Below are 286,323 nucleotides of genomic sequence, written 5' to 3'. Positions count from 1 at the left end.
TCCCCCTAGTCCCTCCTCCCTACCTTTTATCTTAGCCTGCTTGGCTCTCTCTCTCTTATTCCTGATGAAGGGCTTATGCTCGAAACGTCGAATTCTCTATTCCTGAGATGCTGCCTGGCCTGCTGTGCTTTGACCAGCAACACATTTGCACCTGTGTGAACAGGAAAGCAACTGTGTAATTCCCTCACCAATCCAATGAAGAAATCATTGATCAGCATAGCCGAATCTGAATAGTGAATTAAATGTTTGGATTTTGTAAACTGCAGGTGTTATTCTTGTGTTAAACATTCCTGTCCTCAGAAATTTACCCACAAATGTTCAGTGGATTCTAGATTGTTTACATCCAGATTGTTTCTTAAATTCTGCACTGTGTTATTCTTAACAGGCTCCGGGTGGGTGGTACTATCCAACAGTCCGAGAACTGTGCAACAGACCTCACAACTTTCATTTACCTGATGACTTCGTTATTTTGGCAACTTCAGAAATGTGCAAATTATGAATACCTGGTATCAAAGAAAAAGAATACCTGCTCATAACGCTTAACAAAGTTAAGATGGCAGCTCTTTTGATCACAAACAAGAAAAGAAAATTTGGGACCAAATATCAGGAATCCTAAGACTTTTCTTTTGCTGACAGAAGCACAATAAGTGAAGAAAACCATTGACCAATGGTGAATTTGTGAAAGCCTAGTTGGGAGTATTTACTTCTGTTAACAATCATATAGTCATGTAGATATATACAGCACAGAAACAGCCCCTTCAGTCCAACTTGTGCATAACAACCAGATATCCTAATAATCTAGTCCCATTTGTCAGCATTTGGACCCTATCACTCGAATTCCTATTCATACCCTCATCCTTTTAAATGTTGTAATTGTGGGCCAAAACGTGTGGCGCTGGAAAAGCACAGCAAGTTAGGCAGCATCCGAGGAGCAGGAGAGTCAACATTTCGGGCATAAGCCTTTCATCAGGAATCACATTGAGCTGCTCTGCTTTTCCAGCACCACACTTTTCGACCGCGATCTCCAGCATCTGCAGACCTCACTTTCTCCCAATGTTGTAATTCTACCATCCTCCACCACTTCCTCTGGCAGCTAATTCCATAAACGCACCACCCTCTGTGTGAAAATGTTGCCCCTTAGTTCCCTTTTAAATCTTTCCCCTGTTACTTTAATCCAAGCCCTACAGTTTTGGACTCCCAATCCCTGAGGAAATGACCTTATCTATTTACCCTATCCATGCCCCTCATAGTTTTATAATCCCTCTATAAGGTCACTCCTCAGCCTCTGATACTCCAGGGACAATAGTCCCAGTCTATCCAGCCTTTCCCTTACCTCAAACCATGGTAACATTCTTGTAAATCTTTTCTGAACCCTTTCAAGTTTCACAACATTCTCCCTCTAGGAGGAAGACCAGAATTGCATACAATATTCCAATAGCAGTCTAACCGATGTCCTGGACAGCTGCAAAACGACCTCTCAACTCTTATTTCAATGCACTGACCAATAAAGGCAGGCACAGCAAATGCCTTCTTGACTATTCTATCTACCTGTGACTATCCTATCTACCTTCAAGGAAGTATGAACCCGCACTCCAAAGTCTCTTTGTTCAGCAACACTCCCAGGACCACAGCATTAAGTGTCCAAGTCCTGCCCTGGTTTGCCTTTCCAAAATGCAGCACCTCACATTTAGCTAAATTAAACTTCATCTGCCACTCCTCAGCCCATTGGCTTAACTGAACATCAAGGTCCTGTTGTACTTGAAGATAATCTTCTTCATTGTCCACCACACCTCCAAAATATGATGTCTTCTGCAAACGTACTAACCATACCTCCTGTGTTCATATTCAAATCACATATTAATGACGGAAAGCGGAGGATACAGCACTGATCCTTGTGGCACACTGCTGGTCACAGGCCTCCAGTCTGAAAAAGCAACCCTCCACCATCTAATTAGAAAGTCAAAGAAAATCAGTTAGTCACTTCAGACTATTCATAATAGTCATAGAGATGTACAGCACAGAAATAGACCTTTTGGTTCACTCGTCCATGCTGCCCGGGTATCCTAACCTGTAAAGGTGGATAAATCCCCAGGACATGATCAGGTGTACCCTAGAACTCTGTGAGAAGCTAAAGAAGTGATTGCTGGGCCTCTTGATGAGATATTTGTATCATTGATAGTCACAGGTGAGGGGCTGGAAGACTGGAGGTTGGCGAATGTGGTACCACTGTTTGAGAAGGGTGGTAAGGACAAGCCAGGGAACTATAGACCAGTGAGCCTGACATTGGTGGTAGGCAAGTTGTTGGAGGGAATCCTGAGGGACAGAATATACCTGTATTTGGAAAAGCAAGGACTGATTAGGGATAGTCAACATGGCTTTGTGCGTGGGAAGTCATGTCTCACAAACTTGATTAAGTTTTTTGAAGAAGTAACAAAGAGGATTGATGAGGGCAGAGCGGTGATCTATATGGACTTCAGTAAGGCGTTCAACAAGGTTCTCCATGGGAGATTGTTTCGCAAGGTTAGATCTCACGGAATACAGGGAGAACTAGCCATTTAGATATAGAACTGGCTAAAAGGTAGATGACAGAGGGTGGTGATGGAGGGTTGTTGTTCAGACTGGAGGCCTGTGACCAGCGAAGTGCCACAAGCATCAGTGCTGGGTCCTCTACTTTTTGTCATTTACATAATTGGAGTTGTGTATAGACCTCTTGACAGTGGTCAGGACTGGGGATGCAACATGTACCGGGAAATAGAGAAGGCATGCCAGAAAGGCAAGGTCACGGTGATCATGGGAGACTTCAATATGCAGGTGGGCAGGGTAAATAATGTTTCCAGTGGATCCAAAGAAAGGGAATTCATGGAATGCTTACAGGATGGCTTTTTGGAATAACTTGTCATGGAGCCCACAAGGGAGCAGGCTATTCTGAACCTAGTGCTTTGCAATGAACCAGACCTTATAAAAGATCTTAAAGTAAGGGAACCCTTAGGAAGCAGCGATCATAATATGGTAGAGTTCAGTCTGCAGTTTGAAAGAGAGAAGGCAAAATCGGATGTAATGGTGTTACTGTTAAATAAAGGTAATTATGAGGGCATGAGAGAGGAACTGACAAAAATAGACTGGAAGCAGAGCCTAGCGGGGAAGACAGGAGGGCAAAAATGGCAGGAGTTTGTGGGTGCAATTGAGGACACTGTACAGAGGTTCATCCCCAAGAAAAGAAAGATTATCTGGGGAGGGATTAGACAGCCATGGCTGACAAAGGAAGTCAGGAAATGTATTAAAGAAAAAGAGAGATCCTATAAAGTGGCCAAGAGCAGTGGGAAATCAGAAGATTGGGAAGGCTACAAAAATAAACAGAGGATAACAAAGAGAGTAATAAGAAAGGAGAGGATCAAATATGAAGGTAGGCTAGCCAGTAATATTAGAAATGATAGTAAAAGTTTCTTTCAATACATAAGAAACAAATGACAGGCAAAAGTAAACATTGGGCCACTTCAAACTGATGCTGGAAGCCTAGTGATGGGAGATAAGGAAATAGCAGGCGAACTTAACAAGTACTTTGCATCAGTTTTCACAGTGGAAGACATGAGTAATATCCAACAATTAAAGGGAGTCAGGGGGCTGAGTTGAGTATGGTTGCCAATACAAAAGAGATAGTGCTAGAAAAGCTAAAAGGTCTTAAAATTGATAAATCTCCTGGCCCCGATGGGATACGTCCTAGAGTTCTGAGAGAGGTGGCTGAGGAAATAGCGGAGGCATTGGTTGAGATCTTTCAAGAATCACTGGAGTCAGAAACAGTCCCAGATGATTGGAAGGTCGCTGTTGTAACCCCCTTGTTCAAGAAAGGATCAAGACAAAAGATGGAAAATTATCGGCCACTTAGCCTAACCTCGGTTGTCGGTAAAATTCTAGAATCCATCATTAAGGATGAGGTTTCTAAATTCTTGGAAGAGCAGAGTCTGATTAGAACAAGTCAACACGGATTTAGTAAGGGGAGGTCATGCCTGACAAACCTGTTGGAATTCTTTGAAGAGGTGACAAGTAGGTTAGACCAGGGAAACCCAGTGGATGTGGTCTATCTAGACTTCCAAAAGGCCTTTGACAAGGTGCCACATGGGAGACTGCTGAGCAAGGTGAGGGCCCATGGTGTTCGAGGTGAGCTCCTGGGATGGATTGAGGATTGGCTGTCTGACAGAAGGCAGAGAGTTGGGATAAAAGGTTCTTTTTCGGAATGGCAGCCGGTGACAAGCGGTGTCCCGCAGGGTTCAGAGTGGTCCAGGAAATGGCTGATGGAATTCAATGTGAGCAAATGCGAGGTCTTGCACTTTGGCAAAAAAAAATGCATAGACTACTTTCTAAACGGTGAGAAAATTCGTAAAGCCAAAGTACAAAGGGATCTGGGAGTGCTAGTCGAGGATTCTCTAAAGGTAAACATGCAGGTTGAGTCCGTGATTAAGAAAACAAATGTGATGTTGTCACTTATCTCAAGAGGGTTGGAATATAAAAGCACCGTTGTGCTACTGAGACTTTATAAAGCTCTGGTTAGGCCCCATTTGGAGTACTGTGTCCAGTTTTGGTCATCACACCTCAGGAAGGACATACTGGCACTGGAACGTGTCCAGCGGAGATTCACACGGATGATCCCTGGAATGGTTGGTCTAACATATGAGGAATGGCTGAGGATCGTGGGATTGTATTCATTGGAGTTTAGAAGATTAAGGGGAGACTTAATAGAAACTTACAAGATAATACATGGCTTGGAAAGGGTGGATGCTAGGAAATGTTTTCTATTAGGCAAGGAGACTAGGACCCATGGACACAGCCTTAAAATTAGAGGGGGTCAATTCAGAACAGAAATGCGGAGACATTTCTTCAGCCAGAGAGTGGTGGGCCTGTGGAATTCATTGCCGCAGAGTGCAGTGGAGGCCGGGACGCTAAATGTCTTCAAGGCAGAGATTGATAAATTTTTGATGTCACAAGGAATTAAGGCCTACGGGGAGAATACGGGTAAGTGGAGTTGAAATGCCCATCAGCCATGATTGAATGGCGGAGTGGCCTCGGTGAGCTGAATGGCCTTACTTCCACTCCTATGTCTTATGGTCTTATAAATGATTTGGATGTGAGCATAAGAGGTACAGTTAGTAAGTTTGCAGACGACACCAAAATTGGAGGTGTAGTGGACAGCAAAGAGGGTTATCTCAGATTACAACAGGATCTTGAGCAGATGGGCCAATGGGCTGAGAAGTGGCAGGCGGAGTTTAATTCAGATAAATGAGAGGTGCTGCATTTTGGGAAAGCAAATCTTAGCAGACTTATACATTTAATGGTAACGTCCCAGGGAGTGTTGCTGAACAAAGAGACCTTGGAGTGCAAGTTCATCGCTCATTAAAAGTGGAATCGCAGGTAGATAGGATAGTGAAGAAGGCGTTTGGTATGCTTTCCTTTATTGGTCAGAGTATTGAGTACAGGAGTTGGGAGGTCATGTTGCAGCTGTACAGGACATTGGTTAGGCCACTGTTGGAATATTGCATGTAATTCTGGTCTCCTTCCTATCGGAAAAATGTTGTGAAACTTGAAAGGGTTCAGAAAAGATTTACAAGGATGTTGCCAGGGTTGGAGGATTTGAGCTATATGGAGAGACTGAACAGGCTGGGGCTGTTTTCTCTGGAGCGTCGGAGGCTGAGGGGTGACCTTATAGAGGTTTACAAAATTTTGTGGGTCATGGATAGGGTAAATAGACAAAGTCTTTTCCCTGGGGTCTGGGAGTCCAGAACGAGAAGGCATAGGTTTAGGGTGAGGGGGGAAAGATATAAAAGAGACCTACAGGACAAACCTTTCACACAGAGGGTGGTACGTGTATGGAATGAGCTGCAAGAGGAAGTGGTGGAGACTGGTACAAATTCAACATTTAAGAGGCATTTGGATGAGTATATGAATAGGAAGGGTTTGGAGGGAAATCGGCCGGGTGCTGGCAGGTGGGACTAAATTGGGTTGGGATATCTGGTCGGCATGGATGGGTTGGACCGAAGGATCTGTTCCCATGCTGTACATCTCTATTACTCTATGACTCTATTACCAATATTCCTCAGTAGTCTGTATTCCGGTAGCAAAAGGAGAAAACATTGGTGATACTCAGCAGCTCTGTCAATGTATGGGGAGAAGTGAATGTTTAGCCCATAGTCCTCTAATCCTTTCCTATTCATTCAATAGCCTGCAGTTAGTTATGTATTGTCCTCCTCGTTTTTCTCGTGTATACTCCTACTGCCCTGAATGTAGGTTTGCTTGTGGAGCTGGAAGGCTCATTTCCAGACATTTCATCACCCTGCTAGGCAACATCTTCAGAGGTAAAAACGGCGAATTTCCTGTTCCTTGAATGCTGCCTAACATCTTCAGAGGGCCTTCCAGGCTGAAGATATTACCTAGTAGGGTGACAAACGTCTGGAAATTAACCTTCCAGCTCAGCGAGCCAACCTACATCCAGAACCTCAACATGAGCTACAAATCATCTCAAATCTCGCTAACTCCTACTGCCTTTATATTCCTCTCGGGATTCATTGAAACCCAGCTATCTGTACCTGCCATATCCCTCCTTCATTTGTTTGAGCAGAGCCTCAATTTATGTAGTCATGCAGAAACATACTGTCTCTGGATTCTTGTCTCATTTTTGCAGGCCTATGGTGGCAATGAAAATGAAGTCAGAGAAACAATCAGTATCAGTAAAAAGATAGTGTTGGAAAAGCTAATGGGATGGAAGTGGGTACTGCAGATGCTGGAAATTAGAGTTAAGGCCTCTTCACTGGGGAGACCGGATGCCTTCTCGCAGAGCACTTCAGAGAGCATCTCCGGGACACCCGCACCAAACAACCCCACCGCTCCATGCCGAACATTTCAACTCCCCCTCCCACTCTGCCGAGGACATGCAAGTCCTGGGCATCTTCCATGGCCACTCGCTCACCACCCAATGTCTGGAGGAAAAATGCCTCATCTTCCACCTCAGGACTCCAAAACCCCATGGCATCAATGTGGACTTCACCAGTTTCCTCATTTCTCCTCACCCCAATTCCAACCTTCCAATTCAGCACCGTCCTCATGACCTGGCCCGCCTGTCAGTCTTCATTCCCACCTATCTGCTCCATCCTCCTCTCCAAACTATCACCTTTACCCCCACCTCCGTCCACCTATTGCACTCTCAGCTACCTACTCCCCAGTCCCACCCTCCTCCCATTTATCTGTCAACTCCCGAGGCTTCCAGTCTCATTCCTGATGAAGGGCTTTTGCCTGAAACATTGATTTTCCATCTCCTCGGTTGCTGCCTGACATGCTGTGCTTTTCCTGCACCACTCTAATTTTGACTGGGAAAGCTAACAGCCTAAAGGTATATGGGTCTCTTGGCCCTGATGGAATGCATCCCAGGGATCTAAAAGAGATGGTGGAGAGGAAATAGCAAATGCACTTGTGATAATTCATTAAAATTTGCTGGACTCTGGGACAATTCCGACAGATTGGAAAGCTGCAAATGTGATGCCACTATTGAAAAAAAAGCACTTTTTAGCTTAACTTCTGTAGTGGGGAAAATGCTTGCTTCTCTCAAGGAAGAAATAGTGAGATATCTGGGTAGAAATTTTTCCATCAAGCAGACACAGCATGGATTCATGAAAGGCAAGTCATGTTTAACTAATTTACTGGAATTATTTGAGAACATTATGAGCGCATTGAACAAGGGGGAATGGTGGCTGAGGTGTATCTGGATTTCCAGACAGCATTTGAAAAGTTGCTATGCAAAAGGCTGCTGTATAAGATAAAGATGCACAGTGTTAGGATAATGTATTAGCATGGATAGAGGATTGGTTAACTAACAAAGAGTAAAGAGTGGGGATAAATAGGTGTTTGGATTAGTGTTGGGACTACAATTGTTTGCAATTTACATAGATGATTTGAAGTTGGGGACTAAGTATAGTGTGTCAGAGTTCGTAGATGGCACTGACATGATTGGTAGAACAATGTGTGCAGAGGCCACTAAATCTGCAGAGGGATACAGATAGGTTAAATGGGTGAGCAAATGTCTGGCAGATGGAGTACAGTGTTGGTAAACGTGAGGTCATCCATTTTGGTAGAAAAAACAGCAAACTGGACTATTGTTTAAATGGTTAAAAGTTGTAGCACGCTGCTGTGCAGAGACAGGTGGATGTCCTTGTACATGAATCACAGGAAGTTGATTTGCAGGGGCAGCAGGTAATGAAGGCAGTGAAGGGAATTTTGTCCTTCATTGCTAGAGAAATGGAGTTTAAAAGCAGGGATATTATGCTGCAGCTGTATAGGGTGCTGGTGAGGCTACACCTGGAGTACTTTGTACAGTTTTGGTCTCCTTACCTCAAGGATGTACTAGCACTGGAGGGGATGCAGAGGAGGTTCACCAGTTTGAGTCTGTGGTTGAGAGTGTTGGCTTATCAGAAGAGATTGAGTGGATTGGGACTATCCTCGTTGCAATTTGGAAGAATGAGAGATTGCATAGCAAAATATAAAATTATGAAGGGAGTAGATAAGATACAAACAGGGAGGTTATTTCCACTGACTGGTGAACTAGACAGCATAACCTCAAAGTAAGGTGGAGCAGATTTAGAACTGAGTTAAGGAGGAACTTCTTCAGCTAAAGGAATCCCTGCTGAGTGAAGCAGTTGAGGCTGCCATCTTGAACGATTCGAAGGCAAAGGTAGATTTGTGAACAGTAAAGGATTAAGGGTTATGGTGAGCAGTCAGGAAAATGAATTGACTGGCAGAGCAGGCCAGATGGCTCTGTTTTGCTGGATAGTTAATCCAGAGACTCAGATAATGTTCTGTGGGTCTGGGTTTGAATCCCACCACGGCAGATGGTGGAATTTGAATTCATTAAATATCTGGAATTCAGAACCTGCTGATGACCATGAATCAATTGTTTGGGATTGGAAAAACTCATCTGGCCCACTAATGTCCTTTAGGGATTGAATCTGCCATCCTTACCTACATGTGATTCCAATCCCATAGCAATGTGGTTGACTCTTTACTGCTCTTTGGGTAATTAGGGATGGGCAATAAATACTGGCCTAGTCAGCGACACCCTCATCTTACAATACAAAGGCCAGCTTTCAATTCCAAATTTTTATTGAATTCAAATTTTACCAACTGCCCTGGTTGTATTCAGACTCAGGAACCTTGAACATTAATTAGCCTGGAGTTCTGGATTGTTTGTCCAGTGACATTGACTAAGCCACAACCTCTCCTAATGTAAAACAAAGAATGCAGATGTTGGAAATCTGAAACAAACAAAAACAGAAATTGTGAAAGAAACTCAGCAGATCTGGCAACATTTGTGGAGAGAAAACAGAGCTAATATTTTGAGTCCAGTGACCAAGTCAATGTTCAGAGTCAAAATAGGTCAGAAGATTTACTGGACTCACAGGATTGAAGAATTATCCCAGCAAAACAAGACATTAAAAGAATTACACTTTAGACCCTTGTATAAAAAGCAAAATAAAGATTGTAGCACACACATAACATTAAGGTAGAAGTTGAAATATGAACAAAACTTCAAAATATAATGCATATTTTTATTTAGAAATGTTATTGTAAAGTATTGCAGAAATTTTAAATGTTTTTTTCTGAGGGAATGAACACTACACTTATAACATTAGTTTTTTCAGGACCACACAAGTTTTCAGCAGTAAATCTGACTTTATTCTCAGTTAAAAACTGTTACACCTCATTCAACAAGGCTTAATGGATTTTCTTTTTTTTTAAAAAAACAGGAATAGTGAATCAATTCTTGAAGTTGACATCAGTTCACTTTATCTTACTTCCTTCTGTGAAGATTGCTACAGACAACCCTGTGAATCAGTAGGGTATAACTGACAGCAATTTCAAGATTTTTATATCTAACTATGCATGTGAAGACACCAACATAAGTTGCACAACGTGTGTTTGTTTTACATAAATAACTACAAGTACAATGCTATACTGTTTTACTGTCACTACAACTGCATATTTCTAGGCAATGTGAAATCATACAGATTAAGCAAAATTAAAAGAAAGAAAGTTTGGAATATGAGAACGAGGAAAAAGACAAAGGGAAAATCTATTGTTTCAAAATTTTCTAAAAATAATTTGAATCATTGGCAAAAAGCAATTTATTGCTGGATCCATTCATTCATCTCATTTGTCAAATAGGTGAGGTGACAATGTGGATGCTAAAAGGAATTTTCCTCTTGGGAAAGACTAGAATTAGGTGACAATGTTTAAAAGTATAGTTTGTCCCATTTAATGCAGGGATAAGGAGAAATCTTGTCTCTCAGATGGTCTCTAACCAAGGAAGCAGCATTATTGAATATTTTAAGGCAAAGGGAGATAGGTTCTTGACTGACAAAGGAGTCAACAGTATTGGGTGTAGTTTGTCACATTAGTGTTAATGAGCCTGGCAACAACAACCTTTACATTGTTGTTAAGCAACAGATAGTTTTATAAGTAAATGAAGAGAGTAATATATATAATATATATGACTGATATGAAATGGAAATATAGATCAAGATCATTAATAAATTATCTGATTGGAACTTGCCCAGCATTTGCTGTTAGAATGATTTTTGCAATTTGCTTCTTTAATGCATGTTTCAGAACAATTTATAAGACACTGATCAAAGTATCTTGAGTAAATCACAAATAGTTGCTTGGTGGGTTGACAGCTAACAGGATGAGGGTTACTTTGTGGACAGATAATGAGCAGAAGACATTGAACATATGCAGAAACAGGTCAAACTGAATCTATGCACACATAACCTGGAACAGAGGACCAGCTCATTCTGGCTAAATTCGGGTTGTGGACAGTTGTGTTGATCCCAAGGATCTTGTTAACCTGAGGCTGGAAACACTGTGCCAATAGGAAAGCAACATCATTGTAAATGTAGTAGGCATGTCTGACAGAACGATATAAGAACTGGATGTGCAAGCAAATAATGGCTCCAGTTAGAAGAGAGAATAGCCAGGGCAGCTACCAGTTGCAGTTACAGAATAGGATGGGTCAACAACCCAGATTTTGGATTAGTGGTGCTGGAAGAGCGCAGCAGGTCAGGCAGCATCCGAGGAGCAGCAAAACCGACGTTTTGGGCAAAAGTCCTTCATCAGGAATAAAGGCAGTGAGCCTGAAGGGTGGAGAGATAAGCTAGAGGAGGGTGGGGGTGGGGAGAAAGTAGCATGGAGTACAATAGGTGAGTGGGGGAGGAGATGAAGATGATAGATCAGGGAGGAGGGTGGAGTGGATAGGTGGAAAAGAAGATAGGCAGGTAGGACAAGTCATGGGGACAGTGCTGAGCTGGAAGTTTGGAACTAGGGTGAGGTGGGGGAATGGGAAATGAGGAAACTGTTGAAGTCCACATTGATGCCCTGAGGTTGAAGTGTTCCGAGGCGGAAGATGAGGCATTCTTCCTCCAGGCATCTGGTGGTGAGGGAGCGACGGTGAAGGAGGCCCAGGACCTCCATGTTCTCGGCAGAGTGGGAGGGGGAGCATCTGACAAGCAGAAAAATCGATGTTTCGGGCAAAAGCCCTTCATCAGGAATAGAGGCCTCCATGCCTGATTATGGGCTTTTGCCTGAAACGTTGATTTTCCTGCTCCTTGGATGCTGCCAGGCCTACTGTGCTTTTCCAGCACCACTCTGATCTAAACTGGTGAAGTGTTGTAGGATCCGGCTCTTTGTCGATACCAGTGCTGGATTTGAATTTACAGGCACAGGTTGGTATCAGCCACAGCAGGGTGTCGTCTAAAGCCCTGCACAATATTCTAATTTGATTTCTGAACCTTGTTTTGCTAAGACTATCCTCACAGCAGACAAATGCTCCACCAGTGATTCCGGGAAAGAAGCAGCGTTGGCTGACAGTGGGCTACAGGGCAACTTTACGTGCACGGTTTGAGATCCTGCACTGGGTTGGGTCATGCGGAAAGTCCATACGGCGCATATGCATAAAGCAGTCGCAGCATTGAAATGGGAATCGGAGGGGAAATCGAATCGCCAACTTTCTGTCTCCCTACTATTTCCCACCTTCAACTCTGTGCATTCTTGCCACCCAATGCCCCAATCTCTTACCTCCTGCCCCTGTCCAAGCACAACTGCTTCCTTCCTCAAGACCCTGTAAATGGGGAAGCACGTATTCAAAGGGATTAGAGTAATGTGCCTGGCATCAGCAAACATAGCCCAACACAAACGGAATCTGCCGGAAAAGCAGTGACAACCAAAATGCCTAAGTGAAATCAATGAATTTTTATTGACTCTACCTTTCATCTGCATCTTACTTGGTCAAGTTCACATCTGACATTCTGTAAAGTTGTATTTCTTTTTGCTGACTTGGGGTCTGTGTTTGCTTTGAGAGTTGGTGGGGGGAAGGGGTTGGCGGTAGAAGCTGGAATACATGTGTACAGTTTTAATCTTTTTTTAACCTGATTAGGGTTTCATCAGTAAAACAAACTTTTTCTTTAATTTAAGAAATCTGTCTGGTGAATTTTTTTCTTCAGATCTGTACACAGTCAAGTAAAGTGGGAGAGTGGGCTTGAGAAACTTATCAGAGCTAAAAATATGTTGCTGGAAAAGCGCAGCAGATCAGGCAGCATCCAAAGAGCAGGAGAGTCAACGTTTTGGACATGAGCCCTTCTTCAGGAATGAGGACCACTTTCCTCATTCCTGAAGAAGGGCTCATGCCCGAAACGTCGATTCTCCTGCTCTTTGGATGCTGCCTGATCTGCTGCGCTTTTCCAGCAACACATTTTCAGCTCTGATCTCTAGCATCTGCAGTCCTCACTTTTTCCTTGAGAAACTTATCAGCCATGAATGAATGGTGATGCAGACTCAAAAAGACTGAATGGTCTAATTTCTGTTCCTATGTCTTATGATCTTATGGTCTTACACATTGAATTGGTAGTATATGCCTTTTAATTCAAAAACCTCTGTTTTAACCAACCGTAGAGTGGGAAAGAAAGGAATCAATTCATTTCTCCGTATCTGGTCATGACAGCATGATGCGTACAAAATTCACAAAACAATATTTTTCATTCAGAGTTTCAGAGTGTATTGAAATTCTATGAGATGATCCAACATTAGTTTGTAACTATATATAGATGCTTGTTGATCAAATGCATGACAGAATGTTGCATGTTCAAGTCCTAATCCAGAGACAAACCCATAATCGAAACTGAATTTCTGAACACTAATGCTACACTATTGGTCATGCTGTCTTTATGCCAAGATGTTAAAACAATCTATTTTCACAACATTAAAAATCACACAACATCAGGTTATAGTCCAACCGGTTTAATTGGAAGCACTAGCTTGAGAGCGCTGCTCCTTCATCAGTTGGTTGTGGAGTACACAATTGTAAGGCACAGAATTTATAGCAAATGTTTACAGTGTGATGTAACTGAAATTTTACATTGAAAAATACCTTGTTTGTTTGTTAAGTCTCTCATCTATTAGAATAACCATGTTAGTTTCACTTCTTTCATATGTAAATCACAAAACTCTTTTAAAAAGTTACATTCTCAGGTAGAGCAGCTAGAGGGGAGGATTTAAACTAGTAAGGTGGGGTGGGGCAGGGCAGGTAGATAGTGAGGAAAGATTTCAATCTGAGACTGGTACAGTTGAGAACAGAAGCCATCAAACAGTCAGGGCAGGCAGAACAAAGCAGAGAACAAGGTAGGACTGATAAATTAAACTGCATTTATTTCAATGCAAGGGGCCTAACAGGGAAGACAGATGAACTCAGGGCATGGTTAGGAACATTTAATGTTACAGGAAGGATAGAAAGGGAGGCAAGAGAGGAGGTGATTGGCGTTTTTGATGAGGGATAGCAATTACAGCTGTACTGTGGGAGGATATTCCTGGAAATACTTGCAGGGAAGTATTTGGGTGAAACTGAGAAATAAGAAAGAGATGATCACCTTATTGGAATTGCATTTCAGACCCCATAATAGTCAGAGGTAAATTGAGAAACAAATTTGTAAGGAGATCTCAGTTACTTGTAAGAATATTAGGGTGGTTATGGTAGGGGATTTTAACTTTCCTAACTTAGACAGGGAATGCCATAGTGTTAAGGGTTTAGATGGAGAGGAATTTGTTAAGTGCATACAAAAAAATTTTCTGATTCAGTATATGGATGTACCTACTACAGAAAGTGCAAAACTTGACCTACTCTTGGGAAATAAGGCGGGACAGGTGACTTAGGTGTCGTTGGGGAGCACTTTGGGGCCAGCGACCATAATTCTATTCATTTTAAATAGTGATGGAGGATCCAAGATGGCGGCGACTCAGCAAGTCTGAGTTTACAGAGCTCTTCCCAAAACCTGGGTAAAGTGAGTTACTCACCCCCACCACACTTACCAAACCACCCAAAAAAGTTTTCTAACCTTAATTAGCTGCTTACTATTATATTTAAGCAGTTTAATATTAAGTGGATAATGAGTAAACTAAAGGGATCCCGCAGCTCTCAGAAAACAAAGACCCCTCCCCCACCCTCCTCTCCTCCTCCGGCTGCAGCTGATGTAAAAACAGGCCTTGAAGAGATGATTGCCAGGCTGGAAACGACACTCGTCAATTTCATCGCAGAATCCAGACAGAGATGGAATGCATTCGAAGAAAAGCTACAAAAGCACAGCCAGGCTATTGAGGAGCTGCAGGGCCGAGTGGAGGGGGCGGAGCTAAAGGCCACGACCTCCGAGGCTGCAGCACAAACAGCTGCAGAACAGGTGCGAGCTCTGGAGCAGAGAGTCAGGGCCTTTGAAATCTACATGGATGACCTGGATAATAGAAATCGGAGAAAGAATATCCGTCTTCTGGGCCTCCCTGAACAAGAAGAGAAAGGACAGTTAGTAGTATTTCTGGAGTGATGGCTGCCCCAGCTTTTAAACCTGGGGGCTGAAACTGACCGGGTAAGGGTGGAGTGGGCCTACCGGGTCGCAGTATGCGGATCTGGCCCAAACCAGCGCCCACGCCCGGTCCTGTTCCGGCTGCAGAGTTATAGGGAGAGGCAGATACTCCTGGATGCCTCCAGAAATCTTGGAAAGGATCCTAAAGCCATGATCCATGAAGGATCCAAGATTATGTTATTTCAGGACTTCTCCCCGGCTTTGGCACGAAGGAGGAAGGCGTTTGATGAGGTGAAGAAATGTCTAAGGAACTTAAATATTCAATACACCTTACGCTACCCAGCGACGTTATGCTTTAACCACGAAGGATCCGAGTATAATTTTAGATCACCAGAAGAGGCTAAGGAACTTTTAGACTCGTTTAAATAAATCGTAAGAGACAATTTATGTTGGCTTGCCTCTTCCACACTCCGTGGGGAGAAATGGATACTTTACTCTACTTTACTTTTGCTTCTGGGAGCAGGGTTGTCTTCCCTTGCTATTTTATGTTGTTATACTTAACTGTAATTTGTTGGAGTTGTAATTTTATAGTTATGTGTGTTTGTACGTGGCATTGATGCTATCAGATATACTCAGGTATGGGTGGGGAGGGGTGGGGGTGGGGCGCTCACTGTTAACTCTAGCTCGGTATTATATCTAAATCCTATTAAGGTGCGCCCGGGTCAAGGGTGGGACACTGTTTGGGAGAGGATATGGTGGACCTTTAGAAAGGAAGTAAGGCCCCCTGAGAACAAGGGGGAGGATCTCCATTCAAACATGTTTTTTTTTGTTCTTATTGTTTGGAAATAGTTTCCTTTTTATTATACTGTTATGAGTGTATTAGAGAACATTTTCTCTTGTTTGAAGGATGTAAGTGACTCAACTATACACTCTGGATAATTGTGGATTAGATTAGTAGTTAACTGAGTTTCATTGTTTTTCTTTCTTCTTTAGTATCATTCCTTTGAATTTTGATGATTATATATTTAAGATCTATTTTTATATTAATGTTTGTGCTTGAAAGTTCTGTTTATTTTTGTAAATCTGTCAAAATATTAAATTTCTAATAAAAATATCTTTTAAAAAAAAATAGTGATGGAAAAGATTAGACCAGATCTAAAAGTTGAAGTTCTAAATTGGAGAAAGGTCAATTTTGACGGTATTAGGCAAGACCTTTCAAAAGCTGATGTTCGCAGGTAAAGGGACAGCTGGAAAATGGGAAGCCTTCAGAAATGAGATAACAAGAGTCCAGAGAAGGTATATTCCTGTGAGGGTGAAAGGAAAGGCTGGTAGGTATAGGGAATGCTGGATGACTAAAGAAATTGAGGGTTTGGTTTAGAAAAAGAAGGAAGCATATGTCAGGTATAGACAAGATAGATCGAGTGAATCCTTAGAAGAGTATAAAGACAGTAGGAGTATACTTAAGAGGGAAATCAGGAGGGCAAAAAGGGGACATGAGACATCTTTGGCAAATACGAGTTAAGGAGAATCCAAAGGATTTTTACAAATACATTAGGACAAAATGGTAACTAGGGAGAGAATAGGGCTTCTCAAAGATCAGCAAGACGACCCTTGTGCAGAGCCGCAGAAAATGGAGGAGGTACTAAACAAGTATTTTGCGTCAGTATTTACTGTGGAAAAGGACATGGAAGAAGTGGAATTAGGGAAATAGATGGTGACATCTTGAAAAATGTCCATACTATAGAGGAGGAAGTGCTGGATATCTTGAAACGCATAAAAGTGGATAAATCCCCAGGACCTGATCAGGTGTACCCCAGAACTCTGTGGGAAACTAGGGAAGTGATTGCCGGACCTCTTACTGAGATATTTATATCATCAGTACTCACAGGTGAGGTGCTGAAATACTGGCTAACGTGGTGCCACTGTTTAAGAAAGGTAATAAGGACAAGCCAGGGAACTATAGACCAGTGAGCCTGATGTCGGTGGTGGGCAAGTTGTTGGAGGGAATCCTGAGGGACAGGATGTACCTGTATTTGGAAAGACAAGGACTGATTAGGGATAGTCAACATGGCTTTGTGGTTGGGAAATCATGTCACACAAACTTGGTTGAGTTTTTTGTAGAAGTAGCAAAGAGGATTGATGAGGGTAGAGTGGTAGATGTGATCTATATGGACTTCAGTAAGGCATTCGACAAGGTTCCCCATGGAAGACTGATTAGCAAGGTAAGATCTTACAGAATACAGAAAGAACTAGCCATTTGGATACAGAACTCTCTCAGAGGTAGAAGACAGAGGGTGGTGGTGGAGGGTTGTTTTTCAGACGGGAGGCCTGTGACCAGTGAAGTGTCACAAGGATCAGTGCTGGGATCACTGCTTTTTGTCATTTATATAAATGATTTGGAAGTGAGCATAAGAGGTATAGTTCGTAAGTTTGCAGATAACACCAAAATTGGAGGTGTAGTGAAGAGCAAAATAGGTTACCTCAGATTACAACAGATCTTGATCAGTTGAGCCAATGGGCTGAGAAGTGACAGATGGAGTTAAATTTAGATAAATGCGAGGTGCTGCATCTTGGGAAAGCAAATCTTATACACATACTGGTATTACTGAACAAGGAAACCTTGGAGTGCAGGTTCATAGTTCCTTGAAAGTGGAGTCGCAGGTAGATAGGATAGTGAAGAAGGCGTTTGGTATGCTTTCCTTTATCAGTCAGAGTATTGAGTACAGGAGTTGAGAGGTCATGTGTGGCTGTACAGGACATTAGTTCATCCGCTGTTGGAATATTGTCTCCTTCCTATCGGAAAGGTTTTGTGAAACTTGAAAGTGTTCAGAAAAGATTTACAAGGATGTTGCCAGGGTTGGAGGATTTGAGCTATAGGTTGAGGCTGAATAGGCTGGGGCTGTTTTCCCTGGAGCATTGGAGGCTGAGGGGTGACCTTATAAAGATTTATAAAATCATGAGGGGCGTGGATAGGATGAATAGACAAAGTCTTTCCTTGGGATGGGGGAGTCCAGAATTAAAGGGCATAGGTTTAGGGTGAGAGGGGAAAGATATAAAAGATACCAAAGGGGCAACTTTTTCACGCAGAGGATAGTACGTGTATGGAATGAGCTGCCAGAGGAAGTGGTGGAGGCTCATCCAATTGCAGCATTTAAAAGGCATTTGGATGGGTATATGAATAGGAAGGGTTTGGAGGGAGTTGGGCCGGGTGCTGACAGGTGGGACTAGATTGGGTTGGGATATCTGGTCGGCATGGATGGGTTGGATCGAAAGGTCTGTTTCTGTGTTGTGCATCTCTATGACTCTATGACCCAGGTTCGATTCCTGCCTTGGATGATTATCTGGGTGGAGTTCACACGTTCTCTGTGTGGGTTTCCTCCCACAATCCAAAGATGTACAGGCCATATGAATTGGCCATGCTAAATTCCCCATAGTGTTAGGTTCATTAGTTAGGGATAAATATGGAGTAGGGGAATGGGTCTGGGTGGGTCACTCTTCGGTGTTTACCATGGCAAATCGACCCAGCCTGTACATCCCTAGACACTATAAGGTGTTTTGGCATGACCAATCCACTAAAAACATAATTAATCTGTCCAGTGTGTTATAAGATCTTGAAGTAATATTCCAGAATGAAATCCCAATTACCATAGAACACAGACAGTAACTTAGCATTAAATGTCCAGACCTTTCTTTAAAACAAATCATTCCTTTAGAAAAGATTAAGATCCAATAAATGCAAAAATATTGATATGGATGCACTACACATTTTAATACCATTTAACGTAATTGGTTTTATTCTATAATGCATACGTCCCAATTTAGCATTAATGTAATGGCAAATTCAGCCACAGAGTCACAGAAATGTACAGCATGGAAACAGACCCTTCGGTCCAACCTGTCCATGCTGACCAGGTATCCCAAGCTAATCTAGTCCTACTTGCCAGCACTTGGCCCATATCCCTCCAAACCCTTTCTATTCATATACTCATCCAGATGCCTTTTAAATGTTGCAATTGTACCAGCTTCTAACACTTCCTCTGGCAGTACATTCCACACACGTACCACCCTCTGCCCCTCAAGTCTCTTTTATATCTTTCCCCTCTCACCCTAAACCTATCCCCTCTAGTTTTGGACTCCACCCCAGGGAAAATACCTTGTCTATCCCCCTCATGGTTTTATAAACCTCTATAAGGTCACCCTCAGTCTCCATCTCTCCAGGGAAAACAGCCCCAGCCTATTCAACCTTTCCAGAAAGTTCAAATCCTCCAATCTGAGCAACATCTTTATAAATCTTTTCTGAACCCTTTCAAGTTACACAATATCCTTTCTATAGGAAGGAGATCGGAACTGCACACAATATTCCAAAAGTGGCCTAAATGATGTCCTGTGCAGCCGCAACAGGACCTCCCAGCTCCTGTACTCAATACTCTGACCAATAAGGAGAGCATACCTTCACTATCCTGTCTACCTGTGACTCTACTTTCAAGGAGCTATGAAACTGCACTGCAAGGTCTCTTTGTTCAGCAACACTCCATAGGAACTTACCATTAAGTGTATAAGTCCTGCTAAGATTTGCTTTCACAAAATGCAGCACCTCACATTTATCTAAATTAAACTCCTCAGCCCATTGGCCCATCTGGTCAACATCCCATTGTAACCTGAGGTAACCTTCTTCATCTGCAAACTTACTAACCATACTTCTTATACTCACAGCCAAATCATTTATATAAATGACAATGGTTAAGTCTTGGAATTCCTTGCCACAGAAAGCAGAAGGTGTTAACACCTTCAACATATTGTCTAGCTATCACCATTGTTAACAGCTAACCCGAGAATACAACTTTAAAAAAAGGTTTTGTGATTTACACATGAAAGAAGTGAAACTATCACTGTATTCTAACAGATGAAAGGCTTAACAGACAAGCAATTTTTCAATGTATAATTTCAGTTACATCACACTGCAAATTTTTGCTATAAATTCTGTGTTAGGATTGAGCCCTCCATTATCACCTGATGAAGGAGCGTCGCTCCAAAAGCTAGTGTGCTTCCAATTAAACCTGTTGGACTATAACCTGGTGTGTGATTTTTAACTATGTTAAATTACATTAGCATTGCTGAAAAAGTTCATTTGTATTAAGCTTATCAAGATAATTTTCAAATACCGCTATAAAGCATAAACTTTTAAAATATATTATACTGCAAGAAACTGCTGTTTGGCTAGTATGTGAACTACAAGTCATAAAGAAATTACACAAGTAAAAAGATCGGAGGCTGAGGGATGACCTGGTAGAAGTATATAAAATTATAAGGGGAAAGTGACGTCTGCAGATGCTGGAGATCAGAGCTGAAAATGTGTTGCTGGAAAAGCGCAGCAGGTCAGGCAGCATCCAAGGAACAGGAGATTCTTCAGGATTCCTGAAGAAGGGCTTATGCCTGAAACGTCGAATCTCCTGTTCCTTGGATGCTGCCTGACCTGCTGCGCTTTTCCAGCAACACTTTCAGCTATAAAATTATAAGGCATACAAAGGGTGGATAGTCTTTTTCACAGGGTGAAAATGTCAAATACTAGGGGGCATAGGTTTAAGGTGATGGGGGGAACCTTAATGGAGATGTGCAAGGCAGTTTTTTTTAAAAAACAGGTGGCTGACTCATGCTGGCAGAAGAAGTTTTACTCCTCTCTCTACAAGAATCTCAGGGAGACCCTCTCCCACTGACTCCATGCTACTTTCTCCCCAACCCCACCCTCCTCTAGCTTATCTCTCCACGCGTCAGGCTCTCTGGCTTTTGCCCGAAATGTCGATTTCGCTGCTTCTCGGATGCTGCCTGAACTGCTGTGCTCTTCCAGCACCACTAATCCAAAATCTGGTTTCCAGCATCTGCAGTCATTGTTTTTACCTACATGCTGGCAGAGGAGGTTGTTGAAGCAGACATAATAGCAATGCTTAAGAGGCAGGGAAATGGAATCTCCAATGGTCACACTAAATTCCCGAAGCTTGGATTACATTTGCTTAAAATCAATAAGGGTGTGGTTGGTGTTTAAATATAATAAAGTCTTGCTATCTTTGACGTTCACAAAGTCATTAATCCACATAAATATTCTATCCACTACATCGATATAGAATTATGTTTTATCTGCACTTGATAACCAGCTAGTTCTGTACATTTAAATAAATCCAAAATACCACAAATGCTTGAAATCTGATCTAGAAACAGCCAATGCTGGAGAAACAAAAACAGAAATTGCTGGAAATGCTCAGCAGCTCTGGCAGAATCTTTGAAGAGAAATCAGTTAACAGGCCGGGTCTGATGATCTTTCCTGAGAACTGATGGTAGCTAGGTAAATGTCAGTTTTTTATGTAGAAGATATGGTCGGGGAGGAGGTAAAGAGTAAGCGAGAGAGAAGAACAGTTAGAAAGACAAAGGAGTGGATCATGATCTGGATAGGAGTGTGATTAGCTGGTAATAGAGACTGTTAGTGGCTAACAATCAGTTGTATGTAATAGCAGGGGAAACAAGCAGGAGGCTGGAAGCACACAGCCAGCCAGGCAGCATCAGGAAGTGGAGAAGTCAACATTTCGGATATAATTCTTCTTCAAGACTGGGGGCGGATGTCAGAGGAGCTGCAGATAAAGGGGATGGGGGACAGAGTGATAGGTTAACACAGGTAGAGGATCTAGCCTGTTTGGTTGATGAGAGGAATGAATCCAATTAGTGGCTAGAGGAAGGGTTGATGAGAGGGATGGAAGGAAGGGGAGGAGTTGGAAGGGAGTTGGCTGATGGGCATGGAGGTTATTTGAAATTGGAGTACTCAATGTTGAGTCCTCTGGGCTGTAGGCTGCCCACGTGGAAAATGAGGTGTTGTTCCTCCAATTTGCAGTTTGATTCATTGTGGCAATGGAGGAAGCCAAGAATGGTCATATCGGAAAGGGAGTGAAAAGGGGACTTAAAATGGGTGTGACTGGGAGGTCAGGTCAGCCCCTGTGGGCCCAGCTGAGAGGCTCAGCGAAACATTCCCTTAGTTTACTTTTGGTCTTCCTGAAGCACATCGGAAGCACCAGTTACAGAAAAGTAGGTTGGTTGGAACCTCTGTCTCACCTGGAAGGACTGTTTGTGGCCTTGGATGGAGGTAAGGGGAGTGATGTGCCAGCAGGTTTTGCATCTTTTCTGGTTGCAGGGAAGAAACCTGGGGGTTCGGGGGGGCTGGTGGGGAGAATGGCACGAACCAAGGATTGGTGGAGAGAACAGTCTTCAGGAACGCTATGTGGTAACAAGACCTGATATGGGGGGGGGAGGAGGTGTGTGTGTGTGTGTGTGTGTGAGCTAGGACACAGGAGAGTTCAAGCCCGAAAGATATTAAACTTGATATTGAATCCAGAGAAGGAGGTGTTGTTCTTCCAGCTTATGGTGAGCTTTGCTTGAGTAATGCAGCAAGCCTGAGGCAGAGATGTTGGCAGGGAACAGAGTAGTGTGTTAAAGTGACAGGCAAATGGAAGCTCGGGGTAATTTTTGCGAGTTGTACATAAGTGTTCTGTGAAGTAATTACTCACTCTATGCTTCATTTCCCCAATGTAGAGGAAACCACATTGCGGCCAGCAAATGCAGTAGACTAGATTGTGTGAAGTGCAGGTAAAGTGCTGCATCTCCTGGAAAGTATGTTTGGGCTCTTGGATACTGAGGAAGGAGGAGGTAAATGGCAGGTATTACAAATTTGGCAATTGCAGGGGAAGGTGCCTTGGCAGTGTGGGGGTTTGTTTAGACGGAAGGAAAAGTGGACCAGCATGTCCTAGAGGGAATGGTCCCTGAGGAAGGAGGACAAGGGAGGGGAGGCCAACATGTATCTAGTGGAATAATCTCGCTGGAGGTGGCAGAAATGGTGGCTAATGATCTTCTGGATGTGGATGCTGGTGGGACAGTAGGTAAGGACAAAGGGGACCCTATCGTTATTCAGGATGTGTAGGTTATATGCATTAGTCAGGGGAAATGTAGAGTAATTGGGTAGGTGAACGGGTCTGGGTGGGATACTCTTTGGAGGGTCGGAGTGGACCTGTTGGGCCAAATGACCTGTTTCCACACTGTATGGATTCTAAATCTAAATTCTAAAATTTAAACCTTCAGTTTTTCACTGTATACTGAGGTCACTGTCTTTGGCCCTCATTATATACAGTGTCCCCCAGCCATCAATTCCATTTCCTGAGTTGGCCACTGGCTGATACTGAAGCAGGGTGCTATGAAACTTGACCCTCTGTAAGTTTTCAGACAAGATATATTTTCCAACAGCAATCTCTTTAATATCAGCCTTGCCTATGCCCATTTGCTAGTGCAGTCATGTTCATTTATATTTCCAAATTACGTTTGGAATATCCTAAATATGCCCAATCTGTTGTCTATTAATCACAACCCTGTCATCTTGATCCTTTCAAATATATGATGAGAACCAATAAAAAATGATGTTAATATTTGGAGCTTGAAAACCACAAAGGTTTGCGTATGGAATTCTTTTTATCTTCAAACTTTCCTGCACACCTGATCCATCTATCCCACAAAGATGCTAACAGACCACATATTCTGAAGAAGGGTCAGTGGATCGAAACATCAACTCTGCTTTCTCTCCTCTTATAATGCCAGACCTGCTGGGTTTCTACAGAAATTTCTGTGTTTGTTTCACACATAAACCAATTTGTGTTGCCAAATATTTGAATGGATGTTTCTGAACTAGGTTACAGCTGTGCCATATTCCACAGTGGACAAACAGAAGGCTGGAAGAACACAACAAGCCAGGCAGCATCAAGAGTTGGAGACGTCAATGTTTCAGCTATACAGGATGTTGCCAGGTTTGGAGGATTTGAGCTATAGGGAGAGGCTAAACAGGCTGTGGCTGTTTTCCCTGGAACGTCGGAGGCTGAGGGGTAACCTTATAGAGGTTTACAAAATTATGAAGGGCATAGATAAGATAATAGACAAAGTCTTTTCCCTGGGGTTGGAGAGTCCAGAACTAGAGGGCATAGGTTAGGGTGAGAGGGGAAAGATATAAAAGAGACCTAAGGGGCAACCTTTTCACACAGTGGGTGGTACGTGTATGGAATGAGCTGCCAGAGGAAGTGGTGGAGGCTGGTACAATTGCAACATTTAAGAGGCATTTGGATGGGTATATGATTAGGAAGGGTTTGGAGGGAAATCGGCCGGATGCTGGCAGGTGGGACTAGATTAGGTTGGGATATCTGGTCAGCATGGACGGGTTGGACTGAAGGGTCTGTTCCCATGCTGTACATCTCTATTACTCTATGACTCTATTACCAATATTCCTCAGTAGTCTGTATTCCGGTAGCAAAAGGAGAAAACATTGGTGATACTCAGCAGCTCTGCCAATGTGTGGGGAGAAGTGAATGTTTCAGGTGTACAAAGTTAAAAATCACACAAACCAGGTGATAGTCCAATTGGTTTATTTGGAAGCACTAGCTTTTGAAGCGCTGCTTCTTTATCAGATGGATGTAAAACAGAACCGTCAGTCACCAACATTTACAGCAGAAGATTACAGTGATGCAATAACAAATTGAACAAACCTGGATTGTTAAGTCTTTCATATTTCAAAGTGGATTTGCTGCTTTTTGATCTTTAATATGTAAATCCCAGAATTTCTTTTAAGTCACATTCTCAAGATAATTTAAGGTTTTATAACAAAAGGTGACATCTCAGCTCAGACAATGCCTGAAAGGTGTGAGTCAGACCAATCTTGAATCAGACTGGTTCTATTTCCAAAGTGGAATTAACAAATATATGGATTCACTGCTTGCATTGACTGCTTGTAGGTTTAGCATTTTTTGAGCAAATACAAATTCACCCCATAAATGTATATGTGTGTACACCTGCGGGAGAGAGAGAGAGAGAGTCAGAGTGAGTGCATGAGTTTGTGAGTGCACGTGAGAGTGGATGTGGTTGCATGTGTGCCAGCTTGGTAAAGTGTGTGTGTGAGTGTGATGGGGCATAAGCCTGTGTGAGGGTGTGTGCATGGGTGTGAGTGTGGGAGATGTATGTGTGTGTGTATGAGAGAGGTCTGCATGAGTGTGATTATGGAAGCATGTGTGTGTGAGAGAGGGCATACTGCAGTGGGGTCATCTATAGTGTGACATGAACCCAAGGTCCTGGTTGAAGCCATCCTCCTGGGTACTGAACTTGGCTATCAGCCTCTGCCCAATGACTTTGCATTGTTGCCTGTCCCAAAATCCACCTTGGAGGATGGTCACCCGAAGGTCTGAGGTCGACAGTACCTGACCGCTGAAGTGCTCCCCGACTGGGAAAGAACACGTTGCCGACAATTACTAGGCAGTCAGAGACAGTCAGCCTCAGACCTTCGGGTGACCATCTGCCAAGGCGGACTTTGGGACAGACAACAAACAAAGTGGCCGAGCAGAGGCTGCTAGCCAAGTTCGGCACCTATGGGGATGGACTCAACTGGGACCTTGTGTTCATGTCACACTACAGGTGACCCCAACGCACTACACACTCTCTAACACACACACTCATGCAGACCCACTCTCAAACACAAGCTCTGTCACACGCACACACATACACCTTCCACACTCACACCCATGCACAGGTTTATGCCCCATCACACAAAGCATTTACCAAGTTTGCACAAACACAACCGCACCCTCTCTCATGTGCACTCACACTGACACTCACACTCATGCACACACTTACTATGTGTCTCTCTTCTGCATGCGCATACATCTGTATGATAATGGGATGAATTTGTATTTGCACAATTGTATTAGCAGATACATCCTATTTTGCTCAAAAATGCAATACCTGTAAGCAGTCAATGCAGGCTGTGAATCCTACAATATTTGTAAATTCCACTTTGGAAATAGAACCAGTCTGACTCCTGATGAAGGGCTTCTGCCCAAAACATTGATTCTCTTGTGCCTTGGATGCTGCCTGACCTGCTGTGCTTTTCCAGCACCACACCTTTGACCCTAGATTGGTCTGACTCAAACCTTCAAGGCATTGTCTGAGCTGAGATGTCACTTTTTGTTATGAACCTTAAATTATCTTGAGAATGTGACTTAAAAGAAGTTCTGGGATTTACATATTAAAGATCCAAAAGCAGCAAATCCACTTTGAAATATGAAAGACTTAACAATCTAGGTTTGTTCAATTTATCATTGTATAATTGTAATCTTCTGCTGTAAATTTTGGTGACTGACGGTTCTGGTTCACATCCACCTGATGAAGAAGCAGCGCTTCGAAAGAAGTGCTTCCAAACAAACCTGTTGGACTATAACCTGGTGTTGTATCATTATTAACTTTGTCCAATCCAGTCCAACACCGGCTCCTCCAAATCATGGTTTCAGGTGTAATTCGTCCAACAACAACAGTCCTCTCCGCAGATGTTACCGTCTGCTTGATGTGTTAACTTCTGCTTGAGTTTTAGATTTTCTGAACTGTGTGTAATGCAGTAGAGTTAAGGGGAGTTTGGCTCCCCCTATTGTTCCTTCCAGAATCACCCTTCCTCCGAAGTGAAGGCGCGCCACGTTTAGCAAACAAGACCACTTTTTCTAGTCAGGAGGTGAAAAACTTAGCAAATTAACTTCTCCCAGTTCTTCCATCAGATCGAACAGTAATCGGTTCTACAATCAAACTCTTTGCCTGTTGGGGAAAAAGAAGTATAAACTGGAGTAAAATACAGACTTTCAGTCCGAAAGCATACAGCAATCTTTGTTTTAAACAACTGGAAAGGCATGTTTGGGTCGCCCGCATTCTGCGCAACTGCATGAGATCAGGAGAACTTGCATGGTGTGGTAACACGTTGAAATGATAGGAAGTGAAGATTGGTGGTAAGGCATTCGGCTTCTGTACTGGGTGAAAGAAACTGAAATATTTTATGTACAGTACTAACTGCCTTTCAGATCGGGGTCTTGCAGTCATTTCAAGGAATTCTTCGGTGGGTAAGCAGCTGTTGGCATGAAGATCGAGTTTGCCCCTATAAATATCCCTCTGAGGAGAAGGATGCAGACGTTTGCTGTTCTCAAGTGGATCTTCACATTTTTGTTCTTAGGTATTTTTTCTTTCTCTTTTTGCAGTAATTTTGATTGCGGAAAAATGACTTTTTTTTATTTAATGGGAGTGATGAGTTGACAAGTGCCGGTTCCAAACACTTGCCCTAACACTAGACACACACAAGTTTGACATGCAGTTGGCTAATTTCTGCACAGGAAAATCGAACAAATGTGACTGAAATGGACACTGCTATTTTAATGCACATCCCTCCACTGTCCCCAAATCCATTCCACGTTCCCAAAACGCTGATGCTGATTTTAAAACTTCAAACACTTTCATGAAGAAAATTGAATCGTCTCAAGTTTACAATTGTTAAATCGATTTCTGGGAGTGCCTCAACAAGGTTGTTGCTATAAAGTGTATTTGCACTTTAAATGATCGGAGGGTGTCAGATAACTTTCTGGAAATGATCCTTGTTTTAACCACAGCAGCAACTTGTTTTTGTTGATGCTTTTAATGTAGAATTAGCTTTTGCAATATCACCCAGCACGGACACAGCTAGGCATGTTGGGTGGTCAGCAGTTTAACGGATATAGGAAGCAAGAGGAAGAGTAGCTTTATGGAGTGCATAAGCTTGAATAGGGCGTAAGGGCGTCAAGGAGAGAGGTTAGAGAAAGCCATGTGTTGTTCAGTGGCAGAGCAGGAAGGAATATTGATGAAATAAAGGTTGCTGGACAGTGGGAAGGTAGACGACACAAAAGGTTGCTCACAATTTTAATAAAAAAACCCCTCAGCGCCTGGAAATCATTATTTAATTTGATTTGTTTTATTACTGTCACGTGTACCGAGGTACAGTGAAAAGTGCCTTTACAAGTAGATCGTATTTATACAAGTGCATCAGGATCATAGAACAAAGTGCAAGATACAGTGTTTCAGTCGCCTGGAAGATGCAGAGAGAGAGAGAGACCAACATTAACAATAAAGAAGACAGTAATGACTGCAGATACTGGTAATCAGAGTCAACAGATGTGAGGCTGGCAAAGCATAGCAAGTCAGACAGTATTAGAGGAGCAGGAAAGTCAAAGTTTGGGGCAGAACCTTCGTCAGGACTGGGGAGGGGAGTCCAGAAGTAAATGGAGGGTGTGGGGTTGGAGGGAAGGGTAGGTGGGATGGTGATAGGTGGATGCAGGTAGGGGGTTATTGTGATTGGTCAGCGGAAAGGTGAAGTATATACGTGAGGAGGAAGATGGACAAGTAAGTACAGGATCAGGGATGCGAGGGGAATGGATAAGGATTGGGGAGGAGGTATTTCGAAGCTGGTGAAGTCAATATTGAAGCCATTGGGCTGTTGGCTCCTCAGGCAAAATATCAGGTGTTGTTCCACCAATTTCCTTTTAGCATCACTCTGATAGTGGAGGAAGCCAAGAATGGACATGTCACCATGGGAATCAAAGGGGAAATTAAAATGGATGGCAGCTGGAAGGACGGGTTGGTTGATGCATGCAGAGCGCAGATGCCCCGTCAACCGGTCCCCGAGTCTGCGTTTGGTCTCCCTGATACAGAGGAGACTACATCAGGAGCAACGGATACAATAGATCAGGTTGGGTGAAGTGCAGGTGAATCTCTGTCAAATCTGAAAGGATTGTTTGGGGCCTTGGAGAGAGGGGAAGTGTGGGGGCAGGTGTTACACCTCTTGTGGTTGCAGGGAAAGGTACCGGGTGTGGTGGAGAAGTTGGTGGAGAGTGTAGAATTGATGAGGGAGTCTGGAATGGCGCCTGTAAAAGTGAATGGGGGTGGGGAAGGAAATATATTTTTGGTGGTGGGGTCTGATTGTAGCAGGCAGAAATCCACAGTAAAGAACTTCATTCAAAAGTCTGATATCAGCAGGGAAGAAGCCTCTTGAATTTGTTTGTATGCGTACAAACTTTTATATCTTCTGCTGACAGAAGAGAGTATAACTGGTCTGTGAAGGGTCTTTGAAAATGTTGTCTGCTTTCCAGAGACAGCGGGAAGTATAGATGAAGCCAGTGCTTGGGAAGCTGGTTCATGTGATGGACGAGACTGTGTTCACAACTCTCTGTAGTTGGGGCCTAAGCAATAATTTATATTGGTTTTGAGCATTACTGTCTTTGCTTTGTTAACCTCTATATAAACTGAGGATTTCATTTTGAAAACATTAGTCAATTTGTCAGCCAATTCTAAAACAAATTGTAACTAGACCATAATCATTTACTCTTTTCAAACATTTCATTAATTAGTAAATAATATCTTTATTCTCATGTCCATAATACATTACCTTGTAGCTTTCCATATTAAAATCTTAACTGAGGGCAACCTGCCCTTTAAAGAAAATAACTTCCATGTACATTGAGTCCTTCACGTCTTCAGGAAATATATATCTATGTATGAAATAATCCAAACAGAAAAACATTGCAGTAAAAGTTGGAGATCTTAGATGAGTAGAGAAAGTAAAATTAGATGGAAATATGTCACGTTAGGAGCTAATAATACAAAACTACGCCAAGCTGAAAATACATAGAGGAAGCAAAAAAAAAAAGATTAAGAAGAATAAATAGAGACTGACACATAATATAAAGATATAATAAAAGGTAAGAGATAAATATTAGTTATTCAATGTTTTTGAAACCATAGGTTCACCCAATCAATCACTGCTGAAACCATTGCAGTTCTCAAAATGTACAAATGGTCTTGATTGGGTAAAAAGGATACAATATCAAAATTTGAAGACAGCCGAAATAAAGAGCAGGCTTACTGCGAGGAATGCTGCATGCGACTTCAGGATAATTACATTGGCTCTTGCTCATCTTATTCCTACTTAGAAAATTTCCTGTGAAAACTAATCATTTACTACTGCTGGGTTTGCTTCAACCTTCACAATACATTTCTGTTTCTCAACTCAAACTCTCCTCATCATATACTTTTTGCTATGTTTTATTTATGTTTACTATTTTTCTATGCCATGTGTCAACTTTAGTTCGGTTGGCAAGATGGCTAACCTTTTCAACTTCTCACCTTGCCTGAGGTACGGCAACCCTGAGATCAAACCATTGTCTTTCTCCAGTATGAGAGCAGCTCTGTGGTCTGGGGACTCCACCTCTTACCTAGGCACTATACCAGACTGTTCCTAGAGAAAGAGTAGGAGATCAGTAGAACTCACATTGAAAGTTTACATTTTATTTCAAACTTAAATAAAGCTACATTGGAATTTGCACAGTAATGATTTTAGGCCTAATGTGGTTTGTGATACAAAGAGCACTCTGCATTAGAATTATCTAATAGTAGACTTGGACCTCTTACACTTTACAAGAAAAAATGTCAAGTGTTATAGTGGTGTCCTGGTCAATATTTGTCCATCAATAAATATCATTAAATAAAGGTAATCTGAATATTGGGTTATAACTTTGCTGTTCTTGAACTCTTATTGCACAGAAATTAATACCCTTGTTCCCTACATTACAGTAATGGTTATATTTCAAAACTTTAGAACAACCCCCATCCATGAAAGGCACTATGCACGTGTGGGTTTGTGTTTTTTATGATAGTATTCAAAAACCGTGATGTGCATTTTAGTACTCTGACCGTCAAATAAAAATGATCAATTATCATTTTCACTGAAGATTAACATGTCATATGTATCTCATATTGTGGTTGTAGCAAATGTGAATTAATTATACATTGGTTACAACTTCCTGCCTTCACAGGTCAAATCTGCCTGTTGCTCTTTGGGATGCTCATCTTTGCTGGTCACTGGTATGTTGTTGCATTTTACTGTGTTTGGTTGTATCTTGACTGGGAGACACCAAATCAGGGTGGAAGAAGGTCAGAGTGGGTCAGAAACTGGACTATCTGGAATTACTTCCGGGACTACTTTCCTATTCATGTAAGTTGGTGTTCAATATCATATCTTGAAGAGAACCATATTTACTGTACTTAACTAGAGGCCCATTATTGTCTGGTAACAGGTTTTTAAGAAAAAAAAATTGTTTTCAATATGAGCTAGAATTCTTTAAATTTAATAATGTTAAATAAGATAATTAGCCACTTTCCACAAAAGGCGAAAGACAGCTCTCTCTATTTGAGAGGGCAATTGATTACATACAGCTTGAGGGGTACCACTCCATAAGCAAGAAGCCAAGCCTCCACAGACTAGCACATGCTGTTGGGCATGCTGCATTAAATTCTAGATAACTGACTCCCAAAAGATATAATTTTCAACAGCACAGCACCACCTCAGCACTGCATGACTATCAGCTTTGAATTTGTGGTCAAGCCCTGGAATGAGACTTGAATACTGTGCTTCAGGCATATGTACTACCCATTGAATCATTACTGAGGGATTCATTCAATTTATTCATCCTGATGAAGAGCCTATGCTCAAAACATCGACTCTCCTGCTCCTCAGATGCTGCCTGACCGGCTGTGTGTTTCCAGCACCACATTCTTCGACACTGATCTCCAGCATCTGCAGTCCTCACTTTCTCCTAGAGAAGTGGAAAGTCTGATTGAATGTGAATGACATGCCAATTGTTTCATTCTCACATATGGACATCATGGAACTGAATTTTTAAAAAAATGAAGGGAATGGAGACATTTGCAGGAGTGATCTACAGGCATCTGAACAATATTTTGGACTTTAGGAAATAAGATACGGTATAGTGAGGGGAAATGACCCTGTTCTCTGCAGTGAGCTGTGTAAGTCCAGATGCCGTGTTATCTGTCTGGTGCCAGAGTTCAACAAATCAGCTTTGGGCTGGAGAAGAGCTTGCAGTGGGATGGGGGAAAATCCAGTGGTCATGATCCACATCACATCTGTACCAATGAAATAAGTAGAAGTAGGAAAGAGGTTCTGCTGAGTATGAGAAATCAGGTGCAAAAATGAAAAGCAAAACCTCAAAGGTAATAATCTCTTAATTACTACCTCAACCGCATGCAAATTGCAGTAAGGATGATTAAGATTAGAGAAGTGAATCATGATTCAGACCAGTATGGGAGAAGTGAGTTCTGGTTTGTGGGGCACTGGCACACAAAGTGAAATCTCGAGATATTTTCAAATCAGTATATGTTATATAGTTCTGGACCAGGCCGAACTTGAAACTTGGACTCCTGACTCCAGACATGAAACATACTGCATTGGATGTTCTCATGAACACATGACTAGAGAAGTAGGGGCTTTAACTAGGACTAATGTTCAGTCTTACAGATGACATGCATTACATGATAATCTATAAATTCATCAGCATATTTTAAGAATGTAATGTACACCTTTCTTTTGTAAAGTCACAAAACTTGAAAGTGAATGATTCAGATCCCTCCTTTTAGTAAAAAGTGAGGTCTGCAGATGCTGGAGATCAGAGCTGAAAATGTGTTGCTGGTTAAAACGCAGCAGGTCAGGCAGCATCCAAGGAACAGGAAATTCGACGTTTCGGGCTAAAGCCCTTCATCAGGAATGAGGAAAGTATGTCCAGCAGGCTAAGATAAAAGTTAGGGAGGAGGGACTTGGGGGAGGGGCGATGGAGATGTGATAGGTGGAAGAAGGTCAAGGTGAGGGTATCACCCTCACCTTGACCTCCTTCCACCCAGATCCCTCCTTTTGCCAAGTTTCAGCCAAACTGTGGCAGTATTTACAATAAAGGCTGATTATTGTCAGTTCAGTTGTTTTTTTCAAGTAGTGTTGATTTCTTTTGCTCTCACAGATCCCTGCTAAGTAAATTCCGTTTCGACATCAAGGTCCCAATTGGTTCACTAAAGTCCTTTATGTAAACAAACCTGCTGCTTTATAGTCGTGTAATGATTCCAGTCCCATAAAATTAACTGTAATCTGAAGTGCCTGAAATGGTAAGTATTTATTGGGGATTGTTGTAACATGCATGTCTATCCAGTCATGCCCACATCCAAAGAATATATTTTTAAAAACTTAAATGTATGATTCTATGAGTCATCTTGGAGTCAGTACTGAATGTTGGCTGAAAATCATGCCCTGACTGTCTTCAAACAGCACAATTATGCTACTGAAAAGTTGAGTTATAATTGTGAAGCTTAGGCATTCCCAAGGACAATAAAATCAGATCAAAAAGAGAAGAAATATTTATTTTTATCACTTTTTATAACAATTTTAAAAATCACACAACACCAGGTTATAGTCCAATACATTTAATTGGAAGCACTAGCTTTCAGAGCACTGCTCCTTCATCAGGTGATTGTGGAGTTCACAATTGTAAGACACAGAATTTACAGCAAATGTTTACAGTGTGATGTAACTGAAATTATACTTTGAAAAATATCTTGATTGTTTGTTAAGTCTCTCATCTGTTAGAATGAGCATGATAGTTTCACTTCTTCCATATGTAAATCACAAAACTCTTTAAAAGTTACATTCGCAGGTTAACTGTAACAATTGATGTCAGGCCAGGTAAGATGTTGAAGGTGTTAGCCCCCAGTGTTCTGTTATCTGTGCCATAATGTTTCGACTGATTCTAATCTAAAAAATGAGTTAACAAGTTCTTACACAGATTCATGCAGTTTTTGAGTAAAGTACAAAGTAATCTGCAAGTACAAATTCACCCCATAAACATATATGTGTATGTCTGGGGTGGGGGCTAGTGAGCATCTGAGAGAGAGAGAGAGAGAGAGAGAGAGAGAAAGAGAGTGTATATGTGTGTCTGTGAGTGTAAAGGGGTCGAAGTCTGTGAGAGGGGGCACGTGTGAGTGTGTGTGTGTCGGGGTGGGGGGGGTTGTGAGAGAGTGTATATTCTGGATTAGTGGTGCTGGAAGAGCACAGCAGTTCAGGCAGCATCCAAGGAACAGCGAAATCGACGTTTCGGGCAAAAGCCCTTCATCAGGATTAAAGGCAGAGAGCCTGAAGTGTGGAGAGATAAGCTAGAGGAAGGTGGGGGTGAGGAGAAAGTAGCATAGAGTAAATGACCTGGGAGTTGCAGTGGAAGAGGGACTCCCTGAGATTCTTGTAGAGAGAGGAGGAAAACTTCTTCAAGGCAGGCATCCTTGCAAGAGGATTCGCAGTAGGATTAAAATCAACGAGGTAACGTTGTGTGTGTGTTGTGTGTGTCAGTGTAAAGGGGTCTAAGACTGTGAGAAGGTGCATGTGTGAGTTTGTGTGTGCCTGCAGGAGTGTGTGAATGTCTGTGTGCATGTCTGTGTACAGATTGTGTGTGTGTGTGTGTGTGTATGTCTGGGGCGGGGATTGTGAGTGTCTGTGAGAGAGAGTGTGTGTGTAAGTGTAAAGGAGTCTAAGTCTGTGAGAGGGTGCATGTGTGAGTTTGGGAATGTGTATGTCTGGAGGAGTGTGTGTGCGTGTCTGTGTGTATAGTGCAATGGTGGTCACCTGTAGTGTTACATGAACTCAAGGTCCCGGTTGAGGCCCTCTCTATGGGCCTCTACTTGGCCACTTTTTGCTGCTGCCTGTTCCGAAGTACGCCTTGGAGGATGGTCACCTGAAAGTCTGAGGTCGAATATCCTGGACTAATCAGTAGTTGCAAGGAAAACGTCACTGCTTTCCCACATTATCAATGCTTTTTTTCTGCCTGCACAGAAACAGCAAATTAATGCCAATCTGTGATCATTTGTATTTAGCTAGCCAGTGCTTCAGGCTGGATTTGAACCAAAGCCCCTGTGATGAAAAATTAATAACTTGCTTGTGCACCATCACTTTAGCATGTTTTGTTTCCGAGTTTTTTGATCTTTACAATATTACTGTTTTCAAGTTTGACTTTTTTTTCAAAATAAGTGTAGTCCTTTTAGGAAATTGTACTGAAATCTTGAACAAATTTATTTTCTTCATCATTATTTGTCTTTTTTTTAATTGTTCTGAAACATTTACCTATATCTTTGTTTAAGTATTGTTATTTATGGTTGACATAGATGATTGATTCAGATTTATTTCTAATATAAGCTTGTGAAAACAACGGATCTGGATCCACAATACAACTATCTGTTTGGATATCATCCTCACGGGGTGCTAGTAGCTGGAGCCTTTGGAAACTTTTGCAGTGAAGCTACAGGATTTCAGAAGTTGTTTCCAGGTTTGACCTCATATCTGTGCATACTGCCAGTCTGGTTCAAGCTTCCATTTTACAGGGATTACATCATGTGTGCAGGTAATGCTTTATACGATTTGTTTCATTCACAAAGTTTCAGTTTCATTCCAACCCTAAATTCTTTCATGAGTTCAAAGTGCTACTTTAGATTGTAAATCTCATTTTATGCTTTTGTATTCCACAAAAAGTATGTCGAGAGTCATACAGCACGGAAACCCTTCGGTCCAACACATCCATGCCAACCAAATTTCCCAAATTAAACTGGTCTCACTTGCATGCATTTGGCCCATATGCTCTAAACATTTCCTATTCATGTACCAATCAAAATGTTCTGCCTACATTTACCACTTCCTCTGGCAATTCATTCCACATATAAAGCACCCTCTGTATGAAAATGTTACTCCTCAGGTTCCTTTTAAATCTTTTTCCTGTCACCTTAAAAATGTGGCCCTTGGTTTTGAACTCCCCCTCCTTGGGAGAAGACCTTTGCTATTCACCTTAACAATGGCCCCCAAGATTTTATAAACCTCTGTAAGGTAATCTACATTCCAGTGGAAAAAAGTCCCTGTATATCTGACCCCTCCATTTAACTCAAATCCTCCAGTTCCGCCAACATCCTCGTACATCTTTTCTGCATCCTTCCTATAGTAGGAACTCCCCAATGTCTTGTACAAAGCCTTGACATGATGTCCCAACTCCTATACTCGGTAGTCTGAGCAATGAAAGCAGCTGTGCTAAATGCCTTCTTAACCACCCTTTCCATCTGTAATGCAACTTTCAAAGAACTATGTACTTGAACCCCTAGGTCTGTCTGTTTGACAAAACTACTCAAGGCCCTACCATTATCTGTATAAGTCCTGCCCTTGTTCGTTTTACCAAAATGCAAAACCTCCCATTTATCCAAATTAAACTCCATTTGCCACTCCTCAGTCCATTGTCCTAAATGATCAAGGTACCTTTATAATCTTAGATAACCTTCTTCGCTGTTGTCTATGTGACCGATTGCTGTCATTGCACACTCAGTAACCAAGCCTCTGAAATTTTCATTCAAATCATTTGAATAAATGACAAACAGCAGTGGACTCAGCACTGATCCCTGTGAAACACCGCTGGTCACATCCCTCCAGTCCAGATAACAACCCGCTATCACCACTCTCGGTCTCCTACATCAAGCCAATTTTGTATCCAATTGACAAGATCTCCCTAAACCTGATGGGATCTAACTTTACTAATCAGTCTAACATACAGAATCTTGTCAAAGGCTTTATTAAAGACCATATAGACAATGTTTACCATTCTGCCCTCACAATCCTTTCACTAATGTCCTCAAAAAACTTTTATTTCCTGATTTAATAAAGTGGCAATTTGAAGTGACCTGAATTTAAAAATCAAACACAGAAATTGAAATTTGAAAATTGCAATTGCTCAGGTGTATTTTAATTAAAAAATTAGCAAAATTTCATCATCGTTGAATCCCCTCAGTGTGGAAGCAAGCCAATTGGCCCTCAAATCGACTCCAACCCTCCAAAGAGCAAAGCACCCAGATCCAACACCCTACCCTATCCCTGTCACCCTGTATTTCCCGTAGCCAATTCACCTAACCTGCACATCCCTGGACACTATGAACAATTTAGCACAGCCAGTCCACCTAACCATTTGGAACAAGTTAGATGATGTAAGCTAAGTGGTGAAATTTACAGGGGTAATTTTAATCCCACAGGATCAGGCAGGTGAGTGAAGGTAGTGTAAAAATTCCAAAAATGGGAAACTTGACTCTAATGAGCTTCCATAGCAACCACTTCCAGTTTTTTGAAGTTGAGTGACTCACTGACTGTCCATACAGTCATAGAGATGTGCAGCATGGAAACAGACCCTTTGATCCAACTCGTCCATGCTGACCAGATATCCTAACCTAATGTAGTCCCATTTGCCAGCGTGTGGCCCATATCCCTCTAAACCTTTCTTATTCATACACCAATCCAGATGCCTTTTAAATGTTGTAATTGTAACAGCCTCCACCACTTCCTCTGGCAGCTCATTGCATAGACTTATAATTTACAATTGAATTGAGTGTCAAATATTTGCTGTACCATACAATTAATGCCTGTAGGTCTCATCTCCTGCAACTCAGGAAACCTTGCTGTTGAAGGGAAGTGAATGTTTAAATGTGATGAGTTTTAATGACTGCTCCTTCTAAAATAAATACAAATTACTGCAGAAGTCACCTGGTATTATGGCACAACAAGTACATCTCTTCAAACATCCTCTTTCCATTTAAAAAAAAATCAGAAAAAAACTTGTACACACTATCATTTACAGTTACGTTACCCAGTATACACAAGCAACATCTGAAACTGTAATTCTGAAACAAAATTGTTCCTTGATTCTAGTCTATCCCACTTTTACTAATATATGCACATGCATTGCATATATAAATTTAAATTATGTAGGCCTTCTAATGATATGTGTGTGCATTGTTGTTTGCTGTTCACCTGGTATTTGGCTGTTCTTAGGGTTGTTGTTCTGTCGTTGGGGTGTGCTGTTCTCACGGAAAATGCTGTTGGCTTGACATCTGCTGTTGCTGATCATTGCTGTTGTTGGAGAATGAGGGATCTCTAGGATTAATATCTGTTCTGAACTCCGTGCAGTTGTTGACATTAGATCTTCCCCATATGTTTTCTGTAGTGAAGGAGCAGCTTCACTGGTTGTGTGTTATATGTCTGCAGTAACAATGTAGCTGGTCACTTTAGTTACCACGTAAGAACGAGGTGGCAGCTGCTCTACACAGGTTTCAAGTTGCCACATTGAGTTGAAAGCATTGAACATTTACACCCTGACAATGCTCAACTTTGGCAATAGTTTGGCAATTTAATCAAAGTGAAATTTAGCTTAATGATCCCGTTGGCAATTTTAATTGCCTACTCAACCTTTCCCATTGACAGGAATAATGTTAAGGTAGTGCATAGTGCTGAATTTCTCAATGACTTGAAGTCCTCACCTGTGAATTGAAGGCTACTGTCACTCATCATGATGTCTGGACTGACATAACCAAAAAGTGTGCTTTCAGGTATTCTGTAATCTCACTGGTAATCATTATGTTGAATGATCTAATCCCCACTAGTCAGAATATAGTTGATAGTGACAAGATGATACGTTTCTGTAAGAGTAAAAATGACTACTCCAAGTTTCATCCCTGACCTGTTTGGAATGTCATACATCAAGAGGGGCATTTTAGCTTACTTAGCTTGGAATAAGTTCCAAACATTGCTCAAGCTGATCTAATTGCTCATGTCTGGCCAGTCGAGCACTAACATTGTCTTCCTCAACCTCAACTCAATTCCTTGATAGCTTGCATGGATATGCTTCAGCTTCTCTTCTCTCATGTTCTGAGAGTTAACGATTCCATTTCCTTTGCACAGGATGTCATCTTGGGCTAACATTTCACTGCTGCATGCGGTTTACTCTTCCATGGAAATAGTGTGACCTTGATGGTTTCAGGTCATCCTTTCATTACTCCTTCCTGTAGTATCTTCTCATATAGCTTGATTGATTTAGGCTAGATTCTGCTAGACTGATGACTTCTAGAGAATGTTAGAACTCTTGCTTCTCTTTGAATCTGGAAAAAATTCACAATCCATTTTAGCTACCTAGCCTTCTTCATAGGGAATGCCATACTTGGGCGGCACGGTGGCACAGTGGTTAGCACTGCTGCCTCACAGCGCCAGAGACCCCGGTTCAATTCCCGACTGTGTGGAGTTTGCACGTTCTCCCCGTGTCTGCGTGGGTTTCCTCCGGGTGCTCCGGTTTCCTCCCACAGTCCAAAGATGTGCGGGTCAGGTGAATTGGCCATGCTAAATTGCCTGTAGTGTTAGGTAAGGGGTAATGTAGGGGTATGGGTGGGTTTCGCTTCGGCGGGTTGGTGTGGACTTGTTGGGCCGAAGGGCCTGTTTCCACACTGTAAGTCTAATCTTGACAGCGTGTTGGCAATGTGCATCTGTTTCCCTTGCTTATATTGTCACATCTGGTTGAAATCTTTGCAAATGAAGTGGCATTCTCATAGATGTTTGAAGCAGACTAAAGTGGGTGAGGAAGATGTTTTGTGCTTGTGGTTAGATACTACTGTCACTTTGTTTCTCACAAACTGGTAACCGATCAACACTTTTACAAGTATAAACAATAATCAGGCACTCTTAACTGTGTGTAGCATCATTCATTTTGCATTAATGGCTTGGATGTAAATGCAAATGATTGCCCTTGCTGTGTAAGGTTTGTTCTAGTTCCTGCTTTTCTCACAAGTACTGCAAGTCAGTGATCATCTGGGAATGGAAGCTATCATAGATGATCTCTTGGTCTATGAATGTAAAGATATGATGGAAGATGACATCACAGACTATGATCTCAATTTGATATTGTTCGAACATCATCTCTGACGTTTTCATCAACAGCTCTAGTGTTGGTTCTAGTGAAAATTGCTTTTGTTCTATTCCCCAGTAAGACTGTATATCAATGGCAGTGAGCTTGAATAGATCTTTACATTCTGTTGATAAATTTACATGAACTTTGCTGAATAGTTTACACATCCAACAAAGGGTATGTATACATTGATTGCTATCTCTCTGCTATAACTATCACGTTGTCAGGACCTAATGTCTATGCATACTTACATATTTGATTGAGGCATTTTCAATTGTGTCTTAGTTTTTGTTCGTCAGCTGTTGGTTCATCTAGTGAGCCCTCTCTGGCAGTCATACAAATTGAGATCATAGTCTGTGATGTCTTCTTCCATCATATCTTTACATTCATAGACTAAGAGATCATCCATGATAGCTTCCATTCCTAGATGACCACTAACTACCTTTTGCTGTACAGAAAGGTGCATCAGACATCCACCAATCATCTTTCTAGGCTTGCTTAGTTTCATTGCAGTTAAACACTGCAAACAAAACGATTCCTCCTCTTATAGTTAGAGCACTGCATTCCCGGTCCTTATCATGCTTACTTTTCATTTTTGCGGTGTTCCTTGACTATATTTACCTCCTATACTCTGACTTTGCTCTTTCTGCTAGGTGTTCCACAGTTATTTATTAGTAGACACTTCAACCTGTGGTTGTAAGGCCTTCAGAGATTCTTTAGCCTGGCTTTTCTGCTATTCACGTTGGATCCATAATGCAATACAACTTGTAGTGCTCTTTTCCCAACACTGATAACAGAGTTGATACTCTTGTTTGTTCAGGGTTGTTATTCAAATCTGTAGCCAAGTCATAGTTTTGCCAATGAGATGGGTAGAAATTCTAATTACCTACCTTAACACCTTTCATTTTTGAAGAACTGAGAATAGAATATTCACAGCTATCCTGACCAAACTGGAATTCATTGTTACAGTCTGCTGTTCTAGTATTCTTGCAGGTTCATACAGAAGCTGGATGTTTTGCAGTTCTGAAATCCACATAATTTCGCTGTTTAATGTAACGTGATTTCATAGCTGCTCATTCCATGAAGTGAAATTGAGTTACAGCAAAGATTACATGATTATGGCAAGCCGCAATATACAAATTACAAATATGCTTCTCCAAATAGTGAGAAAAGCTGGATTCAACAGAAGTATCTCCTTCTTGCCCCCCAAGATAAAGTTGTTTCCCATGTAATCAAGACCATCTCTTCCAATGATATATCCATGGCCCTTCACAATCTCTGATGACCTCCATGATCTGTCCGCAGCTTTTTACACCCTTTCAGCTATTAATCAAACAAGCAGAGGGTTGATCCAAATCTTCTGTGGTCTCAAACTGCATTTTGACTTTGTAATTAGCCTGTCCAGCATCCAGGCAGCCTTTCAATATAGTTGGCTGCCAACTGGGAAATGGAGCTTGAAAATCTAAATCAAGTTTTGCTATCAAATTCAGGAGGTTATCTGTGTGTTTCAATCACTATGTCTGTCTCACATCCCTGACTCCCACCTCTCCCCCCCCCCCCCCCCCCCCCCCCCCCAAAACCTGTCACCAATGCCCAGTTCCAATAATGTCAGTTATGAAAAGTGTGGGAAATTGTGCATTGAAGTTGCAGTGATTGATATTTTTGAAGTTTCTGCTAAAATTTATTTGCATAATGACATGTGAAATGTTCTACAAGCCAGCAGCATATACCAATGAAATAATGTTTTCTCTTTCCATTAAATTACATTCCTTGTTTTATTGATGAGAGTTTGTTAATAGAATTTGTCACCACAAATATGCATTTTTAATGAAGATACACAAACCATCATCAGCAAGTAAGCAGATTTAAAATCAGTGAAAATAATTTAACAAAAGTGACTTATAGTATTAGTTTTACTGTTTTGCACTAACTACTTTAAATATCAATATTCCACCAATCAATAGGATTATGGCTGATTCAACTCATCATAATCATTTTCCTGCCTTTTTTCCCATAACCCTTGATTCTCCAACTGATCAAGAGTCTATCTATCTCAGCCTTAAGAGTCTTCTAGTTCTGAAAAAGAATCACATTGGACTTGAAATATTATCTCTGATGCTCCACAGATGTCCTGTCAGATTTGCTAAGCTTCCTTTCATTTTAGCATCCACAGTATCTTACATTTAAATATTTTTTGATATGGGTACATGTTTCAAATATGCCTACTCGTGCTATTGCCCAAATGCCTATTGGTGCAATATGAAACCCCTCCCCCTCAAACCAGTACAAGAGGGAATGGCCAGTTTTGTAATCGGGCCTGATACAATCAAATTAAATCTTGAATCAGCATAGAAGATGACAGGAAACAGGAACTTATGCAAGTAAAACCAAAATATTGCAGATGCTCAAATCTAGAATAAACATGATAAATGCTGAAGAAACACATCCGATTTAGCAGCTTCAGTAGAGAGAAAAATACAGTTAATGCTTCAAGTCCAATGAGTGTTACAAAGAAGAGTCTTTGGAATCAAAATGTTAGTTCTGTTTCTCTCTCCATAGATGCTGCCAGATGAGTCTCTCTGGAACTTGCCATTTTTATTTTTGAATGAGTACATAATGATTTTTGTCATAGTACTTCTGTGTTTTAAATTCCTCATCCTTTGCATTCATTTGGTCACTTCCTCTAAAACTGCACTAGAATCTAGATGCAAAACTAATGGAACAAGCAGAAACTATTCTGAAACATTTTATGTCCCCAGTAAATCATGCATATATCATTTATTGTAGATCTGATGTTTTGGCATCTTTCTAGAGTACAATGGAGACATTTATTTTATTCATCCTCTATAAACTGTAAGCCTTTATTTCTATCTTGTTGTAGGTCTTGTCTCATGTGTGAAGAGCAGTGTTTCTCACGTTCTGAGTAGGGAGGGAGGCGGGAATGTGGCTGTCATTGTGATAGGCGGTGCTGAGGAATCTCTGGCTGCCAGACCTGGAGCACTAACTTTGAAAACCCTTAACAGGAAAGGTTTTATTAAACTGGCCATAAAACACGGGTATGTAAATGTTTAACATTGGAAATATTGTCCTTTTGAAAATGTTAAGCTTCTGATGCATGTATTGTCAAAAATAAACTGTTAATGATGTCAATTTCTGGTCCAGCTCCTCCAAAAATGTGGAATCTTGATAAAATATGATCTCAAGGAACCTCCCTTTCCTTGCATACATGGTAATATTTCATTTGTGTGCCTAGAAATATGGTGGGAAAGGTGTGAGGGGCCAATCACAGCCACATGGGGCATCTGGTTTGCATCTAAAGCTGGTATACACATAATTTCTAGCAGGCACTGGTGTTTAGAATCCAGGATTGCTGATTTTGTTAGAACATACAAAATAGCAATGGGAGTAGGCCATATGGGCACTTGCATCTGTCATCTTTTTATGTAAGGTCATGGTTCAGCTTTTATATTAACTCAACATTGCCACCCATTTCCCTAGCTCTCCTTAATGACCAAAGATTATCCATCCCATCTTCAAAATAGTTTATGCCATACTTAAAAAGAGCTACAATTTATTTTCTTAAATAGACTCTGTTCTCCAAAAGAATGAGATAAAATAGAGACAATTATGAGCTTCTTAATCATAAAAGTACTAATTTGATGTTTTGCTACGGGTAGAATGAAAAAGATGAATTCAAGATTAATTTAGTCATTAAAGAACATGTCCAATTGTTATGGGGAATAATAGAGTTCAGTTCCTCAACTTTACTTTGTGCATTTTGTATTATACTAAACTTCAAAGAATGAAGCCTGAATTTGTTGCAAATGAATTAATTCACATCTCTTTTCAGAGCACATCTGGTTCCAGTCTTTTCCTTTGGGGAAAATGAACTCTTTAATCAAGTAAACAATCCAAAAGGATCACTTCTTCGGAGAATGCAGGAAATATTAAGGAAGATTGCAGGATTTACGCTGCCATTGTTCCATGCCAGGGGAGTCTTCCAGTACACCTTTGGTCTGTTACCATATAGGAAGCCTATTTACACCATAGGTAAGGAAAATCAGAAAATATTATCTACTCAAGTTATCTAAGTCTTTTTAATGCACAGGCAGGGTGTATGATAAACCAGTGATTACACACATTGTTTTGAATGTCTGGAGAGATTGTGATGGTCTTCTAAACAATGTTTGGTCTTTTTTGTGCTAAGGAAGTACTTGATGAGATTGCTTCTGCAGCATTTAGTCAGTCACATCACTGCTAACAATAAAACTCATTTTGTTTTGATAAGAAGTTATTGACCAGAAATGTTAACTCTATTTCTCTGCACAGATACTGGCTGACCTGCTGAGTATTTCCCACATTTTAAAAAATTGCAGCTATGCGAAATAAAACAATGTTATTCTTGGAATGTGGAAGTCATTTATCAGACATAGTATAAGGAATCAGATGGTGTTACTCATCGCAAAATTCTCTGCCTGTGATCTGCTGTTATTGTACAGTATTTATATGGCCAATCCAGTTCAGTAACTGATCACTGGTAAATCCCAGGATATTGGGAAATTCAGTGATGGCAATGCCATTGAATGTCAAGGGAAATAGTTGGATTCACTCTTGTTGGAGATGGTCACCGTTTAAAGCTTATGTAATGAGAACCTTACTTGTCACTTATCAGCCCCCCCAAGCTTGGATGTCATACGGATCTTGCTGCATTTTGAACTCAGACCATTTTATTAGGCAAAAGTGAAGTCTGCAGATACTGGAGAATAGAATTGAGAGTGGGGTGCTGGAAAAGCACGGCAGGTCAGGCTGCATCCAAGGGGCAGGAGAATTGACATTTCAGACAAAAGCCCTTAATCAGGAATGAGGCTGTGAGCTGAGGGGGTGGAGAGATAAATGGGATGGGGGGTGGTGGGGCCGAAGGGAAGGTAGCTGAGAGTGCGATAATGGGTAATGGTGATAGGTCAGAGAGGAGGGTGGACCAGATAAGTGGGAAGGAAGTTTGACAGGTCAGACAGGTCATGAGGGCAATGCTGAGTTAGAAGATCTGAACTGGGATAAGGGAAATGAGGAAACTGGTGAAATCCACATTGATGCAGTGGGGTTGAAGGGTCCTGAGGCAGAAGATGAGGTGTTCTTCTTCCAGGCGTTGGGTGGTTAGGGAGTGACAATGGAGACGGCCCAGGACCTGCATGTCCACGGCGGAAGGGCTACGAGGAGAACGCTGGTAAGTGCAGTTGAAATGCCCATCAGCCATGATTGAATGGCGGAATGGACTCGATTGGCCGAATGGCCTTACTTCCACTCCTATGTCTTATGGTCTTATTATGGTCTTATGGAATGGGAGGGGGAGTTGAACTGTTCAGCCACAGGGCAGTGGGGTTGGTACAGGTCTCCTGAAGGTGTTCTCTGAAATGGTCTGTGAGTCGGCATCCTGTCTCCAGGAGATCACATTGGGAGAAACAAATACAGTAAATGACATATGGAAATGCAGGTAAAACCATCCTCCTCTCACATCTACCTATTGCACTCTCAGCTACCTTCCCTCCAGCCCCACTCCCCTCCCATTTATCTCTCCACCCCCATGGCTCACGGCCTCATTCCTGATGAAGGGCTTTTGCCCGAAACGTCGATTCTCATGCTCCTTGGATGCTGCCTGACCTGCAGTGCTTTTCCAGCACCACAAACTCCACATTATTATCTGAAGAGTTAGAAATGGTGCTAAACATTGTGCAAAAAGTAGCAAGAATCCCCACTTGTGACCTTATAATGAAGGGAAAAGTCATTGATAAGATTGCTGGGGCCTCAAGACACTACACTGAAGAACACCTGCAGAGATGTTTGACCTGTAACAACCACAAACATCTTCCTTTGTACTAAGTAGGGCTGCAACAAGCAGAGCTTTTCCCCCATTCCTAGTCAGTTCAATTTTTCTAGGTCTCCTTGATGACATACTTGGTCATGCATTGCCTTGACATTGAGGGCAGTCACTCTCATTTGAGTTGTACTATTTTGTCCTGATTTGGACCAAGGCTGCAAAGAGGTTAGGAACTGAATGGCCTGATGGAACCCAACCAGACCAATGAGCAGGTTATTGTTGACTAATTGCCACTTGATAACACTGACGATGATGGCACTTTTGGGGAGGCAATGGCCTAGTGGTCCTATCATTGGACTACTAATCCTGAGACCCCCATAATGTGCTGGGGACATAGGGTTGAATTCCATGGCAGATGGGGAATTTGAATGCAATTCAAAAACTGGAATTAAGCTGGGAATTTCAGGAGAAGATCAAGATGAATCATCAACTCATCACCTTTGGCTGAAGGTTATTAATATTTCAGCCTTCGGTACAATTACAATGTTTAAAGACATTTGGATAGATACATGAATAGGAAAGGTTTGGAAGGATATAGGTCAGGAGCAGGCAGGTGGGACTAGTTTATCAGCATGGACTGGTTGGACCAAAGGGTCTGTTTCCATGCTATATGACTTTATGACCCTAAGACTGTTGAGGCTGGGGATAATAGGTAGGGTGGGGGTAATGATGGGCCATGAGGTTACAGGTTGTGGTTGAATACATTTCTGTTGCTGCTAATGACCCACAGTGCCTCATGGATGCCATCTTGAGTTGCTAAGTCTATTCAAAGCCTATTCATTCAGCACAGTTGTAGTGTCATACAATACCATGAAGGATATCCTTAATGTGAAGATAGGAATTTGTCTCCACAATCTTTACTCTTTCCAACTGTCATGACCAGGTGCAATTGGTGAGGGTGAGGTCAAGTGCACCGATTTCTCTTGTTGGCTCCCTCAGCAATTTCTGCAGGCCCAGACTATTAGCTTTTGCTTTTAGTCTTCAAGTTTTAAATGCTACTACTAAAGCACTTTTGATATCCAATGTACATTTTGTTCCCTTTCCACCCTCACTGAGTTCTCCAATTTGTGTTCAACATAAAGGAAAACTGATTCATCAATGTAGAGGGAAATATTTTCTGTGTAAACATGTGTGAGTTCATCTCATACTCAGAGATAATGATTGGCAGTGCTCTTGACTATGTCTTTGATATAGAATGAAATGCTTTGCAGGGGTCTAATGTGGCTTTGAGTATTTGAATGGCAACAATAGCTAGGATTCACTCCATTCATTGGTTTACTTGACCCAAAATTTGCAATGTTACCTAACAGCAATTTTGAGAATTTCCATAATTTGTTGGATGAATGGAATCATAATATCAAGCCTTGTGCAAACAACAATTGGTAGTCAGACTCCCACTATGTTTTGTGAAATGCTGTTTAATCTTTCGAGACCAGAGGCAGCATTTGATACTTTATAAAGCTCATTTGTCGTGGTAGTAAAATATTATTAGAGGTTTTTTATTAAATAAAGTATATTTTATTTTTCCTATTTGTGCTTCATGCAATGCAATTTGTTTTGCTTTTCTTTCTGTAACTGCTTTTTACCTAGCTCACTCTATTTACTACTCTAACATCTATCTTAACTTCTGTATCCTTAATACTTATTGGTTAAGGAGATGGATTGCTTGTCTCCTTGTCTGCCAATGTCTCAAATCTGTGTCGAACTTGCAGTGTTATTAACAGTTCGCTTGTCCAGTAATTTGAAGGACAAAATATTTTTGAAGCGAAGTTTGAAGGAAAAGAAATGTAACTAACTGAATATGTGACATGATGTGCTGTGCAACCTGGAAAATCTAGGCCATTCTCATGCATAAGAATAATTAATCTTTATTTTCTGCTCCGAACTTGCTTATTAATTTTGTTTCCCTATTCTTGCAGTGGCCTTCTTAGAGCACACATGTATTGAGAAAAATTTCTTCACTGTCCTATATATTTGGAATTATATTTAGTACTGTTAACTGGCGTAAATGGAGAGCTAAGGTTAGGTGAATAGAAAATAGCAGTCGGTCATTTAGTGCTTAACTTTGAGAGTGCTCCAACTGTTGTGGGCTAGGTTCTGTTTCCTGAGATAAGCAGCTATGTCCCTCTCTTTTTCTTTAACTTTACAGCTCTTACAGAAGTCAGTGTCACAGGACACATGTCGAATGGCCTTACCTGCAATCCTGAAACCAATCAATGAATGACTCATGGAAAAGAAACTAAGCATTTTTAAAAACTTCCACTTTTGTGCAGCTAGAAACAGGATTAGTGCTTTCACTAAATAGCTCTCTAACATTTATTAGGTCCCTCTTGACTATACCACCCTTAACCACTGCCTCCAAATGTTGAGTCTACTTCATGTGTAAGACAACAAATTTCCAGCCTGCTCATGTGATGTGCTACCTTCAGCCACCACTTTGTACACACAGCTAACCAACCACATGCAAATGAAAACCAGGCGATAAAATGGCAATATGTTTCACCAATTGCATCTGTTTCTGTGCCTTTATTAATGATTCACCGACTCATCCCGTCCAGACCATCTATAACTTTCTTTACGCTGCTGTAGCGAACAGGGGAAAAGTGGACCTGACTTCTAGATTGATCACTATAAAATCAAAGCAAGTACATTAAAAAACTTCAATACTACACCTGCAAAATAATAATAATAAATCAGCTCCAAACTCATATGAAAGCTTATATCATTGGCCTAGATCTTAGTTTGCAGATAGCTGGAGACCAGACGTAATGAAAAAGATCTGTATCAATATTCCTCTGAAATGCTGTCACTCTGCACTAATTGCCTAGGTGGTTTAAACTTCCAATGGCAGTTATCAAATGACTGGAACTCTGAGAATGTCCCCCTCTGTAAGTTAATGTTACAGTCTTCAGAAAGATCCAATTTACTTACCTTAATAGTTAGCCAGGAAATGTTAAACTATTAAAATCTGCTCTAACTACTGGCTAATATAAAACTGACCCTTCAATCACTCACACCGACAACCTCCCTGCTGCTCGTCACTCAACCTTCCCTTCCAATTCCCAGCCCTTGGCTAACCCCAAGCCTCTGTGGACCCAACCTGACTTTCTCCATCCTCCCATATCTACAGACCCAAATGCACTGCATTCTGGAGTTGTCCCGAGACTTGTTCTCCTTGCCTCAATCCACTAATATTTCTCCAATCTGATTTACTAGATTTCAACCAATCTACACACTTGCCCATACAAGACATTATGATTGGAAATAAGCAATCGTATAAGATTAAGGCCATTGCCTGACTTATCCTGTTTATCCTACACTACTAGCATTCAGCTGAATTAAAGGTACAATGCACTGACTGAGGCCTTCGGCATGAGATATTGAGCCCAGGAATGCAGAAAGGTGGCACAGGGTGAAAAGTAAGCACAAGAGCTGCAATCCTATAGTGTCGAAGACTGGAGCGATGCAGTCTAATAATGACTTTTCCTGGAAGATTTGGGCCATTTGTTTCATAACAATTGAATAGGTTTCAAATTATAAATTTAAAAATCCCCTTAATATTATACTAATTCTACCATATTCCCAGTAAACTTTCTGAAAGTTGCAGAAAAATGAAAGAATATGGAAAGTGCAAGAAATGGGTTGTAAATTCATGAGTAACACTTTGCTGTGTTTGTTTTACAGTAGGAAAACCAATAATTGTACAGCAAAACCACACACCGTCAACTGATGAGATTGAAGCACTACACAAAAAGTATACCGATGCATTAAATAAATTATTTGAAGAACACAAAGTTCAGTATGGAATTCCAGAAAAAGATCATCTCCTTTTCACTTGACTTTTAGCTTTGAACATCTGAATTCATACAAAGGAGATAGTCATACTATAGGCTATAATTTTAACTTTGGAAGATACATATTTAACAAGAGATGAATATTCAATAATGATTTGATTTCTGGACTCTTATAATCACACTTGGAAAGTTGATCTGTGACATTTGAAATGTTCAACTTCAGTGATAAACACTTTTGCAGAAGCAGTCGTGTAATGTGTGGCTCAAGAGAACAGCTAATGTACTGCACATGGCAATTAAATGATCTGTCTATTTAGAAGTTCAATCCAATTGAATTTGGCATGTGCTAAGTGAGCCTAGTATTTTCAACAAACTGTCAGCTGATTTTGGGATTTCAAAAGTTGTACCAGAAAGCCTTATACATTGGAATTATTTTAAGATCAAATTGCCCCAAGATATTAACTATAAATCATGGAGAAGGACTTAGCATTGCCAAAGTATCTCTTCAAACTTGTCTAAGGTACCAGCAGTAAAAAAGCATCAAAATATTGACAACATAGCTGTAACCACTATAAAATGTTTTGCCAATTGTGAAAACAAAATATCTAAATGTTTATCATGGAATCTTATAATACAACTGCAAAAGAACCTCAATAAAAGAACATTAGTGTATATTGTTTGTTTCTCACTGTAATCTTTTAAATCTGAAAATTACAATCCAAAGATCTGGCTTATATTTTTAAATGTATCATAGTCCTATGAATGAATGGAGTTTGTGTTTTTTTAAAGAAAATTAAGTATTTTTTTAAAAAAAAGGTGGGGGAGAGAGAATGAGAGCACAAACATAAATAATTAGTAACTGATGAATGAGTTAACAATACATACGTTTTTAAAATCACAGGTTTTGTTTGTGTTTCTCTTAATTTTAAGAATCATTAACTATTCTAAGGACCCAATCTGGTTGGTTCCTGTAACCAAACAAAACTGGACTCTACCTCACTTGATAGGAGTTTGTTTTTTCATCAAATAAACCAAACAGATTTAAATTTTTCTATTGAAAATAGTTTTTTGGTACCACAGAATATACTTTCTTTCTCTATCAAAGTAGTTTGTCGAGATCAAGTAATTTCACTAATAAATATAATTACAAAAGTCTTTGGAATTTATACATACACCTGTAGATTACTTGTTTATTATCTTAGCTCTTTCATGTATAATTTTGTCTTGGAAAATCTTGTTATTGTGAGGCAAATTTAGTTAAAATGGATTGCGAAATGTTAGACACCTGTTTAAAATAAAGTATGTGTCCATTCAACATGGTTTAAAGGAAAGTTATTGGTTAGACTTCTTTTTACATTCTCACCTTGCTAAAAAAAAGCATCCACATTCACACCCAATGTTGCATCTTCAAGGGTACTGCCAGCACAATAAGCTATTTTGTTGTCAAGTAAATGGAACTACAAAAAGTGCCAAAGGTCTACAAGCTAAATATAAGATGTGCTCAAAATTAATAAATTTTAGGATACACTTGTGCTTCAGCAGCATTTAATGCATTCGTGTTTATCTCAGTCAACTGCTTACATTGGACAAATAGCATTATTTGGCAATGCATAAACCTAAATTTTTAAACTGGTGTTTCATAAAAAGTACTATAAAAATGCAAGTCATTCATTGCACTCTGCGATGTTGGAATATGCAATATAATTGAAATTTGTCTATCATAGTCTTAGACAAAAGACTTTATGTCTGAATACATATACCATTCAAAACAAAGTAAATAATTGTGTACATCATCAGTATTTAAAGCATCCTTGTTTATCCCAGTCAACTGCGTACATTGCCAAATAGTGCTATTTGTCCAATGCATAGACCAATTTTAAAAAGCATAATAAAAAATGCAAGTTGTTCATTACTGTTTGTGACATTGGAATATGCAATATGTTGAAATTTGTCTATCATAGTTTTAGATTTAAAAAGTCAAAAAGATTCAATGTCTGAATGCATATACCATTCAAAACAAAGTAATTGATAGCTAATTATTTAAATTTGCACTATGTTGTAATAGCCACATGAATGAGTTCACAAAGTTAGAAATCACACAACACCAGGTTAGAGTCCAACAGGTTTATTTGGAAGCACTAGGTTTCATAGCGCTGCTCCTTCAACAGGTGACAATCATCTGATGAAGGAGCAGCGCTCCAAAAGCTAGTGCTTCCAAATAAACCTGTTGGACTATAACCTGGTGTTGTGCAATTTCTAACTTTGTACACCCCAGTGCAACAATGGCGTCTCCAAATCATGAATGGGTTCTGCATGTTGTTGGGTATTTACCAAACTAGATACAGGCAGAGAGTCAGATTCTGAATTAAATATGATACTGGTGCTACATGACTTAGACCAGGAGATCTGTTTAGGTTAAGATGGGGAATAGTAAAAGTAAGAAATCACTAGTGGGAGTGATAAATAAACCCCAAACAGGAACCAAGATATAAGAAATGTACAAGGAGAAATATTGGATGCTTGTGCTAAAGGGACTGCAATACTTTTAAAAGATTTCAGTCTACATAGAAACTGGAAAAATCAGATTTGCTAATATTAGCCTCACCCAAGAGTTCTTTCAAAATAATTCATTAGAGGAGCATGTTTGAAAACCAACAAAAGAGCGGCTTTTACAAGGTTTTGTATTGTGTAATATGACAGAATTATTGAATGATTTCTGAGTAATGGGACCTCTAAGAAACAGTGGTCAAAATATGATTTCAATTTATGCCTAGTTTGAAACTGAGAAGAGTGGTTCTAAGTCTAGTACTTAAACTTAAAAAAGAGGAACTGTGTGAACATGGAAGTGCCAAATGAACTGAACTGTGACATTAGGCTAGGAGTTAGGTGCATAGAGAAGCAGCGGCTGACATTAAAAGAGATATTGCAGAATAACTCAGGAAAAGTACATTGTTACAAAAAAGAAAAATTCCACGGAGAGGACCCACCATTTGCATTTGGGGAGGCAATGACCTACTGATACTGTCTGGACTGTTAATCCAGAAACTTGGGTAATTTCTGGGGACCTAGGTTTGAATCCCATCATGGCAAATGGTGGAATTTGAATTCAGTGATAATCTGGAATTAAGAGTCTGATGATGACTATCTGTTGCCGATAGCTGGAAAACCCATCTGATTCACTAACGCTCTTTAGGGAAGGAAACAGCCATCCTTACCTGGTCTGGCCTACATATGACTTCAGACCCATAGCAAGTCCTGGACAACTAGGGATCAGCAATAAATTAGCAATGGACACTGTCATCCCATGAATGAATTAAAAAAAAGGAAAATATCAAACTAAAGGAAAAGGTATTTAATTGTGTTAAAGTGAGCGGTAGGCCAGATAACTGGTTAGAATACAAAGGATGTCAGAGAATGACAAAGCATTAGAGAAAGCTAGCTAGAACTGTAAAACAGAATACAAGATATTCTTTAGGTACCTGAAACATAAATGAGTAAGTAAATTGAGTGTTCATCCTCTACAAGTTAAAAATGGGGAATTAGTAGTAGATATGAACAAAATGATGCATGTAGTTAATATTTTTCTAATGTCTTCACTATAAAAGACACGAAAAAAACCCAGTGATGTGTGTAAATCAGGAGGTTTAAGGAAGAAAGGATCTTGGTGAAAGCATAATATCTAGATAAAACTATAATGAGTTTCAATAGCTTGTTTATAAAAATGACTTCAACATCGTCTTTCACAATCCCAGGTTTAAAGTAGTCATGATTTGGAGATGCCGATGCTGGACTGGGGTGTACAAAGTTAAAAATCACACAACACCAGGTTATAGTCCAACAGGTTTAATTGGAAGCACACTAGCTTTCGGAGTGTCGCTCCTTCATCAGGTGATTTGGAGTGACGCTCCGAAAGCTAGTGTGCTTCCAATTAAACCTGTTGGACTATAACCTGGTGTTGTGAGATTTTTAGGTTTAAAGTAGTGTCTTTTCCCATTTTTAAGTCCACAGTTCAAAAATATGGAAGTGATCATTACAGGAAAGAAAGCAAATTGAGTATGATTTTTATATCATACTCTTGACTCACCTCCAGGGCAGGTGGAACTTGAACCCACACCCTCTAACCGAGTGGTAGGAACACTTCTATGTGCCACGTCCCCCTTCCAAACTGAACGTAGTGTTCTACATCTGATCTCTTCAAAGCCCTATATGTTTTTGCCAAGAATCCCTTATGTTTAACTTCACTCTAATTCCAATAAGGATTAACGTATTTGCCTTCCTCATTGCTTAGTGTACCTACATGTTAATTTTAATGATTCACATAGGTAGAAAACAAAGGGTGGTGGTGGAGTGTAGCTTTTCACACTGGAGGCCTGTGACTAGTGGTGTGCCACAAAGATCCGTGCTGGGTCCACTGCTTTTCGGTTTTATATGAATTATTTGGATGTTAACATAGGAGGTATGGTTAGAAAGTTTGTAGATGACACTAAAATTGAAGGTGTAGTGGACAGTGAAGAAGGTTACCTCAGAGTACAATGGGATCTTTCTTAGATGGGCAGTGGCAGATGGAGTTTAATTTGGTTAAATGTGATAAGCTGCATTTTGGAAAAGCAAATCAGGGCAGGACTTATACACTTAATGCTCAGCTCGTGGGGAGTGTTACTGAACAAAGAGACCTTGGATTGCAGGTTCATAGTTCCTTGAAAGTGGAGTCGCAGGCAGGTAGGATATTGAAGGCGGCGTTTGGTTTGCTTGTCTTCGTTGGTCAGTGCATTGAGTATAGGGGTTGGGAGGTCATGTTACGCCTGTACAGGACATTGGTTCACCCACTTTTGGAGTATTGCATGCAATTCTGATATCCTTCCTACAGGGAGGATGTTATGAAACTTGAACGGATTCAGTAAAGCTTTACACAAATGTTGTCAGGGTTTGAAGGTTTGAGATATAGGGAAAGGCTGAACTGAATGAAGCTAATTTCCCAGGAATGTCGGAGGCTGAGTGGTTACCTAATTGAGGGTTATAAAATCATGAGGGGCATGGATAGGGTAAATAGGCAAGGACTTTTCCCCAGGTAGGGGAGTCCAATATTAGAGGGCATGGGTTTTTAAGGTGAGAGGGGAAAGATTTAAAAGGGACATAAGGGGAAACTTTTTCACGCAGAGGGTGGTGCATGTGTGGAATGAGTTGTCAGAGAAAGTGGTGAAGGCTGGTACTATTGCAACATTTAAAAGGCATTGGGTGGGTACATAAATTGTATGGTTTGGAGGGATATGGGCGAAATGCTGGCAAATGGTACTAGTTTTATCTAGGATATCTGGTCAGCATGGATGGGTTAGACCAAAGGGTCTGTTTCCATGCTGTATTTCTCTATGATTCTATATACATAAATACCCAATTCCCTCTTGAGTACTAATTTGTGAGTCTTCTCCCATTTAATATATACCCTATTTTTCTGACTATTGTGAATAATTTCACACGTTACCATATTATATTGGATTTTCTGCCACCTTGCACTCATCAATCTGTATCCCATTAGAGCCCGTTTAGAGCACCCTCACACCTTATTTTCTCAAATAGCTTTGTATCATCAACAAACCGGAATAAATGTTTTCTAATTAACCTGTTCAGTTGTTACACACCTCTGAAGCAGGTGGACTTAAACCCAAGATTTCTGGCTCAGAAGAGCAAGACTATATATATATTACAGAATGTGGGTTTCACTAAACAAACACTGAACATTTATTAACCATCTTTAATTGTCCAGAGGGTAAGTGTGGGTCTGGAGTCACATATAGGACAGTTGAGATAAGTATGACTGTTTTCCTTTCTTATAAGGGCGTTCGTGAACCAGATGGGTTTATACAATAATCAACAGCGGTTTCATGGTCACCATTAGGTCAACTCTTTATTCCAGACTTTTGTCAAATTCAAACTTCACTATCTGCCATGGTGGGAATTGAATCTACGTCCTTCAAGCATTGCTCTCCATTGCACTGGGGTTCCAGATTGCCAGTCCAGTGATGTAACTAGGCTACTGCCTCCCTGCTAAGATAGTATACAGATTTTTTTTTAAAGATATTTTTATTAGAAATTTAATATTTTGACAGATTTACAAAAATAAACAGAACTTTCAAGCACAAACATTAATATAAAAATAGATCTTAAATATATAATCATCAAAATTCAAAAGAATGATACTAAAGAAGAAAGAAAAACAATGAAACTCAGTTAACTACTAATCTAATCCACAATTATCCAGAGTGTATAGTTGAGTCACTTACATCCTTCAAACAAGAGAAAATGTTCTCTAATACACTCATAACAGTATAATAAAAGGAAACTATTTCCAAACAATAAGAACAAAAAAAAAACATGTTTGAATGGAGATCCTCCCCCTTGTTCTCAGGGGGCCTTACTTCCTTTCTAAAGGTCCACCATATCCTCTCCCAAACAGTGTCCCACCCTTGACCCGGGCGCTCCTTAATAGGATTTAGATATAATACCGAGCTAGAGTTAACAGTGAGCGCCCCACCCCCACCCCTCCCCACCCATACCTGAGTATATCTGATAGCATCAATGCCACGTACAAACACACATAACTATAAAATTACAACTCCAACAGATTACAGTTAAGTATAATAACATAAAATAGCAAGGGAAGACAACCCTGCTCCCAGAAGCAAAAGTAAAGTAAAGTATCCACTTCTCCCCACGGAGTGTGGAAGAAGCAAGCCAACATAAATTGTCTCTTACGATTTATTTAAACGAGTCTAAAAGTTCCTTAGCCTCTTCTGGTGATCTGAAATTATACTCGGATCCTTCGTGGGTAAAGCATAACGTCGCTGGGTAGCGTAAGGTGTATTGAATATTTAAGTTCCTTAGACATTTCTTCACCTCATCAAACGCCTTCCTTCTTCGTGCCAAAGCCGGGGAGAAGTCCTGAAATAACATAATCTTGGATCCTTCATGGATCATGGCTTTAGGATCCTTTCCAAGCTTTCTGGAGGCATCCAGGAGTATCTGCCTCTCCCTATAACTCTGCAGCCGGAACAAGACCGGGCGTGGGCGCTGGTTTGGGCCAGATCCGCGTACTGCGACCCGGTAGGCCCACTCCACCCTTACCCGGTCAGTTTCAGCCCCCAGGTTTAAAAGCTGGGGCAGCCATCGCTCCAGAAATACTACTAACTGTCCTTTCCCTTCTTGTTCAGGGAGGCCCAGAAGACAGATATTCTTTCTCCGATTTCTATTATCCAGGTCATCCATGTAGATTTCAAAGGCCCGGACTCTCTGCTCCAGAGCTCGCACCTGTTCTGCAGCTGTTTGTGCTGCAGCCTCGGAGGTCGTGGCCTTTAGCCCCGCCCCCTTCACTCGGCCCTGTAATTCCTCGAGAGCCTGGCTGTGTTTCTGCAGCTTTTCTTCGAATGCATTCCATCTCTGTCTGGATTCTGCAATGAAATTGACGAGTGTCGTTTCCAGCCTGGCAATCATCTCTTCAAGGCCTGTTTTTACATCAGCTGCAGCCGGAGGAGGAGAGGAGGGTGGGGGAGGGGTCTTTGTTTTCTGAGAGCTGCGGGATCCCTTTAGTTTACTCATTATCCACTTAATATTAAACTGCTTAAATATAATAGTAAGCAGCTAATTAAGGTTAGAAAACTTTTTTGGGTGGTTTGGTAAGTGTGGTGGGGGTGAGTAACTCACTTTACCCAGGTTTTGGGAAGAGCTCTGTAAACTCAGACTTGCTGAGTCGCCGCCATCTTGGATCTCCCAGATATTTTTAATCAACTTGTTCAGAAGAGTTGTGACAACTCTAGAACGAGTGGGACTTAAACCCAGGACTTCCAGCTAATATAAGGAAACTACCAAAGTGCCACAGAGCTCTTAGCAAGCCTATATAGAGATTTTTAATCAACTGATTCAGAAGTGCTATGACACACCTCTGGAGCAGTGAGTATTGAACCCAGACCTCCTGGCTGAAGTAGAGGTAGTATCATTGTACCACAAGAGCCAGCTAGCCTATACATTATACTCTCAGTTCCTTTATTTACACAAGTGATATATTTGTAAATGGAGGCTAAACAATCAGAATTGGAATTAGGCTTTATGGTTACATGTACTCAAGCACACGGATACACGAGCACAGTGAAAAGTGTATAGCCATTTTTTGGCACCATCTTAGATACAAACATGGCTAGGTAGAAAAGCTTAGGCACAAGTAATAAAAATAAAGAAATCAAGCTAAAAGTCCAGCACTACAATACTTCTAAAGCAGAAACAGAAAAACAAAAGTAGATGGATCAGACAGGTCCATGTTGAGCTTCAACTCAGGCCTGTGTTGGGCTTTGCCTCGAGGCCGGGAGCCCATGCTGGGCTTCGCCTTGTGCGACTCTACTGAGCTGAAACTAACCCATTTATACATACCCTCTGTTTTCTTTGTTAATTAAACCTCAATGTATGTTAATGTATTATCACCAATCCAATCAGCCCTAATCTTGTGTAACAGCAGCTTGGGTGATACCATAATCAAATAACTTCAGAAAATCCCAAGTACGGCATTTGTTCTTGCCTTTTATCGACACTGTTAGATAAACTCTCAAAAAATCTGGAAGATAATCTGCATTTATTCCAATGCAAAATGTCCAACAGGGAAGGCAGATGAACTCTGGGCATGGTTAGGAACATGTGACTGGGATGGGCAGGACTGGCAGGTTAATGTTCCAGGATACAAATGCTACAGGAAGGATAGAAAGGGAGGCAAGAGAGAAGCGGGAGTGGCGTTTTTGATAAGAGATAGCATTATAGCTGTACTGAGGGAGGATATTCCCGGAAATACATCCAGGGAAGTTATTTGGGTGGAACTGAGAAATAAGAAAAGGATGATCACTTTATTGGGATTGATAGACAGAGGGAAATTGAGAAAAAAAAAGGGTAAGGATATCTCAGTTATCTGTAAGAATATTAGGGTGGTTATGGTAAGCGATTTTAACATTCCAAACGTAGACTGGAACTGCCATAGTGTGAAGGGTTTAGAAAGAGAGGAATTTGTCAAATGTGTACAAGAAAATTTTCTGATTCAATATGTGAATGTACCTACTAGAGAAGGTGCAAGAGTAGGTACCTACTCTTGGGAAATAAGGCAGGCAGGTGACGGAGGTGTCAGTGGGGGAGTACTTTGGGGCCAATGACCATAATTCTATTAGATTTAAAATAGTGATGGAAAAGGATAGACCAGATCTAAAAGTTGAAGTTCTAAATTGGAGGAAGACTAATTTGGACGGTATTAAGCAAGAACTTTCAAAAGCTGATTGGGGGCAGATGTTCGGAGGTAAAGGGACAGCTGGAAAATGGGAAGCCTTCAGAAATGAGATAACGAGAGTCCAGATACAGAATATTAGGATAAAGGAAAGGATAGGAGGAGTAGGGAATGTTGGATGACTAAAGAAATTGAGGGCTTGGTTCAGAAAAAGAAGAAAACACATGAATGGATCCTAAAAAGAGTTTAAAGGCAGTAGGAGTATACTTAAGAGGAAAATCAGGAGGGCAAAAAGGGAACAAGAGATAGCTTTGGCAAAGAGTTAAGGAGAATCCGAAAGGTTTTAACAAATACATTAAGGACAAAAGGGTAACTAGGGAGAGAATAGGGCCCCTCAAAGATCAGCAAGGCGGCCTCTGTGTGAAGCCACAGGGGTGGGGAGATACTGAACAAGTATTTTGCATCAGTGTTTACTGTGGAAAAGTACATGGTAGATATAGAATGTAGCGAAATAAATGGTGACCTCTTGAAAAATGTCCATATTACAGAGGAGGAAGTGCTGGATGTCTTGAAATACAGAGAAGTGGACAAATCCCCAGGATCTGATCAGGCGTACCCTTGAACTCTAGGGAAGCTAGGGAAGTGATTGCTGTGCCATTTGCTGAAATATTTGTATCATTGATAGTCACAGGTGAGGTGCTGGAAGACTGGAGGTTGGCTAACGTGGTGCCATGTTTAAGAATGATGGTAACGACAAGCCAGGGACCTATACAGCAGTGGTGGGCAAGTTGTTGGTGGGAATCCTGAGGGATAGGATGTACATGTATTTGGAAAGGCAAGGACTGATAAGGGATAGTCAACATGGCTTTGTGAAATCATGTCTCACAAACTTAATTGATTTTTTGAAGAAGTAACAATGAAGGTTGATGAGGGCAGAGCGGTGGACGCGATCCATATGTACTTCAGTAAGGTGTTTGACAAAGTTCCCCTTGGGAGAATGATAGTAAGGTTAGATCTCATGAAATACATAGAGAACAAGCCATTTGGGTACAGAACTGGCTCAAAGTAGAAGACAGAGGGTGATGGTGGAGGGTTGTTTTTCAGACTGGAGGCCTGTGACCAGTGGAGCAAAACAAGGATTGCTGCTGGGTCCACTACTTTTTGTCATTTATATAAATGATTTGGATGCGAGCATAAGAGATATAGTTAGTAGATTTGCAGATGACATCAAAATTGGAGGTGTAGTGGACAGCGAAGAAGGTTACCTCAGATTACAACAGTATCTTGATCAGACCGGCCAATGGACTGAGAAGTGGAAGATGGAGTTTAATTTACATAAATGCAAGTTGCTGCATTTTGGGAAAGCAACTCTTAGCAGGACGTATATACTGAATGGTAAGGTCCTAGGGAGTGTTGCTGAACACAGACTTTGGAGTGCAGGTTCATTGCTCCTTGAAAGTGGACTCGCAGGTAGATCGGAGAGTGAAGAAGGCGTTTGATATGCTTTCCTTTATTGGTCAAGAGTATTGAGTACAGGAGTTGGGAGGTCATGTTGCGGCTGTACAGGACATTGGTTAGGCCACTTTTGGAATATTATGTGAAATTCTGGTCTCCTTTTTATCGGAATTATGTTGTGAAACTTGAAAGGATTCAGAATAGATATACAAGAATGTTGCAAGGGTTGGAGGATTTGAGCTATAGTTAGAGGTTGAATAGGCTAGGGCTGTTTTCCCTGGAGTGTCAGAGGCTAAGGGTGACCTTATAGAGGTTTATAAAATCATGAGGGGCACAGATAGGATAAATAGACAAAGTATTTTCCCTGGGATGGGGGAGTCTAGAACTAAAGGGTAGGCTGAGAGGGGAGAGATATAAAAGAGACCTAAGGGGCAATTCTTTCACGCAGAGGGTAATAGTGTATAGAATGAGCTGCCAGAGGAAGTGGTGGAGGCTTGTAAAATTGCAACATTGAAAAGGCATCTGGATGGGTCTATGAATGGGAAGGATTTGTAGGGATATGGGCCGGGTGCTGGCAGGTGGGACTAGATTAGGTTGGGATATCTGGTCAGCATGGACAAGTTGTCTATTTCCGTGCTATACATCTCTATGACTCTATTTGTCAAACAGGACTCTCCTTTCATAAATTCATGTCAGCTCCGGCCTGATCACATTGTGATACTCCAAGTGCCCTTACCACATCCTTAATAAATTCAATCATTTTCTCTACTGTTGACATCAGGTTACCTGGCTTTTGTATCCTGTGTTCTCTCTACATCCATTCTTAAACAGTGGGGATACATAGCCATCACAACTGTTCCAGAATTGAGGTAATTTTGGAAGATCAAAACCAATCTGTTCAGTGGATTTGCAACTACCCCTTTTTAAACCTAAATTGGACATCACATTTGGTGGATTTTTGGCTATTATGATTCTTAGTTCCCCACAATTTCCGTGTGTTCATTATACTTTCAACTGTGAAGCCAAAAACAATGAAATGCTGCTGCATTATAAATGCAACTCAGATAATTATGTCTCATTCAAAAAATGTTTAAGTTTAAGTTATTACTAAAAAATAACTAAATAGTCGGTTTTAAAGGTCAGGTGCTAATATTTGTGATTCTGGGAGGTCTAACTGCATAACAGAAAAGAGTTTGCTGTAATATTAACTATGCAGTCAGTGTCATCCATACTAATGTTCTAAAATTCATTCCTGAAGAAGGGCTCATGCCCAAAAAGTTGATTCTCCTGCTCCTTGGATGCTCTTGACCTGCTGCGCTTTTCCAGCAATACATTTTCAGTAATGTTCTAAAATATTCATGTTTTGGCCTGTGGCATACTTTCTCTATGTTATTTTGCTGTATAGCTCTTTTTTCAGATCCCTAGGTCAATATCAGCAGAAAGGTATGTTGATTACACATCCATTAGAAAACAATTTAAAAATATTTATCTTTCTAGTTAACTTACTATTGAAATTTAATCAAGAATCTGAATCAGACTTCACAAGTAGTTTAAAACCATAACTATAGTTACTATAAATGTACTAAAATTTCTAATTAACATTGTCAACTTACTGCAGTATTATAATAACTGATCGCACTGATGCAAGAGATCACCTGAGAAAGTCTTGAAAGGAGATTATTATTGTTTAAGCAGAGTTGGGCATCATTCTCTAATATTGTACGTAATTCTTTAAGTATGTCATAAATTAGTCATTGTTGAAACCTATCAAAAGCTTAGTAGTGTCACTTTGGTAGAGTAACCAAAATAATATTTTTTTCCCCAATTTGTAACCCTTTTTTAAATTAAACAGATTGTAGATTTCAGATCATTTTAGTACGTATTGTTTTCTGCTGTGACTAACACACTTCTTTTAAGCTCTGAAGAGTTCTATTTCTCTATTTAGTATATTCTACTTTTTAATGTTGAAGCTTTAAATGCAGGAGATTGTCAGATGACTGTGATTTATTGCAAAACTTCATTCACGTTCATGATGAAGCCTCAAAACTGAAAACACAAACTGGATAAAACATGGCATCTAATGCAACTGTAAAACAGTTGGGGGAGAAAAGGAAGCAAATTCAAAATGACTAAACATCACATGAATTCTGTTCAACCAAGAACAATGCAAAACCATAAAGCTGGCTGCCGAAGTCTTTGGGCCTTCACATCAAGACAAGCAGGCTGCAGATTGAAAGGGTTTATCGGGTTACAGTGCACAGGACGGGTAGGTTCAGCGCCCCGCCCGGTCCTAGGGCACTTCCACTCATATATGGACAAGCAAAAAGTAATAGAAGCTTCCAGATCCTGGGAAAAGATCTACAAGCACTGCTGCACAAGGGGTCAAAAATCATGTTTTCCAGGACTTCTCGGCAGCTTTAATTCGAAAGAGGAAGTCCTTTGATCAAGTTAAAAAGAGGCTGAGGAACCTGGGCATCCAGTACTCCATGAGGTAGTGCTCCATTTCAGCCACAAGGACTCAAGATTATATATTTGACTCAGATGCTTTAAAATAGACAGATTGGCCTGAAGAATCCAGTTAATGTTCATTCTCTTTTCCTTCTTTCCCCATGATTTCCCTTTTTTAAATTCTTTTCTTTCTCCCTAATAATTTCTTTTTTGGAAAGGGAATGATAAACTTGGAATAAGTTGATTTTTTTTATAACTGGATTTTATAATGGGAAATTTTGTGGATGTTCTTTGTCGTGTCACGCTTTGTTTTTGTTTGTTCTGTTTCTCTTTTAGTCACAAGTAGGGGGTGACATGAAGCCAGGGATGGGTGGAGTGCTCATCCTGATTTTGTCATTTTTCTGTTGATTTAAGGATCATCTCCTTGTTTTTTTTCTGGCCAAAGGCTGGGGCACAGTAAAGGAGCTGTGAAATAAGGGATGTGTAGGGTGAGTGTCCCCCATGGGCAATGGGAAGAGTCTTTCATTCAAGATTTTATAGTTGGTTTCCTTTGTAGTTTTTTAGTTATAATAGTTGTTTGTAGTTATGATAGAGTAGTTTTTGTATACGTAATTCTTCGAGTCTATGAGTCTTTATTTACTTCTGTGCAGCGCTTTGTAAGCAGGGTTCCCCCTCCCAGGGGTTCAAGGGTCTCTGAAAGGGGATATGGCTAAGTGTCTTATTAAATGGCATACCTGGAACATCAAGGAAAGTCATTCGCCTGTTAAAGGGAAAAAAGTGCTTTCTAGCTTTAAGAGATATCGCTTTGTTGCAGGAAACCCATCTTGATGATGGGGAACACCTGAAGTTATAACAGGGGGGTTATGATCGGGTATTCTTTTCATCCTTTCCTACTAAAAGTAGGAGAGTGGCAGTACTTATCCAGAAAAATCTTCTGTTCACATTATTAGAGCAGGTGAAAGATGAGCATGGACAGTTTGTAATACTTAAAGCCTGGATACATGGCGAGGAATATGGCATTTTAAATATCTATTGTCCTCCAACACATCTCCTCAAATTTTTGATTACTGCTTTCTCTAAGCCGAGTGCCTTTGGAACACGGCACATGATTATAGGGGAGATTTTGATTGTCTTTTGGATCCGACAGGGGACAGGATGCGTAGTGAGCCCCCAACTATTTCTTCGCAGGCAAAGCAGGTGGCTGACTTGTGAGGATTTGGGGTTGGTGGATATTTGGAGATGTCTTTACCCTACCAGCAGGAACTTCACCTTTTTTTCAAGCCCACATAATTGTCACACAAGGATTGATCTCTTTCTGGCTCCCTCAGCCTTTTTAGATTCGATTATGGGTTGTAAAATTGGGAATGTAGCTATCTCTGATTACATAGTGGTATATTTGGAAGGTAAGGCCAAGAATGAGGGGCTAGGTTTGCAGCACTGAGATTTGGAGCCTTTTCTCCTTAAAGATTCCAAATTTGTGGAATACTTTTTGAAGGAGTTTCAGGAATTCTTGACAATGAACTCAGGCACAGCTAGTAGTCTGTCTCTGCTATGGGAGACTGCTGAGGCCTTTGCTGGGGGACTAGCTATTTTCTATTTGGCTAGCCGGAAATGACAGAAGGAGGAACAGCAGCGTCTACTTGACACACAATTGAAAGCCGCTGAGGTGCCACATTTTGCGTGGCCTTCGGTGACTAAACTACAGCAGATCACGGCCCTCTGGGCTGCCTTGAATTCAACACTGGCACAAAACGCAAGGAAAGAAGTTGCTTTTGCTAGACAAAGGCTGTTCAAGTATGGGGTTAGGCTAGGGAACTATTATAGCGTACCTATGAAAAAGCGTGCTCCCTAATCCATTACTGCAATCAGAGACAGCGCCAGGGTCCTGACATACGATGCTAAAAAGATTAATGAAGCTTTTTGGAGTTTTTACTCTGAATTGCTTCGGTCTGAAAGTCACGAGGACAGGAGGGCTATAGTGGAGGCCTTTTTTTAAGAACCTTGACCTTCCAGGGGTAATCTTGGATCAGGCCTCTAACTTTGCTCACTTGCTCAACAATATTAGGCAGGATCTCCAGAGATGGCAGGCTCTTCCAATTTCATGGCTGGGCCGAATATCTCTCGTTAAGATGAATGTTTTTCCTTGTTTGCTTTATCCCATGCGTATGCTCCCTATAATGTTTCCCAGGTCAACGCTGCAAAAGCTTATGGAATGGTTTTGGTTCCTTTGTCTGGCCTTATGGACGGCCCCTCAACTTACTAAATTGCAGTTGCCTCAAGGAGGGGGAGGAGTTGATTTCCCAGATATCAGGAGGTATCAATTGAGTTCCCTGCTGTCCTTTGTCCGTGATTGGGTAGACAACGATCCAATCTCAATATGGCTGGATAGCGAGGCCTCCCAGCAAAGTGCCCTCTTATTAACCTGTTGTTCATAGATAAGACGACGACAGTTATGGACCACTGCTGGAACCCCATTGTCATTAGTACAATCAAGGCATAGAGGGCAATACGTCAGAGTGAGGGCTGCTTATCCAAGACCTTGCCACTTGCACCCATAGTTGGCATGCCGGGGTTCTGACCAGTGTTGATGGACTCAGGGTTCAAATTATGGGCAGCGAGAGGAGTATCTAGTTTGGGAGACTTGTTTGAGGGGGAGGTTATGATGTCTTTTGAGCAACTGAGCTGCAAATACGGGTTGCCCAGCAGAGATCTTTTCCGTTTTTTTCTGGCTAGCGATTTCATCCAGAAGACTATGCTTCTCATTAAGCCTGATATAGAGAGGTTGTTGCTACGTTCCACAAGCACCCTTTCAGTTAGTGCCCTCTATCGCCTGCTGGGTGGCAGGGCTTGGCAGGATATTAACTGGTAATGTGAGGTCTGGGAGCAAGAGCTAGGAGTGGAGATCTCTTCTGAAATATGGGAGAATGCTCAAAAGATCTCAATCTGTAAAAAGACACGTGCTACGCAGTTAAAAGTTCTGCACAAGGTTCATCTGGCACCAGACCATCTGGCGAAGTTTAAAAAAGGGGCATCTTCAGTGTGCCCCAAATGTAAAATAAGTGTAGGTACTCTTACCCATTGTTTCTGAACATGCTACAGGCTCGGTGTTTACTTGAGCGCTGTGGCGGAAGACTTAGGGAGGGTATTGGGGATTGAAGTCAAAGTAGACCCTGTATTCTCCTCTTAGGTCTACCAAATTTACCATCTTTAGACGAGCATGGGAAGAAACTCTTTATTATTCTTGCATAGTGTGCACGGAAGAATATTCTGATGAACTGAGTGTCTGAGAACCTGCCAGGGTTGCTGCGATGGCAGAAATTAATTATGGAGCACATTCCCTCGGACTTTTTTTTTACAAACATGGTGCACTACACAACAGACCATTTTTATAAGACATGGCAGCCCTGCTTGAGTTATTTTGATATAGATTTGTCAGCTACCTTAACTAGGGCACTTGGTTAACTACGATGATTAGGTTTGTCGAACCCTGGGCCTTGGAGGGGGTCTCCTGAGTTAAAACGGGCATATATACAATGCTCCCGTTCCTTTGTTTGGGAGCTATGTGCCGAACATAGCTGTTCTGTATTTTGTGGTTTTTTTTGCTTTTTTTTGATCTATTAGTTATTTACTTATTTAATGGAGTTGCTTTGCACGGTGTTAGGGTTTGTTTTGTATTATAGGGTTGGTTAGTAGTTAATAGACAGTAGTTTCATTGTAATTTGTGTTTTTTTCTTTTTATTATAATGATATTTGTCATTGATTGTATTTTTCAAAAATTTTATATTTTTGTAAAGTTAAAAAAATTTGCTTATAAACAAACAGCAAAAACTAGTGGTAGGCCAGAGGATTGGGAATTCTTTAAAGCAGGAAATGGCTAATAAAGAGGGATTAAATTATGAGAGTAAATTATCAAGAAATATTAGAAATAGCAAGAGCTATCACAGGTATACAAAAAATGAATAGCTAAACTACATGTGGAACCCTTGGAGGACGCAAGTGGGTATAATAATAATGTAGAACAGGGAAATGGCCAATAATTTAAACCAGTATTTTATATTGGTCTTCATGGTAGATGACAATATAAGCAGCCCAAAATAAAAGATAAGCAAGGTGCTAATGGAAGGAAAAATTTTGCAAGTCTCAATAATGATGTTCAAAGTATTTGACAAACTAATAGGAGTAAAGGCAGACATGTTATCAAGACTTCATTCCCTGCATCCAAGACTTTTAAAGGAAGTGGCTACAGAGATAGTGGAGGCATTGGCAGAAATATTCCAGAACTCAGTGAAATTTGTGCGGGTTTCAATGGATTCAAAAATTGCAATGTGATGCCCAGCTCGAGAAGAGATGGAAACAGAAAGAAGGAAACTATGGGTCAGCTAATCTTATGTTTGTCATTGGAAAAATACTAGAGTCCATTATTAAGGAAAAAAAAGAGAGAACATAGTCATATAGCAATGCAAACAGACCCTTCAGTCCAACTCATCCACGATTACCAGACATCCCGATCTGACCCATTCCCATTTGCCAGCATTTGGCCCATACTAGACTAAACCCTTCCTATTCACAAAGCCAATCCAGATGCCTTTTAAATGACATTTTGAAAAGCTTCATGCAATCAGAGTCAATATGGGTTTGTGAAAGGAAAATTATGTGTGACGTATTTGCTAGTGTTCTTTCAGAACATAATAAAGAGCTGATAAAGTTATATCTGAAGATGGTGTCTAGAAGGCATTTGATGAGGTGTCAAATAAAAAGCTATTACACATAATGTAATATATTAGCATGGATTGAGGTTTGGTTAACATACAAGAGACAAAGAGTTGGGATTAAGAAGTCATTTTCAGGTTGAATAAAACATAAATAGTGGAGAGCCAGAGGATCAGTTTAAGGCCTCAATTAAGGCAGAGTGTAATGTATCCAAATTGCTAGTAAAACAAAAATAGGTGGGAGAGCATGTTGTGATGAGGCCATACGAAACCTGCAAGGTTGAATGCACGGGCAAGAACATGGCAGATGGAGAGTTGTGCAGGTAGGAAGAATTAAAAAGCACATTTTTAAAAAATGGAGACTCCAAAAAAATGCCGAAGAGTTTTGTGTGTTCATGTGCATGAAACACAAAAGTTAGCCTGTAGGAACAGCAAGGATCTTACTATTTGTTGCTAAAGGGTTAGAGTTCACAAATAGGAAGTCTTGTGACAATTGTACAGAGTGTTAGTGAAACCACACCTGGAGTACTCTATACAGTTTTGGTCCCTGTATTTAAGAAAGAATATACTGGCACTGGAGGCAGTTCAATAGAGACTCAAGGCTGATTCCTAGCATGAAGGGACTGTAACAAGAGTGGCTAAGCAGATTAGGCCTTTATTCATCAGGATTTAGCAGAATAAGTGGTCTTATTGAAACGTACAAGATTTTGAGGGGACTTTATAGGATAGATGTTGAGAAGATGTTTTCATTAGTGGGGCATCATGGACTAAGGGAGAGAATTTGAGATTAGAGGCGGACATTCACTTAAAACTGAAGTGCAAAGCAATTATAACTTCCTGAGGGTGAGTGAATGTCTGTAATTCTGCACCCCAAAGATTTGTGGAGGCTAGATTACAGGAAGTATTTTAAAAAATGTATACAACAGATATTTTAAAATATCCTGGAATTAAAAGTTTGATGAGCTGGCATGAATGAGGAGTTGATGCAGGATTAGGCAGATAGCCATACCTTACTGAATAGCAGGGCAGGCTTGATATGCCTGGTCAGCTACTCCTGCTTCTATTTCATATGACCTTATGTTAAGATAGGGTGAAGATGATATAAGGTGTTGAATTCTCCAGTCTTTTAGGAAGTGACTGAATTCTTCAATCATAAATTGGAGATTTTGTTACTCATCACAATGCCAAGAAATGACATAACAACTCAACTGTACTTTCAGGCTTTCTACAATCTCACTTGTAGTCATTGCTGGCAGTAGGACCAGCTAATGTCAATCTTTGTAGTAAGTTGATGCTAATAGATGAATTAGTTCCTACAAAATTGAATATGTCTGTTCCAAGCTTCATCCATGTTCAGTCTGAGATGCCATGTATCAGAAGGTGCTCTTAAGCTTGCTTGGCTTAGTATTTGCTATATGCACTACACTAATTTATGTTTGGGCAGTAGGGTACTCATCTTGCTTTCCTCAGATGAGACTTAATTCCTTGATGACCTGCATGGATGCACTTCAGCACGTCTCTTCTCATACCCTTAGGGATAATAACATTACTTCCTTTGTATAAGAAGCCATCATAAACCCAATACTCTCTTATAGGAATTAATATGTCCATGATGGTTTCAAGGCACTCTTTCATTGTTACTTCCTCAGAGTTGCATCTTGGAAAGCATTTGCTTGATTTGAGCAACATGTTCTTCTTTGAGATTCAATGCCTCTGCCAGCTTAATACCTCCAAGAGCACACAGAGTGGTTGCATTTCATTGAAACTAGTCAGGATCCAGAGGTCCTTTCATTTTCAATACATGATCCATGTACTTGACTTCAAGTATCTTTAAATTGCATTTTTATTTTGCTCAGCTTCAGATTCTTCAGGCGAGCTGTCTCTAGCAGTTGCACTAGATTCTGATTGTGAACTACAATGGTTTCTTCCATTGTGTCTCCACATACATAGACATCAGATCATTCCACTCAAGAATCACAAACTATTTTGCACTGCTTGTATTCATACTCTTCTGGTAAAAAGTGAGGTCTGCAGATGCTGGAGATCAGAGCTGAAAATGTGTTGCTGGTTAAAGCGCAGCAGGTCAGGCAGCATCCAAGGGACAGGAAATTCGATGTTTCGGGCAAAAGCCCTTTATCAGGAGGGCTTTTGCCCGAAACGTCGAATTTCCTGTTCCTTGGATGCTGCCTGACCTACTGTGCTTTAACCAGCAACACATTTTCAGCTTCATACTCTTCTGGTCCACTGGAAATGTCAAATGGCATTCAGGATCTCTATCTCATAAAAGCTTCCAGACATAAAGTCATAGAGATGTACAGCATGGAAACAGACCTTTCAGCTATGCTGTCCATATATCCTAAATTAATCTAGTGCTGTTTGCCAGCATTGGCCCATATGCCTCTAAACCCTTCCTACTCATCTACCTATGCAGATGTCTTTTAAATATTGTAATTGTACCAGCCTCTGCCACTTTCTCTGGCAGCTCATTCCATACATGTACCACCCTTTGCATAAAATGTTACCCCTTAAATCTTTTCTCTCTCACCCTAAATGTATGTCTTCTAGTTCTGGACTCCCCGCAACCCAGGGAAAAAAACCTTGTCTCTTCTCCCTATCCATGCCCCTTATGACCTCTAAGGTCACCCTCAGCCTTTGACTCTCCAGGGAAAACAGCCCTCTTTAGAAGCCTACTGTTTCATCCAGCGTCACTTGGTGGTAACTATCTTTTGCATCGAGGATAGGAAATTGTGGCAACACTTCTGCAATGGTTGACATGAGATGGCAGAATCTCTGCAAGGCTCTTTTGAATCTATGCATATTCTCAGTTTCCCAGATTTGTTCATTGCTACCTCGGTGCTAATCCAGTCTGTTGCAGCTGTCACTCTTATGTTGTTACCTCCCTTTTCTAGTTGTGTTATCTTGACTTTCAGCCCAGAGAGATAGTGGAACTTTCTTTGACTGATGCTGAATTAGTCTCACACTTTCACTTACTTTGAGATAATATTCACAAGGAAGACAGCCAAGACTTGTAAAAACACCTTTGTAGACGTTGTAGACAACATTTTCCTAGCTACTAGCAGTTCTGAGAAAGGATCACAGGACCCAAAAAAAACCTCTTTTCCAGTAATTTCTGGTTTTGCCTTTTGTAGACTTATTTGGTCTGTCCTGTAGTCAATGGCTTCGTAGCGTGTGAAATGCTGCAAATGTCTCCTGGCACATTTTGGGTTATGATCCCAGTTGAAGATTAGATTAGATTAGATTAGATTAGATTTTAGCACTGCTGCCTCACAGCGCCTGAGACCCGGGTTCATTTCCCGACTCAGGCGACTGACTGTGGAGTTTGCACATTCTCCCAGTGTCTGCGTGGGTTTCCTCCGGGTGCTCCGGTTTCCTCCCACAGTCCAAAGATGTGCGGGTCAGGTGAATTGGCTATGCTAAATTGCCCGTAGTGTTAGGTAGGGGTAAATGTGGGGTATGGGTGGGTTGCGCTTCGGCGGGTCGGTGTGGACTTGTTGGGCCGAAGGGCCTGTTTCCACACTGTAAGTCTAATCTAATCTAAATGCTGGAACGTCGAATTCTCTATTCCGGAGATGCTGCCTGGCCTGCTGTGCTTTGACCAGCAACACATTTTCAGCTTGGTTCTACAGTGGTCAGACACAGAAGCTTATTAATCTCAATTAAAAAAAGAGAAAAACCTATAATATATAGGTCTTAAAATAAATAGCAAGAAGAAAGTTTCAATCCTTTCCCAACCAATATCATTAGCCCTCACTCAATTCGTGAAGTATCACTCATTTCTTAATCCTTTTACTTCTTACTTAATTGGCAAGGTTGCAAAGAAGGCACTGGCGTAATGGCAATGTTAGTGATTAATATCCAGAATCCCAGACAATGCTCTGGGGACTTGGGTTGAAATCTCACCAGAGTTGAGTTTGACTTCAATTAAAGTCTAGAATAAGAAACTAGCGAGTATTTAACCATTGTTGATTGTCGTTAGATGACCCAGCTGGTGCAGCATCTTTGCTTTTTAAGACAAAAATCAATGAATTAATTATTCGTTCAATGCTAACATTAAATTCAATTAACTATTTCCCTTTTTAAATAAACTGTATCAATTGTATTATTATTTTTTCCTTATTTTAGACTGGAGGAACAGAAAAAATACAGACGCATCCAAACAGCTCAGAGCAACCTTCTCCCAACCGACACGATGCACAGGTCTGGGTATTGAAGAAGACAAGCAGCTTCCTCCTCCTCCTCCTCCTCTCCCTGCCCCCACATGGCCAGGTGACAGGCGGTGCCGAGTGTCATTCGTCCCCTCCTCCCTCCCTCCCAACGGCTCCGCCTCGCTCTGGCCACGTGCTCGCCTGATCCCGGCTGCTCCAACAGCCGAGCACTGACGTCAGCGGCGAGCCGGGCTCAGGGCGCAGGCGCGCGATTTGAGAGGCGGCGGGGGCTGGCGGGGCTTTGGGGGATCGCGGGATTTTGTGGATCTGGTTGGAGGTGGGGAGGCGGTGACAGTGAGCAGCAGGCCGGTGCATACTTTGCATATCAGTTTGTGAGCAAGCGCCACTGGTGAGTGTTTGTCTAGTTTTGCTCCACTTCAAACTCCATCCCTCCCTCTTTACCTACTTACTAGGCACCACCGTGTGTTGGTCCAGTGCAAACTTCCACCCTTTCCCATCCGCTTGGCTGCTGGGGCTAAGTGAACCACAAGGCCTTCACTCATGCACCATATCGGCAGGGATTGAAGTGGCCGCTTCTGGTTACCCAGCCACAGTGGAAGTGACTCCAGGGCTCTAGCTGTTTATTAAAGCCAGAATCTGTGGTGTGACATGAATTCCCCCATCGGCGACAACAACTAAAAAGGAATCGTTAATTGCAATTCAATTACTAACTCGCAGGGGTTAAAAAAAAACAAGATTCCTTTCCCTTGGCAATATAATTGAATGAAGTAAGTTTTTATTTCCCCTCAGGATGTTGTTGGTTTACGCTGGCACTTATTACCCACCGTTAACCATCATGGTGGTGTGCCACTTTTGTTTAAAAAAAACAACTCACTGGCTTATTGGAACATAAGTAGGTATTTTAAGAGTCATACAACGTTGATGCGGGATTACAGTCATATTTCGGTCAAATTAGACTAGGATGACAGGTTTCTGTTTTTAAGGACATTGGTCAACCTTGTGGTGTTTTAGAACAATCGGCAGGTTTGTGGTCGTCTTTTATGGACAGTAGCTGGTTATTCCCAGAGTTAGTAAAACTGAATTCAAATCTTCAAGCTATGGGTAGAATTTAAGTTTGCATTCTCTAGATGTTTACTTGAGATCTCTGAAGGTAATAGTCCAGTAGCAGTGCATTACTTTGTGACTGAAAGGCATGTGTTTTGAGTATAAAAATATATTGAGACTAAATGGAAAATGAAATATCTTTCTTGTGGTAAGACAATTAACAAAATTATCACTAATTGGAATTATATATTATTCTACTATTGAATTGTTTAAAAAGATTCATGTCTTTTTTTATTTCACAAGAGTATGTACTCATGCCAAGATATAAATTTCTTGGTATTAATAAAATGGTTCAGAGGAACCCAATCAGAGGACAAAGTTAAAAATCACACATCACCAGATTATAGTTCCAACAGGTTTATATGAAAGTATTTGTTTTTGAAATGCTGGAAGTTTTGGAAGGAGTGCTTCCAAATAAACCTGTTGAATATAACCTGGTGCTGTGTGATTTTTAACTTAATAAATGTTCAGTTACATGGGTTTCAGAACTTGCCCTTGTCTGATATTGACATGCTTACTTTTTCCCAGCAGGTGTCACTGAACAAGGTCAATTTCTATTCCACTTTCCTAACCTAAGGCCACTGTATTTCATTGTCAAATCTCAAGTTGATGGAATACCTTAAACATTTTCAATTATATTAAAATGGAAATCTGTTGAACATATGAAGGCCATTCAGTCTGTCAAGTCTGCCTGCTGTTCAATCCAATTATGTTTTATTAAACACAAATCACCTTCATTTGTCCCAGCCTTATTACCATTTACTGTACACCACTACGAATAGAAATCAGTCAATCCCTGTCTTGAGCATATGCAGAGGACTAAAATTCCAGTCTTTTGTGGTTGAGAACTCCAACTTCCTGCAGCCTTCTGAGAGGAGAAAAAAAAATTGATCTTGGACCGAAGTGGCATTTCCCCTTATTTTTAAATTGTGTAATTGGTTCTGTACTCACCAGGGGAAACGTTTTGTCCGCTGTGTTTCTGCTTAAGGATTTTGTTTCGTGCTGTCTCAATAGTAAGTTGTAGTTGCTGATATCTAAATCACTTACTCAAATACCATGAGAAAATCTTAGAATGTTAAATGTCCTTTGTGTGTCTTTTTACAGAGGAGCTACCATTGTGTTTGGTTTTCCTCTGCAGCCATGCTTTGTCCTTGATGCAGAAGAAAAAGCCTGGCACTTTTATGCTTTATCTGACAAGAAGTGTATTGATATGAATCAAGATCGCTTCAGCTTTCTCAGTCACTATCACCCCAGTCCCCTTTCTTAATAAAGCCAGACAACCAGTGCAGAATCAATACTTTTTGAATTGAGAATTTGCTTCTGATAATGTTCCAGATGTAGACTGAAATGATTTCTTGAAAATAAGAGGGCTATTTTTGTGCTGAAAAAAAAGTGGAAGATATGATCTGGGTCACTACTATGGCGAGGGCTATTTATGGTCTTTCACTTGTTATGGGAGGAGGCTGTAATCATGGTTAGAGATTTGCTCTGAATGTTTATGACCACGATTTTTGTACTCACCGTTTCCACAGTAGGGATTCAATGAACATTTATTTTTAAGGGCAGGGCAATTGAATTATGATTTCCTCTGAGGATGGAATTATTGGTTCAATTTATGCACAGAAGGCACTTTTTGTGATGTCTGTTCAAGGTAGGATGGAGGCCAGTTGCAGAATATTGAGGGGTATTTTTTGGACAGGGTAGAATTTAATGCATTGGGTATCGGGCTGTGATTTGATGGTTGCCATTCCGGTCCTCTTGATATTATAGCGCTTGTTTATTAGAGTCAGAGATGTACAGCACGGAAACAGACTCTTTGGTCCAACTCATCCATGCTGGCCAGATATTCTGAATTAATCTAGTCCCATTTTCCAGCACTTGACCTATCCAGATGCCTCCTCCATTTCCTCTGGCAACGCAGTCCATACATGCACCACTCTGTGGAAAAAGTTGATCCTTAGGTCCTTTTTAAATTTTTCCCCTCTCACTCTTAACCTATGCCCTCTAGTTCTGGACTCCCCAACCTCAAGGAAAAAGACCTCTCTTTACCCTATCCATGGCCCTCATGATTTTATAAACCTCTATAAGCTTACTCCTCAGCCTCTGATCCTCCAGGGAAAACAGCCCAGTAATTCAAATCCTCCAACCCTGGCAACATTTTTGCAAATCTTTTTCTGAACCCTTTCAAGTTTCAGAACATCTTTCTGATGGGAAGGAGACCAGAGTTGCACACAATATTCCAAAAGTGGCCTAACCAATGTTCTCTTCAGTAGCAACATGACCTCCCAACTCCTATACTCAATGCTCTGTCCAATAAAGGAAAGCATACCAAACGCTGCCTTCACTATCCTATTTACCTGCGACTCCCCTTTCAAGTAGCTATGAACCTGCACTCCAAGGTCTCTGTTCAGCAACATTCCCCAGGACCTTACCATTAAGTGTATAAGTCCTGCTTTGATTTGCCTTTCCAAAATGTAGCACTTCACATTTATCTAAATTAAGCTCTATCTGCCACTCAGCCTCTTGGACCATCTGATCAAGATCCTGTTGTACTCTGAGTTAACTTTCTTCGCTGTTCTCCAATCTTCATTTACAGAGGAACCTCTATTATCCAAACGAGATGGTGGGCATTATTTCATTTGGTTAATTGATTTCCCCTGGGGCTCGGAGTTTTGTGTGAAGTCTGTTCTCTGTTCAGGACACTAGGCAGCAGCACGCCATGCAAGCCCCCCTGCCCGCCTCCAACCCCATCTGCACCACCCCCCCCCACCCAAACACCTTGGCAGCTGGACTGTACACCAACAGTGGGGTAAATCCCAAATTGCATGTGCACCTGCATGCACACAACTTTTTACTGCAACTTTTTGACAGGTTCCACCTTTGCCTTGAACAGGACAATGTTGGGGGTGGGGGCGAGTGGGAAATGAGGAAACTGGTGAAATCCACATTGGCGTGGCATGGTAGCTCAGTGGTTAGCACTGCTGCCTCACAGTGCCAGGGACCCAGGTTCGATTCCCGCTTCAGGCAACTATCTGTGTGGAATTTGCACATTCTCCAAGTGTCTGTGTGGGTTTCCTCCGGGTGCTCCGGTTTCTACCCCCAATGCAAAGGTGTGCAGGGCAGGTGAATTGGTCATGCTGAATTGTCCATACTGTTGGGTGCATTAGTCAGGGGTAAATATAGGGTAGGGGAATGGGATTGTGAGAGTTACTCTTCAGAAGGTTGATGTGGACTCGTTGGGCCAAATGGCCTGTTTCCATACAGTAGGGAATCTAACCTCTAATCATCCAGATGACTGTAAAATATTGTAATTTTACCAGCCTCCAGCACTTCCTGTCACTGCTCATTCTGTACAAGCAACACTCTCTGCATGGAAAATGTTGCTCCTTAGGTCACTTTTAAATCTTTCTCCCCATCCCCATAAACCTAAGCCCTCTAGTTTTGGACTGCCCTGCTCTATTGACTATTCACTCCATCCATGCCCTCCATGATTTTACAAATCTCTATAAGATCACCCCTCAGCGCTACTCCAGGGAGAATAGCCCTAGCCTGTTAAGCACCTCTCTATAGCTCAAACTTTCTAACCCTGGCAACGTGCTTGTAAATCTTTTCTGAACCCTTTCAACATTTAACAACATTTGCTCTATAGCAGAGAGACCAGAATTTAACACAATATTGCAAAAGTGGCCTAACTAATGTCATGTAAAGCAACAACATGACATCCCAACTCCTATACTTGGTATACTGACCAATGAGGGCAAGCATAGCAAATGCCGCCTTCATTACCCTGTCTACCTACACTCCAGTTTTAAGGAACTATGAACCTGCACTGCAAGGTCTCTTTGTTTGGCAACATTTTCCATTAAGTATATAAGTCCTGCCCTGATTTTCCTTACCAGAATGCAACACCTGACATTTAGCTCAAACTCCATCTGCCATCCACCTGATCAAGATCCCATTGTATTCAGAGGTAACTTTCTTCACTAACTCTTCCAATTTTGGTATTATCTGTAAATTTACTAACCATTCCTCCTATGTTCACATTCAAATCAATTTGCGCAAAGCCCTACTAACGGCAAAGAGTTCATAATCAGACTATTTATTTTAGTGATGTTGATTGAGGGATATATATTGGTCAAGAAACCAGGGATAACTCCGTCTTCCACTTAGAAATATTTCTGAGAGTCCACCTGAGAGGGCAGATGAGACTTTTACATGTCAGAAAGATGACCCCTTCAGCAATGCTGATCTTTTGTCAGAACTGTACTAAGGTGTTAGCCTTAATCTTTGTGCTGGTGTGGGATTGAAATCTACCCCACTTTTTGATTCTGAGAGTGCTACTAACTGCACCATAGTTCATTCAGCTGTATAGTGATAGCAGCAGAGATCCAGTGCTTGGTTGAAGAGGTAATTTTTAAGAACAACCTTCAGGAGAGGGGGCTTAAAGGGTTGCCGTAATTACATTAATCATCATTCTTTTATTGAAGAAGCTATGGGTTCACACGGCTAGGCTTGAAGGAACAAATAGATGTGGAATGGGGAGATGCTTTGTTTATTGGATAAGAATACAGAGGTGGGACGAGTCTCCATTTGAATTATGTACTCTAGCTTAAATGGTACATATATGGAGTTAGGAATTTTTTAAAAATGTGGAATTTAAAAATCGATTATTTAAGTACTCTAGTTGTTGTCTTCCTTCTGAGACAGTCTCTTGGGAGTGAAGATGACTTTTGCCCTCTCTGGATCCTGAGGTGACTAAATGGTCTAATACTGGATCTGTCAATCTGGGACTGTTGACCTTTGAAGAGCGACATGGCCGAGATGTTTGATGTTTGGATCTTTGCAGTTTGGCCTCTACCTTACCTGTCAGAAATGCTGGAGATGGCAGTACCTTCACAGATGCTTCTTCTCTGGTTCGATCAGAGTTGGGGAGGAAGTTCTCATGAGTTTGAGATAATGCATTTTCTTTTTTGGGAGGGGGGGGGTGCTTTCAAGACATCTTAAAAGCATTTGTTCTGTTCTCCTGGAAGTTCTGCTGTGATAAATTTCTGAGTAGAAAGGTTGTTTTGGAGTTTTGTCAGGCATACAAACTATTTGGTCCACCCAACATAGCTGATTAACCCTGACTTAGTCCCTTGATGCTGGGAAAGTTTCAAGAGAGAGAACACTGATCTTGGAGTGCTTATCTTGCCACTGGATTCACAGGTTGATGTTTCAGGTCCGGTGTCTCTTCCTCAACTGATTCACGCTGATTTCTCTTCACGGATGCTGTCAGATCTGAGCTTTTCCAGCAGCTTCTGACTTTGTTTCTGACTTACAGCATCCACAGTTCTTTTGCTTATTACCTATCTGTAGTGAATCAATCTTTGAAATAACTCCTCAGAGGCTGGTATTCCGTCACAAAGTCACCCTTTATTTACACATGAACAGTCCTTGACTCTCCAGTATAGCCTTGTTTCAAGTCAGCTATCAAAATGGCACTATCTCTGACACTCCCCCTTTACCTGTCAGCGAGGGCTCCCTGGGACTGTTAATCTGGCCCAATCGAGGAACTCATTCTATAAGGTCCAGTTAGCTGAACTCGTTACAATCATGACAATCTTGGCTCCTTTCTTGAAGATGTTGACAATTATGCATCTTGAAGAGCCTTTTACTTGCTGCTGTCCTTCCAGATGAGGAAAATGAAGTTGTGTACTTGAACCATGAGTGTTTCTTTGACATATTGTAGAATTTGACAGGGCTTCTCTGCACCAGCAGGCTTGCTGGGTCTCAGCTGTTTGGGTTGTTTTTTTAACCTTGGGTTGCTTCAGGATGATGACAGACAATATGTTATGGGATGTGGTTGTGGATACCAATGTTGAGGATTAAGTCTCTGTTAGATGATCCTCAAAATGCTCCTTTCAATGTGTGCTGACAGTCTTTCTGTCTTTGACTGACGCCACTTCATCCCGAGCTTCATGATGTAGGTGCTTTGGTCACAGGTGGTTTGACATGTGTTGAGGAATCCACGCATACTTGGCTGTAGCCAAGTTTCTGAATTTCCTGTATTCTTTCCACCCAACATCTGTTCTTTACAGCTTTTTGATGGACCTCGGCCTTAATTTGTTCGTAAACCTTTCTCTCCCTTTCTCTCCCTTGAATTTTGGTCATGTTTCGTGTTCCAAAATGACTTGAACTTGTGATATTGCAGCTTCTCTATCTCCTGGCCATTCTCATCAAACTAGTTTTGATTTTTCCTGGTAGAGAAACTAAGAGTATCTTTATGTGCTGAAGATGGATTTAAAAGCTGTCCAGGTTCTAGACATATTGTGGTTCCTGTTGTTGATTTGTGAGGTTCTGAATGAATAGGTCTTCCTTTACAGAGGCCTTATTTTTATTGACATTTCCTGCAATAGCATCCCTACCACCACTGCCATATTTGAGCCAGGATAATGGAGGTAGCATCTGGATTAAGTGATAGTTGGTCTAGCAGCCGTCAGCTTCTGTTATTGGTCAGCATGGACAAGTTTGGGCCAAAGGGCCTGTCTCTGTGCTGTAGGACTCTACGACGGTATGGTGAGTGCAATATAAGAAATCTTACAATTCTATGATTTGGAGGTGCAGGCATTGGATTGAGGTACAAAGCCTGTCAACTACCTGTGGACAACCACGTGATGAAGGAGCAGTGCTCAGAAAGCTACAGCTTCCAAATAAACCTGTTGGACTATAACTTGGTGTTGTGTGATTTTTAACTTTACAATTCTATGCTTTGATATTCTACTGTATGCTGAACTGTCTGGAGTAAGGATATTGCTTTGAGCTCTTGTGTTTGTTCCATTGATAAAGTAAGGCGTTGAAATTCTCTAGGAATTTCTTTTCCTATGCCTTCCTTTCCACTTGTCTTTCTAGAAGATTGAGTTCTTCCCAACTCTGGCATTGAAATTGCCAAGGAGAATCAGCTCGTCTTCCTTTTTGGAGCATAGCACAACAGGTGATTAGGGTTGGAGTAGAATTCCACTTCAGCTGCTTCTGTTGCTTCTAGGGTTGGGGTAAATGTAGTGTTGTGCTGTGCTGTTCTCTGTTCGGCTGAGCCAAAGGTTGATGAGATGATTGTTTGTCTCACGAGGGCTTGCTGTTAGTGTATTTCTGATTTAACATTTCCAGATGGTGTTCCCATCAGCTTGTTCTTTGAGCTGGCTATCTCCTGCCTGCCCTGTCTCACTGAGGGCAGCAATATTGATATTATAGTGTTTGGATTCCTGACTACATTGCCCCATATCTTTTATTTTGCTGCGCCATGGAGAACCATGCGTGTGTGTGGAAGTCAGTGTGTCGACCTCCAGGTACTCCTGTCTGCAGAGCTTAGAGGGAATGTTGGTTCCTAGGCTCTGTTAGCTCTTGATTGATGGATAATTGTATTTTATTGCCCTATTTCAGTTATATAGCAGAACCATGGAATGCAACAATGAAACTCCTTTGTAATCTAAAGTAGATTTTCTTATCTTATGCACTTGTACTGCTTCAGCCTCTTCAAAAGGCAGACCTCATTTACACAGAATAAGATTAAAATTTGGTTTGAATCATAAAAACATAGAAAATGGATGCAGGAGTAAGTCATTTGATCCTTCAAGCCTGAACCACCATTCAATATGATCATGGCCAATCATGAGTTTTTAATTGTAACTTTATGATTAACTTTATAGTCATAAGTTACTTTTTTTCACAGGATATAAACCCTATAAAGCAAGAACATAAAGGTTCCATGAGAAATTTTCATTTAAGACATTTCTTTGCTTACAGCTTTAAGAAAAATACATTTGCCAAGTTTCAGCTTTAAAGTAAACTTTAGCTTAGTCTTATTTCAAAAGTCTATTTGATTTAGTTGGTTAATATACTGTTTATGACTAGATTAGATTCCCCAACTGTGGAAACAGGCCCTTCGGCCAACAAGTCCACATCACCTTCCGAAGAGTAACCCACCCAGACATGTTTCCCTCTGACTAATGCACTTAATACAATGGGCATTTTAGCATGGCCAATTCACCTAACCTGCACATCTTTGGACTGTGGGAGGAAACCAGAGCAAACCCATGCAGACACAAGGTGAATGTGCAAACTCAACACAGACAATCGCCTGAGGCTAGAATTGAAACTGGGTCCTTGGTGCTGTGAGGCAGCAGTGCTAACCAGAAAATGCTGGAAATATTCAGAATCCGATGGCAACTGTGGATGGAAGAGTAAATATTTCAGATCAATGAATTTTTTAATTGGAATTAAATTTTTATTATTTTACCAGGTATTTTGGATATATTGAAAATTTAATGGTTTTCATATTATCAAACTTTGGCAAACCATGCTGTGGTTTTGTCAGTTGTTAATTGCTTAACATTGAGTTGATACTTTTAGATAATTTGTACCAAATATTTGCCATAAAATGACACACAATGTCCATTAAAAGTATATCTTTAAAGATTAATAGTAATTGAACTGCTTCTTTGAAGTTATACTTGGGCTTCTTATCAACAACTTGTAGAAAATGTATTTAGACTCAAACAGCCATTTAATTGGTTGTCAAAATGCTTGTGTTTCATTGAGAGATTTGCTTTATACGAATTAGAAAATTCAATCTACTACAACAAGCAGTTGACATGATAGAACATAGAAAAGTACAGCATAGAACAGGCCCTTTGGCCCACTATGTTGTGCTAAGATTTGTCCTAATGTCAAATATCGTAACTTAACCTAAGCACCCCCAACTCACTGCTATCCATGTGCATGTCCAGCAGTCACTTAAATGTGCCCAATAACTCTACTTCCACCACCACCACTGGCAACGCATTCCATGCATTCACAACTCTCTATGTAAAGAACCTACCTCTTGACGTCTCCTTTATATCTTCCTCCTAATATCTTCAAACTATGACTTCTCATACCAGTCAATCCTGCCCTGGGCAAAAGTCTCTGGTTATTGACTCTATCTATTCCTCTCATCATTTTGTACACCTCGATCAGGTCTCCTCTCTTCCTCCTCCTCTCCAGAGAGAAAGGTCTGAGCTTATTCAACCTTCCATCATCAGGCAAGCCCTCCAGTCCAGGCAGCCTCCTGGTAAACCTTCTTTGCACCCTCTCCAAAGCCTCTGTATCTTTCCTATAGTGAGGCGAGCAGAACTGGACACAATATTTCAAGTGTGGTCTAACCAGGGACTTGTAGAGCTGCAGCAAAACCTCGCGACTCTTAAACTTGATCCCCCTGTTAATGAAAGCCAAAACGCCATTTACTTTAACAATCCTATCCACTTGGATGGCAACTTTGAGGGATCTATGTACTTGCACACCTAGATCCCCATATTCCTCCACGCTGCCAAGAATCCTGTCTTTAATCCTATATTCAGCATTCAAGTTTGACCTCCCAAAATGCATCACTTTGCATTTATCCAGGTTGAATTCCATCTGCCATTTCTCAGCCCAGCTCTACATCCTGTCTATGTCGAGCTGCAACCTGCAGTAGCCGTCTATGCTATTGATGACACCTCCAACCTTCTGTCATCTGCAAATTTACTAACCCACCCCTCAACCTCCTCATCCAAGTCATTTATAAAAACCACAAAGAGCAGAGGCCCAAGAACAGAGCCCTGCGGGACTCCACTCAACACTGACCTCCAAGCAGAATACTTTCCATCTACAACCACACTCTGCCTTCTGTCAGCCAGCCAATTCTGAATCCAAATCTCCCTGTATCCCATACTTCCTGACTTTATGAATTAATGATTTTTTCACTGGAATTAAATTTTTTTTATCTTACAAGGTATTTTGGATATATTGAGAATTTAATGGTTTTCATATTATCAAACTTTGGTAAACTATGGGGAACCCTATCAAATGCCTTGCTGAAGTTCATATATACCACATCCACTCTCGACCGTTTTCGACCTGTCTTGACGCATCCTCAAAGAACTCAAAGATTTGAGGCATGACCTGCCCCTCACAAAGCTATGCTGACTGCCTTTAATTACACTATGCTTTGCCAAATAGTCATAAATCCTGTCCCTCAGAATTCTTTCCAAAATTTTGCTGACCACGGACGTAAGACTGACTGGTCTGCAATTACCAGGAATTTCCTTATTACCGTTCTTGAAAAGAGGAACATTGTGGTACATTGAGGAGATTTTGTGGTCAAGAATGGGACTCCCGGAAGGTATGTTGCCTCCCTGGTGCCAGGTTCTGGGATGTCGCCGATCGGATTTGCAAGATTCAGAAGGGGGAGGGTGAGCAGCCAGAAATCGTGGTACACATTGGCACCGATGATATATCCAGAAAAGGGATTGCGGATCTGAAAAGTGACTACACAGAGTTAGGTTGGAAGCTGAAGAGCAGGACAAGTAGAGTAGTGATCTTAGGTTTGCTACAGGTGCCACGAGATAGTGAGATGAGGAACAGTCAGTGAATGCAGCTTAACACGTGGTTGCGAGGCTGGTGCAGGAGGGAGGGCTTCAGATACCCTGACCATTGGGATACCTTCTGGGGAAGGTGGGACCTGTACATGAAGGACAGGTTGCACCTGAACTGGAGGGGCACAGATGTCCTGGATATGAGATCTGCTCATGTGATTCGGGAGGGTGGGAATCAGAGACACATGTCTGAGAGGGGGTCAGTTGCAGATGGAACAATGACAAGATATATTGAATCTATCACAAAGGTTTCTCACGTGATGAAACAAAGGGATCAGTTAAAGTGTGTCTGCTATAATGCAAGGAGTGTCCGAAATAAGAGTGACGAATTTAGAGTATGGATCAGTACTTGGGGCTACGATGTTGTGGCCGTAACAGACACATGAATGGTTGCTTGATGTTGAATGCAGACAAGTTAGACGGACAGGAGGGCTTTGGCAATGGGAATGGGGCGCTCCGCCTAGCTGACTGCCTTCTGCTGTGAAAGGGTGTGAAATGCTTCTTTGCTGACAAAATGACAATAACCTGGGGTAACATCCTCAATTGGAGGAAAAGAGACACTGACAAGGGAAGACTGCAGGTTCGGATTGCTGATTTTTAACTGTACTGCTAGAAAGAAGTTGAGCAATTTGATGGCATTGATCTGGAAGAACAAATTCAGGAATATATTCTAGGAATTAGTAAGCAGCTGTGATTGGGAGTGAGGAGTCAGAAGTAGTCTTTGAAAACTGCAAAAATGCGAAAGTTACTGACTCTGTGGGGAAGCCATAATGTGCTTGCAGAAGGAAACTGTGAGGATTATATGTGGAACCATTGGAAAAGGTGCAGAGGAAATTTACCAGGATGTTGTCTGGCCTGGAGGGAAGGTCTCATGAGGAAAGGCTGAGAGACTTGGGTCTGTTCTCATTGGAGAGAAGAAGGCTAAGAGAGGATTTGATAGAGACACGCAAGATGATCAGAGGATTAGATAGGGTAGACAGTGAAAGAAGTAACAAAGAGGATTGATGAGGACAGAGCAGTAGATGTGATCTATATGGACTTCAGTAAGGCGTTTGACAAGGTTCCCCATGGGAGACTGGTTAGCAAAGTTAGATCTCGCGGAATGCAGGGAGAACTAGCTATTTGGATACAGAACACGCTCAAAGGTAGAAGACAGAGGGTGATGGTGGAAGGTTGTTTTTCAGACTGGAGGCCTATGACCAGTGGAGTGCCACAAGGGTTGGTGCTGGGTTCATTACTTTGCGTCATTTATATATAATGATTTGGATGTGAGCAGAAGAGGTCTAGTTAGTAAGTTTGCAGATGACTCCAAAATTGGAGATGTAGTGGACAGCGAAGAAGGATGATGACATCAGCTTGTACGAGGGGGCATAGCTCCAAATTGAGGCATCATAGATTTAAGACAGATGTCAGAGGCAGGTTCTTTACTCAGACAGTGATAAGGGCATGGAATGCCCTGCCTGCCAGTGTAGTTAGGGAGATTTAAACAATCCTTGGATAAGCACATGGATGATGGTGGGATTGTGACGAGGTATGTGCTTAGATTAGTTCACTGGTCGCGCAACATTGAGGGCTGAAGGGCCTGTTCTGTACTGTACTGTTCTATGTTCTATGTTCCAGGGTTTAGAAAGAACAGGGAGGGTGGAAAAAGAAGAGAGGTTGTAGCATTGCTAATCAGAAAGTGCATCACAGCTACAGAAATGAAGGCTGTTGAGGAAGGTTTGTCTACTGAGTCAGTATGGATGGAAGTTAGGAACAGCCACCGCATGGGGGTTTTCTAAAGACCACCTAATAGCAGTAGAGAGATTGAAGATCTCATAGGCGAGCAGATTCTGGAAAAATGCAAAAGTAGCAGGGTTGTTATTATGGGTGATTTCAACTTTCCCAATATTGACTGGAACCTCCGAAGTGCAGATAATTTGGGTGGAGCCGTTTTTGTCAGGTGTGTTCAGGAGGGTTTCCTTACTCCGTATGTAGACAGACTGATGAGGAGAGAGGCCATTTTGGATTTGGTGCTCTGCAACGAGCCAGGACAGGTGTCAGATTTTGTGGTGGGAGAGTACTTTGGTAAAAGCGATCACAACTACCAGACATTTAGCATAGCCTTGAAGAGTGAAAGGAGCAGTTACCGAGGGAAGATATTTAATTGGGGAAAAGGAAATTATGATGCTATCAGACAGGAGTTGGGAAGTACAGACTGGGGCCAGTTGTTCCACGGAAACATTGGCCGGTCTGATAAAGATCCTGTTGTAATCTGAGATAACCTTCTTCGCTGTCCACAGTACCTCCAATTTTGGTGTCATCTAAAAATCTATTAACTATACCTCTGTATGCTGACATTCAAATCATTTATGTAAATGACAAAAAGTCGTGGACCCAGCACCGATCCTTGTGGCACTCCACTGGTCACAGGCCTTCAGTCTGAAAAACAACCCTCCACCACCACCCTCTGTCTTCTACCTTTGAGCCAGTTCTGTATCCAATTGGCAAGTTCTCCCTGTATTCCATGAGACGTAACCTTGCTATCCAGTCTCCCATGGGGAACCTTGGTCGAACGCCTTATTCAAGTCCATATAGATCACGTCCACCATTCTGCCCTCCATCCTTTTTGTTACTTCAAAAAACTCAATCAAGTTAGTGAGACATGATTTCCCACGCACAAAGCTATGTTGACTATCCCTAATCAGTCCTTGCCTTTCCAAATACGTGTACGTCCTGTCCCACAGGATTCCCTTCAACAACTTGCTCACCACTGACGCCTGGCTCACTGGTCTATGGTTCCCTGGCTTGTTCTGACCATCTTTCTTAAACAGTGGCACCATGCTAGCCAACCTCCAGTCTTCCGGCACCTCACCTGTGACTATCAATGATACAAATATCTTCGAAAACTTTTCATCTCTTACCTTGAACTCTTGTCCCCTAGTAATTGAAGTGGTTTGGAAACATTCTGGTAAATCCTGTAAATTTGTACATATGAGGTGACTTGTTGCCCTTTTAGAACTTGATGCAAGATTGTATTACATTCTTTGGAATAAATCTGGACATTAACATGAATTGAGAAACTGGGGTGATATTTGTGTAAAAACACTAGGAATAAGAGCATGAAGAGGCCATACAGAACTTCACGTGTTCTGCATTGGGTGGTATGGTGGTTAGTACTGCTACCTCATAGTACGAGGGATCTAGATTGAATTCTAGCCTGGGGGACTGTTTGGTGTTTGCATGTTGTCCCTCCATCTGTATGGGTTTCCTCCCACAGTCCAAAGATGTGCAGGCTAGATGGATTTACCATATTAAATGCAGGTTTACGAGGATAAGGTGGGATGCTCTTCTGAGGGTTGGTGCAGTCTCGATAGGCCAAATGGTATTTGTCTGCACTGCAGGCATGCTGTGATTCAGTAAGATTATCAATCCCACTTTTCTGCTTACTCCCCATTGCGTACTCGTACTCCAGAATCTATTGGTCTCAGTCTAGACTACACTTCCTGATTGAGTATCCACATCACTCTAGGCGAGAAATTTCAAAGGTTTGTAATCCTTTAAGCGTTCCTTGGTTCTAACTAGGGAAATAGTTTTTCATCACAAATCCTGTCAAATCATAGAAGTGTTTAAATTAAATCACTTGTTCTTAACTGGAGATATTATTGGCTCACCATGCTCAATCTCTGCAAAAGGTTTTGCCTTTCCATTCCAGAAATTGAGTGAACTTTTATTGCACTGCCTTTTAGGCAAACATATCTTTCCTTGGTAAGAAGTCGAAAAGGTTTTCATAGTACTTGGTGTCACCAATGATTCTGTCTTGCATATGGCTGTTTTGCAATAAAAGTTAACGTAGATCCTTGCAGTACCCGCGTTTTGTGGTTTTGTGACCGAAGTACAAAAACGCCAACGTCCCTCTGAAAGTCAATTTTACTCTTCATTCCCAGCTTTTTGGTGTGTGTGTGTGTGTGTGTGTGTGTGTGGGTGGGGGGAACGACTGCTTTTCTAATAGTGACCTATTTTCAAAGTCAGCCAAATAACGTTTTGTAGACGTGGCTTAATATGAAGTCAACGTGCTGCTTATTTCCTTCTGATATACTCCGCAACAATGGTGCAAAAATCTCGGGCGACAGCTCATCATGCATTTTCGCAGTTTCCGTCACCATGAGACGTTTTGTTTAGATTCTGTAGCTAAGTTATGTACACACCAAGAAGACATAGGAAGAAAAAGTTATTCTGATCATTTTACCAACTCCTATTGAATTAGCAGGAACAATTCTTACAATACTGCTGATCCGCGACAGCGCAAACGTAGTAAGGTCCTGGAGGCTGTAATAAACCATCTGAGCGTTGATTTGCTGTTACTATAGTTACAGTCAACCCCGCCCCCCTGTGTTTCTCATTTAATGTGAGGGACTAGAATTGGAAACGCCGCATCAACCTCGTGTTACCCCAAGGTAGTTTTTTAAAGTAACCGTTTGGAGTAAGCGTTCTCCAACCTTTTCGATTGACACCCCTGATAACTTAGGATTGTATTGGCAGGATTTATGGAATTTGTTGGGACGTTATCACAAATTTGATTGAGGTCTAAATAAAAGAGACAATGTAAGTGAACTTTTATTGACATCGTGTTAGTATAAAACTCCGATAGATGGCTCGCGGAACTTGCGGATGTTGCAGGCCGGTTTAAAGATGTTTATCTCTGAAAATTAAGAAATGCAGTGAATTACGGAGAAACTCAGCAGGGTTTGGTTGTTTTTCTCTACACGAATACAAAGGATCAGTTAGACTCGAAACGTCAGCTCTTTTCTCTCCTTGCAGATGCTGCCAGACATGCTGAGATTTTGCAGCACTTTCTCTTTTGGTTTCAGATTCCAGCATCCGCAGTAATTTGCTTTTATTATAGAGAATAACATTATCAAGTCCGGAAGGACTCTTCTTCAGAACTCGCTTTTTTTCTCTAGAAGGTAAAATGGCAAATGTCGATTAGAACCAATCACTTGGATTTGACTTTTGGTGTAAACTGGCTAGCTGTAGAATACAGTCATGCATGACAAATTAGAAGATGTTGTTTAAAGACTCGAATTTTCATTCATTGGAAGCATTAGTGGCAAATTGGAAGGTTTTCATTGTGTTATTTTACTACTCTAGTACTTAGTAAACAATGTCTTTATATATTCTTCAGGCTTTCTGATATTGTGTAAGACGATGGTTTTAACCACTGCCTCTTTTGTTAAAAATGCAGAATTTGCTGCCTTCTTAATTTAAGGGATTTAGTGAAGTTGCACAAGGAACTTTATCTGGCTATACCAATCAAGTGAAATATGGAGTAGTGATGTCTTTGCATAAAAAGCCTTATTGGTGTAATTTAGTCTAGTGTGTGAATTAAAGTTTGTGAGAAGATTTGTAGCTTGGGTGCCCGTTGTTGTGGTTCTGTTCGCCAAGCTGGGAGTTTTTGTTGCAAACGTTTTGTCCCCTTTTCTAGATGACATCTTCAGTGCTTGGGAGCCTCCTCTGAAGCGCTTCTGTGCTGATTCCTCCGGCATTTATACTGGTTTGAATCTGCTGCTTCCGGTTGTCAGTTGCTGTCCGCTGCAGTGGCCGGTATATAGGGTCTAGGTCGATGTGTCTGTTGATAGAATTTGTGGATGAGTGCCATGCTTCTAGGAATTCCCTGGCTGTTCTCTGTTTGGCATGCCCTATAATAGTGATGTTGTCCTAATCGAATTCATGTTGTTTGTCATCTGAGTGTATGGCTACTAGGGATAGCAATTTCATCAACAGATGCCTCAAGAAAAGACAACAAAATGAGGACATGCCACAACCCAAAGGACTGGCCACACTCCCATACATCAGGAGCATTTCTGAACTGACAGCCAGACTGCTGCGATCACTAGGACTCATAACAGCACACAAACCAATAGCCACCCTCAGACAACAACTCACCAGGACAAAGGACCCGATACCCAGCATGAGCAAAACCAACGTAGTGTACAAAATCCCATGCAAGGACTGCACAAAACACTACATAGGATAAACAGGAAGACAGCTAACAACCCGCATCCACAAACATCAACTAGCCACGAAACAACACGACCAGCTATCCCTAGTAGCCATACCCTCAGATGACAAACAACATGAATTTGATTAGGACAACACCACTATTATAGGGCATGCCAAACAGAGAACAGCCAGGGAATTCCTAGAATTTGTGGATGAGTGCCATGCTTCTATCAACAGACACATCGACCTAGACCCTATATACCGGCCACTGCAGCGGACAGCAACTGACAACCGGAAGCGGCAGATACAAACCAGTTTAAATGCCGGAGGAATCAGCACAGGAGCGCTTCACAGGAGGCTCCCAAGCACTGAAGATGTCACCTAGAAAGGAGACGAAACGTTTGCAACAAAAACTCCCAGCTCGGCGAACAGAACCACAACAGTGTGTGAATTAGAACTGAATTCTGATATTGAGTTCTTTTTCCAGCTTGATATTTAAATCAGAGCTCTATTTCTTAAACCCTTCATTTAGGAAAAGGAGTACACAATTTAACCATTCGAGTCTGTTCTGCCATTCAGTGAGATTTGACTGATCTCTGGCCTAACTATATACCTACCTCTGACTCATAATATCTTTGCCAACATTTATTTATCTCACATTTAAAATTAACAACTGATACAGCATCCTTTTCCGATTGTGGAAGAAAGGTCTAAACATTTTACCACCTTTTGTGTGCAGAAATATGAAGGATGATCACAGATAGCTGTAAGAATAAATGGGTTGTAATAAGGGATTTTGACTTTGCAAACTTGTACTGCCATAGTGTTAAGAGCTTGAATGTGGAAGGAATTTGTGTGTTAGGGAAAATTTCTCAATATGTAGATGGTCTTGCTTGAAAGGGGACAGAATTTGGGAACTTGTGGAATAAGGCAGAACAAGTGTTTGAGGTGTTAGTGGGTAGTACTTTGGTTCTAGTGAATATAATTCTATTAGTTTTAAACTAGTTATGGAAAAGGATAGTTCTTGTCCACAGGTTAAAGTTCTAAATTTGGACAAGGCTTGTTTTGATATTAGACAGGAACTTTTAAAAGTTGATGAGAGGTTATTTGCAGTTAAAGGAACATTTGCCAAGTGGAGTCTTTCAAAAGCGAGATAACAAGAGTTCAGGGCCCACATGGTACCATTTGTGTGAAGGGCAAAGGCTGGCAGGAGTAGGGAACATTGGGTGACTAGAGATAATGAGGCTCTGGTCTAGAAAAAGTGGTATATGTTAGAATCATAGAATCCCGACAGTGTGGAAATAAGCCATTTGGCCCAACAAGTCTACACTGACCTTCCGAAGAGTAACCCATCCAGACCCATTTCCCATTGCTTTACACATACCCCTGACTGATGGATCTAACCTGCACCTTCCTGAATGCTATGGGCAATTTAGCATGGCCAGTTCACCTAACCTGCACGTTTGGATTGTGGGAGGAAACTGGAGCACCCAGAGGAAGCCCATACAGACATGGGGAGAAATGTGTAAACTCCACATTGACAGCAACCTGAGGTTGGAATTGAACCTGGGTCCTTGGTGCTGAGAGGCAACAGTACTAACCACTGAACCACTGTGCTGCTCCAGGTACAGTCAGCTGGGATCAAGTGAGTCCCTTGATTCGAGATAGTCAGCATGGCTTTATGTGTGGGAAATTGTCTCTCAAAGTTGAATATTTTTGTTTTAAAGAGGTAACCAAATAGATAGAGGCAGAGAGGTAGATGTTGCCTATGTGGATCTTGGCAAAGCCTTCGACAAGGTTCCTCTGGTAAACTGATTAGTAGGTTTCAATCAAATAAACTAGACAACTGAATATAAAATTGGCTTGTCAGTTGAAGACAGTTGTGGTAGGGGATTGTTGTTCAGACTGGAGGCCTGTGATCAGTGTGCCACAAGGACTGGTGCTGGATCCACTGTTTTGACTTTTATGTAAATGATTTGGACGGGAATATAGGAGATATGATTAGTAAGTTTGCAGATGATATCAAAATTAGTGGTATAGTGGACAGAGAAGCATGTTATGTGAGAGTACAGTAGGCTCTTGGTCAACTGGTGCAGTGGGCTGAGGAATGGCAGATGGAGTTTAATTCAGATAAATTCGAAGTGTAAATTTCGATTTGACAAATCAGGGCAGGACTTATACAGCTAATAGTAAGACTGTGAGGAATGTTGTGGAACACAGACCTAAGGGTGCAGTGCATAGTTGCCTGAAAATTGCATCACAGGTAAACACAGTGGCGAAGTAGGCATTTAACAAGCTTGCCTTCATCGGTCAGAGCATGAAGTACAGGAGTTACATAACCTGTTACAGCTGTAAGGCCATATTTGGAGTATTGCATACAGTTCAGAACACACTTGCAATATGTTGATAAACTGGAAAAATTACAAAAAAGATGTACAAGAATGTTACAGAGACTAGAAGGCTTGAGTTTTAAGGCGTGGCTGAATAGGCTGGGACTTTTTTTTTCCCCCTGGAGCATTGGAGGCTGAGGGGTGTATAAAATCATGAAGGGCACAAAAAAGGTGAAGAGCCATGGTCGTTTCCCCAGGGTAGGGAAGTCCAAAACTAGAGGGCGTGGGTTTAAGGTGAGAGAGGAAAGATTTAAAAGTGACCTGAGGGGCAATCTTTTCAGACAGGACGTATATGGATTAAACTGCCAGAGGATATGGTAGAGGCAGGTACTTTACAACAATAAAAGGCATTTGGACAGGTACATGGACCGGAAGGTTTTAGAGGGATGTGGACCGAACATAGGCAAATGGAACTAGTTCACTTTAGGAAAACCGATCGACATGAGCGAGTTGGGCTGAAAGGCATGTTTCTGTGCTGTGACTCCGAATATAAGTACTTCCTAACATCCCTCTGTTAGGAAGTACTTATTAGGAACCGTCTGGCTCTAATCCTAGCATCCCATTTATCTATCCTGTCTTTTCCTGTTAATACCTTGAAGACTTTGATCAGATCACCCCTTAACTTTCCAAATTCTAGAGAAAACAAGGCTTTCTCAAACTTAATTCCTGGAGTACAGTTATCCTTCTTGTGAATCTACATTGTACTCCCTCCAAGACCAATCCTTCCAAAGGTATGTTGCCCAGATCTGCTGTCAGTACTCAATGTCAAGTCTAAACAGGGCTTGTATAATAGACAATAGGTGCAGGAGTAGGCCATTCTGCCCTTCGAGCCAGCACTATCATTAATTATGATCATGGCTGATCATCCTCAATCAGTATCCTTATCCCCATAACCCTTGATTCCACTTCCTTAAGAGCTCTATCCAACTCCTTTCTTGAAAGTATCCAGAGACTTAGCCTCCACAGCCTTCTGAGGCAGAGCATTCCACACACCCACCACTCTCTGGGTGAAGAAGTTTCTCCTCAACTCTGTTCTAAATGACCTACCCATTATTTTTTAAACTGTGCCCTCTGGTTTGGGACTCCCCCATCAGCGGAAACATGCTTCCTGCCTCCAGAGTGTCCAATCCTTTTAATAATCTTGTACGTCTCAATCAGATCCTCTCTCAGCCTTCTAAACTCAAGGGTATACAAGCCCAGTTGCTCCAATCTTTCAATGTAAGATAGTCCCACCATTCCGGGAATTGACCTCGTGAACCTACGCTGCACTTCCTCAATAGCCAGGATGTCTTTCCTCAAATTTGGAGACCAAAACTGCACACAATATTCCAGGTGCAGTCTCACCAGGCCCCTGTACAGCTGCAGAAGAGCCTCTTTGCTTCTATACTCAATCCCTCTTGTTATGAAGGCCAGCATGCTATTAGCTTTCTTCAGTGCCTGCTGTACTGAATCAAGGGTTATGGAGATAAGGCAGGAACAGGATCCTGATTTAAGGATGATCAGCCATGATCATATTGAATGGTGGTGCAGGCTTGATGGGCAGACTGGCCTATTCCTGTACCTATTGTCTATTGACACAGTTCTGATCATCACTCAGTCTGATGTACAGTCAGAGATGGAAACAGACCCTTAATACCAAACATAATCCCAAACTAAATTAGTCCCATCTGCCTGCTCTTGGTTTGTATCCATCCAAACCTTTCCTATTCATGTACTTATCTAAATGTCTTTTGAACACCATAAATGTACACCACATACACTACTTCCTCAGGAAGTTCATTTCACAAATGAACCATCCTCTGTAAAAAAAAACAAAAACATTGCCCCACATGTCTTTTTAAAGTTTCTCTCACCTTTAAAAATGTGCCCCTTATTCTTGGAATCCCTCATCCTGGGGAAAAGACAACTGCCATTAAGTCTATCTATACCCCTCATTATTTTATAAACTTCTATAGGTCACCTCTCAACTTCCTACACTTCAGTGGAAAAAAAGTCCCAGTCTTTATTTATAACTCAAACCTTCCGCATCCTGGTAATCTCTTCTGAACCCTCTCCAGCTTAATCAACATTCCTTTGTCATTTTGTGCTATCAACTACATTTACAAAGAATAGATATCTTGTGGTACGACAATACCTTAGACAAACGCAATGAAGTTCTATGAGTTTAACCGCCAACATCTATGTTTCAACCAATCTTCTGCTCCCCGGTAAAATCCCCCGTAGTTATTTATCTAGCTATGGATAGATAAATGCTTATGGAATCTTGGTGTGGAAATTTGCTTCTGCATTTCCATACAGTATAACAGTTGAAAGTATGTAATTGACTGCAGCGTGTTTTGGAATATCCTAAGAAGGTGATTTTCATTTGTTCAATAATACACTCTTAAATGGTTGATTAATGGATCTCATAGTTTAAAGGCATCAAAGCCACAGATCTGGGATGGAATTTGTTCATTTGTTTGTTTTAGTCAATTCATGACACTGTTAAATTGTTAATGCTAGATTAGTTAAATATTCCACTCTCTTGCTGTGGCTAGGTTTTAATATCTCTTTATACTTGTGCTGCAAAAGATAGCTGTAAAAATGGCATTATGATTTGCGAACCAGCAGCATTTATCAATAGTGGAAAAATGTCTTAAGTATTCATATTTGCAATTATCTTTATCAAGAAAGTGTTTTGCCCCTATCATAGCTGATTACGATGCAAACCAAGTAGGAGTGGGAAAGTGTTATTCTGATTATCTAACTTAAAGTAGTTGCGAGTCTTGGTGGTCTCCAGCTTTGTCAGGAATCTTATCTGATTTCAAAAATATATTGGCAATAAGTGAGCAATGACAAATTCCTTGGCTAAAGAAGTTGAATATTCAAATTATGCCTGCTGTTGTCAAGGAGCAAACAAAATATTTAGCATCACAATGTGTTAAGTTACAGTTGTAAAGAGAGCAACAAGACCGGGCACATTCCAGCACGATGAATATAACTCATACTTGTTTTTAAATGTGGTTAGCTGCTGAAACTGAATTTTCCTAACTATAAGGCAGGCATTGGCATGACAATAAGTTCTGTTGGGAAATTATTTGAGACATGGGATTTCTTCATTGAGCTATTGTCTATCTATTCAAACTAACCTTTTGCTATTAGACCTTTTGGGTATTCATGCTTTTTGATGCAGTTGGGAGTTTTATTTACACCTCTTCAAGTCTTGTGTACTTTTGGTTAAACCAGAAATCATTTTCATTTTGAATTGGTGGGGGTGACATTAAGCCAGTGAATGAATAAAAGGTTTCTTATCAACATTGATGACTAGTATGAAAGTTTTGGTAGAATAAAAGAAAAAAAAATGATTGTTTAAATGAGACTTGTCCATTTAGAATTTAATTTAGTGAACCTGGCATTCAACTGTATTTTGAGGGCCCTTTGTGCTCTTAACTGTTAGTTAAGATTACAGAGTTATTTCAAATGATTATAGAAATGATTGCTCCGAGAAGTCTTTCAACTCATCACCTATGTTAATATCCTACTGATAGCAGTTACCTGATCTAACCTTTCCTATGCTTTCTAAAAATGTTTATTTCAAACTTAGTCTGCTGTAATATTCAGATTCACCTTGTCTATTACTACTGTGTCTTGATGAGTTTCCTTGGACACGTCCCCATTGTATATCCTTCCTGCACTTGCGATCATTGTTTGCTTAAATTTTTTGCAGTGCCTCTATATTCCCTTTAAAGTATGGCGATCAAAGTAGTACTTCTTGGGGGTGTGGTTTGATTAAGTCATAAAAAAGTGTCCTCCTGTAGACACAAAACTTCACTTTTCTGGCTACAGATTAGTTTGTTGTTTTTTCACATTGTTTAAATAGAACAGGTAACAAATACACATCTATCAGTATTTGAATGTTCATTTTGCAGTTTGTCCCAGCAAATTTTATTCCTGTAATGGTAATTCTATGTTGCTTATGTTTCTGCAGTTATGTAATATTACTCATTGCTTGGTATTGGATTAAATTTGCCATTTGTCTCCCTTACATGCCCAATATAATTCCTCCCACAGTGTTGATATCATTAATACTACTGTAATTTCCAACTTTAGTGTTGTTTATGAAGGTCTTCTGGCTTTGACATTTAGGTTACTAGAGAGCTCTTGAAATGCTTTACAGTCATTTAAGTACTTTTTGATGTGTGGTCAAAGTGATTCAGATACAATTTTCCACAAACATCAATGTTGTACTGATCGGTTTGTTTTTTGTGATGTTGATTGAAAGGGAAATATTGGCTAGGGCACTTGGGATAACTGTGTGCTTTTATTTGTGATACTTTCATAGGATATTTTCCAGACTTGACAGCTGGGGCATTGGTTTAATGCCACAGGTGAAAAATTGTGCCTCCAATAGTACAGGATAGCATTCCCATAGTACTGCACAGGAGTGTTGGCTCTGATTTTTGTACTTGTGCTTTGGAGTGGGATTTGAACATGAAACCTGTAGCTTCAGTGGCAGCAATAATCCCAACTGAATCATGTCTGACACAGAAATATGCATTAAATTCTGTAGCGCACCATGTGACATTTCCATCATGTGTTAACTGCATGTTTCACAAGTGCTTTGTTCGATATTTTGCCCTTTTTTTATTAGTTTAGTCAGTAGCATTTTTAAGACTGATTTTAGAGTGATCACATTTCAATGGAAGAAAATTATATTTGTAGCATTCTCAAAGTAGTCAAGGATATGCTTGTGTGATTTGATAAGAGCTCTTATTTTAATCTTGGACAGCAAACAAGATTGCACATTGTGACCACAACAAAATTGGTTTTGAGAGGGAGAACAGAAAATTGCACACAAAGCTTTTAAGTTTAAATGGTACAAATTGAAAGAGGTAAGATTATTTGGGAGGAAACTGTGATGAATTAATGGCTAATCCTACAGACAATGCAAAGTATCCAATTAATTATTTGGTATGGTACAAAAGCAACAAATCCTTTGTTAAAGGGAAAACGCTCTTTTATTTGTATGAGTAACAATAGTCAACAAATGACTTCAGATGAAGTGTCAAGAAGGAAAGCTTACATTATTGCAAGAAAAACTGAAAACCCCAGCATCAAGAGAATTATAAAGTGAAAATTGGTACAAAGCAAGTATGATGCAATGAGGTAAACAAAGGAATATGGAAAATAAATTGAGGAATATCAAACTTTCAACCTAAGTTTTTTTTTAAAAGTATGTACAGAGAAAGATAGGAACGTGTCAACCAATCAAGTAAGTGTAGATGCAGGCAAGACTATATATAACCAAGAATTAGCAAAAAATTAACCAAATGAGGTCTGTGTACACATTAGCAGCAACATTTTTATGTGTGTATATATAGCCCCCTTAATATTGTGTAGGACATGTATAAAATACCAGCAATGGAACACAATCCGAAAATCAGTCAAGGAGAGGACATTGAGGAGAATTTTTTTTTAAACATTCAGCAACTATTCGAACTTAGAGTGAAAGAATTTTCAGCACCTGATGCATTCCATTCACAATGTTAAAAGAAATTGATGTAGAGATTTTTGTTGGTTTATGATTTTCTAATGAACCTAGGATTCAACAATTGTGTATTTGGATTGGAGAAATTGCTTTGTTATTTGAGGGAAGGGAAATGGTGGAGAGCGGAAGTGCAGATCCCTCGATGGTAAGTTGGTAATGTCCATAATCAGGCAAAATTAGTGAGCACGTGGAGTTAGTTGTTTTGATGGATTTGTGAAGAATAGGTTGTCTTTTGAGGAATTCACGAGGATGGTGGATGTGGGATTTTTGAAAGATCTTTGAGGTTCTGTGCAATAAGTTACTGTCAAAATTAAAAGCACAACGGAATTGAAGGTAATGTCAGTAATTAATTGTGAAGTATCGAGCAATGAGCACTGATAAAATGCACCAACTGCCTTTCCATCAGTCTTCCATATTATGATGGTAGATAAGCCATCAGGCAGCTTCCTGCCTCGAAGCCAACCCCTTCACCCAACTGCATCCTTCGCCATCTAAACTAATACTAAAATCTGTTGCACGTGTATAAAACTAGCAGAAAAAAGGCTAATGAAATTTAAGTTTTGAGCATGAGGGAATCTGTACTCAAAAGTTGAGGAAAGGGTTAACAGTTTTTTTGTCAATTTCAAGTACCACTCTTTTTGAAAAGATTTATTTCCCACAGATAAAGTACAACGTGGACTAGGATGGTTAAATTGATGGGCGTTTGTATTAAAGTGGCTTGCATTCCTTTGAATTTGAAAGTTTGAGACATTAAGGTGGTTAAAATAGTAATGGAATTTGATAAGGTATACGCAGACAAACCTTTCTTTGGATTGGGGGAAATCAAAAGAAAGAGAGCAAGGTCATCAAATGTATACCCATTCATGCCAATGGTGTTAGAAATCTAGAGCAGAGTCAATTTAAATTCCTAAGACTCTGATACATACTTGTTAATAAGTGTATCAACAAGGATGTCACCGAAGCAGGTGAGTGGAGGTACAGATTTGCCATGATGTGTCTGAATAGCCAATTGAAGTTTCCATACTTCTAAAGATGGCAATAAGTTCCTATGTCTTCAATCAGTACACCAGATTTGAATTTATGATGCCCCCACTAATTTAGTTGAAAGTGCACATATATTAGCATTTTGAAAGGTATAAAATCTTAGTTGTGCTTTGACCCTTCTGCTGCTGAAAAAGCGTTTCTGTTTTGTCATCTTCAAAAGTAACAATTAGAAAAACACTTCTATGTAATTTCCCTTATATTGTCCAGATGTTCCTCCAGAAGTTTCTTTACACCACTATTGGTGACTGGATCTTCATTCAGCTCTTCAAAATCCTTCTGATTTCTCTTCCTGACCCTCTGCTTCACTCAGTTTTCTTATGTCCTTTAACGATTTTCTTTTATAAAGCCTTTTTTCTTTCATCAGACTTTTTGTGGCCTCTCAGTTTTTGTGATTAATAGATTTGCAAACCACCTTGAATATTTTTCTATCCTTAAAAATGCCATATGAATATAAATTATAGTTGGTATGGCTTTCTGTTTGAGAACATATATAGATTTATGTACGATTCTAGGTTAATATAATTAACTGGTGATTTTGTGAAGAATGTCTAACCTCTTCCATTTTCCACCTTCAGGTACAAAACTGGCGTGGTATTAATTCTATAGCCTCGCAGGCTTACAGACATTCTGGATCTCTAATTGCACGCTTCAAGCCTCCAAGCAAAATGAAATTGAAGAAGGGCATTAACCCTATCTTTTCATTGATTTTGCAATGTATGATTGTTGTGTGCAATCTCTTATTTATTCTCCCATTGCAGCTCTTTGGGGGTTCACGGCGTAGACCAAATATAAGAGCAAAATCAATTAGTAACCATCCCGCTGGCCCATACCGATGTGTGGAAAGCTTAGATCGTCTACTGGCAAGTTTATATGCTGGTGCTGACACCCTGGATAAAATTTTTCAGTATGCCACTGAGGCCTTTAGACACAGGAACTGCTTGGGAACACGTGAAATTCTTAGTGAGGAAGATGAGATTCAGCCAAATGGAAGAATCTTCAAAAAGGTAATTGATGCACCTTTCCTTTACATGATAGATGTTTTTGATTTACTATCTCGATACTGTTGTGTCAGCTTGTATCTCTCAAGATAATTAATGATTTGCACATTGATATTCAGCCTTTAGGCAGTCATGATTGTTTGATTTTATATACATGCAAGACCCAGTATTCATTGTTCAGTTAGTTACAAGGACCTTGCCTTAATTCCAACTAATGGGTTGTCTTACATGAATGACAAATACTTTTTAAAATGCTTTAAAGCACACATATAATGCTGTTGTAAATGTTACAGGTTATTCATTTTTGTATTTGGAATTATTCAGCCTAATTAAATCCCTTAAGTAATCCTTTAACATTATTAGCATGAATCCCGTCAGGAAACTTCTTAAAACTATTGCAGGCACCAGGAGAGTATATTTACTAAGTAACATTGAAACTTAATACATAAACTGGTCATATTTAGTATTGTTGCACAGAGGCAGCTGTTTTGCTGCAATTTTCACTAAAGTATTCTTGTGAAGCGTGATAAGGTTTTTAATCAGAGGGCTAATATCTGATCCTTCTAAGAAGCTTTCGGTCAAAATTTTGTCATTCTTGTTTGCAAGTCTTAGAAAGAAAAATCTTGCTGTTAAATGGCTATCTATTTCATTTGCACCATGTTTAAAATTCTGTAATAATAAAATACCGAACAGTGGATGTTGAAATAAAACAATTCTTCAGCAATGTCTGTTTTTTGCAATGTCTACTGAAAATTAAATTAACAATTTGTCAACATCTTAAGCCCAACCAACAGTGATTTTCATGCAATTCTTTGTTCAGTTTTTTCATTTAGACGCAGAAGCTACAGTTAACTAGAACCTGAAGCCTAAATTACTAACCCATTTGCACAACCATTTACAACCAATGTGCTAACAGATGTGGTTCACTGCTTTAGAGCATGGCATACATAGGACAACTTCTGGATTCATAAGACCTTGCTTATTTTGGAATGTTTTAGTACGAAGAATAAAATTTGGTTGTCTTCATGATGTTCTGTCACAGTATAGCTGTTCTCCTACTTATTTGTTAATGCTTTCTGATTATATGTAAATATTAACTTACTCTGTTTTTGTTGTATGTTTATATATGGGAGGAGCACTATTAGTTTACAACAAGTTATTCCTATTAGAAGTGGCTGATGTTGACACAAAAAAAAATCTGCTGAAGCTTAGCGTGAATAATGTCTCTGGAGATCAAACCAGTCATTAGAAGTGCATGCACTTTTAAATCATTATTATAATTAAGAAACTGAGATGATGGAAAGTCTGTTAATAGATAAAATTAGATGTTGACAGTGTTGTTTGAGTCTAAGGTCGTCTTGGAAAATAAATATCTAGTACAATTGGAAACCAAACGTTTTTGGTATTGTAATTTGTCGCGAAGGAAGGTGTCATTAGACTATGCTAAAGGCAAGTGGCTACAGCACCCTTGATAATTTTGGTTTTCACCTTCTTTCTAGTTTAACAGTTTTATGAAAGGTTACCCGAAATTCAATGATCATTACCAAATTTCACTGAAAAGAAATTTCTTACATGGCAAAAGAGTGGTGGATTTAGTATTTGGATTCCTGATCGCTGTCATATTAATTTGGTCACTTATGGTCCCATATTGTGGCCAGATGAAATATCACAGCTTCTTATGGTGGACAAGACCATTTGTTCTCATTCATCATAACTCAGGGAGGCAAGGATATTTATGCTGCTAGTTTGTATTGTTCCCAATAGCTGAAACCTTTCTTTCTGTTTGTTTCTGTTTTGCATTTTTTCAGGCTGTGATCCAGCCTACCTATGAATAAGGTTTCATGTTGAAAACTGGTATCTCATCCTGCAGAAATGTAAATGTGAGGAGTATCAGAGTTCAGCAATATTACCCTCAGCCAGTCTCCAGTTTTCAGTAAGAATGCTACAGTAATGTCTAATGCAGAAACCGTGGCTTTTTATGTCTTCTGAAATCCAGAATTAATAAAACCAATTGTAATGTATCCCATTTTAACATGTTCAAGATCCATTTAACTCTGGCATCAAATTGAGATATTTCTGATCTGTGATTTTTTTATTGTTTTAACCCTCTGAATTTATGAGAATTGAGATACAGCAAAACAACTGCAATGTGGCTTTTATTATGTGAGCATCAAATTTAAAAAGAAAAGTTTGAGATATCCTTGGTCAGTAGTTATTGCACATAATTACCCTAGACAAGGTGATGATGAGCTACCTTCTTTTAACATTTGACAACTTAGCATTGTGGGTGTTCTTATACCCTGGAAGAAAGTGAGGACTGCAGATGCTGGAGCTGAGAGTCAAGAGAGTGGTGCTGGAAAAGCACAACAGGTCAGGCAGCATCCGAGGAGCAGGAGAATCAATGTTTCGGGCATAAGCCCTTCTTCAGGAACGGCTTATGGAATCAAAAATATCCTTATCTGCTATGCTTTTCCAGCACCCCACACTCGACTCTCATCTCCAGCATCTACAGTGCTCACTTTCTTCCAGAGGATAAGAGCCCCCTATTTTGTAACATAATTTTTTTTCTCTCATCCATTGAATTCAAACTCTCACCATTTCATCTTGGTGAACCCTGCCTAAATTGGCATGGTGATGATGTGAACTTTTACAACTAAATTGCACTTCAGCCGATGGTCTCCTCCTTTGTGCATTTTTTAAATATTGAATCATAGAATCCCTACAGTGTAGAAACAGGCCATTTGACCCAACAAGTCCACATCAATCCTCTGAAGAGTGGCCCACCCACACCCATTCCCCTACCCTACATTTACCCCAGACCAATGTACCTAACCTCCACATCCCTGAATACTATGGGCAACTTAGCATGGCCAATTCACCTAACCTGCACATCTTTGGATTGTGGAAGGAAACCCATTTTATCCTTCTCACCTTTTTTCCATTACCTTACATTTTAACCCCATCCCGCACATGGAATAACACAGGGATATTAAACATCTTTATGATATTCACCAACCTTTTTCAACATTTCTCTGACTGAAAAATTAAAATTACTGGGGAATAGGGTATGGGAAGAAAGTGTTTGGTTACGCATTGTGCAATTTTGCTTTTCATTTGATGTATGCAGACCAGGATGAATATGTTGGAGCCTCTTATGTAATGACACCTCCTGGAATATGTAATTGCAACTGAGCAATTCCTGTCTATCACAAACTTATCCATTCCTCTAGATCTTAGCCTTATGTAAATCACATCCTCCCATTGCTCCACTATTGACAGTCATTCCCTTCACCCGGATGGCCTAAACCAGTGTATTTATTCCTTAAATCCTTTCTTTCCCACTACATATTTAGGAACCCATCTCTTTGCCCAACCTTTGATTACATAGGCAGGGAAGGTGATGGCCTAGTGATATTATCACTGGACTGTTGATCCAGAGATGCAGATCGTGTTCTGGGGATCTGGGTTTAAATCCCTCCCTGGTAGGTGGTGGAATTTTAATTCAACAAAAATCTGGAATCATTAGAAAGAGTCTAATGATGACTATGAATCCAATATCAATTGTTGGAAAAACCTACCTGGTGCATGAATGTCCTTCAGGGTGGGAAACTGCCATCCTTACCTGGTCTGGCCTACATGTGACTCCCAGACCCACAGCAATGTGGCTGACTCTTAACTGCCCTCTGGGCAATTAGGGAAGGGCAGTAAATGCTGGCCCAGTCAGCGACATCCTCATCCCATGAATGAATGAAAAAAAATCACTGATTTGTCTTTTTTGTCGAATCATGCCTCTTTTATGGATTTTTTTTCTCCTTTTTTTTTAAGTGTGACAAATGAATGTATGTTGTTACTGCCTGAAGTTCGAATCCCTGCAGCATGGAAACAGGCCATTCGGCCTAACAAGTCCACACTGACCCTCCGAAGAGTATCCACCCAGACCCATTTCACTATCCTATTACTCTACATTTCCCATGACAAATGCACCTAACCTACACACCCCTCAACACTAGACAATTTAGCAGAGTCAGTTCACCTAACCTGCACATCTTTGGACTGTGGGAGGAAACCCAAGCAGACTCTGGGAGAATGTACAAACTCCACACAGTCGTCTGAGGCTGAAATTGAACTGGATCCCTAGTGCTGTGAGGCAGCAGTGCGAACCACTGAGCCACCTTGCTGCCCCTTTTTAAAGTTGATGTGACTGGACACCAATTGGAGGAGCAACACCTTATCTTCCATTTGGGGACATTACAAGACACAACATTGAGTATACTGATTTTAGCATATGAACATTTCTCTCTTTATTTCCCACTGCCAAGTTTCAGGTCCTGTCATGACTTGGGTTGCTTTCAGTACAGTCAACTCATTCTTCACCCACTCAATTCCAATTATCACCTTTTCTAGTTTCTCCTCTTCCCTGGCTTTCTGTCAACAATATCTTTATCTGCCTATCCTTGCTCTAATACCACCTTTTCCCAGCTGCTATCAGTTCTGAAGGAGGGTCATGGGCTTAAAACATCTCTCTCTTCTGTCTTACATTACTGCGAGACCTGCTGAGTTTCTCCAGCAATTTTGGTTTGTGTCCAAGTTTTTACTGTTGGATTAGTTTGGTTGGCATTTAGACTCCGTATTCTGATTGCTACATTGTAGTAATCAATTTTGATGTTGTATATTTTCAAACAATGGATAAAAATACCCACCGGAATGTCTTTTTTCAAGTTGATCACCTGATTTTATAGTAACATTGTAATTTTTCATCCCACTCCATTCTGAGGTTTGAAAATGTTTCAGCTTTGCCACATTGTCACTGACTTTAAGGCTTGCATCCAGCTCAAGAACTTGATCATTGCATGACCTACAATTGACAAAGCAAGCTTTGTATAGGTGATTATTTCCTCATCTTACAAATCTGTTGCCCTGGGTAACAACGCCAGTGAGTCAATTTTAAAGGTATGGAAATATTACATTTTCATTCCAAGCTTGCATGAAATTCTTTTGGAACATCTTTGAACTGGCATCCAATCCATCTACCTCATCTATGTGTAACTCTGTGCATGCCATGTTGCTCAGGAAGGATTGAAAAAAAATCTCTTTGGAGATGGAACACAATAATTAATTTGGTACCAAATTGTCTACTCCTGTATCTAAAGAATCCTGTCTTGCCTATCCATGCCCATTGTCCCGCCCCCTTAAAACTTGCAAAACCACATTGATGTTTTGCCATCTGGACATGTCACTTTGTAAACATGATCTCATGTAAGAGCTGAGTGTTCAAGCTGTATAAGCATGAATTGCAAGTGGTTCAGTTGATTCTTCAGTTCTGGTAAGGTAGACTTTCTATTTCCAATGAAATGCCTCCATGAACAAGGAAGCGCACAGTTTGAAATTGTTATTGTAAAAACAAATTGTTATTTCCATTGACTTTGATTTAAAGTTTGAGGTGGAAGTCATTTATCCAATCTGTTAAAGCAACAACGTAATTCTACTCTTCTGCTGTCTCATTTCAACTCATCCTCTCCCTCTGATTCAAATAGTTCTTCATATTAGTGAATCTAGAGACTGAACCCTTATGATCCGTTCCGCAATCAAGTGAATCAATTTTTACGTCCACCATGTTGGGTTTTTTAAAAATTTCTTTCCTGCAATGAAGCCAACTGCAGTGTCCCGTTGTTGACCAAGTTGCATATCAGCACGTGCTAAAGAACAAAGCTGGGACCATCTGCATTAGTATGATTCTTAGCATAAAATATAGGACACTACACCAGATCTTTAATGGAAGATAAAAATATTTCTCAAAAGACAACTTTTGGTCTGATAAGCTGTTTGAATTTTACTGTATTCTGTTGTCTAAGAAAATTCAATTTAAGCAAAGACCACTCAAGGAAAACTGGCATGGCAAATGTTTTAAAAACTAATGCTCTGACTTGATTGGCGTTTTTACTACCAGGATATCTTCACTTAGAAAGATTTCAGATTTGGCTGATCTAACTCTGGAGTCCATTCTGGTTTTGTTTTTTTTTTGTGTGATCTGAAGAACTGCGTACTCAACTATTATATATTATTAACATATCAGAAATAATCCAAAAGAGAGATAAAGATAAATCAACTCTTCTGATCTGTCATCTTGATTTGTGAACTTCACGTAATTCGCTCCCACTCCCTCAACCTGGAATTCTGAATTTGTCTCTATTAGAACTGTTTTGGAGTTTATCAATTAATGTAATGTTTCATCAGGTAGTCTAATGATTTGTTTTCACTTCATTTCATGTTTGTCCTGTTAGACATCATTTCAGTATTACATGTCTTCTATTTTCCTCTGAAATGTTGTCATTTTGTTATGAAAAAATGAGCTCCAAGACCAGTTTATAAAGTTGTTGGGTAGTAACAAACAGAATCAGTGTCTCATTCCTCAGGGGAAGCCATAAACCAACTTAACTAAATTTTATTAAATTACCTCGAATGAAAAAATTACAAACAGATTTCATTTTTTATAACTTATTCCAACACAAATCAGAAGTTATGTAAACTAAGCAGGTAAATTTCAATCTGCATGAACTATAAATTACAAATAAGAATGCTGCATAAAACAATGACTATCTCTCGAGCCTTGCCGTTACTTCCCACACACGTGATGCTACGTGCAATTTGTTTTTTCAGCTGTGCCTCCAGTACTTAGGATTTCTCGCAGCCCCATTCAGTAACAATCCCATTCCATCCAAGGTTGCTGGATACAGTTAACACCAACAAAGTGCATTACCATTAACCCTCTTACTTGGGTCATGTCAACGTTGGTGTAGTTTAAAGAGGTTCTTTTTAAAAAAAAATACACTGTTCGTGACCTAGACCTCTACTTTAAACTGAGCTTTTTCACACCAGAACTGGAGACATGGTCATAGAGTCAAACAGCACGGAAACAGACCCTTTTGTCCAACTCACCAAGCTGACCAGGTATCCTAAACTGAATTACTTCCATTTGCCTACATTTGGCCCATATCTATGTAAAACTTTCCTACTCATATACTCGTCCAGATGTCTTTTTAAATGTTGTAATTGTACCCACCTCTACCACTTCTTCTGGCAGCTCATTCCAAATACACATCGCCCCGGGAAAAGTGTCCCTCAGGTCCCATTTAAATCTTTCCCTTTTGCCTTTAAACTGTGCCATCTAATTTTGGACTCCCCTACCCTCTGAAAAATACTTTGACTATTTGGCTTCTCTCTGTCTCATAATTTTCTAAACCTCTATAACGTCGCCCCTCAGCCTCCATACTGGGGGGAAAATGTCTGGGTAATCCAAGATGGAGGATGGGAAACATTTCTGGCTGTAAGAACTGTTCTTTTTTTTTGCATTGATTTGGAACTTTGGAAAACAAAAGTCAAAACAACAGTTTTAAAAGGGAGAAGGGCAGACGAAGGAAGCACATGGTGAGGACAGTGCAGGAGAGAGAGAGAGAACCTGCACAGTTACCGCCTTTGCTGTTTGAATTTGTGTATCGCTGGACATCCAGCCTGCATCTGGGAAAATTAACAAACAGTGAAATTCACAACTAATCTTGGAGGAACTGTTGGGCGAAGTTCACAGCACAGAATCAGATAAGTTAATCGTTGTTTTAAGTCTGTCCAAAAGAAAGGCTGTATTAGTGAGTACAGTGGGTTCGTTCTTGATTATGTTTTTGGAGATCAGTCTCTTGATTAAAATTAAAATATAAACCATAGCTATTAATTTAACTAGGGGCAGTGTTTGTAGAGGAATAAGAGTGTTATTTTCTGGGTCTGTCGATTGTGAAGGAGCAAAAATGGCCTTTACAGTGATATATACTTCTTGTCAGGTGTGACTGTTTAAAGAGACTTTAAGGGTTACTGCGGATTATATCTGCTATAAATGCTGTTGGATGCGAATCTTATCAGATCGAGTGGATCGGTTGGAGAGACAGATAGAAGCGATGAGGAATTTGCAACAGCAACAGTATGTGATGGATGGCAGTTATAGGAAAGGGGGAAAGTATCTGATACAGTCGCATAGATGGGTTAACTCCAGGAAGGGTAAGAGAGGTAGGCAGCTAGTGTAGGAGTCTTTTGTGGATATACCATTTCAAACAGGTATGCTGTTTTGGAAAATGTAGGGGGTGATGGATTCTCAGGGGAACGTAGCAAGATCAGCCAAGTTTCTGGTTATGAGACTGGCTTTGATGGAATGAGGGGTACGTCAGCTTCCAAGAGATCAGTTGTGTTAGGGGATTCTGTAGTCAGAGTTACGACAGACGTTTCTGTGGCCAGCAGAGAAAAAACAGAATGGTGTGTTGTTTCTCTGGTGCCAGGATCAAGGATGTCTCGGAGAGGGTGCAGCATGTTCTCGGGGGAGAGGGGTCAGCAGGAAGTCATTGTCTACATTGGAACCAATGACATAGGAAGGGAAAAGGTTGAGATTCTGAAGGGAGATTAGAGAGAGTAAGGCAGAAATTTAAAAAAGAGGTCCTCAAGGGTAGTAATATCTGGATTACTCCCAGTGCTACGAGCTAGTGAGGGCAGGAATAGGAGGATAGAGCAGATGAATGCATGGCTGAGGAGCTGGTGTATGGGAGAAGGATTCAAATTTTTGGATCATTGGAATCTCTGTTGGGGTAGAAGTGACCTGTCCAAGGAGGACGGATTGCACCTAAATTGGAAGGGGGCTAATATACTGGCAGGGAAATTTGCTACAACTGCTTGGGAGGATTTCAATTAGTAAGGTGGGTGGTGGGGGAAGCCCAGGGAGATAGTGAGGAAAGAGATCGATCTGAGACAGGTACAGCTGAGAACAGAAGTGAATCAAACAGTCAGGACAGGCAGGGACAAATTAGGACTAAAAAATTAAACTGTATTTATTTCAATGCAAGGGGCCTAACAGGGAAGGCAGATGAACTCGGCATGGTTAGGAACATGGGACTGGGACATCATAGCAATTACAGAAGCATGGCTTAGGGATGGGCAGGACTGGCAGCTTAATGTTCCAGGATACAAATGCTACAGGAAGGATAGAAAGGGAGTCAAGAGAGGAGGGGGAGTGCCCTTTTTGATCAGGGATAGCATTACAGCTGTGCTGAGGGAGTATATTCCCGGAAATACATCCTGGGAAGTTATTTCGGTGGAACTGAGAAATAAGAAAGGGATGATTACCTTATTGATACCAATCCCAGCGATCTGTAAGAATAATAGGGTAGTTATGTTAGAGGATTTTAACTTTCCAAACATCGACTGGGACTGCCATAGTGTTTAAGGTTTAGATGGAGAGGAATTTCTTAAGCGTGTACAAGACAATTTTCTGATTCAGTATGTGGATGTAACTACTAGAGAAGGTGCAAAACTTGACCTACTCTTGGGAAATAAGGCAGGACAGGTGAGCACTTTGGGGCCAACGACCATAATTCTATTTGTTCTAAAATAGTGATGGAAAAGGATAGACCTGATCTAAAAGTTGAAGTTCTAAATTGGAGAAAGGCCAATTTTGACGGTATTAGGCAAGAACTTTCAAAAGCTGATTGGAGGCAGATGTTCGCAGGTAAAGGGATGGCTGGAAAATGGGAAGCCTTCAGAAATGAGATAACAAGAATCCAGAGAAAGTATATTCCTGTCAGGGTGAAAGGGTACATGTATGGAATGAGCTGCCAGAGGACGTGGTGGAGGCTGGTACAATTGCAACATTTAAGGGGCATTTGGATGGGTATATGAATATGAAGGGTTTGGAGGGATATGGGCCGGGTGCTGGCAGGTGGGACTAGATTGGGTTGGGATATCTGGTCAGCATGGACAGGTTGGACTGAAGGGTCTGTTTCCATGCTGTACATCTCTATGATTCTCCTTATAACTACAAAATGAAGCTATGAATCAGAGCTTCACAGATAAATTCAGGAAGGTCGCCCTTCTATTTTTCTCTCACTTCATCCAACTTCTTTAACAGGATCAATTGATTGACTATGTCCCAGCTTTTCTACCATACATTGAGAAAAATTCAACATAACAGAAGCATAAAATCCTTCCTATTATGCAAGGTGTGTTGAGATTCAATCTTTCTTTGATTTGCTCATCCATCTCTTTTAATAGCTTTTTGTGTTCTACATTTTCATCTCACTCCTGAGAGAAGTTTTATTTATTTGTAGATTATCTGGCCATTCCCCTCATAGTTCTTCTTTTGAATGTCTTTTTGTATTTGCCTGCTACATAGCTTATGTAGATTTAACCTGCTTCCTTTTAATATTGTTCCCAGGTTGAGGGTCTCTGGTTAACACTGACTAGTAATTTCCCCTCAAACAATTACAAGTGGTTCCTTTACAATTGATGCAAATTCCTAAAGGGTCCCTTTCAAACACTTTTTCAAAACAATTGCAGATTCTCCAAATATTTTCGTGTAAATATAAATTTCAAAACTAAAGCTGCTTCTGGGTCAAAGATCATTGCACCATTTCTGAATTCAGGTATTGTAGGGAATGACGAAGTTCCACCTTTTAAAAACAGGATACAATAACATTTTGTTTCAAAGGAATAATTTTGCTACTTTGTGTGTTTTGCTGTCTGCAAAATGAGTCCACTGCCTAATAGGGTCGTTTTCACTGCAGTGAAAGAAATGTTTTTTTTATTTCACTTTTTGAATTGGTGCAGTGTTTTCTCCTTGGAGGCCTTTAATCATAGTTAATTTTTTAAGCATTTCAAAGTTGCTTCATTTGAAGTTGACATCAGAAACGCCTTAGTGTCAAGATGTGTGGCTCTGGAAAAGCACAGCCGCTCAGGCAGCATCCAAGGAGCAGGAGGGTCGAAATTTTGAGCATAAGCTCTTCATCAGTCCTCACTTTCAATCAGAAACTGCCTTTCAATTGTGTTCAATTTAAACTTGTCGTGGCTGTTCATCACTTTCCTATATTAATTAATGAAACTGTTTCAACCCAAATTAAATTTTGATAAATGGCTGTGTATAGTTCTAATCTGTATTGTCTATCTTGTGTAACTTGTTAAACCTCTATGTGCAATCTAAGATCTCAGTGTTAGTTTTGCATTACCTATTTGTTCTGTTTTTTGAGCATGTTTCTATTATTGATGCAGGGTGCTGCAACAAGATGTTGATGTTTCCCAAACCCATGGTGACTGGATCACCATATTCACCACATGATGCAAAGGATATGCAATAGCAATAAAATACATGCACAAAATTTTTAAAATAGTTTGAGTTTTTAAATCAACAGTCAAGATCAATGTACTCACTATTGAACCAGGAGAACATTTTCAAAAAGGTCTTGTGATCCAACTAATACACATAGCAAGCCTTTTAAATGCATCTTCAAAAGGTGGTGATGATCTGTTCATAAAGTGTTCCATTTATGACCATGTTTCAGTTCATCTCAGAACCAGCAAATTTTTTTTTAAAAATGTAAACTGCCTATTTCACCAAAGTTGATGAACTCAGGAAGGGGAAAATGTTGACAAATCTCAGATGTATTGCTTTTCTCAGAGGTTTGCGAATGCTCTGCTACTTACAATTTCTGACACCAAGTATATCCTGTATTAATTTAATGAACTCTTAGTGCTGGCCATCTCCTATAGGCTTTCCTTTGGATGCTGAAGGCATCTTATTCCTTTCAGTTGCTGATTTGAATAGAATTGGGTGGCACAGTGGTTAGCACTGCTGCCTCACAGCGCCAGGGACCTGGGTTCAATTCCCGCCTCAGGCGACTGACTGACTGTGTGGAGTTTGCACGTTCTCCCCGTGTCTGCGTGGGTTTCCTCCGGGTGCTCCGATTTCCTCCCACAGTCCAAAGATGTGCAGGTCAGGTGAATTGGCCATGCTAAATTGCCCGTAGTGTTAGGTAAGGGGTAAATGTAGGGGTATGGGTGGGTTGCGCTTCGGCGGGTTGGTGTGGACTTGTTGGGCTGAAGGTTCTGTTTCCACACTGTAAGTCTAATCTAGTCTAATCTATTATGGTGAAACTGGAAAGTTGGACCTTACTGCACTGTTACTTCCTGATGTAGAACATTTTCAATCCTCAAAGGAGCAGTATCACAGATCTAAACACGTCGGGATTTGGAGCAAGAATATAAACAGAAATGCCAATAAGATAGTGATTATGTTTTGTCTGTGACCAGCAGTGTGCCACAGGGATTGGTGCTGGGTCGCTGCCTTTTGTTGATTTCAATGATTTGAATGTGGACACAGGAGGTATAGTTAGTAAATTTGGAGGTGTAGTGGATAGCAAAGGTTACCTTGGTATAGTGGGACGTTGATCAGATTGGCTGACTGCCTGAAGAGTGGCAGATGGAGTTTAATTTAAAGAAGTGAGGTGCTGCATTTTGGAAAGGCAAATCAGGGCAGGACTCATGCACTTAGTGGTAAAGTCATGAGGTGTGTTGCTGAATGAAGAGACCTTGGAGTGCAGGTTCATAGTTCATTGATAGTGGAGTCCCAGGCAGACAGGATAGTGAAGAAGGCATTTTGTATGCTTGCCTTTATTGGTCAGTGCATTAGAGTATAGAGGCATTCAATTATCCAACGTTCGGATTATCCCAACAAGATTGCAAGGTACTGATGTTTGGCTGAACTGTGTATTCTGGCATTCGGTTATCCAAACATTCAATTATCCAAGCAAAATACTTCCCACCTGTGGTGTTTGGATAATCAAGGTTCTTCTGTATAGGAGTAAAAAATGAGGTCTGCAGATGCTGGAGATCACAGCTGCAAATGTGTTGCTGGTCAAAGCACAGCAGGCCAGGCAGCATCTCAGGAATAGAGAATTCGACGTTTCGAGCATAAGCCCTTCATCAGGAGTATAGGAGTTCTTCTGTATAGGAGTTGAGGTCGTGTTACAGTTGTACAGGACATTGGTTGGGCCACTTTTGGAATGCAGTGTTCAAAATGGTCTCCCTGCTATAGGAAGGATGCTGTGAAACTTGAAAGGATTCTGGAAAAAAACATACAGGATGTTGTCAGGGTTGGAGGGTCTGGGGAGCAACTGAATAGACTGAGGCTGTTTTCCCTGGAATGTTGCAGGCTGAGGGTGACCTTTTTTATAGAGGTTTATAAGATCATGAGGGGCATGGGTAAGGGTATGGGAGTCCAAAACTAGAGGTTTAAGGTGAGAAGGGAAAGATTTAAAAGGGACCTAAAGTGCAACAATTACATGCAGCAGATGGTGCATGTATGGAATGAGCTGCCAGAGGAAGTGGTGGAGGCTGGTCCAATTGCAACATTTAAAAGGCATCTGGAAGTGTCCATGAATAGGAAGGGTTTAGAGAAATGTGGACAAAACGTTGGCAAAAAGGATATCTGGTCAGCATGAACAAGTTGGACTGAAAGATCTGTTTTCATGCTGTACAACTCCATGGCACTCTGAGCTGATTTTTTTTTTCTTCATTCACCTATGGGACATTAGCATTGCTGGCTGAGCCAGTGTTTATTGCTCGTCCCTCATTTGCCATGGGAGGGTGATGGTAAGCTGCTGCCTTCAACTATTGTAGGTAGAGTAAGCTTAGGTTTCCGGGTCACTAGAAAATTAACAGCATCCCATATTGTAATAAGTACAGCTGCAGATTAATGGAAATGTGACTCACGTCTAGCAGCAATGTGGTTGATTGTTTCTCGCTGAGTAAAGTGACAATTATGGTCTTGAATGATATTTATCATGTGCCCACTGCTGCAACTTCTCTCACAGCTCTGTGTTGTGTGACTGCAAAAAAAAAGCATCAAATTGTCATCTCTAACAAGTACATTAAGTAACGATTCAGCAGATATCTACTTTTCACTGTATTTGGTTGTCTTTCCATGTCTATATGATTTTATATCACAGCAAAGTTTAGTATTGTACACATTAGATGAATTTGATAAATTCTAACCAATTACTTTTGTAAGTAAAAGTTGATGCACAAGCTGAATTCATCACTGTACCAAATAAATCCTCCTTTCACTTGCATTTTTATTCAAATGATTAACCCTAACTATTGCTGACTATTTCCTAAAAACAATCCAATCATTCCAGATAAATGGAATCATTCAATAAATAGTTTTGGCCAAACTGATAATCTTAAAAAAAACTGTTACTGACAAAATATAACAGAAGAAGTCTTTTGAGGTATACTACCTTTTGTTTTGCTATAAATTTCTGTCTTCAGTTTACTGCAGAAAAGAGGATCTCTCTGCATAAAGGTAACAGCTGACTGACTTATTTTAGACTGCATTGTACTCATTGACCACCAAGTGCAGAAAAGTGGTTGATGCAATTCTTAATGTCTCCAACCTTCATAATGCCTCTAACCTTCTGCATGCAGAATGAGTTGAGTTCACAAAAGCCCGTTGTAGCAATTATCTGATTCTACTGATGCTCCAAAATATGATAAACCCGAAGCAGTTTAACATTTTTAAACCACTCACAATCAATATTTGATCTTATGAAATTAGTCTGGACAGAGTCTTAACTGAAAGATAATTTAAAACTATCTCCCAAAGAAACAGCAGCCAAGAATATATATTATGCAAAGTTATCTTCAAAGACTCATACAAATTTGGCAAAATGTTTCTCAATTTTGTTTCCCCAAATGCATTTCCATACAATGGTAGTTTGCTCCTAAGTACCTGAATATGGGTATTTTATTGGAGTGGTCTTGAGACAGAGATATAGTTCTAGTTTGTGATGTTTTTTTTCAATGTAGTAAAGTTTGCCATGTTCCAGTGAGATAACATCTGTTCCATTAATCAAGTTTAGTGTTGTGAGTTCAAGTGGATGTATAAAAATTATAGATGTGTTAGTTATTTAAAAATTAGATAAGATTTATTAAAGAAAAACTTCCTGTCCTACAGGACAGGTACTTCTTTCTTTTTACCATTGTTTTCTGACCCTTCATATTATAGAATTCTTCAGATGAGACAGCGCAGGAAGATGACAAGCTCATAGTAACAGAGAAAGTAAGTTCCACCCCAAATATTAGAATATTCTAGGTGTATTGTAAATTAGGTTAAGTGGTGATTTCAGCTACACTGAGCACAGTGTAGGTGCAAGTATAGGATGATGTGTGTTCCATGATTTATTTGCTTAATTTAATCAGATGTTTAGTCCTGATTCTGTGCTCCCTGAAATTGAGGTTTACATCAGAGCAGTTTCCCTCAGGAATTAGTTAAGACTATAGACAACATAGTTCTTTGGTCACTGTTGCCTTATGGGATCAAGTATCTATTAATAATAGGATCAGGCTTGCTTTATCAGTTTTCCACATAGTAGTTTAGTGAAGATCAACCAATATTGAACGTATGGAACATGTTGTGGTTCTGTTCGCCAAGCTGGGAATTCGTGTTGCAGATGTTTCGTCCCCTGTCTAGGTGACATCCTCAGTGCTTGGGAGCCTCCTGTGAAACGCATCTGTGATGTTTCCTCCAGCATTTATAGTGGTTTGTCTCTGCCACTTCCGGTTGTCAATTTCAGCTGTTCGCTGCTGTAGCCGGTGTATTGGGTCCAGGTCGATATGTTTGTTAATAGAATACTGTGGATGAGTGCCATGTGTCTAGGAATTCCCTGGCTGTTCTCTGTTTGGCTTGTCCTGTAATAGGAGTAAAAGGTAAAATTCTGGATCAGTGGTGCTGGACTTAGTGTTGTCCCAGTAGAACTCATGTTGCTTGTCATCTGCGTGCTGGAGGAAACCTCACACAAGTGCTTCACAGGAGGCTCCCAAGCACTGAGAATGTCACTGAGACAGGAGACGAAACGTCTGCAACACAAATTCCTGCTCGGCGAACAGAACCACAACAACGAGCACCCGAGCTACAAATTTTCTCACAAACTTTGTAGGGAACATAAATGAAAACCTTTGGTCAATAAGTACAATATTTATTGTTGATTCACTAATTTTTAAAGTTATTTTCATTTCTGTCTGGCTGTCTAAAGGCAAAAAGTCATACTGCATCAGCTTCACTGGTGGGTTAAACTGTTGAGGCATGAGTGACCTGTAAAATCTAAGTATTGGTCTTTTTAGTAGAGCTAATTGTAATTGCGTAGATTTGAACACTTCTGTTATGTCTTTACTAATAACCCGTGTGAAAGCTATCCCAAATATTGGTGGTTCTTCTATAACACGATGATTGTGATCTTGTGCAATCCTGCATGATAAAGAAATAGTGCTTAGTGTTAGCAAAGTTACAGCCAACACACATTTAAATGTTTGCGCTTTAGAAACCATGTCCCCGATTTATCAATTGTGTTACATCGAATTTATTTCAACAAAATGCACATTATAGCCAAACAAACTACACGTTTTTTGTTCCTTTAGCTGATTGATGAGTATTCACTAGAATAACAACAGCAAAGCTATCAGTAGTTCACAGCCATTACTCCAGTGTAACTGATATCTGCTTCCACAGTTATTGAGAATACTGTGAAAACCCATTGCCAGTGATTTTGTCTTTTGACAGAATGTGCTTTTGGAATGTGCTTCCACCTTCTATCCACTGCACTCAGGAAATATCATGAATTTGAGAAGTTTCCCTGATTACACTGCATATTATAGCTGTAGCCACTTATCTTTTTTGAGGGGTGGGGGGCTTGGGGGAAGAAAGAGGGTGGCAGGGATGCATCTTATTGAAATGATATGTTAACTTCATAATTACTGATAGGTACATGCACTAGTTTTGAAAAGCTCATTTTATATTTGTAGAATATTAAATTTCATACTAAAGATGTTTATTTTGCTGTTTATCGAAATCCAATCATACATACTTTGCCTCCTGAGAATTACAATTAAAAGTGAAGAATATCAAATGCTTTTAATTTCTTGATTTAGCTGTGTTTGAATACCTCAGTGTAATTGGCTGGCTACCTGCTCACTTACTGCTGCTGTGTATCATGCTATGCCTTTGACTTGGTGCCAGATTTAAACTGTTGTTGAAAAAAGGGGAAAAGCATGCCACAATGTTTGCTGGATCACTAAAGAACCCTTTCTACCAAGGTGAGTAGTGAGCTCCATTGATTTGTATCACCACTCACTGCAGAGTGAATTACAGAATAGGAAAGCAAGTGTCCTCATCCGTGTAATAAAATTTAAAACATACACTGGTTGATGCTTTGCATTCCTACTCTAAATGACTGGATATACAGGAATTGTGTTCAAGTTTCGCTGTTTTGAGAGAGTCTCACATCGTAATGAAGGAGGCGTTTGATAAGGTAAGGCAAGGCTGAATATCTGTGTGGGAGAAAAACAAAGTAGATCATTTCTCCTTTCTGTCCCTGAATTTCATAGATTTTTTTTCTTGTTTACCTTAAATTTTTAGAGTCATAGAGATGTACAGCATGGAGACAGACCCTTTGCTCCAATCTGTCCATGCCAACCAGATATCCCAACCCAATCTAGTCCCACCTGCCAGCCCCTGGCCCATATCCCTCCAAATCCTTCCTGTTCATATACCCATCCAAATGCTGCTTAAATGTTGCAATTGTACCAGCCTCCACCACTTCCTCTGGCAGCTCATTCCATACCCGTCCCACCCTCTGTGTGAAAAAGTTGCCCTTTAGGTCTCTTTTATAAATTTCCACTCTCAGCCTAAACCTATGCCCTCTAGTTCTGGACTCCCCGACCCCAGGGAAAAGACTTTGCCTATTTACCCTATCCATGCCCCTCATAATTTTGTAAACCTCTATAAGGTCACCCCTCAGCCTCCGACGCTCCAGGGAAAACAGCCCCAGCCTGTTCAGCCTCTCCCTACAGCTCAAATCCTCCAACCCTGGCAACATCCTTGTAAATCTTTTCTGCAACCCTTTCATGTTTCGCAACATCTTTCTGATAGGAAGGAGACCAGAATTGCACGCAATATTCCAACAGTGGCCTAACCAATGTCCTGTACAGTTGCAACATGATCTCCCAACACCTGTACTCAATACTCTGACCAATAAAAGAACGCATACCAAACGCCTTCACTATCCTATCTACCTGTGATTCCACTTTCAAATCTATGAACCTGCACTCCAAGGTCTCTTTGTTCAGCAACACTCCTTAGGACCTTACCATTAAGTGTATAAGTCCTGCTAAGACTTGCTTTCCCAAAATGCAGCACCTTGCATTTATCTGAATTAAACTTCATCTGCCACTTCTCAGCCCATTGGCCCATCTGGTCAAGATCCTGTTGTAATCTGAGATAACCCTCTTTGCTGTCCACTACACCTCCAATTTTGGTGTCATCTGCAAACTTACTAACTGTACCTCTTATGCTCGCATCCAAATCATTTATGTAAATAACAAAAAGTAGAGGACCCAGAACAGTATCTAATGGAAGATTGAGGGGCTTTATTTAAAGGTAACTAACAGCAATGTACCTGCCTGCCCGTTCTATCACCCTTAGTATAGTGCAGTAAAATTTACAAGATTTACATTATTTAAGTTTGTTTTAAAATTGAGTATTGCAATAATTTGAAGCTCTCACTTTCCTATAATGCGAATTACATAACATGCTGTGTCTTGGATCAGTCATTTTCTACTTAATTTCCACTGGACTTGGAACAACCTAGTTTAAAACAAATTGAATGATTTTAATAATCCCGTTTGGGTAATGTAACTTCCTAGGTTTCCAAATATGTGAACAATGTTTTAGTCAAGAATTGAGAACTAATCTGATAAATGTGACCATACTCCAGGCTTAGATTTACACTTAAGAGTTGTATTTGATTTTTAAGTTATGGGTTAAAGACAGCAAATCCCGCATTGCACTGCAGTGCTGGCTGAGCTTAGGATAAAGCAGTCTTTGTAATTGCATTTAGAACAGTAATGGCATTGTTGCAATGTTCACTGAACTATAAATGTTGAAATTGTACATTTTGAAACCAGTACCATATTCCTAATCTTTTGTTAATTATTTCTTCTCCCTGATAAATAGTAAGGGATATTGACCTTTATTGCGACATGTACTTTTCTTTTAATCTGCAATGTGCTGTGATATCAGATAGCTTGCCGTCAGATTTCTGCTAGCTTTCTTCCTCCACTTTCTCCTCTTTCCCTTTCTCCTCCACTGCTCAACTGACTGGGAGTTTGTTATGCAAAGGTCTGACGACATAAACTTCTGTCTATTTTCTGATATTGTACATTGATATTTCACACCATTACTAAGTTTATATATAGTTATACGAATTCTTTTTAGGTAGTATCTCCTAGAATTTTTTCTGTCCTTTTGAGTGAAAAGGATTTGGACAAGATTAATGTAGAAATGAAGTGATTTAAAAAAAAAATCAATAGAATCCAATGGTTTTAATTGCATAATTAACCAAGTATTAAACATTTTTTCTGGCTTCAAGTCAGAAGGCAGAGAGTTGGAAGTAAAAGCTAATTGATCAACTTCCTGCCTTGGAGGTTATTCTGTCAGGATCAGAGCAGGTACTACTGTCACAAGTTGTATTAAGTTTTCAAGCGGGACATAAATGACGTTTCTAAATTTACAGCTGATGCCAAACTTCTTTTATGGAGGGGAGGGTGGAAAGGAAGGATTGTCAATACTGAGGAGGACTGCAGCAAATTTTAAGTTGTTAACTTTCAGGATGGGTGTGTAATTGGCCAAATAGAGCTAATGTATGTAATTGTGAAATAATTTTTTTGCCAAAGTAATATTACATAGAAAATGGGAATGAAAGCTTGGTAGTGGATCAAAGGGATCTCTAAGTTCTAATGCATGAGTCATTAAAAGTGAAAATACATGTTTACTTTTTCATAGTCTTATTTACCCTTTTGTTAGAGGTTATGTCTAGAGGGATAGAATTGAAAGGCAAGTTATTCTGTATTAGTTCAATCCTTGGTCAACATATCTGGATTAAGTTCTGGTTATTGCATTAAAAATAAGGTACAGAGGAGACAGTGTTTTTAAAAAGTTTTGGGGATAACACGACCAACATAGGCTTGTTTTTTTTTCTTTTATCTCTTTTCAAGAGACAGCCTGAAAGTTTTCAAAAAAAAACTCTATGAAAGATTTTTAGAGAAGGCAGAGCATGATAGTATTTTCATTTGTGGGAAAGAGCAAAACTGGAGTCTGTCAATATTAGTCACCAAGAACTCAATAGGTAATTCAGAAAGATCATATTTACAAAGAGATTTGTGAGAATGTGGAACATTTTATCTAATATAAATGTATTTAGGGGAAGGCTACACAAGTGAATGACTTTGAAGGGAGCAGAGGTTTATGTCAAGTAGCTAGATGAGAGAAGACGTGCATAAACACTGTAATGGGCTTATGGCTGACATTTGTGTTCTATATTCATTCTTGTTTCAAGTCAGTGTGGTGAGTGGCTAGAATGGAAGGGCTTGCTAGTTCACAACTATGCACAGGCTGCCCTTGTCTTTCTACTGGTAGTGTTTGTGGGCGTGGAACGTGCTGTGCCAAAGACTTTTGAAATATTTTTGTAATGAATCTTGTAAGTTTGTATACCCTGCTCCTATCTGATTCAGTGGCGCCACATCCACTTCATCTACCTATCAAGCGGGCTGTTTTGTCCTGGATGCTTGCAAACTCCGTGAGGGTTGATGGAGCTGCACCCATCCAGGCGAGTGGGAAGTATTCCATCATGTTCCTTGTAGATGATGAACAGGCTTTGTAGAGTCAGGCAGTGAGTTACTCACTGCAGTACTCCTAGCCTCCGATATGTGCTTGTAGCCATTGCATTTTTATGGTGAGTCCAGTTGAGTTTCTGGTCAATGGTAACCAGAAGGATGTTAGTGAGGGATTCAGTGATGGCAACACCTTTGAATGTCAAGGGACGGTGTTTATAGAGTCATAGAGATATACAGAATGGAAACAGATGACACCAGAATTGGAGATGTAATGGACAGTGAAGAAGGTTAACTCCAATTACAATAGGATCTTGATCAGATGGGCCAATAGATTGAGGAGTAGCAGATGGAGTTTAATTTAGATAAATATGAGGTGTTGCATTTTGGGGAAGCAAATCAGAGCAGGACTTGTACACTTAATGGTAAGGTCCGAGGGAGTGTTGCTGAAGAGACAGACTTTGGACTGCAGGTTTGCAGTTCCTTGAAAGTAGAGTTGCAGGCAGGTAAGATAGCGAAGGCGGCATTTGTTATGCTCTCCTTTATTGGTCAGAGCATTGAGCACAGGAGTTGGGCGGTCATGTTGCAGCTGTACAAGACATTGGTTAGGTGCAATTCTGCTATACAGAATGGAAACAGACCCTTCAGTCCAATTCATCCATGCTGCTCAGATGTCCTGCTCTGATTTGTTTCCCCAAAACGCAAAACCTCACATTTGCCAGCACTTGGCCCATATCCCTCTAAACTTTCACTATTCATCTACCCATCCAGATCCCTTTTTAAAATGTTGCAATTGTGCCAGTTTGCACCAGTTCCTCTGGGAGTTCATTCCATACATGTACCAACTCTGTGAAAATGTTGGCCCTTAGGTCCCTTTTTTTTTATATCTTTCCCCTCTCGCCTTGAACCTGTGCCCTCTAGTTCTGGACACCCCCACCCCAGGGAAAAGACCATGTCTTTTTATCCTATCCATGGCCTTGATGATTATATAAACATCTATAACATCACCCCTCAGCCTCTGACACTCCAGGGAAAATAGTCTCAGTCTATTCAGCCTGTCCTTATAGCTCAAATCCTCTAACCCTGGCAATATCTTTGTAAATCTTTTCTGAAACCTTTCAGGTTTCACAACATCCTTCTGAAAGGAAGGAGACCAGAATTGCACCTAACCAATGTCCTGTACAGCTGCAACATGATCTCCCAACTCCTGTGCTCAATGCTCTGACCAATAAAGAGCATAACAAATGCTGCCTTCGCTATCTTATCTGCCTGCAGCTCTACTTTCAAGGAATTGCAAACCTGCACTCCAAAGTCTCTCTCTTCAGCAACACTCCCTCGGACCTTACCGTTAAGTGTACAAGTCCTGCTCTGTAATATGCACATCACCGCCTCTGACCATATGATATTCTGAGCAATAACATTTTTGATATTTCTTAGTTTCAGTATTAATGCGTGTTTTGCAAATTTTCCTGGCATACAATTTATTCTATACAATGCTCAGTCCACTTAATAGAAATATTTTGCATAATAATTTGAATTTGCATTGTACTGTGTCGCAGATTAATGCATCGTACAACAGTAAGTTTCAGGTTTATACCCAGTATGAAAAGTTCTGTTTTCTTTTTAAACCAACTGTAGCACAGTTCTAAAAGTTGTGGTGATAGACTGCTCTTTCTTGGTTTTAATTCTGTTTATTTGACCACCGTTTGACCAGAGAATGGGCCTTAAGTCATCAATTTGATTCCATATAGAAAGCGAAACAAGGTGTTTGTAAAGCCTGTTGACGAATCCAATGATGTAAGACCAATTCTTCATCATCAGCTTAAACTACCGCAGCAGATGCTTAATTCTCAAACTTCAATTTTTGCTGTTTTTAGTATATCTGTCATCAGTCTCTGGTCATGATCCATTAATTACATGATTAGAAGATCCTGATGTGCTTCACAACCAATTAGTTTGTTTTCAAGTGCAGTCGCTGTTTGGCTAATATAACAGCCATTTTTGTTTTGTTTTGCACTTCACAGAACAATTTCCTCAAAACAATAATGTAGCAAGAGATGACTGACCAGTTTCTCTCTCGGAGACTTTTGAGGAATCTATAACTTTTGAATGGTTTCATGGAGTCCTGTGTGTCAACTTAATCCAACAGAATGGACTAAAGCATTAGTGATGCCTCCTCCAGAAAAAGTGTTTTTGAAAGTGTAGCAATTACTCCTTACTGCTTGGAAGTGTTGGCTGAGATTACATGTTCATGCCTTGCTTTAAGGGTTTATAAAATTGTGGTAGAGTTTTTTTTTATTAATGTACTTAAAGCAGTTTGAGTTTGAAATTTTCACACTTAGAAAGTTTCATAAAGTGAAATAACTTTATCAAGGAGTGCAAAAGAATTGTTGACACTAAAGAGGAAAACTGACATCTATGAAAGTATTGATAAGGGAAGAATTAGAATCTGTCATTTAAAGAAAATAGTGGTTCATCCACTATAAGAAAAGTTAAAGTTTCTTACTAGGAATTAATCAAAAAAGCTATTGAAGGATGCTATACTCTGAATGCAAGCTAGGTTAGAACTGGACAGTATTTCATTGAAATGTTTGTTGAAATGTTCACTGGGTCTCCCTATCTCTGGCCCAGTGCTTAGTAAAAGTACAGAAAACATTTAAACATTTCATATGGAAATGGATTTGACTGGATCTTATGCCTTGTGATGGATGGTTTTTGTGTTTTAAAACTTTATCATGGCATTCAAAGACTCAATGTGCTTATGAACCAAAATGGGCTTGCTATAAAACTACAGAAAAATATTCTTTTTTAAACCAAATTTCTAAACATAGCTTATCCCTTGATCAAAGTTTAGAATTCAGACTAAATTGGCTTGTGTTGCCAATGTTTGTTTAATTCAATCCTGACGGTGTGAATCCTGTCTGTTGGTTTTAAACAGAGTAAAGACAGAATGACAGAGCTTGCATGTGCATATGCTGCAGGCTAGTGTAAATTAAAGCTTGTGGTTGGAAAGTTTGTGTTCTTGGTCATTTTCAATGTATTGCACTGTTATCTGTAATTTACGATGACCAGAAAAATGGATGGACACTGGCACACTTTTTTCAGATATTGTTTCTTCATGCTTTTGCACCTGTAGTGAAAAAACCTATTTTTTAAAAATTAGGCAACCTGAAGATTTTTAAAAATCTTTGCTCATGGTATGTGCACATTGATGGCTAGGCCAGAATTTCTAATTGACTAGAGTAAAGGTAAGAGTCAGTAATATTGCTATGGGTGTGGAGTGATATTTGGGCAAAAGCAGAAAAGGATAACTCCTTTTGTTCTTTGAAAGAACTTGAATGGAACAGCTGGTTTATTTATGACATTTGTCATGGTTTCATTTTCTGACCAGATTTTTATCACATTTGAACTTCACTCTGTGCCATGGTGGAATTCAAACCCATGTCCCTAAAGGTCTGGAGTTCTAGATTACCATCTCAATGGCATTACCACTTTGTCACTATCTCCTTATACCAAGTCTATTGTTAGGCAATTATTGAACTCATCCCGATGAACATAAACATTTTTACCATTTTCTGTCTCTCAAAGTAACCTTATGAATTCGGTCTTTGGACCAGGGTGTTATCCATTACACCATTTATTTTGGAAATTTCATGAGTAAATTAATCAACCTCCAAAGACTATCTCAAAGTTTTCAATTTGTTTCTAGCATAAAAGATGCATCATTAAATATGGCATGTGTGTGCTTGGAAATCATCAGTTTAAAGTGTAACATTAAGATGGATTTGGAGAAAATTATTACCACGTTATGCTTGAGGTTTTTGGAAAGGATTTAATATAAACACTGCTAACTATTATCTGAAGTTATGGAAACTGTGAACTAAACAAAATCTCCTATACAATCTATGGCTTCATGGAAAATTGCAAAAGATGCTGCGGAATAGCCCTTCGAGTGCCTGCCCAATATATTATTTTAAATTTGTTTTCCAAGTAAAAAGTGTCTTGTTCTTTACTTCATGAGTACCTGCCCATTATTTTATGCCTTATTCTTCAGATGTTCATCCCACAAATGTGGGTTTATATTCCATCAGTAAATGTAACTGTGTTAACTGTCAATTTATGTCAGCTATTTCCCATGCACAGAGGATAATATAGATTGTACTGTATGTCCGTCTTTTTAAAATATGTCCACCGAAGCTATCCTGAAGTGATGCTACCAAAAATGTGTATATAACAGCATAAAGTATTATGTATCCTGAATCTTTATCATCTTGTGTTAAGAGTTGAAATATGTTAATTACTTCAGAAGAGTTTCTGAATCTTGAGGAACGTAAACACTTGGCATATGTTTTTATCTTTATAATGTACCTTAAAGCTGCAACACCTATTTCTGAAGATATTGAAAGAAATTCTATAGAATGTCACTAATGTACAACTGAATAGGAAACCATCTTGTCACAAAGTTAGTCCTTTTTTTTTACCTAAAAGCTGTTCCTTGGGTCAGGGATACTATGCCCTTGATTTTTTTCAGAGGGGTCATAAAACGGGTCGGGCTCCGATCAGTCTGGTTTTTTAGAGATGAAAAGGTTTTTGAGAGGCCTTTTGTTAATATGTAAACAGATGAGACTTTAGGCCAAAGTGGTCATGTTTTAGAAGTGACCTATATAAAGAAAGTGGAGTGGTCAGCACTCGCGAGCTAAGCTGAACAGTTTAGTTCAGTCTTGAACCGGTGAGGAGTTCAATGGGTAGCTATGTGGAAATTCTCTCTCTTTTCTGCCCAACGTCTACCTATAAGCATGTGTTTGATTTATACTGGGTTTTAAAGGGAGTTTGCTTATTGGAACTGTTGTGCCTATTTAGAAAAGCATAATTAAGTCTAGTTGGATTGGCTGAGTTCTGTAGGGGTTCTTTATAGAATGAAACACAAAGAACAGAATAATTTTGTGAACTTAGTAGTCAACCTAGCAAACTCAATCTGGGTAATTTTCACAGTACACTTAGCGAAACAAATTGCGAAGTTATGGTTTGAGCTGCCTGCTCAATGTTTTGAGTGGTCTGGCTTAGTCCATAACAATTTGCAAAAAGAATTTAGCTTAGAAATTGTTTGGTTGTCTTGATGTATGAGGCTGGGAGAATGCAGCAAGCCAGGCAACATCAGAAGGTGGCAAAGTCTGTTTTGGGTGTAGCTCTTCTTCAGGACTTTGGGTGGGTGTAAAGGGAGCTGCAGATGAAGGGATTGGGGAGGGGGCAGGGTGGTGAGGTGGAGACAGGTAGAGGGTACAACCTGGTTGGTCGATGAGAGGGATGAATTGGGTAGGTGGCTGAGAGGAGGGGGAGGGCTGGGAAGGGAGTCGGGAAATGGGAAGGGAGGTTAATTTGAAATTGGAGTGCCAATCTCCAGATGGACGCTTACTATAAAACCAAAAACACTCAACTACCTGTACTACACCTCCTCCCACCCAGAATCCTGCAAGAACTCCATCCCATTCACCCAACTCCTCCGCCTCTGCTGCATCTGCTCAGATTAGGAGACATTCCACTCCCAAGCATCCCAGATCTGGAGACTGTTACCAGAGATGGAAGCAGGAAGGAGATGTGCACACATCCCAGATGTTCACCTATTTCAAACAACATGCTTTTCCCCCTCTGTCATTCAGGCACCCCTCCACTGCCCCACCTTTATTCCGCATTCTACTGCTCTAAACCCCACACACCCCAAACACAATAGAATAGAGTCCTCCTTGCCCTCACTTACCACATCCAGTCTCCTCATCCACCACATCATCCTTAAACACTTCTCCCAACCCCAACTAGACCCCACCAGCAAGAACATCTTGCCCTCCCCATCCCCCTCTGCCGCCTTCAAGGGCCAATCCCTTCGACAGTCCCTGGTTTGCACCACTCTTCTCACGCTCCCGCCACCACGCCACCCCCTCACCTCCATCTATGGCCCCAAACAGTCTTTCCATGTAAGACAGAGGTTCCCCTACCTTTCCTGCAACCTAGTTTACAGTATCTGGTGCTCCTGATCTTGTCGTTGCTACATTGGGGAGACCTAACGTAAACTAAAAGATCATCTCGCTGAGCATCTTGACTGGGCCAGCAGGGGTTGACCGGACCTCCCAGTCACCGCCCATTTTGATTTCCCTTCCCACTCCCTTTCTGACGTGGCCATCCTTGCAAACTGCAAATTGGAAGAACAGCATAGCATCTATTTGGGCAGCCTATAGCCCCGAGGACTCACGATTGAGTTCTCCAATCTCTCATAACCTCCCTTTCCTTCCCCTAACTCCCTTCCCAGCCCTTCCCTCCCCCTTCCATTCCTCTCAGCCACCTACTGCATTCATCCCTCCCATTGACCAACCAGCTGTACCCTCCAACTGTCCCCACCTCAGCACCCTGCCCCCCTCCACCACCACCACTCCCTTTATCTGCAGCTTCCCTTTCACCCACTGCCAGTCCTGAAGGAGGGTAACACCCAAAACGTTGACTTCTTCACCTCCTGATGCTGTGTTCTCCCAGTCTCCTGCTTGCCTACCTTGATATATGTTATCGCATGAAAACAACATTCTGCATTTCTGGTAAAATAGCCTTGTTTGCATATATTGCTGTATGAAGAATGAGCCTTGACTTTTATAATTAGTGATTGAAGAAACAGACAGTACATTTTTAAAGATATGAAGTGGAATTCTTTGGTTGTAAAATATTTAAACTTTTTCAACACTGGAGGGCAGTGTTGATATTCCATTTGATGTGAGCACACTAATTTTGGGCCAGTTCCTGCCGTTGAGCATTACTGGGGGAATCATAGAATCATTTCAGCACAGGAAAAGGCCATTCATTTATTATGTGCACACTGACTCCCCTCAGGAATAATTGGTGTATTGTTACCCCACCACTCTGACTCCACAGTGGTGTCCTCCTTTACTGAATACTCAGGGTGTTTGAAATGCCAAAAAAAAAGCACAGGAAGCCAGTGCCCATTGTTCCTGCACCAGCTGAGAAACCTGCTATACAGCCTCATTCCATCTTCCATCACCTGGTCCATAACCTAGGAGATTGCAGGGCTTCAGCTGCTTATCTGGAGACTTTTCTAATGAATTGAGGGTTTCTGTCTCTGCTACCGTGCAAGTTCATGAGTTCCATACACTACAACCATCATCTGTGTGCAGAAAATAGAACGTCCCTCTGTTTCCCTCTAAGCTTTCTACCACTTTAAGTCAATGCCTCTTTGCCCCTGCTTCCACACAAGGGAAATAGATTCTTCCCAACAACTCTATTTGTGAGCTGCAATTTTTTTAGTCTTAGCAACATTCTTGTAAATCTAACTTGTCTAGGCAATTAAATTTTTCTGTAATGAGGTGACCAGAACTGAATATGTCGCTTGAGTTGAGGTGTAAGCAGTTACTTAAGAAGATCCAGCTTAACCTCCTTGCTCTTTTATTCTGTGTCTTGGCCAATAAAGGAAAGCTTTCCATTGTCACCTTAACCATATTATTGAAATGTCCAGTTACTGTCAGTGTTTTGTGGACATGTCACTTCAAGGTCCCTCACTTTTCTACATCTCTAAAAATTCCTTGCTAACATTCATATGGAGAACATCGATTGCACCATCTTAATCAATTGTCCTTGTTATTAGCAAAAAAACATCAAGTTAGTCTGACACAGTCTATCTTAAGTCCGTGATAATATTCTTTGCCTCTATTAGCCCATGTTCTTTTGAATTTTTTTTCTTTTACTCATTGTTCACAATATTTTCACATTTTGTACCGCATGCAAATTTTAAAATTTGTGCCCTGCACAGCTAACTCTAAGCCATTAATGTAGAAAGAGTGGCCAGAAATCCTATTATACACTCAAACCGGGAGAAACAGCTATTCTCCATACGTGTTTTTTTTTTGTCATTCATTCAAATTTGTTTCCTTCCTGAGTATAACTTCTGATTTCATGGGCTTAAACTTTGCTGACAAGCCTGTCATGTTGAATTTTTTCAAATGTCTTTTAGAAGTCAAATGCCCTAACATCAGTTACTGTATTACTTTGATGAAAAATCTCAATCATTGAGCACAATTCTCAAACAAATCACATGCTGGTTTTCCTTCAGTTAATCAACATTAGTCCAAGTGGCTATGAATTTTGTCCCACTTGTTTTTTTTTTAAAGTTTTTCCACTATCAAAATTAAAATGACTGGCCTAAAGTTACTTGGTTTGTTCCAACACTCTTTTTGAGTAAGATTATTAAACTTGCAATTCACTGATCCTTCAAATCGTTTCCAGTATTTAAGAAAGATTAGAAAATGATGACCAGTATATCTGCATTTTTCACATTTATTTCCCTCAGTATCCTTGGATGCAGCTCATTCAATTCTGGTGTCAGGGAGCAAGTAGCAGACTGTATGGCAATCTGGTTACAAAACATGACAAGGTTAATATTAGTTATTCAGACAACCAAAATGTTATAAGTGTTTCAATAAGGATAGATATTGAGGCCATTGTTGTAGACTATTTAAACAGAGTCATTGAAATGTAGAACATGGAAACAGACCCTTCTGCCCAACTCATCCATGGTGGCCAGATATCCTCAATTAATCTAGTCTCGTATGCCAGCATTTGATCCATATCCCTCTTAAACCCTTTCTATTCATAAACCCGTTCAGATGTCTTTTAAATGTTGTAATTGTACCAGCCTCCACCACTTCCTCTGACAGCTCATTCCATAGATACACCACCCATTGCATGAAAAAAGTTGCCCCTTGGATCACTTTTAAATATTTGCTCTCTCACCTTAAACTTATGATTTCTAACTTCAGACTCCCCTACCTTGAGAAAAGACCTTCTCTATTTACCCTATCCATGCCACTGATGATTTTCTAAACCTGACGCTCCAGAGAAAACAGCCCCAGTCTATTCAGCCTCTCCCTATAACTCAACCCCCAACCTTTGCAACATGCTTGTAAATCTTTTCTGAACCCCTCGCAAGTTTCACAATGTCCATCTTGTAGGAGGGAGACCAGAATTGCATGTAATATTCAAAAAGTGTGCGAACCAATGCCCTGTCCAGCTGCAACATGACCTCCAAACTACTATACTCAATAAAGGCAAGCATACCAAATGCCCCCCTCACTATTGTATCTACTGGCAACTCCACTTTCAAGGAAGTTTGAACCTGCACTTCAAGGTCATTTTGTTCAGCTACACACAATAAAGCTAAAGGGACTCTGGAATTGGAATTGGAAATACATGTTCAAAATTTGCAGATAGCACTAAATTGTGTGTGCACTGGAGATTGAATTTAATGCAGGGAATGACCGAATACAGGAAGGCACTAATAATTTCACAGAATGGGCATGTAATTAATGAAGAACACAAAAATATTGCTGTGTGTTGGGCGATAAAGTTTGATAGGAAGAATCAGAAAATTGCATGTGCCTTAGAAAATAAATGCTTAAATGAGTTGAAGATATAGAAGACTGCAATGAGCTGATGCAGAAGCCAGTAAAAATGGAACTGCACTTAAGATCACAAAAACCAGTTCATATTTCAAGGAATAGCACTGAATATCCGAAAAGTTGTATTTAACCTGTTTAAAACCCTGGTTAGATCAAACTTGGAGTACTGAGATTAGTTGTCTCCATGTACAGCAGAAAGTACGAAACAAATTTTCAAGAACGATTAGCAGAATTGAGGTTTCATGATACAGGGAAAAAAAAATGAACCATCTGGGGATTTTATTTGGAAAAGAGAAGATTTGGGATGTGGGGACAGCATGGTTAAAAAGTGTATGATCAGGAAGAGGTAGAGAGGTCCCCACATTTTGGGTGGCAGGAGATGTAAGATGGTCACTAACAAATCAATAGGCAATTTGGGATCAACTTGTATAACCAGGAATTAGTTGGAATATGGAACCTGCGACTACAAGGAGTAAGGTGAGATGATGATATGCATTTCAGGGAAGCGCAAAGAACTGGAAGAACATATTGATGGGTTAGATGAATTTTGCCCACAAGAGGCTTCTGTGGTATATTAATGGTAGTACGGACCATGTGAGCTGAATGGCCTATTTCTGTGCTTTAAATAGTATGTAGCTGTAAATTTATCTGTAAATCCTTTTATCTATTTGCAGCAATGCTGCTTTAAATGGTCTACTAATTTATTTTTTTCCTTCTTGCCCATACCAGTTAATACTTGGAAATTACAAGTGGCTCACCTACGATGAGGTCTATCGTCGTGTTACACATTTTGGTAGTGGATTGGCTATGTTGGGCCAACGACCAAAAGCCAACATAGCCATCTTCTGTGAAACAAGAGCTGAATGGATGATAGCTGCCCAATCCTGTTTCATGTATAACTTCCCTCGTGAGTAAAACATTTTCATGTCTCTCTACCCAAATGCCAATTTACTTGCATCAGCAATATATATTTTATCAATTTAATCATTTGAAGAATCCTGATATTTTTGACTGTCCTTAATGAATACCTTGTTAATGATTGAGGTAGCAGATTAAATGGAAGACTAGGAAGTCATGCACTTTTAAGCCCTGATTCCTGCTAAATATTAACAAAGATTGAGGACTGCAGATGCTGGAGATCAGAGTAGAGAGTGTGTTGCTGGAAAAGCGCAACAGGTCAGGCAACATTCGAGGAGTAGAAGAATTCCTGGTGAAGGGCTTATGCCCAAAACATCGATTCTCCTCCTCAGATACAGCTTGACCTGCTGTACTTTTCCAGCACCCCACACTCAACCCTACTAAATGTTGCCCAGTAACCTGTGGGTAGAAAGTGGAAGTGTGAAGGTATCAAGTAAAAATAAGGTTATTCTGACATATAGGGATCTGGGCCAAGTGCTGCTTCAACTTGACAAAATGCCAATTTCAGTAAATGAGACTTTTGGCACCGTTTCGACTGTACCATGATATAAATTACTGCTTTCTGGAGTGGAGAATGTACAAAAAAATGTACGTTAAGTGAATGAAAAATACTGTTCAGTGAAGTTTTATTAGAAGTTTTAAATAAGAACAGTTCAATCATTTCAGTGTTTGATATTTTTAAATATCTAATGTGTACTATAACTTCACTGTTTGTCTGAATCAAGTCTGCTTTGGGCTGACTTCATTTCTAATTAATTGTATCCTTTTTTGTAGTGCTGTTATCACACTTGTGATGTGTAAGTGCTTTATTTGTGGTAGCAATGCATTTCTGAGAATATGTATAGGGTATAAGCAAGCAGGGAAAGAGTTAAGTTCTGAGTTTTGTGAAACAAGAGGTTCACCTGAACATGACTCAGATCAGATAACAATTTACAATTAACAATGGGGTGCTGCAGACAAGTTGGAAAAGCATTCTTCATGTAGAGCCATTTTACAAGATGGGGTATAGCATTCAGTATGTGAGGTCAGTTTAACAAGGTGAAAAGTATTCATTGTGAAACCTTAATGTAAAAGCAGATGGCTTAATCTTTACTATTGATATTCGCTCACTGTAACAGTCACCTAATTAATATGTATGTTGCTCTTCCCTGTAAAATGACTATATAATTTATTGAGAAACTGCTGTTCCAGAGGTGACCATGAACTCATGTCCCTGTGCACATGGGTGATTATTCTCTCTCCCTCCAGGACCTGGGATAAAGATGAAGCATGTAAAACTACACTGTGTTTCTGAGCATTTTGCTTCAACTGAAGTGGGGGATGGGAAGCGGGATTTCATCAGAATGGCACTTCAACCAAGAAGTGATTTTATATGTGGTAGCTAGAATGTGGAATTGCCAGTATTGAACTGGGGTGGACAAAGTTAAAAATCACATAACACCAGGTTATAGTCTAACAGGTGTATTTGAAAGTACAAGCTTTTGGAGTGCTGCTCTTTCATCAGGTAGCTAGTGGCAAAGGAGCAGTTCTCGAAAGCTTGTGCTTTCAAATAAACCTGTTGGAGAACAACCTAGTGTTGTGTGATTTTTAACATTAAATGTGTCAATGAAGAATTAATAATGAATTCAGAGTGGTGCGTGTATGGAATGAGCTGCCAGAGGAAGTGGTGGAAGTTGGGACAATTACAGCGTTTAAAAGGCGTCTGGATAGGTATGTGAAAAAGAAGTGTTGAGAGAGATATGGGTCGATGTGTCTGTTTCCGTGTTGTACATTCCTATGATTCCTACTTTTAAATATTGGAAACGTGCATCATAGAAACCTTATTTCTATTCTGTGAACTTGAATATTTGCAGATGATGTGCTGAGTATTAAGCAGCTGCTACTTGTGAGAGCTTTTGATACTAGACTTAAATGTGCAGTATAAACTCTGTATATAATTATGGTATGCGGTAACAAAAATGTGTTTAGGGAACTAAGTGTTAAATTTTAATATTTTGTGCAAGTGGAAGCTTCGTACTATATGTTCATTTAAGCTACAATTTATATTAATATTTTGAATTTGATTTTGAACTTTAATATTCCAGAAGAAACTGTAAACTAGCTAGTTAACTGTCTCTCTGGACAGTTTCAGCTAAGTGTCCATAAACTGAAAATGGAAGCTGTCTTGGTACTTCTCCTAGGATGAGAGTCCTAGCTCACTAAGCCAGTAGATTGTGCTTGCTGGTACACAGAGAAATCAAGAAATTTTGAGTGCTTTGTAAACTAGAGTGCTGTTTTTTATTTTACTTGTATCCCCAGGAACTGATACATCTATATTCCCAAGCTACGTCATTTAACTTGTTTAGTTGTTTCTAATTAAATGAAGTAACGAAGGAAATATCAAATGAGGTTAGATGGATATGTTAGAGAATCTTGTGTCAGAGTGGATACCATTCTCACCGATGATCCACACCTCCAGTCAAGCTCCAGTCCAGGACTTGACTGCTGAACCAGGTACATTCATCAACTTAAATCTTTCCAATATATACAAATAGAGGTAAGAGCAGGAGAGATTCCTGGTCAGTCTTGAGATATAAGTAAATTAGAGTTTCGACTGTCACTCTTCATAATTAGGTAAAAACAATGACTGCAGATGCTGGAAACCAGATTCTGGATTTGTGGTGCTGGAAGAGCACAGCAGTTTAGTTTACAGCTGAGATGTCATCTCTGTTTGACCATAAGATATAGGAGCAGAATTAGGCCGTTCAACCCATGGAGTCTGCTCTATCATTCAACCATGGCTGATGTTTCTCAACCCTATTTTCCTGTCTTCTCCCTGTAGCACTTGATCTTCTTAACAGTCAAAACTCTTATCCATCTGTGTAAAAAAAAATACACTGTGACTTGCCCTCCATAGCCCTCTGCAGCAATGAGTTCATCTGCAAATGTGGCAACAATGCCTTCAATTGCTTGGTCCAGATTGTTAATGTATAATGTGAATACTTGTGGTCCCAAACTGATCCCTGAAGAACTCTACTAGTCACTAGTTGCCATCCTGAAAAAAGACCCCTTTTATTCCTGCTCTGCCTTCTGTCAGACAGCCAGTCCTCTATCCATGCCAGTACATACCCCTAACACTCTGGACTCTGCTCTTATTTGGCAGCTTCCTGTGTTTGAACAATCCAAAACGATCAGATCCACTGGCTCTTCTTTGACTAATTTGCTTGCTACCTCCAAAGTTTGAACAGATTTGTCAGGCATGACCTCCTCCTGATGAAGCCATGCTGACTCCCCTATTTTACCATGCACTTCCAAGTACTCCGCAATATCATCTTTAATAATGGGCTCTAAAATCTTACCAACAACCAAGGGCAGAATAATCAGCCTATAATTTCTTGTTTTCTGCCTCCCTCCCTCCCTTAAACAGGTGTGTTACATTAGCTATTTTGCAGTCCTCTCGGGCCCTCCCTTACTCCATTGATTCCTGAAAGATTACCACCAACGTCTGCACAATCTCCTCAGCTATCTCCTTCAGCCCTCTGGAGTGCAGTCTAGCCAGTCTGCTGATTTAACTATCCTTCGATGCTTCAGCTTCATAGCACCTCTTTTGTGATGGCCACGACCTCACCTCCGCCCCTGACTCTGATGGCATTCTGGAATGCTATTAGTGTCTCCCACCGTGGAAACTAATGCAAACTCTCTATTCAGTTTGTCTGCTATTTCTTTTTTTCCCCGTTACGACTACTCCAATCTCATTTTCCAGCAGTCCAAAGTCCACTCCGGCCTCCCTCTTACCTTTTTTAGAGTCAGATTCATAGTGTTGTCTAGCATGGAAACCGACCTTTCATTCCAACTCATTCATGCCAACTAGATATCCTAAACTAATCTTGTCCCATTTGCCATCATTTGGCCCATGTCCCTCTAAACCCTTCCTATTCATACCCATCTAGATGCCTTTTAAATGTTGTAATTGGACCAGCCTCCGCCACTTCCTCTGGCAGCTTATTTCATGCACGTACCACTCTCTCTGTGTGGGAAAAGTTGTCCCTTATTTCCCCTTTAAATCTTTCCCCTCTCACCTTAAACCTATGCCTCTAGTTTTGGACTGCCACCCTGTGAAAAAGACCATGGGTATTCACTCTATCCATGCCCCTGATGATTTTATAAGGTGACACTCTGAAGTCACCTCTCTACTGGTCCAAGGAAAACAGCCCCAGCCTATTCCGCTTCTCCCTGTAGATCAAATTCTCCAGCCTTGGTAATGTCCATATACGTCATTTCTACATCCTTTTTCAAATTTAATAACATCTTTCCTGTAGAAAGGAAGGTTTTCCAAAAAGTGGCCTAGCTAATGTCCTGTACTGCCACAACATGACATCTCAATTCCTAAATTTAGTGCACTGACCAATACCGGCAAGTGTAACAAACATTTTTTTAGCTACCCTGCCAACCTGTGACTAAACCTTCAAGGAGCTATGAACCTCCATCAGTATAGTTGAAGATTCGGAATGTCAGATGTCATAAAATTCTGCCTAAAGTATATAGATTCCCTATCAGTAGTTTTGTCATTGGGCAGGGCATTAAGGAAGACCTGAATTTAATTTTGTAACAAAGACAATTTGATAATCTTGAAGGTGTTTAATCATCTTGTAGATCAGACAAATCAAATTTGTAGCAATGATGTGAAAGATGTTTGTCGAATGCTTTCTGCAGTGTTATGGAACAATGTGTGATAGAACAAACAATAAATTTGTCATAAAGGTTAAATAAGGCAAGATTGATTTAAGAATCTTAAAACTAAAGGAGTACGATTGCATTTAATATGAAGGTTAATCCAGGAAATGAGCTAAAGGAAGAAGAGTAAGTAGTGAGAAATCTTAAATTCAAATGTTCAACCTTTTCCTTCATTTAAAAAAAAACTGAGCAAAAAAAATCCATCTGTTACTTGGTTTAAGGGTAACTTTCAGCGTAATATATTATTGAAGACTTAATGTTGCAAAGAATAATAAGTTTGAGGATTGGCAGTATTCTAGAAACCAAATTCCAGAATGTATAACTAAAAACTATTTTAAGAAAAAAGACAGTGAGAGTAAACTAGTAGGGGATATAAAAAGCAAATTATAAGAGCTTTTAAGAGGTAAAGATGAGTAACTAACACAAAATTTGGCTGGTCTCAGAGGTGGAAATGAGAAATTATCATGCAGAGCAAGGAAATGACAGACATTGAACAAATGTGTAAAACATAGAAATTATACATTAAAACTAGAGGTTCACCAAGGGTTAAATAAGAATGAGGAACCTTGGGTAAGTAATAGCAGAAAAAATATTGGTAAAGTGTAAAGGGCTAGAAATATATAAAATGGGAGTTTGTCATTTGGCTCTTTTTTAAGCCTGTTTTGTCTTTCATTATGATCGTGGCTGATTATCCAACTCAACACCTTTTTGCTTTCTCCCCATATGTTTTGATCCCTTTTAGCCTGAAGAACTATATCTATCTCCTTGAAAGATAGCCTCCCTTGTTTTCTGTGGCAGAAAGTTTCACAGGCTCAGCATGTTGAGTGAAGAAATCGCTTTTCCTCCTCCATCCTTAGACTGATGTTTGGTTCTGGATTCTATTAGAGTAGATTAGATTACTTAGTGTGGAAGCAGGCCCTTCAGCCCAACAAGTCCACACCGACCCGCTGAAGCGCAACCCACCCAGACCCATTCCCCTACGTTTACCCCTACACCTAACACTACGGGCAATTTAGCATGGCCAATTCACCTAACCTGCACATTTTCTTTTTGGATTGTGGGAGGAAACCCACGCAGACACTGGGAGAATTGCAAACTCCACACTGAGTTGCCTGAGGCGGGAATTTTACCTGGGTCTCTGGCGCCGTGAGGCAGCAGTGCTATCCACTGTGCTGCCCACTTCTTGTGTTTGTCCTAACTAGTCCTGTTAGAATTTTATAGGTTTTTATGAGATCCCCCTTGTCCTTCGAAACTCTCAGTGAATATAGTCCTAACTGATCCAGTTTCTCTTCTTACATCAGTGCTGTCTTTACTAGGGATCAGTCTGGTAAACCTGTGTCGCAATCCTTCCACAGCCAGAACATCCAACCTCCAGTAAGGAGACTAGAACCACATGTAATATCACCAATGCGATCTCACCAAAGCCCTGTATAATTGCAGCAAAACAATCCTGCTTCTCTCGCTTTGAAGGCCAACATACCATTTGCTACCATCACTCTCAGCCGCACCTGCATGCTTACAAAGCTGACAAATTCCCAGAATCGTAGGCCTACATCTAATTGCTCTAAAAGAGATAGCTGCAAAGGTAGTGAATGTGGTTGTCATTTTCTAAAAATTTTGATACGAGAATGGTCCCAGAGGATTAGAAGTTTGCATGTGACGACGCAACTATCCAAGGAAGGGAAATGGAAAATGCTTATAATCTAGATAGTCTTTGGAGGGGAAAATGTTGGCATCTAATATTTAGAAATGCTAACAATACATGAAGAAAATCACCATGGTTTGTTCAGCATGGTTTATGAAGGGGAAATTGTGTTGACACATTTATTACAGATTTTTGAGTAAGTAACTAGGATAGATAAAGGAATCAGTAAATGTAGGAAGCTTGAATTTAATTCAGTAAGGAGTTAATCAAAGGGCCAATAGCCAAGATAAGGTCTCTTGGAGATGAGGTTTGTATAGTAAAATAGAGAATTAATTGAAGGGAAAACTGAGATAAACAGGACATTTTAATATTGGTAGTTCGCCAGTTACATACAAGCTACTGCAAGGATTCGGGCCTTGGTTAATTATAATCTTTATTAATCACTTAGAGAAGGACACAGGAGTAATGTATATACGTTTGCTGACAGTAAATGTGAGAAGGAAACAAAGTGCCTGCAAAGAGATAGACGTGTTAAATGGAAAATAAAGTGGCAGATGATGTGCAATGTAAGGAACTGAGATTTTTCACCTTGATACTAAGAATCGGAAAGCAGGACTTTTTAAAAAAAAAATTTGAAACTCATCAATGTTGACATTGAGAGACTTTTGAGTGCTCATACAGGGACATGAAGGTAATCTGTAATATTACAAGCAATTAAGACAAATAACATATTGGCCTTCTGAAAAGGGATTATAATACATGAGTAAAAAAGTTATGCTACAATTGTATGGCACTCTTGAACATATGTGGAGTTTTGGCCTCCAAATCCAGGGAAGGATATTCTTGTCTTTTTAAGGGTGATAGAGAGAAGGTGATTGTTGAACAAAAGTTCACAAGATTTGAATCTGGCATAGGAGAGTTGGTCTTTGAAGAGAATCTGAATAATTCAACATATGCAGTGCACTGGAGTTTAGAAGAATGAGGAGGTCATTTCATTGAAATACACAAGATTCTAAAGGTGCTGATAGGGTAGATAGGATGCTTTTTCCCTGGCTAGAGAATCTCGAACATTGAGCAATGGCCCCAAGATGATGGCTGCATATTCAACACACGGCTGAGGAAACATTTCTTCATTTGGAGGGCTGTGAAGCTGCCTCTCTCGAAATCTTGATTACTGTATTGGGCACAGGTGGGAAAATGACCTTGAGGTAGAAGATCTGCCTTGATTTATATTGAATGGCAGCTTAAAGTCTTTGGGCCAATTGGTTTGGTTCTTAATATCTGATCCAAACTCAAATTGTAAAAAGTGGTACGGGGTAAGGTGTTAACCTATGTTCTGAAGTTTTTAATAGAAGAATCTTGTTATTTTAAGAGTGGCACTACTGAATTTAGTTTCTGTGAAAACATTGAAATGCAATAATTTTGTGTTTTATATCAGCAATTCACCCAAAACAATCAGTTCTAACACTTCGGTGCCCATCACAATATAGTTTAGTCGAGAAGCACAGATTATTTTCAAAACGATTGAAAGTGTTCATTTTTAACTCAAGTTTGTCATGGTTGTTGGTATGTTTGCCAAGCTGAGAAGTTGATTTGCAGACATTTCATCCCTTGTCCAGGTGACATCTTCAGTGCTTTGGAACCTCCTGTGAAGTGCTGCTGTACTGTCGCTTCTGGAATTTATTTGGTTCAGTTTCTGTGGTTTCCAGTTGCCGGTTCCAGTTGTCTGTTGTAGTGGTCGGTACATTGCGTCTATGTCAATGTTTGTTGATGGAGTCCGTGCCATGTTTTTAAGAATTCTCTGGCTATCCTCTGTTTAGCTTGTCCTATGATCGTTGTGTTGGAACATAGAATGATACAGCACAGAATAGGCCCTTCGGCCCTCCGATTGTTGTGCCAACTTGTGTACTAATCTAAACTCATCCCCCTACACTATCCCATCATCATCCATGTGCTTATCCAAGGATTGTTTAAACCTCCCTAATGTGGCTGAGTTAACTCTATTGGCAGGCAGGGCATTCCATGCCCTTACCACTCTGAGTAAAGAACCTGCCTCTGACATCTGTCTTAAATCTATCACCCCTCAGTTTGTAGTTATGCCCCCTCGTACAAGCTGACGTCATCATTCTCGGAAAATGTCTTTCACCGTCTACCCCATCTAATCCTCTGATCGTCTTGTATGTGTCTATCAAATTCCCTCTTAGCCTCCTTCTTTCCAATGAGAACAGACCCAAGTCTCAGCCTTTCTCATAAGAGCTTCCCTCCAGACCAGGCGACATCCTGGTAAATCTCCGCTACACCTTTTTTCAATGTTCCCACATCCTTTCAGTAATGGGGCAACCAGAACTTTACACGATATTCCAAGTGTGGCCGCACGCATTTTATGTAGTTGCAGCATGACATTGCGGCTGCAGAACTCAGTCTTTCTACCAATGAAACCTAACACACCGTATGCTTCTGAATAGCACTATCAACATGGGTAGTACTTTTCAGGGATTTATGTACATGGACTCCAAGTTCCCTCTGCCCATCTACACTATCAAGAATCTTTCCATTGACCCAGTGTTCTGCCTTCCTGTTATTCTTCCCAAAGTGAATCACCTCACACTTAGCAGCATTGAACTCCATTTGCCACCTCTCAGCCCAATTCTACAGTTTATCCAAGTCCCCCTGCAACATTCTTCCACACTGTCCACTACTCACTGACTTTAGTGCCATCTGCAAACGCACTCACCCATCCACCTATGCCTGCCTCTCAGTCATGTATAAACTGACAAAGAGTAGTGGTCCCAATACAGATCCTTGTGGCATACCATTAGTAATCGGACTCCAGGCTGACTATTTTCAATCAACCACTTGCTGCCTTCTTTCAGAAAGCCAGTTTCTAATCCAAACTGCTAAATCACCCTCAATCCCATGCCTCTGCATTTTCTCCAACAGCCTACCAAAGGCTTTACTGAAGTCCATGTACACCATGTCAACTGCCTAACCCTCATCTACATGCTTGGTCACCTTCTCAAAAAAAAAACTGAGGTTTGTGAGACATGACCTGCCCTTGACAAAATTATATTGACTATTTGAAACCAAATTATTGCTTGCTAGATGATTATAAATCCTACCTCCCTTCTAATCCTTTCCAACATTTTACCACAACAGAAGTAAAGTTCACTGATCTATAATTACTTGGGCCATCTCTACTGCCCTTCTTGAACAAGGGCACAACATTTGCAATCCTGCAGTCCTCTGGTACTAAACCTGTAGACAATGATGACTCAAAGATCAAAGCCAAACGCTCCGCTATCTCCTCCCTAGCTTCCCAGAGAATCCTTGGATAAATCTCGTCTGGGCAAGGGGACTTGTCTACTTTTACTCCTTCTAGAATTGATAACATTTCTTCGTAACTAACCTCAATCCTTATTCGTTTAACATCTCATATCTCATTCTTTTCCTCTATCCTCTACAATATTCTCCTTTTCCTGAGTGAAATCCGATGAGAAATAGTTGTTTAGCTCCTCTCCGATCTCCACAGGGTCCACGCACAACTTCCCACTTCTGTCTTTAACTGGCCCGATTCCTACCCTACTCATCCTTTTATTCCTCACACACCACTACAAAGCATTAGAATTCTCCTTTACTTTACCTGCTGATGACTGCTCATGTTTTCTCTTTGCTCTTAACTCTCTTTAAATCCATCCTAGCTAATCTGCAACTCTGCATCGCCTCATCTGAACCATCTTGTCTCATCAATACATAAGCTGCCTCCTTCTGCCTTACAAGAAATGCAATTTTTGTAGTAAACCACGGTTCTCTTATCTTATCACTTCCTGCCTGACAGGGACATACCTATCAAGGACACATAATATATGTTCCTTAAACCAGCTCCGCATTTCGATTGTCCTCATCCCCTGCATTTTGTGACCCCATTCTATGCATCCTAAGTCTTGCCTAATCGCATTATAATTGCCCTTGCCCCATCGATAACACTTACCCTGTGGCATGTATCTCTCCCTTTCCATCGCTCAAATAAATATAACTGCATTATGGTCACACTCTCAAATGCTCAGCTACAACTAAATCAAACACCTACCCTGGTTCATTACCAAGCATCAGATCCAGTGTGGCTTCCCCTCTTGTCAGCCCTTCAACATTCTCTCAGGAAACCCTCCTGCACATATTGGACAAAAACTGATCCATCTGACGTACTAGAGTTATAGCATTTCCAGTCAATGTTGGGAAAGTTAAAGTCCCTTGTAATGACCACCCTGTTCCTTTCACTCTTACCCAGAATCATTTTTGCCAATCCTCTCCTCTACCTCCCTGGAACTCAGCGGAGGCCTATTTTAAAAACAAATCCCAGCAAGTGTGACCTCTCCTCTTGTTTCTAACCTCAGCCCATACTACCTCAGTAGATAAGTCCTCATCAAAAGTTCTTTCAGCCACCGTTATACTAATCTTGACTAACAAGGCCACACCTCCCCCTCTTTTGTCACCTTGCCTGTTCTAAACCCTGTAACCTGCTACATCCATTCCTTACCCTGCTGTATCTATGTCTCTCAAATGGCCATAACATTGAAGTCTCAGGTATGTATCCATGCTGCAAGCTCACCTACCTTATTTTGGATACGTCTGGTGTTGAGGTGAACACTTGCTGTCTGCCAGCACAATCCTGTGACCGTGAAATCCTGTCTATGTCCTCCCTACTCTCATCCTCCTGTGCACTGGAACTGCACCTTAGGTTTCCGTCTCCCTGCTGAGCTAGTTTAAACCCACCCGAATAGTTCCCATCCAGGATATTCATACCCCTCTGGTTCAAGTGAAGATGATCCTGTTTGTAGAGGTCCCACCTTCCCCAGAATGAACCCCAATTATCCAAGTACCTGAAACCCACCCTCCCTGCACAATCCCTGCAGCCATGTGTTAAGGTGATCTCTCCCTATTCTTAGCCTCATTTATCACATGGAACTGTTTGTTCTAGCTTTCAGCTTTCACCTAGCTCCCTGAAATCCTGCCTTATATCCCTATTCCTCTCTCTACCTATGTCATTGGTAACTACGTGAACCACGAATTGGGGCTGGTCATCCTCTCCTTTTCAGGACCCCGAAGACACGATCCGAGACATTAGTTGTTGTCCCATTTTAATCTGTAGTCCCTGTCATCAGGGACGAACAAACAAACAAATAATCTCAACACCAAAGAGTGAGAAGCCCTAAAAACACTCTGACAAGAACATAATCATAGTACCAGTGTACAAGAGGAGAATGATGGGCAAGACTGAATATATTCAGAAAGCAAAGAAACTGTCTTGCAGGTACTGAAACCTATCTACAGAGGAAGTTTGTTCTCCCGCCGCAGCTAACCAATAGAATAAACAACACACTACGGAACCTTAAAAAAAAAACAGACAGGGGAACCTCGATTATCCAAACAAGATGGGCGGGCACTATTTCGTCCAGATGATTTGATTAAATGACTTTCCTCTGGGGCTCGTAACTTTTTTAAATTCTGCTCCCCATTCAGGAGACTGCAGAAGCCCACAGCGTGTGAGATCCAGCCGCCCAACCCCACCCCCTCGCATCCCTCAACCCCATCCAACACCCCCCAGCTGCCCAACACCGGCCCCCAACTGTCCAACACCACTCTCCTGGCACTGATTCCCACCCTCCAACATCGCCCCCCCCCCCCCCCCCCCCGACCCCAACCCCAACCCCGTCCAATACCTCCCCTGCCCACCGTAGGCTGTCCAACACCACCCTCCAACCATCCCCCGCCCCCTCTCTGGGGCAGCCAGACTGGACACCAACAATAAGGCGGCAGCTGCTGCTGTTGCCTTTGTCAGGTAAGTCTCCAAAGCGCGCGCACACGCACACAACTTTTTACTGCAACTTTTGACAGGTTCCCCCTCTGCCTTATACAGAACAATGTTAGTCAGATTGTTTGGGAAGGGGTGGGAGGTTAGGGTACACTCCTCTGTAGAACTCCAGGGAAAGTGATGGGAAATCGAGAGGGCGGGAGGTTAGTTATTTGGAGATGGTGCCTGTTTAATCACTGTAAACAAAAGACGTGATCACTGTTAGAAACATTACAAAGACTTGTTTCCATCGGGACCTCAAGATCTCCTTCGGATAATCCGATTTGCGGATAATCAAGGTTCCTCTGAAATAACCAGGGTTGACCTAAAAAGGATTAAACCACAATGCAACAACACTCCAAGATTTTACAGATTACACAAAGCAGACATACCACTTAGACCCATTGTGGCACTGCTGGGCACGCCATCGCATAAACTGGCAACAAAAAGTCAACATAAACTAAAACATCTTATCGGCTGATTCAAACAGTCCATCCAATCATCGCTGGAATATCTAGACAACATCAAGAGCATAAACATGGACAAAGACTAAGCAATAGTCTCATTTGATGTAATGGCACTGTTAACTTCAGTTGACAAAACTCTCGCAAGCGAATCAAGAGCCAACTTCCTGGAAATGCAGAACAGACAAAACGACGGAGAACCTGTCAACAAGGACTCATGCTGTTATGAACTTGAAGGCATGTATAAGAGAGTTTGAAAGCTGTTTTGCGCTGAGACCTTGCAAGCATCTGTCATGTGACTGACTAGCAGTGTTAGAGAATACTGGAAAATTGAAAATATGTAGCATTTGGCTGTGAAACAAAGACTTGAGCTTTGGGTGCTGTTTTCACAACAGTCCGAACTTAACCAATTAGTTTAAATCATGCCCCAATCGAATTTGTATTTAATGGTTTTGTCAACATCAAACCAATGAGACGATCCAATGTTTGGGGTATAATGAAGGTGGCATTTTGAGAGTTAGCCAGAGAGCGCGACCAACCACCATCGTCAGAATAACTGCTAGCAAAATGCACACTATCAAAGGTATCGTTTCTCATATGAAGCAGCTTTGCAACAAAAGACTGAAGATGACCCAGGGAGATCTACAGCCAGAGGAAGACAGACATCGGAGATGACAGCTGCTGTAGGGCTTTGAAAATTAAGTTGATATAATTTTAATACAGGTGGTTATTGGAACAGTATATTGTGATAGTTAGAGGTCAATAATAAACTTTTACGAAAGGAGGCTTAGAGTTGTAAATAGCTGTTGTTTAATGTTCACTTTTTAGAGGTAAAAAGTAAATTGATTTTTTTTAAATAGTGGAAGTTCTGTCACTCATACTTTAACAGGTTACTAGGCGAGGTGAGCTTTTCTGGATGTTTGGTTTAATTAGCAGAAGAGTTTATTGCTGTGTCATAACAATACACCAACTACTAGACCTGTGCTCGACTTCCCACTTCACATTCAACAATCAAATATATGAACAGAAAAATGGAACATCAATGGGCTCACTCCTTTGTGGCGAAAGCAGTGATGCAAAGATTGGGATAAACAGCCCTACCACCAATCTAACCCAAACTTTGGATCAGATATGTAGATGACACTTTTGTTATCATTGAGAACAGAAATTGAGAACACACTGATCATCAACACCATGCTCACAGGGATCATATCTACGGGAGATGAGAAAACCAACAATTAACTCCCATTCCTGGATGTGGTGGTACAAAGAGCACAGAATGGTGAATGCACCATAAAAGTGTACAGGAAAGCCACACACTGACCAGGTCCTGAATTACAACAGCAACTACCCAAACACACGCGAAGTTGCGTTATGACCCTGTTCAGAAGGGCAACACCACACTGCAGACAAAGCGACTAGGATATGCTATGACCTAACTCACTAGCCACCCTACCTTACATAAAAAAAATCTTGAAACTGATAGCCAGACTTCTCATGGGATTCATGACTCCAAAAAACCAACAGCCATGCTCATACAGCAATTTACTAGGACAAAAGACCTGATACCCATCACATGCAAGATTAACGTGATTAACAGGATTCCATGCAAAGACTGCACGAAACACTAAATAGGCAGACGAAGAACTATCCGCATTCACAAATACCAACTAGCCACTAAACACCACAACCTAGTAGTCATACATGCAGATGACAGGGATCACAAATTTGACTGGGGCAACGCAACGATCACAGGACAAGCTATTCATACTTAGGTGCACTGTGTTCAAGTTTATTTCTGTCGTTTGGTTGAAGCTGTGAATTTCTTCTTTTTCCACATGGCAAGAATGGTTCTATGTCTGTTGTTAGCTTTGTGGTATCTAATTAACATTCTTCGTGTTCATACCTTGATGGGAAATATTGTTAGACTGCTCAACCTGGAGGGGTAGCAAACATAGGCTATGCACTGACATTTACAGATGGACTCTCAGCAGGATTGTTGACTGTGGATTGAGACTTCTGGATGTTTTCCATTTCCTTTAACCAGAGGCCAAATGTGTTTGCATTTCTCTTGTCCATGATGAACCTACAAACTGGAAACATGTCTTTGAACACAGTAGCTTGGTCTTTCCAATAGTGCTGGAGGTTAAAATGCTCTCGTGAAATCCCCTAAGTGAATGCAGTTCACACATCGTATGATTTATTCGTTAATTCACTGCCTCGTACAGATTTGTAACTCATGGAGATTTTGAGTGTTACTTGGACCAGTTCAGTGTAATCCTGTTGAAATGTATACTTGAGTAATGATATAAATATTGAAAAGTGTCTTTGGTATTTTTTGGCATTTTGCAATCTCTTATCTTAACTTCAATGTAAACTATTTTGACATTCTTCAAGTTCAGAGTGAACAATTCAGTGATACTTGTTTCTGTGTTTATAACAAAGAATTGTTAAAGCATAATGTTACTCTGCATTTTTCACTTAAATTTGTGCTGAATTCAAGTCAGACGTTTAGAATATGTTTAAACCATCTCCTTTTCATGCTTTATTTCCCCCTGCCCTGATATCCCAGACTAAATTCTATTTCCCTGCTTTAACCTCATGCCATTTTATTTTCTGTAAATAATTATTCTTTACTTTTTCCAATGACGCAATTGATTTTTGGCATCAATCGTGGTGTTGGTGCATTCATTTTTTTTTGAAAAAACTTGAAAAAGCTCGTGTGTTGTTTTAGTTTATCTTGAGATTGTGTCTTTTGATTTTTGTAGTAATGAAGATATGATATCACTGCTTACTGAATTAATTTCTCTCATCATTTGATTCTCTAATAAAATCCCTTGAGTTCTAATTAGTAATATGCGCCCAAAACATCTCAATCTGCTGTTGCTTCCCATCTTCTCTTCATTTTAAATTTGATGATCTTAAGTAATTTTATCTTATTCGTATGGTCAGGACATTTGTCCCTGCTCTGCCATTCTACTAGATCACAGTTGATTTTTCCTCAATGCCATTTTCATGCACTACCTTTGTATCCCTTGATATCTTAAATATGCAGAAATCTATTAATCTCTGTCTAGTATAGTCTGAAGTACCACAGCCTTCTCCGCTAGAGAATTCCAAAGATTCACTAATCTCTGATCTGAAAAATTCTCCTTTTATCTCAGTCTCAAATGATATACTACTTATTGTAATATTGTATTCCCTGGTTTTAGATATTCCAACCAATGGACACAAGTATCAGAAGCAGAAGTACCCCCATACAACCTAAGAAATTATGAAAAATTCTGTATGTTTAAATGAAATCTTCTCTCATTCTTCTACACTGTAGAGAATCTAGGCCCAGTCTCTCCTGCATAAGACAGTCCAGCCATTCCAGGGATCAGCCTAGTGAATCTTTGTTGCATTCACACTCCAGCAACACATGGTCCTTGAGTAAGAAGATCAAAACTGCATAAAATACTCCCAGATGATGTCTTATAAAGACTCTATGCACTCTTTACTGCTGTACTCCAATCTTGACAAAAAAAGGACCAGCATCTAATTGCCTACTATGACTGCTTATTATTTTACAGTGACTAATGAACAAGGACACTTTTGATGTCAGAATTTCCCAATTTCTTATCATTAAAGAAATAGTCAATATCATATTATGCTGAAGTGGATTGTTTCATATTTTTGCACATTATCTTTAATTTGCCATATTCTTGGTCTATTTAAGAACCCTTGAATCCCCTTTTGCATCATCCTCACAACTATTTGCCACCTAGTTTTGTGTTTCCAGCTAACTTAGGAGTATTACATAGTCACCACATTAAAATAATGATAAAGATTGTGAAATGCTGGAGTCTAAGCACCAGTACTTTCAGTACTCTAAGCCTGCCAACTGGAAAATGACCAGTTTATGCCAAGTTAGGAATGCAATAATTCTGGATTATGAGAAGTTAAAAAAATTGAAGATTCTGCATTGCACAGGATTTTGAAAAAGTTCATCATGTCTGGAGATCTGGAGTTTGTCTGACTCTGATTATGACTGACTGACTGATTTGCTTGTTTATGAGAAAAGCTTTTAAAAGACTGATAAGATGTTTTATAATGTTAACTGCTAGACAAATAGTCTGAATTTTCAAAGAACCTAAAGGTTGCCAAGCAACAGCCAAAACAATTGGGGTTTTACAATGGTATAAATTTCTAATTCTGCAAAGATTGCAGAAAAATAAATGCAGTGACAAAAATGGGTTCATAACCAACTACTTAGCATCTTGTAATCCCTGCAGTGTGGAAAGAAACCATTTGCCCCATTGTGTCTGCATCAACCCTCCAAACAGCATCCCACCCAATCCCTGCCCTCTACCCTAACCCTGCGTTTTCCACAACTAATCCATCTAGCCTTCATATCCCTATACACTACAGACAATTTAGCATGGCCAATTCACCTAAACTGCACATCTTTGGACTATGGGAGGAAACTGGAGCACCTGGAAGAAATCCACACAGGCACTGAGAATGTGTAAACCCCACACAGGCAGTTGCCCTGGAATCAAATCTGGATCCCTGGCACTGTTAAGGCAGCAATGCTAACCACCCTGCCACCATGCTGCTTGGTTAGAAGATTGTACCAATAAGGTTGACTGTGCCTTAATCATAACTAAAATTGACATCAAATTAGTTCTGCAAGTATTACTGACATCAAAAGCAAAAGAGACATAAGCTTTTGTTAGATCAACTGGGTATATCAGTGTCATGTCAAGTCATGTCGTTCAGGTTTAAAAATGTTCTAGCTACATTTCAAATGTACTAATTTACATAATTGTGGATTATTTAGATGACAATAACTTGTCATAAAACTTGGGACTAATTTGTAACACATTTGGAATCCTTATTTAAACAATTAGCTGATTTAATAATAAATCTTGGCGTAAGTGAATTAATGAAAGCAAGTGTAACTTGCCTAGGACACATTGTAGCTCAAGTGTTACAGTGAACAGCAAAAATAAATGTTTTGACAGAACTCTCTCTTTTTAAAAAGTAAAAGAGGAATCAAGAGGTTTTTTTGTGGCTTCTTTCAGAAATTTGTGCATAACTCCAACATGATAGCTGGTGCTTTAATGGATCTATAACAAAGGTAATATGGTCAAGAGTGCCAAACTGCTTTTGAGAAGGTAAAGGCAGTCCTATGAATGAACCCATGTTGACAATGCCTGACTTAACTGAACCTTTAAAACTGCCAGTTTGGTGTGACTAACCTGTGGTTTGGTTATAGTCTTATTGCCGGATGATGAATTGGAGAAGCCAGCAGGGTATTTTCCTAAGAAGTTGAATCAACACCAGTAGGAACAATCCAGTGTGGAAGACAAAACTCTGGGTTGTTAAAACCTGTTGGACATGTCTGTCATGACTACAAAGAAATGCTAATATAAACTGACCGTAACCTGAAGGCCTCTGTGGAGAAATGCAAAATTCAAAATGGTAGACTAGTTAGATTGAGTTTGTTAATTCACTTCCAAAAAATAAATTGTTCATATCACTAGAAAAGATAATTAAGTGCAGATATAACGTTGTGATTAATATAATGTTGCTGAAATAGTTTAGAGCAGAAATGGTCCATATGGCTGATTTTGAGTTTACTCTGCCATTCGTTGCAATTATAGCTCATCTGATAATTCTCAACTCCAATTTCCTGCCTTTTCCCCTTTGATTCCCTTACTGATGAAAAATCTGTCTATCTGTGATCCTAGACTTGCCCACAAGGGGAAAAAGCATCTGTTCGTCATCTTCCCATCTCCGCATCTACCCAGTCAAGCCCCTTAGGAATCTGCTATCCTTGAATAAAGTCATCTCTCCAAACTATTCTAAAAATCCAGTGAGTACAACTTCCCCACATATATTATAAGAAAATTCATCCATCCCAACATGTGAACCTCCTTTGGGCTGCCTTCAAATTCATTTCCTTGGGTAAGGGAATATGTTCACAGTATTCCACTTGCTCTGACTTGTGTCTTGTATAGTCTTCTAAGCTTCCTTAATTTTATACTCTCTGTTTGAAATAAAGACTGACATTCCATTTACCTCCCCTATTACCTGAAGAACTTGCATATATTTTGAGCTTCATGTGCAAAGCTCCCAGATCCTTGAACATATCCCTTGAGTGCCACTTCATGCAGCCTAGTACTCAGCCCATCCCCACAGCCCTTCGTACCTGTATGCTAACTTAATGCCTGTTTTCACCAATCACCTTTTTGCCCTTCACCTATCATGCCAACTCCTTAAGTATAATGAGTGCAGCTCCAACAGTATTCGGGTAATATGACAACATCCAGGACAAACAACCAGTTTGATTGGCATCATGTATGACACCTTCCATTTTTCCACTCCTTTCTTCATGGATACGCATTTGACAGTATTATGTACCATAGATAAGGTGCTGTTTCAACATCATCTTCTAAAACTATGACCTCTACCACTTGGATGATAAGAGCATCTGGCACATGGCAACACCACCACTTAAAGATTTTTCCTCCAAGCCCCACACCTGTCTAATTTGGAACCACTCTGTTGGCGAGTGGAAATCCATGAAGTCCTCCTCGAACAGAACTGAGTGTCCCAACACCTCAAGGACTGCAGTGGTTCATGAAAGTAGATTGCTTCCAGCTGCTTAAAGGCAATTGGAAATAGGTAGTAACTACTCGATAGTGGTGTCCATATCCCAAGAATGAGCAAACACCTCTTCAAGAACCCATGCTCAAGGAGAAAAAATATAGGTCTGTTACCTATATTTCTATATTGCGGGTTACAATATTATTTCATATTTTCTCAATAGTTGATTAAGAAAACCATTATCATTCAATTTTTGGACCACAATAATTGCCCCTCCCACTTCAAGTTCGGGGAGGTGTTGGCATAGTGTTCATGTTACTGGTAGGTAATCCAGAAATCTTGGTTTATGCTAGACAGGTGTATGTTTAAGTCACACCAGAAAAACAGTGAACTAGAAATTCTGCTAATTATAAAAATCTGAAATTAAAAAGTTAGCATAAAGGTGACCAGAAAGCCATTGTTGATTGTCATACAAATCCATCTGGTTTATTAATGTCCTTTTTATGGAAGAAAATCAACTGTCTTTACATGGCTGTCCTACATGTGACTCCAGATTGATGCAATGTTATTGAGCCCTCAATACTCTTTTAAAACAGCCTGGCAAACCTTAGAGTTATCCAAGCCAAGAAAAGAAATGACCACATGGCATCAACCTGGGGATTGAAACATAAGAAAGTAAGTTGGGAAGAAGTTGTAGAGTGTCTGTAAAAGGATATAAATATGATAATGGGCAAAATATTAACAGGTGCAGTAAACGTGGGAAATATGCATTTGTCATCTTTAGCAGGAAAAATTAAAATGAAGTGCCCTTACTCGGGAGAAGTCTTGAACTACAGAGTGATCTGTACATGCTGGTTCATGAATCACATAGTATTTGGATACAGCAAGTTTAAAAGGAAGGCATATAAATTGTTAGTATTTGTTGTAAGGGGAATACAGCAATTTAAAAAAGAGAAAGCTTTATTGCAGTGTTGCAGGGCTTTGTTGAGATCTTGAGCTGTTCTGAAGGAAAGTCACTGGACCGGAAACATTAAATCTGCATAGATGCTGCCAGATCTGTTGCGTTTTTCCAACAATTTGATTTTATTTCTGATTTTCAGCATCCCTAGTTCTGTTTTTTTTCTATTTGACTTATTCTTGGAACGAAGGGGCTATCCTGTGAGAAAATATTGGACAAACTGGGCCTATGTGTACTGGAGTTTTGAAGAATAAGAGGTGGTCTCTGTGAAATATAGAAAATATTTGATAGGGTGGTTATTGGGAGGATTTTTCCTTCATTATGGGACAAGAACTAGGGGGTGGAGTAAAAGAATGAGGGGTCTTTTTAGACTGAGATGAGGATTTTCTTTGCTCTGAATGTTGTTAGTCTGTGAATTATCTGTCCTGAAAGTAATGGAGGCTGTGACATTTAATTTATTTAAAGCAAAGTTAAAAGACCTTTGGTAAGAGATGTCAGGGACTGTTGGGGCAGATTCACAAGTTGAATTGAGACCGCAACCAGATCTGTATTCTAATAGAACCTGCTTCACAGTTCAAAGGGCCAGAAAGTCTAATCCTGCTCCTAAATCCTATGTTCCTATAAATTGCTAATCTTAAAAATCTATATTGTCAGCCAGTCAGATGGAAATCATCTTTCTTTCTCTACTGGGTCTTGTGGTTTTTTGCAATTACAACAACCTCTGCTGCATGATGAGTCCTTTCTTTCTCAAAGCATTTGTTGTGAGTGCAGCTGTGTTTTTCATGAAGGAAGAGTACACATACAAATTCTGGTGGTATCTTTTAGTTCTACTATTTAGCAAGCTTTTTTTTAAAAAATAAAAATTTGTCATATTGGTTTCTGATCTTTCCCTTTACCGAAGGGATTAACTACTAGTTAGTAAATTCTCGGGATTTTATGATTTAAGCCCAAATCCCAATATTGTTAATTTGAGGCTTCAACCAATAAGAACAGTAGGAGACAGTCCAGTATAATAACTCAAATGTAACTTGGGTTACACATGAAACTTTTAAAGCAAGGCAGTTACTTTACAGGTCTGCAGTGCCTCTTTATTTTCTAATTCAGCTTATGGCACTCTGTCCCTTTTCAGACTACTGGAAGGAGATGTTGTGATTTGTAAGTTGCTTATAGTAGTTCAGTGATTTGCCTTGCTTGAATTTTGTAGGTCTGATGATCTCTACCATGAGTAAAGGAAATTGAGGATTTAGGAAGAGTGGGTATGAGAAGAGAACAGGAAGCTAGTAGGTGATGGAGAGGAGATCAGGAAAGGGGAAATTGGAGCAGGAGAGTGCCATGGAAATAGGGAGAAACTTCTATTCTGAAAGTATCTCTTCTGTGAAGTTCACCTCACTCTCCAAAGTCTACTGAACTTGGTGCTTGTAAGCCAATAAATTATAGTTCCTGCTCTTGGTGACTTGATTTCGGAATCTGCTTCAATTCTCACTAACCTCTCCTTCTTTAATATGCAGTTTCACAATTCTTTCAAAATTAAATAATGCAATAGTTAAAAATGGCTTGACTTAGTATTTAAAGCTTCACGTATTTTTAATGTGAGAAGCGTGCTAGGTTTCATTTAAGTTAGTTTTATTGATGGAGAAGCAATAGGCAAGTAGAACGCTTTCAAAGATATAAGAATTAAACATATAAATAGGCCATTTGGCTACTAAAGCTTGCTACGCCATATCTTAAGATCATGCTGATCTGTTTGTATTTTGAATTCCACATTTCCTAATGACCCTGGATTCCCTTGCCTAACCAGGATCTATCCACCTCCATTCTAAGAATATTCAAAGCCCTTGCATCCTTTGCCTCCTGCTTCCACTTGCTTCTCAGGTAAAGTGGTGGTGGTGGGGGGGCGGGGCTGGTGTGGAGGGAGGGGATGGTTCTCATTAAGGGGAGATTTGACTTGTACTGAAAAGGCTAACTGTAATTTTTAAAAACTGTTCCCTAGTTCTGCATTCATCCACAAGAGGGAACACCATTCCATATTTACCTTGTCAATATGACTCAGTCATTTCAACTTCAATCAGATTATCCTTCACTCTTCTAAATTCCAGCAAAAACATGCCCAACCTCCTTCCTGTAAGAAAATCCACTCGTTGCAGGTGTTCATCTCATAAACCTCCTCCAAGACGCATTTATGTTCTTAAATAAGGAGATGCACACAGTTTTGAAATGCGTAATATCCTTCCTTTTATGTTCATTTTTCCTCGTGATACATAGCAGAAAAGCTGGGGCATTGCCAATCAGTTAATCTTTTTATCTTTGAAGCAAAGGCCCTATTGAACAAGCTGGATGAAATAACCGAAAAATAGTGTTGACCTGCCTGAATTTATATTGTGAAACTATGGTTCATATTATTGCTCTAAACAGAATAGATTTGTGTACTTTTTCTGACAGTTGTCTGACTTACAGTAGGTGATTATGTAAAGTCTATTCTTAACTGCAAAATATTCCTGCAAAAACTGGCGTTGACTTGTACGTTGATTATTAAAGAGAACCGCTGGTGTAGATATTTTGAAATGCCATCAACATTTGATGCAAATACTGGGTGTCCCTCAAATTCTTGTGCAACTCCACAGCAGAGGCTGATGACTTGCTTGACCCCTTATACCCAATTAATTACCAGGTACCAGTAAGTAAAATGTATCTATATGGGGTGAATCATTTGAGGCTGGCCAGTACTGAGAAGGTAGCAGCATATAGTGATTGAAAAGGGGGATTTGCCTTGTACATTGATTGTATGCAATAACAGATTATTTTGTTCTGGGGAAAATGAAGTTGTCTTTTATCTCATTTGTATCTCATGATTCATGGCAATTGATTAACAGCCCTGTATCTACATGTACTTCTCATTTTGTTTGAGGTTTTTTTTAGACTTTGAAAAAGCATTTATCAAATATGTGTATGAAATGTAGCAAAGTCGATCATAGTTTCAGTGCAGAGTTGTATATCTTGTTACTTTAGAATTTAAGATGTTTTTATCTCCTGTATCCAGTAATGAATCTCACATTGGAATCAGCAATGAAGTTTAATAGTAATAAATTTATAGTACAAGTTATTTTTTTAAAATTAAATATGGCTAAGGTTTTATGAAGATCTGTTACTTGTAGCAAGTCTGTAGCTGTTTTTATTCTGCATACTGCCGCAAATGCTGCCAACTGCACAGCAATCCTTCTGATGGCCCCAACTAAATAGATTTTTACAAGCAGACCTACAATCTGAATTTGAGCTCGAAGGAAGCTTGCCATGAGCTTATACACGTAACCACCCAGAGCCTCGCCTGAGAAAGTGTTAGGTGACTCAGCTGAGAGCTGATGACATTTAGGTCAGTGATGGTGTTAATGAATTACATCTGCTCAGTCCTTCTTCCTGGTTTTTTTTCTCCATGACGTCAATACACAATAGTTCAGAATGCACAATTCTTTTATTTAGTACGTAGCAATTACAAATGTGTATCATGTTTAACAATTTTTCACTTTTTGTTTTTGAGACTGATCATTCATTTCACCAGCCTGTATAATGTGACTGGATGCAACAGCTCTTTTTGTACTTTAATTCTTTTTGGATCTGGCTAAGATATTCCCCTGTTGATTTCTCATAGAAAGGTCATTGGACTATGTGGTGAGTGCTCGTGGGAATGAAGACTGTCATTTTCCTGCCTGTTGCACCCGCCAAAATAAAAGTACCAATAATTTATCTCTGAATCCAATGCTGAGCAACAGGAAATGAGTGCTAGAAGATATCATTTCTCATACTGCTTAAAGGCTGACCTTAAACATTAGAAAAGAAATCCTACTTCAAATTTTTAATTTTTGTGGATACATTGATTTATCAGTTTGACTAACTGAATAACTTTGTGAAACCAGTCAATTCCCAGCTTTTGACATGATCAGAAACGTTTTTTATAGTGCAAATGTTGATTTCATGATCTTAAGTATGGCATTCATTTACGTTTTGAAATTCTTATGCATTCAGTATGTTGCTATGATCTTGGATGGACAGTTTGAAACAGAACATGTGCACTAACTGGCCAGAAAGAGCAATGGTACTTGATAATGAGAAAAATGCACTTTAATAGTATTATTTAGTTCACTTTATTATTAAAATGAAAACATTTGAGATAGGGCAATGTTTTAAAGCAGCCAAGTCAGAAGCTTACAGAAAATTTTTTTCGCAGAATTTAGTCTGAGTTCAAACAGGTCATTTATATAGAAAATCATGATCACAACTTAAAATGGCTCAGAACTTTTAAATTGTATCTATATTAAATTAAATTGAACCTGCCTCTAAAGTGGCATTTAGAATTTTTTTCTACTCAGCGTTTCTGGAAGGTTAATTGGTTAGGGTACAAATAATTCATTGCCTGTGACTTGTACTGAAATTCAATCATTTTGATTTCCAGTTGTCACCCTCTATGCAACTTTGGGAGGTCAAGCAATTGCACATGGTTTAAATGAAACCGAAGTCACTCATATTATTACAAGCAAGAAACTTCTGCAAACAAAGCTAAAGGTAGGTCATGGAATGCTATTTTTGTTTGTGGGATTTCTTTTTGTTTGTTTTCCACTGTTTCTGCAGGATCTTAAACATTCCTATGATTTATAAATCGCTCAAAAATGAGAAATTTCTTCTGATCATTTAAATTATGGTTAAGTGAGAAGGGGCAGTTGTAGTTTAATTGGGTTATTTTAGCAGTAAATCTCAGACTTAAGAATTTCCAACAATGTGAAACATAAAATTCCATTTTTCTTTTTGCTGGTTTGATCTAAAATTCATAAAATGTTGCCCTATTTTGGGATTGCTGAGTAAATGGTCTTCTCATTGTAATTAAAGCAAAAAAAAAAGTCTGGTTTTACTATATCTGGATGAAATGCTGGAAATGCTCAGCAGCTCAGGCATTCTCTCTGGTGGAGAAGCAGAGTCAACAGATAAGATTTTAACCTGTCGTGCTTTTTTCAGCTCCATGTTTTATCAATTCTGACCTCCAGCATCTGCAGTCCTTAATATCTCAAACTTAGCTGCTCATTGAATCATAGAATCCCTACAGTGTGGAAACAGGCCATTAGACTCAACAAGTTCACACAACCCTCCAAAGAGTAATCCACCCAGACCTGTTCCCCATTCCATTACTCTACATTTACCCCTGACAAATGCACCTAACCTACACATCTCTGAACTCTGTGGGCAATTTAGCACAGCCAATTCATCTAACCTGCACATTTTTGGACTGTGGAAAAGAAGCCAGAGTACCCAGAGAAAACCCATACAGACACTGGGAAAATGTGCAAACTCCATACACTTATTTGCCTGAGGCTGGAATCGAACCCGGGTCCCTGGGGCTGTGAGGCAGTAGTGCTAACCAACCTGTTTGTTGTTTTGGCTCATGAGCGAATGAAGAATGATAAAATATTAGTATCTTAACTTGCAATATTTATCCTGCAGCTTATTTTGGAAGGGAGACAGTGGTGTAGCACCAATGTCACTGGACTAGTAACCTAGAACCTCAGCTGAATGTACTAAGGACATGTGCTTGAATCTCACCATGAATTGTGAATGCAATGTGACATGGAATATTCAACATTAACCTTACCTAAAGCAATCCAATATTTTATGCTTCAGCAAGGTTGCCTAGGAGTCACTTGTACCTGCAGGTAGAGAGTTTCTAAACTTTCTTAGATCAGTCCCATTATGTGCAACAGTTTCCCCCTTGTGCATAAGCTTAGAGTCTGAGTCCTACAGCACGGAGACAGGCCCTTTGGCCCAAACTAGTCCATGCTGACCAGAATGTCCATCCATGTTAACACCATTTCCCTGCATTTGGCCTATATCCTTCTAAATCTTTCCTATCCATGTATTTGTACAAATGCCTTCTAAACGTTCTTAATGTCCATGCTGCAACCACTTCTGCTGGCACCACATTCCGAATGAATGCATATCACCCTCTTTTGCCCGTTAGGTTCCCTTTATTCTTTCCCCTCTAACTTTAAACTGATGCCCTCTAGTCCTTGATTTCCCATCCCTGGGGAAAAAGACTGAGTTCATTCACCCTATTCATGCCTCTCATGATCTTATACACTGCTAAAGATTCCCACTCCCCCTCCCCCAATCTCCTTTGCTCCAAAGTAAAAAGTCCTAGCTTGTCCAACCTCTCTCTACAACTCAGACCTTTGAGTCCTAGCAATAGCCTTGTAAATTTCTTTTGCATTCTTTCCAGTTTAATAACATCCTTCTGATAGCAAGGTGACCAAAACTGAACACACTATTCAAAGTGTGGCCTCACCAATGTCCTGTAGCATTGCAACATAACTTCCCGACTTCTATTTCAGTGCCCTGACCAAAGAAAGCCAGTGTGCCAAAAGCTGCCTTCACAGCCCTGTCCATCTTTCACAGAAGCAGGCACATAAACTCCAAGATCCCTCTGTTCCACTACACTTCTTAAGGCCCTACGATTCACCTTGAAACTCCTACTTTGATTTGACTTTCCAAAATGCAAGATCTCACACTTTTCTATGTTAAACTCCATTTGCCATTTCTTGTGGTTCTATATATTGTATTGCAAGTATGACTTGATTAGTTCATTGTACATCCTCAGCATAATGCAATATGAAGCTACTGAGGTTACCTATCTATAGATACTATTTGAAGTTTCATCATTGTCTCATCACATTACCCAAGTTTGACAAGAATAACTAAGGATATTTTGAAAGTTGGTACACCAATGTTTGGCCAAATAAGTTTGAATGCAGAGAGTTGAAGTGATCGATCTGAAATCATCTTGCACTTTTCATTCTTCCCCATTTCTGCTTCACAGGAAATCCTAATTAATGTTCCGAAACTGCAGCATATCATAATCGTAGATGATAAATCAACAGCATGGTCTGAATATCCCCGTGGCATCATGGTTCACAACATGGCAGCAGTGGAAGCATTGGGTGCAAAACCAGAAAACTGTGTGTAATTTATTTTCTTTTCTCTTCATTTTTACATGGTTTTTGTGTTTTTATACTTAAATGTAGAATAACACTGCTTCTAAAGTTACTTTATATCCAACTAATACAAAAGTTAAAAAAAAAAAGCTGGAAATACGCAGACATCTGTCAGTTTCTGTAAAAGTAAAGTTTGACATTCATAATTGAATCTTTTCATACTTCAAGTTTTGAAAGTGTTTCCAACTGAAGTATTAAGGTTTTGATTTTAGGCATAGGCCTGCTGTATACTTTCTCTACTTTTGTAATATGTTGACAGTTAGTAAACAGAATGAAGTATTCAGATTTGCTATGCATGATTTAATAAGTAAGGAGCATTGGGAGGACTCTCTGATAAGGAGAGCAATGAGGAGGAGTAGGATTAGTTTCTTTGCTGGCATTCCTAATCCGATACATGGGCAATGAATCTTCATCAGTTTGCATTAATTACTGGGATAAAGTTCTGAGTGAGACTAATGCTAGTTTCAATTAAATTTAAATTTTGCGGAAACAATGGAGTGGATTCAGATTGCGCAATGGTTTCAAAACTTCTTGTTTTAATGCTGTCATATGCAAAGATCTGTGTTTTCATGCCTCTGTCTTGAGTTAGGTGCAGCTGAAAGATCTTCAAGATGGTGGGCTGGATCTAATTTTAAGTGTTCTGCCCCATTCCCTTATTCCACAGAGCAAATATTGTGGGAAAATAATGCAGATACATGCCTACATATAGCATTCTGGCCCTGACAGGTTCTATTGTTGGTGCAAGCATTTCAAATCTCATATTTTTTTGATAAAATTAAGTTATTTTGTTCGAAATGCTTTACATATGAAGAAGTCATGAACCATAAGGAAACCAAGGTCCCAATATCTACCAAGCAAAAGTAGATATTCAGCATTCCCTTTGAAAAACATTGCTGTTCTTATTGAGGTTTTGTTAAGAAAAAGAAGGAAACATATCAGGTCTAGACAGGATAGATTGAGTGAATCCTTAGAGTTTAAAGGCAGTAGGAATATCCTTAAGAGGGAAACAGGGAATATAGGGAGAACTAGCCATTTGGATACAGAAGTGGTGGAGGAGGGTTGTTTTTCAGACTGGAGGCCTGTGACCAGTGGAGTGCCACAAGGATCGGTGCTGGGTCCATTACTTTTTGTCATTTATATAAATGATTTGGATGTGAGCATAACTGGTATAGTTAGTAAGTTAGATAGTTACAGATAACACCAAAATTGGAGGTGTAGTGGACAGCGAAAAAGGTTACCTCAGATTGCAACAGGATCTTGATCAGATGGGCCAATGGCAGATGGAGTTTAATTTAGATAAATGTGGGGTGCTGTATTTTGGGGCAGCAAATCTTAGCAGGACTTATACACTTAATGGTAAGGTCTTTGGGAATGGTGCTGAACAAAGAGATCTTGGAGTGCAGGTTCATAGCTCCTTGAAGGTGGAGTCGCAGGTAGATAGGTTAGTGAAGAAGGCATTTGGTATGCTTTCCTTTATTGGTCAGAGTATTGAGTACAGGAGTTGCAGCTGTACAGGACACTGGTTAGGCCACTGTTGAAATATTGCGAACAATTCTAGTCATCTTCCTATTGGAAAGATGTTGTGAAACTTGAAAGCGTTCAGAAAAAATCTACAAGGATGGTGCCAGAGTTGGAGGATCTGAGTTATAGGGACTGGTTGAATAGGCTAGCGCTGTTTTCCCTGGAGCGTCTGAGGCTGAGGGGTGACCTTATAGTGGTTTATAAAATCACAGGCATGGATAGGATAAATAGATAAGGTCTTTTCCCTGGGGTGGCGGAGTCCAGAACTAGAGGGCATAGATTTCATGTGAGAGGGGTAAGGTATAAAGAGACCTAAGGGGCAACTTTTCCACACAGAGGGTTGTATGCGTATGGAATGAGCTGCAAGAGGAAGTGGTGAAGGCTAGTATATTTACAACATTTAAAAGACATCTGGATGGGTATATGAATAGGAAGGGTTTAGAAGGATATGGGCCAGGTACTGGTGGCTGGGACTAGATTGGGTTGGGATATCTGGTTGGCATGGGCAAGTTGAACTGAAGGATCTGTTTCTGTGCTAAACAGGGAACCTCAATTATCCGAACGAGATGGGTGGGCATTATTTCGTTCAGATAATCAATTTATATGGTTAATTGATTTCAATCCCTTTCCTCTAGGGCTTAGAGTTTTTAATGTCTGCTCCCCACTCAGGAGACTGCAGCAGCATGTGAGACCCCGCCCCCAGAGCCCTGTCCAACCCAGCACCCCTCTCCCCCTCCCAACCCCATCCAACACTGTCCCACTCCCCAACACCGTCCCCCGCTCCCCAAACCTGTCCAACACCGCCCCCCAACCCCGTCCAACCCCGCCTCCAACACCGCCCCCCAAACCCGTCCAACACTACCCCTACCCGTCTAACACGGCCCCAACCCTGTCCAACACCGACCCCACTTTCCCTCCACCCAACCCCATCCAATACTGTGCCCCCTCCCCGTCTGCCCCCACCCCCTCTCCGGTCAGCTGGACTGTACACCAATAACAAGACTGCTGCTGTAGCTGCCTTTGTGGGGTAAATCTCTAAATAGCGTGCACACAACTTTTTACTGCACCTTTTTAACAGGTTCCACGTTTGCTCTGTGCAGGTCAATGTTGGAGAGATTATCTGGCGGTGGGGTTTAGGGTACACCGTGCTGTAGAACTCCAGGTAAAATGTGGGGGGGTGGGGTAGGTCGGTCAGTCATTTGGAGATGGTGCCTGTTTAATCACTGTAAACAAAAGACGCATCACTGTTGGAAACACGTCTTTGATGTAATGTTTCCATTGAGACCTCGCGATCTCCTTTGTATAATTGGTATTCGGATAATCGAGGTTCCTCTGTACATCTCTATGGCTCTATAAAGTTGTCAACTGCAAGCATTGGAAAGCTTCAGTGTAAACACCTCTTGATGCCTGTGTGTTTGGGCAATATTGAAAAAAGCCTCTTCAAACAAAGATCAGATAAGGCCATTCTTAGAGCACAGCCAAGTATTCTTCTTGTTACCATCTGGCAACTGTATCAGCTTAAGCAATTTAAGTAGATGGTCAATATCAGTTTTTTCCAGATGACCTCTATACAAATTCTTAGCTCTAAGAATAAGTACTGAATTCGACTCCGCAAGGGTCTATTGTGCTGCTTCAAGGAGAGAATCAGCTTTGTATTTTTTTTTGGTTTGTGGAACCTGGCCAATCTCTGAAAAAAATTTTCAATGCTTGCATGTTTTTGGACAAGATTAAGAGGTGGGAAGTGGATTGAAGGTTTCCTCAATGGGACTTTCATTCCTTGCGTTCGTTGCCCTATTTATCTGCTCATAAAATTGTCAGTGTTTTTCAAAGGTGTTTCTGATGAGCATTTCAAATTTGCAAGTGTCTTTTGTGTTTGTTTGGCTTTGTACTTCATGCTGGGTGAATGAGAATGAATGGGGTATAGGAGATGTCAAGGAGTCATTTGCTTGGTTTGGACTTGGTGGTGGGGGACTTGGTGAGAACCAGAGTGTTTTAAAATCATAAATGTGGATGAGGCTGATGTTCCACAGAAAAAAAAACAGCGATTCAAGCTCTCTAATATCAGCATCTCTTTGCCCCACCCCACCCCCCACCTCCACCAACCTCCATTGCCTCCTTTAGAAGCTGATAATTTATTTCCCTGAAAGTAAGGCAGTGTGTTTCTGCTGGATGGATACAGCGTCACATGGAAGGAAATTCCTGACTTGGCATACTCCTTTTATTTTTTTAAAAATCTGACCCAGGCAATTTTTATTAAGCTTGCCTCATCAAATTTGAACACGAGTCCAAAAATGAATGTGGCTTGTACAACACATTCGCTGTATGTTGTTTCATTTAATCAATCAGCTGTTCAATCAATCATGAGAAGCATTGGCTATCAATTTGTAGCTTCTGTGAGAATACTTTTCTTGCCATTGGAAAGCTATAGTAAGGATGACTAGCTCTGCTTATTTAACTGTGCGCCACAGTACTGTCTGATGGCTTTGTATTTAGAACTATAGTACTGAAAAGTGAAATGACTGTCTTAAATCACTGCTCAGCATAAGGAAACTGAATTTTACACTTTTTTAAAACTTTTCGTTAAATGTCAGTACATATTTGAGAAGAATAAACTGTTTGAAATACTTTTTATTTTGTCTCTTTGCTTCATATATCAAATTTCCCATGCCTTGGTGTATCCACAGCAGCCTCAGGGCATGTGAATAAAGAGCAATTCCATTTGGTGGAGATCTGGCACATCTGGAGTTAATTACAATTACTAGATAGATTGTGGGGCTTCATGCTTCAGAATTTTTAGAAATTTTGCAACTAATGTGTATAGAATATTGTGTAAATTTTGTTTAACAGTTCAGACCAGTGATTCCCACAGAAAATAACTATGGTGTAGAGTCGCAACAAATGCGATGAATATGGCTTAAATGCAGCTGCTCTTAAACTTTGTTGCTCTATCCTTCACTTTTTAAATCAATACTATATTGCTGCATTTGTTTTGGCTCTTTTTAAATAAGGTTTCTTTATTAGATGAATAAAGTGAAAGATTGTAATAGAGTGAAACCTTACTTGTTAACAACAGTGTTGTCCTTTCATCTCTTTGGGCATGATTTTAAAGGTGCATGCTTCCTGTTTGAAACAAGCTGGTGCAGTCCTGATCCATTCATTGGTGGCCATAGGTTCATAGATTTGAGTTGGCATTCTCATGCAGGACATAAGGGCGTTTCTTTCATGGTTGGCTAAGACTTGTTGAAACAGCATAGGCAGAAATCTACCATGCAATAACATTCCAGATGGTACCAATGTAACTAAGAATTCTGGTGTCTCATTTGGTTGATTATATTTATTGAAGTATTAAAAGACTTATTCAGAATCACTGCTTCACATATATGCAGAGTGTTGTTTTTATTTCACTTATGTTCATTATTGTATAACTTGATTTTTTTTTTGAATGATGATCCAGTGTTTTTGCTTCAGTTTGTCCTCTGCAGCTGGCCATAATAGCACATAAAATTGGAGCAGGATTTGTCCATTTGGCATTGAATCTGTTCCACCGTTCAGATTATGGCTGATCTACCTGAACACACTTTTCCTGCACTATCTCCATTTCCCATGATATCCTTAATATCTGTAAGCTTCTCTCTTTATCATACTCAATGTCTCGGTCTCTACAGTCTTCTGGAGTAGAGAATACCCAAGATGTGCTATCTAGAATGAAGAAATCTCTCCTTGCCTCTGTGCTAATTGCTATTGTGTCCCGGGTTCTAGACCCCCCTCTGTCTAGCTAGTGGAAACATTCTTTATTCGTCTACTCTGTTCAGCCTTGTAACAGTTTTGCATGTTTAATTAAATAACTTCTCATTCTCCTAAAGCTGAGAGATTACATGCCTATTCTGCTCAATTTCTCCTCTTCGATAATCCTGCTATTCAAGGAATCCGCCTATTGAACTGTGTTGCACTCTGTCTATGGTTAGTATATCGTCTTGAGTAAGGAGACCATTAAACTGTAAATGCTAACCCAGGTGCAGTCTCACCAAAGCTATACATAGTTGCAAAGAGAGAGATCCTCATTCTTGTACTCAAATCCTTTAGGAATAAAGACCAAAGTCCATTTGCCTTCCTAATTTCTTGCTGCACTTGCACCCTAATTTAGTGACACTCCGTATGGATGCCCAAGTTCTTTTGAACATCTACATTTTCTGATTTTCATCCATTTAAGAAATGCTGTCTTTGTTTTTTCTTCAAAGTTCACAACTTAGCATCTTTCCATATTATGCTCCATCTGCCTTGCTCTTGGCCTTTCTGAATCTCCATGAAGTACTTTTCATCTCTTTTAGACTCCCCATTTCCACCTAGTTTTGTGTTGTCAGCTGCCTTAGAAACTTTGCATTTGATTTCCAAATTGAATAGCTGTGTCCTTGTCCTAATCTTCCAGTTGCATCCTCAAAAAACAAATTGCCAAGCATGATTTCCCTTTCATAAATGTATGTTCTTTGTAATAGATTCCATTGTGTATTCTCATTTTTCTTAAAGGCATCTTTAAAAAGGTGAATGTTTTCATGGAAATTTTATGGTTTTTTGAAGTTATAGATTTGTTTAAAATAATGTCTTTAGTATTCCTAAAGGTTTTTGCCAATCGTCTACAAGTAAGCTTGTGTGCAGGTATAATTACTAAATGACCCAGCTTTGAATCTGTAAAATGATTGGTAAAGGAAGCAGGATGTTTGTTGTGTAGGTGAAAATCTTAATGGGATAAAGTATTTTATTTTCATCTTATTTCATAATTTCAAGAATTGCTTATTTTTTCCATCATAGTGAATAGACCACGAACCAAACCTACATCTTTAGATGTTGCCGTAATAATGTACACAAGCGGGTCTACAGGCTTACCAAAGGGAGTGATGATTTCACACAGCAACCTCATTGCTGGGATAGCAGGAATGTGTTCTAGAGTTCCTGACTTGGGGTATGTATAATTAATGGTTTAACTGGGAAGTTTTACTTGCCTGCACTGGAAAACTGTTGTGGACTATATATAATTAATTACCAAGCATTTTAAAAACTTTTATATAGGGTACAATGCATACACTGAAATGAGCTATAATTTTTAATTGACTTTAATAAATTGTCAAAAAAAAACAAGTGAAACTTAGGGTTTTGAAAGGAAAAAGAAATGAGGGAGTTCTGTCAATTCAAAATAATCCTACCACATCTTTACCTGTTGAAGATCATTTGTTGGCTAGTACTTTCACTTATAGTTATTCTGCAAAGGTCCTTTTACAGCTCAATCTGAGTGCTTTTGTATAATAGTAGATTTGATTAACCAGAAGTTATTAATTCTGTCATATTCTGTGATACCTAATTCAACTAGTATAATTCTAAACCCTACTAAGGTGGAGAGTTTGTATCTCTGTCTTCTAGAGTCAGGTTATATCCCACCTGAATTTTATTAATTCACGCTCTATCAAATACAGAGGTACAATTTAATCTTTGTGGGTAGTCTCTTGTTCATACTGAATTTTGATGTGGTCTCAAAGATAAATCAACAGGCATAATTCTCTGAAAAGACAAATAATTTGCTTTTATGTAGCTCTTCTAGCATCTTCAGGACATTTAAAAGGGTTTTATAGATAAAATGCACTTTTGAAATATGAATGTTAAATTTTACACTAAGCTGGAAATAACCTACTGTTCTGAGAATAGCTTGGGGTGTTTTCAATATATCTGAAAACTTAACTTAAAGAAGAACTTGCTTTAAAAGTTGGCCTTGAAACATTTGGTCAGTATTGCACTGTGCATTGATTGTAACGAGGTCAGCCAGGTAGACCGCATAGAATGAGATCCCTGATTGGGACAATTAACCAGGTCCAATCAGGGAGCTCTGGCTGACAGATATAAATAGGAGTGTCAGAAGTTCTGTTCACTCTGAAAGCTGGCCCAGTCTGCATTTGGGGGAACAAAAAGGGTGACTTGGTGATGGGGTACTGGCCTCTGGACTTGGCCAATACTTCAGCGTGAACTAAGATTTTCTGCTTTAATTGGACTTCAATGTGACGTTTTGCAAGACAAATGTTATTATTCAACCAACAGATTAATTGTGTCAAAAATCTGTTCGATCTTAAAGGCTTTTATAAGGCCCATATTTGGTGTAATTGTTGAAAACCTGCTTGAATTTTATATTTTCTATAAAGACCAAAGGATACGTACATTGGTTACCTACCCCTGGCACATGTCCTGGAGCTGAGTGCGGAAACACTTTGTATGGCTTGCGGCTGTTGCATTGGCTACTCCTCCCCTCAGACTTTGGCAGACCAGGTACAGATTTATCAATACATTCATTTTTAAAATCTCATTTAAAATGATTGTAGGAGTCAAATATTGTAATGATTTAACTGCATTTTAAACACTGCTATTTTCTATTTAATTAACATTTATTCTTGCATTAACATCCTATCAATTGCTGTACCTGATACAGATTTACAGGATTTTTATCTGTACCTTCAAAAGTTGAAAAAAAGCATTATAATTTCTACTTAATAAAGCTTTGATATGGTTTTGTGGCTATGTAGTTTGTATTACTGAAATATTTAAACAGTTATCCTCAAACCTATATTTATTTAAGTGGAAATGCACAAATCTAAGTGGTGAAAGATATTGTAGTTTTGAAGGATAATACTTTCTGCCTATTTGTTTTGTAGTCTGCTAAAATCAAGAAAGGAAGCAAAGGTGATACAACGGTACTTAAACCAACACTATTGGCAGCTGTACCGGTAAGTTTTAGAAATTGGACATGGCCAGAGCAAGTTGTTGCAAAATAGATTCATAACTCAACAAATGTTTTCATTATAAACACTGCATAAGTTCATATTGCTTAATTCCAAAAATCTGTTATCCCATCGGTTCTATTTGGGAGATTTGCTGCTTACACTGTATAAAACTGATTTTTTTTGTGAGAAAGATCTGCATGTGAGTAATGGTGTCTACAGGTTAATGATTAGAATCTCTACAGTATGGAAATAGGCCCTTTGGCCCAACAAGTCCACTCTGACCCTCCAAAGTGCAAACCACCCAGACTTATTCCCCTACCCTAAATGGTTAAGATTGTCCTTGGATTCAAGATAAACCTTATGCATTCATTTTTTTTTCTAAATGACATTGCATTGGAATTGTGCTGTTAAAGCAGTGGGAGAATGCATATTTCATGAAGTCTCATATCACTTCATTCTGGCTCAGATTGGAGTGTTTCAGAGAGGCTAATTGAACATAAGAGGGCATGGTCAAGGTGGTCAGGAAAGGGTTTGACAAAGGTTTTAAAGGTGAGTTCACTTGTGGCCAGCAAAGATTTTATTTTTTTTTAAGGACAGTGTACCAATGTGAGGGGGCTGACTATCGATGCTGGGTAATGGGATGGTAAAAGAGTTGAAAGAGAGGAGAGTGTGGAGAAGTAGGTCCAACTTGAGGAATTAATACTTAAGTCATTTGGCTTGTCACAAGACAGGAGAGGCTGTCTTTCACTCACTGTTTCAAATTAGTTTTTTTAAAATTCAGACCATCTCAGCACTGAGATCCAAAAAGTAATTTCCCTCTACTTTAGTGTCCAATTTCTTAGTGTGTTGAACATTTATTATAATATTACTTTATTTGAACAAAATGACACTGCAATTCATTTAGCAATTTGTAGTTAACTTTGTAAAAAAGATTTTCCCTTCTAGGTGTAAAAACAGAAATTGCTACAAAAACTCAGGAAGTCTGGCAGCATCTGTGAAGAGAAATCAGAGTTAATGATTCAGGTCCAATGACCCTCCTTCAGAGCTCAGTTCTGAAACCTTTCAATCCTGCTTTTATAAGGTTCACCTCCCCTCAATTCTTGAATGGTTTTAGTTTTTTAACTGCGCTCAAATGTTTCCTGAGGTGACTGGTTGGTCAACTGTCAGCTAAGTTTTCATAGTATGTGCTGAGTTAAATGTGATTTATTTCACTGTTTCGTTTAAATTAAATTAGGCTAAAATATCAATTTTGAATGTAGCTGGAGTTACTTAAACTCTTTCTAGTTGGGATATATTTTCAAAGGGAAAGGTAATCTTTCTATCATAAAGGATACTGGCTAATTTTGACCGCAAGTCATCAAGATAGAGGTGGTCTTTCCCATCTATGCTAAGCATTTGTAGCAGATCAATGAATGTAAGTTGTAAAAGACAATTTATTTAAAAGAAAGTTTTAAGCTGCTTGAACTATCCCTTAAGATTTTATTTTGCTATTCCTCTTGGATTTATATTGTGACATTGAGAGTAATTGTACAGATTCCTTTGGAAAGAAACTTCTAATGCCACAATTCAACTGAAGTCAAGATACCAGATTAGATAGGCCCCCTGATGTTCATCCTTCCAACAAGGAAGAAAGCTTGGCAGCTGTGCAATGGTTACTGTCGGAAAAGGAGATTTAATGATGCTATAGTGACTGTCAAGTACTTTTCTGACCCTGTTTATCCAGCAAGCTGACTTGGAAAGCCTTGGTTCTTGTGCCTTGTTAGCAGAAGAATTCAGAATCAACCTCCGTCCAAAAAAATTGTCAAATACTAAGGATTACACAGATCACACAAAGAAAAAACACAACTGATAAAATAATAGTTTTTAAAAATTTATATGCCAACAGGAAATTATGGATCGCATTTATAAGAATATTGTGACCAAAGTGGAAGACATGAATAGTATACAGCGGACTCTCTTTGTTGTTGCCTACAATTACAAAATGAAACAGATGTCCTTGGGTTGGAGCACGCCTCTCTGTGATTGGTAGGATATAAATAATCAAATTGCCTAAACTACTTTAATAATCTACATTCATTTGTTAATATAAATAATATTACATATAAAAATAGTCATGTCTTATAGAGAATAAAGATGGAGAATTCCAGACATTCATGACTATCTGAGAGAATTACTTCCTTAATCACGTAATGAGTGTCCCCTTGTACAGTAATACATCCCTTAGTTCAACATTTACCCAATTAGTGAAGCATCTTTTCAACATCTCCCTTCTCAAGCACCTCAGAAACATGTATTTTTTTCAATGAGCTTGCACCTGATTCTTCTAAACACTGATAAATCAAGGCTCAATCTGTTTATTCATTCTTGCCACGTCAACCCCTTTATCCCAGGGATGAGTGTAGTTGGTAGAAACACTGAAACTTAGAAGCAGGATTAAGCCCTTTGAGGCTGACCCATCATTCGACATGATTATGGTTGGTCATTCAACTCGGTGTACTGTTCCCACTTGAACTTCATTGTCTTTGATCCCTTTTAGCTCTAAGAACCAAATATAGCTCTTCCTTGTAAACATTGTTTTGTCCTCAGCCACTTTCTGTGGCAGACAATTCCACAAGCTCACCACTCCTTTGGGTGAAGAAATTTATCCTTGCCTTAGTCCTAAATGGCCTACCCATATGGTTAAACTCTGACCCCTATTTCAGGGCTCCGTAGTCATCAGGAACAGCTTTCTTGTGTTTACTTTGCCTAGTCTTTGCTATTTTGTTTCCCTTGTTAAACCTTATCTCCACTCAAACTGATTTCACATCATGATTTATTGCACCTTTTTCACTATTCAGCAGTGCAATGATGCTATTAACAATGACACTCCTCCTCCTCTTCATCTACTCTTCCAAACATCAAATACCCTTTGAATGTTAAGTTCGCAGACTACTTTATCTTGCAATCATGTCTCTAACAGCTATCAAATCATGTTTATTCATTGCTATTTGTGTCATCAATTCATCTGTCTTGTTCTAAAAACTTTGCATTCAGATCGAGGCAAATGTTTTCTATCCCTTTCTGTTACACTGTCATTTGTGTCTTCACTACTCAGCACCTATGCTTTTTGTTACTTTTTGATTTTTTTAATATATAAGCTTCCCTTCAATTGAACCCATCTCCACTAATTAGTTTAAAGCCCTATCTGTAATCCTAGTTAAACAATTCACTGAGACACTGGTCCTGTATGGTTCAGATGAAGTCTATCCCAAATGAATAGCAATAGGAATTCAGGTATGCTACAGATAGCCACTCCGATTCAATAATTTTAGATGTTAATTTCAGTAGTCTTGTTACCTGTTTCAAATGTAAAATAAGTACCATAGCCTTATAACTGTTGGCACACAGCCACACCCAGGAAATTTACAAGGACTTGATCATCATGACTTACATCATTCCTTTGGGTTCTCTGCAGTTACAAAATTCATAGGCTTCAGCAAAATATATAGAGCACTAAGGATGATGAACTTCAAAATATATTCATCTGGTATCAGAAAACGAATGAACAAGTTTATATTGGGCTATTTCAGTGTCTCTTTCGCAAACACCAGCTTTCCCTATTCAAGGCAAAAGTATATCATTTTTGCCACTGATTTTCTAGGTTCTAAATTTTCATTGAGATCAAAACTATTTGTCAATACAGTGGTGCTAGATATCTCTTTAAATGTTCAGACCTTGCTACCAAATTTTCCATTGTTTACAAATACAAAATAACTCCAATTTACATTTACAACTCTTCTTGTCTTGTATATGGAAGGGTTATCCCAAATGGAGCCATCTTGGGATTCTGTCCATTCCTAGCATCCAAAAAAACGTGTTTGTGTCTGTCTTCTCGTGGAAAGTGACTCAACTGTGAAAAATAAAAATATTCATATAAATTAGCTGATTTACTCTTTTAAAAATTAGCATGAAACTAAAACAACTCTTTGCTTTGAAGTACGGAATAAAATTATGTTGTAAGGATTCCAGAGTCAAATCACAATTGAACAAGTCCAAAACCATGTGTTTTTCTAGAGGCAAATTTGGTAGTCCAATAGAGTGTTTCCCATTTATAGATTTTTGCTCAAATTCACACTCAGATACAACCATTTTTCTGGTTCTTAATCAAGGTCCAAAGTTTGTACCTTGTCCAAGTAAAATTCTACTATACAAGCCACTGAAATACTCCGATGTTTTGGTTCATTCCAGAATTGACTTTTCCAATACTGTTGTCACTTACTTCCTAACTCTTACAACATACAGCATTTGTGATGAATTGGGCATTTATCTCATCCACTTTTCCTTTGCTTATGTTGTCTTTTCAACCATTACTCAATACACGAACTCAAGTATCATCATTTTTGCTGGTCCTTGTTACCGTGGCATCTTCCTGCCTTATTCTCCATACTATGTTTGATTCATTTATTCTTCGTTTCTAAAAGCATTCTTAAAATTTACTCATTAGGAATACATTCTGCTACCTCCCCAGTTTCCATCATCTTTAATATAATACCCCAACTGCTAAATGTCTTGACATACTTTACTGTTACCAATCAGGTTTCTGTTGTTGTTTCTACTATTGCTGGTAAGGTTTTCTCACCTATCTATTCCATTTTATTATTGTTTCTAAATTGACTAGCAGATTGTTGGTTGCTCATTGCTAATCTGACATTGACTAGGTACTTGAAGAAAGAAATACTAATATTTTGTTTCTACAGGTTGATTTTCCGAAAAATACGTTCGTTGTTAGGAGGAAAAACTCGGCTCATTCTATGTGGGGGTGCTCCATTGTCACCATCTACACAAACGTTCATGAACATCTGCTTCTGCTGCCCTGTTGGACAAGGATATGGATTAACAGAGACTTGTGGAGCAGGGACTATTAGTGATGGTTAGTTACTTTACAATTTCTTTCTTTCCTTCCTAGAGATGTCAGTTTTATTCAGTGTCTCTAAACATGTGTTTTTAACATGAAAAATAAAGTTAAATGAAAAAAAGGTAGCTAGTGAACTGATAGCATTCCGGTATTGATACTGAACTAGTAATGCAGTGACCCATGTAATTTTATGGGGATCCAGATTCAAATTCCACCATATCACGTTGTGAAATTTGGATACAAAATAATCTACAGTTGAAAAGCTAATAATAATCTTGAAACCACTATTAATTATTGTGAAAGAAAATGTCTTGTTCACTAATGCCATTTTGAGGACTGCAGCTTCCCTACCTAGTCTAGTCTACAAATGATTGCAAATGCACTTCAATGTGGTCACCTTTTAATTGTCCTTAGAAATGGCCTAGCGAATCACTTAAGTAGTCTCCAAAAATGGAATGAAACACAATACAACATGACATTAACCTATGTACCAGAAACAACAGTGGCAGCTGAGTTCTGTTGACCCTGCAAAGTTGCGCTCACTTATACCTGAGGTTTAGTTTCTTATTTGGAGTGCTGTGTCTCAGATTAGTCAAACAATAGCCTCATATTGTCATATTCACAAAACCATACCTTGCTGACAATGTCAGAGATACAACCAACACAATTCCCAAACATGACCTGTCCCATTAGCAAAACAGACCCAGCAGTGTCAGCAACACGGAGATAATCAAGTGGGAAGGAGTTAACCCTGGAATCCTTAACATTGATTGCAGACCCCATAAAGTCTCATGACCATGTCAAGCATGGGCAAGGAAACTTCGTACCACACAGTGCTCACCTCCTGGTTGGTAAATTAATATCCTTCCATGTTAAATACTAGAACAATGCATTGAGTGTGGCAGGGGCACAGAATGTGCAGAGGACTTTTGTGTCCTTGACCAAGAATTCATGATAAGATCATTGATCTAGTTTGATTAGTCCTAAAGGACATAGCTGCTGGACTGAGTCAGTGTCAGGTGGTAATGAGACCAGCAAGTGAGAATAACATCTCATCCTCATCAGTCTGCCTCCCCCTTTTGATGTAGCTGTTTATGAAAGTATTAGTAAAAGTGACCACTATGCTGTCCTGGTGGAGGACGATTTCCTATCCTCACATTGAGAATGCCCTTATCATATTGTGTGGCTTTATTACTGTGTAAATGGGATAGAGTTTGAATAGATATAGTAACTCCATTCTGGGCATTCATGAAACATTGTGGCTGTTAGTATCAGAATACTCAAACACAATCTGCAACCTCTTCACCCAGCATATCTCCCACTCTGCCAGAAGGACAACCATGGTTCAGTAAAGAGTGCATGACCACATGCCTGGATCAACACGAGGCATACCTAAGTTGTAAACCTAGTGAAACTATAACACAGGACTACCTGCAACCAACAGCATATGCAGGGAAACAACAGGGCTAAGTGAGCCCACAACAAATAGAGGAAATTCAAGTTCTAAAGTTCTGCCACATCCAAACATGAATAGTGATGGATAGTTAAATAATTCACCGGCAGAGGAAGTTGCATGAGTATCTCCTTCTCCATGATTAACAGCAGTTTCTTGAATGGAGGAGATCGCAACCAAAAGAACTCTCTCCAGCTTGTTCCAAACGTTTAAACAATAAGCTTTATTTTGGCAAGGTTTTGATATGTTCATCCTAATGTAATTTGCATAATTGGGAACATCTGGATATTAGATATATTTTGTTCACTAATGGAGTGTTTCCATTAAGATTTTTCTGCAATATTTTTCATTGCAGTACTGTGGTATTTTGAAGTAATCCTTCTACTTGGGCAAAACATATTACAAAGAGCAAAGATGTCATATTTTGATGCATATGTAGACTATATTATAGTGGGAATCAAAGACTCTTGAGTTTTGTTTCCATTCTTGTTAATGGTAATGAAATGTCAGTAATTATGTAAACATATGATGTACAGATGAACCTTGATTATCTGAATATCAATTTTCCAAATATCGGATTATCCAAAGGAGATCTCAAGGTGCCAAAGAAACATTCTATTTAAGAGCTGTTTCAACCATGATCGCGTCTTTTGTTTACAGGTACAAATTAAAAATGAACTCTGCTCACTGAAATACTGTCGAGAAGAGTCATAGAGATGTACAGCATGGAAACAGACCCTTCGGTCCAACCCGTCCATGCCGACCAGATATCCCAACCCAATCTAGTCCCACCTACCAGCACCCGGCCCATATCACTCCAAACCCTTCCTATTCATATACCCATCCAAATGCCTCTTAAATGTTGCAATTGTACCAGCCTCCACCACATCCTCTGGCAGCTCATTCCATACAAGTACCACGCTCTGCGTGAAACAGTTGCCCCTTATATATCTTTCCTCTCTCACCCTAAACCTACCTCAGTCCAGACACCATCTCTAAATGACTGACCCCCCCCCCCCCCCCGACACTTTCCCTGGAGTTCTATATAGTGGTGTACCCTAAAACCTCTCTTCCCCAGATAATCTCTCCAACATTGACTTGTACAGGGCAGAGGTGGACCTGTCAAAAAGTTGCAGTAAAAAGTGTGCGCGCTATTTGGAGACTTACCCCACAAAGGCAGCAGCAGTCTTAACTGTTGGTGTCCGGTCCAGCTGCTGGGGGGCAGTGGGGTGTGTGTGTGTGTAGGGAGCAGATGAAGGTTAGACGTTGGGAGGTGCGGATGGGCTTGGGGGCTAGCATGGGGGTGGGATGGGAGTGGATGGGGTTGGTGGGGAGGGGGGAGAGGAGTTTGGGAGTGTGCTGCTGCCTAGTCTCCTGAACAGGGAGCAGACTTCACAAGATTCCAAACCCCAGAAGAAATCAACTAACCGAATAATCAATTATCCAAGCAAAATAGTACCCGCCCATCTTGTTCAGATAATTGAGGTTCCTCTGTATCTAAAAGGTACTGAATAAATGTCCTTTTCCTGTCAGAGGTACCTCAATTATCCGAATGAGATGGGCAGGCACTATTTTGCTTGGATAATTGATTATTCGGTTAGTTGATTTCTTCTGGGACTCAGTGTTCTCTATGGTCTGCTTACCATTTAGGAGATGAGGCAGCAGCATACTGCGTGCAAGCCCGAGCCCCCACCTCCTCTCACTCTGACCACCCCGCCCTCTCCACCACAACCACATCGACCCCTACCCACCATTCAACCCCCTTCTGCACTCCAGCCATCCCCCCACGCCCCCAACTCCTCAAGGGCTGCCAGAATATACACCAACAGTAAGACTGCTGCTGCCTTTATGGGGCAAGTCTCCAAATAGCACGCACACACTCTTTACTACAACTTTTTGACAAGTTCCACTTTTGCCCTGTACAGGACAATGTTGGAGAGATTATCTGGGGAAGGGCAGTTTAGGGTACACCCCTGTGTAGAACCCCAGGGAAAGTGTGGGGAGAGAGATGACGGTACCTGTAAACAAAAGAAGCAATAAGCATTGAAACAGCTCTTTGATCTAATGTTTCTATAAGGATCTCGATCTCCTTCGGATAATCTGATATTTGGATGATCAAGATTCCTCTAATTGTGTAGGAACTCGATGCAAAAATGTTGAATGCAAATTGAAGATTAAATACTCTAAAAAGATGAAATATTAATATTTATAACTCAGATTTTGTAACATTTGCACTGACTCACTGTGCTGTGAAAAAATAGTGGACTTTTCTCTAATTAACAAATTGGGCCCTGCTAAAAATATTTTTCTCTGTCAGGAAAGTCTGCAATAATTTGTTTATAATTGATGTAATTGTTACATCGCCTTCATTGTTGAAAGATTTGAACCAAAGCACAAACTAGAAAATCATGTTTTCATTTGCCTTTTGAAAAAATCTCTATCAAAACCATTTTCATAAAAATTCAGATGTGCACAATATTAATAGGATACACTGGATAGATTTTATGAAAATTAGGTTGTAAACTCAGGATTTTGCAACGTATATTAAGAAATAAACACATTTTATTGTTTTCATCCTAACATCAAGGGTTTAAGACAATGGAGGACAGAGATTGGGAAAACATAGTCGATGTAACATTATCATGTTGGAAGTTGCATTACCTTGTCCATATTCAAGAGTCTGTATTTGACTGTGTAATAATGTATTATAATATCTTCATAGATTTATAAAAACATGTACTTCATGCATATTTTGGTTTTAGTATTTGATTACACCACTGGTCGTGTTGGAGCTCCACTACCATGCTGTGAGATTACGCTAAAAAACTGGGAAGAAGGTGAGCAATGTCACTGGTTTCAAATAAAGGAATACAGAATTTCCATTAAGAAATAAAACTTAGTTTCAATTTTGTTATGTCCATATTAAGCATCCAAGAAAGCAAAGGTATTTTGGGTAATATTTTCCATTAGCAAATTGTAATTTTTGCAGCCCTACTATGTTATAGTTTGTTCCAGCTATGGGTTATAATGTATCCTTACCGTTATGATCCCAGTTAATGCTATTACTGGACAAGTCAGATCCAAGACAGAACTTGGCTTAATAGATTAGTGGCTTCTCACTGAAGCATACGCATACAATGCTGCAGATTTTGCTTCAACAATAAAACAGATCTTTACTAACCAAGGAGCAAAAGATAAAATGGAACAAACCAAACCATTACTTGTAATTCAACTTCAAACATTTTTAACAACATAGTAATCTCAAAACACACTCTCTTATAAATTGAAAATAAACAAAATGGCTTTAGTATAGTACCAAAAGCACATCCCTGGTTTAGTACCTAAAACATCACTTGTATAATACACCAGAGCCAACACCTCAGTAAGTTTAAGTCATTTGTGTCTTCAAATTTTTTAGACTGAGACTTAAGATGGCTTCTTCTTGGAGCTATCGCAAACTTGCAAAAATGTGTGGAGTTTTAATAACCTCTTCAGGATTTTATCCCAACATTTCTGGTCTGGGACTGACTGTCTAAAGTAATATTGTGTGCCATTCATTTTTCAGGTACATTTGTCTATCTGACTTTTTAGTCAAAGAACTTCACAGGACTGCCCAAATTTCAAAGTCAAAACTAAAATGCAAAAGTCTCACTCTAAGCTGTCGATGTTTCATTAAGCTAAAAAAAATTCCATAAGTCTCTAATAACCTTGAGTTGCCAATAATTGATTTCAAATATATATATATAAATATCATTGTTTATATCACAGTGCGCAACATCAACATGCATTTTTGTGGCGCCTTTGACACCATAGGACATCGCAATATGGTTTACAGGAGTAGCTTTCAAGCAAAGGTTAACTGAACTATTTGAGAAGGTATTAGGATAGATGATCAAAGAAGTGTTCACAGCAAGTCAAGAGGTGCAGAGGCTTAACAAGGGTAATGGAGTGAATAAAATCAGAGTTGTATAAGAAGCCAGAATTGGAAGAGTACAGAGATCTTCAAGAGTAGCAACGCCAGCGAAGGTTACTAAAGTTGGGAGGGTTGATACCATGATGGAATTGAAAACCAGGATGTGAATTTTAAAAAATAAGTGCACTGACAGAATGAGCCATTATAGATCTGTGTGCCCCAGAATGATCTGTGAACAAGACTTCAAGTTAGGATATGAGTTTTAAAAATAAAAGTTTTGAATGACTTTATTTGTGGTAAATGCAATGTGATGGGCAGACCAGCATAGATAGAATTGGAGTTGTTAGGTCTAAAGATGATGAAGGCATAGATGTAGATGAGCTATATATGGGTGAAGGCAGACCAGGATTTAATGGTGGCTGAAGGATTTAACAAGTTCTCTTGGGTCTCCCAGACCCACAGCCATCAGGTAAACCTTGTTGGATTTGTCAATAACCTGTTGGTCAAGGAGGCTGAAAGTACCCTCACCTTTCCATCTGACTCCATTCCCAACTGCACCTAACTCCAGGAATCCAGTGGCAATCTATAGTGAAGGCCTCAGTTACTCAAAGCAGCCACTGCTCCTGATGATACTGACTGTACAGGAGAGCTAGTGGCCTCTGACTGGTAGCTCTGGGGCTGGAGCTGGAATGGGGAGGGGGCTAGAATTACATCCTTGAGGACTTGATCAAGTGGCTCAACACTATCCAGGTGAGAGAGTGCCTTTTTAAAGCCAAAATAGTGTCAGACATCCCAAGGACAGCATGGGGATTGTATACATTTTCCATGCTAACAGCAAAATATACGTGTCCCAGTGTTAATCTAATGGTTTTATACTAGAATCACTGGGAGGAGTTAAAATGCAAGTTCTTAGTAGTTGTGTTAGGTTAAAATGGAGCTAATCTATTATTATGGTAACCGTGCTAATATGGAATGAAATACAATATTCCCCACAACTGGGATTTTAAGAGTTGAAATGACGAGACTTAGGCCAAAATATTTTAAGTGATAGATTTGTTTAAAAATATGAAATAAATTTGCTGATAATTTGTGTGTTGTTCAGAATGAAGTCTGTATTTTTTTTCTTTCTGACCAGGTGGATATACCGTATATGACAAGCCACATGCTAGAGGAGAAATTCTTATTGGTGGCCCAAATGTTACCCTGGGCTACTTCAAGAATAAATCCAAAACACTGGAAGATTATTTTGTAGATAAGGATGGACAGGCATGGTTTTGTACTGGCGATATAGGCGAATTTCAAGATGATGGATGCCTTAAGGTCATTGGTTAGTATCTGAAGAGCCTGTAGATATAGTAAACTTTAGCATTTAAATTTCTAGTGAATGTCCAATTGTAGTAGTCCATAAGTTTTTTTTTGTATTGATGTGTTTGAATAGAAGAAACAGATGAGCTGAAACATTATTGCAAACCGTTTTGTTTAGAAGGTTTCAGTTCCATAAGTAGAGTCATGGATATGTGCAGCACAGAAACAGGCCCTTCAGTCCAACTCGTCCATGTTGACCAGATATCCTGGATAAATCTAGTCTCGTTTGTCAGCATTTGGCCCATATCCCTTTAAATTCTTCCTATTCATATACTCATTCAGGTGCCTTTTAAATGTTATAATTGACAAAGCCTCCTCCACTTCTCTGGCAGCACATTCCATACATGCAGCACTCTCTGCATGAAAAAGTTGCTGCTTAGGTCCCTTTTAAATCTTTCCTCTCTCACCTTAAACTTGTGCCCTCTAGTTTGGACCTCCCCACCCCGAGGAAAAGACCTTGTCTATCTGTTCTGTCCACAGTCCTGATGATTTTATAAAAGTCTTTAACGTTAGCCCTCAGCCTCCGATGCTTCAGGGAAAATAGTCCCAGTCTATTCAACCTCTCCTTATAACTCAAATTCTCCAACCCTGGTAGCATTCTTAAAATATATTGTGAACGCTTTCAAGTTTCACAGCATCCATCCTAAAGCAGAGAGACCAGATTTGCGCACACAATACCAATAGTGGCCTGACCAGTGTCCTGTACAGCTGCAACATAGAAACATAACCTCCCAGCTCCTATATTCAATGCACTAGCCAAAAAAAGGCGAGCATACCAAATGCCACCTTCACTATCCTATCTATGACTCCACTTTCAAGGAACTATGAACCTGCACTCCAACGTCTCTGTTCAACAATACTCCAGGACCTTACCATTAAGTGTATAAGTCCTGCCCTGATTTGCCCTTTCAATATGCAGCACCTCACATTATATAAATTAAATTCTATCTGCCACTTCAGTGCAGTGGCCTGTCTGATCAAGATTCCGTTGTACTCTGAGAAAATCTTTGCTGTCCACTCCGTCTCCAATTTTGGTGTCATCTGCAAACTTACGAATGACCCCTCTTATGTTCATATCAAAATCATTTATATAAGATGATTAAAAGCAGATGACCCAGCACTGATCCTTGTGGCACACAGCTGGTCACAGGCCTCCAGTCTGAAAAGCAACTCCTGACCGCCATCTTCTATCTTCAAGCCAGTTCTGTATCCAAGTGGCTAGTTTTCCCTGTATTCCATGTGGTCTAACCTTGCTAACCAGTCATCCATGGGGAACCTTGTTAAATGCCTAACTGAAGTCCATATAGATCATGTCCACTGCTCTGCCCTCATCAATCTTTGTTGCTTAGAGTCATAGATGTACAGCACAGAAACAGACCCTTTGGTCCAACTTGTCCATGTTGACCAGATGTCCTTACCTAATCTAGTGCCATTTGCCAGCACTTGGTTCATATCCCTCTAAACCCTTCCTATTCATAGACCCATCCAGAAGCCTTTTAAATGTTGTAACTGTACTAGCCGCCTTCACTTCCCCTGAGCCCATTTCGTACCTGTACCACCCTACGTGTGAAAAAGTTGCCCCTTGGGTATCTCTTAAATATTTCCTTTCTCACCCTAAGCCTAGCCCTCCAGGAGTCCAGAACTTGAGGGCATGGTTTTGGACGAGTTCAACCGAAGGGTCTATTTCTGTACTGTATACCTCTATGACTCATCCACTCCAGGGAAAAAACATTGTTTACTTACCCTATCCATGTCACTCATGATTTTAAAAACCTTCATAAGATCGCTCCTGAGCCTCCAACGCTTCAGGGAAAACAGCCGCAGCATATTCAGCCTCGCCCTGTAGCTCAAATCCTCTAATCTTGGCAGCATCCTTGTAAATCTTTTCTGAACACTTTCAAGCTTCACAACATACTTCCAATAGGAGGGAGACCAGAATTGTACACAGTATTCCAAAAGTGGCCTAACCGATGTCCTTTTTCAAAAGATGCAATCAAGTTAGTGAGACACTGTTTCCTATGCATAAAGCCATGTTGATTATCCCTAATTAGTCTTTGCCTTTCCAAATACATATAAATCCTGTTGTTCAAGATTCCCTCAAACAACTTGCCCGCCACTGATATCAGGCTCACTGGTCTGTAGTTCCCTTGCTTGTCCTTATTACCTTATGTGGTGGCACCATGTTAACCAACCTTCAGTCTTCTCGCACCTCACCTGTGTCTATCGATGACACAGATAACTCAGCAAGGGGCCCAGCAATCACTTCTGTAGCTTCCCACAGAGTTATAAGTACGTATGCCTATTGAATATTTTTTGTGTGGCTGCCCTTAAATTTTTTTCTTTTCTGTCTTTTGACTTGTAATTGGCAGAAACTTGGTTTAATCTTGGGAAAATGCATTTGTCAACAACTAAAAATGCCAGATTTTATTAGGAATTATATCTTTGTGCCCTTCTGAGAACTACAAGTGCTCCTACTAAAGCATTGCCATATGTTTAACTGCAAAGTTGCCTCCAGGATTTAGTTAACATTCTGAGCTGTTTCCCGGTTAGTAAGCAGTCAGCAAACATCTGGAAGCAGCTGTTTACTTAAACTGTCTCCAAGCATAATGGGCAATTTGGATCTGATGCAAATATTTTACACAAATGTAATTAACTTAATCTCCATTTATTTTTCTAATTTCCCAATTCATACTTCTCAAAGAACTTAACATTGTAACATAAAATGGTATTTGTGGCAACTAGTTTTATATAAAGATGTATGCTCTCCATTGTTAGAATTATTTATTGTACTTTCGATAGAAAGATACACATCCCTTTTTCATACATTATCAGGATTTAGATGAGGCATCAAGTTAAAGAGCATAGACATTTGAGCAACCTTTGAACCACAATCCATTTGACTTCCCATTTGGTATCATTTCACCTGACTGAGTCAGGAGTTAATCTGAACCATTGTAGAGCTTCAATGTCTTGGATCTTTAGAAGTGAAAAAAAAAACTTGTTTTAAATAACTCTGTTGACTTCCAAATTTCATTATTAGATTATTTAACCAGGGTTTAGAAATAGCATGACTGGTAGAAGGCCATTCCTTTGACTGACAGCAAAGCGCAGCTCTTTTGCAAGCATTCCCTTGAATCATATATAACCAGTGCTGACACCTTCAGGGAAATTCCCAGATGAAAAATCTCCAGTGTCACAAAAGGATTAACCAATTCTGCCTGCATAGTCTAATGTTTCCAATGTATTCAATTCCATTCTGTTCCTAAGCCTACTGATCCTGAAAATGATGAACCTCACCAAGAGATATTGAGATCATGTTAACAATGTAACTGCAGCGATTTTGGCTAATAGGTGTTCTATTAGCATTGTGGTTAGTAGATTAAGGATATTTACAACATGCTGCTAGCCCGCTCTGATACTTTTTAAAAATGTTCACAATTCACTTTTAGGAAACAGGCAATATGCATCGCGAATGCATCAAAGCATATTCTCTTCTCTATAGTAGTCCTTGATATAAAGCAGAGTTTCAAATTTTGAGTGGTTTCTGTTTCTGATTTCCAGCATCTGCAGTTCTTTTGGTTTTTCCTTTTGATTTGTAACATGTCTATCAATTTTTCTTTTTCTCTATTTCAATGAATCCTTTATTTTTTGACTAAAGTACCAAAATAAGGTTACTTAATAATCTTACAACTGGTGAAACTATTGCTACTTTGCAAGTCTTATAATCTTAGACTATCTGAGAAGACATGTCGGTGAAGAGTGGTAATTGTAGATCTCTGGAGCTTGATCAAATAAATGCTGCTTTAAAATGGACTGTAGGCAATCAAGCTTTGCCAATGTCCATCGAAGTCAGCAGAGCCCTGTATTTCTTTGTCACTGAAGATTTCTAGATTGTTATAGGAAATATCAGTCTACAGCTGCATTTAGCAGGTTATGGAGCAGAACACTGCACCACCTTCCTCATTGATCTATTGAGCCAAACAGGAGGCGAGCATAGGATTTTGCAGCATTTTCCAGGTTCCCAGCTATGTGGTGCCATTAAGGTACTAGAACATGAGTCAGAAGGATACAATAGTTAAATAGAAAAGGATATCACTCCATCAGTGTGCTTCCAGCTGCCAGTGACAGGAATGCTTTGACACAGCTGCCACAGCCTAATTTTCTGAAAAGCTAACATCCCTGAATATTTGATACTGCATGTGTAGCAAGATCATTACAGGGGAAAGTATGCCTCTTTCACTGTGACAAATGATACTCCTATGTAGCCATATCAAGCTGGAGTACCACAGGAATCCTTATAGAAGTTATGGGGATTCTGAAGAAGATTTTGACCAATTGAGGGATTGGCTGCAGTATGTCCCTCGAACAGGATTCCACATCATTACACTCACCCAAATTGAATGCTGCATAATCTCTCATTCTGGTGATTTGAAGTAGGAAAAGGCAGGCCAGCAGTTCACACTGGCAAGCAACAAGAGTGGAAGCAGCAGATGATGGGTCACCATAGACTCTCCTGACTGATTTTCTCATTCTGTCCTCTAAACAAGATCATCCAAAATCCTTGTGCTGTTTGCAGCAAGTTCCGTTTTCCTGAAAAATATACATTCTTTGACACATTGGCTTCCAATTAAGAAATGTCCTAGTTGTTTGAAATTGCTCCATGGCCTCGCTGTTCCCCATCTCTGCAGTCTCCTTGAGTCCCACAAATCTCAGGCATAGCTGTGTTGCTCTGTTTCTGTATTCTCTTGCTTCCCTAATTATATTTGCTCCACATCTGATGACTATTCTTTTAGTTGTCTGGATCTTGGGTTAAGAGTAGTAGGCCATTCAGCCCGTTGAGCCTGCTCAGCCATTCTGTAAGATCATGGCTGATCTGGTTGTGACTTCAAATCCACATTGCTGCCTCCTGTGATAATCTTCCATCCTTTCTTACAATGTTTCTATTTGGCTTTAATATTCAAGGACTGGTGCCACAACCTTTTCAGGAAGAGAGTTCCAAAGACTCTGAGGAAAAAAAATAAACATCAAGTCTCTCAAGTGAAAAACCCTTTATTTTAAAACCTGTGATTCCAGATTATAAATTCTTCCTTAAGAGGAAACAACCTCTCCAAATCTCCAGTCAAGTTCCCCTAGGACATTTTTGTTTCATTTATTGATCCTCCCAACACACCTCTACATCACTTTCCTTCTTTATGACATTTAAATAGAAAACGACTTCCGTTTATTGAGTTGGTATTTCCTATGGTATTAAAAAATATTATAGCCAATCTAGGTAACAACTGTTAGTATAGCATTTACATGATGTTGTCTCAAAAGCTGATCTGAAAATGCCAAACATGATTATTAATTAAATGGCAAACATAGCACACTGAAATCTTAGTCACCAATTAACAGTATATCTTAAAAAATACATTTTAAGTGGGGTGAGAACTTTATAGCCAAAAGTTGCCAAGTTCATAATATTGTCATATAGAAAAGGTACAGTTAAGTTTGGATTTAGGTGAAATCATTATCCACATTGGATATTGATGGATAGATAATGAATTTTGAGAGATATTTTTATTTCAAGAGCTGCTATTATAACTAGTTATATATTTTGTAGATCGCAAGAAAGATCTTGTGAAGTTGCAGGCTGGAGAATATGTTGCCCTGGGAAAGGTGGAATCAGCTTTGAAGAACAGTCCATTAATAGATAATATCTGTGCCTATGCAAACAGGTAAGAATTATGCAAAATCCTTTTTGAGTGAAATGCTAAAATTGCTGTGTTTCTCAATGATTATTTAGAATTTAGATACAGTCAGTAAATCTAAGCTATTTATGTGGAAACCTTTCTTTTTGCTGAGTTTTCTTTCATCTATCTGCCCTAGAAAATGCTTTAAAGGGGATTGCAGTGGGGGGCAATTTTCCACCAGGTTTGTTGTTCCATTTACAGGTCAGTACAAAGAGAACTATTGCAGGCTTCTGTCACTTTTTCCTTTGTTTAACACCTGTTGGATTTGGCCAGTTGCTCAGTATGAAGTTTTTAAAAATTCTGCCCCATGCCAATGTTGGGTCATAATTTGTTGTCAAAGTTACAATGGAACAATTGACATACTATTATTTATGTGTGAATGTCACAGCAATTTTAGGCGAGGGCAAATGCGAAATGCAAAAATTAAAAAGTTGCTGGCCCACATATCATATCACAAATTACATCTCATTGTCTGGCTAACTGCTGGCAAGTATTAAACAACATGTAGTTGCTGTACTTACAATGTTGATACGCATTCATCATTGAAATTTAAGCCATTTTAATTCTTCATTGCTCTTTTAGAAGATATAGTAAGTATTGATTACTGAAATTCAACCTTTTCTGGTATTGGAAGTTAACTATTATATTCCTTTTAAGTTTTTTAATTATTGCAAATTTTTGTTAATTTTTACAATTTTCCTGTGTCTGTCTACTCTTACCGCCTCTTAATACAATCTTTTCCAATCTTTATTTCTCTTTCTTTTACCAATTTTACATTGCCCTGTTAACTCTAATCTCAGACACTAATTTGTCTTGCTGTAATCTTAATGGCAAGTCGCTATGTAAAAAAAAATGGCAAGTTTAACTATCGGCATATACCCTGATGCAAAAAGGTATGGATCTATGTATTTCATTCTTAAAAAGCAAATGCCATCTTTATTTCTATCATGCCATTTATACTGCACAACTGGAAAATTGTTTACATTTATGGGAATGCTGAAAAATGTATCCATCTCTCGTTGTAAGCTATCAGTTATATCTGAACATAATGTGGAGTTTTTAATAAATTTTGATGTAAAGTGTTTTGAATCTAATTTATTTTTTTCCTCCTAAAAACTAATCATGGTTGATGATTATGTTTCTGCCTTTTCAGTGATCAATCTTATGTCATCAGTTTTGTGGTGCCTAATCAGAAGCAGCTATTAGGTCTGGCTCAACAGAAGGGAATAATAGGAACCTGGAATGACATTTGTAACCACCCAGAAATGGAGAAAGAGGTGCTGAGAGAAATTACTGATGCTGCTGCAATAGGTGAGCTTCAATTTTGTAATGAAACATTCCCTCCTTTGAACTGTCTGATCCAAATATAACCTTTGATCAACAAGGAAGATAATATTCCAAAAATGGCTGAATTAGTTAAATGTCTGTCCACCGCCTCAACTGTCGTGACCCTTAGATTAAAAGTGCTTCCTTTCAGTTATTCCTAACAAAGTAGGCTCATGATCTCAGTCGTTGTCTGAACTTGGATGTTTTGTGAAGAATTATAGAATGTGAAAGAGGAGAAAATAGACCTACACAAGATAAAACCAAGTGAAATGACAGGAACTATATAGGTGGAAGTAAGTATAGATTAGAGCAGTTCTGCAATGCCCATTGCATCTCCCTAATCAGGACTGTCTTGCTGGACCAGAAAATTTACCAAACTAAAGGAGATCAAGTGAATTCAATGCATAAACATAAAGACCTCATCTTAGCTTTTATCAATCACATTTCTAGGGAAACTTTGTCCTTGGTATCTGGCAATTTGGTGCTCATGAATCTGCAAAGTCAGCCCAGACTCCATTTTCCCATTGTTTCATCCGGTTTGCCTCCAAAAACATCATGATCCTTTTTGGCACATAAGGGGTGGTACTTGCATTTTTTTTTTGGTCTGTGCAAAGTCAATGCCATTATCCTTCATGCATAACAAGGACTGAGTATGCTATGGTGCTGGATCAGAGATTGCCGTACCTGAGGGTGCACGTGAGGGAGAACAACCTGCAACAGCCAAGGCTGTTAATCATTTGCTAAGGATGAGCCTATTATAGTTTAGAGATTAAAATGATAAGAAATGGCATCTGTAACTTGCAAAAAGGGTGCTTATAGTAGTTCCATGAAATATGGCTGGAGGAAGGGATGAGGTGAGGACTCCAAGACAGCAGTAAGAGAAGGACCCTGATGCATACAATCAAAGATCAGGCTAGATTCATTGTAGCTGATTGGAATTGATTCTTGCAATTCTATACAGAATGAAGCTAGGTGTTTACAGTCTTTCAGTTCTTAATATAGAATTGGTGGTAAAGCATATAAAAGCAACAACTAAATGAAAAATATAATTAGTTAGTTATTAATTAACTCATCTGGGTGCCAGGTCAGGTGAGGTGTCAAAGCTGCAACATGTGAGAGTTCGTAGATACAATTGTAATCCAGGGCAAATATGTCAGCAGTCAGTGTTGATATTCAAGTAGCCTCAAGCCAGTATTTGAACTGGAGGCTGAACTACACACCCAATAATGTATTATGGAAAGTTACTTAGATTCTATGTATCAGGAGGTAGACACAGCACTTTAGGTAGTTTTCTGAGTTGTTCACTGGTCAGGAGGATGTGACTGTAGATAAGGCAAGTCAAGGGACCCAGATGACGGTGTCAGCCATTGCAGTTGCCCAGTAGGATTCAGGTTCACTCAGCCGGCTTGGTTGAGAATGGGCACTGCTGAATAGATGAGCCAACTGACTATGAAACAGGAAGCCACTCGAGTGGGGAGTGCAGTTCGGAATATAAAATAGGGGACATTGACACAGTTGTCTGCAGCAAAGAGGAATACAGTTGTGCCAGGGTTTGGGACATCATCTCATATTTGGAAAGGAGCTTGCAAATGAACTAGGAAGGATCCTGTTGTTGTGGTCCAGTTGGGTACCAGTGATATAGGTGAACCTGAAAAGATGGTCTGGATAAGCAGTATGAGGAGCTAAGCACTAAATTGAAAAGCAGAACCTCAAGGTTACAACCTCCAGAATATTACCTAAGCCACAACCAAATTGGCTTAGAGTATGTAAAATTAGAGAGATGAATATGAGGCTCGGAGAGGTGGTTTCTGGTTTAGGAGCAACTTGGTATCACTGCTGGGGAAAGTGGGAGGCTGTGCCGTTTGTAATGATCTACGCCTGAACAATGTTGTGTCCATTCGTCTTGTGAGCCATATGACTAGGGAAATGTGATCTATCAAAGAGTAGAGAATCTGAGAGGAACATTGGAAATAAGAGTCTGGAAATTGCAGTAAGGGACAGAGCAAAAAAACCTTTAGCATCTCCTAACCATCAAGACCAGATGTTGTAAAGATGGCATCAAGACAAAATTAAAGCTCTGACTCTGCATGAATGCAGTATTCTTAATACAGTAAATATATTGGTTCACACTTTGTGCCTGCAGGAATGTGAGGATTGGCTGAATATTGAAGGACATATGACATTCAAGAAGAATAGGAAGCTAGGTAAAGGTAGAGAGTTGGCATCGTTTATCAAGGATGGCATTTGTGCAATAGTTAGAGCTGACATTGCTTTAGGAACAAAGAACAAAACAGAACAGGAACAGGCTGTGCAGACTCATCTTGCCCATCCATGCGAAAATTGTCTTTTCTTTACAGGATCCATATCCGTCTTCACTTTCTATTCATTATTCATCCACATGTTGCTTGAATGCTGCTATTGTGTCTTTCCACCACCACCTCTGGCAATTAGTTACAGGTACTCCCACCCTTTGTGTGAAAAACTTGCCTCTCACATCTCTTGTGGACTCCGCCACCTGAGGAAAAAGCCTCATACTTTGCATTCTATCCATGCTACTCACAATCTTATAAACTTCTATCAGGTCACCCCTTAACCTCCTGCGTTCCTTGAAAACAAATCCAGTCTATCCATCTTTCCTCATAGTTAAAATCCTCCATACCAGGCAACATCCTGGTAAACCTTTTTTGTACCCTGTCCAAAGCATTCACATCTTTCTGGTAGTGTTGTGACAAGACCTGTAGGCAATATTATGAGGCCTAACTAAAGTTCTGTAAAGCTACAGCGTAATTTGTCTATCCTTATACTCAGTGCTCCTTTCAATGAAGGCAAGCATGCCATTGACCTTTTTTACTACCTTATCTACATGTGCTGCCACCTTCAGTGATCAGTGGACCTGCACACCCAGATCCTTCTGCAGATAGATACTCCTAAGAGTTCAGCCATTCATTGTAATTTCCACCTGTACTTGATGTTCTAAAATGCATCACCTCACATTTGTCTGGATTAAACACCACCTACCATTTTCTGCTCATGCCTCCAACTGATCACAACAGGATACAGGTCCTCTGACAATCCTCCTCGCTATCTGCACCTCCACCAATTTTTGTATCATCCGCAAACTGTTTGACTGCCTGAGGACTAGAAAATTTTGTTTCTTGGTTGCTTCGTGGTCATATTTGACAGATTAATTTTTTTTTTAAAAAGCCATTCACACAGTGTTGTGAGATTGTAGAAAGAACTATCAGGTCCAACATTTAGGAATTGATTAGACAGATGCTTGAAGCTGAGCAAATTAAAGAAATATGGGCGCATAAAAATTATAACTGCTCAAGGAGGACCATTACCAAAATGGGCTAATTTGGTTGAGCAGATCCTCTTTCTCCGTTGTAGTACCTATGTGATTCTACGTAACGACCAAATGTATTGAAATCTATGCTATTCCTATCGTAAAATTTTTTTTTTGCAGCACGATTGGAGAAGTTTGAAATTCCATTGAAAGTTCGACTGAGTCCTGAGCCATGGACACCAGAAACAGGCCTGGTCACTGATGCCTTCAAATTGAAACGGAAGGAACTCAAGACCCACTATCTAGCAGACATTGAACGAATGTATGGAGGGAAATAATACCTGCATTCCACTTCACTCCATTAAATAGGAATGAATTTGAAGCATAATTACAACTGAGACCAAAATACATGCAATTTTTAAAAAATCTAAAACCATAGGATTAATTAATCTGGAAGAAAACATCACAGTATCTTAAGTTACCCTGTACCAGAAACTGACTATTGTTTGATTGCAAGGTATTAACATTTATCGGGTCAGGATTACTAAACCAATTGAAGCAAAAGTAATGTTTCTTTTTGTGTTTATTTATAAATTAAATTTTGTTCAAGTGGACTAGGAAAGAAATGAATTGTACATAACTACATGATGTCATGAGCCTCTAATACAGTGCTGTTCTCGCTTGATTGCGGAAACAGTATAGTTTATTTATTATACAATGTGTGCAATGTTTAAATTAGCCATGTTTTGATCTGTGCAGGGCTTGTTCAATCCAAAAAATTTCAGGAACTCGATGAATTTCATTGATGGGTGTCTTCTCGGGTAATTAGCTAATTCATAAAGATCAACGAGATCACAAGTTCAATTTTTAGACTGAGTCTGTGTCGATTTAACTGATCTCCCCAGGATAGTGATGTGGGTGCTTAAGTTGTGAATGAAAGATCAGTCAAACAGCAACCCCTTGGCTATTCAGCAGTAATTGTAGCTGGAAATGTTCATGTGTCAGCTAAGGACAAAATTGAACTTGGTTATGATGTCTCTTCTCTTCACATAGCCTGCCTGTGCTCACTGTCAAATTCCACTTTTGGATTGTAGCCACTTGCATAAGAAAACAGGCTGTATATAGAACTTGTGGAATCATAATCTTGCATGTAGTCAATGTGTTCATGCAAGAATAGGGAAAACTGTCTTGATGAAAAATGTGATGAATGCTGAGGTATATCATACATGGAAGAAAGTTTATAAATCACAAACATTTAAACCTGGTTTTTATCATTGTATTTGTTTTATTAGCAGATTGATGGTAAATTGTTAATGAAGAAATAAGCAGAAAACTGCTCTGTATATGACAGCTGTTGAAATATTTCAAAATGGCTGATATTTTGCACCTTAACCAAGTTAGTGTGTCTGAATGTCACAAAACACAACAATGGAAATGCATTGTGTAGAAATTCATTGCCAATCGAGGTTATAAAAAAAATCTCTATTACACAAAGATTCAGAGACATCTGTTACAATGTGATTGTCATTGATTTTTAAGAAGTGTTTACATCATAGATCATCTAATATTGCCTCCAAATTTCTGAAGAGCTCTATTTGTTTCATGCAAGTAGGAACTAAAGAAATCTAATTTTGTCAGGAATTATATGGTCTCCTTTTCATCACTCAGTATTCAAATGGAACTTTGTTGTCTGGCCCGTTCACTATGTTCTTTGTCTTGGGCCTTGGATCCGTGATTGGTAATAGCCATAGGTATGAAGGGGTTTATTGTAGAAAATTCAAACATTGTGTACACCAGCAAGAAAAGATGATTATTTTTCCTGAGGCTTTTAACTTTATTTTTTGATTGCAGAACTATGGGGTATTACAGGTTGAAAATGGGCATGCTAAAACATGACATATTATCAGTGTAAATTAGACAGTGGTCAGTAAAATGTTTGGGCTGTATGTATCTTGTTTTTCATATCAATTTAGTGCTTCTGACCTTGATCTGTACACATGGTAATCATAATACCAGCTTTTGCAGTTTACCGATATGGTGTAGACAGCTATTACACTCAGAACCACATTTTCAGTAAAACAATATTGGTAATAATGCCTAAATTCTAATTCTTCAGCTGCTCATTGATTGTTGTCTTTGTTCTCAGATCTTGTTTACTGCCAAGAATGCTGATTTATTCAGTTAGTTTTCTACTAGAAATCAGTTAGTCTTCAAAACTGACTAGTATATTTGCGCCAAATACACTATCGGTACGTGTGATAGTAAAATAGTGTTTGCTATGCATCTAAATTGATTTGTGAAAATAATTTGTGAACATTTTTAGACAGCAGAAGCAATCATGTTCACAGTACTACATTGAGAGGGAAGTGACAGCAGTTTTTGAAAGTGACTGCATAATGACAAACACATTGTTCATAGCTCATTTTCATGCCGTCTGATTCTGCAGGGATGCATTTGAACGTGTTAATTTTATGTAAAAAAATTGTGTTATGCTTTGTGCATGGTTATTAGAAAAACTTTTCAAATGTCAGCCTGTGGGGAAGGGAGAGGAGGGTTAATATGTGCACACAAATGGTGCATACATGTATTTTTAAAACAAAATACTGGTAAAAATTTGCTGTACTCTGTATTTGACTACTGTTTATTTTAAGGAATTCTGGTGTGGCATCTACATTAAATCTTGTATTTAATGGTCTGTTTCTATCTGTAAATACCTGTAAGACTGTAAATTTGGTGAAAGTTTTTCTTTTGAACAGTCAACTGTACAGCAATCTTAACTATTTAATGTAGGAATTTCAAGATAGTCTGCAATTTTCTTTGGACCTCCTGCAGATATCTATATGAACCACAGTTATAAAATGTATTCAATTATTTATTTGTATTTGGATATGTTTTCAGTTACAAAATAAAATTGTAATTTGTGATTTCCATTTTTGTTTAAATAGATCACTCATTTGTGTTAGTAAAATTTTGACTTGACAATAATGTCATTCTAAACCTGAAAATATCACCGTGATAATACTTGTATTTTAAAATGAATCACTGCAGTTAAGATTCTGTATCTGAGTTCTTCAGTTTGTTATTTCTAGAATTCAAGTGGCCAGAATATATATTTAATGCAAATTCAATACCATCTATTAATATGTATATTAGAGGAGTAAGATGCAAAAGAATTACTTCTCAATGTGTTACTAATATTGCCATGTTTTAATTATCAGAGACTTCAAGAGTCTTGCATGGTTCTATTGCTGTCTCTACAAAAACAATAATGGCTTTCTTTCCACTTCAACACTCTTCTGAACTGCCCCTCAATATTCCATTTTTGGCTCCATCCTTAACTCGATACTGCCACTTGATCTCCTACTCAAGTATAGGATTGACTTTAATATATACATAGCAGACATTCCCACATGTTTGGTCTGTTAACTAGTCAGTGCAGTTATGAAAATACCTTAACCATTGAAAATGGTTTCCTTCAATATTGCCATTATACATTGGCAATGACTTTTATTCATATAGTGTCTTTTAAAAAAGGTCCCAAGACATACAGGTGCTGAAATAACATTGGGATATATTGAGGGTGAAAATGGTTTAATGCATGTTTTTTCAAGAAGCTTTATAAAAGTGCAAATGCACAACTTTAAGGAAGAATTTCCAGATTTTAAAACCTAGGTGACTGAAGGTATGCCATTGATAACAATAAACTTTCAAGCCTTTCCCAACTCCATCACAAAGACAGTCTTTTTCAATTTTACAAATTCTAACACTTCTTTCCTCCTTCAATGCAATCACCTGCCAATGCTACCTTCATTTTTGAATAAAGATTTCATTGTCTAGATTTAATGCTGTTGAAAGCCCCTAGTTTATTCAAAATCATGTTGTTGACATCTAATCTTGCATCAAGTCCCACTTATAACACACAAGTTTAATGGAGAATTATATAGATGAGGTAGTGGTACAGGCTGTGTCATCTAGATGTTCCAGATTCTGTTGCTGGCCACCAACACCTGGAAGAGATTTCCAGGCAAATTGCCTGTAATAAACTCTTTAGTTGAATAGACATCTTACAAAGCTAGATCCCTGAATTAAAGAAGTGGCTTGTAGTTGAGCTAACAACAGGAAAATCTCAGATTGAAGACCACATCTGGATTGAGTTAACTTGTCTCAACTAATTGTTTCCACCTGAGCACTATGTTAGAATAGCTGTCAGCAATTTTGGATTTGGGAGGAGAAAGTCACTTAAAGCTGATCACAAAACTCAAGTATTAGATTTTGACCTTGATTTTAATGATGGGACTCCTACCACTGAGTCAGAATAGCAATACATCAAGTCTCACTGGAGATTTGTTCACATAATCTAGGTTGATAAGTGCATTATCAAGGGACTACTGCACCATTACTTACTATATTAACTCAGCTGGTTTACAAAGCAGAGTGATAACAACAGCATGGATTCAACTCCTGCACCAGTTGAGGTTACCATGAAAGCCTCTCCTCATGGCATGAAGTCTGATGACCCTAAGATTAAATCATCATCAGTCATCTCTGGAATGAGACAGCAGCCATATGATCTGGTAGGACAATGGTGACCTTTTTCTTACAATATTATTTTATAAGTTTGGGGCATCTCGTAAGCAAATTGACCCATGATCTTTCATTACAACGCTACTTTTTCAAAAAGTACTTAAGCTGCAAAGCATCCTCCGATACCCTCTAGTCTTAGCTAGATGCAATCTAAAAATCATGAATTATTTGTCTCCCTCCTTTACCTCTGAGGTCAGCAATTCCAATGTGCCATTTTGGCTAACATTTTATTCTCCATTTTATTAATTTCAGCTCTCACAAGACTTTGCTAAGTATTGATCATTCATCACTCCTGCTTGCCATCCCTCCTCGTTTCCCAGTGGCTTAAGTTCTATGGTATGCTCAAATTGTTTCTGACCTCATTTCATGTCACCTTGGCTCCTAACAGTCTACAGCCCTGTATTTCCTGCCCCAAGCTCACCATTCTAACTCTGTCTGTATTGTTTGGCTGTCTGTCTCATTGGCAGCAGTGTTTCTTGAATCTTAAGCATCACACTCAGAACTCCTTCCCTAAATTCCACATCCTTTCTTTAAGTTTCTCCTTAAAATCAAGTTTTGGTCTTTTTTTATTGTTTGGCCTCTGCAAGCCTGAGGCAATTTTCTACATTATGGATGCAAAATACTTTTAACTTGTTACCCAGTGATTCTTATTGGGAAGTACAGGAGTATGAACAGGTCAATACAATGTTTGGACCAGAAACAATGCATCCAACATCAGCCCACTAGCTTGTCCCCAGTGCTATCCACAGAGAGTTTCCTTGTTAACGTGAGTGAAGTAAATGAAACCACCCAAGAATATTAACTTCAGATTGGGGATGGGAAAATGTTGATATAAAGCAAAGGAGGACAACATATTGCCTCGTTAAATCGTGATTCCAATATTGTGCCCCTCATTCAAGATAATGTAGCACTTGGACCCAGCAGTGTGCCAAAATTGAACATTTTTGGTGAAGTTATTTTTCATTCACTTAATTGAGGCAGACAATGAATAAATAAAAGTTGCCTAATTATTATAAAATGGTCTACAGCTTTCCACCACCAGTTAAGCAATCTTGCATATGAGGCTATAAATATTAAAATGCATTTTTCTTTTGTATATGTCTATGGCGTTTTATATTAACCGTGCTTATGGGAAGGCATTTCCAGGAACGTGATCGTGTTATTTACACAGGTTTCTATGGGAATACATGTTTCAAAAGACAGTATGAATTTTCAAGGCGATTTTCAGGAAGGGAAAATGGCAGCACAGTGGTTAACACTGTTATCTCAGTGCCGGGTTCAATTCAGCCTTGGGTGACACTGTGGAGGTTTTACATTCTCCTCGTGTCTGCCTGGGTTTCCTCCCACAGTCCAAATTAGCCATGGTAAATGCGGGATTACTGGAGTAGGATGGGATGCTCTTCAGTGGTTCGGAGCAGACCCGATGGGCCGAATGGCTGCTTTCCGCACTGTGGGGATTCTGACTATCGCGTTAATGGAGGATTACCTATATTTGCACTTTAACCAGTGCACCTGCTGGGTAGAGATAGGAAACACTTTTTTTAAAGGAGTAAAGGAAATAAAGTTAACATCAGGTCGCACCTGCCAACCAAATTTGAGTACATTTGTGCTAAGGATGGAATACTTTATAGAATCTCTTCCCTTCCAAGCACTGAAAGATTTCCCCAAATTGATTCACAGAAGCCTATAATAATGTTTGAGAACATAGGTGCCTACGTTTTAACATGTTTAAACTTGGAGAAAGTTAAAATCTGTGAAGGCGGAGAGGAGAAGACCATCTTGAGGTTATTTGGCACCATTAAATTTTTCAAAACAAGGCATGTTTCAGTTTCCAATTTTATCAGTGAATGTACATCGCTATTTCTTGCAGCTTGTGCACTGAGTCTGTCTCCAGCGTTTTAAACTGTGCCAAGTCCAGAGAGCGATACAGGTGAGAGCAATCATGTTTCCAGTCTGCGGTCCTTGTAAATGCACCTAAATCGCCTTTGTTTGGGAGGGAAGCAACGTGACGGCAAGGGAGCGGAATGCCTTTGCGACCGCAAATACTATCGGCATGGTGTTAACTGAGAGAGGTGACGCACTTTGGCAAACGCTTGGGGAATATTCTTATTGTTCCAAAACAATATCTAAAGAAATGCGTCAATGTTTGCAAGAACATGGTGCAGGAAGACACCATGAAGCCCAAATAAGCCTGCTCCCTCATTAATTGCCACAGTTGATTTTCTGCCTCAGCTCGATTTTTACGCACTCTCCATGTATCCTTCCGAGAAACGAAAATGTTAGTCACCAGTCTTGAATAATTCGTACATGGCAACGACAATCTTCAGGGACAGGAATTTCCAAATATTCGCAACCAAAATGTGAATAGTCATTAGATTGGATGCTCTCTATAGATGCTGTCAGGCCCGCTGAGTTTCTCCAACAATATCTTTTTTTTAACTTCAGATCTCCAACATCTCCAGTATTTTGGTTTTCCTTTCTGAACAGTGTATTTCAACGAGAACATATCCCAAACTTTTCAACTCTGGAGAGTATAGGATTTTCTTCATTGCCTTGAAGTGACGCAAATGTCTCCTTACAGATTACCAAATACCACATCATCTCTCTTTTAATACCATAAAAATATTTACCCTCTCAACCATAGAACTCTTATCCCAGAAACCATGAACTTGCACTACATTCCTTCCAGTGCAAGTATATCCCTCATTAAATATAAACTGCAGCTGGTATTCCAATGTTGTCTTACCCAATCCCTAAACAATTTTAGCAAAAATAAATCATTGCTCTGCATTAATTCCCTTGCCATAAAGATCAGCATGCTACTTGCCTTCCTAGTTGCTTGTTATAGCTGTAAGCTAACTTTTATGTTCCTTGAACATTTGCACCTCGGTCTTACTAAATATCAACATAAAAAAGTTTTTTTTACAAATAACCTCACGTCTTGCAACAATATATTTCATTTGTCACCTGTCAACCACACATTTTACCTGTCTACCTCACTTTGCAGCCTCTTTGTGTAATTTTTATAACTTATATTTCTACCTAACTTTGTATCATCAACAAATCTCGATGCATTGCTGCGTCAATGATTCTGAGGCAGAGGTGATCAAGAACTTCAAGTTCCTCGGATGCTACAGTCAAGGAAGCACATCAATGCCTCTATTTCCTCAGAAGGCTAAGGAAATTTGGTATATTCACAAGACTTTTATCAATTTTTATAAATGCATCATAGAAAGCATCCTGTCTAGATGCATCACAGCTTAGTATGGCAAGAATTTTGCCCAACGTTGCAAGGAATTACAAAAAAACTAAATATAGCCTAGTCCATCAAGAAAACCAGCCTGCCTTCCATTGATTCCCCCCACACTTCCTGTTCCTCAGGAAAGCAGCCAACATAACCAAGGACCTCTCCCACCTCAACTATTCTCTCTTTTTCAGGCAGAAAATACAAAAGTTTGAAAATAGGTACCCAACAGATTTAAGAACAGCTTTTCCCCCACTGTTATCAGATTTATGAACAGACCTCTAATATATTAGAGTTGATCTTCCTCTGCACCTTCTCTGTAGCTGTAATACTATATTCTGCATTCTGTTCTTTTACTCTGATGTAGTTATGTAAGGTATGATTTGTCTGGTTAGCACGCAATAAATACTTTTCATTGTATCTCAGTCCATGTGACCATAAATCAATCTAGTTATGAATGTAAACTATAAATAGCTGAGGTTTAAAAGCAGTAAGGCACATATGGATCTTTCTGACTGACTTTTGTTTTGAAAGGAGTATACTTTGAACATTTGCATTATTTACATTTTCCCATTGGTTGTTTATTGGCATAACACTTCACCTTGTGACACTATACAAGTTGCAATCTGCTGAACTGTTTACTTGCTGTCCATTAACTAACTCTCCATCCATGCTAAGAGATTACCCCAATTGTATGAACTGTTTTTCTACATATTAAACTTTTATTTAGCAATGCATTGATTTTTGGAAATCAAAATATATTGCATTAGCTTCTCTTTGCATTGTTAAATGCTTATAATCCTAACGCATTTGTCAAACATATGCCACCTCATTTTATAAAGCCATGTCTAATCATGCTTCTATTTTCTAAGTGCTTTGGTAATACTTTCCAGCATTTTCCAGATGACTGAAGTTAGATCCCTAAGTTCCTTGTCTTCTACCTATCTCTTTTCTTGAATTCAGACATCACATTTGCTTACTTCCAATTCAGAGTAACTATTCTGGAATCTGGAGTATTATGAAAAATAATAATTAGTGCATCCATTATCTCCGCAGGAAGCTCTTTTAGAACATTTACGTATCTGAAATTAGGTCCTGGTATTTTTTGTTAGTGGCTGGTCCCTAATCTTTAATCTCTTCATTTTTTCTCTACTCTTTAATTTGCTCATTCCCATTAGCCCTTAGTTGCCCTCTTGTTTCTGATTTGTAACTTGCACTGTTTGACAATGCAAACAAACACAATATTTGTTCAATATATTCTGCCATTTCTTTATTCCCATGATAAGTTTTCTGGCCTCTGCCTTGAAATTCTAGATACTTCCTAGCTATTCTCCTTTGTATATACTTGTAACAATTTAAACAATTCATTTTATATAATGGCTCATTTATCTTTATATTTCTGTTTTTGTTTGCCTTATTATCGACTTTTCAGTCATCCTTTACTGATTTCTAAAACGCTTACAAGTTTAAAACTTTGTTTTGAAACATTAAGAACATTTTATTTTAATCAAATACTATTCTGACCTTCTCCAGTAAGGCACATATGGATCTTTCTTCCTGACTTTTGTTTTGAAAAGAAGTATACTTTGAACATTTGAATTGTTTATTTACATGTTTCCCATTGGTTGTTTATTGGCATAGCACTTCATCTGTTTATCCAATCAACCACAGCCAACTGCCGCTCAAAATTATAAAATTCACCGCGTTTATGTTTAAGATTCCTATTTAGCACTGCAATTTATGGCTCTCAAAATTAATATCGAATTAAATTATATTATCTTTTTTTGAGAGGATCATTTATCACAAGATTACTGATTAATCCTGTCTCGTTACATGATAAACTTAAAATAGCTTTATCTCTAGTTGATTTCATAATAAGCTGTTATTTGCAAAAGCATTCTACAATCTCAACTTTCAGACTACCTTGGCCAGTCTACATGATGGTGAAAGTGCCTCATTAATTCACTCCACGTGATATCAAGAAATGGTTGGAGGCACTGGATACAGCAAAGGCTACGGGCCCTGACAACATCCCAGCAATAATACTGAAGACTTGTGCTCCAAAACCTGTTGCTCCCCTAGTCAAGTTGTTCCAGTACAACCAAAACACTAGTGTCTAACCAACGATGTGGAAAATTGCCCAAGTACGTCCTATACATAAAAAGCAGGACAAAACCAACTGCTGTTCGGATGCTGCCTGTGCTCTTCTAGCACCACTAATCCAGAATCTGGTTTCCAGCATGTGCAGTCATTGTTTTTACTCAACCGATAACCACCCCATCCGTATACTTTCAATCATGAGTGAAGTGATGGAAGGGTAATCAGCAATGCTATCAAGCAACATCTGCTCAACAATAACCTGCTCAATGATGCCCAAATTGGTTCTGCCAGGGCCACTCAGCTCCTGACCTCAGCACAGCCTGGGGCAAACACGGACAAAACAGCTGAACTCCAGAGGTGAGGTGAGAGTGACAGCCCTTGACATCAAAGCCACTTTCGACAGAATGTGGCATCAAGGAGCCTTAATAAACTGGAATCAATGGGTATTGACAAATTCTCCAGTGGTTACAGTCATGCTTGACACTTAGGAAGATAGTCATGGTTGTTGAAGGTCAGTCATCTCAGCTCCAGGACATCTCTGCAGGAGTTCCTCAGGGTATTGTCCTCAGCCAAACCATCTTCAGCTACTTCATCAATGATCTTCCTTCAGTCATAAAGTCTGAAGTGGGGATGAACAAATGACAAAAAAAGTTACATTGCTTCTGTCACAAGTTACAATTATGCATTGATTAAAGCTCTGTACAATTAAATGACATCTCTCCAATGTAGAGGAGACAACATTGTAAGCAGTAAGTACAGTAGCAAAAACCGAAATTACTGGAAAAGCTTAGTAGCTCTGCCAGCATCTGTGAGGAGAAATCAGAGTTCATGTTTTGGATTGAGTAACCCTTCCTCAGAACTATAGTAAAGTAGATTGTGCAGTGCAGATAAATTGCTCTTTTACTTGTGTCTGGGGCTTTGGAATGGTGAGGAGTGAGGCAGTAAATGGGCAGGTGTTGCACCTGCTGTGATGAAGGCGAAGGTGTCATGGGGATATGGGAAGCTTTTGGAGTGGTGGAGGAGTGGACCATGTTGTCCTGGAGGAATGTTTCCTATGGAAAATTGACAAGGGAGGAAAGGGGAATGTGTCTAGTGGTGGCATTGCACTGGAGTTAGTGGAAATGGTGGCTAATTAACCTTTGGATGTGAATGTTGATGTGGTGGTAAATAAGGACCAGGGCTGTGTGGGAGGGAAAAGAAGGGGTAAAGGCAGAAATGGCACAGTGGTGGGAAATCCTCAGTTGAGCAAGAATGTGGACATTTCAGAGACCTCCTTGCAGAAGTTGGCATCATTGAAACAGATGCAACAGAGAGGCTGGGAGAATGGAATAAAGTCTTTACTGGAAGTGGGGTGGGAGGATGTATAGTCAAAGTAACTGCAGGTGTCAGAGAGTTTGTAGTGGATATTGGTAGCCAATCTATCCCCAGATGTGGAGGAAAGGAAGGGAGGAGTCAGAGATGGGACAGGTGAAGATGAGAGCAGGTTAGAAATTGAAATCAAAATTGATAAATGTTTCTGAATTCCGGACAAGAGAGGGAAGCAGCACCGATGATGTCATTGATGTACCAGAGAAAGAGTTGTGGGGAGAAACCGGAGTGCCCCATAAAGAGACAGGCATGACTGGGGCCCATGTTGGTACCCATGCCCACATCCTTCATCTGAACAAAGAGAGAGGAGTTATAAGAGAAGTCTTCCAAAGTGAGGATGAGCTCAGCCAGGCGGGGGATGGTGGTCGTGGATGGGGGTGGTTCAGGCCTTTTTACTAGGAAGAAGCAGAGAGCCCTGAAAACATTCTGATGAGGAATGGACGTGTAAAGTGATTACACATCCATGGTAAAGAGGAGGCAGCTGGAGCCCACAAACTTGAAATTCTAAAATGGATGTCAGAAGTGGGGAAGGACTGGTTAAGGTGAATTAAAAAATCAAGTTGAGGTGGGAAGAAATGAGTTCTGTGGGGCAGGAATAGGCAGAAACAATGGGTCTGGAGACATTAAGGCAGTCAATGTCACATTAGCAGTTCTCATTGAAAAGCTAGAGTGCAGGTAAAAGGACAGAGGGAGGGGTCCAAGTGGAGGGACAGTGTTGAGAATGTAAGAAAATATCTGTGGGATGGGGAGAGGACTCTTGTCCAAAGAAATGTGCATGGAGGTGGAGGCGACTGAAGAAGAATTAATTATCATGTCCTGTCCTGAATTCAATGAGGTGGGGGTGCAGGTGGATTAAAACTAAGACCCTGTGAGTACAGAATGTACAGCATCAGAGAGCAGTCGGTCAAAAAGGATAGTAAATACCCAATAGAAGGTATGGTTAGGAGAAGGGATAGAGTCAGAGGGAAGAGATGGGGAGGAAAGTTCCAGAGGAGCGTGTGTATCTCTGAGATGAGGTAGCCTTCATTCCTTAATGCCTTGAAGGAAAAGAGGAAGTTTCTTGTTAGACATTCGAAAAAGTGAGAGGGTGGAGCCAGAGTGAGGTGATGCTGATGGGGGAGAGAGGTCAAGTGTGTGTACATGGCAACATAATGCATACAACTAAAGGCAGTAAGAGCAGCTGGCTGATGAGTGTTGTACGTTACAGAGATACCAGTGAGGCTGAGGAGCATTGTATATCATGGAGATAGCTGTGACTCTTGCTTTTCCTGATCTCTAGCCAAACTAATCCTACTTTTTAACCTTCTGCACCAAGATCCTTTCTTACTTGCGTCCTTATCTAATCCTTTCCCATTAGGGCTGCTCTTGCCCTCCTTTCCATCCGACCTAGAGTTTTGACATGTTGTGTATCCTGGGAGATTTGTTTTCCCCCCAAAATGTGTTTACTTTGTAACTATGCCATAGAAATAATTACATCAAGTATTTTTATATTTTATTTGCATTGTTAGTTTACCTATGTTAATATGAATGCTTTGCACATTCAAACTTATGTTGTCTTAACCACAATTTTCATGTAGGGATCAAAAACCAGAGGGCTCAGATTTAAAAGGATTTACAAAGGAACATACATGATGTGAGCAAAAAGTTTTTCTCAAGCAAACAGTTTGGATATGGAATGCACTGGCTTGACTGTAGTGGAGGCAGATTCAAAAGGGTATTGGAAGATTGTTTGGATCCACATAATGTTAAATGGTATGTTCAAACAAAAAGCAGGAGATTGACCAGTAAGTAACGATGCTTATTTGAGGAGCCAGGGCATTACATTGGGCTGAATGGTCTCTTCTGCACATCTATGATTTTGTTATTCTCTACATACACCTTATTTGTGGATGCAGTTTTTTTTGTTCCACTCTGCTTGTCCTACCCAAATATCTACTTTGCACTACAGTCTGGAATTTCTCAATAGATTTCTCAGTCTTGCTTTCCACTGACCTCTCAACCAATTTCTTTGAATTAAAAGTTAATCCATACCCCTAATTATAGGATTCACAACAACAGAGCACAATTGGAGCCCATCCAGTTGAAACAACTATAACTTTTCCAGTTCTGGTTCTTCTGAGAGCACACATTAACACATGCACTTAATTCTCTTAATTTGCCTGACTTTGTGTCAATTGTCACATCCAGTATCTCAATAATTCAAACACTGATACCTATGAGATTCTGTATTTTAGTTTGGATCCCAACTCCTCAAATTCTCTCAACAGAACATCATTCCTCATTCTACTATATGTTATTCATTCCACATGGACCATGACAATGGGAACCTCACCCAATTTCCCACTTCTCAAGTTCATCTCCCTTGGTGAGGAGATATGTTTGACCCCGAATCTGGCAGGCAACTCAACTGTTGGCCACAACTGCAGAGAAAAATGTTTAACCCAATTTCCTATTTTCCCCACTGAACCCATGATTGCCAAACTTCCCCTCCTCTTTTGTTCATGCGGTCTTCGCACATTTTGAGATGGTAGTAGGGATTGCTGTCATGGCTGATGCATATCATGTGACCCTTTCCATGACCAATAGGTTCTGGTTTGTCACGTGAAACTGGAATTTCTAGTTTAGAGGCAGGTACGCTATTACTATGCCATACGACCTCTTACCTAGTATTCCCGTTAAGTTGCTGATAATTCAACTTCTTGTCCTGGCTCCAAATTAGCTGATATCAAACAGTCCTCTTTCTCTTCAGAGGTTGTTCTTCTTTAGATTTGTTGTCATCACCCAGGCAACATGTTCTATGGGAGAAAGACTAGATTGTAGAATATAGGTCTAATAATGAAATATTCTACTGAAGTAACATAATAGCTAACAACCATGCTAGGGTCTACACTATGTACCAGATTAAAAGCTCACTGTATAAATGTCAGCCTTATTTTTTTCCCTACAATATTATTTTACTGCGACTCGATGTATTTTCGGTGCAATCTTCATGAATTACAGAGGTTTCTACTTTCGATGTTAGATTTTGGCACACAAACCGTTAATCCCAGTGGCACTGAAGTAAAACTATCCACCAAATAAAAAGGCGCGCCGTTTCCTGTCGCCCCCAGAAGATGCGGAATCCCTCCGCGTGCAAGCGGCGCCAATGAGACATTTTCGTGTATTTCTGGATAAAATTTACTTTTCAGGCAGTACTCTGCGAATTAATAGCAATTACATATCTTCGACCAATGTAATAACAGGTTGATTCAAAGACATATGAACCTAATTGCATTTTCCTACAGCCTCGCATTGTCTCTCACTGGGCTTTTAACTGAACACTCGGCAGAAGTGGGTACTGCGGAGGCTGGAGATTAAAGTCAAGATTAGAGTGGAGCTGGAAAAACAAAGCAGGTCAGGCTGCATCCGAGGAGCAGGAACATCGACGTTTCAGGGATTCCTGACGAATGGCTTTTGCCCGAAACATCGATTTCCTGCTCCTCGAATGCTGTGCCCACCTGCTGCGCTTTTCCAGCACCACTCTAATCTTGACTTTTAACTGAATTCTGTGAGGGGAGTGTTGACTATATCTTGACAATATCTGGCGTCCATCTCTATGCAAACTCCTATTTGGATATTTCCAGCTCTCTCTGGGGGGGGGGGGGGGGGGGGGAGTGGAAGAGCTGGGAGACGATTGCTGGGTAGAAAGTCCTCTTGTTTGATGTTTTGGGAGGCATATTTACTCTAGGACACTTCCTATTGATGGTTTTGGTTAAATTCCCGCTCATTTTTCTTCCATTTGTGAGAAACTCGTTTTAACCGGCGCTACTGCCTGATTATGGGAGTTGGAAAGCAAACCACAGACGTGTTGATCGCCTTATCATAAGTTCGCTCCCACAAAGTGTCCAACAGGGGCGATGGATACAGCTTACAAAAAGCGTCAAGATCGAGCGTGAGCTCCTCCTGTTTGCACTGTTTACCAGTTTATCGACATTGGCCATTTTAGGACAACTATTCAAACCGAGAGAGGCTACCACATAATCCAGTCGAGGTCTCTTGTTCTCTCTCTTTATTAAATGGGAGGGTTACTCAGTTTGCTGTTTCTCTTGTTTCTTGGTAAACTTTCTGTAAGAGCAACATTCATCTCGAACAGACGTCATGATATACAGTAGCTGCCAATTTCTCACCATCCCCCCCGTTTTTACCAATAATATGCTGCTCCGAAGCCCTCACACACATTGGATCCGGCTCGGCATCTTACAGTTCGCTTCCCATTTAGCACGTCATGGGGGCCAGCGTGAGACCTATATAAAGCGCTGCAGCCGCCCCAGCCAAAACTGAACACAGGCAGCCAACCGGTAGAAACGGATCTTTATGAAGCCTTAAGTAATCCCGACATCTGCCTGAAGTTTGAGACACTTTAGAACAAACGGTAAGCAAATAGTTTACAACACCCTAGGTTGATCGTGTTATCTGCGCTGTGATTGTAGGTTATAGTTCAATCATATATAACATTCAAAATGTACTCTTAAATATTGCCATAGCTCTTAACATGCTTGGTTTATTGTTCAGAATGACATGACTGTTCATTCTTTCAATGTCAGACTCATTCGCTGTAAGAAACAGCAGAACTCCAAAAATGATGGATCACTCAAATGAGACCACAACGGCCAGCCGCACGGCGAAGATTGCAAGTGACTCCGAGGACAACGAGTACCTGTACATTTTAATCGTCATGTCTTTCTACGGAGTCTTCCTCCTGGGGATAGTGTTGGGCTACATCAAGTCCAAGAGACAAGAGCGGAAAGATGGCAGGCTGTTCCTGTACGATGACCGGGGGGAGTGGGCTGGGCTGAAAGCGGTGCACATGCCCCTGGTGTTCAGTGCCTTGCCAGAGAGCGTGGTGCCCGCGCTGACTTGTGCCATGTGCACCATGGAGAGCAGCGCCAGCTCAGAGACGGCACAGGAGGACCTCCAAGTGACCATCCCAGAGGAGGTCGGTGGGACTGAGAGCCTGCTGAGTGACATCTCCACCAGCACCGAGCGCAACCCTCAACCCCCTACTGAAAGCCCCTGCTCAAACTTTTTGAATGGAATGGCCTGATCAGAAAGCCAGGGCATGGCTGAAGTTACCGTTTGAAGGGCGGATGCTGGCCAAATCCTGGAGGATTGGGACTGGGCTGAGTCGTGACCGAACAGAGACTGCTGCTTGCCCAAATTTTCCAGCTCGGTCCAATTGTACACACGCACATACAGTATCAAAGGTTCGTTTTTCAAAACAAATATGGACACATCTCCTTTCCCCCAAAAAAGATGCTTTTGCAATTGCACTTATTAGGCAAGTTCAAACATATTTGCACAGATGGCAGCAAGAATATACAAGAATATAATAAGCATATTATGACATCCCATCATAGAACACCATTGCTATTTCACAGATTGTTATTATTTTAGGTTATGTGGTAATGGAAGTTTTTTGTAAAAAATATCAGTTACCTGTGGACAATATGCCTTTGTCTGCTGAATTTTTTTTAAATGTAGGATGTGCTGAGGGGACTGAACAATACACTCTTCAGTCTGGGATGAAATTTAAAAGCGGCGTCCGGGGAAAATGCTGCTTTAAAATCCCACACGCCACCAGCCTGGGAAGCACTTGAAAACTGTAGAACCTCCCAGATAAAGTTGGAATCTGCCAGAATTTCCATGAAGTCTTCTATCGTTTTTAAATTAATTTGTAAATAATGTAAATAAGTTAAACTGTAAAGAATGTGTAAATATTTATTACTGAGTTGGATTAAAACAATCTGAAGTTAAAACCAATGTTTATTGTTTATGTGTTTATTGTTTATTTTAAATGTGAAAGTCAGATGTAATGAATCCCCGAGTGAATGCACCGCCTCACTGGCTGGTGAGCCAAGAGGGCTCCAGGGTTCACTGACTTTGCTGAGTACACGAATCTGAAGGCATGTCCTCGATATTCCCAGGATCAGGACGGGGACAACCAGACAGGGGTCGCACTCCTGACCGCCTGGATCAGCGCTCCACATGACGCAATGTGCCATCGCAAATCGTGTGAATGTGTACATTCTTGGCCGCTTCATAAAACACATCTCATAAACATACCGGTTTCCGGGTGCTCCGCTGAATGAACTATTTGGCTCGATGATTAGGAAACCGAAATATTGGAGGAGGATTAAAACAACAAAACAAGAGTGAGGTCTCCGCTATACTGTGAACGCTAAGGTTTCAGAAAGAGTATAGGGAAATCAGTGAAATTCAGATAACATTAAATATTGCAGTAACTCTGGGTTTTATGAAGTTAACTTTGCAAATACATTTGATCTAATTAAGGTGATCATGGTTTTAAACAGACTATAATGTACATTTATTAGAAATACATTTGAACATTAAACTTTTTCAAACAGTATCTGGATCTTTGCCTTAAATGTTATAAACTGCAGGGCTGTGCGCCGTGTGCAGGAAGTGGGATTAAAAAGGGCATCTGGATGTCTTTGTGTCAGCATGGATATGATGGGCGAATGGCCTCCTTCTAAACTGTATCGTTTCGATGGTTCTAAGATGCCGTTGGTGAGCATTGACAAAAACTGATAGCAACTTTGATGAACTACTGAAACACTTGGCATGTTTGAACAATACAGCTATACAGATTGTACCAAAACATTACCTTACTTGTAAGTGAAGTGATTTGACACTTCTGTATGATTCACTAGAAACAAAAAGCTTGTCGAAATACTTTACCCAAACAGTGCCAGTGAAATATTTAGTCAAAAGAGTTCCATGGCACACAACCAGTTCAATGTTCGAGATGTCAGAACTTGAGATAAAATTTGTCCAGTTTACACGAAGACTTTTTATTGCTTCAGTCAAGGAGTGCTCATCCTGGATGGAACAGATTGGTATTTACAAAGATAACCTTGATGCATATTTTTGCACAGTTAATCCAACATATTGGAAAACTTTTAAAAAGCATTTCATTTATTTAAAAGCGCAAGTTATATTATCATAGATATACTCTTCACGAAAGCTGGGTAGTCCAATTTGAAACTATTGCAATGTGGCAACATGAGAATTCTGACTTGCTTCAAAGTCTAGGGTGCAATAGGGTCAATTTTTGAAATTCCATATTTGAGAAGTATGCTTAATGTGTTAAAAACTATTTGCTAAATTGAGGTCTGCAATGATGAAATTTTTTGGGGGGGGTTACGAACAAAAGTAACAACTCCTTGATGCTGATAATGTCTTTTGCAGTCATCTGTCTCTTGGAGCATTAGAAAACAGGTTCTTCTGCAACATGACTAAATGTATTTTGTGAAGATTATCAAGTATAGTACAGCACCAGCGTGTTAGAGGTGTGTTAAAGAATGTTGAAGAAAGTGAAGTTTCCATCTTTAAGTTTCCCTTCAGAGATTGAAATACAAAATCTAGACTGGCACTTCAGTGTAATACTGGGAGTGCTACAGTGTTTGCATCCTCCAGGTTAAATCAAAGCCCAATGCACTTTTATGGCTAGATATGAAAGATTCCATGCAGCTTCAAAATGTTCAACAGAAATGCATTCTACAGAAAAACAAAATTGAGTCAGAAAGATCCATCTGTGACTCTTTAAAGAGATTAAGAACAGTGTTAGATTCTAACCTATAATATGACCATTTTAGAAACCAGCAAATGACTGCCAAAACTTGATAATCAGGGGAAAAAATCGGAAGAGAGTGAACTGGCACAAAATATAAACACAAATGTGAGAGTTTTTACAAATATATAAAAAAGGTAGAGGATACTAAGCATATGTCTCTTAGATGCATTAACATGGGGAATAAAGAAAAGGCAGAGACATTGAATAAATCATTTGTGTGTCTCTTCAGAGTAGAAGATACAAGTCATAGACCAGCAACAGAGGGTAACCTAGGAGCTGATAAAAGCAATGAAATTAAAATAATTAATATCAGTAGAATGGAAAAGTACTGGGAAAGACCTTTATAGCAAATCTTTTTTGTCAGTCAGTGCACATTGTTATGGACCAGGCCAGATCCCCTCAAAACATTTCAAGAAGGTAGCCCAGACCTTTCTAGTTGTTTTGTGCAGATGTCCAGTGGATATTCCAGGAGTGATGCAGCTGGTCAAATGCCCTTTGGTTTTAAACAAAATAGAATGTATTGGCACGGTTACCCAATTAAACACAAACAAAAGAGAACAGAATATAGAATCATTTAACTATATAAAAACCTAAATGACTCAATCACAATTTAATGATGCTGTTCCAAATACTTGCAACATCCCATAAACACCTCTTTGGCAAAAAAAGGTTCTTACAGGAGAGAGATGTTAGAGAGAGAGAGAGAGAGAGAGAGAGAGAGAGAGACAGAGAGAGAGAATCAGCATATAAATGCTTCTTTGACAGCTGCATCCAAAAACTGACTGCTTGCTAAAACCAAAACAAACCAGAGAAAAGCTGAGCTGGGAGAACTGGCCACTCCCCTTTCATTGTGCAAGTGTTTATTTTAAACTTAAAAGCCTCTTCAAATAGATAAACACAGACAAAATGGAACCTCTACCTTTACGGTTCCTCTGAAAACAAAAACAAGGACAACATAAGCTCATTAAAGGAGTGGCATCGTCACACCACTCCCCCTTAAAAAAATGAACCTTCAATATTTTAAAATGGCTTCATTTTAAAACCCCTTAATCTTAAAGTACAACACTATTAGTACACTAGTACTAGTACACTACAGCACCCATATACATTACATTGACAATAATCATGACAACATGCACACAAAATTCTATTGCAGTCTGTTTTGCTCCTGCCATCAAATGCCTCCGTTTCCCAGGAGAAAGTGCGGATTGCAGATGCTGGACATAAGAGTCAAGAGTGTGGTGCTGGAAAAGCACAGCAGGTCAGGCAGCATCTGAGGAGCAGGTGAATCGACGCTTTGAGCATAAGCCATTCATCAGGATTGCTCGTTGTTGAGGAAGGGCTTATGCTCAAAACATCGATTCTCCTGCTCCTCAGATGCTACCTGACCTGCCTTGCTTTTCCAGCGCCACACTCACACCTCCATTTTCCATCCAAGTCTTGACAATGTGTCGGCAATCATGTTTTCCTGTCCTACCATGCACGATTTTCAAATTGAATAGCTGTAACAACAAGCTCCACTTAAACAGCCTGGAAGTTTTGTCCTTAAATTTATTTCCAAACATCAATGGGTTATGATCAGTGTATATTATTGTCTCAGGTATACTATTTGTAACATGAACACTGAAATGTTGTAATACCAACACCAAACTCAATGTCTCCTTCTCAACTGTTGACTATTTCTGCTGATGACTGTTCAATTTCCTGGAGAAGTACCCGATATCTACCTTCTCATCATTTTCCTGAAGGGTATAGCACCAACACCCACATTACTTGCATCGATATTCATCCCGAATGGATTTGTGTAATTAGGTATGGCTAACATTGGGACAGTAGTTAACATAGATTTCAGACTATCAAATGCCTTCTGACAGTTCACTGTCCACTGAAACTTCTTGGAGAAAGTGAGGTCTGCAGATGCTGGAGCAGAGCTGAAAATGTGTTGCTGTAAAAGCGCAGCAGGTCAGGCAGCATCCAAGGAGCAGGAGATTCAACGTTTCGGGCATAAGCCCTTCTTCAGGAAGGATTCCTGAAGAAGGGCTTATGGCCGAAACGTCGAATCTCCTGCTCCTTGGATGCTGCCTGACCTGTTGCACTTTTCCAGCAACACATTTTCAGCACTGAAACTTCTTGCTTTTCTTTAGTAATTCAGAGAATAGAGCAGTCACGCTGCTTAAATTTGGTATGAAGTTTTGATAAAATCCACTCAATCCCAGGAATCATAGTACTGCTCTTTCTGTTGATAGTGTGGGAAACTCCTTTGTTCCCTTTGTTTTTGCATTCCATGGGGCTATTTGTCCGTGCCCAATAATATGGCCCAGGAAGGTGACACGGGGCTTTAGCAAATTCACTTTTAGCCAGGTTTATCACCAAGCTTGCCTCCTGAAATCAATTGAACAATTCTGATAAATATTGCAAACGTTCCTTCCATGTGTAACTAAAAATCACTAGGTCATCTATATACACTAGACAATTGGGTCATCTGGCAATGGCCTTATTGGTTAGTCTCTGAAATGTGGCTGGTGCATTTTTCATACCAAATGGCATGACTTAAAATTGATACAGTTCATTCAGCATTATAAAAGCCAAAACTGTCTTCGATCTTTCAGACAAAGGTACCTGTTAGTATCCTTTGAGTAAGTCCACCTTTTCAACACAGTCTTCCAAATGCGGAATCAGATATGCATCAGTCTTTGTAACTGCATTGGCTCTGTGACAGCCCACACATAACCCATTGGGTACCATCTGGCTTTGGCACCATTACTATGGGTGAGCTCCATTCACTGTAGCTCACTTCAATTATGTCATCTTGGAGCATGTGTTCAAACTCCTTTAGAACCTGTGCCAACTTTAGAGGGTTATGCCTGGAAGGATGTTGCTTAATCAGAACAGAATCTACTATACCTGCATCATGCATAATTAGGTTTGTACTTCCCAGCTTAGTTTCACATATCTCCCCATGTGATCGCAATAAATCTTTCAGATCATTAAAATTTTCCTCTGGAAGGCAACCCAATAATTTATTCCAATTTTTGACAACTTCCTCATTGTCCAATTTAATTTGAGGAATTTCCAATTCGGAATCCTCTGAACTTAGTTCTTCACTCGGTGTTGTAACCAAGATCACAGTATCCTTTAGCTTTCCTTCCCTGTCAAAATACCTTTTCAGCATATTCACATGACACACTCTGTGAGATTTCTTTCTCTCTGGAGTCCTTAACAAATAGTTCACCTCACTCAATTTCCTTTCAACTTGATAAGTTCCACTAAACCTTGCTTTTAAAGGTTCACCTATCACTGGAAGTAACACTAAAACCTTATCTCCGATAGCAAAATTGCAAGGTTTTGATCTCTTGTCTGCTTCCTGTTTGATTATATGCTGTGACAGTTTTAAATGCTGTCTAGCCAACTCTCCCATTCCATTTAACCATTCTCTAAAATTTGACACTAGTCAAATTATGTGTTCTCTGAATTCTGAGTTACGAATTTCTCCTTAATCAATTTTAACGGTCCTCTCATTTCATGCCCAAATACTAATTCAAATGGACTGAATTTGGTTGATGTGTTTGGTGCATCTCTGATTGCAAAAAGTACAAATAGGATTCCCTTATCCCAATCACCTGGATAGTCTTGGCTATAAGCCCTCAACGTGGTCTTTAATGCCACTTTTCTACCACTCTCTGTGATTCTGGATGATATGCAACAGATTTGAATTGTTTTATTCCTAACCTGTGCATAACTTCCTTGAATAATTTTAATGTGAAGTTTGACCCTTGCTCTGATTGTATCTCTGTTGGTAGTCCATATCTAGAGAAAATTTTGAGTAATTCCTCTACAATCCTTTTAGCTGTGATGTTGCGTAATGAAATGGCCTCTGGAAATCCAGTCGACGCATCCATTATTGTTAACAAATACTGATTCCCACTTTTTGTTTTAGGTAGGGATCCTACAAAATCAAGAAGGACTCTTGTAAAAGGTTCCTCAAATGCAGGAATAGCTATTAAAGGTGTGAGTTTTATTATTGCTTGTGATTTTTCAATTACCTGCCATGTATAACATGTCTGGCAAAGTTCAATTACATCCTTGTGCAGTTCAGGCCAGTAAAAATGTTTTTCTATTTTAGCTTGAGTTTTTCTCACCCCAAAACAACCCCATGCTGGTGGCTCATGTGCCACCTGCAACATCTCCTCCCTATTATCCACTGGCAATATGACTTAGAGACATAGTCATAGCGATGTACAGCATGGAAACAGACCCTTTGGTCCAACCCATCCATGCCGACCAGATATCCCAACCCAATCTAGTCCCACCTGCCAGCACCCAGCCCATATCCCTCCAAACCCTTCCTATTCATATACCCATCCAAATGCTCTTAAATCTTGCAATTGTACCAGCCTCCACCACATCCTCTGGCAGCTCATTCCATACACGTAACACCCGCTGTGTGTAAAAGCTGCCCCTTAGGTCTTTTTTATATCTTTCCCCTGTCACCCTAAACTTATGCCCTCTACTTCTGGACTCCCCGACCCCAGGGAATAGACTTTGTCTATTTATCCTTCCCATGCCCCTCATAATTTTGTAAACCTCTATAAGGTCACCCCTCAGCCTCCAACGCTCCAGGGAAAACAGCCCCAGCCTCTTCAGCCTCTCCCTGTAGCTCAGATCCTCCAAGCCTGGCAACATCCTTGTAAATCTTTTCTGAACCCTTTCAAGTTTCACAACATCTTCCCGATAGGAAGGAGACCAGAATTGCACACAATATTTCAACAGTCCTGTACAGCCGCAACATGATCTCCCAACACCGGTACTCAATACTCTGACCAATAAAGGAAAGCATACCAAACGCCTTCTTCACTATCCTATCTATCTGCGACTCCACTTTCAAGGAGCTATAAATCTGCACTCCAAGGTCCCTTTGTTCAGCAACACTCCCTAGGACCTTACCATTAAGTGTATAATTCCTGTTAAGATTTGCTTTCCCAAAATGCAGCACCTTGCATTTATCTGAATTAAGCACCATCTGCCACTTCTCAGCCCATTGGCCCATCTGGTCCAGATCCTGTTGTAATTGGAGGTAACCCTCTTCGCTGTCCACTACACCTCCAATTGTGGTGTCTTCTGCAAACTTACTAACTGTACCTCTTATGCTCGCATCCAAATCATTTATATAAATGATGATGAAAAGTTGTGGACCCAGCACCGATCCTTGTGGCACTCCACTGGTCACAGGCCTCCAGTCTGATAAACAACCCTCCACCACCAACCTCTGTCTTCGATCTTTGAGCCAGTTCTGAATCCAAATGGCTAGTTCTCCCTGAATTCCATGAGATCTAACCTTGCTAACCAGTCTCCCATGGGAAACCTTGTCGAACGCCTCCTGCCCATTTCTCATCTGCCTCAATATGATATTTTACAAATAAAATCACTTTTTGGCTAGAGTTTGACTGAAGTCTGTGACATTTATCCTGGTCCTTGACAGCAGCCAACATTTTTTTCTTTTCTGTGTCGTCCTGCTGTTCAGACTAACCAAGTGTTGTCCCTCTCTCCTTGGTGACTGCCAAACCATTAGAGAGAGAGAGAGCGAGAGAGAGAGAGAGAGAGAGAGAGAGAGAGAGAGAGAGAGAGGCACAAAATACAGGGGGGAGCACAAGAGAGAAGGAAGGTTTTCTCGCTGACTTCAGTTTCTATCCTCTCATTTGGTGGGGGGTGGGGGGTAATGCTTTCCTTGTGTTTCCTCCCATCAAGTTCTCCTCCTTTTTCAGGTGTGCTAACTTACTATGATTTGTTCTCCCCCATCAAAAAATAGTTACGTTAAATATTCTTGTCAGCTGAAAGATATTGTTCGGAAAAAAAATGTCGTCATGGGAGAACAGGATGAAAAAGCAACGGAAACTAAAAGTGCGAGTACATTTTTTCACATAACTCTCTGGAGAATAAGCCGAGGAAATAAATTGTTGGGTTTGAAAAATGGAGAGAGTCAATGTTGAGAGGGAATCTTGCTGTTACAGTGCACAGCTTAGGATTGCACACATGTTGCTCTTGTGTGTCCAAAGTCACAAACCTTTGTCCTTAGAGAGAATAAGCCATAGAGTCATAGTGATGTACAGCACGGAAACAATCCTTTTGGTCCAACTCATCCATGTCAGCCAGATATCCCAACCCAATCCAGTCCCACCTGTCAGCAATCAGCCCATATCCCTCCAAACCCTTCCTATTCATATACCCATCCAGGTGCCTTTTAAATGTTACAATTGTAGGAGCCTCCACCATTTCTTCTGGCAGCTCATTTCATACATATACTACCCTCTGCATGAAAAAATTGCCCCTTAGGTCTCTTTTATATTTTTCCCTCACACCTTAAACCTATGTCCTCTACTTCTGGACTCCCAGAAGAGACTTTGTATATTTATCCTATCCATGCCCCTCATAATTTTATAAGCCTCTATAAGATCACCCCTCAGCCTCCAACACTCCAGAGAAAACAGCCCCAGCCTATTCAACCTCTCCCTATAGCTCAAATCCTCCAACCCTGGCAACATCCTTGTAAATTTTTTCTGAACCCTTTCAACTTTCACAACATCTTTCCGATAGGAAAGAGACCAGACTTGCACACAATATTCCAAAAGTGGCCTAACCAATGTCCTGTGTAGCTGCAACATGATCTTCCAACTCCCGTACTCAATACCCTGACCAATAAAGGAAAGCATACCAAACACCTTCTTCACTATCCTACCTACCTGCAACTCCACTTTCAAGGAGCTATGAACCTGCACTCCAAGGTCTCTTTGTTCAGCAACACTCCCTAGAATCTTACCATTCAGTATAGTCCTGATAAGATTTGCTTTCTCAAATGCAGCACCTTACATTTATCTGAATTAAGCTCCATCTGCCACTTCTCAGCCTCTTGGCCCATCTGGTCAAGATCTTGCTGTAATCTGAGGTAACTCTCTTCGCTGTCCATTACACCTCCAATTTTAGTGTCATTTGCAAACTTACTAACTGCACTTCTTATGCTTGCATCCAAATCATTTATGTAAATGACAAAAAGTACAGGACCCAGCACCGATCCTTGTGGCACTCCACTGGTCACAAGCCTCCAGTCTGAGCCAGTTCTGAATCCAAATGGCTAGTTCTCCCTGTATTCCATGAGATCTAACCTTGCTAACCAGTCTCCCATGGGGGACCTTGTCAAACGCCTTACTGAAGTCCATATAGATCACATCTACCATTCTGCCCTCATTAATCCTCTTTGTTACTTCTTCAAAAAAACTCAATCAAGTTTATGGGACATTATTTCCCATGCACAAAGCCATGTTGACTATCCCTAATCAGTCCTTGCCTTTCCAAATACATGTATATCTTGTCTCTCAGGATTCCCTCCAACAACTTGCCCACCACTGGCATCAGGCTCACTGGTCGATAGTTCCCTGGCTTGTCCTTACTACCCTTCTTAAATAGTGGCGCCATGGTAGCCAACCTCCAGTCTTCTGGTACCTCACCTGTGACTATTGATGATACAAATATCTCAGCAAGGGGCCCAGCAATTACTTCCCTAGCTTCCCACAGAGTTCGAGGGTACACCTGATCAGGTACTGGGGTTTTATCCACTTTTATGTGTTTCAAGACATCCAGCACTTCCTCCTCTATAATATGGACTTTTTTGAAGATGTCACCATCTATTTCCCTACATTCTCCATCTTCCATGTCCTTTTCCACAATAAACACTGATGCAAAACACTTGTTCAGTATCTCCCCATCTCCTGCGGCTCCACACAAAGGCTGCCTTGCTGATCTTTGAGGGGCCCTATTCTCTCCCCAGTTGCCCTTTTGTCCTTAATATATTTGTAAAAACCCTAGGATCCTCCTTAACTCTATTTGTTAAAGCTATTTCATGTCCCCTTTTTGCCCTCCTGATTTCCTTTTTAAGTATACTCCTACTGCCTTTATACTTTTCTGAGGATTCACTCCATCTATCCTGTCTATACCTGACATATGCTTCCTTCTTTTTCTTAACCAAACCCTCAATTTTTTTAGTCATCCAGCATTCCCTACATTTACCAGCCTTTACTTTCACCCTCACAGGAATATAGTCTCTGAACTCTCGTTATCTCATTTCTGAAGGCTTCCCATTTTCCAGCCATCCCTTTACCTGCAAACATTTGCCCCCAATCAGCTTTTGAAATGTCTTGCCTAATACCATCAAAATTAGCCTTCCTCCAGTTTAGAACTTCAACTTTTAGATCTAGTCTATCCTTTTCCATCACTATTTAAAAACTAATAGGATTAAGGTCACTGGCCCCAAAAGGCTCCCCCACTGACACCTCAGTCGCTTGCCCTGCCTTATTTCCCAAGAGTAGTCAGGTTTTGCACCTTCTCTAGTAGGTAGATCCACATATTGAATCAGAAAATTGTCTTGTACGTACTTAACAAATTCCTCTCCATCTAAACCCTTAACATTATGGCAGTCCTAGTCTATGTTTGGAAAGTTAAAATCCCCTACCATAACCATCTTATTATTCTTACAGATAACTGAGATCTCCTGACAAAATGGTTTCTCAATTTCCCGCTGACTGTTAAGGGGTTTAGAATGCAATCCCAATAACGTGATCATACCTTTCTTATGACTCAGTTCAACTCAAATAACTTCCCTGGATGTATTTCCAGGAATATCCTCCCTCAGTACAGTTGTAATGCTACCCCTTATCAAAAATGCCACTCCCTCTCTGCTCTTGCCTCCCTTTCTGTCCTTCCTGTAGCATTTGTATCCTGGAACATTAAGCTGCCTGTCCTGTCCATCCCTGAGCCATGTTTCTGTACTTGCTATGATATCCCAGTCACATGTTCCTAACCATGCCCAGAGTTCATCTGCCTTCCATGCTCAGACTCTTGCATTGAAACAAGTGCTGTTTAATATATTAGTCCTACCTTGTTCTCTGCTTTGTCCCTGCCTGCCCTGACTATTTGACTTGCTTCTTTTATCAACTGTATCAGTTTCATCGGAGAACCATTTTATAAAATGTGTAAGACTTAAGTCTAGTGTCATGTCTCCAGCATATATTAGAGGTTAATTATTAATTAAACCATACTTGCATCTATATTCCCATTCAAATTTACAAAATGATGCATTAAATGAATGATGAATAGAATTTTCCTACTTCAATTGAAATGGTTGTACAGGGTCCTTGAGATCTTATTCAGATAATCCAAAATTTGGATAATTGATGCTCGGCTAACCGAGGTTGTTCTGTGCATAGTTTAAGAAGATCTGGCATTTCCTCCTTAACCAACCTTCGATCGAGTTGTACATTCTAGTGCAGCTGCCTAGCTTCCACTGTGTTTTCCATTACCACTCCAACAACATTCACTGGCTTGTCCTATTTTCCAACACCCAGGCTTCCTAGTGCTTCTCTTGAGATACCAATACTGTAATTTCATGTGGTTTACTTGATTGTAGTGAAAACACTGCAGCTTTTTAACTTCCCTTTCCCCTTCAAGGGTTTCCTTTTTACCCTGTGGTAAGTTATCCTTATGATGTTGACCGAGATCTACCTTTCCCTTACCACATGTGGATTTCTCTTTTCCCCAATGTTTATCCCTCACGGATTGAAACTGATGCTGGAAGCCAAACTTTGATTTATAAACCAACTCATAATCGTCAGCCATTTCAGCTGCTAATCTTGCCGTTTTAACTCTCTGCTCTTCCACATGAGTTCTCGCTACTTCAGGAAGGGAATATTTGAACTCCTGTTTAACTCATAACTTCTTAAGTTCAAATTCTCTCTCTTTCTTCTTTTCCTCTCTCCCCCTCTGTCACTCTTCTATCTCTCTTTTTCTTTTTGCTCTACTAAAGCGAGTCTTTCCTTTTCTCTTTCCTCTGCTTTCAGTTGTAATTCAAACAGTTTCATTTTTGTCCTTTCCTTGTCTTTTGCCTCTAACTCAAGCTGCTTCATTTTCAATTGAATTTGAGCTATCTCCAAAGATTCCGATGGTGTTTCCATACTGAGCTATTGCCAAAATTATATCTCCTTTCCTCACAGAAGGAGCTAGCTCTAACTCCAGATTGTCTAATTCCAGCAGCTTGGCCTTCTTCACCTTTTCTAAGGCCCCCAAAGTTACTTCTTCCACCCCCACAGTCAAGGGTAGCAAGGGCGCAGGATGCACTCTGTTTCAGAGACGTCAAGGTCCATTACCAACAAGTACTGACTGAGGTAGCCAAGTCTTGAAGCACTATCAGGTGGGATCTCTGGCAGTGGAGGAAAAACCTATATCTGTCCATGGCAGAATTGATAGGAGTGACAATTATACAGATTGTGAAGATGAAATTCCATCTTTGCACCAAGGATAACCTCTCTAATTATGTGGTACTGCCACATTCAGATTCATTAAGACCAATTCTAACAATTCAAAACTGTGCATTCAGCCACAATTTAAGACCTCCTGGCCAGGCATATCCTGCACTCTGCCATTGCTATCAAGCCAGAGGATCAACTCTGGTTCAATGAGGGATGTAAGAAAACATGTCAGGAGCAGCACCAGGTAAACATAAAGATAAGAGGTGCCAATCTGGTGAGGCTACGACATCAGCGTTAATGCATATTGAGCAGTAAAGAATGCTTGTGATAAACAGCAAAAAGTCATCCGACAACCAACTGATCACATTTAAGCTATGTATTCCTGACACTGAACAACTAATTACAGCAGTAGGTCCTACAAACATCATCATGTTCAACAGAGCGAAAGACCAGTATAAGTAGTGCAAAAGATAAGGCCACACATATGCAACCACGTTCAGTCAGAAATGCATGACAGCTGATTCATTTCACGCTCCACCTGAGATCTCCAGCATAATACATGTCAGCTGTCCACTTACTTAATCCGCTTCATAATTTATTCAAAATGCCTGAAGGGACTGGTTACACCAATGTCTTGCCAATTATCCTAGCAGCAGCACTGAAGACTTCTGCTCCAGATTTAGTTGTACCACCACACAAACTATTCCAGTAAATCTACATGACTGGCATTTACCTGACAATATGTCCTAACCATAAGTAGGACAAATCCAATTTAAACAGTAAAAACTGTAGAAACTGTAAATCAGAAGCAAAAACAGAAGTGCTGGAAAAGCTCAGCAGGTCTGGCAGCATCTGTGAAGAGAAATCAGAGTTAACATTTTGGGTCCGGTGACCCTTCCTCAATTTAAACAATTGCGGCTTCACCAGTCTACCCTCAATCATCAGCATTGTGATTGAAGGTGCCATCATCAGTGCTGTCAAGTCAGTCTTAGGAGTCACTTAGCAATAATTGCTTAACATTGCTGTGTTTGGGTTCCGCTAGGGGCATTCAGTACCAATTCCCAATCAGGCTTTGTCCAATATGGAAAAAAGAGCTAAGTTCCAGACTAGGTGGAAAGCAACTGTCTTTGATACCAAGGCAGCATTTGCCGAAGTGTTGCATCAAAGAGCTGAATAAGATGGAACAATCTCCACTGGTGGAGGTGTTTTTATTATTATTATTATTAATAATAGCAATTTTGTTCTTTTTGGTTTTGAAGGTGAATCATCTCAGCAACAGGGCATTGCTGCAGGAGTTCCCCAGGGTAGTGTCCTGGCTCACCCACCTTCAGCTCTTTCCCAAGATCATCCCTCCATCGTAAGGTGAGAAGCAGGAATGTTCATTGATGTTTCAGAACTCCATACTTACTGAGCCTGTTCATGCCTGAAGGGGCAACAATCAGGCTGGAGCTGATGATTGGAAACTAACATTCATGCCACTCAACTATCAGGCAATGATCAACGAGAGAGAATCTAAACACCTCACCACAACATTCAGTAGCATTTCCATTACAGGAACACAAAAATCCTGGGGTTATCACTGACCAAACATTCAAGTGGTCCATCCATACAAATACTGTTTCTGAACATTTATAACAGTTTATATGAACATGATACTTAGCTGTTCTAGTGCAATGAGTGTGACTGCAATTATTTCACTTATTCAGTTTTAAACCTCTTTGCACATTTTAACTACTGTGATACGTCTTCATTCAATTAAAAAAAGTAATCAAACATTTTAATGCAAGCAGAATGTCACCGGACTTGAAATGCTGACTCTACTGTTCTCTCCATAGATGCTGCCAGATCTGCTGAAGTTTTCCAGCAATTTCTGTTTAGTTATAAACATTTTAAGCTTGTTTCCTGAGTTTTCAAAACTCCCATCAATAACTGTCATTTGCACCTATTGTTCTGTTTTATTTTAATTTCAAAACTATACTTTGTTCAGAAGACACCTGTAAGTAAATTCAAGAAGTGCAAAACTGTCCATACAGACTTTTCAGAAATTACAGTAGCAATTACTCACTCAAGCTTTAATTCGGTTGCAACAAACAAGTCAATTTTTTAAACAGGAAAGGAAACTATTTCCATTCTCATTAAGGCTTCGAGGGTCTGTCAAAATGTAACAAGACCCTTATTTTATTTTGGCAGAAAGACCTGAGATAGTGGTCTTTTCCCATTGTGCTTTGGCAGCAGCTGCCCCAGGCTTTGGTGTGTCCCTCAGCACATGGACCTGGACCTTGGAATATGCCAGTCTGCAATACTCACCAAGGTCAGCTCTTTGCATGGGAAGACCAACATGTTTCATATCATTCTGTTTGCTAGACAGAATGAGAGAATCTAGAACTCTCCCATCTCCCAACCCAAATGGCTGTCCCTAATTTTACTGCCTTTATGTCAAGTCCAACATCATAGTTGTAAATCCTGGGACTAATTTAATCAAAGACCGAGAAAATTTCCTAAACATGCTGGAGCTGGAGCAGCTTCGGAAAATTCCATGAATTATTTAACCACTGTGATTTACTTCCAGCTTTGAGCCACAAAGCCAGTGAATTAAATAAGGTCATTGTATTTATCTTTCCATTGTCAACCATTCATCATCATTTTAGTTGCCTTCTTGCTCCATCTTTATAACTTGTTGCAGCTGTTTGCTGTTTTACTGACAGGAGCTCCTTGTTCGTACTTTAGACAAAAATTGTAACATTTAAGGATTATTTTCCTTTGGCTAAATTTTGGCACTGGATTTCCTGAGAGAATACTTACCTTATCTACTCCATTACCAAGACTATGCACGTCTACCTGTGTGACATCACTTGTCTACAGCACGTGACTGAGCTCAGCTGCGTTTGAAGCTGTTATCTATTTCTTTGTTATCTTCAGACTTGACTATCACAATGCTCTTCTCCACAGTCTCCTATCTTTCAGTCTCATATACCTGATCTTGTTTTGAAAAATCTGTATATTCTCTCTCACATCAAGTCTCATTCACCTATTATCCCAACATTAGCTTCCATTCAGTGTCATGTCAATTTTAAAATTCTAATTTTCTATTTACAAATTCCTCCATATCCTTGTCCTTTCTATCTCAGTGACTTCTTCTTGCCCTACAACCACTTAATTTTCATTTTTTATACATCCTTTATTTAAGCACTCAAGCATTTTCAAACCTGTCTTCAGCTGCTCAGGTCCTAATCTCTGAAATTCCCTCACTAAAACTTTTATTCTCTCTAACTCGCTTTCTGCCTTAAAATGTGCAGTACCAAACACAAATGACTTCAAATGTCTCCTTTTACTAAATTTTGTTTGATAACATTGCTGGAAGCACATTTGAATGTTTTATTAAATTAGAGGTGTGTTTGATGATCTAAGATATTACTTGCAATCAGGAATAGAGGATGAATTAAATTAATCAGAAACTAAAGTACAGAAATCATAGTTACGTGCAATCTGCACACTTGTGAGTGAACAATAAGATACATTAATGATTACAATTATGTTGTACAAATAATGTTAAAAGAGGACATTTTATCTAGAACTCCACTGATACAAGCACAGTTCCATGTGATCTGATGTCACCATGACATGACCCCTTTCATATATTTAGCATAAATGTATGTTTCCTTTTTCTCAATGTCTCTCCCACAGTTATTTGCCCTTAAATTTTTTGGTATCTTACTTACCTACCGTTTTCAGATACTGCTTTGAGAAAAATTAAGAATCTGCACCATCTTCTTGTAATGCGAAGATTCATGGTGCACTATATGAAAGTCATTGTTTTGGTATCCGCTAATTGAAGCAGATTTAAAGCTATAAAAGAAGCATCATGTAATATAAAAAATAATTATTATAAAAGGCAGCTTCGTAATCTATGTTCTATTGTGGTGAAGTGTAACATTTAACAGCTCCTCACTCTGATTGTAGTGCTCTAGCATCTGAAAGGATCGATATAGCCATTGTCATACCAGGCCTTTCAGACCAACCAGTCCATGTCGATCATAACTCCAAACTAAACTAGTCCCACTTGGCCCATATTCCTCCAAACATTTCTTATTCATGTATTTATGCAAACGTCTTTTAAACATTGTAACTGTACCCGCATCCACCAATTCCTCTGGAAGTTCATTCTACACATAATGCTCTGTGTAAAAAAAATTGCCCCTCATGTTTTTGTTAAATTTCTCCTCTCACCTTAATAATATGTCCCCTTGACTTGAAATCCTCCACCCCCTCCTAGGAAAAGGACACTTGCCATTCACATTATCTATACCACTCATGATTTTATAAACCTTTGTAAGGTCACCTCTCAAACTCCTACACTCCAGTGAAAAAGTTCCAGCCATCCAACCTCTCCTTATAACTCAAACCCTCCATTCCTGGCAACATCCTGGTAAATCTCTTCTGAACCCTCTCCAGCTTAATGATATCCTTCCTATTACAGAGCAACAAGAACTGGACACAGTACTCCAGAAGAGGCCTCACCAATATCCTGCACAACCCCAACATTATGTCCCAACTCCTTTACTCAAAGGTCTGAACAATGAAGGCAACCTGGCTAAATGCCTTCATAATCACCCTGTTTACATATGACGCAAACTTTAAAGACTTATGTACCTGAACCCCTTGGTCTCTCTCTGTTCTACAACACTACCCAAGACCCTATTTTTAATTATATAAGTCCTGCTCTTGTTTTTTTTCCCAAAATGCAATACCTCACATTTATCCAAATTAAACCCTATCTGTCTTTCGTCAGCCTATTGACCCAATTGATCATGATCTCTTTGTAATCTTAGGTAATCTTCTTCATTGATCACTGTACCGCCAATTTAGGTGTTATTCGCTAACTCACTAACAATTTCATGTGTATTCTTAACTAAATAATTTATATCAATGACAAACAAAAGTTCACCCAGTACCAATCCCTGTGGAACACTGCTGGTCACAGGCCTCTGGTCTGTAAAACTACCCTCCACCATCATTCTGTCTCCTGCTCTTAAATCAATTTTGTATACAATTTGGCAAACTCACCTTTAATTGCATGTGATCTAACTTTAATAATTAGCCTACCATGTGGAAACTCATGAAAGGCTTCATTAAAGACCAAAGAACAATGTCAATTATGCTGCCATCATCAGTCTTCTTGCTTACTTTCTCAAAAATCTCAATCAAGTTTGTGAGACATGATTTCCCTTGCACAAAACCATACTGACTATCCTTAATCATTCCTTATCCCTCCAAATGCATATAAGTACTATTTTTCAGAATTTACCAACAACTTACCCTCCACTGGTCAGAATCACAGGTGTATAGTTCCCAGGTTTCTCCTTAGATTCATAAACAAAGGCACAATATTAGCCATTTCCAGTCCTTTAGCACCTCATCCTAGTTATAGATGATATAAATATTTCTGCAATCAGCCCTGCAATTTCCTCCCTAACTCCCCACAAGGTGGTCGGATGCATTAGCTCAGGTCCTGGAGATTTATCCACCTTTATATTTCTAAGACCTCAACCACTTCCTCTTCTGTGATATGAATTGTTTACAAGACATCAATATTCATTTCCCTGAGTTCTCCAGCCTCCATTTTTTCTCCATAGCAGAAACTGACATGAGATAGTCATTTAATATCTCTCCCAATCCCTGGAGTTCAATATAAAGATGACTTCTTTGATGTCAAATGGGTTGTACTCTCTCTCTTGTTGCTCTCTTGCTCTTAATGTAGAGTATCTGAATTATCTTTAATGTAATCTCAATCCCCTCTTTGTCTTTCTGATCTCCCTCTTAAGAATGCCCCTACTTTCTTTATACTGTTCAAGATATTCATTTGAACCCAACTGTCTCTAACTAATATACAATTCTAAGTTTGTGAGAAGATTTGTAGCTCGGGTGCTCGTTGTTGTGGTTCTGTTCGCTGAGCTGGGAGTTTTTGTTGCAAACGTTTCGTCCCCTTTCTAGGTGACATCTTCAGTGCTTGGGAGCCTCCTGTGAAGCGCTTCTGTGCTGATTCCTCCGGCATTTATACTGGTTTGAATCTGCCGCTTCCGGTTGTCAGTTGCTGTCCGCTGCAGTGGTCGGTATATAGGCTCTAGTTCGTTGTGTCTGTTGATAGAATTCGTGGATGAGTGCCATGCTCCTTGGAATTCCCTGGCTGTTCTCTGTTTGGCATGCCCTATAATAGTGGTGTTGTCCCAATCGAATTCGTGTTGTTTGTCATCTGAGTGTATGGCTACTAGGGATAGCTGGTCGTGTCGTTTTCTGGCTAGTTGGTGTTCATGGATGCGGGTTGTTAGCTGTCTTCCTGTTTGTCCTATGTAGTGTTTTGTGCAGTCCTTGCGTGGGATTTTGTACACTATGTTGGTTTTGCTCCTGCTGGGTATCGGGTCCTTTGTCCTGGTGAGTTGTTGTCTGAGAGTGGCTGTTGGTTTGTGTGCTGTTATGAGTCCTAGTGGTTGCAGCAGTCTGGCTGTCAGTTCAGAAATGCTCCTGATGTATGGGAGTGTGGCCAGTCCTTTGGGTTGTGGCATGTCCTCATTTCGTTGTCTTTCCCTGAGGCATCTGTTGATGAAATTGCGCGGGTATCCGTTTTTGTTGAATACCTTGTATAGGTGTTCTTCTTCCTCTTTTTGTAGTTCAGGTGTGCTGCAGTGTGTTGTGGCCCTTTTGAATAATGTCCTGATGCAGCTTCGTTTGTGTGTGTTGGGGTGGTTGCTTTCATAGTTCAGGACTTGGTCTGTGTGTGTGGCTTTTCTGTATACCTTCGTGGTGAATTCTCCGTTCGGTGTTCTTTGTACCATCACGTCCAGGAATGGGAGCTGGTTGTCCTTTTCTTCCTCTCTTGTGAATCGGATTCCTGTGAGTGTGGCGTTGGATGATCCGGTGTGTGTTCTCTATTTCTGTGTTTTTAATGATAACAAAGCTGTCGTCCATGTATCTGACCCAGAGTTTGGGTTGTAATTGCATTAAAACTGTTTTTTCTAACCTTTGCATTACTGCTTCTGCTATGAGTCCAGAGATGGGTGAGCCCATGGGTGTTCCGTTGATTTGTTCATATATCTGGTTGTTGAAGTGAACTGTGTTGTGAGGCACAGGTCCAGTAGTTTAAGTATGCCGTCTTTGTTAATAGGTTCAGCGTCCTGTTGTCTGTTATGTATGTCCAGCAGGTTGGATATTGTTTCTCTGGCTAGGGTTTTGTCAATAGAAGTGAACAGTGCTGTTACATCGAATGTGACCATGGTTTCTTCCTTGTCTATGTGTATATTTCTAATGATGTCCAAAAATTCTTGTATTGACTGTATAGAGTGTCTGGATCCACTGATCAGGTGTTTCAGTTTCTGTTGTAGCTCTAATTTCTAATTTTTGGATAGCTAGTGGTCTGGTGGCAGTTCTCCTCCCAACTGTTCAAATTTCACTGGTCTTATACCCCAAAGCATCAGATTATGTCATTGGCTTTTAAGATTGTCAATATACTCAATTCAAACTTGATTGGAATTTGGTATTTTTTCAGGGTATAACTTAAACTGATTGGCTGAAGTTGAATCTGTTTTGTCGTTTCCAGGCAGCTAGCTACCCCAATAGTTGGAGCACATGTTATATTGTGTCATATTGAGAACACTTGGCGCTATCACTGCTAGCATTTACTCTCTTAAAGGTATAGTACATCCACATCTTCATAACAAAAGCCTCCCACTTATCAGACATCACTTTACCTATCAACAATCTACTCCAATCAACTCTTGAAAGACTTTAAAACTAATGGAATAAAATTATGATTACTAGTCCCAAAGTGTTCCCCTACTAACAGTTCAGTCTCTTGTTCTGCCACAGGTCAAGTTTTGTTCCTTCTCTAGGAGGTAAAGAAAATTTTCTAAGAGATATAGGCTGTCTAGTATCTAATTTAAAACTAGTTTTGCTGTCAAATACTTTAGTCTCTGCATACGAGGCCTGTACCATCAGACGGGTCAAAATCTTGCTGCAGGTTTGTCACATTCCCCAAGGAGCACTCGTACAGCCCCTCTGTACCCTCTGTGAGGACTCCTGCAGACTCCTATGGGTTGTGTTTACTTTTCTACATGGCCGCAGTGCTGGCGTCCTCTATAAAACTGGTTGAGTGGAGTTCCCACTGGCAGAGTTCCTTTCTGGTTTGTACTGCACCCTATTCCTTTATGTTCTCGCTGTTGGTGTATTTTCCAAGTTTATTTCTTCCCCATCTCTGTAAGTACTTGTAAGTTATGTACCATTTAACTCAGTGTGACTAATTGGTTTCGCCTTGCTGCTTATTGTGTACTCTGTTTGGGCTTTCTTCAATGCTTTTTCAGCTTCTGCATAGGCTTTTCCATTCAGCAGTTCAGTGTGTTGGTAAACCATGAAGAACATCACTCACTGGCCCGGTACCACCTCTGAGCCTCACATCAGCTACTGCCCAAGTTATAGATTGCTGGTCTAGCAGCAGACCATCAGTACGCTTTACTTTAGGCAGTTATAATGCTTGTCACCATTTCCATCAATCTGGTCACCATTTCCAACATTTATTAATATGAGCTCTGTGCTCTTGTGAGTGAACAGAAACAGGTTTTACTGAATTTAACAATATGTAGAGGATAGTAAGAGAGACAGCTTATCTGGAGTCCTACTCTAATTCTATGTGAATTGACATCAGTATATAATAAATCCTTTCAAGCATACTCTGCAGCTGCACTTTGAGTAAAGATATAATTCTCCTTACTCTACAGAACTGAAGAGGGAATAGCATTCGGGATACCTTTCTGGGGATAATTAAATCTAAATCCAAACTTCAGTGACAAGTGCTGGTTTGCTTAGATTAGGTTCTGGAAGATTGTTATCATTAGTTCCAAGCAAAAAATATGCCTTTGGCACAATATAAGAAATTGCTTAATTTTGGATAATACTTTCAAGACAAGACAATGAAAAGGGATATTAGAATGACATCACAAAGATATAGCTAAATAAAAATGAATTTGAACATCACTGTAAATCGATCCTTGTTACAGTATTAATGCATCTACATTACAATAGTTTTGAACATTGAAGTATCATAAATTATATGTTTATACTGAATTTGGGGAAATTCCAAAAAAGTTGAACATTTTATTAAGTAACTGCCAAAATTTTGCTATCCTCATTTTGCATCATTTTTTATGGTCTTGAATTTACCGCAGTGCAACATGACATGAATCCCATTTGTTATATTTGTTCCTTTTTATTTCAGAAGAATGTGTCAGCTCAGATAAACCTTCCATTTAAGGCAGAAAACAATGAGTTGTGGTTCATGATAGCACTTCAGTCTGGAGGGTGGTGGACGGTGATAGGACAACTGCTTTCTGTTGTTGAGGAAAACAGAAACAAAATTTCAAAATCTGCCGATGATACCAAATCTCAAAGGGTGGTAAAAATCAAAGACAACACCAAGTGACTGCGTCAGGTTCTCAGGGGGCTAACAGAACGAGCAGGCAAGTGGCAAGACAGAATTTAATGCAGAGATGTGTGAGGTGATGTCTTCAGGCAGAAGGGATAGGGAGAGACAATATCATGGTGCAGTTCTAAAGAGTGTGCAGGGAGAAGGGGATCAAGGATTCATGAAGTTGAATCTTTGAAGGTGCCAGGACATATTGAGAAGGTAATTAGCAAAATATACATGTTCTTCATATTAGAGGCTTTGAATACAAATGCAGGGAAGTTATACTGAACCTGTGTACACCTGTATTTGAGGAGGAGAGTATTGCTTGAGTATTGTGTCCATTTAAGGCAAACTGTGAAGGTCTTTAGAGGGTGCAGAGGAGATTTACTAGCATAATTCCCAGGCTAAGGGTCTTCAGATATAACGTTAGCTTGGAGAAGTTGGGGTGGTTATCAAGTCTAAGGAGTGACTTGATAAATAGGTTTGAATAAGATAAAAATGTGTTGCTGGAAAAGCACAGCATGTCAGGCAGCATCCAAGGAGCAGAAGAGTCGATGTTTTGGGCATGAACCCTTCTTCAGAAATGGAAAGGAAATTTGAAAGGAAATTAGATTTGCACTTGAAGGAAATAAAATAGCAGCACTATGGTAATAGAATGAGGGAATTGGGCCACCTGTATTGCTTCATAGACAGATTCCTGAAGAAGGGCTCATGCCCGAAATGTCGACTCTCCTGCTCCTTGGATGCTGCCTGACCTGCTGCGCTTTTCCAGCAACACATTTTCAACTCTGATCTCCAGCATCTGCAGTCCTCACTTTCTCCTTTGAATAAGATAAACCAACAAAAGCAATAGTGATGAAATATGGTTAAGGGACAGACAGATTTAAAGTTTTGAGCAAGGAATGGAGGGTAGATATGTGGAAAAACATTGTTACACAGTGGGTGATGATAAACTGAAACTTGGTGCTTGTGAAGATAGTGGAAGTGGAGATGATAAATGATTTTGAAAGGAAATTAGATTGGCACTTGAAGGAAATAAAATAGCAGGACTATGGTAATAGAATGAGGGAATTGGGTCACCTGTATTGCTTCATAGACAGTCAGCATGGATTCAATGAGCTGCTTCTTTGCCACCATGAGCAAGGTTTAATGTGAATGTTAGGGATCTCACCTATCTATCCTAGAATGGTTGGGAACACTATATTACCATACTGCAGGAGGCCCAACACTGTTAAATCCAATCAGGCACTTAACTGGGCAGCATCAGGGGCCCTCTGATTAAACTCTTGATAGAGCATTAATCTGGCACAGAAAGACTGTTAGCCAATCACATGCTGATAGATCTGCAGTACTACCTGCATCAGCAGGAGTGGTGGCCACTGCTAGTATTAAAGTAAGGTCTTAACCAGGGATCCCCAATGGATCCATGGACAGAGAAGAGTACAGGCAGGTGGTGGAGGGAGGTGGGATGGAAGTCTCAGGTGAGTGTGGGGAGGGGCTTAGAAGCAATCTATTCCTTCAGGGATGTGGGATGAGGAAGGTGGAACATATGCAGGTACTTTGAAGCCTGTAGCGGCTGAGGTTGGGCTCAGATCTTTCCGGCCTAACTAGAAGATTCTTCTTTTGTGGGCAATATGATTCTTGATAAGTAATGGAGTGAAAGGTTATTGCAGTGGGTGAGAATGAGGAGTAATCAAATCGGCCATGATCCTACAGAATGGCAAAGCAGGCTCGGGGGCTGAGTGGCCTGCTCCTCCTAATTCATGTGAGATTTGTTGGATTATTGTGACTGCTTACAGATTGTAAGACGTACATTTCTGCAGAGGTTATTAGAAGCAGAACAAGACCGTGATCTGACTCCTCCTTTACTCTAAGCAAGTCCCTGTGACATTACTACAACAGGTGGTGCTGACTGCACTCGATCTCCTCGCTAACCTTTGTAAACCCTTATTAGGAAAATGAGTGGTGTGCTCCCTCCTGTTCCAAAGTCCCAGATTGAGAAATCAAACATTAGGCAAGCAATTAGCAGGGCCCCCAGGAGGGAAATGCCAATTAGTGGTGCAAGGGGGTTGCCAAGCATGATTAGGGTGCCGAGCCTGGGATGTCATATGGGGGATCATGAGCAAGAAGTTGGTCACTGCTGTCAATTTAAAGGCCCCCTGCCTTCACTTTTATTTTCTTTTGGTATGAAAATTCAAAACGGCGAATAAATGCAGCCAAAGGCGTACACGTGCTGCCATATTCACCAGCAGATTCTGTTGGTGCATGCAGCCATTGTCCTATTGGCAAGTCTGTTCTTTCACCTTTGTGCCATCTCCTCAAACCTGGTGTAATGGATTTCCAAACTACTGCCTGCCAACATTCAAATAATGCAATGGGCAATGAAAAATTGCCTCCTCAATAACTTGTTAACTGTTTTCTTCAAAAAATGGCGAGTGATCTTTCAAGAGATATGTCCTCTTGTCTTTCATAATATCAGAGACTGGTGTGATTATGTTGGATTACTGACCCAATGTCTTCATGCTGTAATTTTATGTATTTGAAGATTGGGTGGATGTCTGCTTTGCAGTTGGAAGTTCCAGTCCCATAACTCTGGCTTAGATATAGCAACTGCCATCACCGGTGTTTTTAATTAAAAAGTTTGAATCTGTAAGGCTTGCCCCATTCTAACATTGTAGAATATAAGACTTCACTTCTGTGACTTCATTTATTTAGGTTCTGCGCAGGAATTATGACATATTGAGAATTCATGTGACACATACTCTGCTTAAAGAATTATTTTCAGTCAAACAGATTGAAGACTATCCAACCCAATCAAACAACTTGGTTATTAAATTTCAATTCTGGGTGACTCACCAAGTCACTCGATTCAGAAAGTGGTGTTGATATCTTTTCGTCTCAGATTCACTGACTCATAGACATTTTATAGCACAGGATGAGGTAATTTGGCCCATTGTGTCCATGTTAGTCAAATGACATTTGATCAAACCTATTTTCCAACTTCTGGTCCAGAGTCCTGGAGACTATGACAACGTAAGTGATAATCTAACTATTGCGGAATGGTACGAGATTTTTAACTCGAATACCCTTTCAGACAGTGAGTTCTAGACTCCCACCACCCTCTGAGTGCAAAAATATTCTCATCGACTCTCCTCTTAGACTTCTACCTCTTATGTTAAATCAATGACTCCCCTGTACGAATGGAAAAAGTGCCAATCTATCCACCCTATCTGTACCCTTCATTATTTTATATACCTCTCAAACTTGGCTGCTCCAAGTAAAACAGCCCCACATCTCATTTTCTGTTCAGGGACCCTGGAACCTTCGGACTTAATACCGAGTTCAAGAATTTTATAACCTGAACACCTTTTTCCAATTCATTTACCCACCCCCATACCTCAGGCCCTGTCATGTCATGGGCTGCTTTCAACATAAGTCGTCCCATTTTTGCCTAATTATGGTCCTCATTATCAAAGAACTTTGGAAAGGCTGAGTATAAGTAAAAGGCAAAGGAGATGGTGAAGCAATACCTGAACCAGATAACAATATTGGCTTCCCAAACCCTTTCCCTGACATACTATCATCCACCCCTTTGTCTCCTGATCTGTTGTTCTCTCTTTCTCAGAGTCCCATCTCCTCCACCTATTCTCTCAACTCCTTTCTCCATCTCCACTCCCCCCTCGCCTATCCTTCTTCAGTTTCAATACCATATTTTCCAACTACTATTGTTTCTGGAGAAGGGTCACTGGGTTCGAACTGTTAACTCTGCTTTCTCTGTCAGACCCACTGAGCTTCTCCAGCAATTTCTGCTTTTGACCCAGCCTATCCAATCTCTCCTCATAGTTCGGACCCTTTAACTCAGGCAGCATTCTGGTAAATCTCCTCTGCACTGTCTAGTGTAATTGCATCCTTCTTATAAAAATTGACCAGAACTGCACACAGTATTCCATTTGTGGTCTAACCAGCATTTTGTACAATTCCAGTATAACCTTCCTATCCTTTTGTACTATGCCTTGGCTAATAAGGGCAAGTACCTGAACTCATCTCCACATACATTGATACTGTCCTATGCCCCTGGTACAGGAACTTGCCACATACATTTGGGACACCACCCATACGCTTCACCTCCTCCAAGACTTTTGTTTTCCTAGCCACCTACATCTCATCTTCACATGGATATCCCTATACACCTCCAGCCACCATGACAAGGGCCTCCAACCCCTCTGTTTCTTCCTCCCCCGACATCTCCACCAGTACCCTTCCACTGATACTCTCATTCGTTTGACTGAACTGGTCCTCACCCTTAACAATTTCTCTTTTGAATCTTCCCACTTCCTCCAGACCAAAGGGGTAGCCATGGGTACCAGCATGGGCCCCAGGTATGCCTGTCTCTTTGTCAGTTACATGGAACTGTCCAGCTTCCGCAGTTACACCGGCACCTTTCCTTCCGTTACATTGATGACTGTATTGGCATTGAACAGTTCATTGACTTCATCAACACATTCCTCCCCATCCTTAAGTTTACCTGGACCACCTCTATACCTTTCTCCCCTTTCTGGACGTCCATCTCCATCAACAGTGACCAACGCAACACTGACATTTTCTGCAAACCCATTGACTCCTACAACTACCTGGATTAAACCTCCTCCCACCCTGCCTCCAGTAAAAACGCTATCCCTTATTCCCAATTCCTCTGCCTCCATTGCATCTGCTCACAGGAGGACCAGTTCCACTACAGAACACACCATATGGCCTCCTTCTTCAAAGACTGCAATTTCCCCTCCCACATGGTTGATGATGCCCTCCAGCAAATCTCATCCGCACCTCTGCCCTCGAACCCCACCCTTCGAACTGCAACAAGGACAGAACCCCCCTGTCCTCACCTTCCACCCCACCAACCTCCGTAAACATCCTCTGACACTTCCACTGCCTACAAACAGACCCCACCACAATTGACATATTTTCCTCCCCACCCCTATCCACTTTCTGTAAAGACCATTCCCTCCGCAACTCTCTCACCAGGTCCACGCCCTTCACCAACCCAACCTCCCTTCCTGGCATCTTCCCTGCCATCGCAGGAATTGCAAAACCTGCACCCATACCTTCTCTCTCACCTCTGTCCAAGGCCCCACAAGAGCCTTCCACATCCATCAAAGTTTCACCTGCACTTCCACAAATATCATTTATTGTGTCCGTTGCTCCAATGCAGTCTACACTACACTGGGGAGTCTACACTACATTGGGGAGACAGGACTCCTACTCGCAGAGCGCTTCAGAGAACATCTCCGGGACACCCACACCAATCAACCCCATTGCTCCATGGTCGAACACATCAACTCCCCCTCGACCCCGCCAAAGACATGCAGGTCCTGAGCCTCCTCCATCACCAAACCCTAACCACCTGATGCATGGAGGAAGAACTCCTCATCTTCTGCCTCGGGAACCTTTAACCCCACAGCATCAATGTGGATCTCACCAGTTTCATCTGTCCATCTTCCTTCCTACCTTTCTGCTCCACCATCCTCTCTGACCTATCACCATTACTCCCTCCTCCATCTACCTATCGCACTGTCAGCTACCTTGCCCAAGCCTCACCCCCTTCCCATTTATCTCTCCACCCCCAAGGCTCCCAGCCTCATTCCTGATGAAGGTCTTATGACCGAAACGTCGATTCTTCTGCTCCTCGGATGTGGCCTGACCTGCTGTGCTTTTCCAGCACCACACTCTTGATTCTAATCTCCAACATCTGCGTTCCTCACTTTCACACAGTCCATTTTGGAATCAAATTTGCCTTGGACATCACAGCTTTTAGTGTTTTGACCAGTCTACCCTGTGGACCTTATTAAAAATCTTGCTAAAATCAAATGCGTTACTCACTCTGGGAAACTTTCTCTTACTGTTTTCCAAGGGCACCAAATAGTTTGCAAATGAGTTGCACTTAGGGGATTCCTTCATTACTGACTTGGTCATACTCATTTTTTCAAACCTCAATGTTTTGTTGACATGACCTGATTGTTTTGAAAAAGCTCTCCTTAATATAAATGTCCGTTTGTGTGTATTTGTCAAAATTATGATTTAGAAGCCAATTTTAAGTTACTATCCATTTTTTATGAACTCCTTTCCTTATTGACCTCAGTTTCCCATGGCTGTTGAATATTATTTTCAACTTTCAAGACATCTTTCAGAAACGTCATTTTTTGTATTTGCCTGTTACTGGATTTTTATGGTTAGAGCTGTTCATACTGGCTGCCTTGTATCAGACTAGTGGAATATAAAGCTCAGCACCTTCCTAGGCACTGAATCTCACGGGCATTGGTCAGAAAGTTGGGAGAATTACGTGAAATTGGTGGTGGGAAGTTTCTGACTTTGAGAGCAAAAGCGTCCCGTTCCAACCTAGTGTTGAATGGTGAGCCTGCGATTCTTGCTTGTGGAGCATGAGAAGTCAATTTGTCTGTATCAGCCTGTATGCAGTTTCCCATTCTACCACCCATTGGATAGAAACGAGATAGTGACAATTTCTGATGTGAAAGTTAGAGCAGTAACCTGGCAACCCCAGCTTACTGCTTGTTTCTGCCATTCGCCATCACTCACGTGCATCTCAAGGTAAGCTCCCCATATCCACAGTGAACTCCAGCTGCCTGTTGGCAAAGCTGGATGCTGATTTCCCCCTTTCTGTCATTTCTAAGGTGATTGACTGGAACTGTTCCGATAAGTTGCAGACTGCCACTTCTTGCTGGGAGCACACACAAGCTTTAAAGATAGCCCTGGTGCCAAGAAACCCGGTAGGTCCCTGTGGTGGTGAATACTCACACCTTTGGTAACAGGGACATTACAATGAACAGAGCACTGTAGGGGCTGTGTTGCATTGGTAATGAGACCAGTTTGGGAAGAAACTTAGAGAAAACCCATTGGACCTTGAAGAGAGAAACCCTTGTTCAATCCTGGCAAAAATGACACTTTGGCAATTTCTAGTAAATTTCAGCCTAAAGTGTTTCCCCAAGATCTAAAGATTAATTATAAAATTTGACAGCATCTTACAGACTGCTGCATCTTGCAGCTTTTACTTCATAAAAATTGAAAAATGTAGTTGAATTACTGCAGAGGTCTGCATTTTTACAGTTACCAGCCACGCTTGAGTCTGTCTCTTTTTATTAGAATTTGCTAAGGTGAATAATTATATCTCTAATCTCAATGACACTTCTGTGCTGAGTCTCTTCTGGTTCTACAGTCTAAAATGTCCATGGTTGACATACTTCAGCTGCACTTGAGGAATAAAAGAAAATGAATGTTTTTTGTATGTTTATTTCCTTTTCTTTATATATGGTACAAATATGCTGCTGCCATCACCTGAAGCTACTATTTTCATAAATATACTGCAATTTAAAAAATAACTAATCAGTTCACATATTTAAATATGTGGAGAGAGTGATTTTTTTTGCTGAACTACCCCAATAGGCTTTAGAAAACAACTCCATCATTGTTTTTGCACTTACACTGAATGGACAGAGATGGCACCTGAGGTTCATGTCAGTCTGATCTAAATCTGGAAGCCAATCTGAATATTGAAGCTTTCATGGTGAATGTTTGAACTAGTTAACAACTCACTTTAATCTGGTGTTTTAAATAGTGACATATTAAATACTAAAGTGTTATAATGTTGATTGACTTGGAGTTTCCTCAGTGAAGTGGAAGGTCTTAATAAAATATATATTTTCATACAATTTCTATGGAAGCAGGCTATTCAGCCCATCATGTTCACACCAACCCTCTGAAGAACATCCCATCCAGACCTGCTATTCCCCCACTATCTAACCCTGTCTGTTCCATGGCTAATCCACCTAGCCTGCACATCACTAGATACTATGGGCAATTTAGCATGGCCAGTCCACTTAACCTCCATATCTTTGGACTATGAAAGGAAAGCAAAGCACCTGGAGGAAACCCGCAGAGACATGGGGAGAATGTGCAAATATATCATTTCAGCTGCAAGACACAGGAATCTTTTGTTATAAATTCTATGTCTAATAATTTTGCTCCACAGCTACCTCATGAAGGAGTAGCAGTCCAAAAGCTAGTGCTTCCTAATAAACCAGTTGGACTATAACTCATTTTAATCTGGTGATTTTTAACTTTGTCTACCCCAGTCCAACACCAGCATCTCCACATCAAACCTCCATATGGACAGTCATCCAAGGGCGGAATTGAACCCTGGTCCCAGGTGCTGTGAGACACCATGCTTTGTAATTACAGAGCATTAACCAGGCAGAGAAAAGTGATTGATACAGAGTGTAAATAGCTGGAACCCCAGCACTGATCCTTGTGGAACTCCACTAACTATAGCTTGCCAATGCTGAATTTAAGTATTTATTCTCAATGTTTTCTGTCCATTACCATGCTAATATATTATTATACTCCCACAAGACTTAATTTTATGTATTAACCATTGACTCCCATTTATTTACCTTGTTTGTTATAACCTAGAGTAGGTTTGACAGCCATGGGGCTAGATTTTCAATTGGGCTAAGGTGGGGAGGCTCAGCTTCTTAGCTCTCTATCCTGACCATACTGATCATGCTTTAAACCTGCCCACAGGGATTTTCAAATCCTCAACCAATGAAAGGTCAGGGAGTCCTCTTGCCATCGAATCAGGGACTGTGGTCATGTTCCTGGGCAGTGAGGACACTCCGGGGCTGTGGAGCCAACTAGAGATCTTAAGTACACAATGATTGAGAGCCTGAATAACTGAAGCAGGAGCTGCAGATGAAATCATGGGGATTGTGAAGGGCAAGTGAAGATAAGCTTATTTTTACACCGAAAAGGCTATAGGTGCCTGGTCATGATCCTGGACAGGCCTGTTATCTATAGGACAGCAACAGCAGTATGCCAGGAACCACCACAGGTACATTAGAATGTGTACTTTGTGTGATCTATTGACATCCTCCACTAGTCTGAGCTCACTATACTGTCTCCTTGTGTTGCCAGCAGGAAATTCTAATCAGCATGATATCTAATTAGTGTCAACTAGGTGTCTTCAGCTTCCTGACACCAAACTGCTGGTGGATAGTGTAGCTTGAGGTTAGAACTATGGTGTGGAAATTGGCATAAGGTTGGCAGTGCCTGCTTGTCTCTGAGCCAGACTCTGAAACCTTTTAAAATTTTTGGCTGATTTCCCTTTCAGAAATCATTCTTGAGTCTGATGAATTGAGTTTTGATTTCGTAAGTGCTCAGTTACCATATCATTAAGAGCTGATTCGAACATCTATCACTGACCTTGGCTAACTAGAGTATATTTTCTAATTTTCTATCTTGCTCCCTACAGCAGAATTGTACTGGCTTTGAACGGTGTGGGCTAGGATGAGATGAACAGCAGAATCGCACAAGATGTTTGTCCCATTGCTCAGTCAGAGTCGAAAAGGGTGGCGTTGGAAAAGCACAGCAGGTCAGGCAGTTTCTGAGGAGCAGGAGAATCAACGATTTGGGCATAAGCCCTTCATCAGGAATGAGAGATTCTCAGGAGAGATAAATTGGAGGATGGGGGTGGGGCTGGGCAGGAGGAAAGTAACTGGGAAGGCAATAGGTAGATGCAGATGGTGGTAATGGTAATAGGTCGGAGTGGAGGGTAGGGTGGATATGTGGGAAGAAAGATGGACAGGTACAACAGTTCAAGAGGGCAGTGCCAAGTTGGAGGATTGGATGTGGGATGAGTGGGGGAGGGGAGATGAGGAAACTGGTGATATTGATGTTGATTCCGTGTGGTTGGAGGGTGATGAGGCATTCAATCTCCAATTGGTGGGTGGCTTGGATTTGACAGTGGAGGAGGCCCAGGAATTGCATGTAGTTTGACCAGTCAAATTGCATCTGGAATGCAATGTCTGGCATTTGTCTTTAAAATAAGAAAATGTTAGGGTTTGGGTTATCTTCTTGACATGTTTCATGGGGATTTGTCGGGTCCATAACATATTGGTGCTTTCTACTCACTTTTTCTAATCGTCACTTTAACCCTTGAGTTGTAGACAAACCCATGCTTGGTTTCCTTGTGGAAACTGATCTATTCTTTAATGGCTGCCTTTAATCATGAATAACAATGAAATCAGGTGCATTTAGTCAAACTCTTGTGACAATGTGACTTATTGATGTGTAACCCATTAGTTCTACATTTCAGTCAGCACTTATAGGTGACCCCATTTTTGCAACATACTATTTACATTTTGGATCTGGAAAGGAACTTTGTTAGAAGTGGATTTTATATTAGACACATACTTTCCTTTCTTTAGATCCTTGTCAAATGTCATCACCCTTCTAGAAGCAGCTTGCTTTTAGACTTCTGCCAATTACGGCTTCTGCATTAACCATTGATTATCTTTGGTTACCATTTTAACTACTATTCCAGGCAATATCTAAACTAGATTTCATTTGGTTTCCAAGAAATTTGACTTTATCCGTACAAAATTCACTTTTCAAGGGATTATCTTCTTTTGCTGTTCCACAATTCTCTATTGATGTTAAATGATTTGAAACTTTTTGATCTTGTAGGTTAGACATGTGTCCTGACTTTAACACTTTTCATTTTTTCATACCAATAAATTAAAGCATTAATAAACAATATGCCCTGTTGAGTACGTCTATTAATTCTACCTTACATTGTTTGCTTCATTTGTAACATGTATTAATTGAATCAGAGAAACGAAAGTAATGGATATATTCATGTTCTTCCAAATTTTATAAAGGCTATAAAGTTATCTCTTTAAGGGTTTGCACAGAACATCTTGTTTCAGATTAATCATTCTCTAACTTTTATTTCCTTGTACTCTCTTTAAGAAAGTCATGTTTGTTTTTATTGTTTGATAGTTGGAATTAGTTGGGGGAGGTTGAATTAATCATGAGTGTGCTTACATGGAATGTATTTAACTCTGCTATTTGTTGTTACCTCACTTGGAATCTGGATTGTGTTTTTGTAAGCAATTCAGATTAGATTAGATTACTTACAGTGTGGAAACAGGCCCTTCAGCCCAACAAGTCCACACCGACCCGCTGAAGCGCAACCCACCCATACCCCTACATTTACCCCTCACCTAACACTACTGGCAATTTAGCATTGCCAATTCACCTGACCTGCACATCTTTGGACTGTGGGAGGAAACCGGAGCACCCGGAGGAACCCCACGGAGAACGTGCAAACTCCACACAGACAGTCGCCTGAGGCAGGAATTGAACCCGGGTCTCTGGTGCTGTGAGGCAGCAGTGCTAACCACTGTGCCACCATGCCGCCCCTAATTCACAATATTAATGTAACTGGGAAAAGGATTATTGCACAATCTGGCGTGAGCTTCCCATGAATGGAATTTTATCTCTGACGCACATCATGAAAACACAATACCTCCAGAATTAGATTGTTATGCACAAATCCCATTTTGGAATTAGTTATTTAGTAAACTCTACCAACATGGCAATGCTTGCACATTAATTGCTTATTCACCTTTGCACAGGAACATTAAAAAAAATCCTTTGAGAAAATGTAGATCTTGAATTTTCTCATATGAATGCCCCATTAGGCATTTTTACTCTTGCTTCAGATCAAAAACCTGTGGGTTTATAAATTGGTAGATAATCAAGCTGATAGTGGGGCAAAGAGGGGAACTGAGCTGCTGGTACCTTGGTGAATGATTGGACAATCCTATTATTTTCCTCATCAAAGAAGACTAAAAATAGAAATAAGAAAGAGTAATTGTGAAGAAAGGAATGAGATTTGGAAAAGGATATAAAGAGAAGGAAAAATGATTGAATTAGGAGAGAGAAACAATAAGTGACAGGAAAGAAATACATATGTTCAATTTTACCAATCTGAAGGAACAATTTGTGATCTGCTGGAATGAGAGTTTAAATTCTTCCCTTTTGAGGTAAGACTGAACTTCTTTGTGAATCTACTTATGATGTTAAATACCAGTCCAAACTTTCTGTGGTTTGTTTAATCATTAAATACAAATGCAAAAACGTAAGCGTTTAGAGAGGCACAGGGAGATGATGTACAAGATGCCATTTTGAGGGGCTAACAGTGCAGTTAATCATGCAACCCCAGCATTTTGTGGCAATTCATAGATTTTGTAACAATTGCTTACAATTTATACTTAAATGTATGATTGAAAACTCACAATAATTAACAAGTTAATTGAAATTTTATCTTGTGCAATTATTTAAGCAAATGGATCTATGATTAAGAATTTTGTTTGTGCCTACTATATTATGATTATCTTTACACATCGATAGCATTGCTTGTGAACAAACTACATTGTGGACCAAGGGAATGTTTTATAATTATATTTAAGGAATTTGATTGGATTCTTGTTCTTTTGGACCTTTTTGCAATATTTTAAAAAAAACAATAACAGTTTGATATGGTTTTGTTTGTTGTATATGTAATGGGACATTTGAACAAATGAGGATACAGACACATACCTCATAGACACTGATACAAAATATTTTGCTATAATACTAAGTATTTTTGCACTCTTAATATCCACTAGAACACTACAAAGCTCTTCATCTGCACAACCTGACTTCTTACATTCTTTCCATAAAAAACTTCGATTCTGTTAGTTATCCACTATTACACAAACCTTCTTTGACTCTACCCAGTCAGTTATTCAACATTTATGAATCTGTCACCGCATCCCACTCTTTGCCAAATATAACAGAAAACATTGGTCTGTGTTTCATGATATGGATAATAGAGGACAACTGCCTCCTGGCATTGCCAACCTAGCTTTTCCTCCCAATACCATTTCCAATATGGTCTTTCATCCTCCGTCCTGACCTTGCATCCATCTGATATTGCCTCCCTGCAATCCTGACTGTGCCTTGACTCCTGCTCTGTTCTTTTTTTTTAACCTTTGGCCTTAGACCTTGTTTGAGCTGCTCCCGCTACCTGGCTTATGTTCTGAATGGAAGTTGTTTTGTGCAGGTATTAGTGCGACTCTGCAGCTCACAGCTCTTGCCACTAGATGGAGCTTAGTTGATCTAAAAGTACAGGTGAATGCATTTTTTAAGCATTGCATACTGTATCATGTTTATTTTATATTTTGTGATATGTTTTACTTTTACAAATTATTTCAGCTAGCAATGCAAAGTGTCACACCTGTATGGTACTGTATTTCAACTTGTAGATTGATTTTTCTGGGCCAGAACATAACCAAAAATATACCTGGCTCTAGGTTTAGTATTGGTTCTCATGGAACTCATCATTCAATTAAAGTTGTAATTTTCAGGATGCAATCATTAGCTATCGGTAAGGACTACCTGCAGTGTGATATAATCTTTAACTTTCACTGGTGCTGTAGACATGAATTCAAGCTTGTATTCACAGAATTGGAGAATCTTTACCCTGCAGATGAAGGCTGCTCAGCCATCCATGCAGTCCACCAGTTCTCTGAATGTGTATTCATGCCAATCTCCTGCCTTACCCCATACCTCAATGGGGTATGTATCAATGAGAGATGGTAATGTGTATATACTCCTCACTGACGTGGAATGTAGCTATGATTGTGGTATAGATTTTACATTCTGGATTAGTGGTGCTGGAAGAGCACAGCAGTTCAGGCAGCATCCGAGGAGCAGTAAAATTGATGTTTCAGGCAAAAGAGATTTTATAGTTGTATCACTTGTTAAAGACAAGTCTGGAGGAATGAATAACTTCCTCATTTTTAACTCCTGAAGTTGTTAATCATATTGTTTGAATTTACCTGAAGATGTATTTTTCAATTCAAAACACATTTAATCAATGTAAAGATTTATGAAGAAGCAAATCGTGAATGAACAAAATTAAGGAGTTAGCTTTATTGCAAACTCAAAGTTGAAAAGTGTGGTGCTTGAAAAGCACAGCTGGTCTGGTAACATCTGAGGAACAGGAGAGTTGATGTTTTGAGCATAAGCTCTTCATCAGGAATTGGGGGGCCCAAGTGGGCTGAGAGATAAATGGGAAGGAGTGGGGCTGCAGGGAAGGTAGCTGGGAATGTGATAGTTAGATGAAGGTGGGGGTTGATGGTGATAGTTGGAGTGGAGGGTGGAGTGGATAGGTGGGAAGGAAGATGGACAGGTAGGACAGTTCAAGAGGGTAGTGCTGAGTTGGAAGGTTGGATCTGGGACACGATGGGGACAAGGGAAATGGAGAAACTGGTGAAATACACATTGATCCTGTGTGGTTGGAAGGTCCCAGCGTGGAAGATGAGGCGTTCTTCCTCCAACTATCAGGTAGCTACAGCTTGGTGGTGGAGGAGGCCCAGAACTTGCATGTCTTTGGCAGAGTGGGAGGGGGAGTTGAAGTGTTCGGCCACATGGTAGTGGGGTTGCTTAGTGCATGTGTTCCGGAGATGTTCTCTGAAACATTTTGCAAGTTGGTGTCCTGTCTCCCGATGTAGAGAGAGCAATAGACACCTTCCTTCCCGCTGTCCATCTTCCTTCCCATCTATCTGCTCCGACCTATCACCATCACACCAAACCTTCATCTACCTATTGCATTCTCAGCTATCTTACCCCTAGCCAACCACCCCCACCCCTCTCCCTCCCATATATCTCTCAGCCCTCTTGGGCTACTCCCTCATTCCTGATAAAGACCTCATGCTCGAAACATTAAATTCCCTTCCTCCTCAGATGCTGCCTGACCAGCTGTGCTTTTCCATCACCCCACTTTTCGACTCTGATCTCCAGCATCTGCAGTTCTCACTTTTTCCTATTGCAAACTCACTCAAGTAAAGTATTAGATTTATTGAAAAGGTAAAATCCATCTTGAATCCGTTGACATGTACACACATACCAGCATGCAAAACAGAACAAGTTATAAGGTGGAAAAGATGGCGTGAATATGTTGAAGTCCATTAGTAAAGGGAATGAGATGTTCCAAGGTTCCTTTGGCAGTCTTGAAGTTCTAATGATGCTGCAGCCATTGTAAACTGGTTGTCATTGTCAACACAGTCTTGATTAAACTGTAATCTGACCTTTTCTGGGGTGAGTGCTGTAACACTTGAAGCATCTTTTATTAATAAATTTTCTATTTTTGTGATATATTCTAGCTTCGGACAGATGGAATGTCTGAGCTTGGAAAAAACATGTTAAGAAAAGACTGCTGTTACAGTTTCAAGCTGCAAGCCTCTTTGGTATTACTGTCAAACAAACTGTAACAAACCTGCAAGCTTATAATGATAACTTTGAGCGTTGTTTCTTCTGTTGCAGTGGCAGTGTCTCTACCTTTGAACTAGAAGGCCAGAATTCAAGTTCCATCTGCTCCAGAGATGTGTTATTATATTTCTGAACAGGTTGATTAGAAAATAGCTGTAATTACAGCTTTTTACAAGAACAAGCTTGTCCTATGATAGCTGGTCATCAGCACACAATAGGCACAAGCCGCTCCAGTGGAGAAGCTTCAGTGTTCCAATGTCAAAATTATCAAAATGCTATTGAAACAGATAGGGGAATCTTCAACACTCTTTTTTGCCATAAAAATACAAAATGTTGGAAAAAACAGCAGGTCTGGCATCATCTATGGAGAGAGGAAGAGATTCTTCTTCAGAAATTTTGACTCACATTGAATTTGAAGTGTTAACTTTGTTTCTCTCTCCACAGATGTTGCTAGGCCTGCTGATTTTCTCCAGCATTTTCTCTTTTATTTCAATTTCCCATCATCTGCAGTTTTTTGCTTTTATTTGACCCTTTTTGGCATAATGGGTTTTGGGAGACTGCTTTATCTCAAGTATATTCAGCAGCCAGGGTCTATGTTACTTCACTTAAGGCCTTTCCAAAGAGTTCAAACAATGACAAGTGTGAAATCCTGCTGGGGTACTGCCCCAATATGTCTCTTTCATAGGTTTATAAAATATTCGCCACTTTTTTAGATTTATCACCTTTTTCAAACATTTTAAACAAGTGTACTTGCTCATTTATTTATTTTTTATTTCATAGAGTCATAGAGATGGACAGCACATAAACAGACATGTTGGTCCAACTCATCCAAGCCAGCAAGATATCCCAACCCAATCTAATCCCATCTGCCAGAACCTGCCCCATATTCCTCCAAACCCTTCCTATTCATATACCCATCCAGGTGCCTTTTAAATGTTGCAATCATACTAGCCTCCACCACTTCCTCTGGCAGCTCATACACCACCCTCTGTGTGAAAACGTTGCCCTGAGGTCTCTTTTATAGCTTTCCCCTCTCACCCTAAACATATGCCCTCTAGTTTTGGACTCCCCCACCCCTGGGAAGATACTTTGCCTATTTATCCTATCCATGCCCCTCATGATTTTATAAACCTCTATAAGGTCACTCCTCAGCCTCTGACACTCCAACAGCCCCAGCCTATTCAACCTCTCCCTATAGCTCAAATCCTGCAACACTGGCAACATCCTTGTAAATTTGTTTTGAACCTTTCAAGTTTCACAACATCCTTCCAATAGGAAGGAGATCAGAATTGCACACAATGTTCCAAAAGTGGCCTCAGGTATTTAATCAGTCAATTGAAATGAAGATTAATATCAAAAGACAACTATGTGACATGATGATGAAACTTTGCATTTTCCATCATTCCAACTGTTAAACTAACAACTCCTGACACCAGTACATACCCAGTTAAATGTGGTCACCCAGAGTTGCTATTAGTGATTCTCTGCCATTCGTATTTATTTACAGTATTTCTATCAAATTCACAAGAGTCTCTTCTTTCTTGCTGCAACATTACAAATAGTACCCTCTGGAAAAATATCTGTCTTGTTATCATGTGCAATTGAGTTTTCAAATAGTCTATGAAATCATGAGTGCTATAAAACAACCTCTCTGACCCCGGAAGCTAATTTTGCATTTGCACATTGTCAATTTTTCCCATTATGTTAAAACAGTTCAGTTGAATTTCTGCTGTAATTATGGCTAGAGTCATAGGAATCTACAGCACAGAAAAAGGCTCTTCTGCCCACTAAGAATGCGCTGGTCAAAAACAAGTACTTATCTAATCCAATCCCGATTTCCAGTATTGGCTCATTACCTTTTAAGCCTTTGCATTGCATTTACACATCTAAATACTTCTCAAACATTATGAGGTTTCTGCATCCAGCACACTTACAAATGGTGATTTCTAGAAAGTATTTGCATTATTTCAGCCTCTTTTGTTTATTCCCCAACATTTATTTCACTTCCTATAATTGTTTTTAAATTGAAGAATTATCAGTGCATTTTGCTTCCTCATTTGCTGTCTGTGAGAATTCTTTAATGTGATTGGCCGCTTAGGCTGCTTGGTTGCATCACTTTTGCTGAACACCAGGACTCCCCTTGATTTGATGACAGCTTCAAATTATTGTCAGGACAAGTCACAGAGTTTGCTAAAGTCTTTTAGGGCAGCTTTCTTTGAAGTCAGCAGCACTCACTATTGATTTGCCACTGACCCCAAAATATGGATGCATGTGCTGAAGCCCAGGTTTGAATGTATAGTGGCTTAATGTGTTACCAAATAAAGGCATGAAAGAGTGGCACAGTAGCTCAGTGGTTAGCACTGTTGCCTCACAGCGCTCGGGACCTGAGTTTGATTCTGGCCTTGGGCAACTGTCTGTGTGGAGTTTGCATGTTCTCCCAGTGTCTGTGTGGGTTTGCTCTGGTTTCCTCACACATTTCAAAAAATGTGCTGGTCAGGTGAATTGGTTCTGCTAAATTGCCCCGAGTGTTAGGTGCATTAGTCAGGGGAAATGGATCTGGGTGGGTTACTGTTTGGAGGGTCGGTGTGGACTTGTTGGACCGAAGGGCCTGTTTCCATGCTGTAGGGAATCTAATCATACTTTTAAAAACTTAAAGCTCTTATGACTGTAAACCTTTTAGCATGACATAAAACATAAAATAACTAGCTTTGCTCTTTCCTGACACATTATTTTGAATGTTGAACAATGCAATCTGAAAGCAGTGAAGGTTATAAACTAATTATAATCAGATTTTATTGTTATAGTAATTGTAATGATTAGCTCGATTTTACTTAATCTTAATCATGTCACCTCAGCATTAATGCTTAATTTCCATCTTTTTTCTGATGTAGTTTCATTGTTTTAAAAACAACTTTTAAAATTACTTGGATGCAACTAGTTTTCGTTCCTTAAGCTTGCATAGATCTGTTTTGTAACTTTTACATTATAATTTACATTTAGATGGCATATGTTTAACCATTAGCTCAAGAAAATATGTTAGGACTTTTGAGTTCTAACATAATTACATCACATAACCACATAACGCATTTCTGATTTATTCAGTAATATATTTGCAATTGCAATTCAATGAAAATTTAATTCAAAATGTGGGAGTTTTAGAGTCAAAACATGAAAATTTGCTGAGATATAGCAATTTTTTTCTGTGCCTTTATAGATCGCTGTAGCAACAATTATACATAACTACAGTTTGCTTTTACCAAAATAAATATGAATTGAAGAGATAGTTCAGTTGCCCTAATAATTTTGTGAATTTATTATTTTTAGACAGTAGACACTGGGTTTACATCTGTATTTGTGAAGTTTGCTGACCTAGCATGAGAAAAAAGAGAACCAAATCACAGCATGTAGAAAAATCATGATATGGAATAAAATGGTTTCTTTGATAATAAGACATTGCTTGGACAAAAATATTGTCCACTAATGGTTCAACGGTTGTGAGCTTTTCTCTAAATAAAATATAACAAATAGCATAGATGCACTTAAGGGGAAGCTGGAAAATATATGTAAAAGAGAAACAAATGAAACAGGTTAGGAGGAGGGTATGTAGAGCATAAACACCCACACAGGCCAATTATGCTGAATGGCCTGTGTGTGCTGTAAGTTATCTAAAATTCCATACAATTGGATGCTGCTGTACAATGGCATTATTGTACAGCTAGGGACCCCACATCATACTTCCTATTGATCCTATACTAAATGAAACCAAGTTTATGATAGCAGAGGTGAGAGTGGTATCTAGCATCTTTCCAACTTCCTTGCCACAATAGAGGGAGTGGAGGTAGTAAAGGCATTCTCTAATTCTCTCCACTGAAATTCCTGAAAGTGAGTACTACCCTAAATTCCTCCGCTGCCAAGGCTGTGCCAATGTCCCTCCCAGAGCAACTAGAATTTCAGGATTGCAAAATAGCAGTTTTTGTTCTTCAACCTCTCTATTGAACCCTTTTCAGACTGAAACACAAACGTTTGCCTAACACGGGACTTCTCTGATTAATTTTGCCTGTCAGGTTTATCTCATGTTTTTAATGCTGTTCCACAAAAGTGGTTAAAAAGTCAAATTGGCATTTCTGCTGCAAATTATTTTAATTGGCCCAGTTAAGTGCTGACTTAATTTCCCAGTGTTCTGACAATACAAAAAGGTCAGAAACCCAAGTACCCTGGGAATATTACTTTGACATGTTGTGTTGCTTAACAAGTCATGCAATGCATGAAGCATCCAGAACAATGGGAAAGTACAGATCCAGCAGGCCTTGCCAAGTCTAATTGATCACCAGGTTATAATGAAACATAACTGCTGATGGCTGTTCTTAACATTGATAAGAACACGAACTTGCTGAGTTTGGATGCAGAGTGGGTTAGAATGTTCTTCTTTTATTACAGGGTTTGAATCCATATTGATGAAATAGAAGATTTGTGCTACAAGCTGTAAAAATCCTACATCAAATTAAGTTTTGAGATCTGAATTAATGCCGTAAAATTACAAATAATTCTTCCTTAATTGCTACTAAATTCAGTGTTATCCCATAGATGGTGAAACAACAGAGTGGTTGATGTGGAAAATTAAACGTCACAATATTGTGTCTGATTTTATGGCCACATATCACAGCATAACGTGAACATAAAATACAACACGATAATCTTAGGTCAACGCTATAATTACACTAGTCTCAGAAACCACAAAAGACGAAGGGGTATTGAAATCAGAAGCCTGCTGACATTTTACAATGACCAATTAACAATCTATTTACCATTTTTTACCCCCTTGGGTTGAGATGGACCTGCAAGGGTCTGCAGATGCTGTGACGCAGAGCTTTACTCTAAACTGCTGGGGTGGGAGGAGTCAGATCCTGAAAGGGAGCTTGTTTCTGTGGCTGTGGGACTGAGCTTGAAAATAATGTCCAAGAAAATATCACAGGAAATTTGCAAGTTGTTGAGCAGCTGCTGTTGGGGACGATGTTTCAACTCCAGCAAATTTAAAAAAAAATTAAATTTCTAAGCAAGCATAGAGAAAGTAAAAATGTATAGGCACAGGAGAAGGAGCTGATTTGCAAGAAAGGATGAAGAATTTCTACTTTCTACTAATCTCCAGTTTGTAGTTAATTTTACAAAAGTAAAGTTAAATTAAGTTGAAGCCTTCTACCTACACCTTAACAGTTCAAGGAGATAGCTCACCAACAGTTAGGGATAAGCAATAAATGCTGGCTCAGCTAACAATGCCCATGTTCTCTGAGTGAATGCATTTTTTTTAAGAAAAAGGTAATTAAAGTCTAAATAAATACAGTAAGTTAAAAGTTTAAATTTAATATATGACAAGACAGTACAGTCAAGCAAAATACCCTATGGCAAAGGGAAGTTAGGACATTTCTTTTGACCCTGACAAGGCCATGTGCAGGAGGTGTTACTGGCTGCTCAAACTTGCAATGACTAGAGTCACTGAAGTGCATCTGCCAGGCAGAGAACTACATGAATAGAGAGGCAAGATGGGGAGTGGGTGAGAAACAGGAAGGTAGTGCAGTAGTCCCCAGAAGTCTCAGTCATGAACCAGTTTTATATCTGCATATTGGTGAAGACGATGCAGCAAAGGCCAAGCCCATGACAGCACTGATGGCCCAGTTGTATAGGAGGAGTGAAAGAGCAATACTGATAGGAGACTTTTTAGTTAGGTGAACAGATAGGTGTGTCTGCGGCCATCAATGAGACTACAGGATGTTTGTTGCCTTCTTGGTGTTAGAGGTAGAAATGTCACTAAATGTCCGCACGACATTCTTTTGGGAGAGGAGTAACAGCCAGACGTCAGTGTCCAGATTGTATTAATGATGCAGTTAGTAAGTGGGAAGTGGCCTTGCAATTGGAATGTAAGAAGTGAAGTAGAAAACAGAGAAAAGTAAGTTAATATTTAGAGTTCAAGTAAGGGAGAAAGTAATGAAGTCTAAATTAGAATTCCACTGCATGTATGTGAATGCACAATGCATAGCTATTAAGACGGTGGAGTTATAGGCACGTATTCCCAAATGGTTTATGACTTTGTGGCAATAATGGACACCTGGCTTGAAGAATTGCTGGTCTGTGTGTTAAATATTCTTGGTTACAGGACATTTAGAAAAGACAGAAAAAGACAAAAAGGAAGAGGGATGGCATGTTTGATTGAGGAGAGCATTGCTGTGCTGGAGAAGGATGATATTTCAGGGAGTTCAAGGACAGAATCAATTTGGCTAGAGCTAGGGAATGATAAAGGAGTAGTTACATTCATCGGCATAATCTACAGCTCACCAACTAATTAGAAGGATATAGAGGAATAAATCTGCAATGAAAGTACAGAGGTATAACATTGTAAAATGCTAAGAATGATCACCATAATTATCTGTATATAGATGTTGATAGTGGTATTGTAAAGAAAAGTGCAGAGTATTAGATTACTTACAGTGTGAAAACAGGCCCTTCGGCCCAACAAGTCCACACCGACCCGCCAAAGCACAACCCACCCAGACCCATGCCCCAACATTTACCCTGCCACCTAATACTACAGGCAATTCACCTAACCTGCACATTTTTGGACTGTGGGAGGAAACCAGAGCAGCCAGAGGAAACCCACGCAGACAGGGGGAGAATGTGCAAACTCCACACAGTCAGTCGCTTGAGACAGGAATTGAACCGGGTCTCTGGCACTGTGAGGTAGCAGTGCTAACCACTGTGCCACTGTGCTGCTCACGAAGTATTCTTAGATTACAGTTCAGGAGAATTTCCTCTGGCCTTGTGTCCAGTCCAATCTTGTTTTTGGGAATGAACTGGGCCACGTCGATCAAATGACATTGGGGAAGATTTAGGGGACCATTTAGGGCAACACAATGGTTCAGTGGTTTAGCATCGCAGCCTCACAGCACCAGGGGTCATGGTTTGATTCCACCCTCAAACAACTGCCTGTAGAATTTGTACATTTTCCCCATGTCTCTGTGGGTTTCCTCCAGGAGCTCTGGTGTCCTCCCACAGTCCAATAATGTGCAGGTTAGGTAAACTGACCATACTAAGTTGCACTTAGTGTGCAGGGATGTGTGAGTTAGATAGATTCGCCATGGGAAATGCAGGGTTACTGGAATAGTGTGGGAGGGGGAAGGGAGCTGGGTATGGGTGAGATGCTCTTTGGAAGGTTGTTGTCGACTCAATGGGTGGAATGGCCTGTTCCACACTGTAGAGATTCTATGATCTATGATAAGTGTATAAGGTTTGCAAAGATGTTGAAAAGTGACTTTGATCCATTCATAATGAAATTAAACAACTGGAGGGAGTGGTCTCAACTGGGGCAAATATGGAGCTGGACCTGATAGACTGGAATTAGAAATTGGTTTGAAAAAGAGTAACTGAACGATGGGCTACCTTTAAAAAGCAAATGGGTCAGGCATAGTGAAGGTACATTCCCTAAGGAGTGAAAGGTAGGAAAACATTCCAGAGGTCCCTGGATGACAAAGCAGATAGAAATTCAGTGACTGAAGTAAAAATATGCTTATGAAAGGTGTCAGGTAATAATCACTGTTGAGAACCAAACTTAAAACAGAAGATTCAGACGATAGGTAAGGAAATAGATACAAGAAGAAAAGAGAGACTATGACAAAGATACTGACAGCTAATGTAAAGGGCAAGTCTAAAGATGTCTATAAGCATATAAACAGTAAATGTGTGGTACAAAGAGGAATAGAGCTGAGTAGGGAGCAAAAAGGAGATTTACACATAGAAGGAAAAGGCTGAGCTGGTGAATGAATACTTTGCATCTGTCTTTATCAATGAAGCAAATGTTGCCTAGGCCATGTGACAGATGAGAAAACTAGAAAGGTATAAAATTGAGAAAGAGGAGGCATTGGATAAGCTATTAGAACATAAAGTTCATCAGGCGCCAGGACTGGGTGAGATACATCCAATGTCATTGAAGGATGTGAAGAGGAAATTGCAGGGTGACTGACAATCTTTCAATCTTTTGTGAATCCAAGGTTGGTGCTAGTATACTGAGAATTGCAAATATTACACCTTTTTTTGAAAATACCAAGATAAGCCTAGAATTACAGATCAGTAACTTAAAGAAGTAACAGAGAGGGTTGATGAGGTGAAGGCTTGATGTGGTGTACATAGACTTCCAAAAGGTGTTTGTTACAGTGCCACACAACAGAATTGTGAGGAAAGTTATCGCTCATGGAATAAAAGGAACAGGAGCAATTTGGATACACAATGGCTGAAGAAAAGAAAACAGAGAGTAATGATTAATAGATATTTTCTGGCTGGAGGAAGTTTTGTAATGGAGTTCCTCAAGGGTCAGCATAAGTACCCTTGTTTTTCCTGATAGGATCTTGATCATGTTATGTTAGGCGTAATTTCACTGTTTGCAGAAATGTCTGCACAAACTTGGGAAATTCTAAACTTTAAGGTGGAGTGTGTAGTATTTCACACAGCCATTTGATGGATGTCTTTGATGTATGGCATAAATTTCATAAAAGAGGAGGAGAACAACAACAGTCTCCCCTTCCTAGATGCAATAGTGGAATGAACAGTTAATGGAGAACAGCAGACCAGCATCTACAGGAAAGCAACACACACAGACCAGATACTTAACTACAGAAGCAATCATCCCAACACTGGAGCTGCATCAGGACATTATTTAAACGGGCCACAACACACTGCAGCACCCAGGAACTGCGAGCAGCAAAAGAAAAGTACCTATACAGTATATTCAAGAAGAATGGGTACCCGATAAACACAGTCCACTGATTCTTAAACTACAAATTCAAACAAGTAGACACAACATGCCCAGAAACTCTAGTCACACTACCATACATCAAAGATATCTTGGGGATGACTACCTGACTATTCCAACCCTTTGGCATCATAGTAGCCCACTAACCTACCAACACCCTGGAACAGCAACTGATGAACCTAAAGGACGCTATACCAACAACCAACAAAATGCATGTCATTTACAAAATGCCATTCAAGGACTGTAACAAACACTATATCAGACAGACAGGCAGGAAACTAACCACCAGGCTACACGAATACCAACTAGCCATCAAAAGGCATGACCCACTATCACTAGTATCCTTACATACAGATGAGAAGGATACCACTTCGACTGGGACAGGCAAAACAAAGATATGCATGGGAATTGCTAGAGACCTGGCATTCAAACTGGAATCCTGTCAATAAGCACTTGGATTTGGACTCCATTTATCAACCACTGAGAAAAAGAACCTGAAATGATATCACCAACCTTAAGAGACCAAGACACATAAATAGAAAATGGGACAGAACACCAGCTCTTCACCAGAGGCTCACTGATGATGTTACTGAGCATGGTGACAAAATGTCTGAGAGCAAACCTGCCAACTCATCGAGCAAGGGTACAAGCTGAACCTGAACCTGAGCTACAAATCTTCTTAAAAATCACAAAAAAGTTGTCAAAATCATGAAGGTTCTGCACAGAATGGATAGGGAGACACTGTTCCTGGTCATTGTAGAATCAAGGAACAGAGGGCATAGTTTTAAAATGAGTTGCAGAACACGCAAATGTGAAGTGAGAAACAACTCTGTAACACAATGAGTTGTTAGTAGGAGTTAGCCTCAGATTGAAAAGACGACCCTTTAGAACAGAGATGAGCAGGAATTTCTTCAGTCAGAAGGTGGTTAATGTGTGAAACTCATTGCCACATATGGCTGTGGAGGTCAAGTCATTAAATGTATTTAAGACAGGGATAGAGAGGTTCTAGATCAATAAGGGTTAAGAAAGTCAGCAGGAGAATGGGGTTGAGCAACAAATCAGTCATGATTGAAAAACAGAGCAGACTTGATGGGCTGAAGAGCCTTGATAGCCCAGTGTAGCACCTTCTCAATGACTCCCGCCCAGTGGCCCTAACTTTGGTGGTCATGAAGTGCTTTGAAAGGCTGGTCATGGCATTAACCAACTCCAGTCTCCCTATTATTCTTGACCCACTCCAATTTGCCTATTGGACCAACAGATCCACGTCAGATGCCATATAACTTGCCCTTCACTCCTCCCTGGAACATCTTGACACCAAGAGCAGCTACGTAAGAAACGTACTCATTGACTACAGTTCAGCCTTCAACACTATTATTGCCTCGAGAGTGATTACTAAATTTAGCTCTACTCTCTGCAACTGGATCCTCAGTTTCCTGACCCACAAGCCACAATCAGTGAAGACTGGGGACAATATTTCATCCTCACGAACACTCAACACTGAAGCCCCCCCAGGGGTGCGTACTCAGCCCCCTACTGTCCTCACTGTATACCCATGACTGTGTCGCCAAATGCCAGATGGCAATGAAACAGACTACAGACGGGAGTGGAAGACCTAGAAAAATGGTGTACTGAGAACAACCTAGCTCTCAATGCCGGCAAAACCAAAGAACACATTATTGACTTTCGGCAGGATGTTATTCATGCCCCCCCATACATTAACAGCACAGAGGTGGAATGAGTGGAGAGTGTCAAGCTCCTGGGAGTGGTCATCCACAACAAGCTTTCTTGGAATCTTCATGCGGACACACTGGTTACAAAGGCCCAATGACATCTCTTCTTCCTCAGGCAGCTGAGGAAATTTGGCATGATAGTGAATACCCTTGCCAACTTTTATAGGTGCGCCATCGAGAGCATTTTGTCTGGATGTATCACTACCTGGTATGGCAACTGTACCATTCTAGATCGGAGATGGTTACAGAGAGTGGTGAACTCAGCCCGGACAATCACAAAGGCCAACCTCCCATCTATAGAATCCATCTACCAGGCCCACTGTCAAGGAAAGACCACCAGCATTCTCAAAGATCCATCCCACCCTGGCAATGTTTTTCTATAACCTCTACCATCGTGGAGAAGGTACAGAAGCCTGAACAAGCGTACCAGCCAGTTTTGAAACAGTTTCTGTCCTACAGTTAGAATACTGAATGGACTCACATACTTTTAACATTTGCCTGCACCTGTGTTTTTGTTTTTGCCACTCTTTGCCTATTAGTTACTATCTATGCTACTTAACTCTGCTCTGCCTGTATTGCTCGCAAGACAAAGCTTTTCACTGTGCCTTGGTACATGTGACAACAAATTCAATTCAATTCAATTCAATTCTGCTCCTATATCTTATGGGTCTGAAATGCACTGCCTGGAAGTGTTTTTCATACATGTTCCGTTCTAGAGGGCAGTAGATGATTATTTAAAGAGAAGCAATGTTCAGGCAAAAAGGGCTGAAGATTAGTATTGAGTTAAAGTGTTCAGAGAGCAGGTGCAGCCACAATGTACGGAAATAATCTCCTTCTACATTGTAACAATTCTGTGATTTTGTGGTTGTTAAAGAGCCACTTGAACACAATTTTTCACTCCTGACTGCATTTTTGAGGTATCAGAGTGGAAAGCATTTGAAGTTCTTTCCAGCAGGTATGATGAGGCAATACAAGGATAGAAAAACATCCCTGCCCCTGTGACCATGTTTGCAATGTAGTGGTAGATTCTGCTGGTGAAGTGGCAGCATCTCTATGATATTTCCATTCATTCAGTTGCTTTACTGAAGGGGGCAGAGGCCTTTTTAACATTGTTGTAACCAATTACCTGTTTGAGGCACGGGCCCTCTGCCATTTGATATCCTGGACGAACGTGAGGACTGCAGATGCTGGGGATCAGAGTGGTACTGGAAAAGCACAGCAGGTCAGGCAGCATCCGAGGAGCAGGAAAATCGATGTTTCGAGCAGGAGCCCTTCATCATGGACCTGACCAGATAGTCACGGAGGGACTACAGTCAGCTATGCCTCAACTGAGGACCATACTCTCTCAGAACTGCATAGGACCACTTCTGTACTATATCCTGTTTTACTTTAGTGATGGAGAGGGATAATCGTGCGCCGCAGGGCAAGAGCTATAGCTGGGGGCAGGGAAATTATGATGCAGTGAGGCATGACTTAGGTTGTGTGGATTGGAAAAACAGGCTTCAAGAGAAGAACACTAATGAGATGTGGGGATTGTTCAAGGAGCAGCTACTGTGTGTCCTCGATAGGTATGTACCAGTCAGGCATGGTGTAAAGGGCCTTGTGAGGCAGCCGTGGTTTAGTAAGGAATTGGAGTCCCTTGTGAAAGGGAAGAAGGCGGCATATGTAAAGATGAGGCGTGAAGGTTCAGTAGGGGCGATTGAGAGTTATAAGGTAGCCAGGAAGGAGCTAAAGAGGGAGCTAAGAAAAGCGAGAAGGGGACATGAAAAGTCTTTAGCTGGTAGGATTAGGGAAAACCCAAAGGCTTTCTATAGGTATGTCAAGAATAAAAGGATGACTAGGGTAGGTATCGGTCCAGTCAAGGATAGTAGTGGGAAGTTGTGTGTGGAGGCGGAGGAGATTGGAGAGACATTAAATCAGTACTTTTCATCAGTATTCACTCAGGAACAGGACACTGCTGATGTGAATATGGAATCACAAATAATTAGAATGGATGCCCTGGAAATATGCAGGGAAGAGGTGTTGGGAATATTGGAGAGGATGAATATAGATAAGTCTCCTGGGCCTGATGGCATTTACCCCAGGATCCTATGGGAAGCTAGGGAGGAGATAGCAGAGCCATTGGCCTGGATTTTTATGTCGTCATTGTCAACGGGAATAGTACCAGAGGACTGGAGGATAGCGAATGTGGTCCCATTGTTCAAGAAAGGGAGTAGGGATAGCCCTAGTAACTATAGGCCAGTGAGTCTGACTTCAGTGGTGGGCAAAGTCTTAGAGAGAATGGTAAGGGATAAGATTTATGAACATCTGGGTAGGAATAACGTGATCAGGGATAGCCAGCATGGTTTTGTGAAGGGCAGGTCGTGCCTCACAAACCTTATTGAGTTCTTTGAGAAGGTGACTATGGAAGTGGATGAGGGTAAAGCAGTAGATGTTGTGTATATGGATTTTAGTAAGGCGTTCGATAAGGTTCCCCATGGTAGGCTAATGCTAAAACTTCGGAGGTATGGCATTGAGGATACATTAGAGGTTTGGATTAGGAATTGGCTGGCTGGAAGGAGACAGAGGGTAGTAGTTGATGGATTATGTTCATCTTGGAGCGCAGTTACTAGCGGTGTACCACAAGGATCTGTTTTGGGACCATTGCTTTTTGTTATCTTTATAAATGATCTAGAGGAAGGACTTGAAAGCTGGGTAAGCAAGTTTGCGGATGACACGAAAGTCGGTGGAGTTGTGGATAGTGAGGAAGGAAGTGGTAGGTTACAGCGGGATATAGATAAGTTGCAGAGCTGGGCGGAAATGTGGCAAATGGAATTCAATGTAGCTAAGTGCGAAGTCGTTCACTTTGGTAGGAATAACAAGATGATGGATTACTGGGCTAATGGTAGGCTACTTGGTAGTGTGGATGAGCAGAGGGATCTTGGTGTCTATGTACACAGATCTCTGAAAGTTGCCACCCAGGTAAATAGTGCTGTGAGGAAGGCATATGGTGTACTGGGCTTTATTGGCAGAGGAATTGAGTTCCGGAGTCCTGAGGTCATGTTGCAGTTGTATAAGACTCTGGTGAGGCCTCATCTGGAGTATTGTGTGCAGTTTTGGTCGCCATACTATAGGAAGGATGTGGAAGCTTTAGAACGAGTGCAGAGGAGGTTTACCAGGATGTTGCCTGGAATGGTAGGAAAATCTTATGAGGAAAAGCTGAGGCACTTGGGGCTGTTCTCATTGGAGAAGAGAAGGTTTAGGGGAGATCTGATAGAAGTGTATAAGATGATTAGGGGTTTAGATAGGGTAGATACTAAGAACCTTTTTCCGCTAATGGAGTCAGGTGTTACTAGGGGACATAGCTTTAAATTAAGGGGTGGTAGGTATAGGACAGATGTTAGGGGTAGATTCTTCACACAGCGGGTTGTGAGTTCATGGAATGCCCTGCCAGGAGCAGTGGTGAACTCTCCTTCTTTATGTTCATTTAAGCGGGCATTGGATAGGCATTTGGAAGTTATTGGGCTAGTATAGGTTAGGTAGGACTCGGTCGGCGCAACATCGAGGGCCGAAGGGCCTGTACTGCGCTGTATTTTTCTATGTTCTATGTTCTATCCTAAGAAGAATTTATACTCTCAACAAACAGTATTTCTACACCATCTCAAACATCAAAAACTGTAAGTACAACAAACTTTTACTTACCCACCTCCATAACCATCACTCCTCAAACATTCCAGAAGCTCCCCCTGGCTGCCAGAACTGCTTGGCCACCATTAGCTACTAGGCTGGTACAGCCACCACCCTCACAGTGATCGGTGATGTCACTTCTGCCCCCATCACGAAAATAAAACACCTACAAATGGACCCCACCAATAGGGATATATTTCCCTTCCCACCTCTATCCACTTTCCGCAGAGACCATTCTCTCCATGACTACCTGGTCAGGTCCACGCTCCCCTCCCCCCCAACAACTCCCCTCTCCTCCTGGCACCTTCCCCTACCACCACAGGAATTGCAAAACCTGCGCCCACACTTCCCCCCTCACCTCCATCCAAAGCCCCAAAGCAGCCTTTCACATCCATCAAAGTTACACCTACAATACCACAAAAGTCATTTATTTTATCCATTGCTCCTGATGCGTTCTCCTTTACATTGGGGAGACTGGATGCCATCTCGCAGAGCACGTTAGGGAACATCTCTGGGACACCTGCAACAATCAACCCACCGCCATGTGGCTGAACATTTCAACTCCCCTTCCCACTCTGCTGAGGACATGCAAGTCCTGGACCTCCTCCACCGCCATTCCCTCACTGCCCGACGCTCAGCACCATCCTCATGACCTGTCCTACCTGCCAATCTTCCTTCTCACCTATCCACTCCACCCTCCTCTCCAATCTATCAGCTTCATCCCACCTCCATCCACCTATTGCACTCTTAGCTACCTTCTCTCCAGCTCCACCTCCCTCTCATTTATCTCTCCACCCGGATGCTCCTGGCCTCATTCCTGATGAAGGGCTCCTGCCCGAAACGTCAAATTTCCTGCTCCTTGGATGCTGCCTGACCTGCTGTGCTTTTCCAGCACCACTCTGATATCCTGGCCTAGTTTCCTGATTGGGCAGGGTGTTCCCTAATTGCACTGTTAATTGGCTGCTATCTCACTCCATTCAATGCTTGATTTGATAATCTGAAATGGTGAAGCAGGTTACAGAGGGACATAGATATAGCTGCAGAGCTGAGCAGAGAGGTGGTAAATGAAGTTTAATGCAGAAAAGTGTGAGGTGATTCACTTTGGAAGTAGTAACAGGAATACAAAGGTTAATAATATGGATGAGCAGAGAGATCTTAGTGTCCATGTGCATAGATCCTGAAAGTTGCCACTCAGCTCGATAGCATTATTAAGAAGGCATACGGTGTGTTAGCTTTAATTGGTAGAGGGATAGAGTTTCAGAGCCATGAGGTGATGCTGTAGCTGGACAAAACTCTGGTGTGGCCATACTAATTTTCTGATTGCTGCATTATAGGAAAGATGTACAAAGCTCTGGTATGGCCACACTAGGAGTATTGTATACAGTTCTGGTCACCACATCATACGAAGGATGTGGAAGCTTTGGAAAGGGTGGAGAGGAGATTTGCTAGGATGTTGCCTGGTATGGAAGGAATGTCTTACGAGGAAAGGCTGAGGGCCTTGAGGCTGTTCTCGTTAGAGAGAAGAAGGTTGAGAGGTGACTTAATAGAGACATACAAGATAAATAGAGGGTTAGATAGGGTGGACAGGGAGAGTCTTTTTCCAAGTATGGGGATGGCAAACACAAAGGGACACAACTTTAAAATGAGGGGAGATAGGTATAAGACAGATGTCAGAGGTAGTTTCTTTACTCTGAGAGTAGTAAAGGTATGGAATGCTTTGCCTGCAATGATTGTAGATTCGGGTAAAAAATGAGGTCTGCAGATGCTGGAGATCACAGTTGAAAATGTGTTGCTGGTTAAAGCACAGCAGGTTAGGCAGCATCCAAGGAATAGGAAATTCGACGTTTTGGGCATAAGCCCTTCATCAGGAATAGATTCGCCAAGTTAAAGTGCATTTAAGTTGTCATCAGACAGGCATATGGACGTACATGGAATAGTGTAGATAGGATGGGCTTCAGATTAGTATGATAGGTCAGTGCAACATTGAGGGCCGAAGGGCCTGTACTGCGCTGTAATGTTCTATGTTCTATGTAGAAGCTTTGGAAAGGGTGCAGAGGAGATTTACTAGGATGTTGTCTGGTATGGAGGGAAGGTCTGATGAGGAAAGGCTGAGGGACTTGAGGCTGTTTTCATTAAAGAAGAAGGTTAAGAGGTGACTTAATTGAGACATATAAGATAATCAGAGGGTTAGATAGGGTGGACAGTGAGAGCCTTTTTTCTCGAATGCCGATGGTTAGCACGAGGAGACATGGTTTTAAATTGAGGGGTGATAGATATAGGACAGATGTCAGAGGTAGGTTCTTTATTCAGAGAATAGAAAGGGCTTGGAATGACCTACTTGTAACAGGAGTAGACTCTCTAACATTAAGGGCATTTAAATGGTCATTGGATAAACATATGGATGAGATTGGAATAGTGTAGGTTAGATGGGCATTAGATTGGTTTCACAGGTCATCGCAATACTGAGGGCCAAAGGGTTGGTGCTGCGCTGTAATATTTTATGTTCTACGTTTCACTTCCCTCACTCTACTGATAGTCATAAAATCCAGCCTAATATTTTAGACAGGTAAGACTGTACCTTGATGCTCAAGCTAAAATGCGCTGGGGAAGATTTTCTCCTTACTTATTTGTTTTTCACTCAGGCTATTACTGATGCTAGCAAAGTCATGTTTATTGCTCATGCATGTCTTGAGAAGATGCTGTCAAACACTATCGAGGTATATAGGGTGAATTATATATTGTGGGAATCTCCTGAAGAAGGGCTCATGCCTGAAACATCAATTCTCCTGTTCCTTGGATGCTGCCTGACCTGCTGCGCTTTTCCAGCAACACATTTTCAGCTCCACATTGAACAATGACACGGTAAGATTTCTGTTATATAATTACAAAGTTGGAGTGTTGATGTATGTTTTTTGAAATCATCATTCTCTGAATAAGAAATTGGCTCCTGTCACTGTAAATTCACCAAGAATTTAATTCAAACTTCAGGCAGTGCCAGTCACAGGCTGAATGACAATTAAATTGAAATAAACAGAAAATCTTCTCCCAATATGTCTTGACTTCAGCCACAGCTGAAAGAGAATTATAGCTTAATATTCTGTAGCATCTGTATTACAGAGGTCAACTTAGAACCCTTTTGTGGTAACTAAAAATATCAGATCTCTCCAAATTTATTTTTAAAATGGACTGTGTTACTGGATACTAATGCTCATAGGAAATTGGTCCTGCATTTTTATGAGAATGTGCCAAGGTGTTCCTCTGTGGCTACTTAATAGCGTATTCCTTGGCTTGGAGGAAGGCAGAGCCTGCCAGATGTGGAGAGTGTGAGGATAAGTTCACATCAGCAGAGCTAACAAATGTAAGGGACTCTGTGAACTTCAGAAGGTTGAAGTAGAGCTCAGTAGTAGCATAGTAATCCTGGCACATGTGAGATAATAATCATGTCATTGGTAATAGTTCATTATACTTTCATAAATAAAGTATTTATATGTTTTATATTGAATCAATTATTTTTATTGCTTTACATGCCTATTTCTATAAGCTGTTTTGTGTTATAAAGCTTAACTTTAAGGGAGTAAGCTAATTGCTGTAAAACTACACATTGTTTGTAGTCAGATTATCTGTGTTGCCACTTTTCTAGTTGTATTTTAAATAGTTTAGCACATAGTATCTCTTAGTCACACACCCTTAATAGAAAACAATGCAATATTAATAAGTAATATTTTTGTGATTGTATGGAAGTGTACCTGAGTTCCGAGAATGTGAACAGTGAGTACTTTTCAGTTAAAGTGCATTATTCTCATTAAGATAGTCATTTGCCATCTGAGAACTACAAATAACCGTGACAATTTAATCTAACAAGGATGTAAATTAGTCTTAAGAGGCAGCACAAAATGCATTGTAATGAATTAGTCTGTATTCCAGCATGTCAAATTTTCTTACTGGGGTGCGGGGAGACTAATAGGGATGAAAGATGTAAAACTGGATGTCGATTCACTACCATCCATTTTATTGGACTTCTTCCCAAGGTTAATTTCACCACCAATGATTTGATTTTGATTTTGATTTGATTTGATTCAATTTATTATTGTCACATACAGTGAGCAGTATTGTTTTGGGTGCTATCAAGACAAATCATACCTCATGTAAATTCCTCAGGGTAATGGGACAGAAGTCAGAATATAATGTCACAACTGCAGAGAAGGTGCAGAGAAAGATCAACTCTGATATATTGAGAGGTCCGTTCATAAGTGGTGGGGATGAAGCCGTTCTGAATCTATTGGCAAGTATTTTCAAACTTTTTATCTTCTGCTGGATGGCAGAGGGTGGAAGAGAGTATAACCAGGCTTGTTTGTGTGCTGAAAAATTTAGAATACCAAGGATTGTTGTATCAGTTCGGGCAAGGGATAAAAATGATATAGCTTTAAAAGCTTGTATTTCACAAGTGAATTCTCTGCGTTTTAATCCATAACTCAAAACTGTGTTTAGAATTCATACTAATCATTGATTCACAAATCTCTCAGCATTATCGCGCAATAAAAACCAAAGAAGGGTCCTGCAAAGTTGTACACAATCTGAGAAAAATCAGAAGTCACACAATGCCAGGTGATAGTCTAACAGGTTTATTTTGGAGCACAGCTGCTTTGGAGCACTGCTGCTTTGCCAGGTGACCTGACAAAAGGGCTAGGCTCTGAAAGCATGTAATGTTTAATAAATCTGTTGGATTATAACCTGATGTTGTGTGACTTCTGACTTTGTCCACCCCAGTTCAACATTGGAATCACCACAATCTGAGAAAAGATCCACAGGAGATGTTGAGATACTAAATGAGTATTTTGTGTCTGTGTTTACTGTAGAGAAGGATTTTGAAGTGAGAGTACTTAGAAGAATAAATAGCGATACATTATGAAGTGTCTGTATTACAGCAGAGTAGGTGCTGGACGTCTTAAAATGCATATAAAAGTAGATAAATCCCTAGGACCTGACTGGGTGTACCCTAGAACTCTGTTGGAAGCTAGGGAACTGACTGCTGGGCTCTTGCTGAAATATTTGTATGATCGATAGTCACAGGTGAGGTGCCGGAAGACTGGAGGTTGGCTAACGTGGGGCCTTTGTTTAAGGAAGATGGTAGGGAAAAGCCAGGGAACTATAGACCAAAGACCCTGACATCAGTGGTGGCCAAGTTGTTAGGGGGATTCTGAAGGACAGGATTTATATGTATTTGGAAAGGCAAATCAACCTGGCTTTGTCGTCGGAAATCTTATCTCACTAACTTGATTGAGTCTTTTGAAGAAGTGACAAAGAAGATTGATGAAGGCAGAATGGTGGATGCTTTCTGCATAGATTTCAACATGGTGTTTAATAAGGTTCCACATAATAGACTGGTTAGTAAGGTTAGATCACATGGAATAAAGGAAGAACTAGCCATTTGGATAAAAAAAAGGCTTGAAAGTAGGAAATAGGGGGTGTTTGTGTAGTGTTGTTTTTCAGACTGAAGTCCTGTGAACAGCAGTGTGCCACAAGGATCAGTGCTCACGCCATTGCTTTTTGTCATCTATATAAATGATTTGGATGTGAATATACGAGGAATGATTAATAAATTTGCAGATGACACCAAATTTGTGGTGCAGTAGACAGTAAAAAAGGATATCTCAGAGCACAATGGGGACTTTCATCAGATGGGCTGATGGGCCGAGGAGTGGCAGATGGAGTATAATTTAGATAAATGTGAGGTGCTGCATTTTGGAAAGTCAAATTACAGCAGGGCTTGTACAATTAATGTTAAGGTGCTGGGGAGTTTTGGCCGAACAAAGAAACCTTGGAATGCAGGTTCATAGCTCCTTGAAAGTGGAATCGCAGTTAGATAGGATAATGAAGAAGGCATTTGGTATGCTTACCTTTATTGGTCAGTACTTTGAGTATATGAATTGGGGCGTCATGTTGCAGCTGTACAGGACATCAATGAGACCATTTTTGGAACACTGCATTCAATTCTGGTCTCCCAACTACAGGAAAGGTGTTGTGAAATGTGAAAGGGTTAAGAAAGGATCTACAAGCATGTTGCCGGGATTAAAGGGTTTGAGCTACAAGGAGCGGTGAATAGGCTGGAGTAATTTTTCCCAGAGTGTCAGAGGCTGAGGGATGATCTTATGGAAGTTCATAACATCATGAGGGACATGGATAGGTGAATAGCCAAAGTCGTTTTGCCAAGGTAGGGGAGTCCAAAGCTGGAGGGCATTGGTTTAAGATGAGAAGGGAAAGATTTAAAAGAGACCTCAGAGACAACCTTGTCATGCAGAGATGCATATATGGAATAAGCTGCCAGAGGAATTGGTACAATTACAATTAAAAGGCATTTGGTTGGGCGTACGATAAGAAGGATTTAGAGGGATTTGGGTCAAAGCTGGCAAATGGGACTAGATTAATTTACGATATCTGGTCAGCATGGATAAATTGGACTGAAGGGTCTGTTTGTGTGCTACATATTTCTATGACTCTCTGACTCTACGAGGAGGACATGCAGAAAAATCGTATTGATGAGGCAGATAAAGGTGTGGCTGGTTGTTTAGCAGGCAGTGTGCCTCTTCTGTCTTGAATTACATTCGCAGTTTAGCAGGCATGCTTTTAAATTGACGGATGCACATTGTATCATATATTATTATACATATTGTATATTCTAGACAATGGAAAGCAGTCGGTTCACCTGGACTTATATTGCAGTTTGCTATTGATCATGTGATAAAGCTAATTGTTTGCAATCATGAACATCACAGGCACAGTAAAAATATCCCTCCTGAATATTGTCACTAATATTAAGATTTTAGCATTGAACCAGTGAATTAGCAAATGCAGGCAGCAGGTTTCTGTATCCTCTCATCTTATGAAGTTGGCTTTGTCCAGCATCTGTTCTGTATGCAGTTGGAATGACATGAATTAGGATGGAGTCTAATTATTGCCCAAAACAAAGCAGTTACTTTGCCTCATTCTGTCGCACAAAGGAATGGTTTGCAGCATCATTCTGATAAAAGCACAGCGTGGTTGACAAAATGAATTCTCATTCTTCCACTGAACTGGTTAGAAAACAGAATGATTCAGGATATTCATGATCTTTTGAACATGTTACCTTAATTTAAAAAAAAAGTAGATACAAACCTAATGAAAATTATTTGATATTTATTACCTGTCAGACTTTATGAATTACCTCTATAAAGATGTGCAGATGTTTACTGCTTATAAACTAATATAATTTAATAATGGCACCATTACGTCACAACTAACAATTAACAGCTGAGCCCATTTGTTTTGGCTGTGGTGCTGCTTTCTGCATGTATGTCTCTTCCTCAATTTATCTCAATTTTGGATGATTCATTTAATATTCGCAGAGTGCAGAGTAACCATGATTTTTAAAAATTTCTCAGCAAATAACAAACATTAATCAATCTATATTATATTAATTATCCTTTCTAGAATAATATATTTAGAAGGAATTCATTAAAAACAATTGTATCTCATAACTATCTACTGAAGATTATATTGCAAAATCATTTCAAAACTTCCGACTTGCTCAATTCACCAATAGCCTTTCCTCCTTTGAGATACTATTTGAACCAATTACTTTATGGTGATAAAAGAACTTAAGGGTTACCTTAATGCTTTCACAATGAGGTGATAGGCTCACTTTACAACATTTCACAGTTAGTAATAATGGAGCAGGCTAGAAGAGCAGCACAGTTAAAGATAAGTGGGAACATTGATGGAATAAGAGATGTGATGATAACATGGCTTTAGAGTTGTATTTTGTCCTTTTTGTAATGAAGAAAGATTGAGACAGAAGTGCTGATCAGTCTACTCGTAACACTAAGGCAAACAGTTTATAAGACCTTCAGTTTTTTTAAAACTTTGGAGCAATAGAAGCAGCCTGAATGGGTGGGATCGAGCTCCCACAGAACCAGGATGTTTAGTTTTAGATTTCAGTAGTAGTTGTTGCTGAATGTGGAAGCTGGTTTTCCTCTCTCTGTTACAGCTAAAAGCTGACATTCTCTTTCTGCTGCTAGAATTGCATGTGAGACAATCTATTTTACTGAATTTGCCTTTGCCAAGGCTGTGTTTGTGGGATGTTATGACATTGGAGCAGTTACTGCCTAGGAGTTAAATAATATATTACTCTGTTAAGTTTTCCAATAGAGTTATCTATTGTATTCCAATACAGTAGAGTTGTATTTTAATTATGGTGCATGAATAAAGTACGGTTTGCTTCAAGAGTGGTAGTCTGACCAATTGAATTGAATCCAGAATGCAACTCCTGGCACTTGCCTTTAAAATAAGAAAAAGTTAGGGTCTAGACTATCTTCCTAATATACTTTGAGGGGGTTTGGTCTGGTCCACAACCACAGGTGCTTTTGAGTATATCAGCAGCCAACAGAACAGATCAACATTGAGTAAGGAAATTAAGTCAATAACAAAATGACACGTTTCAGGTAGAAATAACAGCCATATAAAATTCAAGATTAGAGTGGTGCTGGAAAAGCACAGCAGGTCAGGCAGCATCCGAGGAACAGGAAAATTGACTGAGTGGTCTGTGAGACAGACTAAAAATTTTGGTGCAGAGGACATTACTAAACTCCCTGGCTAATATTAGTTTATGAAATTAATTCATGCTCAATCTTTGGGACAGATTTCATGAAATTGTGTCTTATTCCCCATCACTGGCACAGAACAGTTGATTAATCCTCAGTAACATATTGGAGGAATGCTTAACATGATTGACTACATGGATTGGAGTGAGAGGTTTCTTAGTGGGGGTGGGGGTGGGGGGTGTGGGGGGGTGGTGGTTGGGGGTTATGGGTATGTTGAATTGCAAAATATTCCAAGCATGTTTGGAAACCAGGATGAAACATTTCCTGGCACTGACTAACAACGAGTAACTCTGGATGGCAAGTGAGGAGCTACTCCAAGTCGTGAGCAGCAAGTCCCATTTTCCAAACAAGCATTGAATGGTAAGGTGCGATACTTGCCACTGAGTGTTAGGAGGCCCAATTAGATGCATTAGCTTGCATTAACGTCTCATTACTACCCAATTTCTCCTTATTTATACACGGTTTCCCATTCTCCCCACTCGCCAGACAGCAACAAGATGGCAACAATTCCAAACATGAATATCAAAGCAGCAACTTAGCAACTCCAGCTTACTGCTTCTTCCTCTAAACCTCTATCTTGAATACCTTTCACCAATATGTCAGAGCATACCTTAGGGGCAATGACTGCACAACCTCACACCCCCCAATTCACCAACATTGGCATCCAAAACATGCCAGCCTCATTGCACACCTCCAATCTATTTTGGAGCACACCTACACCTTTCTTTGCAATATTACAGCCAGGTACAGGCATCCAACACATGAATTCAACCAGGTTTACCCCAATACTGTTTTTGCAGTGATCTAATCTAAGCAGATTGTGAACTGATGAATGAGTTCTTTTAATTTCCTGAATTGAGTTCCATTGTCTGTTTTCTACTAATAAATGGGGAGGCAATGACCTTGAGGTATTATCACTAGATCATTAATCCAGTGACCAGGGAATATTCTGGAAACCTGTATCCCACCATGGCAGATAGTGGAATTTGACTGTAATTTTTAAAAAATCTGGAATTAAGAGTCTAATGATGATCATGAAACCATTGTTGGAAAAACCCACTTAGGGAAGGAAACTGCCAACCTTACTAGGTCTGGCCTACTGCGACTCCAGACCCACAAGAATGTGGTTGACTCTTAACAGCCCCCTGAGCCATTAGGGATGGACAATAATTGCTGGACTAGGTTAGTGGCACCAACAACCTGCAATCGGGAAAAAAATGTTATTGGGAATATTTTGAGATTAATGTGATATATAACTCATGATTACATATAAATACATGTACTCTGGCTTTATTAAGTATCTTTAATGACCTGCATAAACCAAAGAGATTAAATAAACACTGGGGACATTTCTTTGCCATAATATACCTATACAATTATTAAAGGGCTATTTATAAGCCTTTTTTAATGATTGAATTAGAAAGCACTATGAGGACAATGAACCAGAATCAGATGTGCCTCATTTTAATTTTCTCCAAATAGCCAGGACAGAAGTGTAACCCCATTAGTTTAGAAACTCTAAATTTGTGATTTTAAAACTATTTTAGAAACAAATGCAATAGATATCCTGGCTTGCATAACTTCAGGACATCAACAAACAAAATTCTTATTGGATATGGCAAGTCAGGTATAGATACTATGTTTCCCCTAGTAGATGGGTTTAAAACTAAGGGGCATAATTTCAGGATAAGACCATTTAAGATTCAGATGAGTAGGACTTTCTTCACTCAGAGGATAGTTTAAGCTTTGGATTTCTCTATCTTGGAAGTCTGTAAAAGCTCAACTATTGAGCATAATCAGTACAGAAATTGTTAGATTTCTGGATACTAACAACATCAAAGAATTTGGAGATGGTACAGGAAATGATATTGATGTAGAATATCAGCCATGATCTAATTGAATGGCAGTGCAAGCTCATTGGGCTGATTAGCCTACTCCTGTTTCTATGTGACACACAGGCATTATGATATTTTCCTGCCTCTATGTCAGAGTGGTTCAGTTAAACTAAAGATTGGTCACCAGTCCTCCTTCACTCTTAAATGATTCATCACAAATCCCAAACTATCCATTTGATACCACTTCTGTCATCTCTTCCAAAATACTAACCACATGTGCTTTTTAAAATTTTATTTCTATAAAGACTTTATACTTTTAGGATCATTAAAAAAAGACCCTGATCAGAGGCACCATATCTTTGAGGTCCAAGTATATCAACTGTTTCTTTGTGCTAATGTTTCTTATGTTCTTACAGTGCAGTCAGTGCCACCTGGTGGATTTATTTCAATGTTTTTAGTGATAAGTAATATTCAAGGTCTGGGAGTTTACATGTGTGAAATGGGTGTCCACCATTTAACCCAGCCACAAACCAAACCCTCGCTCATAACTGTGAAATTGGGCAGGACAGGATTTAGATCAGCAATATGATGTGGTATTTATCCAGCTGAAGTTGCTACTGGTTAAGCCAAGTGCCAGAATGAAATCTGGCTTGATAGATCATATTCTATTTGATTTGGTGGTCTGTCATTGAAACATAAGATTGCAGATTTCATTTTGGAGCATCTCTAATGGCAAAGACAATTCTTTATCCCAATCATTAGGACAATCTTGACAATAAGATTTAACCATAGTCTTCGAAGTTTGATGGCATCTTTCTTAGAGATTGTGGATGATAAGCACAAGTTTAATTTGTTTCATTCCCAAATGAGTCATAATTTCTTTGAATATTTGTAGCATAAATATTTTTATCTTGATTTGGTTGTATTTCTTTTAGTAATAGTAAACCACATCTTCCAACTTTTCTTGAAGTAAATTTTCTTGAAAACGCTGCTTTAAGTCATCTTGTTGAAACATCAGCAATTGTAAAAAGATGCTAATTTCCTTTCTTAGTTTTAGGTAGGATTCTTCACAATCCATTTCCTTATTAGTACTTTATCTTTCAAGTAATAACACACAGGTATTTTTCTGACTGAATTTTTGAGTAGGCTGTTTGATGTTATCCTTTCAATTCAGAATCTGTTTGCTGCATTTCTACTAAATATGTCAACATCAGCGGCTTTATCTTCATACTTAACTGGTTTGGTATAAAAGTTTCATTTGATAATGTTCATTTGAGTACCTAGGAATGCCTAACTATGTTAAAGCTGCAATATGAATGCAAATGATTTTTGTTGTAAATGTTGACATAATTAAGCAAAGTGATTTACTGTAAATTGTTGTCAGTGACTAACTTTGGAATCTTTCAATTACAACTTGTTCTCACTGTACCAAACACTCCATTTCATGTGAAAGCATCTTAAACATATTTACAATCTTGTAACAATAAACATTTCCTTCATCTTGTACTCTCTAATTTCATACATTTTGAGTTTTCTTCTTGCCTATTATCCATCAGCTCTTTTATATCAATCACTTACTGTAGCTGAACACTTTGAACAAGAAAGAATCAGTGACTTAATCAATGTCACAATTGAACAAATATTGCAATGCTTTCAGCTGATGACAAAATCAATCTTGATCACATTACAGACACAATGACTCTTTAATCCAGTCACATTCAGTTTAAATTGTGAGCTTTAATATAGGGACAGCTTTCCATTCACAACTGCCCACCTGATGCCTGCAGTTTACAAAATCTCTCCAAAAACAAAATAAAACCATCATCATACATATACTCACATATATCACACAAAAAACCAGAGGAGGAACACATTTAGAATGTAGAATGATGCTACTGGACTCTTGGCCTTCCAATCCCAAATTGTTTTACTTTTTATAACCTCTGTTAGAGACTAAAAATAGTGGTGAGTAATTTACCTCCTGACTGCCAAATGCCTGTTCATCGTCCACTCCCTCCACCATTGACACTCAGTAGCAGCAGTGTGTACTATCTTCAAGATATACTGTAGAATTCACCAAAGATCCTTAGACAGAACCATTCAAAACCAAGACCACTTCCATCTGAAAGGACAAGGGCAGCAGATACATAGATTCACCGTCACCTGCAAGTTCCCGCCAAGCCACTCACCATCCTGACTTGGAAATATATTGCCAATCCTTCACTGCCAATGAGTCAAAATCCTGGAATTCCTACAAAAAAAACATTGTGGGTCTACCTGCAGCACATGGACTGCAGCACTTCAAGAAGGCAGTGCATTGCCTCCTTCTCAAGGGCAACTAGGGGTGGGTTATGAATGCTGGCCAGACAGAGATGTCTATGTCCCACAAATGAATAAATAAAAAAGCTTGTCCTTGAACTCTGTGGAAATGAGTCAATAGTACAATGCCCATTTTTGTGTTCTAATAACAAGTAGTACTTAATTGATTGATGATTTGTCCTTCAGTTCCTCTCTGCCTTTTTTTTAGACTGTTTGTATTTATTTGACAATACTGTCTGTAACCCTAGCAACAAACGATCTATATTGCTACTTTCATGAATTTTCTAAATTAAGTTTCCATGGCAATGGAGTTTTTTTTATTGGTTTTCACTAGCTGTTTTGCAGAGTTTTGGACTGAATTTAATGCTGGAGGCAATGTCTACAGCAGACTGGAAAACAAGAGACATCCCAACTAAGACCGTTTTACAGGAGAGGTGATGGCCTAGTGTGTTACTGCTAGATTAATCTAAACACTCAGCTAATATTGTGGACACCCAGGTTCAAATCCACCCTATGGTGGGAACTTGAATTCAATAATATTTTTTTAAAATCTGGAATTACAAATTTATTGATGTCTCATGAAACCATTGTGAATTTTTAAAGGAGAATAAAACCCATCTGGCTCACTAATGTCCTTCAGAGGATGAAATCTGGCCTACACGTGACTCCAGACCCACAACAATATGGTTGACTCGCTAATGCCCTCTGAACTGGCCTGAAAACCCACGCAGTTCAAAGGCAACTAGACACAACCAATAAATATTGGCCAGCCAGTGACACCCATGTCCCACGAGTGAATAAAAATGAAAAAAAAAATTAGGAACCCAAATGATCTGCCCTTTCATGATGAAAATCCAAACTCCAAGATGGGTTTGCGAATCAGAGAGCTACAGGTGGTGGCCACAAACCAGAAGCAGCATCATGGAGTAGGCCCTGGATTAGGGACCAGTGGGCGTATGCTCATCAGAGCCATTCAAGCAGGCTGTGGTAATAACATGTGAACAGTTGCTGTTAAGGAAGTGACCATAAGACCATAAGACATAGGAGTGGAAGTAAGGCCATTCGGCCCATCAAATCCACTCCGCCACTCAAACGTGGATGATGGGCATTTCAACTCCACTTACCTGCATTCTCCCCGTAGTCCTTAATTCCTCGAGACACCAGTCTAAAGTGGAACCACCTCAAGCCACAACTGTGCTGTTTGAGGATGGATATCCCCCCTTCCACACGACCCACATTGTCCTCAGGAAGTGAGGGAGTGCCCTAGCTTCTCCTGCTAATGGAATTTCAGCAGCAGCGGAATCAGCGGCAAGAGGCCTTCAAGCAGCTCTTAATGAGACTGTTACGTTAGCCTCTGTGAGGAAATGGTAACCTTAACCTCTGTGTTGCTGACTGATTAGACAGAGTTGGAAAGGAAATGGCCATGCCATGCCTTGCCTACCCTCCGGATTTTATAAGACCATGCGAAATAGGAACAGGAGTTGGCCATTTGGCCCCTTGAGCCTGCTCCACCATTCCTTCGGATCACTTACACTGATCTGACACTTCTCACACCCGCTTTCCTGCCATTTCCCCAAAGCCCTTGATTCCTATACAGGTCGTTCTGCTTTAACATGACAGTTGTGTTCCTCTGCAACCTCGTGCTATAGAAAGTCTCACTGTAGAAGACCGCTAATAGAAAATTGCTGTACCCATTGAGTAGAAAGTTTGCACTATCCAAACAATGTCCACAATTTGGCAATCATGTTATAGCCAATTCGTGCTGACAAAATGCGCGTTATAGCAGAACAATCTGTACTGATCTAGATTCTGCCCCTCTTGACTAACTGCCCACTCACATAGATCCTAACTGCTGTCCCTGCTAACTCCAACTGCCAGGGTAAAGGTAATCGTGGGAGCCTGGATCAGCAATGGGGACTACTCATCGCATGGACGCAATGGGGTGTTTTTCTCACCAGAGTATCAAGATGGAAATTTAACCCTATCCACGAGTCCTTGTACTGAGATGGGGGGAGTTATTGGATGTGGGGTTCATAGAATCGGGATGAAAATTGGGGATTGCTAATAAGGTGGCAATTGTTTCCTAAATCCATCCAATTTAATCAGTGTCGAGGAAGGTTGAGAACAGGCCATTAAATGTTGTTAAATGGACAATTAAGAGCCTCAATCCGATTGGAAGGGGGCACTCCTCCCTGTGAAAAGAGCATCCTGTAATAAATGGCAGTCTTCTTGCAAGCTCAGTGGGTGAAAGCCCTGCTGAACAAACACATTATGGCTATCCCTGGGGAAAAGAAACCTCAACAATAAATCCCACAATTTTCTCTTGCACTGCCTGACTGCCTATCAATTCCACTCAGCTCCAATCTGAGCCCTCCCCTTAGCTGGTTATGGCTTCAGAATTGATTGCCACTCCCGATGGTGCTTCGGGGAGTAAGGAGCTGCAGGCCCTCTATTTGTTCTTTTTCATTGTGGGATATGGCTGTCGCTGACTGGGCCAGCATTTATTGTACATCCCTAGATGTCCTTGAAAAGCTGGGAATGAGCAGCCTTCTTGAACTGCTGCGGACCCTGTGCTGTGGGTTGACCCACAATGCCCTTAGGGAGGGAATTCCAGGATGTTGGCTCAGCCATAGTCAAGGAACGGCGATATATTTCAGGATGGTGCATGGCTTGGAGGGAAATGCGCAAGTGGTGGTTTTCCTGTGTGTCTGCTGCCCTTGCCCTTCTGGATGGAAGCATTTGGAAGGTGCCTTCTGAGGATCTTTGGTGAACTTCTGCAGTGCATCTTCTAAATAGTGCAAACTGCTGCTACTGAGTGTCAGTGGTGGAGGGAGTGGATTCATGTGGTGACAGTTAAGTGGGATGCTTTGTCCTGGATGGTGTCAAGCTTCTTCAATGTTGTGGAGCTGTGCCCATTCAGGCAAGTGGGAAGTATTCCATCAGATTCCTGACGTGTGCCTTGCAAATTGTGGAGGGGCTTTGAGGAGTTAGGAGCTGAGTTCCTCATATAGTCATACTGCATAGAAACAGGCCCTTTGGCCCACAATATCAATGCTGACAAACTAACACCACAATACACTAATCCCATTTACCTGCACTTAGTCTCTAGCCTGGCATTTTAAGTACTTATCCAGGTGCTTCCTAAATATTGTGAGAGTACTTGCCTTCACCACTCTCTCAGGCACATGTTCGTATTCCTAGAACCCAGATCTTCACAGCATTCCCTGCGTGCCAGGATTACTAGTCAAGCAGTGCCTGCTGCCTTGTTGTTCCTCCTCCTGTTGAGGTGCTCACCATATTCCTGCTGTGATCTTATCATTGCCAGGCTGTAGCAGAGCGCAGAAACGTGGAACCGTGCTCTGGCAAAACTCAGGGGTTTAATTCATTGGAGCCCATCGTAGCAGCATGACTCTCATTGTATGGATGCTGGCCACAAATGATGGCCTTGCAGAATGGACCAATGAGTTAGATTTAAATGGATCGTTCTTGTCATCCAGCAAACATTGTCTGGTTTGATGTGGTGGCTCAGATACTGAGGGAATAGCAAACTGGTGCAAAGTAAAAGCATTTTGACTGCTCCCAGAATGGCAGGCTGTCCCATGCATGATGTGTTGAATGGGACCACAGACCCCACCAATTGCAGTCTGCACATTTTTAGTAAACTCAGCACTGTGATGTGGAATAATTCTGGAAGATGAGTGTATTATTTAAAATGGGCCCAATGTCCACTGTAGGATAACTTGATGAAATCACTCTGTAAAGACCTTTTGGCCATACAGTTTAAAAAGCTCAGCCATTACATACAGGTTAGCTACAGCTTGCCCTTTCAGGCTGCTGGTTTACTTGAACTGCATTTTAATGTGCGGTTTTTAGAGGTTTATACTTTTCTGCATTGCCTATCCGGATCAATACGTTTACTCTGTTCATCAAGATTGTTATCTATTTATTATCATTCTAAGTTTTAACAATAAAATTACTTACTAACCTTCATTCAAGCAGGTTGAATTTGAGAAAGCAAATCTTCGCAGTACTTTTACACTTAATGGTAAGGTCCTAGGGAGTGTTGCTGAACAAAGAGATCTTGGAGTGCAAGTTCATAGCTCCTTGAAAGTGGAGTCGCAGGTAGATAGGACAGTGAAGAAGGCGTTTGGTATGTTTTTTTTTAATTGGTCAGAGTATTGAGTACAGGAGTTGGGAGGTCATGTTGCAGCTGTACAGGACATTGGTTAGGCCACTGTTGGAATATTGCGTGCAATTCTGGTCTCCTTCCTATCGGAAAGATGTTGTGAAACTTAAAAGGGTTCAGAAAAGATTTACAAGGATGTTGCCAGGATTGGAAGATTTGAGCTATAGAGAGAGGCTGAACAGGCTGGGGCTGTTTTCTCTGGAGCGTCGGAGGCTGAGGGGTGACCTAATAGAGGTTTACAAAATTATGAAGGGCATGGATAGGATAAATAGACAAAGTCTTTTCCCTGGGGTCTGCGAGTCCAGAACTAGAGGGCATAGATTTAGGGTGAGAGGGGAAAGATATAAAAGAGACCTAAGAGGCAACGTTTTCACACAGAGGGTGGTACGTGTATGGAATGAGCTGCCAGAGGAAGTGGTGGAGGCTGGTACCATTGCAACATTTAAGAGGCATCTGGATGGGTATATGAATAGGAAGGCTTTGGAGGGATATGAGCCGGGTGCTGGCAGGTGAGACTAGATCGGGTTGGGATATCTGGTCGACATGGACAGGTTGAACCGAAGGGTCTGATTCCATGCTGTACATCTCTATGATTCTATGTCTCTAATTTGGTGAAAGGATTTCTTCAATTGTTTGAAAACCAAATGTAGAAATAAATTATTTGATGTTGAATCAGTGTGAAGAGAAGAAGGGGTAATAATACTATTGAATCAATGACCAGTCCCCAACATATTGTATGCTTCAGAACAGTAGCATTGCAATTTTCTTGTTAAAGATGAAATATAATGTTGTGATAGAGAGGAAAGATTAGGCTGAGATTTATTAACAAAAGTGACAAAGTACATATACTTAAAAAATAAGTTAAATCATTTTAAAGGAGATGATAGGAAGTTATTCACTATTGCAAATGGCAAAAAAATCCTCTTTCATTGAATTAGCAGTTATAAATCAATCCAAAAGCCGAAAGCTCTGATGCTCTGAATCATCACTTAGGAACTAAAAAGTCTTTGTTTTCCAAGGGTACAGCTGTATCAAGAGAATAGTCTATGAATCATAAAACAAGCATCTGGGAAGTAATTGCTGAAAGGCCAGTACAAATGTCAAAACTGTGAAGAAATGGAACATGTTTCATTTTGGGCTGAGTCAGAGCGTTGTGGCCTACAGTTCCCTGCACAGTACTTTCTCAATTTGGAAGATTCTTCTGTTTTATCCACCATAGACTTTCAAACTAATTGTCCTGACTGCTGTTTGATGGTCACATCTGATGCACCCTTACAAATATATAATCCATTCCTCAAGAATGAAATTGAGCTGTGGTTTATGATTGGATTCAATGGAGGGTGAAGGTTTTGACCGCATGATATCAATGTACTTAACATTAGGCTGAACATTCTCAATGCAGCTTTTAAATGCAAGTTGCTTACCTTTAAATAAGGAATGTGTGTGGGCAAATGTGTATTCTTAAATGGGGTAATATGCAGGTCATATTATTTTTTTCTGTCTACTTTCCCAAATAACAAAGCAATTTCTCCAAAGACAGCAGATCTAGTGCATTCATACAAATTATTACTGTGACAATTTTGTTTCTCCATAATATTGAAATTTGCCTGTGGAACACCCCACCCCAACTTAACATTGGAGATGCAACCAATAAAAGAATAATAGTTTTAACAACAGTTGTGGGAGTTAAGGCCAAAACTGCAATGGTACAATTGCTACTTAAAAATCATTTTTGGTTTTCATTCTTTCTTTCATGTGAATTACACTTTCATCCATTGACCTAATCAGCTGGCAGGTACATTTCCAAAAATAACTGTAAAAATGAAGATACTTAGCAGTAAAATGAATACATCGATGCTTGAGGAAAGAAGAACATTCTGTCATCCTGATTCATGAGTGACTAACTTCTGATATCTACTTAGACTGATTAGTTCCTGCATCAAGAGTGTCATGAGGGAGACAAAGCATTCAATTCTGTCCTGTCCACAGTTAATGTTCTCATGTTATCACTCTGGCATCTACTGACCAGCTGGAGATCTCTACTGACAGTCTGGTGCCAGCTCATTTTGGGTTGTCCACTTCTCTATTCGGTAGGAACCCACTGCATGACCTGATAGGCAGTCTGTGATGATGGAAGTCAGGTGGCATGACCAAGCTAGATGAACAGCCTTTTGCAGAGTATTGGATGAAACTAGAAGCTGTTCTGAACATTTCCTTACTTCAATGTTTAAATCTCACCAGGTGCCTTGTATCAAAGGCATTAAGTTTTCTTTCACAGCAAGTTTTAAGGTGCCATGTTTCACAATGATCTAATGATTGATTCTTTTCAATTACGTTTGGCAGAATTTTACATTTGCCCACTGCTGGGTTCACTGATGAGGGCCAAGCAGTAAAATTCCTCAATGGCCTTCCCAATAGTGTTCCATTTCCCTCAGCTCTCTGCAATTAAATAATGGGAATGGCAAAGTCTACACTAGTAGCCCCACTGTTATTCCAACTGAAATGCTTGCATAGGCAGTCAATGGTCACTTAAAGAATATTTGCCACCTACCTTCAATTTTCAAGGAGGAGAAAGTGAGGACTGCCCATGCTAGAGATCAGAATCAAAGAGTGTGGTGTTGGAAAAGCACAGCCAATCAGGCAGCATCCAAGGAGCAGGAGAATCGACATTTCGAGCATTAGTCCTTTTCAGGATTGGACATATGCTGGAAATGTCGATTCTCTTGTTCCTCGGAAGCTGCGTGACCGGCTGTGCTTTTCCAACACCACACTCTTCGACCTTCAGTTTTCAGCCGAGTGGGGGACATTCATTAACACTGGGGAGTGGGGTTGGGGAAGAGAAATGACTAGGCTCAGGCCATGGTAGGAAAGGTAGAGGGTGCCTCCATCAAAGGCCTTTTAACATGGGGCATTCCCTTTCAGAGATGTCTGCCTCCCCCCACACCTCATGTGTGCTCCATGGTCTACCCCAACTCCCCATCTACCCATCCCCTGGATTTCATCTTCCCTGCCTACCTTGAGATCCCCACACTTATCTGGCACTAAACTCCAGGATTTGGATTCTGGAGACCACATTTAGTCCCAGTTCTGGATTATACAGCTTCTGACCCTGCTAGGATTGGACAGTTTGATCCAGAAGACCCATCTCCAACCAAATAATGCTCCATGCAATGAGGACTACTTTTTGCACTGTCCCTTCAGGTGTCAAGCCAGGAAGTCCTATCATTCAAAATAAAGAAGAAAATGCTTCTGAATATCTATTGTGTGTTACTTTTTTTTTATTACTTGATATAACACATAGAAGACAATACATGAGCTGTTTACCATGATCACTTAGCAGATTACTGAATTCATAAAATTCTTTTTTTAAGCACTTTTAATTTTTGCATCTTTCTAAAACTTCTGTGTTTTTAAATTACTGTTGTCAGAAAGTCACTAGGGTTCTTTGCTTTTGTAGAATCCAGTTCCTCCAGCTGTTTCTTGATATGGTGTGGAATAAACCAGATTGGCTAACAATTGGAATCTGTGATGCTGGGGACCATCAGGTGGTGCCATGACACATCATCCACAGAACACTTCTGGCTGAAGAAGTTTCAAAACGCTTCAGCCTTGACTTTTCCACTGATGTGCAAGGCTTCTTATTGTTGAGAATGGGATATCTGTAAGTGTTTGGATTTTCCACCACCATTCGTGACTCCATGAGGTAGCTGTGCAGAGCTTGGATCTGACTATTAGGATGTTTAGCACTGTCTTTAGAATGCTGATCCTGCTGTTTGGCACACAAATAGTCCTGTATTGTATGTTCACTAGATTGACATCTCATGTTTAGGTTTGCTTGATGCTATTCCTGTCATGCCCACCTCCATTCTTCATTGATCTCCTGCTTTGAAGGTAATGGTAGAGCAGGGAATGTGCCGGAACATGAGGTTACACATTGTAGTTTAATATAATTCTGTTATTGCTGATGGCCCACAACATCTCATCAATGCCAGTTTTGAGTAGCTAGTTCTGAAACTAATCAATTTACTTGGGTGTAATAAGGGTGTAGCAGTCAGCCCCACTCAGTGAGAAGGTATAATAGATTCAGAAATGTTTAAAGCACAGAAGAAGGCTATTTGTTCCATCATGTCAGAGTCAGTCAATAGATCGGTCTATACTAGTCCCGTGCTCCTGTTCTTGACCCACAGCCCTCTAGGCTGTGGCAATGCTAGTGAATTCCTAAATAATATTAAATGTTACAAAAGTTTCTGTCTCAACCATCTTTCTAGGCAATGGGTTCTGAACTTCCATCACCATCTGACTGAAGATCATTCTCCTCAATTCTTTGCTTAGCCTTCTACCTCTTATCTTACATCTACACCCCTGATTACTGACACCTATACTAATGGAAACCATGCCTTCCTATCCCCCTATATATGCCTCTCATAAGCTTTAATATTTCCATTTGGTTCCCTCTCAAATTTTCCTTCTCCAAAGAAACAACCCCCAGTCTATCACATATTTCCTGGAAGCTCAGACCCTCCTATCCAGGCAGCATCCTGATAAATCCCCAATGCACCCTTTCTACTGCAGTGACAATCTACCTGCAGTGCGGTGACCAGAAATGCACACAATATTCCAGTTGTTACATAATCAGCATTTTATACAGTTAACCTTCTTGCTCTTGTGTTCTATGCATTGGCTAATAATGTTTAATATCCAACATGCTCTCTTAACCATCTTATCTACTTGCCCTTCTAGCTTCAGGGTTACCGGCAAGTGGATACCATAGTCCCTCTGGTCATCAGTATTTTCAGGATCGTACCATTCTTAGTGTTGCCTTGTAAGCTCCCCACACGTGTAACAACAGCCAGAGCCAGCTCAGTTGTGTCTTGGCTATTCCAACCTCCTGCTCTCACATTACAGTGACCAATGATATATTCTGTTTCCACTCCTAATGCCAGTATGAAACTACATTCACAATTTCCCTGTTTTTGATTCAAGTATTCCAATACTGTCTTTAAAAAATGCATAAACTAATCTGCCTGCAGAAGCCTCAAACCCAACAAGAGCTTTCTGGCTCAACACTCAGCCTGTGCCCGCTTCGTGATGGGTCTTGGAAAGGGTTATGTTCTGGATAAGACCTAGAGGGTCTGCTGAGTCTTAAACTGATGATGAGATTATCTCTCCGTTCAACAGTCTGCTAACTATTCACCCAATTAGGTTTTGTATGAGACTGTGTACAAAAGCAACCCTCTCCAGAAACTTTTGTCATGTAATCTCTTCGGTCACGACTGATGAAGGCTGACTGGTTACATATTTGAGCATTAACTCCTTGCTCTATTCAGCCGTGAATCATGCCCAGTGTATTTCATACCCACACCTACAGATTTGTGAAGTAGGCCAAGAATTTCACACCACTAATGCATGACCATTGCATTGACAAATGTATGAATACCTTGCAAATTTGAAGAAAAAATTTACTCTTGTGTGCTGATTCCATTTTTATTGGTTTCTATGTATTCACATCCTCATGTTTTGCTCTGCATTTTCTGCTTCAACGTTTAATCCCGCAAAATAGATTTAATCAGTAGCATTATGCATTATAATGGAAATAAAATGTATACCGCAGATGTTGGAAATCAAAGAAACACCAAAAAGACTGGAAATACTTAGCACCTCAGGCAGAGCATCTGTGGAGAGAATCGATAAGTCAATTTTGCAGCCAGAACTCTGCTTAAATATTAAATTGGGAGATCTCTTCACAAATACTGCCTGATTTGCTGAACGTTTCCAAAATATTCTGTGTTGGTTTCAGTCTTACTTTCTGACCTGAAATGTTGAAATGTTGAAACACAATTCGGAGACTATGTTGGCAAATTTTGTGACCTCTGTCATAATGATGGAATTATCGATAGTCCCATGGCATGCAACTGCACTTATGTTATGCATAAAAGTCACAGTCTTCATTTCACAGGAGAACTAATCTGGTTATGGAAGCACACCTTTCAATACAAGTATTAAATGTTTAGAAATAAACCCACATCATAAAAAAAACTACACATAAAACACTAGACACAAAGCAGCATTTTTAATCTCAGTAAATCATAGCAAAATCATGTGTTATTCATGAAAATAATCTTCCAGTATTGCGTTATAGCACCAGTTCATGGATGGGCACAGTTTTACTTACGAAAAACAACAACATAAAGAGGCATAAGGTATCATTAATTTATATCATTCATTATAAGGTAATTCAGTAATCCCAATTAAATTACCATTGTTCCCTCATCATTTATGAGACAGATACTTCCTGGACGATGATGCACAGACACCTACTGTCAGTTTTAAACCCATAACAGTTTGTATTGGATTTCATCAGAATATTAATCTGTCACAAGAGTGTCATTATTTTAAAACAATTTGGGTTTAATTGAAAGCTCCATGTTATATGGAGTTGCTCAGCAGAAAATGGAGGGTGGTTAAATAATATTCATTGCAGAATGTTGTTGCTATGATACATATATGCACACCAGTTTTGGTTACCATGGTGGCCATCCTGTAATGATCTTGATCAAAGTGTCCATGTACTTCTCAAAGGAATAATGCACTCTCACAGAAACCCTCTGATTTGTTTCAAGTTATTTACTTAAAACCTACTTATATCAGACAACTATATTTTCTGTGGGAACAAGCAATTGTGGTGCAATATGAGAAGTTGTTTCTGTGGGAATGTGGTGTTACTCAAACAATATAAAAATCTGGCAACTTAAAGAAGTAAGTACAACAGAGATTTCATATTAAAGATAACAAGCTCATCAATACATCATGAGAACAAACTAAAATTGGACTAATGAGAATTGTTTGCATGTTCTTACTTTATCCATTACACTTTGGAAGTTAGAAAGATTAAAGATGCTCATTCTTTAATTATTTTTTGTGTTGCTATCTCATGGCAAAGCTGTCTCTGATGAATGTTTGGAGTTGGCAATAAATTGCAAACGGAGCAAATTGTTTCCTTATAAATGCAATAGCAGTAAAGCTCTTCTAATGGCATACAGGCATGGTGGGTCACTGAAAATGAACTTGGCTTTCCAGTGTTTGAAAGGGAAAGGAAATCAACTAGTGTTGCTAGAATTGCTGAAATACTAGATGTCTGAATGCTTGTTGAAATTGAACATTCATCTGCTTGGTGGTCAGAGAACCTCCTTTGATTTATCTATTTATTGTGATTATGTAGCCCATCTGCACCCACTGGCATGATTCACCCATGAATAATGACCACTGGGATGAGGTACTGGAGGATAACTAGTGTCTGTGAAATTACCTCACTGAGGAGTCAATGCCTTTGTCACAGAAAGGAATGACAGAAAATTAGTAGCAACAAAAAAAAAATTATTGGTTAAATCAGCCATCATTGTTTTAATAAAGGTAAGTTTAACTAATAGGCTGGTATATTGTTGCTTTAGACTGGAACTTTACAAAGTGACACCTTCAGGAAACCTGACCTATTTGACCTAGAGAGACAATGTAAGATTCTGTCTTGGGGATATAACTACTAGGCAATCCTGTTTCAGGGCATCTATATGTGGCCATACCACATACACCCCCTACCATAGATATAACGAGGTCCACTAAACTTCAAATATGATGAGTAAACTGAGTGCTTTACTGCTATATACTGGTGGATTCCTTGTGGCTTGATGTGCACATGCTGCTGTAGACACTCTCTGAAGTTTGATTCCTGACATATTATAAACACGATCATTTCAGAGCATAAGCTAGACCATCTGAATGGAACAATGAGCAGCTTCATCAGAGCTTAATCCAACCAAAAACAAAAATAGAGATTGCTGGACAAGCTCAGAAGGTCTGGCAGCTTCTGTAGAGAGAAACTACTGTTTACATTTCAGGTCAAGTGACCCTTCCTCAGAAATTAATTTAGCCATGTCCCTTTTAGTCATAGAGTCATAGAGATGTACAGCATGGAAACAGACCCTTTGGTCCAACCCGTCCATGCCGACCAGATATCCCAACCCAATCTAGTCCCACCTGCCAGCACCTGGCCCATATCCCTCCAAAGCCTTCCTATTCATATACCCATCCAAATGCCTCTTAAATGTTGCAATTGTACCAGCCTCCACCACTTCCTCTGGCAGCTCATTCCATACATGTACCACCCTCTGTGTGAAAAAGTTGCCTCTTAGATCTCCTTTATATCTTTCCCCTCTCACCTTAAACCTATGACCTCTAGTTCTGGGCTCGCAGACCCCAGGGAAAAGACTTTGTCTATTTATCCTATCCATGCCCCTCATAATTTTGTAAACCTCTATAAGATCACCTCTCAGCCTCCGACGCTCCAGGGAAAATATCCCCAGCCTGTTCAGCCTCTCCCTGTAGCTCAGATCTTCCAACCCTGGCAGCATCCTTGTAAATATTTTCTGAACCCTTTTAAGTTTCACAACATCTTTCCGATAGGAAGGAGACCAGAATTGCACGTAATATTCCAACAGTGGCCTAACCAATGTTCTGTACAGTCGCAACATGACCTCTCAACTCCTGTACTCAATACTCTGACCAATAAAAGAAAGCATACCAAACGTCTTCTTCACTATCCTATCTACCTGCGACTCTACTTTCAAGGAGCTATGAACCTGCACTCCAAGGTCTCTTTGTTCAGCAACATTCCTTAGGACCTTACCATTAAGTGTATAAGTCCTGCTAAGATTTGCTTTCCCAAAATGCAGCACCTGTTGTAATATGAGGTAACCCTCTTCGCTGTCCACTACACCTCCAATTTTGGTGTCATCTGCAGACTTACTAACTATACCTCTTATGCTCGCATACAAATCATTTATGTAAATGACAAAAAGTAGAGGGCCCAAGACCTATCCTTGTGGCACTCCACTGGTCACAAGCCTCCAGTCTGAAAAACAACCCTCCACCACCACCCTCTGTCTTCTACCTTTGAGGTAGTTCTGTATCCATATGGCTAGTTCTCCCTGTATTCCATGAGATCTAACCTTGCTAATCAGTCTCCCATGGGGAACCTTGTCGAACGCCTTACTGAAGTCCATATAGATCACATCTATTGCTCTGCCCTCATCAATCTTCTTTGTTACTTCTTCAAAAAACTCAATCAAGTTTGTGAGACATGATTTCCCACGCACAAAGCCATGTTAACTATCTCGAATCAGTCCTTGCCTTTCCAAATACATGGACATCCTGTCCCTCAGGATTCTCTCCACCAACTTGCCCACCACGGAGGTCAGGCTCACCAGTCTATAGTTCCCTGGCTTGTCTTTACCCTTCTTAAACAGTGACACCACGTTTGCCCACCTCCAGTCTTCCGGCACCTCACCTGTGACTATCGATGATACAAATATCTCAGCAAGAGGCCCAGCAATCACTTCTCTAGCTTCCCACAGAGCTCTCGAGTACACCTGATCAGGTCCTGGAGATTTATCCACTTTTAACCGTTTCAAGACATCCAACACTTTCTCCTCTGTAACCTGGACATTTTGCAAGATGTCACTATCTATTTCCCTACAGTCTATATCTTCCATGTCCTTTTCTACAGTTAAAGCTGATGCAAAATATTCATTTAGTATCTCCCCCATTTTCTGTGGCTCCACACAAAGGCCACCTTGCTGATCTTTGAGGGACCCTATTTTCTCCCTAGTTACCCTTTTGTCCAACATGTATTTGTAAAAACCCTTTGGATTCTACTTAATTCTATTTGTCAAAGCTATCTCATGTCACCGTTTTGCCCTCCTGATCTCCTTCTTAAATATACTCCTACTTTCTTTATACTCTTCCAAGGATTCACTCGATCTATCCTGTCTATTCCTGACATATGCTTCCTTCTTTTTCTGAACCAAACCCTCAATTTCTTTAGTCATCCAGCAGTCCCTATACCTACCAGCCTTCCCTTTCACCCTGACAGGAATATACCTTCTCTGTATTCTTGTTATCTCATTTCTGAAGGCTTCCCATTTTCCAGCCGTCCCTTTACCTGCGAACATCTGCCTCCAATCAGCTTTCAAAAGTTCTTGCCTAATACTGTCAAAATTGGCCTTTCTCCAATTTAGTACTTCAACTTTTAGATCTGGGCTACCCTTTTCCATCATTATTTTAAAACAAATAGAATTATGGTTGCTGGCCCCAAAGTGCTCCCCCACTGACACCTCAGTCACTTGCCCTGCCTTATTTCCCAAGAGTAAGTCAAGTTTTGCACCTTCTCTAGTAGGTACATCCACATACTGAATCAGAAAATTGTCTTGTACACACTTAAGAAATTCCTCTCCATCTAAACCTTTGACACTATGGCAGTCCCAGTCAATGTTTGGAAAGTTAAAATCCCCTACCATAACTACCCTATTATTCTTACAGATAGCTGAGATCTCCTTTCAACATTGTTTCTCAATTTCCCACTGACTATTGGGGGGCCTACAATACAATCCCAATAAGGTGATCATCCCTTTCTTATTTCTCAGTTCCACCCAAATAACTTCCCTGGATGTACTTCCGGGAATATCCTCCCTCAGCACAGCTGTAATGCTATCCCTTATCAAAAATGTCACTCCCCCTCCTCTCTTGACTCCCTTTCTATCCTTCCTGTAGCATTTGTATCCTGGAACATTAAGCTGCCAGTCCTGCCCATCCCTGAGCCATGTTTCCGTAATTGCTATGATATCCCAGTCCCATGTTCCTAACCATGCCCTGAGTTCACCTGCCTTCCCTGTTATGCCTCTTGCATTGAAATAAATGCAGTTTAATTTATTAATCCTACCTTGTCCCTGCCTGCCCTGACTGTTTGACTCTGTATCCACCTCAGATCGATCTCTTTCCTCACTATCTCCCTGGGCTCCACCCTCCCACCTTACTAATTTAAATCCTCCCAAGCAGTTCTAGCAAATCTCCCTGCCAGTATATTAGTCTCCTTCCAATGTAGGTGCAATCCGTCCTGTTTGTACAGGTCACTTCTACCCCAGAAGAGATTCCAACGATCCAAAAATTTGAATCCTTCTTCCATATACCAGCTCCTCAGCCATGCTTTCATCTGCTCTATCCTCCTATTCCTGCCCTCACTAGCTCGTAGCACTGAGAGTAATCCAGATATTACTACCCTTGAGGACCTCCTTTTTAAATTTCTGCCTAACTCTCTGTCACCTCCCTTTAGATTCTCAACCTTTTTCCTTCCAATGTCGTTGGTTCCAATGTGGACAATGACCTCCTGCTGGCCCCTCTCCCCTGTGAGAACATTCTGCATCCTCTCTGAGACATCCTTGATCCTGGCATCAGGGTAACAATACACCATTCTACTTTTTCTCTGCTGGCCATTCCTAAGAAATTCTACATGTAGCTTGTGATAAAGAAGAAGCATGATAGATGTCTGGGCTCATCAAGTAACTTTCTCTGAAATGACTGAAAAAACCTTTTGATGTCCAGCCTTTTTCATTTGTAATATGTGCATAAATGTGAAATTCCATATTTGAAAGAAGAAACTCTTTTGCTTTCCATAGATTTCCATGATTTTGCTATGTTCAAGATTGTACCTTAGGTAAATGGTTATGTATAATTGAATTGTGGTCTCTTCTTCTTCAGAAAATACACCTGGAATGCTTTGGTTGTAGGTTTGCTCGCTGAGCTGGAAGGTTTATTCCAGATGTTTCGTCGCCCTACTAGCTAACACCTTCAGTGGGCCTCAGACGAAGTACTGCTGATAATTCCTGCTTTCTATTTATATGTTTGGGTTTCTTTCGATTGGTGATATTATTTCCTGTGGTGATGTTATTTTCTGTTGTTAAGTCACTTCCTGTTCCTTTTCTCAGGGGGTGGTATATGGGGTCAAACTCGATGTATTTGTTGATCGAGTTCTGGTTGGAATGCCGTGCTTCTAGGCATTCTCGTGCGTGTCTTTGTTTGGCTTGTCCTAGGATGGATATGTTGTCCCAGTCGAAGTGGTGTCCTTCCTCATCCGTATGTAAGGATACTCATGAGAGAGGGTCATATCTTTTTGTGGCTGATTGGTGTTCATGTATCCTGGTGGCTAGTTTTCTGCCTGTTTGCCCAATATAGTGTTTGTTACAGTCCTTGCACAGTACTTTGTAAATTATATTAGTTTTGCTTGTTGTCTGTAAAGGGTCTTTCAAGTTAATTAGCTGCTGTTTTAATGTTTTGCTAAGTTTGTAGGCTACCTTGATGCCAAGGGGTCTCAGTAGGCTGGCAGTCATTTCTGAGATGTCTTTGATGTAGGGGAGAGTGGCTAAGGTTTCTGGATATGTCTTGTCTGCTTGTTGGGTTTATTGCTGAAAAATCAGCAGACTGTGTTCATTGGGTACCCATTCTTTTTGAATACATGGTATAGGTGATTTTCCTCTGCTCTGTATATTTCCTCTGTGCTGCAGTGTGTGTTGGCTCATTGAAATAATGTTCTGATGCAGCTTCATTTATGGGTGTTGGGATGATTGCTTCTGTAGTTCAATATTTGGTCCGTATCTGTTGTTTTCTTGTAGATGCTGGTTTGAAGTTCCCCATTGGCTGTTCGCTCTACTGTGACATCTAGGAATGGCAGTTTGTTGTTGTTTTCCTCCTCTTTAGTGAATTTTATGCCAGTAAGGGTATTATTGATGGTCTTGAAGGTTTCGTTTAGTGATGACGAAGGTGTCATCCATGTAGTGGACCCAAATTTTGGGTTGGATGGTTGGCAGAGCTGTTTGTTCAAGTCTCTGCATTACTGCCTCTGCTAAGAATCCTGATATCAGAGATCCCATCGGTGTTCCATAGGTTTGTCTGTAGATTTTGTTGTTGAAGGTGAAGTGGGTGGTAAGGCATAGGTACACTAACTTGATGATGCTGTCCGTGTTGAGGAAGTTATTGGTGTTTGGTGTATGTGCCTTTGAGTCTTCTAATAGTGTTGTCAGTGTTTCCTTGGCCAGGTTAATGTTAATTAATGTAAACAGGGCTGTTATGTCAAAGGAGACCATTATTTCATCCTCTTCTATCTTAGTGTCTTTGATGGTCTTCAGGGATTCTTGGGTGGAGTGGATGGAGTAGTGTGAGTCTCCTACTAAGTACTTTAGTCTTTGGTATAGCTCCTTGGTCAGTCTGTAAGTTGGTGTTCTAAGTAGTGGAATGTGTTATAAATTTACACAATAAATCCTCCTGTCAAGATGTCAACATACCAAGCTGTTCGGGTCTCTGCGAAATTAGGTCTCTGCTGCATTATAGCTGAATATATGCAATGGAAACATCTTGTTGCCAGAATACAGAATAAGATAGGTTATTTAAGCTGACTGCATATATAGTTCAGATTGCGCTGACTCTTTGTGTCACCTTAAATCATTTCCCAATAGGAAAGACACCCTGGAATGTCAAAATACACAAAGTAACAGTGGCTAGCATTGCAGAAATGGAAAATCATGGAACTATCTCTTAAATTATAAATCTGTACTGCAAATAATCTACTTCCCAAAATTTTGCCTGGAAAAATTAACTTACATCTGCGCCAGACATAACCCCTATTCTACACAAGGAAATGTGAGATCCCAGTAATCACTAAATAAAATGATCAATAGATCAAGTGAATGTCTAATTAAGCTCAACTTTGGAAGGTGCATCAAAATTGGGCATGCGCACAAAGTTCCAAGTCTGTACCAGCTGTTCCTCCATGATTCTTTGTGGAAATCTTCCCTTTTATTTCAGCTTGCCACGAATGATGTAACTCTGTAAGAGATTGCATGATTCTTATCTGAATATTCCTCTATTAAGATGTAAATTAATGCAGTTTCCTGGATATCCAACCACTGGAGAAGCAGATCCACTAGACTGCAGCTGCTTTATGCTTGCATTAGTGACAGACCAGTTTCTGTTGCCCATGGTAACATAGTTTGTTCCTTTAGGCATGCCTTGTACTGGAGTATAGCTCTTTAAATATTTCTGAAGGCTCGTTTATCTTGAATTCCTGTTGTTAGCGGTTTTTCTTTCTCAGCTTTTGCTGTCATTCACCTCAGCTGGTTAGATTTGTGGCCTTGTATGAGGCCATTAAAAGGTAAAACCTGTTTCAGTTGATGCTGATAATCACAATGCCAGTCATAAGTGCAAATTCAACAAATGACCCTGCTGCCAAACGGTTGGCTTGGCGCTGCTGTGCTCTGGAATATAGTATACCACCCGATACATTTAATTAGGAAAGCTGTCATGCTGTAGAATTAGTGAGTTGCTTTTATTGCAAACATCGGGAGATGAATTGTTCTGGTTCTGTGCAGCTGCACTTGCTTCTTGATTTATTCCATACAATTGTATCTTTTCCTGACTTATTTTGAAGTAAGTTCAGTGGTTAAGGATTTGCTCAGATCTTCTGCATGAGTCAGAAACGTAGGAAATTTTAACAAACCATCACT

The 286,323-nt window shown here is 40.2% G+C and overlaps 3 protein-coding genes across 3 annotated transcripts; all 3 read left to right on the top strand.

Annotated features, from left to right (window-relative positions):
- The first annotated feature begins 26,401 nt into the window (after positions 1-26,401).
- Positions 26,402-50,162, top strand: LOC132821569 (2-acylglycerol O-acyltransferase 1-like). The gene is made up of 6 exons (XM_060834222.1): positions 26,402-26,931; positions 30,596-30,774; positions 34,801-35,005; positions 42,240-42,414; positions 43,209-43,408; positions 48,918-50,162. The coding sequence occupies exons 1-6, from the start codon at positions 26,838-26,840 to the stop codon at positions 49,070-49,072; spliced, it is 1,008 nt and encodes a 335-aa protein (XP_060690205.1). The 5' UTR covers positions 26,402-26,837; the 3' UTR covers positions 49,073-50,162.
- Positions 50,163-71,380: 21,218 nt separating this feature from the next.
- On the top strand, positions 71,381-189,861 carry acsl3a (acyl-CoA synthetase long chain family member 3a). The gene is made up of 15 exons (XM_060834860.1): positions 71,381-71,461; positions 98,123-98,551; positions 129,247-129,424; positions 154,102-154,211; positions 156,511-156,649; positions 163,013-163,163; positions 164,389-164,512; positions 164,896-164,967; positions 166,850-166,989; positions 169,701-169,873; positions 174,074-174,148; positions 176,360-176,551; positions 182,192-182,306; positions 183,475-183,632; positions 187,114-189,861. The coding sequence occupies exons 2-15, from the start codon at positions 98,213-98,215 to the stop codon at positions 187,269-187,271; spliced, it is 2,124 nt and encodes a 707-aa protein (XP_060690843.1). The 5' UTR covers positions 71,381-71,461; positions 98,123-98,212; the 3' UTR covers positions 187,272-189,861.
- A 12,625-nt stretch (positions 189,862-202,486) lies between these two features.
- On the top strand, positions 202,487-204,028 carry kcne4 (potassium voltage-gated channel, Isk-related family, member 4). The gene is made up of 2 exons (XM_060834221.1): positions 202,487-202,640; positions 202,813-204,028. Exon 2 carries the CDS (start codon positions 202,848-202,850, stop codon positions 203,310-203,312), a length of 465 nt encoding a protein of 154 aa, XP_060690204.1. The 5' UTR covers positions 202,487-202,640; positions 202,813-202,847; the 3' UTR covers positions 203,313-204,028.
- The last annotated feature ends 82,295 nt before the right edge of the window (positions 204,029-286,323 follow it).

The sequence above is a fragment of the Hemiscyllium ocellatum genome, chromosome 13 (assembly GCF_020745735.1).
Source record: "Hemiscyllium ocellatum isolate sHemOce1 chromosome 13, sHemOce1.pat.X.cur, whole genome shotgun sequence".
Lineage (NCBI taxonomy): Eukaryota > Metazoa > Chordata > Chondrichthyes > Orectolobiformes > Hemiscylliidae > Hemiscyllium > Hemiscyllium ocellatum.
The sequence above is the reverse complement of the archived record's forward strand: the minus strand, read 5'-3'. Positions and strand labels throughout refer to the sequence as shown.

Bases quoted from the DNA above. Each gene is read 5' to 3' on its own strand.
- LOC132821569 (XM_060834222.1), top strand. From the start codon at position 26,838: ATGAAGATCGAGTTTGCCCCTATAAATATCCCTCTGAGGAGAAGGATG. The intron at 26,932-30,595 runs GTATTTTTTCTT...CTGCCTTCACAG, and splicing joins CTTCACATTTTTGTTCTTAG to GTCAAATCTGCCTGTTGCTC. The intron at 30,775-34,800 runs GTAAGTTGGTGT...TTCTAATATAAG, and splicing joins GGGACTACTTTCCTATTCAT to CTTGTGAAAACAACGGATCT.
- acsl3a (XM_060834860.1), top strand. From the start codon at position 98,213: ATGAAATTGAAGAAGGGCATTAACCCTATCTTTTCATTGATTTTGCAA. The intron at 98,552-129,246 runs GTAATTGATGCA...TGCCCATACCAG, and splicing joins ATGGAAGAATCTTCAAAAAG to TTAATACTTGGAAATTACAA. The intron at 129,425-154,101 runs GTGAGTAAAACA...TTTGATTTCCAG, and splicing joins TTTCATGTATAACTTCCCTC to TTGTCACCCTCTATGCAACT.
- kcne4 (XM_060834221.1), top strand. From the start codon at position 202,848: ATGATGGATCACTCAAATGAGACCACAACGGCCAGCCGCACGGCGAAG.